Genomic DNA, 288,358 nt, shown 5'->3' with positions numbered 1-288,358 from the left:
TCCAGAATGAGATTTTCACTCTGCAGCGGAGTGTGCGCTGATATGAAACTTCCTGGCAGATTAAAACTGTGTGCCGCACCGAGACTGGAACTCGGGACCTTTGCCTTTCGCAGGCAAGTGCTCTACCAACTGAGCTACCCAGGCACCACTCACGCCCCTTCCTCACAGCTTCACTTCTGCCAGTACCTCGTCTCCTACCTTCCAAACTTTATACCGAGCGAGGTGGCGCAATGGTTAGCACGCTGGACTCGCATTCGGGAGGACGACGGTTCAATCCCGTCTCCGGCCATCCTGGTTTAGGTTTTCCGTGATTTCCCTAAATCGTTTCAAGCAAATGCCGGGATGGTTCCTTTGAAAGGGCACGGCCGATTTCCTTCCCAATCCTTCCCTAACCCGAGCTTGCGCTCCGTCTCTAATGACCTCGTTGTCGACGGGACGTTAAACACTAAACACCACCACCACCAAACTTTACAGAAGCTCTCCTGCGAACCTTGCAGATAAAGCACTCCTGAAAGAAAGGATAGAGCTTCTGTAAAGTTTGAAAGATAGGAAACGAGGTACTGGCAGAAGTGAAGCTGTGAGGACGGGCCGTGAGTTGTGCTTGGGTAGCTCAGTTGGTATAGCACTTGCCCATGAAAGGCAAAGGTCCCGAGTTCGAGTCTCGGCGCGGCATACAGTTTTAATCTGCCAGGAAGTTTCATATCAGCGCACACTCCGCTGCAGAGTGAAAATCTCATTCTGGAAACATCCCCCAGGCTGTGGCTAAGCCATGTCTCCGCAATATCCTTTCTTTCAGGAGTGCTAGTTCTGCAAGGTTCGCAGGAGAGCTTCTGTAAAGTTTGGAAGGTAGGAGACGAGGTACTGGCAGAAGTAAAGCTGTGAGGACGGGGCGTGAGTCGTGCTTGGGTAGCTCAGTTGGTAGAGCACTTGCCCGCAAAAGCCAAAGGTCCCGAGTTCGAGTCTCGGTCCGGCACACAGTTTTAATCTGCTAGAAAGTTTCAAATTAAGAGTAGTTGCAGTGGTAAAGTGGAGGAAGGAAACGAATATCACTACATGAACAGAATTGCTACTCTAAGAAACTGTACTGGTGATGCTGTGCCGAATTGGGAGATAAAGTTGCCAAATGTGGTCTGTCGGCATTCTCGGCGAACTTTCAACATGAGTTGCTTCCTTGGTACATAATGTGCAAAAGAAATCAGCTAAATTCTCATATGCGGGTATCTGGCGTGTTGATATCACAATGAAGGCCCTGATGATGAAGCCGTGATTTAGAAAGTTACATAGGCATAGTGAAGATGCTGTATAGACATAAGATGGAGTTTCCTATTAATTTTTCCATTTCTTTCACTGACTCAGTTTTGCCACGTATTGCCACTGTGGCTAGTATGAAAGTTCTCTGCTTGTACTATATACTGTACTGGAGTGCCTGTGTTTTTACGATGTACTCTGCAATGTCCTTCAGACATGCACTGTAGTATGGTTTATAACGCCAAGGCAAGGCCGCGACAATAATCGTTATTCTTGAAATATGCCCGTAGAAAAATTTATAGATGACTGTGCTGGAAAACCTCTACGTTACTTGATTTTCAAACAGCTCAGAAAAAACTGAACGTACTCAGACATTTCTCTCTTTACTTATTCTGATCAACACTAAACAGACACAGAATATTTTTTTTTTAGCGCAACGCAATCTGACTTTCAATGATCCCTACAAAAGAATGGCCCTGACTAACAATAACCTATACCTTCCATGATTGATTTACCTCACAAAAATCTTCGTTACTCGAACTACTGCAATACAGCGAGCGTCAACACTGCTAAATAATAAAAGATTCTAACTACTGAAGGCACTAACTACTGATAGGCATATAGTTAGCAAATGAAAGATTTTGATAGAGAACAAACAATGTATTTACCTTAATAGTGTACAAAAGTCATAATATATACATATCAGTTCATGACATCCAATCTTACAAATTTCCTTTTTCTGACGGACACACGTCCAGATCGTTCGCTCTCAAAACTCTGCCAACTCTCTCCCCACATCCACCACTGCTGGCGGCTCACTCTAACTGCACAACGCCACGCACTGTTCACATCCAACTGCCCAACACTACAATAGCGAATTTCTAATGCATATTAACCCTTCTGACGAAATATCAAATGCACACACTTATCGATACAATGTTGGTCAAAATCAAAAATTGTCCACCGTCCGTAAAAACAGTCCTGATCGTCACAGTAGTAATTACATTGCGCGAAATCCGATCAGTAAAAGAAAATGCACACGGAAGTAGTGGATTTCCATGCAGTCTTGAAGAAGTAGTGTTGTCCTTCCAACGGAAAGACAATGCTGACTCTTGAAATGCAGACAAGTAATGGACCATAACAGAGCAAACCCACAGCAGAGTCAGTCGAAGTTTTGAATAATATTGGCAGGTAGGTCGTCACAGAGCAGACCCACTGTGGTCCTGGTAGAGGTTACAGTATTGGTGGGCCACCAGAGGTGCAGACCCACTGCAGTCCTTGTAGAGATAATGGTATTGGTGGGCCATCAAAGGTGTCGACCGACTGTAGTTCTTGCAGAGATGGCTAGCAGCCATCCATTGCGACTGTGTGGGTGCACAATCACCATCGAAGAGTCTTGCGGATAATATAGTAAATCCATGAACCACCATTTGTGCACTCACAAAAACTTTTTTTTGGAATGTCCTTAGAACCAGCAGTGCTGTTAACCAGTCCCTTGCTGAATTATCAACACACCTGCGAGCACTAACAGTCCCTTTTTTTTTTCTTCTCACATTTTGTGCATATATTATGACGAACAGAAATGTGTGCAGTGAAATGAAAGCAAAGAGAGCTTCACTCCAAGTTTAAACGCAGCCAAAATCTCTCAGACAAACAGAAGCTAAACGATGTAAAAGTTAGCTTAAGGAGGGCTATGCGTGAGGCGTTCAGTGAATTCGAAAGGAAAATTCTATGTACCGACTTGACAGAAAATCCTTGGAAGTTCTGGTCTTACGTTAAATCAGTAAGTGGCTCGAAACAGCATATCCAGAAACTCCGGGATGATGATGGCATTGAAACAGAGGATGACACGTGTGAAGCTGAAATACTAAACACCTTTTTCCAAAGCTGTTTCACAGAGGAAGACCGCACTGCAGTTCCTTCTCTAAATCCTCGCACAAACGAAAAAGTGGCTGACATCGAAATAAGTGTCCAAGGAATAGAAAAGCAACTGAAATCACTCAACAGAGGAAAGTCCACTAGACCTGACGGGATACCAATTCGATTCTACACACAGTACACGAAAGAACTTACCCCCCTTCTAACAGCCGTGTACCGCAAGTCTCTGGAGGAACGTAAGGTTCCAAATGATTGGAAAAGAGCACAGGTAGTCCCAGTCTTCAAGAAGGATCGTCGAGCAGATGGCAAAACTATAGACCTATATCTCTGACGTCGATCCGTTGTAGAATATTAGAACATGTTTTTTGCTCGAGTATCATGTCGTTTTTGGAAACCCAGAATCTACTCTGTAGGAATCAGCACGGATTCCGGAAACAGCGATCGTGTGAGACCCAACTCGCTTTATTTGTTCATGAGACCCAGAAAATATTAGATACAGGCTCCCAGGTAGATGCTATTTTCCTTGACTTCCGGAAGGCGTTCGATACATTTCCGCACTGTCGCCTGATAAACAAAGTAAGAGCCTACGGAATATCAGACCAGCTGTGTGGCTGGATTGAAGAGTTTTTAGCAAACAGAACACAGCATGTTGTTATCAATGGAGAGACGTCTACAGACGTTAAAGTAACCTCTGGCGTGCCACAGGGGAGTGTTATGGGACCATTGCTTTTCACAATATATATAAATGACCTAGTAGATAGTGTCGGAAGTTCCATACGACTTTTCGCGGATGATGCTGTAGTATACAGAGAAGTTGCAGCATTAGAAAATTGTAGCGAAATGCAGGAAGATCTGCAGCGGATAGGCACTTGGTGCAGGGAGTGGCAACTGACCCTTAACATAGATAAACGGAATGTATTGCGAATACATAGAAAGATGGGTCCTTTATTGTATGATTATACGATAGCGGAACAAACACTGGTAGCAGTTACTTCTGTAAAATATCTGGGAGTATGCGTGCGGAACAATTTGAAGTGGAATGATCACATAAAATTAATTGTTGGTAAGGCGGGTACCAGGTTGAGATTCATTGGGAGAGTCCTTAGAAAATGTAGTCCATCAACAAAGGAGATGGCTTACAAAACACTCGTTCAACCTATACTTGAGTATTGCTCATCAGTGTGGGATCCGTACCAGACCGGGTTGACGGAGGAGATAGAGAAGATCCAAAGAAGAGCAGCGCGTTTCGTCACAGGGTTATTTGGTAACCGTGATAGCGTTACGGAGATGTTTAGCAAACTCAAGTGGCAGACTCTGCAAGAGAGGCGCTCTGCATCGTGGTGTAGCTTGCTCGCCAGGTTTCGAGATGGTGCGTTTCTGGATGAGGTATCGAATATATTGCTTCCCCCTACTTATACCTCCCGAGGAGATCGCGAATGTAAAATTAGAGAGATTAGAGCGCGCACGGAGGCTTTCAGACAGTCGTTCTTCCCGCGAACCATACGCGACTGGAACAGGAAACGGAGGTAATGACAGTGGCACGTAAAGTGCCCTCCGCCACACACCGTTGGGTGGCTTGCAGAGTATAAATGTAGATGTAGATGAAAATACTTCATTTGAAGAACTGGTGTCTATACAATTACAAATTTACGACATGAGAATACAATAACAAAGGTACAAAATACATCATTAAAGAACATAATAGTACACATAACATTTGTAGTAATACGGGCTTTACAAAAGAATAGATATAAACATCAGTGTTACAGGAATTATGACACAAATAAATAAATAAAATAATGAGAAGAGCTTTCGAAACATTAACTTCACACATGAGCATTAAAACAGAACAGACTAAATAATGTCTAAACATCTTTACAAAGTAAATAACATATTATTAATGCAAGTTATATTTGAGGATAACAGTATACCTCATCACAGTGAATGTAGCTTAGTATTAGAAAAATTCTATAACATAACTCTTATCAAATAAACAGGAAGAACACAAATACACAAGGGTATATAAACACATAACGGAATAATACAAAAGGAAAGGACGGGGTTTGTATTCAGTGTGACATTTGGTACTGCAGTATTTATCGTATTTGATTTGCAAACAAAACTGTCTTTACTTCTTGTAGATCGCCCTTAGTTCATCATTATTCCCAAAAAGTCCTATTTATACCTGTTGTCCCTAAACCCTACTGTTTTGTTCATATCCTGTTTCAAAATAATTATTCTTCATTCTACACTTTTTTTTGCCAAACTTTTTGCTTATAGCTTCTCAATGTATTTCTTCCAATTCATCACAACTCATTCTCTTCTATAGCCTAACCCCTTTTAACGTAATTTAATCTCTTGAGCTCAGATATATATACTAAGGGATGAGACAATACAGCAGCACAAAACAATTAACACAAACAACAACGACAAAAAATGAAAATTGGCAAAGCAAGCAGCAGTATATCTAAATTAGCAAAGCAAATGCAACATATCCTTTTGTAGGGATTATTGAAAGTCAGATTGCGTTGCGCTAAAAAAAAAATATTGTACGTCAGTTCAGTGTTGATCAGAATAAGTAAAGGGAGAAATGTCTGAGTACGTTCATTTTGCTCAGCTGTTTGAAAATCAAATAACGTATAGGTTTTCCGGCACTGTCGTCTATAAATTTTTCTAAGAGCATGTTCAGTCTCTCCCTGGGCGGGAATCACTGCAATTGTATGAGAGCAATACGTAGACGTACGGTGACAAACAGAAGTTTCGGTCGGTCCTGGAGGCGTACTAGGTGGCCCGGCGGTTAAGGCAACCGCTCTCGTAAGGCACGATATGCGGATTCGAGTCCCAGTCCAGCACAGATTTCCATTGTCACTAGCACTTTGTGCAGGTGGAGTCTGTTCATACTCCCGATTCCGAATACATTTCTTGTATTCCCTATTTGTCTTCGTCAGGCATCGAGTGCAGATTTTCTTGCATTTTACTAGGATTGCAGCCAAACTGAGCACAGCTAGGGCACTATAGTCTGCCGAATATGAGTGAACGTTTCTCGCGGTATCTTAACGAAACGTTCGCTGGCTGGCCACATAGGACGAGCATACTGCGTGAATTCTAACGACATCAGAACAACATTCGTCCAAGCATAAAAGTAGAACGAGGCGGATAGAACAAAACGGACAATTACCTATTCTCGTCGTGTTAGCAGATAGAAGAGCCGACTGATTCATTGGACACAGTGTCTACAAGGAGTACACTCAGAGATAACTAATACCAACGGAGAAGCAGCCAGAATCGTGTACTTTCCATGTGCTGGCGCCCGTTCAGAGAGGATCGGGATAACACTACGAAAATATAATTTCTAATGCATATTAACCCTTCTGACGAAACAGTAAGATCTACTAGTAGGTCTCCAAAAACTGAGTGTGTATCGCATACCATGCGGATGTCGCTTTTTGTGCGTTGGACAGTCTGTGTGTATCGTTGAACTAGTATCCAAAGAACGCAAGCGTTACATCCGATTAAAGCAGCCAACTAAATCAGCTGTCACCGAACACTGCCTCACGTGTGAGCGTGAAGTGGAATACCAACAAACGTGTGGCGCAGTGTATTGAGGGGGTATGTAATAGATTTAGGTAAAAAAAATAGATTTTTCAAAAATATTATTTTCTTGATCTACACATTTAAATCTATGTTGTGTTTATCGTGATAACAGCTTTAGAATTGTCTTTAAATTGTTAAACTGAGTAACTCAGCACTGGTGGCCACTCCCACCTTTTCCGATGTTTGGGAAACTGCTTACTTCAGCGGAATTTTTGTCAGTGTGAATGCTATTTTCTTTCTGTAGCTTTGGCTAGCATCCATATCTCTGGCTGACATCTATATCTTTGCCTGAAAACTTTCTTGCATGTGGTTTATTTACGTCTCGACAATACTAACACATAACCGAGCGAGGTGGTGCAGCGGTTAGCACACTGGGCTCCCATTCGGGAGGACGACGGTTCAATCCCGCGTCCGGCCATCCTGATTTAGGTTTTCCGTGATTTCCCTAATTCTCTCCAGGCAAATGCCGGGATGGTTCCTTTGAAAGGGCACGGCCGACCTCCTTCCCCGTCCTTCCCTAATCCGATGAGACCGATGACCTCGCTGTTTGGTCTCTTCCCCCAAACAACCATCCAACCAACACATATTAGCATGTGGAAGGTTGAATTCGCAAATCTTTACTTGGAAGTCATGCATATTTATGCATAATGGGTGGTGCAAAAACTGTGGTTAGGAAACGGAGGTTTAATGGAAATCGGCTTACCAACAAAACAGAGGAAGCAGCTCGAAATGAGGAACATAAGCTCTCAGCTTCAGCATCGAAACTTGGGACAGGAGAACTGTACTGGTGCCTGAATGATCTTGATATGGAATCCACTGGATTCAGACTTTCTGATTTAGAGCTTCTCTGCCAGGATATAAAGTTTTCATGTTCATGTGCTAGCAATGCACAATCTGTGTCCGAAAGACGATTGGTGTAAGTTCAGCAATAGAAATGAGACGTATTCACATAAACATTAATTACCGGAACCTACTATGAATGTAATTAAAACCACATTCAGGTTTCTTTAAAACCCTGATTTATTGATGAAGAGTTTTCACGGAAAGACACAAAATGCAAATGAAAGCCTCAATAATTTAATTTGGATTAGATGCTCAAAAAGGACATTCTGTGTACTTGACGTTCTCAAAACACGTGTCTATGATGCAGTTTTATGTTACAATAACGGAAATAATGGCAGAATTGAAGTGCTGAAGAGAGTTAGTATGGATCCTGGTGTGTTGACAACGAAAACCCCTTACACCATCGACGAGAGCAGGATCAAGAAAGATAACAGATCAGTGTCTTACCTGCAAATACAGGCCAGGCAGATTCGAAAACGAGAGAAGAGAAATCTTGAGGACGAGGAGTATCAGTATGGAGGATTTTAAAATTGAAGTACGTTTATTACATGCAGAAATATCACAAGAAAATCTTTTAACCTGATTTTCACTTTTTTACATTTTTTACTTTATTAGAAGCGTTTTCTCGAGAAGTATATGTGCTAATGCTATTAAATTTTCAGGAACTGTTTGCAACTTGTTGCTGTCTCCCTGGAACTAAAAAATACGATATCGTGCAATTACATTCTAATTTTTAAATGATTGTATACAGAAAAAACAGTTAACTTTGAAAGTGCAAAATTTAAAAATTTGTTAATGATACAATTTGTACCATAAATTAATAACTGCAGTTCAGTGGCCTTATAACCTTCTCAAGATACTACAATGAAATTTTCAGATAAATTACATGATTAGAATTCGAGCTATGGCTTATTATAAGAAAAGACAATAAAAAATTAAAAATTCAAGCTTCTGGCAAATTATTAATCCCTGCATATATTATTATATTTTTCCGTTAAAATACAACTCCTTTGCTTTGAACATACAAAATTTTAGATTTCTACATTAATAAATATGGCTGTAATAAGTTTTTAATTATATTTTTGCATTTTCTGTTACGTCCCCCTTTAAAGATGGCAGGCTAGAACAGAACAGTGGATTGCTCAGTCGACAGGGACAGAGGCTGTAGCTTAAACGAGGGGTCCAGCAATCGGTTTACTAAAAATACGTTACAAAATATCTCAATATTCCCTCTGCTCATAGAGATGGACCTATTAAGATTTTCTTTGGTTGATCATATTGTCCTGCCGCGTTCTCCATACTTGTGACCCTCTGTTATTTTTGAATGACTGTTGGCTGTTTCATTGTTTAATGGCTTTGGCAAGAGAATATTGGGGCGGGGTGGAGCGTGTTCCGCTCGCTGTCTGGTTGGACTCCAAACCACAAACAGCTAAATCTGCGCTGGACGGGTACGAAGATAATTAGGGAAGTTACCGAAACATCGTGGAAAAGGAAGAAACTGGTAAACCAGTGTTGCAAAATGCTTGCCGCAACAGGTAATGTATGTGTGAATGTGAGTCCTCGGATAGAGAAAAAAGAGACCACTCCTAATTACTGCTGGAATCTGGTAAATTCCAAGGGATTCAGTAACCCCAGATGTCAGAAGCTCTAGTGGACACCATGGCTAACTCCACCGTATGTGCAAGCAGCAATAGATTGCTCGAGAGGAAATTTGCGAGCGGAAGACAGTAGCCGAGGTTCATTATGACTCTCGGTTATCAATCAGGATGAAATTTTTGCTCTACTGATGTCTTGTAAGAAGGGACGGTCTTGTATTGGCATCGAAGAACAAGAGAAATACAGAGATGAAATGGATTCAAGGAAGATGACCAGTGAAGATCCGCCGCAGAGAAATTTTTAACAGCATTTTGTTTTCAATAACATGGCAGATCACAAATTCACAGGAGAAGTGTGGAATTTGTGTGAGAGACTTCTAGTAAATCAGCATGTCGGTGGACTCAATCACGCGCACACAGCCATGACAACTGAAGTACTGCACAATTCGTAAAACAGTGAATGGAAAGTGACGGCCGAGTTGGTACTCGTAGCAAATCACGTATCATCGGATGCTGGTATCACGTAAGCAGACAATATCGGAAAACCATGTAAGAAACATAACATAAATTCGGAAGCTAAAACCATTAATCCTTTCTGTTCTAATCATCTTTTTGATACTGATGCTCTTCTTTCTTTCCGTGCTTGCGGAGAAAAATTGGTGATATTTCCGTCTTATGCGAGACACCCTTTGTTGGTTTCACTTTGCTCCGATTAAAAAGGGCGTAAGACAGTATTCTTGCTACTGTTCACTGTATATATAGAAGAAACAACAACATAAATAAAATAAAAGCTCAAGAGTTATACAGATTGTTATAAAGATGTCACCTGAAGATGTGGCTTTAACACCACGAAACCGGCAGTGGTACAGCAACAAATGACCAAAATACAGTTGAAGCGGTTATTAATGTCAAGACGAATACTCATAGCTGTGGTTGCCCCACCTAAAAGGTTGTGTGCGGAAATTGCAAATATATGCCGGAAAGACAGAGAAAATGCGCCTGGCGACTCTTAGAAGAGACACCGGTATACAAACGTCATTGCGTCACTCTTATTTTCTCTGTCACTCCCACCACACACTCTCAGCAAAGTTCCTGAGTAACAATAATCTCTTTGAAATATGCATATTGCCCGTCAAATAAACGCGCAGTGAAACAAATAAACGGCAATAACACGTTAAATAACAACACAAAATTTTTATGTTGTGACAAAATGATTAATAATCCGTGAGAAACCGCCAGAATTTCCGTTATGCATAAATTAAATGCCTTAACACCTCGTAAATGACGGGAAAAAAGGATACAGAAGAACCAACAATCTTAAGTAACAAGATAAGTGACGCAGGTTTTGATGTGCGAGAGAAACAGAAAATAGGATCCGTTTGTTTTCTTTTTTAGATGACAGTCTGTAAGAAAACGTGTGGTAGTTATAAAACTACCAACATAAATGCAATTTATTAACATCACGTAATGTGCTATGTTGAAAGTAGAATTCCTAAAAAGTTATTCAGAAATCCATTACAAAGAAAGTTAAAAAAATGGCTCCAAGCACTATGAGACTTAATATCTGATTGTCATTAGTCCCCTATAGTTAGAACTACTTACACGTAACTAACCTAAGGAGATCACACACATCCATGCCCGAGGCAGGATTCGAACCTGCGACCGTAGCAGCAGCGCGGTTCCGGACTGAAGCGCCTAGAACCGCTCGATCGCAGCGGCCGGCAAAAAGCATGTGATTCATGGATAACAAAGGGTATTAAAATTTCATGTATGACGATGAGAGAAATTTATATAAAGGGCAGAATAAATCAAGATCTGAGACTACGTGCTTATTTCAAAAAACAGATTTTAAGGGAGGTCATTAAAATGTCATGTATTACTCAGGTCCTGACAGTATTAATAATGCAAGTACGAGTAATTAGATCAAAACTGTATGGGACATCGTCAAACCGAAGACACGACTGCCAGTTAGTGTACAATATACCATAACTAGATGGCAGTACTCTGACCATAGCCTCACAAGTTGTAGTACTTTTAACAATTGTTTTCTAATTTCACCAGCGAAAATAAGATTAAAAGGTTCAGTTGAAGGAGCAAGAGAACTATAGTGGTCCATTCCCATGTTCCTACAGTTGTCAGGAAAGAGCCGGGCAGAATACGATGGTCAGGTCCTAGTTACGCTCGAGAGCGCCGAAAAATATCTTTGTGAATAACATATTTATTAGGCAGAAACAAAGGATTCCAAACGCTCCGCGTCACAACAGGGAGGGCGGAATAATAGCAGAAGGCCGGCATGCGGTAGTCTTGCTGTATCCTAGGTGCAGCAAAGCATCGGGCTTGGGGCAGTCGATCCATGGCCTCCAGCTCTGTGCATCATCTCCAAAGTGCACTCGTTGAAGTCGAAGATTCCCACTCAGGAGTTAAGTCCCAGATCCAACTTAAGTACTCGCTGGCACACAGGGGTCGGCTGTCAGCCCCGTTCACGAAATGAATGCCGGACATCTGCCACACCGGACATTTGCCACGCCGGGCATTTGCCACACTTGCCCCTTCGCCAGGTAGTGATCCCTCAGGTAAGGGACACCCCTCCTCGTACTACTTCTGTCCGCTTTCAAACCACCGTCTCCACATCTTACTCGATACAACCAGTACGTAAGGGACCTTCTTCTTCGACATCTTGGCGAAATACAGAGCTTCTTTTCCGAAATCGAAATATTTATAACCTGTGGGAAACGAAAGCAATACCGACGATTATGTCAGTATAAATATAGATTCCTCAGTCTGTACGGCAGCTTCCTTTCACGCTTACTGATTGCGATAGAAACAGTCCATCACCATGGGAGCAACAAGAAAGGAATGATGTAAAGAGAATGCGAAAGTACGCTAATCATTTCTTTTTGATTACTGCATTTGTGCCTACTTTAATTACTACAACTGCATGCCCAAAACACAACAAGTAAATCCGCGCGGGATTAGCCGAGCGGTCAGAGGCGCTGCAGTCATGGACTGTGCGGCTGGTCCCGGCAGAGGTCCTCAGGCATGGGTGTGTGTGTTTGTCCTTAGGATAATTTAGGTTAAGTAGTGTGTATGCTTAGGGACTGATGACCTTAGCAGTTAAGTCCCATAAGATTTCACACACACACAACAAGGAAAGAAGAAATTTGTATGTGAATGTTTGAAAAGAAGAACGACATTATTAATTTACCCTCTAAAATGCGATATCCCTTGTGGTGAAACATTAGTTAATAAAGTATAGCGGGACAATGTTCAAAACATGACTGAAAATACTCGTACGTTCACTGAATAGAAATAAGAACATCTAAGATTGACATGTCATCTAAAGTCGACGTGCAATTTTAAAAGTAAGAAATAAGCAAATGAAGTAATACAGAGTGCTATGTTTGTAACGTACGGTGTTGTTCTACATTGTTTAGCTCTGGTATTTACAGGATCACAGAGAAAGCATCCTAGGGTTTGGAGCGAAAAGCCGTAATTGTAATGATCTGCACTACAACAGAAACAAGAAGCACAGCTTAAGGAAAAATAATGTAATGTGTATTCCAGCTCACAAGCGACATTGAAGCAGATAGTTCCTGTGACTTAGTACGGGCAGAGGTTACATTCGACAACCGGAATAAATTAATAACTTGCTCCCTTTACTGACCCCCCAGTCTCAGATGAAACAGTTGCTGAACAGATCAAAGAAAACTTGAGTCTCATCACAAATAGGAACCCTATTCTACAATTATAGTTGGCAGTGACTTCAATCTACCTTCTGTATGTTGACAAAATACATTATCAGACCCTATTGTAGATAGAAAACAACTTCTGTAATTGTTCTAAATACTTTTTTTTAAATTGAACAATTAGTTCACGAGGCCATTCAAATTGTAAATGGTTACGAAACACACTTGACCTCTTAGCCACAAATAATCCTGAGCATCACGGCGGATACAGGGAATAGTGAACACAGTCGTAACGAGGCTCAACTCCGTACAAAGAAATTCACCAAAACTAAACGCGAATTACACCTATTTATAAAAGCAGCTAAAAATTCGGTTGACTTCTTTCTAAGAGACAGTCTCCAATCCTTCCAAACTATGTAAGTGAAGACCATATGTGGCTTAAGTTCAAAGAAATAGTATCAACAGCGCTCGAGAGATTCATACCGAATAAATTAATAAGAGACGGAACTGATCCCCCATGGTACACAAAACACGACAGAAAGCTGCTGCAGGAGCAACGAAAAAGGCACGTATAATTTAGACGAACGCAAAATCTCCAATATTGGCGAAGTTTTACCGAGGCTCTAAATTTGGTGGGCATTTCAATGCGAGATGCATTTAATAGTTTCCACAACGAAAGTCTCTCTAGAAATGCGGCGGAAAATCCAAAGAGATTCTGGTCCTATGTTAAGTAAACCAGCGGAAAGGCTCAGTAAGTACCTTTACTGCGCGACGGTAATGTTACTGATGAAGTGGAGTTGCTAAATGCACTTTTCCGAAATTCCTTCACCGAAGAAGACGAAGTAAATATTCCAGAATTCGAAATGAGAACAGCTGCAAACATAATATAGAAGTAGATATGCCTGGTGTTGCGAAGCAAATCAAATTACACTATCAAATAACTGATTTGCAGAGGTGCCCGAACTGTCAGTGACAGAGGAAATCATCAAATATCTTTTCAAAAAGTCCCTAATGTGTACGAAAAGTAGGTCTAATACGTTTCTGATGTTCTTCAATAACAATTAATTTTCCGTAGTAGCTTCTTGCCTAGTTTCAGTTGCTTTTACTGGCCTGTTTAAAGATAATCAACAATTTAGTAAGGAATTTTAATTTTTAAAGGACTATATCTAAATGTACTTAAATAGTTTTACATCTACTATAAATGTTTGCAGCTAAACTTAAATAAAAAAATATTTGATATGCCAAAATAGTCAACCTTAGGATCAGATCAGTTTTGGGATGTCAATTTTAGGTTCAATTCAAAGGTTCAGTTCCCATTTTCTTTTACAAACCTTATACTATCAGTTTAACGAAGCCTGATATTTTAGGTGATAGTTGCGACTCTGAAACTTAAGAAAATAATTTTAGAACTCACAATTATTTAATAGTATGCCCATAATATCAGAAGGTAGAAAAAAGTTATCTTAACGTGACAACAATAGTAGCTCTTACTTAAAAAGGAAATCGCTATTGAAAAAAATTAGATGTAACTGTAAATTCTGGTTACAGGAGGATCATTTGAGTGATGTTCAATGTTGGCTTCGTTAATTCACTGCTTCTTCATTACGCGCTAGTAAACCTAGCTGGGACCAGCTAGTTACATTGTTAAGCTATTTAGGGATACTTTTGTGAGGCTTGAAACACTTTTTAATTTTTACAATAAAGGCTGATTCCCATTTAACTTTGCACAGGCTTTGGACTGTCAAAGTGATAAATGAACATTTACCATTTTGGCGTGTTTAAAATCTGCCTAAACAGGCTGAACTAATGTACACTCTATTTACAATTACAACTTAATATTAGCGCCGATAATGTTGCTTCAATGTTTTAGTAATTTTACCTCAGTAATCTGCGAGGTCTCAGTGGTATTCATAGTTTTAATGCATTATTTTTAATGTATTTTAGTCCAGTTTCTGAATATGGGCAATGGCCTTCAAGCAAGGCCTAATGTTGCCAGTCTCTTCATAATTCTTTACGATTCTCTCTATCCTGTCGTCCAGCTTCAAGTACTTCTTCTTCCTCTTCTTACCTTCAAGATTCATTTCCAACTTCATGTACATGCAGTTTGTGAGCTCTGCTTCCTTTTTCAAGCATTCCACCAAATAGGTGATTCTAGGGTGAGGGTTTCCAATAACACAATTTATTTTGTTTTGCCACCCTTCAACAGCATTCGTCGTTCAGTGCCTTTTTCCATAGCAGTTCCACATTTCTATTGGGATATCTTCATTGTCTAGCCAGTTGTCCACAAAGTAGGCAAAAAATTGAGCATTCCGTTATCAGCAGCTTCTGCATGAATCTCAATCCATCCATTGCTTACGTCCTCCGGTTTTACAAATGCCAGCGCTGCACACATACTAACGTGAAGTCTTAAATCCTCGTTCTGGCGGTACTCCTCAGTTAGACCGAGAACTTGAATTGTCCTCCATAAACTCTTCTACATGTGGAAATAGCATCCATTTATTTCAATTGTGGGAAAAACTTGACGAATGGCTGACATCGCAGCTGCCTCAAAATCGACATTCACTTCTTAAGAAAAACAATCAGGGATTGCCTGTTTTATCAGACGAAACAGACGAACGTATGTGTCTTTCTTCTTATTTGGGAGCAGTGCAAATACAATAGGAGGAATGTTTGTTTCTTTAATCGGGCCTCCTAAGTCTACATGTATGGTGTAGACTTGTGCGAACTGCTTGCTGCAGCTCTTAAATGTTCCAAAAAAAAAAAATGGGAACATGTTTTTAAACTTTCTTTTCCCTTGCTTTCACTAAAAATCATTATTCTCTCCTCTAATCTATCGTCTTCTAGAAGAAAACCAGTGCCATCTCCCATTTTAAATAGATCTTCATGAAGATCAGTTTCATAAGAGTTCATAGGCTCTTGTTGGTTCCCCCGCGCTTGACTCCGTCGACGACGCATGGTTCTCTTCATAGATTCTGAATTCGGCATCACTGTAACAAAGTCATAACCTTTATTATGAAGATTTCCCATTTCATCCGCGTAAATCTCTGATAACTGTGTAGTTTGTTCTGGAGACCTTCTCTTCGCCCTTTCCACTTGCTTTCTCATTTACAGAGCCACTTCGTCATGTGGTCCACAGAGATGTTCTGATACGTTCAATACTTCTCCGTTCTTCGAAAGCAGCTTTCCCTTGCAACGATCCGCTTTTCGGCGTAAGCACCTTCTTTAGATTCCCTCTGTTTAAGATACGTGTAACCATTGTAATGAGCAGAGGGCGTGCCCTTGTTCGTTGTAATAACTTCCATATGAAGGTCACGTTTGGAGCTTCGAAAGAAAACTGAGTGTAAGGACTTTTGTTGCGACCAGTGTGCGGGTTCGACCCTTCGGCGCAGGTAAAATCGTGACAAATGTTCGGCGTGGCAAATGTCCGGTGTGGCAAATGTCCGGACACCCACGAAACAGGAGCCAGCAGCCACAGGAAAGGGATGAGCAGCAGGGTCGCCCACTCACTGCAAGGTGGATGATAGACAGCGTCGAGGTCAAGCCTCCAGCAGACGTGCAGGGTGATGGCGGTCTCCGAACGCCACCACTGTGGCCTCTGAAGCGGGTGAATGATTCGATACTGTTGTAAGGCTAGTATGTTTTAATGACTGGTAAGAAATCACAAAGGAAGTCCACAGGGTTCGATTTTGAATCCATTTCTATTTATTACATAAGTGAATCACTTTCCACGAAACATCCAAAAAGAAGAATTTTTAATTTTTGCGGACGATACTAGCATTACAGTAATAGGGAGAAAGGTATGGAAAAGATTGTTAACGATTTTATTCAAAGAATTATTAAGTGCTTCTCTGAAAATGGACTTCCACTAAATGTTGAGAACACATGCTACATTCTGCTCTTTGCAACAAATGAAGTCATACCTAGCATGATGTACCATATGAACAGGAGTCAGTAAATAGGACAGAATGTCTCAAATTTCTGGACGAACACACTGATGGAAACTTGAGCTTCTGAGACAATTACGTTCAGCTCCTTTTGCTCGTCGTATAATTGTTAGTAACTGAAACAACTGATCAGTCTCCTTACATATTTAGCATTTTTCCACTCAGTAACGCCTGATAGAATAATTTTCTGGGCTAATTCATCAGTTAGAAAGTACTGATGGTACAAAAGTGAGAACGAGGAATAATAGTTGGTGTTCACCCCTGGCTGTAATTTACATATGTCGTCAAAGAGTTAGGTATTTCAAATGTACCATCACAAATTCGTCATGAATAATCGATCACAACTTGATAAGAATAGTGATGTCCATACCTATATCGCTAGAAGAAAATGTGGCATTAATATCCGTTATTATGGCTGTCAGTGGCTCAGAAAGGAAGTCAATACGCACAATAAAATCATTTGCCCTTTAACATAAAAGGCTGGCAGTTTCAAATCTAAACTAAAATCATTTCTTTAATAAGACTTGTATTTAAGTGTAGTAGCATGAGTAGGACTAAAAATTGTACGTGCAGTGATGTCAACACTAATCACATTTACACATCTTGTAAACAGTCTTGTTACATGTATTTTCGTTCAGATGATGTATGGAATAAGTAACAAAATAACTTCCTTATAAACACAGTGAATATTCTGTCAGCCTTGTAATGGCATTGCACAGCATTTCTTCAGAGACTGTCCTTTGTTTTCAACCAACCCGGGTGTCAACCATCCCGAGCTGTGTTTCATCAGTCTAGCAGGTCCTCAGTGAGCCGTGCGGGCTCGGCCATCTATCGATTCGTCCCTCGTTGACGATCTTTTGTCTGGGTAATACTGGAGGTACGCCGGTGGCGCCATTGGCGGGGACAAAGGACGCGAAGCCGGAAGGTTTTAGAGTGAGTGTATGGTATGTCGGCCAGGGACGCAAGGGGTTTGGAGCTCTCGATGGTACACGAGAATGAATCAGTTCCTGTGTAGGTGCAGAGCCTGGTTTTGAAGGCGGTCCAGTCTCTTGCAGGCTTGAGGAATGGAAGAACAGGGTCCATCCTGACCAAATTAAATAACTATTGTTTAGTGCTTACCTCTCCTTTTTTCCCTTCTCCTCCCCCCCCCCCCCCCCCCCCCCCCCTGTGGAGTTTTTGCAACCACTCATGATTAATAGCAGTTTCTTGAAAGTTATTTCATTAAAAACTCATCAGTGAATTCTGGCTAGCTATAGCTGCCTATTCAGTGACTTAATTGTTTTGCAAATTCTGTATTTTGCTGTATACTGAATGACAGTGGGTTCATAATTAATAGCAGATGCTTAAAGGTCGTTTAGTTAAAATCTTATCAGTGAATTTTGGCTAACTGTAGCTGCTTATTCAATGACTGTTATTTTTTTTTTAAATTCGGTACTTTGTTGTCATTTGTTTAAAATATGATCAGGGTATTTCGGTTAAGTGTAGGTAACTATTCAATGACTGTTAATTGTTTTAAAAATTCTGTGCATTCGCTGTCTCCTGAGTGACAGTAGGTTCATAATTAATGGCAGCTGTTGAAAGGTCATTTGGTTAAAAAAATTGTTCAATGAATTGGCTAACTGTAATTAATTGTTTTTAAAATTGTGTACTTTTGGTCTACAGTTAATGGCTGGTGGCTCGTAAGTAATGTCAGTTGTTAAAAACTTATTTTCCTAAAGTCTGCTCAGTCGGTTTCAGTGTTCGTTGTTGTTATAACTCGTTTATCTAATAAAGGCAAGTTATGTATGAAGTACAATGAACGCCGAAGCTGTTAGTGGGGACCCCAGTCCTTCCATTAGGGTGACCTGATTCTAAATCATACCCGAATACCTAGTTAGCAACTGGTAACCCAGAGTATGGTTATTTGGTGAATTACGTGCTGTTGTCCAGGTAGAAGTCGTCAGCATGGGAAACAGACCGTGCCAGAGATAGGCTATCTGAAGAAAGACCCCCTTTTGTACGAGTTACGAATTAGGCAGCAATCGGACGAGGGCGTATTGCCTGAATTGGCTGCTCGTTTGCGCCGCACCGTGGTAAAAGCCTTGGACCTCAGCCGAGGCTCCACTGATGAGGGAGGTGCTGTGCTCTGTGGTGGCTCGTCGGCATTGGCAGGACGGCGGAAAGATGTCAACGTCTTAGGGGACAGACAGTTTATCTGCAAACAAGTGTATAGGATACAAGGGCAGGCAACAAACAGGGTGAATCGTCTTCGCGATTTAAAGCAGACATCCCTCAAGCCCGATGAAAGTTCTGCCGTTGATAAGTCAGTTTAGGGAGCTACAGACAGATTTGAGTGTTCTCGAATTAGATGGCTTAACTAGTGTAAGGGAGAGGGGCAGCGTAGGTGATAATGCGCTGCATCAGGAGAGTGGGCAGGAAACTTAAGGGAACAGTAAATGTGATCTCCTCTAGTACTTTTGCTAGGTTGATAAACCCCATTTTGCATCTACTACTATGGAGTAGAGTGAACAAACGGAATTTGTGTTGTTGTTAATGGTTCAGTTTGAATATCACGCTGATGCATAGTGCATTTCACATACCATTGTTCCTCAGCTTTTTATCCATTAACTCGCAGGGTTTTAAGCATGATTTCCTCTGAAATTATGCAGAGTTAAGGATTCCTTTATGATTTGAGACACCACAATATTTATTTGAAGCTATCTCCATAGATCAGGCATGAGCTGGAGTGCAAGCATTTTTGACATGTGCAATACCAGTACGAGATTTTGCGTAAATACACCGAAGAGATCCTCACTGCTTTGTTAGTTCTCGGGTTGTAAATAGTTGAAGGTGATGTCATTAAGACCATATTAGAAGGCTTGAAGCCTGACGACCTGCTAGATATGGCTTTTTCGAGGAAACCTACCACCTTCGTGGAATGAGATACCTTGGTTAACTGGATGGAACGGGAGCCTATCAGCCGTGTAGTTAGTCCATTTGAGGGAAACCAACAAGAAGCTGCGGGCTTTGCAATCTGTGAGGTTAAACCTACGGTCTGTTTCAGGTATGGTAATAGTAGACATTTTGTGCAGTCATGTCAGTCAGGGCCTGCATCCGAGCAAATGGCGACATATGACCCATCTTCCTGTTATGAATCGCTCCTATGTTAGAGCAATGCAAAATCTCGTGCTTCCGTATGTGTGTGCCCAACTGAATAATGAGCCTGTATGTCCCAGAAGGGAGTTCTGTTTCATTACTTCATTATAATTAGTACCTCAAGTTTGGGAATTTATGTGGAACGCCTCCTCCATGTCCTTATCTCAGAGATGTTGTCTGGTTAATGCACAAGAGTTACTTCTGGTAGATGAGTTTCGGGGCAAGATACAGGATTTTACGTGGCCTGCCAACTTTATCGTTGATAATAATTAACCAGTTAACTCGATACTGGGCCGTGATTTCATTGAGCACACTGGTCTGTTTGATTATCAGGCTCGCACCTTTTATTTCAAATTTTGCCCCAATGAAAGGACAGCACTGTGTTCGCGTTGACGCTTTCAACCGATTAGTAATGTGGAGCTATGGTCGTCTGAGTTTTCCACTGATCATTTCGAACCTGGTGTGGCTAGGCGACTGCTGAGCGTATTATACCCATTTCGCAATGTCCTCACTAATAAATTAGGCGCCACTAATAAGATCTGATACAAAATTCGCTTGGTTGACATAATTCCGGTTCGTCACGCGCATTATAGATTATCGCCACCCAAGATGAAGATTTTGTGTGGGTTAATTAATACCATGCGCTGGGATGGTCCCATCAGACCGTCGACTTCTCCCTATGCTGCGCCCATTTTTCTGGTTCCTAAAGGACAGAGTGGCGATGATCGGCCAGTCGTCGGTTATAGGGCATCCAGCCAGGAGGTCGTCTTGGAATCAGTCCCGTTGCCTGACCTTCACAACTACTTCACCTGGTTGGTGGATTTTCGTTGGTTCTCTGTATTGGACCTCAATCAAGACTACTGTCAGATACCCTTGACCGAAGGTATCAAACCAGTAACTGCCTTTTCTACAGACTGAGAGCGTTATGAGTTTAATCAGATTCCTTTCAGACTGTCTGTAGGCGCTGCCATGCTGTCTCATCTTTTGGACCATGTTTTGGGAAATTTTAATTTCAAATCTGCTTATAACTATCTTGATGATGTGATAGTTTACAGTGCCACGTTCACGGACATTTGTACCACCTTGGAAAAGTTTTGTTACGTCTTAGGGAGGCTGGGCTTACTACCAAGCTGCCTAAAATTACCTTGGCTCATCACTGTATATACTTTTTGGGTCGGCACTGATCAACAGCTGACACGTCTCTTGTGCGACTCCCCCACTGCCCCTCCCCCCTACCTCCAAGAGCAAGAACAAAAGGTAGTGGCCAGATTTATTGAAATGGTGAATTTATTTCGGAAGTTTGTTCCTAATTTCGCTCAATTTGTGGCGCCCTTGAATAACTTCCTCAAGAAAGGCGAACGCTTCCTTTGGAGGGAGATTCATCAAGCTTCCTTTGGGGCAATAAAGCCGCCCTTAGAAACCCTCCTGTGTTAGTTATCCTGGATTTCGGCAAGCCTTTTATTGTCCACATCGAAGCATGCAATTATGGAGTAGCGGCAGGGCCTCTCCCAGAGCATCAGGAGCAGCGGTGTCCCATCGTTTAAGCATCGCACTGTTTGTCTCCCGCTGAATTCAAATATTCAGTGTATGAGTGGGAAGCTTTAGCAGTTCTCTTCGCCTTGGAACAGTTTAAATTCTATCTGGAGCATAGGGAATTTATGCTCAAGACTGAAAGTCAGACGTTGAATTGGGTATTCGCCCACCCCTGAAAAACTGGTAGGATTGCTCGTAGCGCAGTCCGCATCTCCTCATTTCGTTTTAACGTTAATCATATCAGGGGTCTTGACAATAGCGTGACCGCCTCAGTCACGCTGAAACTTGCAACTACCCGCAGTATGCGGAGGATAGTGACCAACTTGCCTTGGGCGGTGCTGTGTTGACTGAAGTTCTAGAACTCAGGGGAGACAGAAGGAAGATTCTCATATTTTGCAAATAAAGATGGCTTTTGAATGGCGAGAACATAGACGAGTATGTTCTTAATAAAGGTACTGCGCGCCAAAAGGGGAAGGGTGACTGCAGATTCAAAATTTGTTTGCTTGGCCAAAGTTAGACGACATGTGGTTTAAGGATATAGGTACATTAGTGGGAGTATCTGTTATGCAGATAAGGGAAAACTCATTCTAACTCATGTTAGGGTGTTTCGAGTCTACCCATGAGAACAGATCCATGGACCATCGCTTTGTGGACTTCGTAGAACCCCTTTCAAATGCCCGTGGGGAGGTGGGACATGATATTTTGGTGATGGTGGTGGATGAGTTTTCCTGTTTTAGCTGGTTAATTCCCACCCGTGGGGTGACTAGTGGAAAATCTGTGCAGCATCTTATTAAAATCTTTGCCGTCTTTGGACCACCGAGCAGCCTACTACGTGATAATGCTCCGGCATTTAAAGATAGAGAATCCTGTAGATTTTGTGTCGATCATGCTGTTAGGCATGTTGCCACTACTATTCACTACCCAATGTATGCATGTCCAAAGGAACTTTGCATCGTAATTCAGAACAACACAGGCACTACAATATCGTATTTATCTACCGACACCAGGCAAGCGACTATCAAGTGCCGGCCGGAGTGGCCGAGCGGTTCTAGGCGCTACAGTCTGGAACCGCGCGACCGCTACGGTCGCAGGTTCGAATCCTGCCTCGGGCATGTGATGTGTGTGAAGTCCTTAGGATAGTTAGGTTTAAGTAGTTCTAAGTTGTAGGGGACTGATGACCTCAGGAGTTAAGTGCCACAGTGCTCAGAGGCATTGTAACCATTCGACTATCAAGTAAACTGTCCGACTTTAATGGATGTACGAGTACAGGTTGCAGATGTATTGTTTATACATGTGGAAGTTGGGGACTAGCGTGAGTGGTGCACGGATAGACAACTGGTAAGGCGACTGCTCGTGATAAGGGGGAAATCCAGGTTCGAGTCCCAGTCTGACATAAAATTTCATTGTCATCATTCCATTCTACAGCTGATCGTTATACAAATCCGCAATTGCGAATATATTTAATGTCTTCTTTCTGTAGCTCATACTAACTTGCGTTGTCAGAATCTGAATTTTCTTTCATATTAATTGTGTGGATGTAAGCTAGGCTGGTGCTGCCCGCCATAGAAGGAAACCAAAATCTCGGTGACAGCCACTTTGTGGAGAGACACAAGCAGTTCGTGTAGTGCCGAGTCGGTGAGGAGCTGGACACTACCTTGAGATCTGAAATGCATTGTTCGAGTCTGCTGTGTGCTGCGCTGGTTAGGTGACTTCGTGGCATCAGGCTGCAGTGATGCAACATGGAAGCTTTTAGGAAGTTGAGCATCTATACTCGCTGAGAAAGAGGAGCCTGGAGGTGACAGCAAACGGATGTGTAGCCTTGGGCCCAGTACATTGATCTCAAGACCTGGATGAGAGGCTGAAATATTAGACGAAAGCAAAGCAGTCATTGGCATCAAGCTTATGACCGTAATGTCTTCAGCAAGTGCAGCCTTTGTTGATAGTAGGAGTCGATATTATGGCGTGATTGGATTTAGCAACAGACAACCACTTCTTGGTGTCAAGTTGTGTCAGAGGTGGCGCTGAAAAATCTAAAAGAGGTAAGAAGACAGAGATTTTCAGGACAGTAGTAATCAAGGAGTCAGTGTACAGAGAAGCAGTTGTCAAGTCTGCATGTGGTGGAGATGCAGTTGTGACTACTGGAGGTGATGCGTTTGAGACAAATGGTTCCACACTGTGCTCGAGGTCACGTATGTCTTTAGAGGTCGATTACTGTTCTTTTGTTTCTGGTGGTTTATTCCTGTGGGAACACTTACAACAGAACGTCACCTTGAACCTGAATAGTAATAATCGATACAGTAAACAATTTTGAAGTAACCGATACTCCAATGTCTGATTTGAAGACTGTCAGATGCCACATATTTATCTTTGTATACTTTAACCCTGCTTACATGACAATGGTGTCTACAACTTATGACTATTGAGTTGCATATAATAGTTCCCAAACCACATTGAATATACCATTTTGTGTAACCTTGAAGCAAGCAGAAAACATTAGCTAGCTTCTCTGTGCATTCCTCTGTATTTAAACTACTGGCCCGAATCAAATTGGTAATTGTGAGAACGTAAAATTATCTATTTCTGTAATTTCTTTACATGTAATATTTTGTGCAAATATTGTCTTTGGCTTCGAGTTTAACAACTCGAAGAGATTGTCGTCTTTGATCATGCAGGGAGGGGATGGATCTTTGGGACACGAGGTTTGGGGTCTTTAATCTCTAGTGTCGGTTGGGGAGGTTGTGATAAAAATGTGGTGGAAGACGCTTGAGTGTAAATCTGGTGAAAGATAATGTTTCATTTTATATTGGTGTAGACGTGTTTAATGTGAGAATATTTATGAAACAGTGATGTGCATAAACTAAAATAACTCTCTTTCTCTACAAAACAAAATACCACGTTGCCATACAAACCAGTTAGTCTCATCCTAACATAAAGTAAACCGCGAGAACCACTCAGTGGAATCACCCTTACACTTAAGGAAGCCAAGATATACTATGAAGACAATAGCGAAGCCATCCTCGTAAAAGCTAAGTACCAATACTGTTCGTACTTGTTAACGGCCTCTAACTATAAATTAGAACCTCCTGTAGATCCTAAAGTCACCATGTGGACAAAGGAGTAGGACAACTTATAGACTGTGGACAGTGACACACCTCATTGATAATTTGTTAATGTGGGAAGTTCCCACACGCTAACGAGGAGGTGACGCATTTCAGGTCTTGCTGAGAATGTGTATCTTCGATCTAATTTATTTGGGCACTGATCCAAATGAACCTGCCTCCATGGCCGAGGATCAGTCTGGCTTTAGAAGCCAAGCAGTCAGACACATGCCAAGTTTCTGTGTGTGATGCGCACAGCCTGCCTTCTTTACTTTGCGGACTTAGACTCTGCTTGCCTGTGAGCAGTAACATGACCAGTAGCTTCAGGAATGAAGCACTTCGATTCTCCTTTAACAGTGAATATACACACTTCCTCCGTGATGAGGCAAAGATACCACCATCGGACATACAGCTCTCCATTCCTTGTAGTGTCGTATATGTCAAGCTTGTCGACAATGCAGCGTGTGACAGGATCTTGAAATCTTCTCAACTTGGCCACGGAGGTGCATGTACGTTTGAGCATTCATACTATATGCCTATTTGAGCTGCTTTTGCAGCGGAAAATGAAAGAAATCATAGTGGTCCTCTTCCCCTGTCGCATGGTTCAGGGTCACACCACAGAACGCTGGATGCAGTTCGATATGTGTCCTGTTTTAAACAGGGTACGTCAGATCATGATTCATCTTTGTTGTCATGTGCCGTCGTATTTAATCGTTGGTGCACACAGTCATTATACAGGGTGATTCAAAAAGAACACCACAACTTTAGGAATTTAAAACTCTGCAACGACAAAAGGCAGAGCTAAGCACTATCTGTCGGCGAATTAAGGGAGCTATAAAGTTTCATTTAGTTGTACATTTGTTCGCTTGAGGCGCTGTTGACTAGGCGTCAGCGTCAGTTGATGCTAAGATGGCGACCGCTCAACAGAAAGCTTTTTGTGTTATTGAGTACGGCAGAAGTGAATCGACGACAGTTGTTCAGCGTGCATTTCGAACGAAGTATGGTGTTAAACCTCCTGATATGTGGTGTATTAAACGTTGGTATAAACAGTTTACAGAGAATGGGTGTTTGTGCAAAGGGAAAAGTTCTGGACGGGCGAGAACGAGTGATGAAAATGTAGCACGCATCCAGCAAGCATTTGTTCGCAGCCCAGGAAAATCGACTCGCAGAGCTAGCAGAGAGCTGCAAATTCCACAATCAACTGTATGGAGAGTCCTACGAAAAAGGTTAGTTATGAAACCTGAACGTCAACTACCCGAGGCGATGGATCGGCCGCCAGGCAGCCCGTGACAGAGCACTTCATCACTGGCCTCCAAGAAGCCCTGATCTTAACCCCTGCGATTTTTTCTTATGGGGGTATGTTAAGGATATGGTGTTTCAGCCACCTCTCCCAGCCACAATTGATGATTTGAAACGAGAAATAACAGCAGCTATCCAAACTGTTACGCCTGATATGCTACAGAGAGTGTGGAACGAGTTGGAGTATCGGGTTGATATTGCTCGTGTGTCTGGAGGGGGCCATATTGAACATCTCTGAACTTGTTTTTGAGTGAAAAAAACCTTTTTAAATACTCTTTGTAATGATGTATAACAGAAGGTTATATTATGTTTCTTTCATTAAATACACATTTTTAAAGTTGTGGTATTCTTTTTGAATCACCCTGTATATGACGGTCAACCCAAGACCTGCTCTGTATGTGGCATGAAGGGTCATCTTCATTGAAAACGCCTGCAATGGTGCATCATTCAACTGTAGCCCACTGAGACGCCAAGAGAGACTCCACCAACGGCATTGCCTGTCACCTACGTGGCGGCCCTCACCTCATCGCCCACCAGTCGGCTACCAACAGAGCCACAGTCGAAGTGATAGGTCCATCTGTGGAGTCCGAGAGAACAGATGCGCCTGTGTCCCTCCTTTCTCCTACCACAAAGACGCCTGCCAACGTCATGCCAGATGCTTCAGTGGAACTTCCGATACTCATTGTTCCCGAGAAGTCTTTTGTGCTCGAACGTCGAGAATCCCTCCCATCTTCCGATACTGAAGGTCAGGTGTGCAAGCAACAGTGACCAAAGAAGATAAGCGACGACGCTGCACGACCTCTGACCCACATGCCTCAACTTTTATCCATGATTCAGAGCGCAATCGCCCTGGTGACACCTCAATGATTTCTCAGGATAAAGAGGACCCTATTGTTACTTTGTCAGATGGACCAGTCTGTTTGCGATACATGGTATAGACACATCTCAGGCGCCGACGACATTACCATGGAGCGACAACGTCAAGGACGCATTGGACACTGCACAGATCCCAACGGCTCTCGCAATGGAACAATAAACACGTGGCAGCAGTTGTGGATTCCAAGGACGCCCAGCAAATGGTGCTGCCGGCTGCCCAGTTTTGTTGCCTACAAGTGGCATGCCACAGCTCCAGACCTACCGAGTGGCTACAATTAACGTCAACAACGTTAGTACTTGGGTGAAACTCCAGCTTCTGCCGGAAATTATTTGGGCTTCCGATATTGACGTCACACTGCTTCAGGAGGTGCATGTAGCTGCTCTGCCAGTTACGCCTCTTACATCTCACCTGGTGATGACCTTCGACGTGGAGTAGCTGCGTATGTTCGTGAGGACATTTCTGTTAAAGACACGATGTATGTGACATCCACGATGAGTACAGCACCTACCTTAATGGGCACCCGCATTGTAAATGTGTATGTCCCATCTGGTTATGGCCATAGAAGGGACAGAGCTCGATTCTACACAGAGGAGGTGTGCTCCCTGCCGTCGTTGGATAAGCAGCTGCAGCAGCAAGTCGTATACTCCTAGCTCACTCATTTTTTACATAGTTTAATTCTTAATTTCTTTGCGTGTTTTTGGTACTTGCATTGTTTAATTCATAAATTTCGGGCGTATTATAGTATTTGAGAGTTGTAGCATCGCGTTTTAGTACCTGAATAGTGTAAAATCGCGTAGTCTCCTTCCGCCGCCGAGCAATGTCAGCAGTGCGCAAGTAGCAGCATTACTGCATTTACTAGGCAATCTTGTATTTTAATAACCGTTTAAATTTTGTGTCGATTTGTTTGCGCTCTCTGTAGATTAGTTCAGACGTTCTTTGCACAACAGTTTTTAGCATGGATAGGGACTGCAACTGCTGTGTTCGGATGCAGGCTGAGTTGGTATCCCTCAGCTTCAGGCAGTGTTGGCTTCGGTCACACAGCTTGAGGCTATTGCCAATGGGCATCACTGTGGGGGTCCGGATGGGGGTTTGTCGGGGACGGCCAGCTCGTCCCACGCATCTCCCAATCGGACTACGACTGTGGTTGCCCAGGATACTGCCCACATTGAGGCTGATCCCTCACCTGTGGTAGAGTGGGAGGTCGTCTTGAGGTGTGGCAGGGGGCAAAAGACATTCCGGAGGGCTGAATGAAAGGCCTCTCCAGTTTGTCTGACGAACTGGTTTCAGGCTCTGTCTCAGGCTGATACTGATCTTCGGCCTGACATAGCTGCTTGTCCTGTTCCAGAGGTTGCCCCTCAGTCTGCAAGAACTGGGCAGTCGCAGAGGGTGGGCTTACTGGTAGTTGGGAGCTCCAACGTCAGGCGCATAATGGAGCCCCTTAGGGATATGGCAGCAAGAGAGGGGAGGAAAACCAATGTGCACTCCGTGTGCATACCGGGGGGAGTCATTCCAGATGTGGAAAGGGTCCCTCCAGATGCCATGAAGGGTACAGGGTGCACCCATCTGCCGGTGGTCTCTCATGTCGGCACCAATGATGTGTGTCGCTATGGATCCGAGGAAATCCTTTCTGGCTTCCGGCGGCTATCTGATTTGGTGAAGACTGCCAGTCTCGTCAGCGGGATGAAAGCAGAGCTCACCATCTGCAGCATCGTCGACAGGACTGACTGCGGACCTTTGGTACAGAGCCGAGTGGAGGGTCTGAATCAGAGGCTGAGACGGTTCTGCGACCGTGTGGGCTGCAGATTCCTCGACTTGCGCCATAGGCTGGTGGGGTTTCGGGTTCCGCTGGATAGGTCAGGAGTCCACTACACGCAACAAGCGGCTACACGGGTAGCAGGGGTTGTGTGGCGTGGGCTGGGCGGTTTCTTATGTTAGATGGTCTTGGGCAAGTACAGAAAGGGCAACAGCCTCAACGGATGCAGGGCAAAGTCAGGACATGCGAGGACCAAGCAGCAATCGGTACTGTAATTGTAAACTGTCGAAGCTGCGTTGGTAAAGTACCGGAACTTCAAGCGCTGATAGAAAGCACCGAAGCCGAAATCGTTATAAGTACAGAAAGCTGGTTGAAGCCAGAGATAAATTCTTCCGAAATTTTTACAAAGGTACAGACGGTGTTTAGAAAAGATAGATTGCATGCAACCGGTGGTGGAGTGTTCGTCGCTGTTAGTTGTAGTTTATCCTGTAGTGAAATAGAAGTGGATAGTTCCTGTGAATTTTAATGGGTGGAGGTTACACTCAACAACCGCGCTAGGTTAATAATAGGCTCCTTTTACCGACCTCCCGACTCAGCAGCATTAGTGGCAGAACAACTGAGAGAAAATTTGGAATACATTTCACATAAATTTTCTCAGCATGTTATAGTCTTAGGTGGAGATTTCAATTTACCAGATATAGACTGGGACACTCAGATGTTTAGGACAGGTGGTAGGGACAGAGCATCAAGTGACATTATACTGAGTGCACTATCCGAAAATTACCTCGAGCAATTAAACAGAGAACCGACTCGTGGAGAGAACATCTTGGACCTACTGATAACAAACAGACCCGAACTTTTCGACTCTGTATGTACAGAACAGGGAATCAGTGATCATAAGGCCGTTGCAGCATCCCTGAATATGGAAGTTAGCAGGAATACAAAAAAAGTGAGAAAGGTTTATCTGTTTAGCAAGAGTAATAGAAGGCAGATTTCAGACTACCTAACAGATCAAAACGAAAATTTCTGTTCCGACACTGACAATGTTGAGTGTTTATGGAAAAAGTTCAAAGCAATCGTAAAATGCGTTTTAGACAGGTACGTGCCGAGTAAAACTGTGATGGACGGGAAAAACCCACCGTGGAACAACATCAAAGTTAGGAAACTACTGCGAAAGCAAAGAGAGCTTCACTCTAAGTTTAAACGCAGCCAAAACCTCTCAGACAAACAGAAGCTAAACGATGTCAAAGTTAGCGTAAGGAGGGCTATGCGTGAAGCGTTCATTGAATTCGAAAGTAAAATTCTATGTACCGACTTGACAGAAAATCCTAGGAAGTTATGATCTTACGTTAAATCAGTAGGTGGCTCGAAACAGCATATCCAGACACTCCGGGATGATGATGGCATTGAAACAGAGGATGACACGCGTATAGCTGAAATACTAAACACGTTTTTCCAAAGCTGTCTCACAGAGGAAGACCACACTGCAGTTCCTTCTCTAAATCCTCGCACAAACGAAAAAATGGCTGACATCGAAATAAGTGTCCAAGGAATAGAAAAGCAACTGGAATCACTGAACAGAGGAAAGTCCACTGGACCTGACGAGATACCAATTCGATTCTACACAGAGTACGCGAAAGAACTTGCTCCCCTTCTAACAGCCGTGTACCGCAAGTCTCTAGAGGAACGGAAGGTTCCAAATGATTGGGAAAGAGCACAGGTAGTCCCAGCCTTCAAGAAGGGTCGTCGAGCAGATGCGCAAAACTATAGACCTATATCTCTGACGTCGATATGTTGTAGAATTTTAGAACATGTTTTCTGCTCGAGTATCATGTCGTTTTTGGAAACCCAGAATCTACTATGTAGGAATCAACATGGATTCCGGAAACAGCGATCGTGTGAGACCCAACTCGCTTTATTTGTTCATGAGACCCAGAAAATATTAGATACAGGCTCCCAGGTAGATGCTATTTTTCTTGACTTCCGGAAGGCGTTCGATACAGTTCCGCACTGTCTCCTGATAAACAAAGTAAGAGCCTTTGGAATATCAGACCAGCTGTGCGGCTGGATTGAAGAGTTTTTAGCAAACAGAACACAGCATGTTGTTATCAATGGAGAGACGTCTACAGACGTTAAAGTAACCTCTGGCGTGCCACAGGGGAGTGTTATGGGACCATTGCTTTTCACAATATATATAAATGACCTAGTAGATAGTGTCGGAAGTTCCATGCGGCTTTTCGCGGATGATGCTGTAGTATACAGAGAAGTTGCAGCATTAGATAATTGTAGCGAAATGCAGGAAGATCTGCAGCGGATAGGCACTTGGTGCAGGGAGTGGCAACTGACCCTTAACATAGACAAATGTAATGTATTGCGAATACATAGAAAGAAGGATCCTTTATTGTATGATTATATGATAGCGGAACAAACACTGGTAGCAGTTACTTCTGTAAAATATCTGGGAGTATGCGTGCGGAAGGATTTGAAGTGGAATGAACATATAAAATTAATTGTTGGTAAGGCGGGTGCCAGGTTGAGATTCATTGGGAGAGTCCTTAGAAAATGTAGTCCATCAACAAAGGAGGTGGCTTACAAAACACTCGTTCGACCTATACTTGAGTATTGCTCATCAGTGTGGGATCCGTACCAGATCGGGTTGACGGAGGAGATAGAGAAGATCCAAAGAAGAGCGGCGCGTTTCGTCACAGGGTTATTTGGTAACCGTGATAGCGTCACGGAGATGTTTAACAAACTCAAGTGGCAGACTCTGCAAGAGAGGCGCTCTGCATCGCAGTGTAGCTTACTCGCCAGATTTCGAGAGGGTGCGTTTCTGGACGAGGTATCGAATATATTGCTTCACCCTACTTATACCTCCCGAGGTGATCACGAATGTAAAATTAGAGAGATTATAGCGCTCACGGAGGCTTTCAGACAGTCGTTCTTCCCGCGAACCATACGCGACTGGAACAGGAAAGGGAGGTAATGACAGTGGCACGTAAAGTGCCCTCCGCCACACACCGTTGGGTGGTTTGCGGAGTATAAATGTAGATGTAGATGTAGATGTAGGAGGTCACTCCCCTCTTTCTTGGCCGCTGCGAACATTGTCTACTTGTAGGAGATTTCAATTGTGTTTTACATCAGAAGGACCAGCAACCACGATTCTGAACTTCTGCGACGGACTGTGCTTTGTAGTTTGCAACCTTCTCCATCTGTGACAAATGGGAGATTCAACATGACTATGCACAAGGCTGTACATGCGAGACAGGCCAGTCTGCGAGTCGCCTGGATAGGATTTATGTCTCCAAAGGGGCTCATCAGTGTTGTCCAAGATTTGGAACATTGGCCTTTGGCATTCTCTGACCACTGCGCATATGTCAGCACCATCCTCCTCCCATTGTAGACAGTGTGGTGCAGTGGTGTGCCATTGTCACGCCTTACCAATCCTGTCGGCAATGTGTAGCAGAGGTTTGGGCTGCATGCGAGCACTACCATCTGGCACAAGCAACAATGATAGCCTAGTGGATGGAGGGCACCATACCATTGAAACTGCGAGTCTTGATGCTGTTTGGCAGGGAAGTGTCTGAAGCCACCGTACAACAGACTTCTACTTTGCTGGGCTTTGTGACCTCCAGCCATTCGTAGGGACTGCAATAGGCTCAAGGCTCACACAGTTATGCTGACCTGTCATTGATTCCAGGGAGTGGTTGTGAGGACTCGCCATCAAGGTATGGCATGGCAGAAAGAGCCCTCAGATCGCCACATCGCGATTGATAGGAAGCACTAATGACAACATTTCGTCTTGGAGCTCAATGGTTGTGGAGGGCATCAGGCCATCAACTGTACATATATTATGGCTGGATTTGTGGAACACTTTTGCCACTTCTACCAATATGAGCAACAGGAAGTTAATGATGTGGAGCTTGTTTCGTCCCATGTTACTTTCACCATCTTGGGCATCAAAATGGAAATCCTGAAAGAAGACATCACCTCAGATGAAATCAAGGATGTGATAGTGATGGGTGCTCCAAACAGGTCGCCTGGCGTGGATGGTTTCCCTGTGGAACTTTACCAAACTTCTCAGGATTTAGATTTTTGATGATCGCCTCATGTGTGTCTACTTCATATCTGTGTCTTTTGGGAATTTATGTAACAGAAGCATTTCTCTTTGCCTGCATCAGAGTTATTCACTCAAATGTAGTGACAAGCTGGATAAGCTTGGCTTTGGCTTGATGACGTTCTGCTGATCGAAACTGTTAGAACTGAGCATGAAAGTAAACGGATGATGGGCATCTACAGTAAAGTTTCACAATTTCCAATGTTTGGTGATGCCAAGACTGACTGCAATGTTCCATGAATTGTTGACGACAGCAGCCACAGTTCTGCTGAAGGCACTATCATCCCAATTTACAAGCCATCGCAGGGGAATACACTTAACCACAACTACCCCCTAATTTTACTCAATGTTGACTACAAGATATTGGTATGTATGTTGGCGACACGATGCTCTCGGATCCTTCCGAGTATAATATCCACAGAACAAATGATGCCAGGTGGACCTGTCAGCGCCCAGATGGCCACTGGTGAATTTCGAGATGTGACTGCTCTAGCAACTACGTGCAATCTCCATGCAGCATTGATGGCCATCGATTTTGCCAGTGCTTTTACCTCTTTGCTGTTATGGATTAGGTGGTCTTTCCAGTTCCCTTCACTGATACACTACAATGTCTGTATGCCAGCGTCCACTCCTTTCTCAATGCTAAAGATCGTACCACTGGACCAATACCGATCTGCCATTCCTTACACAAGGGTTCCCCGCTGTTGATGCTCCTCTGCACTCTCACCCTGAAGCCACTTACTGAGAACCTTACGACGCACTTGTCAGGCGATACAAGTTCTGCTCTTGTGCCTATACAGACAACCTGTTGCTGCTGGTATGCTCACGGGAAGAGACCGCACACATACTGGATATGATCGCCATGTATGGAGGTGTGGCAGGCAATTCTTTGAGTGTTGTCAAATATACGGTGATTCCAACAGGTGGCAGATTCACACGAGAAGGATTAGCGCATCTACCTTGCGTCCAGATCTTTCAATACCTTGGCATCATCTTTACGTCCACCACCCATTGCATCCCAGTGATCAACTTCCGGCGCAAGCCCCAAGTCACGTGCACGACCATTCGGCAACATGGCGTCCATTGCATTGATGCTTTGCAACGTATGGAATAACTTAACGTGCATGTAGTTTCCAAAATACAAATAACAGGTCCTTCTGATGTGACAGGCGACTGATTGCAGCCTACATACCGCGTTGGGCTACTTTCTGATGGCTGGTAACATTTCTAAGATCCAATACCATACACTCATATTACCCTGGAAAGCCAGGGGGCTTGAACTCACCAACATCCGGTGTCGTGCATGAGCCTTACATCTGAACACCAGGAACAAGCAGTTGCTGGGAACAGAACGCGACAACTCATGGACATTTACACACCAGCCTCCATCTCTCCACTGGCGTTGGTAGGACATGTTGCGCCTCTATTTGCACATGTGTCTCTTTTTTGTGGACTTTAACTGTTTATAGACTGGCCTTTCATGTATGCCTCCACCGTGTCCAAAGGATTTGTACATTCCATTACTGCATGGTTGTCCTTGCCAAAACGTTGAAATCAAGTGTCCATTGACGAGATGAGCGTCAGTGTGGCGCAACCTTCATCAGCCATACCTCCCGACATCAGTCTGAGCGACATGTATTATGTAGCCTGTGGGAAATTCGCCACTAACTAGCGTTTACATTCGATTGGTTTAATGGGCACTCCTTTATGGTTCATTTGTCACTCGGTGTACGATGACGCCCATCAGTTCACTTGCGCTATTGTTCGTGAAGTCTGTACGCTGGAGCAGCAAATGGTAACCTGGTTTCTCTACACCCATCCATCTGTGGTCAAACCATACACTTTCATTCGCCTGAGGGACGAGTGTTGTCCTGCACCCAAGACTCATGCAACAGTCTGGGTCAAAGGATGGACTGTCGCCAACCCTTTGGAGATGGAGACAAAAAAAAAATGGTTCAAATAGGTCTGAGCACTTTGGGACTTAACTTCTGAGGTCATCAGTCCCCTAGAGCTTAGAACTACTTAAACCTAACTAACCTAAGGACATCACACACATCCATGCCTGAGGCAGGATTCGAACCTGCGACCGTAGCGGAAATGGAAGAGGATGTAGATGAAGATGAAATGGGAGATACGATACTGCGTGAAAAGTTTGACTGAGCACTGCAAGACCTGAGTCGAAACAAGACCACGGGAGTAGAGAACATTCCATTAGAACTACTGACGGCCATGGGAGAGCCAGTCCTCACAAAACTCTGCCATCTGGTGAGCAAGATGTATGAGACAGGCGAAATATCCTCAGACTTCAAGAAGAAAATAATAATTCCAATCCCAAAGAAAGCAGGTGTTTCCAGACGTGTAAATTACCGAACTATCAGTTTAATAAGTCACGGATGCAAATTACTAACGCGAATTCTTTACAGACGAATGGAAAAACTGGTAGATGCCGACATCGGGGAAGATCAGTTTGGATTCCGTAGAAATGTTGGACCACATGAGGCAATACTGACCCTACAGCTTATCTTAGAAGCTAGATTAAGAAAAGACAAACCTACGTTTATAGCATTTGTAGACTTAGAGAAAGCTTTTGAATATGTTGACTGGAATACTCTCTTTCAAATTCTGAAGGCGGCAGGGGTAAAACACAGGGAGCGAAAGGCTATTAACAATTTGTACAGAAACTAGACGGCAGTTATAAGAGTCGAGGGACATGAAAGGGAAGCAGTGGTTGCGAAGGGAGTGAGACAGGGTTGTAGCCTCTCCCCGATGTTATTCAATCTGTATATTGAGCAAGCAGTAAAGGGAACAAAAAAAAATTCGGAGTAGGTATTAAAGTCCATGGAGAAGAAATAAAAACTTTGAGGTTCGCCGATGACACTGCAATTCTGTCAGAGACTGCAAAGGACTTGGTAGAGCAGTTGAACATAATGGACAGTGTCTTGAAAGGAGGATATGAGATGAACATCAACAACAGCAAAACGAGGATAATGGAATGTAGTCGAATTAAGTCGGGTGATGCTGAGGGAATTAGATTAGAAAATGAGACACTTAAAGCAGTAAAGACGTTTTGCTATTTGGGGAGCAAAATAACTGATGATGGTCGAAGTAGAGAGGATATAAAATGTAGACTGGCAATGGCATGGAAAGCGTTTCTGAAGAAGAGAAATTTGTTAACATCGGGTGTAGATTTAAGTATCAGGTAGTCGTTTCTGAAAGTATTTGTATGGAGTGTAGCCATGGATTTGAAACATGGACGATATATAGTTTGTACAAGAAGAGAATAGAAGCTTTAGAAATGTTGTGCTACAGAATAATGCTGAAGATTAGATGGGTAGATCACGTAACTAATGAGGAGGTATTGAACAGAATTGGGGAGAAGAGGAGTTTGTGGCACAATTTGACAAGAAGAAGGAACCGGTTGGTAGGACATGTTCTGAGGCATCAAGGGATCACAAATTTAGCATTGGAGGGCTGCGTGGAGGGTAAAAGTCGTAGAGGGAGACCAAGAGATGAATACACTAAGCAGATTCAGAAGGATGTAGGTTGCAGTAAGTACTGGGAGATGAAGAAGCTTGCACAGGATAGAGTAGCATGGAGAGCTGCATCAAACCAGTCTCAGGACTGAAGACCACAACAACAACAACAACAACAACAACAACAACAACGAGATGATCCAGGGAATGGCCTCTGACCGCACCCTTCCCACGACTGTAGCAGGATATTTGCTTTAAGACGTTTCAGGCCGTACACGCCAACGGTCATCTTTCCGATGGAGAATAAAACGATATTCGTCCGAAAATGCCACCTGTCGCGATTAAGTGGAAGTCCAGTTGCGATTGGCGTGCAAATTCCAGCCTTCCATGGGTGTATGAACCAAACGCCTGCTGCGGAGGAACATACGCAGCAGTGTTCGAACAGTTACACGTGTATTCTCCCCTACAAATATCCGCAGCTATCGTTTACTCGTTCATTTGTGGCCTGTGGAGCACCGCATTTGACACGGCGCCGGTTTTGGATAGCGCCATTTTGCAACGCACGATGGGTACTGTAACCACAGTGACACACGAACTGTATACAAACTTAATCGTTTCGGAAATATTCCCACCCTTGGCCCAAAAGCCAATGGTCAACCTTTTGGAAGTCAGATAAAACGTTCCGTTTCCGCATTACGAGAACAACTGGGTGTTATCCGCGTCCTCCAGACACGCTTTATATACACTCCTAGTGCTGCGACGTGCCGTCTGTAAGACCTTATGTCACGTTGAAGAAAAATGGTTCAAATGGCTCTGAGCACTATGGGACTTAACTTCTAAGGTCATCAGTCCCCTAGAACTTAGAACTACTTAAACCTAACTAACCTAAGGACATCACACACATCCATGCCCGAGGCAGGATTCGAACCTGCGAGCGTTGCGGTCGCGCGGTTCCAGACTGAAGCGCCTAGAACCGCTCGGCCACTCCGGCCGGCACGTCACGTTGACGTCAAACACAGGCGGTGGTTATATTAACGTCACTAGACTTTGTCAACGTATACATAAGACAGTTTCTCATATCCTCGGTGAGATATGCGAAACACTTCAAGAATTTTATTAAAGTAGGTGAACGAAAGATAATATCAATGAAATATGGCTAATGAAATGTGAAATAAACATACATGTCACATAGGCTGCTAGATAAAAGCTACTAATAGTTTCTTAGAGGGCATATAGCGTGATCCTCGGTGAACAGTGTTTTTGATCATCAAAAATCTCTAACATAACAGCGGTACGTCAGCCATGTAATTATAGATACTATACGCGTAAGCACTGAGAATAATCAACTCCATATATTTTTAATTTCAATCTGCGTAATAGGTACACATTCGTATTTGTTTACCTGCAGGGAAATTTTTTGAGCTTTTCCTTTTAAATAAGAAGAATCACAAAACTCATGCTTATTCATTCTGTTCACGAAGCAAGCATCTAATGTATTTCTCGTCTTTCTCACGACCCCATTAGGACCTCTGATTCTTCGGCAGTTTTCTACCACTTACATTTCTTTTCCTTTTGACTTTGTGCTGCGGATCTCTTGGATCACAAAGCCTTGTTTGATATACCTATGCTTCTATCAGCAGCATTACCTTCCCTTCGGGCCAGTCCATCGCAACTCACGTGAACGTCAACAAAAGTAGACAAGACAGCAAACGAATGACTCCTGTATTGCTGGAACCGAAGCGGAGATGACGCGATTGTACTCCATAAACGGAAAACCAGCTCAAAACGAACGAGCACAAGCGAATGCGAACCGAACACGACAGAATGCCGTTTGCGTACGCTCTTCCAGCGCTTAAACCAGAGAGGAGGAGGAGGAGGAGATTTAGTGTATAACGTCCCTTCGACAACGAGGTCATTAGAGACGGAGCGCAAGCTCGGGTTAGGGAAGGATGGGGAAGGAAATTGGCCGTGCCCTTTCAAAGGAACCATCCCGGCATTTGCCTGAAGCGATTTAGGGAAATCACGGAAAACCTAAATCAGGATGGCCGGAGACGGGATTGAACCGTCGTCCTCCCGAATGCGAGTCCAGTGTGCTAACCACTGCGCCACCTCGCTCGTAAACCAGAGAGATTTCGGTTACTGTTGCACATTGTGTTCGCTCCAGTGTAAGGCGGGCTCAGCATAAAGCTCGCAGCTAGTCGCTCAAGCGCGATTACGTACTATTCATGAACTAATGAAACGGAGTTTTTCCTGCTTTCATAGCGTTTTCTGTAATTACGGAGCAACTGTTCCTGATACGCGGTCCTGAATGCAACGTAAGGCTATCTGCCATCTATCACCGAGTGCCTTGCCATTGGCGATAAATATAGCGTCGGAAATGTTCCTACTGGTGCCGTGGTTAGACGCACACCATTCTTCATGATGAAATGTGAGCGTACTTTAGCACTTCGTATGTAAACGCATTGGCTGCGGAAGGTAATCAGCTCACATTTGACAAATTACGGGTTAATGTATGGCGCATCCTCTCCTCGCTTAAGAGGCTTACTCTGCTCCCAAGGAAGTGGCGAGAGGTTGGGGTATGGGGAGGAGGGAATATTTATAGCCGCGCATTGATCACTCGATGATCAACGCGTCCCTTTCATCAATCACGCGTTGCTTTAGGATTCCAAACACGCTTTGATAGCTTGTCGAGGTGTGCTCCTTTGGAAATAGGCATAGCAAAGCACGAATACTAAACACGTTAATAGCCGTGCATAGCATCACGACGCCTCGAGCGTGAACATCCGTGCGAGCAACGCTAACGAAATGAAATGTCTCTAAAACGAAAGGAACGTACAGTACGTGAGAAAAGTACTTTGGGCCGAATCATCCGAGAAATCTTAGAGAAACCATAAACATCACCGTCCAACGCAATTTTTTTCTCGATTGTCTGCATTTAAAATGCACTGATGCCTTCTTGCGGCGCAAAAATATTCATATTTAAAGAACAAATTCCACGTAATTTATCATATAGCACAAATTACAATGCAGAGGTATGCTTATACTTAAATTAGATAGCTCATATACAACAGCTACTGTCTTGCCCAAAACTATCCGAACGGCCTGAATTGAGTTAAGCCTGATATGCATGCAGCGCACGTAATGGAACTGTCTTGCAAGTTCTCTAATCAGTTTTTGGTACAGTCGTTTGACTATGCAAAATGGTTACCACAATTGAACTCCAGAGAACACTGCTCTGTATGACAATAAATCCAGATGTAAATTAATGCTGCGAGACTGCAAATATCAGGGAACACTTTATTAGAGATGAGACACTCTTTAACGCTTGTACACTAAAATTTATTACGATAAGTGACATAATGTTACCACTCTCATTATTGTCTGAGACAACTAACACCCGTAACTCAACCAAATAAATAATGGCGTAATCCTTTCTCAAAATATTTTTTTTTCTTTTTTTGCGAACAAGATATTTGTCAGGAGTATCTGAACTTCCAATGTTCGACCATAACTCGAAGTATCGTTACTCTCGAAAATGTTTTCCATCCTCCTATCAAATGTTGTTACCATAAGCTAGTTAATGAACTAACCAGTTAGAAAACCGCGATTTACAGTGTCCAGTGCTCTATAGAAACCTCACCATCAACGACATACCACTAGTAATTTCACTGTATTCGTGATGGCACCTGGCTCAATGTGCAACTCGAAAGTCACTTGTCGCCCTTCTTACTTAACACAATGTGATATTAAAAATTATGTGTCGCTAGTTATGCACATTTTTGACCCTTAAAACACATGGCCAACTGTGTCGTTCTGGATATGGATTCAAAGCCAGTTTCTATACTCATAGTAAATGAAGCATAGCTTCGTGTCTGAGCGTCACTCGAGCACAGGACTGATCTTCACAGCTGGCAAAGCATAAATCGGCGTGATATACATCACTCTTAACTAGTATCAGTTAGTAAATTTAGACCAGAAATTATATGAGGACACTCTTGTAAGGATCGTGACTCCCATGCAGCAACTATTGTCCCTGTTAACTAATCATGAAACACATTAAATATGGTTTCCCTCAGAAGTAAGAACCTTGAAATGCCATGATACGAACTTCTGTAGTGGACGGGGATCGAACCCAACACACGATCGGTTTGTTAACTAAACACAGTCGAATGTCAGGTATACTATTTGTTCGGCAGTAGAGATATGCTGAAAAGCAAATGACGAGATGACTGAATAATTGTAGCCTTCCCAGGATCCGAACGCGACACCTATCGCCGTTGTTTTGGAGCGAAAGCGGACGTTCAATAAAAGTATCTCCACCAGTAGCAAGATGTGCACATGTCTGAACTTGAAATAATGCGACTAAGAGCGCGCTGCTGAATGGGACTTAAACTACGCATACAGCAGTTGACTATATACGAAAACACGTTAACTATCGAACTCTTTTCCACTAACAATCAGGAGTGGCATCTATGAACTTGAAATGATAAGATGAAAAATTCTGTACCTTACAGGGAGTCGTAACCATCCCATATTGCTATTGTTGATAACGAATGAAGATACGTTTAAATTCACAATTATTTTCCATCAGCAGTTAGATGCACTCATGCTCGAGCCTGAAGAGAAATGACAAAAATTTTTGAGCTGGACGAGTATTCAAACTCAGATACGCTCCTTACGTGAAAATACACTCCTGGAAACGGAAAACAGAACACATTGACACCGGTGTGTCAGACCCACCATACTTGCTCCGGACACTGCGAGAGGGCTGTACAAGCAATGATCACAAGCACGGCACGGCGGACACACCAGGAACCGCGGTGTTGGCCGTCGAATGGCGCTAGCTGCGCAGCATTTGTGCACCGCCTCCGTCAGTGTCAGCCAGTTTGCCGTGGCATACGGAGCTCCATCGCCGTCTTTAACACTGGTAGCATGCCGCGACAGCGTGGACGTGAACCGTATGTGCAGTTGACGGACTTTGAGCGAGGGCGTATAGTGGGCATGCGGGAGGCCGGGTGGACGTACCGCCGAATTGCTCAACACGTGGGGCGTGAGGTCTCCACAGTACATCGATGTTGTCGCCAGTGGTCGGCGGAAGGTGCACGTGCCCGTCGACCTGGGACCGGACCGCAGCGACGCACGGATGCACGCCAAGACCGTAGGATCCTACGCAGTGCCGTAGGGGACCGCACCGCCACTTCCCAGCAAATTAGGGACACTGTTGCTCCTGGGGTATCGGCGAGGACCATTCGCAACCGTCTCCATGAAGCTGGGCTACGGTCCCGCACACCGTTAGGCCGTCTTCCGCTCACGCCCCAACATCGTGCAGCCCGCCTCCAGTGGTGTCGCGACAGGCGTGAATGGAGGGACGAATGGAGACGTGTCGTCTTCAGCGATGAGAGTATAACTTGTTTTAGTTAATGAACCAAACACTATGTAATATTACAAGTCACTTACTCCAGCTTTTATGTTAAGAAGGAAGGAAGAAAGATTGGGTTTAGCGTCCCGTCGACATCGAAGCCATCACAGACAGAGATGAAGCAGATGCTCTGATTTTGTCAAGAATGAGGGAGGAAATCGATCGTGCCCTTTCGAGGGAACCATCCCGGCATTTTCCTGCCCGGACGCGGGTTTGAACCATCTACCGCGCGAATGCGAGTCCAATGTGCTAAACATTGTCTTTTGTTGAGCTTGTGATGGATCTATTGGTTTTGGCCGGGATTCGGATTTGGATCTTCCCTTCTGTACGATTTGTTCCCTTCGTGTCGATACAGTTCAATAAAATCGTCGTTTTATTTATTTACACGTCAAGTTCAGTAGGACCAAATTGAGGAGCAAATCTCCAAGATTCTGGAACGTGTCAGCTCACGATTACAAATTTCTAAATACACTCCTGGAAATTGAAATAAGAACACCGTGAATTCATTGTCCCAGGAAGGAGAAACTTTATTGACACATTCCTGGGGTCAGATACATCACATGATCACACTGACAGAACTACAGGCACATAGACACAGGCAACAGAGCATGCACAATGTCGGCACTAGTACAGTGTATATCCACCTTTCGCAGCAATGCAGGCTGCTATTCTCCCATGGAGACGATCGTAGAGATGCTGGATGTAGTCCTGTGGAACGGCTTGCCATGCCATTTCCACCTGGCGCCTCAGTTGGACCAGCGTTCGTGCTGGACGTGCAGACCGCGTGAGACGACGCTTCATCCAGTCCCAAACATGCTCAATGGGGGACAGATCCGGAGATCTTGCTGGCCAGGGTAGTTGACTTACACCTTCTAGAGCACGTTGGGTGGCACGGGATACACGCGGACGTGCATTGTCCTGTTGGAACAGCAAGTTCCCTTGCCGGTCTAGGAATGGTAGAACGATGGGTTCGATGACGGTTTGGATGTACCGTGCACTATTCAGTGTCCCCTCGACGATCACCAGTGGTGTACGGCCAGTGTAGGAGATCGCTCCCCACACCATGATGCCGGGTGTTGGCCCTGTGTGCCTCGGTCGTATGCAGTCCTGATTGTGGCGATCACCTGCACGGCGCCAAACACGCATACGACCATCATTGGCACCAAGGCAGAAGCGACTCTCATCGCTGAAGACGACACGTCTCCATTCGTCCCTCCATTCACGCCTGTCGCGACACCACTGGAGGCGGGCTGCACGATGTTGGGGCGTGAGCGGAAGACGGCCTAACGGTGTGCGGGACCGTAGCCCAGCTTCATGGAGACGGTTGCGAATGGTCCTCGCCGATACCCCAGGAGCAACAGTGTCCCTAATTTGCTGGGAAGTGGCGGTGCGGTCCCCTACGGCACTGCGTAGGATCCTACGGTCTTGGCGTGCATCCGTGCGTCGCTGCGGTCCGGTCCCAGGTTGACGGGCACGTGCACCTTCCGCCGACCACTGGCGACAACATCGATGTACTGTGGAGACCTCACGCCCCACGTGTTGAGCAATTCGGCGGTACGTCCACCCGGCCTCCCGCATGCCCACTATACGCCCTCGCTCAAAGTCCGTCAACTGCACATACGGTTCACGTCCACGCTGTCGCGGCATGCTACCAGTGTTAAAGACTGCGATGGAGCTCCGTATGCCACGGCAAACTGGCTGACACTGACGGCGGCGGTGCACAAATGCTGCGCAGCTAGCGCCATTCGACGGCCAACACCGCGGTTCCTGGTGTGTCCGCTGTGCCGTGCGTGTGATCATTGCTTGTACAGCCCTCTCGCAGTGTCCGGAGCAAGTATGGTGGGTCTGACACACCGGTGTCAATGTGTTCTTTTTTCCATTTCGAGGAGTGTAGCAGTTAGGCAGAGAGAATAACAGATTGCTCACAATCTGAAAGACGAGAGAAGTTATTATAATTTATGAGTAAAATAATCTTCTCCCAGCCGAAAAAATAAATTTCCTCATTGTCACTTATTACTTAACAATTGTTTGGAATATTTCATCAAAATTATAAAAATACGTCCAGTATGTTTTGGAAGAATAATTCGGCTGCAGTTCCGAAAGTAAGTCGACGATGACAAATTTTTCGGAGTCTCGGGTTTTCCAACACAAGGAAAATATTTTTGTGCGGCTCTCAAAATCTCACTCTATATCTGGATCAGAATAACAAAGTGATTGTCAGTTAAGCGTGGAAGGGTGAAATGTCAGTTCATCGTTCCGCACGTGGGCAATATGGCTTCGGTAACATCAGCCGTGAGGTTGCATACTGATTATGTTCATACGTATGCGCAGCATTGAGTTCGGTTTGCAGAATAATAAGTTTTATCAGTTTCCTATGTAATTTCATAACAGTCTTCCCACATTCTGAAAAAGAAACAAATCTCACAGGCAAATGAAGCATGTAATAACAAGTCACAACAATAAAGACGGCGACTGTCGTCTGCAGCTGACTGCTAACCGCCAGCTGAGGTAGCAGAGCGACATGACAGCTGTGAAGAGGTTAGAAGGCGGCAGAAAACTCGCGCAGCTCTCCTGTAAACAACCAGGTGCTAGTCACTCTGTTATACTGATCCAAGAATAGTGCTGCTAGCAAATCCTGCTCGACCTGTGGGCTACGGAACATGGCTTCATTCAAAGCGTTGAATCCTGCCTGCATCTACATCTACATGATTACTCTGCAATTCACATTTAAGTGCTTGGCAGAGGATTCATCGAACCTCAATCATACTATCTCTCTACCAGTCCACTCCCGAACAGCGCGCGGGAAAAACGAACAAAATGGTTCAAATGGCTCTGAGCACTATGGGACTCAACTTCTGAGGTCATTAGTCCCCTAGAACTTAGAACTAGTTAAACCTAACTAACCTAAGGACGTCACACACATCCATGCCCGAGGCAGGATTCGGACCTGCGACCGTAGCGGTCTCGCGGTTCCAGACTGCAGCGCCAGAACCGCACGGCCACTTCGGCCGGCAAAAACGAACACCTAAACCTTTCTGTTCGAGCTCTGATTTCTCTTATTTTACTTTGATGATCATTCCCACCTATGCAGGTTGGGCTCAACAAAATATTTTCGCATTCGGAAGAGAAAGTCGGTGACTGAAATTTCGTAAATAGATCTCGCCGCGACGAAATACGTCTTTGCTTTTATGACTTCTATCCCAACTCGCGTATCGTATCTGCCACACTCTCTCCCCTATTACGTGATAATACAAAACGAGCTGCCCTTTTTTGCACCCTTTCGATGTCCTCCGTCAGTCCCACCTGGTAAGGATCCCACACCGCGCAGCAATATTCTAACAGAGGACGAACGAGTGTAGTGTAAGCTGTCTCTTTAGTGGACTTGTTGCATCTTCTAAGTGTCCTGCCAATGAAAGGCAACCTTTGGCTCGCCTTCCCCACAATACTATCTATGTCGTCTTTCCAACTGAAGTTGCTCGTAATTTTAACACCCAGGTACTTAGTTGAATTGACAGCCTTGAGAATTGTACTATTTATCGAGTAATCGAATTCCAACGGATTTCTTTTGGAACTCATGTGGATCACCTCACACTTTTCGTTATTTAGCGTCAACTGCCACCTGCCACACCATACAGCAATCTTTTCTAAATCGCTTTGCAACTGATACTGGTCTTCGGTTGACCTTACTAGACGATAAATGACAGCATCATCTGCGAACAACCTAAGAGAACTGCTCAGATTGTCACCCAGGTCACTTATATAGATCAGGAACAGCAAAGGTCCCAGGACGCTTCCCTGGGGAACACCTGACATACTTCAGTTTTACTCGGTGGTTTGCCGTCTATTACTACGAACTGCGACCTTCCTGACAGGAAATCACGAATCCAGTCGCACAACTGAGACGATACCCCATAGGCCCGCAGCTTGATTAGAAGTCGCTTGTGAGGAACGGTGTCAAAAGCTTTCCGGAAATCTAGAAATACGGAATCAACTTGAGATCCCCTGTCGATAGCGGCCATTACTTCGTGCGATTAAAGAGCTAGCTGCTTTGCCTTTCCGTCAGATATGTGGGGTCTAGGAAGCCTGTCTTCTCGGATCGCTAGACAACATTAAAAGAAATCGTATTAATGATTTTTGTTACCGAATGAACAATGACAATACTTAACTTTGACAGGCCGCTGCCGTCACGTTGTCGTCCTGGAGATGCGTCGGTCAGCTGTAATTGGCTGACGTCATCTTCACAGCCCTCTCTGCTCTCTCATTTCCGATTGGTGTGCACGCCTTTGACATTACGCCGTAACACAAACACCCTACAGAATACATCACTGAGTTTTATTTCATTTGTTGCTGGTAACTGTAATTATCTGAATATCTATGTTACCATAGAAAGATGAAACCTTCGCCAGGGACTTAATGGTGAATTACAGAGTAATCATGAAGACGTAAATGTAGGTGTAGATGCAACTCTATGTAAAATATCCTGTGATTTATGTAATTGCGCCACTATATGTTTATATGCGTTATTTTGTAATGAAGGTATAACTGCGTCATGATAACTGTCAATTGTCTTACGTGCAATTTTTAGAATGAGCCATTCCTATTCTAAACATCGTACACACCAGCTGTGTTTCTAGGACTGCAAAACAAAATGGCTATGAGCACTATGCGACTTAACTTATAAGGTCATCCGTCGCCTAGAACTTACAACTAATTAAACCTAACTAACCTAAGGACATCACACACATACATGCCCGAGGCAGGATTCGAACCTACGACCGGTGCGGTCGCTCGGCTCCTGACTGTAGCGCCTAGAACCGCACGGCCACTCCGGCCGGCACTGAAAAACATCGGTGGCGATTAGAGTCTCAGCTTTTGGCAGCTTTTTGAGAAGAAACGCTTAGTGTCAGATAGAGCGAATACTTCGCAAGTGTACCGCAGACAGAAAGGACTCTGAAAAATTGTATTATACCATTTTAAAAGTTCACAGAGTATGAGCTAAAAAAGCAAACACCAACGTGTCAGTTGCCGCAGACACGATGGTACTCAAGAATTGTCCGCTGCCGTCTTACTACGGGAAATGAAAGTTCCTCAATTCAGCAAAAGCGGACTGAATTGCAGTCTGTCAAATGGCACGGTTATTTTGCTTTGTGGGACAATACAATCATCATGTGCAAGATACCTCATTTTAGAAAAGACTTAAAACTGAAATTCACCAAGTGGCTCAATATATTTGCCCTTTCAGACAACATAACTGATATGCAAACATCAGTTTTGACATCTATGTAATAGGACCTTGACGTCATCTTATCGTCAATCATTGTTTTTTTACAACTCTACTCCATGTAAAAATGAACACGCATCAAAGTGCAATGCCTATTCATTCAAATAGCCGGCCAGAGTGGCCGAGCGGTTCTAGGCGATACAGTCGCAGGTTCGAACCATGCCTCGGGCATGGATGTGTGTGATGTCCTTAGGTTAGTTACGTTTAAGTACTTCTAAGTTCTAGGGGACTGATAGTCCCATAGTGCTCAGAGCCATTTGAACCATTCAAATAACTGCTGGTCAGTAAAATTCAGAACTGTGAATGCATTAACGCTATCAACTGACAATTCATCCAAGCAATTACTGACCAGCAAAATTCATTACAGTGAAAGAAATATTGCACTGAACCGCCTATTTATTCAAATAACCAACGGTCAGCTGAAATTCACAACACAGGAATGAACTGATAATTAAACTAATAAGTAATACATTGAACCTGAATACTAACTCTTATTTCAGTTGTTAGCAGAGGATACGATTTGGTTTTGAAATATTTATAGATTTACTGGAACAATGAATTCTATTGTCATTTCAATGGAATGTACAGCTCAACAATGGAGATTTGCATTCATTATGTCAGATTAATCTGAGTGTTGCTAACTTCAGGAGACGTTGTTTGAAATTCATCTTCTGTGGTATTTTACAAATAGCGGTAAAAGAATTAACTCCAGCGTGACCAGTATTTAATTGCGTCATTCATTACGGAAAACTATTACTTATGACATAAAGTGTGTAAATAAATCATTATTTACATGAAGAACCATGCTTGTGAGGCAAGGGTTGCCTCTGTTCAGTGTTGTAGAGTATTGTATAATTTACAGTAATTACTTATTTCCATCGTCATGCATCACTTTTAAGAAATTATGGAAGTTAGGCAACTATAACAGAGAGCATCTGGATAGCATCCACCCCCTGTAGAGTATTGTATAATTTATAGTAATTACTTATTTCCGTCGTCATGCATCACTTTTAAGAAATTATGGAAGTTAGGCAACTATAACAACCCACTGCAGCAGAGGGACCACATACGCGCCAGGACTTTATCGACGAAAGCATCCACAATCTGAAGCTTCCAAAAAAAAGAAGAGGCTATGAGGACACTACCATATTTATCGTTATGATTTTGTACTTTTTGTGACCCCATTTACGTCAGATTAAAAAGAGCAAGTAACTGTGGTCAAGAACTATCTTGAAGGCGTTATTAAGCCTTTACAATAGTTTTCAGACTTATTTATGTATTTTGCACACGTCGAACATACCATGGATTGATATCGAGAAATTTTGTTTATCTTTGGGTAGTAAGCTTTCCCTATAACATCTCTTCACCAAAACTAAAATGGGAAAATATATTCATATAGCAGAACATCAATTTGCATTCAGGATCACAATTTGCGAGCAGTCCATCGTGGGATAGGTATGGAGATACGAGGATTGATTTAAGTGCATAGTAATGCGATAAACTTTTACTTTTGTTTATCACCTACACAACAAGACTACAGTCAGCTGTGGAACATATTAAATCGTCTACAGAGAACTGTAAGCTTACGGCACGTTCATGTGTTTCAGTTGGGACATAAAGTCGAGCAAGTACCCTGCGACTTTTATGTCTATACTAAGCACGAGGTTTCTCACTGCTTCACTTGGTTACAAACAACGAAAGTCCATTAGTTCTCAAAAAATTAGTTCTTTACGTGTCTTGGGCATAGCTTATTACCAGAACATCATATAAAAGGACTTCATTCATATTAACATGTCACATGATTTCAGTATTAACACTGGTGCAAAACTAAAATTGAAATCACACGACACAGCATCATGTTTTGCGAATAAAGTCGTCTAGATCACTGAATGTATTTCTTTCCATTTTTCACTTTGCTTTGGCTACTGCCATTATCAGATCAAAAGCTGTGTACGTTATGACGATGGGCTATGGCAAAAAGACATGAACAAACAAATTTTTTACAATAAGTAGACTGTTATTAGTAGTTACCGAAAAAAAGTGACAAGAAACTTCTCAGTATTAACCCTTCGGTGGGCGTGCCTTTCATTCTTCCATGAGTGGGCGCGTTGAGGCTTTTGCACCACAATTTACTTTTTTAACCTAAGGAAAAATAATCATTCCATCAGTAATAAATAGGTAAAATGCATCAATTTCCTTTTCCGTAATTTCAGCACTTGCTTGTGGACCTGGCAAAACTTTTAGGATGTTTTTGGCCCTGGTTTTAGGAGAAGAAGGAAGCAGTTCACTTCTCCAAATAGTTTCTTTATCTATTCCTACGTAAAATCGGTAATCCTCTGTTTGTTGTCTCCCCTCTTCAACCAGGTGGTCATTGGTTTCCTCTGTTGACTGTTCGGAGTCACTGCTGTGGTTTTCTTCTTCAGTAACGTCCTCTTCCGACTCAGATTCACATGAATCTGACAAATCTTGTCATTCTTCAAAAATGGCTCTGAGCACTATGGGACTTAACTTCTGAGGTCATCATTCCCCTAGAACTTAGAACTACTTAAACCTATCTAACCTAAGGACGTCACACACATCCACGCCCGAGGCAGGATTCGAACCTGCGACAGGAGGGGTCGCGCGGTTCCAGACTGTAGCGCCTAGAACCGCTCGGTCACTTCAGTCGGCTGTAAATCTTCTTCTGACAATTCTTGCAGTACTTTCTCATAGTCTTCAGGACGTACAGTTAGACGTGCCTGTCAAATGGCTTCTTTCTCTCCGTTTCCACGCTTTTATGAGACCTAATGAAACACATGCTTTTGTAAAAGTAATATATTGTAGTAAATCAATATCAAGGACTGTAAAAAGTAGTGAAAATTTCTTATGCGAACTTTGATTCGATTCGAATATTCATTATATACTAATATAAAAGAAAGATTGCCTTGAGGCGAAAGGAAAACACAAGTATAGAAAATACTTTCATCACAAGGAGCGTAGCGGCAATCACACCGCAAACGCAACACTCACGTTTCAAACAACAATAGCGACCAAACTGCTGAAAGCATCAATAGCGCAAATGTAGTAAGTGGTGACAACCGTTGAGAACAACAAATACGTGTCTGGACGTGGACGCATCTGTAACGCTATCTGTGATACTAACAGAAAACTAAATCTTGCGGCTATCTGCCGCAGGCTCGCCCACCGAAGGGTTAACTAACGTAAGATGGATTGTGTTTTGTGTGGCGCTGTTCAGCCGCTGTTGAACAAGTTTCAGATATAATCTGTCATACGATGTCTGTTAATGAATCTTGATAGTCTGACTTAATGAATGACAACCTCTGTACAGTCTCCAGACGCATCCTCCCATCGATACCTACGTATTCATATGACCAGATGATGTTGCGGGTCGATGCGTGTGAACACCACTCCTGACTAGTTTTTTAAATTGCTTTTTATTTAACGACTTCCCGTCATTGAGCACTTCAGTTTAGTCGTTAGTCATTTCCTTATTTATTCTTAACATAGCAATCTATTTTAACAATTATTACTCGATAATATTCTCATGTAAATATTCTGATAACCTAGAGTCGAAAACAAAAGTAAAATAATGGTAGCTACGACAAGGAAGGCCATCAAATTAATTTTTCCTGTTCTTACTTTTTGTTAGCTTGGTTGGTTTAAGAAATTTGCTTACACCTCTTGTATTTCAGGTATCGGCTAGTTTGGTGGCTCTTTCTGCTGTGCTTTGAAGTGGACTCTTGACTCCTGGATTTCTAGACCACTCAAAAACACATCAGCTGTGAAAAAGTATTCCTTCATGCGCTGAGGATGGTTGTGATTTTGCAACATTGTACACTATGTGTGGCAAATCTGTGATAGTCGAGTTACTCCCTGGATTGACAAAGAATTATCCTGCTGCATTAATTTGGTATTTTCTTTGTATTACAATTAAATGTTGTGAAAGAATTACAACAATGGTTTGTCAACTAAAGATCAAATGTATGTTTCTCCACACATAAACTACAACAAAGTTCTTCTTTTTAGTTGCGAATTTTGTGTCTTAGCCATCAATAGGGTACTGTAGGAGCACGGAATCCCGCAAATGGTTGGTATGTCTTCGGAAATGTAGTCGCACTGTAAAGCAAAGGCATCCTTCACTCCAGGTTCAAGTCTCGCCGGACAACAGCATGTTATCTCTTTAGTGACAGAGTTGCAGCGGTTTGGCGTCCTGAATGTGGCGAGTAATTCATGTCAAAAGGATCCTACACGACGCAAGAAAACTGTTTTCTGACGTAATTTGTGTTTTGTTCGATACCACTCACCCCCTATAAGGTACATGGACTCTCAGATAAATAGGACGCACCACGAACGAATTATACTAATGAGACGGAAATCGGTAGATAGGATGTATAAACAAACAAATGATGATAATTTCAGAAAAACTGAATGATTTATTCAAGAGAAATAGCTTCACAAAAAAAGCAAGTCCACATCTAGCCTTTATTCAAGCAGTTCTTCAGCTTGGCATTGATTGATAGAGCTGTTGAATGTCCTTCTGAAGGGTATATACAGTGCCTAACCCCGGCTAACTGGCACGTTAGGTCGTCAAAATCCCCACCTCGTTGGAGAGCCCTGCCCACAGTGTTCCAAACTTCCTTAATCTGAATGGAGCGTTGCGTTACGTCTACATCTACATCTATATCCATATTCCGCAAGCCACCTGACCGTGTGTGGCGGAGGGTACTTTGAGTACTGCATGGGGGCTTAATTAAATATAATGCAAATATTTTTAGTAACTGTATGTCCGATTACGCTGTTTCGTAAACGGTTGGCCCTGACTAGTATTATTACGCAATCTGACTGCATAGAACAACAACAAAGAATAAAATGAAAATTTCCTGTTAACACAATTAATTAATTAAGTCCCCAGCAATTATAAAGCCTACGAAACCAAAGCACAAGTGTAATTGTTCTGTGTGTGGGAGTGTGACTCAACGTACACATCTGGCACGGTTCTTCTTCAACAAGACAAGAAATTTTAAATATCATTTATACTGAAGTAATTAAAAAATAGAAATACTATAATTGCGTAAGAAAACCAGAATTACACTCTAATACAAGAACACACGCCAGACGCTTTGTTGACTGAAACTGTAATGACGCATTATTCAGGACACTGAAATAATGAGAGAGAAAAGAAAATCTTTTTCTTTTTTACCTTCGTTTATATTGATGAAAAGCACTCTAAACATTACAATCTCTCCACACCGACTCGTTACTATCACATCTCAACAAGAACTTTTCAGTATCACATCTCAGCAAGCACTGACTCCCACGAGTTCTCCCCAAGCACTGACTACTACGAGTTCTGCCCAAGCACTCATTACTACGAGACCTCGACGGCACTGCCAGTGGAGGCGGCTGAGTAATACTCTTCGGCGCTGTGGCTCAGTGTAGCCACCTTTCATATGCCCCTCCTCCACGGGCCAGAATTTGATCGTATTTTTGCCAGCATTGGTGGTGAAAATACCACCAAATTCGTCCACAAAAATACAAACAAAAATAAAAGATAATATTAATACCTAAATATCACATAATTAGATAAAATTTTTGCTTTGCACTGACCTTTCAATAATCTAATATATGAAATACAGTAAGCAATACAACTTCTTTCATACATGTGACTGTACATAATAGTTTACACAATACACAAAAAATCAGTTTATACAAATGTTCACATAAAATGCTTTCAATGATAAAAAAAAAAAACAAACAAGTAGTTGATAGTTCCAGCAGTAGCACCCAGCGATGGTCAACAGGTGCAAACACCCGCAAGTGACATCATTATAGTAGAAGCAGTCCATCAGTGGCACCCAGCAATGTTGAAGAGGTACACACAGCAACAAGTCAAATTTCTCAGCAGAAGCGGTTCCATTAGTGACATCCAGCATTGTTGAACAGGTGCAGACACCAACAAGCGACATTATTTCAGTAGAAGCAGTTCATCAGTGGCACCCAGTAATGTTGAAAAGGTACACACAGTAACAAGTGACATCATTTCAGTACAAGCAGTCCACCAGTGGCACCCAGTAATGTTGAGCAGGTGCAGACACCAACAAGTGACATTATCTCAGTAGAAGCAGTTCCATTAGTGGCACCCAGCAATGTTGAACAGGTGCAGACAGCAACAAGTGACATCATTTCAGTACAAGCAGTCCACCAGTGGCACCCAGCAATGTTGAGCAGGTGCAGACACCAACAAGTGACATCATTTCAGTAGAAGCAGTCCATCAGTGGCACCCAGTAATGTTGAGCAGGTGCAGACACCAACAAGTGACATTATTTCAGTAGAAGCAGTTCATCAGTGGCACCCAGTAATGTTGAACAGGTGCACACAGCAACAGGTCACATTATTTCAGTAAAAACAGTCCATCAGTGGCACCCAGCAATGTTGAGCAGGTGCAGACACCAACAAGTGACATCATTTCAGTAGAAGCAGTTCCATCAGTGGCACACAGCAATGTTGAACAGGTGCAGACAGCAACAAGTGACATTATTTCAGTAGAAGCAGTTCATCAGTGGCACCTAGTAATGTTGAACAGGTGCACACAGCAACAGGTCACATTATTTCAGTAAAAACAGTCCATCAGTCGCACCCAGCAATGTTGAGTGGGTGCAGACACCAACGAGTGACATTATTTCAGTAGAAGCAGTTCCATCTTTGGCACCCAACAAAGTTGAGTAGGTCCAGAGAGCAGTCCATAATATTCACTATCACTGATCACACTGTTCATCATAGTTTATAAGCAGAAATTAAACATGTCCTAGTGGCACCAATCATGTAGAAAATGTACAAGTAACAGTCCATAATATTCACTATCACTGATCACACAGATCATCAGCAGAAATCAATCATTCCTAAGTGGCACCCACCACTAATCAGACAGTTCAGGCATGAACAATAGTTTGAATGTACATACAAATGCTTTTACAATGCTCTTACACTAAACATACAAATTCCAATAAACACACAAATGATATCAGATAATTGTCACATTAACTATTACAAATACTCAAATATCAGTAAACCTATAATATTTATGGGTGTCAGTGCAAGCCACTACAAACAAATAAAATAATATTTAGGAGATAGGTGGGTAGGATTAGGAAAGGAAAACACACAAAACACACTCACTCATCTTTCATCCACATTAAGTACTACTGTGTAATTGAATAGTGTTAACTGTGTAAATGAAATTCTGTCAAAATTTGATGTTCATCATGTGTATCAAGTGGTAGTGGCAGCAATGTATAAAGTCAATAATAGTTAAGTCAACGTCATAGTCATCATGTCAAGACCAATTTTTGACAAGCCAGATCAAAATGTACGGTTGCTGAACAACTGTCAGTGAGCCAAGATATGCAATTACTTCCTCTCTCAAAAAAAAAAAAAAAAAAAAAAAAAAAAAAATATACTGCTTAGTGATTTAACAAAGTGTGTGTGTAGACTATCTTCCTTCTACTTTAGTGTTCTAGTCTGCTATCTTCATCCTCCTTGTTCCATATAGATCAACAAAAAATATATGCACCTCACTTACTTTACCTCTTATCCACCAAAACTCCAATAATCATCAGCATCACATAATCTCAATACTTCAATAATACCTCTTACGTCGATACATATAAATCTTATCATCAATATCATTTACCTTCCTGTTGTCCACCAAAACTCCAGTAATCATCAACTTCACATAATCTCAATACCTCAATAATACCTGTTCAATACGTCGACACATATAAACCTTATCGCCAATATCATTTCACTTCCATAACAACTCTTTCTTCTAGTCAGTCTCCTCGAACAAGTACAGATAAAATCCTAATGCAAACCTCATCATTCCATACAATCCGAAGACACATTGTCAACACATAACCTCTGTGTAATCCATCTGACCCAAATCTTCTATTCATTATGAATTATAAACAAAAGAAATGCATACATGACCTCTAACAGACTTAGTTCGAATAACTCTCAGTAATTAAGTACGATTACGGAGTGTGAATGATGATAATATTTCACAGTGTGTACACCACTTCAAGAATTATGGCAAACAGAAGCAAACATGTGGAGTATTTTTTGTGTCAAGTGCCACTTACTATTTCAATTGCTCACGAAGAATGCAGTGTAATAACTGTCAATGGTCTAAACCTAGTGTTGGTATGTCATGTCGTTAGCTTCCTTCCTATTAGCATACAGCTTTCATAAAACCTCCAGCTCATGTGACTTCTATGAAGTTTCTTGTACTAATGTCATTTATGTCGAATTATAGCAGTTCATTTTCCTATCTTAAAAATATAAGGCACTGAGCGTAAGCAAAACATGCAATAGCGAGTAAATATACCAGTAGAGAACAGAATGTCAACAAGTGGATGCAGCACAATTCTTACAACGAGGCTCTGCCAAGCGAACAATCTATAATTAATACAATAATGTGACCTAAACTCTAGGTTCGTACACAGTATATCAGCATTTCTATATACCAAATTAAAGAGTAGTTATGACGACAAACAGAAATGTATAAATATGCAATCCATACGCATAGCAGTAAACACATATCTTACGTAATAAACAGGTCATTAGCATCATATCAGCATAAGCAAATAAATGTTCATATGTCATCTTAATAAGTAAACATGAAGGCGCAAGCAGATAAATCACAAAGTATAACTTACATACATAATCACAGTCAGCACAATTAATCAGGTTACAATTATAATTTAAATAAATAAGCACAGCAGGCACATAATAGAAAAATATGACATCAGTGAAAAAGCAGTGCAGCCAAGCGATGCATAATATACACAAGTTACAACCCAGTTCATTAATAATCATTGTCAAAAACAGTTAACGTACGCAAGCACGTCGCTTCACAAGTAAATTCATAGAACATGAAATTAGCACAAAGTATGAATCACGTAATCGCGAGCAGCAAATTACGTCTAAAGTACGTACCTAAGTGGAAATATGTTACCTGAAAAATGAACTCAATTAATAGTTACCTTTTTTTAGTTTATTAGTTTCTTCTTCGAAATTACATTCTTCCTGAAAATTTCTCGATAGCAAGTCGTCTTAACGTCGGAGACACACAGAATTTACCTGAAGTTCTTAAATATTTTATACAACCGTATCCTGAAAAATACTGAACGTTAATAACATAATTCATCAAGTCACTATAGCTTTATACTGAATTTAATCGGAGAAATTAAACTGTGTATTTGTTTACGGCTGTCAGTGCATTCGCACTGAGCGCTCGATCAGCTGTAGGCCCCTGACGTAGGAAGCAATTGTTTGCGGTCAACGACTGCCTTGTGCGGCGCGGAGACTTGACTGTTGCTTTGAGTATATGCCGCCGCCAAAACACAGGGCGGTATCCTTGTACTCTCTGCTTGTTTACATGTAGCTGTTAGTTTCTCACAAGTATGTCATTCCACAAAAATTTTTTAAAAGTACATCATTCCACAAAAATTTTAACGTTAGATATATGATGTATTCCCTTAGAGCGTCGTGATTTAAGAGTTTCTACTTCGACAGTGTTATCATGAATAATTTTGCAAATTCTATATGGACCGTTATAAAGCAGAAAAAATTTGCGACACAAGCCTTTTCCTTTGTGAGACAAACGATGAGACTTAATTAATACCTTTTGGCCAACCGACAAAGTTTTTAAACGACCAGGACGTTTTGCTGATTTCTCTCTTCAAGCAGCCTCAGATGCAATATTTTGCAGAGCCACGTTCACAACTTCAGAATGCCGCAGTTTCCGTGAAGGCGGAAAAGGAACGATTTCAGATATGCGATTTGTCAGTGCTTTGTTTTTTAACATCAGTATAGGCGGTAAAGAAGTTGAATCATTAGGAAGTTCATTCAGAATGTTTTGAAATATATGAAGATACTGATCCCACGTTCTGTGATTCTGATGACAATAAAGACGACACAATTTATTGATTTCCTTCATCCATCTCTCTGAAGCGTTAGATTGGGGGTGAAAAAGTGAAATGAAAATTGGTTTAATTTTACGACGCCGTAGAGTACGAAGCCAAATTTTAGAACGAAACTGTGATCCATTATCTGATATAACCTTATCAACATGACCCACTTCTTTAAGAAAATGTTTGATGAAAGCGTTAGATACTGAACGAGCTGTTGCTTTGCGTAAAGGTGTAAAACACACATATTTTGATGTCAACTCCACTGCTACGAAAATGTACGCAAAACCATTAGCAGATCGAACCACTGGACCGAACAAATCGACTGCAGCCATCTCCTTTAATTTCGCTGGAATGATAGGAAACAACGGTGCTCTGTGAGAAATAGTTGGCGGCTTAGCCTTTTGACATAATTTGCATTTGGCCAGAACAGATCGAATACGTTTTTCCATATTACTGAAGTAGCAGTTTTCTCGTAATTTATGAAAGCATTTTCTGGGACCAAAGTGTGCATAACTGAAATGCGTGTACCAAATTAGTTTATTAACCCACTCATCAGGAATACAAACTAACCAAACAGAGTTGTCGACCGATTTTCGTTTAAAAAGAATGTCATTGCGAACTAAATAATGCTGTCTAATCGCTACGCTTTCCTTTCTCCTCCACTTCTCCTTAATGTCCTTCCAGATTGGATCCTTATTTTGCTCCTTAGCGATGTCCTGGAGCGAAGACGAAATAAAGTTCTCAAACGCAACACCTTGAATATACATCAAACAATAATTGTTTTCTATGCAGTCCTCTTCAGCACTTTGTTTCAAACCCGTAGGTGCACGTGATAAAGCATCAGCAACAATATTTGAAGAACCGTGTATGTAAACAATACTAAAATCAAATTCCTGTAGGTACAACACCCATCGTGACAATCTGCCATGAGTTAATTTTGTTGACATAAGAAATTCCAGAGCTCGATGATCGGTGTAAACCTTAGTGTGTCTGCCAAACAAAAATGTGCGAAATTTTGTGAAAGCCCAAACAACCGCCAAAGCTTCAAGTTCCGTTATCGAATAATTCTTTTCCGATTTAGAGAGAACACGACTTCCAAATGCAATAGATTTCTGTATTACAACGCCGTTCTCTTCTATCTCTTGAAATAAGTGTGCACCTAGGCCTTTGTATGATGAGTCCGACGCCAAACAAAAATCTTTAGATAAATCCGGATGTGAAAGAAGTGGAGCAGCAACTAAAGCATCACGAAGTTGTTCAAATTCTGACTGAGCTTCCTCGTCCCAACACCAATTAGAATTCTTTCCGGATAGTTCACATAAACGAGGTGTGGCCAAATCGTCCAATTTAAGAAAGCGTCTAAGAAAATTACAGACACCAAGGAAACTACGAACATCACGTTTTGTGGTAGGAACAGTATAATTACGAATAGCGTCTAATTTTTCTGGATCAGGAAGAATACCTTCTGTAGAAATAATGTGACCGAGAAATTTCACCTGTGAACGTCCAAATTCAGATTTTTCCAAGTTCACTGTAATGCCAACTCTTGCAAAAATACATAATAATGAATCCAAAATTTTGTTGTGCTCACTCCAAGAATGTTTAGCAATAAGAATATCGTCAACCTATGAAGTAATGTTGTCACGAAGATAAACAGGTAAAATTTCGTTTAAACTAGGAATGAATGCTGCTGAAGATACAGTAAGTCCAAACGGTAATTTCCGAAGTCACTTTTGGGTAAATTAGTCATATCCGGTTATTGTTTACTTACTCTCTAGATAGATTGATAGTCGAAGAGTTGGTTTGACAGATGCAAAGAATAGTAAAAGAGTAGGCAGCGGTACAGAAAACTAAAAGAGAAATAGCACCACTACAGCTCGGGGCCCTATGCTCGCTACGGCACATATTCACTTAGAGTAGTGAATCCCCTGAGGACATTAATAGCCGCACATAATTTCCAGTTTGTGTCTTAATGGCCAATTTAGTGGAAGTGCGTACATAAATTGATCTAACCATGCACATGGATGTATGTCATTCTTAGAGTTGCGGAAGATCTTAAATTTCCGAACAGTCAAAAAGTGTTTATAGTCAAAGTTTTCGCCTCGTGGCGACAAAGACCAACCGCGTCTGTCCCAGTCCGAATGTCTATTATTGTCAAGTTCACGCGCCTGGCGCTCTCTTGTTGCTTCTCGTAAATGAAATAAATTATTTTCTTCAAAGCCCTATGCTATCTGTGATTCTAAATTTCTTCTACTGTCTTTTCCTACAATTTCGCCTTCGATTTGTTTGACTTGCTTTCGTAATGCCTCAACTTCCCTTTTAACGCGTTCATTAAATTTTCCCTGATTTTCAACATGTCTATTTATGTTCTGGTACTCTTCGGTTTCTGCAAATGGTGATGGAGCTGTATCATCCGAACCTCTGTCCCCATTTAAACTAAGACTTGTCAATTTATCTGAAATCTCCTCAACTCTTTCCGCTAAGTCACCTATTTTTTCTTTCTGTTTATTTATGTCTTCCGTAAGTGTCACGACTCGGGTTTCAGTATTTACACCTTTGGTAGTTGACTGTTCATATTGTTGTGCTAGGTTATTTAATCTGTCATTTGGTACGGATTCCTCGATTCTCTCAAATATTTCTTCCTTATCTTTTGCACGTTGCAAATTTAACTCTGAAAATTTTTGTACTATCACGCGATCTCTTTCTTCCTGTTCTCTATCCTGTTCCTTTTGTCTAATCTCTACTGCAATTAATCTATTATTGTGAGCATTCAAAATTGGTTGTACTTCTTCTCTGATTTCTTTCTTTAATTCATCTTTCATATTTTTGAAACATGTCCCTATTCGTGAGTCTAACCGTGTTTCCATTGTTTCCATCTCTGTTTCTAAACGTGTTGCCACTGTTTTTAATTCAGATCCTAACCGTGTTTCAAGTGAGTCTAACCGTGTTTCTATTTGTGAGTCTAACCGAGATCCCAAATTTAATATTGCACTCATCAACTGCTCTATATTAAATGGTTCAAAATTCTTTTCGCCCCTAACATTTCCCGCAAAACTAACTTCCTTCTGCATAGCCATAAAGCTATCCGTGTTCGATACTATTCCAGAATCTTCTATCGTTAATCTCGTATTCTGTGAATTTTCTGATTGAGAAAAATTTTGAAATGGTTCCGGACTATTTTCCCGACTTATTACATTGCTTTCCACTTCATTATTCATCACACTGTTCTCCTGTGTTGGCGAGTTCGCCATGTCAACAATTTCGTCATTCTGACTATCCATCATTTTTGCCTTTTTCATCGATCGCGTAATCATTTACAAAGCATACAAAACTCGTCACTGTACGAAAATTACACACAATGACTCTTTATCTCCAACAATACCATTCACAAGAAATGTTTCCCTCAAACACGATTAACGAACAATTGAAATAATTGCACTAAATTGTCAAACGCGTATACAAGACAACAAAATTAAATTCTGAAAGAAAAAAAAATACCATTAGAAGAATGACAATTACCAAATCTACACATGCAAAACAGACTACAATTACTAAACTACAAATTACTACAACAATACTACTGTCTACTATTTTTACAATCAGAAGAATTCCAAGGGACGATCCGAAGCAGCGGTCGCCACGTGCATGGGGGCTTAATTAAATATAATGCAAATATTTTTAGTAGCTGTATGTCCGATTACGCTGTTTCGTAAACGGTTGGCCCTGACTAGTATTATTACGCAATCTGACTGCATACAACAACAACAAAGAATAAAATGAAAATTTCCTGTTAACACAATTAATTAATTAAGTCCCCAGCAACTATAAAACCTACGAAACCAAAGCACAAGTGTAATTGTTCTGTGTGTGGGAGTGTGACTCAACGTACACATCTGGCACGGTTCTTCTTCAACAAGACAAGAAATTTTAAATATCATTTATACTGAAGTAATTAAAAAATAGAAATACTATAATTGCGTAAGAAAACCAGAATTACACTCTAATACAAGAACACACGCCAGACGCTTTGTTGACTGAACCTGCAATGACGCATTATTCAGGACACTGAAATAACGAGAGAGAAAAGAAATTTTTTTTTTTTTTACCTTCGTTTATATTGACGAAAATCACTCTAAACATTACAATCTCTCCACACCGACTCGTTACTATCACATCTCAACAAGAACTTTTCAGTATCACATCTCAGCAAGCACTGACTCCCACGAGTTCTCCCCAAGCACTGACTACTAGGAGTTCTGCCCAAGCACTCACTACTACGAGACCTCGACAGGCACTGCCAGTGGAGGCGGCTGAATAATACTCTTTGGCGCAATCTCTGGCGCTGTGGCTCAGTGTAGCCACCTTTCAGTACCTCTATCGGTTCTCCCTTCTATTCCAGTCTCGTATTGTTCGTGGAAAGAAAGATCGTCGGTATGCCTCTGTGTGGGCTCTAATCTCTCTGATTTTATCCTCATGGTCTCGTCGCGAGATATATGTAGGAGGGAGCAATATACTGCTTGACTCCTCGGTGAATGTATGTTCTCGAAACTTCAACAAAAGCCCGTACCGAGCTACTGAGCGTCTCTCTTGCAGAGTGTTCCACTGGAGTCTATCTGTCATCTCGGTAACGCTTTCGCGATTACTAAATGATCCTGTAACGAAGCGCGCTGTTCTCCGTTGGATCTTCTCTATCTCTTCTATCAACCCTATCTAGAACGGATCCCACACTGGTGAGCAATATTCAAGGAGTGGGCGAACAAGTGTACTGTAACCTACTTCCTTTGTTTTCGGATTGCATTTCCTTAGGATCCTTCCAATGAATCTCAGTCTGCCATCTGCTTTACCGACGATTAATTTTATATGGTCATTCCACTTTAAATCACTCCCAGATAATTTATGGAATTAACTGCTTGCAGTTGCTGACCTGCTATATTGTAGCTATGTGGTAAAGGATCTTTCTTTCTATATATTCGCAGCACATTACACTTGTCTACATTGAGATTCAATTGCCATTCCCTGCACCATGCGTCAATTCGTTGCAGATCCTCCTGCATTTCAGTACAATTTTCCATTGTTACAACCTCTTGATATACCACAGCATCATCCGCAAAAAGCCTCAGTGAACTTCCGATGTCATCCACAAGATCATTTATGTGTATTGTGGATAGCAATGGTCCTATGACACTCCTCTGTGGCACACCTGAAATTACTCTTACTTCGGAAGACTTCTCTCCATTCTTCTTACCGGGATTGTTTAGTTGTTGCTCAACAGATTCCACATGCAAACGCTACATAAGAGGCGTCCCGTGTCGCTGACAGGTTCTTGTTGTTGTTGTGGTCTTTAGTCCTGAGACTGGTTTGATGGAGCTCTCCATGCTACTCTATCCTGTGCAAGCCTCTTCATCTCCCAGTACTTACTGCAGCCTACATCCTTCTGAATCTGCTTAGTGTATTCATCTCTTGGTCTCCCTCTACGATTTTTACCCTCCATGCTGCCCTCGAGTACTATATTGGTGATCCCTTGATGCCTCAGAACATGTCCCACCAACCGATCCCTTCTTCTAGTCAAGTTGTGCCACAAACTCCTCTTCTCCCCAATTCTATTCAGTACCTCCTCATTAGTTATGTGATCTACCCATCTAATCTTCAGCATTCTTCTGTAGCACCACATTTCGAAAGCTTCTATTGTCTTCTTGTCTAAACTATTTATCGTCCGTGTTTCACTTCCATACATGGCTACACCCCATACAAATACTTTCAGAAACGACTTCCTGACACTTAAATCAATACTCGATGTTAACAAATTTCTCTTCTTTAACTGGTGAAATTCCAAGACCATATGTTCGAAGACGAGCCGGCCAGCATATTACTTTCTGCAAGGTAGATCTCGCGAAATGACCACGACGACAAGTTCAGATAAATTAGAGCCGTTGCTAGTGTTTACTTACAGTCGTTCTTCTCATGAGCTGTTGGTGAATGGAAGAGGGAAGAGGAGAAAGTGATAAATGATACCAGAAGTACCAGACGGTATACTCCGGAGCGTGGTTTGCGGAATACAGATGGATGCATGTACGAAAGTAACTGTGCTGTCTGCATGCTACTGAATCAGCTGATGGGAGACAAAAGAGGAGTGTGAACCACCGGCGTCTCTTCTCGGGCGTCAGAGGATGACTCATGCGGGGCGCTGCCTCCTAATTGGTTTACACTGACATTTTAGCGCCGGCACAAGGCGCGCTAGTTGATATTTACAAGTTTTGATTTTCTCCCTTTTGTGAGCGGGTGTTTTATCGCGCACAGGTGCGAGCAGCCTTGTTCCGCGGTGGAAGGGAAGGGGCTCGCTGGCTGGTGGAAATGGGAAGGAGAAAAGGGCCGGGGGCGGGGGAGGGGGGGATGGTAAGGGGGGGGGGGGGGCGGTGGCTCGCCCGCGGAGAAATATTTAGGCACTTCCTGCGCGGCCGCGACCCGCCGCTCCTACCTAAATCTCTGTCATCGCCAACACCACGACGGCCGCCAGCCGCACGCCTCATCTGCAATTCAAAACAAATAACTCTGGGCCCCTTAAAGATGAGCTTTACGAGTTATAACGATGGAGTTTCGAGAGGCGCGTACAGTCGCGCCCGCGCGCAGTGGGCAGTCCGTCCCCCTGCCCCCCGCTGGGCCAACCGCGCGTGGGATTCGGACCCGCGGGCGCCCGGTTCGGTCTCCCGGCGAGTCTTCTCACGTTAGTCTCTCCCTGTTTACTAATTCAGGGGAGGCGAATGACCGGACAGGCCGACAGACTTTGCTAATGCAAAGTAGTGCGGGAGTACTCCAATAGAAATGAACAAAGTAGGAGCATATGGACTATCAGACCAATTGTGTGATTGGATTGAAGACTTCCCAGATAGCAGCAGCATGTCATTCTCAATGGAGAGAAGTCTTCCGAAGTAAGAGCGATTTCAGGTGTGCCACAGAGGAGTGTCGTAGGACCGTTGCTATTGACAATATACATAAATGACTTTGTGGATGACATCGAAAGTTCTGTAGTGTCGCGGAATAGCAAAGAGTTGAAAACGTGGAATATTGTCTAAGTTTCGTTGCCTATGCCGAGAGCCAGAGGCAGTAGGTTAGCCAAGAGGTAAGAGCACGTGTATGGAATGTGTCGTCACGCAGGGGCAATGGCCTGGTTACACACAACAGGCGAGAGAGAATTGCTTCCACGCGGGTTTGTGTTAGATGGAGACTTTCGTAGAGTGCAAGACAGAGGTAGAGTGTCAGCTGTACTGCATTTCACAACTTCGCGTAAGTCTGCCGTAACAACAAGTAACTCTGTTGCAAGAACACCTAAGGGGCGAGTACGACAGACGAATCAGCAGTATAAGTGGAATGAATGCGTTCATTACAAACGAGCATGACGTCAGGACGTCGCTCGTGCTTCCTTTAAATACGCCAGCTTCGATAGCAACAAGGCACTCGCAGTTAGACTTGCAGTTAGATTTGTACTGGGTCGCAGCGTAGCGCTCAGCTCGGTGATCGACGTGTTAATCTTTATTAAGGAGATGTTGCAGTAAGGGCGGCCCATCCGTCAGCAGACGTGAGGGGACAGTACCAGCTCTGGTCCTCTCTGCTGCCGCTGTCAATCATCAACCCAGGATTAACAGACATCACTCCGCACCACGAGAACGCCTCTCGTGCCGACAGCGGCGGGACTCCAACCCGGAGCCTCCTACGCACAGCGGCCTGCTGTCCGCAGCCGAGCCAGCCGGCCAGCAGGGCACCACCAGCCACGCATGGCCGAAGTACGAAGTAAGGACATTCCTTTGCTACGTCACAGCACGCAACACTGTGCTAGCAAGACTGTGCGGCCCGGAGCTGGTGTCATCGCCACGAGTCAGCGAGGACTCGGGGGAAGTCGTTGATATCACCAAGCTCAGCCAGCCTGTGTTACGTAAGCCCCATTGTACTCGGCAGGAATAAATGTGTTACGAATTAATGATGTTTCTTCGGCGTTTCTGACGCGTCCACAGTCATTTCCTAGCATCCTGACAACTGGAGAGGTCACCGCTCCCCCTCCAGTCCACCATAGGCGACCAGGACCACCGGGGCGCCTACAGTTCACTGAGGCTCTTTGCGGATGATGCTGTGGTACATCAAGAGGTTGTAACAATGGAAAATTGTACTGAAATGCAGGAGGATCTGCAACGAATTGACGCATGGTTCAGGGAATGGCAACTGAATCTCAATGTAGACATGTGTAATGTTCTGCGAATACATAGAAACAAAGATCTTTTATCATTTAGCTACAATATAGCAGGTCAGCAACTGGAAGCAGTTAATTCCATAAATTATCTGGAAGTAGGCATTAGGAGTGATTTTTAATGGAATGATCGTACAAAGTTGATCGTCGGTAAAGCAGATGGCAGACTGAGATTCATTGGAAGAATCCTAAGGAAATGCAATCCGAAAACAAAGGAAGGAGGTTACAGTACACTTGTTCGCCCACTGCTTGAATATTGCTCACCAGTGTGGGATCTGTACCAGATGGGGTTGATAGAAGAGATAGAGAAGATCCAACGGAGAGCAGCGCGCTTCGTTACAGGATCATTTAGTAATCGCGAAAGCGTTACGGAGATGATAGATAAACTCCAGTGGAAGACTTTGCAGGAGAGACGCTCAGTAGCTGGGTACGGGCTTTTGTTGAAGTTTCGAGAACATACATTCACCGAGGAGTCAAGCAGTATATTGCTCCCTCCTACGTATATCTCGCGAAGAGACCATGAGGATAAAATCAGAGAGATTAGAGCCCACACAGAGGCATACCGACAATCTTTCTTTCCACCAACAATACGCGACTGGAATAGAAGGGAGAACCGATATAGGTACTCAAAGTACCCTCCACCACACACCGTCAGGTGGCTTGCGGAGTATGGATGTAGATGTAGATAGAAGAGTGCGGTTTGGAGCCCGGGTGGTGGGACAGATGTTTGCAACAAATACAGGTTTCGATAAGCGGGTCAACAGGGGCACTTTCTTCCCGCTCACCTTTGAAGTTGTTGCTGTTGTGATCATTAATCTGAAAACTAGTATCATGCAGCTCCTCATGATAGTCTACCTAGTGCAAGCGTCTTCATCTCTGGATAACTACTGTAACCTTGATGCACTGTCCGCCCCCGGTAGCTGAGTGGTCAGCGCGACAGAATGTGAATCCTAAGGGCGCGGGTTCGATTCCCAACCGGGTCGGAGATTTTCTCCGCTCAGGGACTGGGTGTTGTGTTCTCCTCATCATCATCATTTCATCCCCATCGACGCTTAAGTCGCCGAAGTGGCGTCTAATCGAAAGACTTGCACCCGGCGAACGGTCTACCTGACGGGAGGCCCTAGTCACACGACATTTGCATTTACCTACATACACTATGTTATCAGAAGTATCCAAACACCCACAAAAACGTACGTATTTCATATTAGGTGCATTGCGCTGCTACCTACTGCAGGTGCTCCATATCAGCGACCTCAGAAGGCATTAGGTATCGTGAGAGAGCAGAATGGCCGGCCGAAGTGGCCGCGCGGTTCTGACGCTGCAGTCTGGAACCGCGAGACCGCTACGGTTGCAGGTTCGAATCCTGCCTCGGGCATGGATGCGTGTGATGTCCTTAGGTTAGTTAGGTTTAAGTAGTTCTAAGTTCCAGGGGACTGATGACCTCAGATGTTAAGTCCCATAGTGCTTAGAGCCACTTGAACCATTTTTAGTGGTTAGAGGCATTTGAACCTTTTTTTTTCTGTTCGTCTACACCACATCCGTTCGCTGACGTTCTACATAAGTTAGCAGAACGCGACAAAGAACGCGATCGATTGCGAGCAGTACGCGAGGGAGAACGTGATAAGGTTTTGTGGAAAAAATGAGCCGAATGTGAGAAAGAGCGCAATCGCTTACAATTAGAACGTGAGATAGAGCCCGATAGAAAATCAGTCCCTGAAATGAAGGAAATGAAGGATGGATTTAGAGAAATAAAAGGGGGTGCATATGTTTACCACAATTGGTACAGTTCCTGTCAACGCAACTATTAGAAACTTTACAAGCCGGACGCTCAGCAGTAGAGGAAGAAGTAGAGTCACTAATAGAGCGGGTTGATAACCTTGCGGTAGATACAAATAAAAATGTCGCACAAAAGTTTGCTGAAGAAGCAAAGAACAGAGAATCTGAATTCGATAAATGGTTAGATATCACACATAACGAGATTACCGATCGAGTGGAAACTCCGGTAAAGTTTGGGATGCAGCACCTAAGCAACGAAATCCAAAGCAACAACAACATGAGCTCCGCTACAGCTGAGTCAGACGACACAACTCAGAAAAACAAACATAGCAAGACGCTCTGGCAGCGAGGCGCTACACATCGTTTTGACACAAATCGCAGTGCAGTAAACAGTAATAGGCATACTGTAAACTGTGGTGTGACCTGTGAAAATATGGATGATAATGAACGCAACTTCCCGTGCTCATTCGAGCAGAAATACCCATGCACATCGAGCAGTCACAGTCCAGTCAATAGCCAACATTCATCACTTGCAGGGGCAGCGAGTCAGGGGTTCTGACTCATTGTCTTAAGAAAGTTTGCTTAAACATAGTCAGTTTCTGCCTCATACTGATGAAAATACATCTATTAACCCGGTTATGTTCATTCGAGGATTTAAAAGCGTATAACCAAGTGTCGGAGTGAGAAACAGAAAGGCCTCACATTGAAGGTGAACCAACACTATGGGCCACACAGGTGGCAGAGATTTGTGATGTGCAGAAGAACAATTCGCAAAAGCATTTCTAGCGAAATTCTGTTCAACCCGTATTCAAGAGCGTTTACGTAAACAAATCTACAGTCCAGAATTATGTAACTCAAAGCAGGATTTATTGGGGAAGCATTTCGAAAGATACATAAATAATACGCGTTACTGGGATGAACCGATCTCTAATATCGAGACGTCATTTACTTACTGAATGCTACTTACCTCGCAATATCAAAGAAAAGTTGACCAGTGTATCCGAAAATGATCTTTAGCACTTTATGTCCGTGTTTGACTCTATTGACCATACACAGGAATACATGAGGCACAGCAGTGAGCACGGAAACGGTAATGCATCTCCATCTAAGCAAGATGAACGCCACATAGCAATGGCAGTGGAGGTGGTACGAAGAGTTTTCACAATCACAACAACAATAGACAACAAAACGGTCGTGGAAATCAGTCATTTAGCCGAAAAAGGGACCAAGAGAAGAAGACCCACTCACGCCCTAATAATAATGCGAAATGGAGAAATACTAGGCAAGGAGGATATTCAGGGACAACCGCCTAGTAATTCGAACATGGAAACTAATAATGGCCAACCAATTGGGTAAGGGCTAAACCCACATGCCCAAAAATGGCGTAATGCTAATCAAAACGTTTGTGGAGGTAGCGGACGGAAACCTGTCCGGTCCGTCTGATTCGGCCGCAGTACGCTCTCCATTGTCGGAGGTGCGGCAGAGTGAGAGCAACATGATTCAAATGGTTCAAATGGCTCTGAGCACTATGGGACTCAACTGCTGAGGTCATTAGTCCCCTAGAACTTAGAACTAGTTAAACCTAACTAACCTAAGGACATCACAAACATCCATGCCCGAGGCAGGATTCGAACCTGCGACCGTAGCGGTCTTGCGGTTCCAGACTGCAGCGTCTTTAACCGCACGGCCACTTCGGCCGGCCAACATGATTCACACTAATGGCAGTGACATATCAGTGTTGAGGTACAACAGTGGCCTCGACATACAGCAAGATTTACTGAATGAAAAGCGTCCTCGTCTGAAGACGGATAGAGAACTAGGTGCCTCTGCGAACGTACTTGAGTGTAGAAATCCTTAAAAAAGTTTCCCACATCCAAAAACTACCGACATTACCGGTCAAAAATTGTAGAGTGACAGGTGCTATTAGCGCCCAGTCGTAAATGACAAAAAGGATAGATATGCACCTTTCTAGTTGTCTGAGGACTCTCGGTCGCCTGTGACGTGAGTTACGAGTTTCTCACAGGGAGGAAATCAAATATTGACCTCTCCAATGATGTAATAAGCTTTATCATAGAGGGAAAGAGAGAATCTTTGGTAGTGTTGAGGACAAAGGAAATACATGGCAAATATTGCCAAAGTTTTCAAATTAGACATAGGGGGGTCACATGTCTTGCAAATCTGCAGTACGATGTATAGTGAGGGATTCTACTACTCAGACGCTGGCGAAGATGACTTACGTCAGTTGGGAAAGCTGATTATCTCGAAAACATGGTTGATCAGAGTACTTTATTAGCAGCCAGCAAGTTGTATCAGGTCAAATGGCTCTGAGTACTATGGGACTTAATATCTGAGGTCATCAGTCTCCTTGACCTTAGAACTACTGAAACCTGACTAACCTAAGGACATCACACACATCCGAATCTGAGACCGAAGAAGTCGCGCGATTCTGGACTGAAGCTCGTAGAACCGCTTGGCCACAGCGGCCGTCTTGTATCAGGTCAACTTCTAAGTGAATACATAGAGGTTTTTTCTGACAAACCAGGTATCATCAAGAGATACAAGTACAATATCGAGGTGATACCTCAAAACACAATTTGTCATGGCACTTACTCCATACCATGGGCCAAGATGGAATAAGTCATCAAGGAAATTAGAAATTTTGTTGAATTGGGAATAATAGAACCTTCCTTGTCAACATATAGTAGTCCTTTAGTTGCTGCAACTAAAGCCAGAGCGAAAATCCATCTGGTTTTAGACGCTAGAGAATATGGAAGAACAGATGCTAAAATTCTTTGGTGTTAGATATCTAACATAAATAGGTTTAAAATATTGTTACTGGCAGATTGCATTAAGTGAAGTTTCTAAAAAGTATACGGCACTAAAATTTTGTGGTAGAAGCTGCCAATTTATCCTGAACATTAGTGCAGGTGTATTTGTAACAGCACTTGATGCAGTTCTGGGCCCTGAACTCTCTGATAGAATTATGTTGGAAGTGGATGGCTTACTTATTACCACCCCAACATGGGAAGAGCATTTAGAGAAGAAGGGGCGACTGCAAACCCCAAGAAACTGAAGTTAGGTAGATACCAAATCAAATTTCTAGGACATATTACTTCGCCCTTAGGCATCGTTCCTGATCCTAAGGAAATTCAAGCGATTGAGGAATTTCTTCAACCAAGAATGCAGAAGCAATTAAAGGCTTTCATCAGTCTCGTGTCGTTTTTCCGACGTTTTCTGCCCAATCATATACACTCCTGGAAATTGAAATAAGAACACCGTGAATTCATTGTCCCAGGAAGGGGAAACTTTATTGACACATTCCTGGGGTCAGATACATCACATGATCACACTGACAGAACCACAGGCACATAGACACAGGCAACAGAGCATGCACAATGTCGGCACTAGTACAGTGTATATCCACCTTTCGCAGCAATGCAGGCTGCTATTCTCCCATGGAGACGATCGTAGAGATGCTGGATGTAGTCCTGTGGAACGGCTTGCCATGCCATTCCACCTGGCGCCTCAGTTGGACCAGCGTTCGTGCTGGACGTGCAGACCGCGTGAGACGACGCTTCATCCAGTCCCAAACATGCTCAATGGGGGACAGATCCGGAGATCTTGCTGGCCAGGGTAGTTGACTTACACCTTCTAGAGCACGTTGGGTGGCACGGGATACATGCGGACGTGCATTGTCCTGTTGGAACAGCAAGTTCCCTTGCCGGTCTAGGAATGGTAGAACGATGGGTTCGATGACGGTTTGGATGTACCGTGCACTATTCAGTGTCCCCTCGACGATCACCAGTGGTGTACGGCCAGTGTAGGAGATCGCTCACCACACCATGATGCCGGGTATTGGCCCTGTGTGCCTCGGTCGTATGCAGTCCTGATTGTGGCGCTCACCTGCACGGCGCCAAACACGCATACGACCATCATTGGCACCAAGGCAGAAGCGACTCTCATCGCTGAAGACGACACGTCTACATTCGTCCCTCCATTCACCCCTGTCGCGACACCACTGGAGGCGGGCTGCACGATGTTGGGGCGTGAGCGGAAGACGGCCTAACGGTGTGCGGGACCGTAGCCCAGCTTCATGGAGACGGTTGCGAATGGTCCTCGCCGATACCCTAGGAGCAACAGTGTCCCTAATTTGCTGGGAAGCGGCGGTGCAGTCCCCTACGGCACTGCGTAGGATCCTACGGTCTTGGCGTGCATCCGTGCGTCGCTGCGGTCCGGTCCCAGGTCGACGGGCACGTGCACCTTCCGCCGACCACTGGCGACAACATCGATGTACTGTGGAGACCTCACGCCCTACGTGTTGAGCAATTCGGCGGTACGTCCACCCGGCCTCCCGCATGCCCACTATACGCCCTCGCTCAAAGTCCGTCAACTGCACATACGGTTCACGTCCACGCTGTCGCGGCATGCTACCAGTGTTAAAGACTGCGATGGAGCTCCGTATGCCACGGCAAACTGGCTGACACTGACGGCGGCGGTGCACAAATGCTGCGCAGCTAGCGCCATTCGACGGCCAACACCGCGGTTCCTGGTGTGTCCGCTGTGCCGTGCGTGTGATCATTGCTTGTACAGCCCTCTCGCAGTGTCCGGAGCAAGTATGGTGGGTCTGACACACCGGTGTTAATGTGTTCTTTTTTCCATTTCCAGGAGTGTATTTAACTGTGAACCACTGTTGGGTGTACTACAGAAAAACTCACCGCGGTTGTGCTCCGCAGAATGCCAGAGAGCGTTTGTAACAATAAAATAAGCCTTGTTAGAAGCAAACTTGCTGTACCACCCGAATATGACGAATGAGTTCTGAATTGGAACAGACACTTCTTCGTATAGGCTGTTTCAAGTAGAAGAAGTGAATGTTTGCACAGATATACGAGTGATCGGTTTTGCAAGTCAAGTGCTCACAAGCGGTGAGCGATCCTATTCTGTAACAGATCTGGTAGCCTTGGCAGTCGTTTGGGCTACTAAAAAGTTCCATTTTTACATATACAGTAAGCTTTTGAAAGTATATTGTGATCATCAAGCCCTGAGCTTTTTGATTACGTGCAAACTTGTACGTGACAGGATGTCCTGCTGGACTCCAACCTTACAACAGTACCAGCTAAAAGTAATGTTTATCAAAGGATGTGACAACGCAGTAGAAAATGATTTATCGCGCTTACCATGTGTTATCTACCGAGCTGATTGAACAGGCTTCTGAGTATAAAGTGGTGCCAGTTAGGGAACATGCACACAGACAAAAGTTCTTGCAGATGTGCAAAGACATGGCCGAATTGCAAAACTCAGATCCGACTTCTAATGAGGTAATAACAGCCTTGTCCCAAGGTCCAACGTGTGCCGTAATCGAGTGATATAAAATAGAAAATTCAGTCCTATTCTATAGGAGGGATGAAAGCACAAATGTGAGAGGCGCATGTGTATACCACAGTCATGCATGAAAGATTTCATCTTGACTTGGGAACACGTAAGAATTATAAGCGTATGACAATCGTGAAAAAATGCTGTCATGCCAATAATCTCAAAAGACAAGTACATAGCTTAATTAGAACCTGTGAAATATGCCAGAAGATCAAACCCATGAACAGGTGAAGTAGGAACGTGTTACATATTGCATAACCAACTAGACATGTACAGTTATTGTCACTTGACGTTGCATAGTGTCTAACGATGCTATTTGTTTTACTGGTTTCAGATGGAAACAATTCCTACGGGAACAAGAAATTAAGCAGGTATTGATAGCATGCTTCTACCCAGAAGAAAATCTGGCGAAGAGAGTTTTTCATGAATTCATTAGTACCCAGTCAGCACACTAAGTGGGAAGAGTAAGTGTCAACCTTCGAGAACATTCATAATAACCTGCCGCGTGCCGCGAATGGGTACTCACCAGCCGAGGTGTTAATAGGTAAGGTGGAAAGAAACCAATGGATTGTTCCATTACATCACTTACCAAGGATAGAAAAGTCCAAAGAACGGAGGTACGCAGAAGTCCTGGCTAATTTCTAAGGTGTGCCCAAGGTACGAAATTAAAATATGATTGTAGTGTCACGAAAGCACTATCATTTGAAGTAGATGATTTATTATTGTTAAAGACTGACCTGAAGTCATATGTTATGCACAAAAAATACTAGAAATCGCAGTTGCTATATGCAGGGCCATGCAGCGTAATAACATTACCAAATAGATGTAGGTACCTGTTAGTTGACACGAAAACAATTAAAGCAAAGGGTTTGTACACCTACGAAGACTTAAAGAAATACATACAGTAGTTGTAAGGCGTAAATAGTAGGTGCAAGTTTAGTGTAATAAGTGTTTCATCAATAATTTTCATGTGTGATTTGTGTTTACTATGTAAGTGTGTGTTACTTGGCCGTCGGTCTGCACTGAACATTTGCAGTTAAAGGAAGAACTGCCTTCAACAGTATAATGTACAGTAATTTGCCAAAGTAAAATCTACCTGGTAGACAATATCTGCTACTGGTACAAGTAAATATTTAATTGAAAAGGAATGTAAAGTACCTTAAACATTTGAATTTTCATTTTGAAACTCATATGTAGCGATTTTGTATTGTAATATCTAGACATCTTATATGCATTGCACAAGAATAAAACCATATAGAAAAGATGTGTGCCTTTTCCACGCACAACTTCATATGGAAGTTTTATTTTATGGATGAATAGCTACCCTGATTCTTTAGTTTCAGGAAGTGCGTGTATTGTTGTAATAGGGAATATACACTGCCGACCTAACACCAATAATCTCCAAATGGGGTTTAATTACAATTAGGATTTGAGTATTCGGTAAAGATTATTTTAAAGTCAGGCAAGGGTTGGCATCCAGGACGCAGCACTCCAACGATTCGTTATTTGACATGGGAGAATAAAGAAATGAAGCATGTTTACCAAAGTCAAAATTACGACCTCTGTATACTATGTTTATAAAGAAAATTTTCTCGTCCATAAGACGAATAGAAGTAAGATAATGAAAGTAAAGGTTATCCGCCGTCTGGTTAATAAAAACAACTTTAAACCAAAAGCGTGTTAGTGACTTGAAACTGCGGCTGGTAATATGTATGTAACGAAGAATGAACGCTTCTTGGTGGAAGACAATGCCATATTGAACGTTATATGTATAAACCGCGACCATAGCAAAATGTCGATTGTCTCATAAAACCAAGCAGTGTAATAAAGACATGTGTGCAATACCTCTGTGAATGTGACAGTGATATCTGAATAAGCATTTGTTAGGCACGGGTAAGTTGAGGTCAATCTGTTTCGAGACTGCTGAGATTCAGTTGCAGACATTAATCCACATACCTCGCTGACCGTCGGCGACGAGAGGAACACAATGTAAGATTGCCGCACTGAATGTTTTCAGAACGCAGTGTACTCTCGAGTGTCCGCTCTCTGTTAATTTATAAACGATACAAGTCATGCGACAACGGTGCGTTTACGTATGTAAAATTCTGCGTAGCGCAAACCGACATATTCAGTAATGTGGAAGATTTGTGAGAATAAATTGCCAAGCCAAATAATTTTCAGAACTGGTCCTGAATAAACATAATCCTTATCTACATCTACGTTTATACTCCGCAAGCCACCCAACGGTGTGTGGCGGAGGGCACTTTACGTATTCATTCAAAAGCATGCAACGTCTCAGTTAGTGTGTAAGGGTTGTACTTTAAACATTTTCATTGCGCTGCACGGCGGAGTTGCCCAGTCGAAAACCGTAGAAGTTCGCGGGAACGAGGCAGCTGCAAGTTGAGAGCAGCAACCAAGCAGTTGTCACCTGGGGGTCCGGTTTTCGACCCAGTGTTCCTGCCGGGCGTTTCGCAACATCTACACCGAAACTCCGAAACTACTACGACGCAGCTGCATAATGTCGCCTACGTCGTCGGAGACTTCATACGACGCACAAAATCTCCGAAAAATTTAAAATATCTGCGTTGTATGATTAGGAAGAAAAACTATTCGGAGAAATTCCGCAAAACTTCATCCTTATAGCAAAACCAATTACGCATTCATGATATATATATATATATATATATATATATATATATATACAGGGCTATTACAAATGATTGAAGCGATTTCATAAATTCACTGTAGCTCTATTCATTGACATATGGTCACGACACACTACAGATACGTAGAAAAACTCGATAAAGTTTTGTTTGAAGCCGCACTTCAGGTTTCTGCCGCCAGAGCGCTCGAGAGCGCAGTGAGACAAAATGGCGACAGGAGCCGAGAAAGCGTATGTCGTGCTTGAAATGCACTCACATCAGTCAGTCATAACAGTGCAACGACACTTCAGGACGAAGTTCAACAAAGATCCACCAACTGCGAACTCCATTCGGCGATGGTATGCACAGTTTAAAGCTTCTGGATGCCTCTGTAAGGGGAAATCAACGGGTCGGCCTGCAGTGAGCGAAGAAACGGATGAACGCGTGCGGGCAAGTTTCACGCGTAGCCCGCGGAAGTCGACGAATAAAACAAGCAGGGAGCTAAACGTACCACAGCCGACGGTTTGGAAAATCTTACGGAAAAGGCTAAAGCAGAAGCCTTACCGTTTACAATTGCTACAAGCCTTGACACCCGATGACAAAGTCAAACGCTTTGAAGTTTCGGCGCGGTTGCAACAGCTCATGGAAGAGGATGCGTTCAGTGCGAATCTTGTTTTCAGTGATGAAGCAACATTTTTTCTTAATGGTGAAGTGAACAGACACAATGTGCGAATCTGGGAGGTAGAGAATCCTCACGCATTCGTGCAGCAAATTCGCAATTCACCAAAAATTAACGTGTTTTGTGCAATCTCACGGTTTAAAGTTTACGGCCCCTTTTTCTTCTGCAAAAAAAACGTTACAGGACACGTGTATCTGGACATGCTGGAAAATTGGCTCATGCCACAACTGGAGACCGACAGCGCCGACTTCATCTTTCAACAGGATGGTGCTCCACCGCACTTCCATCATGATGTTCGGCATTTCTTAAACAGGAGATTGGAAAACTGATGGATCGGTCGTGGTGGAGATCATAATCAGCAATTCATGTCATGGCCTCCACGCTCTCCCGACTTAACCCCATGCGATTTCTCTCTGTGGGGTTATGTGAAAGATTCAGTGTTTAAACCTCCTCTACCAAGAAACGTGCCAGAACTGCGAGCTCCCATCAACAATGCTTTCGAACTCATTGATGGGGACATGCTGCGCCGAGTGTGGGACAAACTTGATTATCGGATTGATGTCTGCTGAATCACTAAAGGGGCACATATCGAACATTTGTGAATGCCTAAAAAAAACTTTTTGAGTTTTTGTATGTGTGTGCAAAGCATTGTGAAAATATCTCAAATAATAAAGTTATTGTAGAGCTGTGAAATCGCTTCAATCATTTGTAATAACCCTGTATATATATATATATATATATATATATATATATATATATATATATATATATATATATATATATATTTACGCATAGCTCTAAAATATTAGCATAACAGGTCTCACTGAACCAAATGTTTTACAAATTCTAGACAAAAGTAATAGCTGAGCAAGTTGGGAGTGGAGATAGGTCCTTTCCTGGTTTTTCGATCCGTTTTCCCAGTGAACCGCACCCTAATGGAAGGCCCACTAACTTTCTAACAGCTGAAGTTAATAAATGTCCACTTTTCACAAAAGTAGTTTATAAGAATAGCTGCAAAACTGTATACTTCCAAGCAACCTTATGAAGTAGAAGCAAATTAAGCTCCAATTGTATACCTAATAATAAGCAGCAACAAATACTAGTTTATAAGTTTCAAAAACTTTAACTGCAATCTGTAAGAAGATAGATATGATGAAATGTCATGCAAATTATCGTAAACAGAACATTAACTAACAAACTAGATAAAGTGTGACAGTTATTGAATTATGTGAAACAAAACGAAAATTAGTTACAAACTACGGCGTGCACACACTTTACTCACCATGTAAACTTCACTGCAGATATTCGCATTTAGGTTATGACATGATCGATATGCCTGCCATCTTTGGTGATGATGTGGCGCAGACTAATAGCGAGATTATGCATGACCCGCTGATGTATCAGCACGTCGGTGCTGCCGATGACCTTCTGAATGGCTGTTTTCAGCTCAGCAATGGTTTTGGGCTTATTACTGCACACGTTGTCTTTAGTACAGCCTCACAAAAAGCAGTCGCATGTGTGCAGACCCGGATAATTTGGCGGCCAATCAAGACCTATGCCGGTGGCCCTGGGTACACCAGAGCTAGAATACCGTCCCCGAAGTGCTCCTCCAGGACATCAAACACTCTCCTGCTTCGATGGGGTGGAGTTCCGTCTTGCATGAACCACATCTGGTCGAAATCATGGTCACTTCGGATAATGTGGATGAAATCATCTTCCAGGCCTTCACGTACAGTTGGTTAGTCTCCGTGGCATCAAAGAATATCACATCGATTATTCCGTGAATGGACATTGCTCACAACACAGTCAGCTGTTGAGGATGAAGAGACTTGTCGATCGCGAAACGCTGATTCTCAGTCCCCAAATGCGCCAATTTTGCTTATTGGTGAACCCATCCAGATGAAAGTGGGCTTCGTCGCTAAACCATGTTATGCATGTGAATACTAATTCCCATCATGCCCAGCGGCCAACAGTGCAGTTTGAACGTCGTAACGCAAACCGTTCAGAAGTTATAACGATTTTATATCATGTAGTTCAATAATTGTCACCCTGTAGATGTTATGTGTATAAGTCTGTGAACAATGTTTGTACCATGAACTGTTAGTGAATGTGACGGTGAGATACTATTTATGTGATACGTGTGTTATAAAAAACAGGAACACTCTTGAATGCCTATTACAGACAATATTCAAATGTATGCATAGCCATTCCAAGAGCCATATAGCGTCCCCATGTGTATTTGTCACTAACATATGCGTATTTGTTACAAGTTAATGAACTGAGTGACTTAAATAAAAGAAACTCTGTATAATGTAATAACTAGTGAAAAGGAAAGTCAATGGACATCGAATATAAATTGTTAATTCTACGTAATGTTCCTTTGGAGAAAACCAGTGACAAGAGAAACTTTATATAATGTCCTACGAAATAGTATATATAAAGGGTGTTCAAAAAGTCTCTCCGCAGTGCGGTATGATTGTTAGTCCCCCGTGCCGTATGATTGTTCGCCTGACTGGGTTACTTCCCTTCGAGTGGACTCTCCCAACATTCCACTGTTTTGTTTATCTCAGCCGGCGTCCGTAGTATCGTTGCTGTGTGTCGTTACGTGTTGACCTGAACGTTTCAGTTTAGTTCCTTTGTCTCGTTTTTGTGAGTGTTAAGATGCTAACCATTGAAGAACGTGTGTTTTTAGTCGAACAAGTGTTCAAAGCTGGCGGTAAATATACAGTTTCAGTTCGTCAAACATTTAATTCAGTTTTCCCGGAGGCAACACTCCCACATCGCAATACTGTGCGAGATTTGACCAACAAATTTCGAAGTACGGGTTCAGTGACAGATGCACCGAGAAGTGGTCGTCCTAGCGTTTTGTCTGAGGATAAACTACTCGACATTTCCGATAAAATGGCCATGAGTCCGAACAAGTCAGTAAGAAAACTCGGCCGGCCGCGGTGGCCGTGCGGTTCTGGCGCTGCAGTCCGGAACCGCGGGACTGCTACGGTCGCAGGTTCGAATCCTGCCTCGGGCATGGGTGTGTGTGATGTCCTTAGGTTAGTTAGGTTTAAGTAGTTCTAAGTTCTAGGGGACTTATGACCTAAGATGTTGAGTCCCATAGTGCTCAGAGCCATTTGAACCAAGAAAACTCGCCCAGGAAATCGATGTTAGTGTCGGAACGGCCCACACAGCTGAAAGGAAAAAATTAGAAGTTTTCCCATAGGAAGTGACACTCTGAAAAAAACTGATCACGGCTAGAGACTGCCTTATTGTCAATGGCTCAAAAATTTCGTTCAACAAAATGGAAGGGATATTCTTAACGAAACGTTTTTCACTGACGAGGCGTGGTTTCATTTATCCGGGTACATGAACTCGCAAAGTTCTCGTATATAGAGTACTGGAAATCCACTGTGTATTCATGAGGAACCACTTCATTCTGTGAAAATAGGAGTTTGGATTGCAATTTCTAGCCGTCGGATAGTGGGTCCCATATTTTCCAACGAAACAATAAATGCACAACGACACTGCAGTGAGTTTCATTTCGGTATATTCACTGCGGCATACAGCAAGCGCGGCTAACAATCACACGGCACTGCGGAGATACTTTATTAACACATCGTATATCTGTGACTCTTAAAATTTAGCATATATATAGAAGCGCCATTCTGGCAGAATCTTTCTCCTCGAAATTCTTTCTCTGGCCCTCTCTCTCTGACTCTCTCGTTGTTATAAAATCGCTCTGCATTTTCCAGGCCTGAACGATGTATAATATGTTATTAACTGTGAAACAGATTTTTAACTTAAACTCTTATTTAATGCATTCATTTCGTGGTTGTAATCACCCTGCGTCAAATAATGAAGCATTTACAGCAATTCTACAACGCCGAGCAGTTGACACAATTAGCAGCGCGGGCTATCTTGTACCAGAGGTACAAGATAGCCACCATTACACGGCAGATATGAATTTTAACACTTTCATTACAGTTGCTCAACTGCGCAGCTAGTATAACATTTATATTTCATAAGGACATTCACACCCGGAGGACGCTTATAATCACTAGGTTGTTTTTTTCTTGGTCATTGCTTTTAACTGCATTCACGCCACGCAATGACAATAATTAGATGCAAGGCTGAATTCATGATTAATAAAGTAAATGTGGCTAAGAACAGTCCTGTAATTTACGTCGTAACCGAAAGTGCTAGGCCCAGAACCCTTGCAATATTTTACGAGCTAATTTCCAAAAAATACTTGGATTTATTCAGTCAAAACCATAAAAGGATTTAATTAAGAAAAGCAAACCTAATTCTCAAAATCGAGAAACCACTCTCGGATCAGTAGAACGCCAGTTTTATGTCTCCTGATGACGACATCCTCTGGAGTAGTCCCCACATGAGACCCGAATGAGAGAGTATTTTAGTTCCAAAATATCTTACCCAATAGGCTGCCATCATCACTTGACCACACAGTAGACATACATATCCTCAAAAATTACGGCCGTAATTTCCCGTTGCTTTCGGCTGTTCTCACTACCATCACAGTCAGGCCATTTTGGTTGATGTTACAAGGAAGAGCAGTCCATCACCCAGAATGTTGCACCAGCAACTACTGAAAAGGCTGCTGTCCCTCGTCAGGGACCACACGTTTGTCTGGCCTCCAAACAGATACCCCTTCATTGTGGTTGTATCTGTGGTATGGCCATCTGAATCGCTCGGGCACAACAACAAGGTCCATGGATAATGGAGTGTGGTACATATTCAGCAACATCGAGGATAGTACACAATTCTGTCCCTGTCGCTTCTGAGCTACTTCTTAACTGTCACGTCCTTCGACCCTTATACCCGCAGCCTGAGTCCTTACAATTTCAAGATAACCTTTCGCTCCCTGTATTTTATCCCTACCACCTTCAGGATTTGAGTGTTTTAATGCCAACATTGTCAAAAACTTTGAAATATTGAAACTCACTAATTTCGGTAACGAACTTGTAGTTTTGTTACAGAGTTCGTTGCACGAGAATTAAGCACAGAAAACTACACGTTAATTTCAAACATCAGTGTCACTACAAGGAAAGGGGAATATTCGAAATTGAGCCTACAGGAGTCCATGTTATCCCACCTGGGGGTATTGATGATCTGAAGTAAATACACTACTGGCCATTAAAATTCCTACTCCACGAAGATGACGTGCTACAGACGCGAAATTTTACCGACAGGAAAAAGACGCTGTGATATGCAAATGATTAGCTTTTCAGAGCATTCACACAAGGTTGGCGCCGGTGGTGACACCTACAACGTGCTGACTTGAGGAAAGTTTCCAATCGATTTTTCATACACAAACAGCAGCTGACCGGCGTTGCCTGGTGAAACATTGTTGTGATGCCTCGTGTAAGGAGGAGAAATGCGTACCATCACGTTTCCGACTTTGTTAAAGGTCGGATTGTAGCCTATCGCGATTGCGGTTTATCGTATCCCGACACTGCTGCTCGCGTTGGTCGAAATTCAATGACTGTTAGCAGAATATGGAATCGGTGGGTTGAGGAGGGTAATACGGAACGTCGTGCTGGATCCCAAAGGCCTTGTATCACTAGCAGTCGAGATGACAGGCATCTTATCCGCATGGCTGTAACGGATCGTGCAGCCACGTCTCGATCCATGAGTCTACAGATGTTTCAAAGACAACAATCATCTGCACGAACAGTTCGACGAGGTTTGCAACAGCATGGACTACCAGCTCGGAGACCATGTCTGCGGTTACCCTTGATGCTGCATCACAGACAGGAGCGCCTGCAATGGTGTACTCAACGACGAACGTGGGTGCACGAATGGCAAAACGTCATTTTTTCGGATGATCCATGTTCTGTTTACAGCATCATGATGGTCGCATCCGTGTTTGGCGACATCGCGGTGAACGCACATTGGAAGCGTGTATTCGTCATCGCCGTACTGGCGTATCACCCGGCGTGATGGTATGGGGTTCCATTGGTTACAAGTCTCGTTCGCCTCTTGTTCACATTGACGGCACTTTGAACAGTGGACGTTACATTTCAGATGTGTTACGACCCGTGGCTCTACCCTTCATTCGATTCTTGCGAAACCCTACATTTCAGCAGGATAATGCACAACCGCATGTTGCAGGTCCTGTACGGGCCTTTCTGGACACAGAAAATGGTCGACTGCTGCCCTGGCCAGCACATTCTCCAGATCTCTCACCAATTGAAAGCGTCTGGTCAATGGTGGCCGAGCAATTGGCTCGTCACAGTACGCCAGTTACTACTCTTGATGAACTGTGGTATCGTGTTGAAGCTGCATGGGCAGCTATACCTGTACACGCCATCCAAGCTCTGTTTGACTCAATGCCCAGGCGTATCAAAGCCGCTATTACGGCCAGAGGTAGTTGTTCTGGGTACTGATTTCTCAGGATCTATGCACCCAAACTGCGTGAAAATGTAATCACATGTCAGCTCTAGTATAATATATTTGTCCAATGAATACCCAATGATCATCTGCATTTATTCTTGGTGTAGCAATTTTAATGACCAGTAGTGTATGAAATCCCAATATGCTCGGAACGTATGAAATGTTCCTATATGACTCTTCGTCGGTGGTTCATGAACGATTCAGCGAACGACTACTGGGGGCGACTACGAAGGCAGGCACTGCTCGGCGCTGGCAATCCACAACCCACTGTCAACGAGGAAAGACGATCAGGTGTTGTTTATGAACTGTCGCACTTTTTGAAACTGACGGCAACAGCTGCCAGATGAATATAAAAAAAAACAAAGACCAAAATTTGAACCAAATACGTCGTGTAAGGATACAGACTTCTCAAAACAGAACGTAGTAAGATATCAGGGAATACGAGCGTACATTCCATAGTACAAGAGGACGCCGCAAACGGCAAAAATTGTAGTGGTAGTCAGACACTTTATGTTATGCAACGAAGTATTGCGTGTAGTGGTTACTCTGACACTACCAGATTAGCCAAAAAGTAATCAAGTTTTAGTGGCAGAACACGAGATTTGAAACTATCTGATGGAATGCATCTACCAGCGTGTCGGACCTTTAGTGAAATTTCCAGTTGAAGATGTTCCAGTGTGGTCCTGTTCTTGTGACGTCGGTTCTGGAAAAGTATGAGAAAGTCATTAGAGATGGAGCCGTAGCTCAAATTGGGAAGGAAACAGTATATCTTCTTTTCAATTAAACCACCCCTGCATTTGCCTTAAATGATTTACGAAAACGACGGAAAACCTAAATGATATGGAACAAGTCACTTTACTGACTGTTACCTTAATTGTTATTTAAATATTGCTGACAGTTGACAATTTACAGATAAATTCACATAACACAAAACAAAATTTTGTATATTACAACCAGTAATACACATCACACTTCTCCTATATAAGCTACAAGTTTCTACATAATAGTTCGTTTGTTTAGTGAAAGGAGTTCCACTATCTGTCAGGCATTTAACATCATAGGATAAATGATAAAAAATTTCAACAGCAGCATTGCTGCAGGGGTGTAGCGCTGTCAATTCCTCCAAATGTTCTCTTCATCGGATCAAATGAACCTCAAAACAGGTTTCTTTCCCTTCATTCATTTTCTGACTGGTTTGATGCCCCCATCTACGATCTCCTTTCATGTACTTTTTCACAACACCTCGCATCTCATCTCATACCAGCACTTCTGTCTAAAGTGCTATATTTGTTGTTGTACATATTCGAATCTATGTCGTTGTGTACTGTTTGTGATCAACGGCTGCCACCGGTATCGTGGTTGTTATTCTCCTGTGTCTTAACTCTATCCTATAATCCTCTCCCTTCTTTTATTCAATATTTCCCACATGTTTCTTCCCTCGCTGATTCTGCCAAGGAATTCCTCACTTCTTTTATATAATTTCACTTAATTTTCAGTATCTTCCTGTAACACCAAATGTCAAACTCATAGTTTCTCTTCTTTTCTGGTTGTGCCATAGTCCATTATTTGTTGTCGTTGTGGTCTTCAGTCCAGCGACTGGTTTGATGCAGCTCTCCAAGCTACTCTATCCTGTGCAAGCTGCTTCATCTCCCAGCATTTACTGCAACCTACATCCTTCTGAATCTGCTTAGTGTATTCATCTCTTGGTCTCCCTCTACGATTTTTACCCTCCACGCTTCCCTCCAATACTAAATTGGCGATCCCTTGATGCCTCAGAACATGTTCTACCAACCGATCCCTTCTTCTAGACAAGTTGTGCCGAAAATTTCTCTTCTCCCCAATTCTCTTCAGTACCTCCTCATTAGTTATGTGATCTACCCATCGAATCTTCAGCATTCTTCTGTAGCACCACATTTCGAAAGCTTCTATTCTCTTCTTGTCGAAACTATTTGACGCCCATGTTTCACTTCCTACACTCCATACAAATACTTTCAGAACTACTTCCTGACACTTAAATCTATACTCGATGTTATCCAATTTCTTTTCTTCAGAAACGCTTTCCTTGCCATAGCCAGTCTACAGTTTAAATCCTCTCTACATCGACCAACATCGGTTATTTTGCTCTCCAAATAGCAAATCTCATCTACTACTTTCAGTGTCTCATTTCCTAATCTAATTCCCTCAGCATCACACGATTTAATGCGACTACATACCGTTATCCTCGTCTTGCTTTTTTTGATGTTTAATCTTACATCCTACTTTCAATACACTATCTATTCTGTTCAACAACTCTTCCAGGTCCTTTGCTGTCTCTGACAGAATTACAATGTCACGGGCAAACCTCGAAGTTTTTATTCCTTCTCCATGTGTTTTAATTTCTACTCCGAATTTCTCTTTTGTTTCCTTTACTGCTTGCCCAATATACAGATTGAATAACATCGGCGATAGGCTACAACCCTGTCTCACTCCCTTCCCAACCACTGCTTCCCTTTCATGCCCCTCGACTCTTATAACTGCCATCTGGTTTCTGTACAAGTTGTGAATAGCCTTTCACTCCCTGTATTTGACCACAGCCACCTTCAGAATCCGACAGAGAGTATTCCAGTCAACATTGTCAAAAGCTTTTTCTAAGTCTACAAGTGATGGAAACGTTGGTTTGCCTTTCCTTAATCTATTTTCTAAGATACGTCGTAGGATCAGTATTTCCTTATGTGTTCCAACATTTCTGCGGAATCCAAACTGATCTTCCCCGAGGTCGGGTTCTACCAGCTTTTCCATTCATCTGTAAGAAATTCATCGTAGTATTTTGCACACGTAACTTACTAAACTAATAGTTCGGTAATTTTCACATCTGTCAACACCTGCTTTCTTTGGGATTGGAATTATTATATTCTTCTTGAAGTCTGAGTGTATTCAGCCTGTCTCATACATCTTACTCAACAGAATGTAGAGTTTTGTCAGTACTGGCTCTCCCAAGGCTGTCAGTATTTCTAATGGAATGTTGTCTACTCCCGGGGCTTTGTTTCGACTTAGGTTTTCCAGTTCTCTGTTAAATTCTCCACGCAACATCATATCTCCCATTTCATCTCCATCTACGTCCTCTTACATTTCCACAATATTGTCCTCAAGTACATCGCCCTTGTATAGACCCTATATATACCTCTTCCACCTCTCTGCTTTCCCTTCTTTGCTTAGAACTGGGTTTCCATCCGAGCTCTTGATATTCATTCAAGTGGTTCTCTTTTGTCCAAAGTCTGTTTAATTTTTCTGTAGGCAGTATCTATCTTACCCCTAGTGAGACATGGCTCTACATCCATACACTTGTCTTCTACCAACCGTCCTTAGCCAGTTTGCACTTGCTATCTCATTTTTGAGACGTCTGTATTCCTTTTCGCCTGCTTCATTTACTTCGTTTTTGTATTTTCTCCTTTCACCAATTAAATACAATATATCTTCTGTTACCCAAGGATTTCTAGTAGCCCTCGTCTTTTTATCTACTTGATGCTTTGCTGCCTTCACTATTTTATATCTCAAACCTACCCATTCTCCTTCTACTGTATTTCTTTTCCCCGTTCTTGTCAATTGTTCCCTAATGCTCTCTCTGAAAGTCTCTACAACCTCTGGTTCTTTCAGTTTATCCAGGTCCCATTTCCTTAAATTCCTACCTTTTTGCAGTTTCTTCAGTTTTAATCTACAGTTCGTAACCAACAGATTGTGCTCAGAGTCCACATCTGCCCCTGGAAATGTCTTACAATGTAAAACCTGGTTCCTAAATCTCTGTCTTACCAGAAGAGAATAGAAGCTTTCGAAATGTGGTGCTACAGAAGAATGCTGAAGATTAGATGGGTAGATCACATAACTAATGAGGAGGTATTGAATAGAATTGGGGAGAAGAGGAGTTTGTGGCACAACTTGACTAGAAGAAGGGATCGGTTGGTAGGACACGTTCTGAGGCATCAACGGATCACCAATTCAGTACTGGAGGGCAGCGTGGAGGGTAAAAATCGGAGAGGGAAACCAAGAGGTGAACACACTAAGCAGATACAGAAGGATGTAGGTTGCAGTAGGTACTGGGAGATGAAGAAGCTTGCACGGGATTGAGTAACATGGAGAGCTGCATCAAACCAGTCTCAGGACTGAAGACCACAACAGCAACAACCATTATATAATCTACTATATAGTATCTACCTATATAGTATATTGAATTCAATATTCCGAGTTGCACAGTGTCAAGAGTGTGCCGAGAATATCAAATGTCAGGCATTATCTCTCACAACGACGACGTACAACGCAGTGGGCGACGGCCTTCACTTAACGACCGAGAACAGTGGTGTTTGCGTAGAGTTGTCAGTGCTAACGGAACAGCAAGGCTGCGTGGAGTAACTGTAGAAATCAATGTGGGACGTACGATGAACGTATAAATTAGGAATGTGTGGCGACGTTTGGCGTTAATAGACTATGGGAGCAGACGACAGACGCGAGTGCCTATACTAACAGCACGACATCGCCTGGGGCGCCTCTCCTGGACATAGAATGACAACAAGGCAGTCTGCTAGCTGCTGCTAGCTGCATAATAGCGTGCGCCGTGTTTACATGGAATGGAATGAATCTTCTGGTCGAACTGAACCGATCATTGACTCTAAATGGTTATGTTCAGCTTGTTGGAGAACATTTGCAGCCAAATTTTAGGCATTATCTCTCACAACGACGACGTAGAACGCAGTGGGCGACGGCCTTCACTTAACGACCGTTCTTTAACAACAACGAAATAATGTAGGCGCCCTGGTGGTCCCTGTCGCCTACGATGGACTGGATGGCCGAGCGGTGACCTCTCCAGTTGTCAGGATGCTAGGAAATAACTGTAGAAGCGTGAGAAACGCCAAAGAAACATTATTAACTCATAACATCTTTATTCCTGCCGAGTACAATGTGGCTTGGCGATATCAACGACCTTCCCCGAGTCCTCACTGACTCGTAGCGATGACACCAGATCCAGGCTGCGCAGTCTTGCTAGCGCAGCGCCGCTTGCTGTGACGTAGTGGAGGAATGCCCTTACTTCGGACGCGCGTGGATGGCGGCGTCCGGCTGAGCGGCCGGCTCGGCTGCGGACAGCAGGTGGCTGCGGGTTGGAGTCCCGGCGCTGTCTGCGCGAGAGGCGTTTTCGTAGTGCGGAGTGTACTCTATACCACCCCGTCTTCTTCCCTGCTCCTCCTGGTGGCTCGTCCGCGGTGGACGGGCGGAACGGGCTGCAGTTCCCCAGCATCGTCGGCTCACCCGATTGTGACGGCGGATTCACAGGGCCTAGGCCCTGCACGAGATCGACGACAGCTCATTGATGTGGTCAGCATTGGCGGCGAGCGAGTCTGCCGCGATGTCTGCTAATACTGGGTTGATGATTGACAGCGGCAGCAGAGAGGACCAGAGCTGGTACCGTCCCCTCACGTCTGCTGCTGGATGGACTGCCCTTACTGCAACATCTCCTTAATAAAGATTAACATGTCGATCACCGAGCTGAGCGCTACGCAGCGACCCAGTACACATCTAACTGCAAGTCTAACTGCGAGTGCCTTGTTGCTATCAAAGCTGGCGTATTTAAAGGAAGCACGAGCGACGTCCTGACGTCATGCTCGTTTGTAATATACTCCACTTATACTGCCGATTCATCTGTCGTACTCCCCCTTAGTTGTTCTAGCAACAGAGTTACGTGTGGTTACGGCAGACTTTCGCGAAGTTGTGAAATGCAGTAAAGCTGACGCTATACCTCTGTCTTACACTCTACGAAAGTCTCCGTCTAACACAAATCCGCGTACTAAGCAATTCTCTCTCGCCTGTTGTGTGTAACCTGGCCATTGCCCTTGCGTGACGACACATTCCATACATGTGCAATCCTCTTACCTCTTGGCCAAGCTACTGCCTCTGGCTCTCAGCACAGGCAACGAAACTTTGACAATATTCCATGTTTCCAACTCTTTACTATTCCGCGACACTACAATATGTATGGATGACAATGCGCCATGTCACCGAGCCACAGTTATTCACGACTGGTTTGAAGAACATTTTGGACAGTTAGAGCTCCCGACACGAATCCCATCGAACATTTATGGACGTAATCGAGAGGTCTGTTCGTGCACATTTTCTGCACTGGCAGCACTTTTTGCAATTATGGACGGCTGTAGAGGCAGCATGGGTCATTATTTCTGTACGGGACTTCCAACGACTTGTGGAGTCCATGCCACGTTGAGTGGTAGCACTATACCGACCAAAAGGATGTCCAACACGATACTGGGAGATATTTCACCACCTTCGTCACCCTAGTGTATATAGACAATGATATAAATTAGAGAAACACTTTCACCCTTGCCACAAGTGAATCCATGCAAATCATTATGACTTGGCGAAGATTTGAGCTCTGCTACGTCACAATATGCTTCCCGTGTCTCTACCGTTGCACGGCCTCATTTGAGCCGTGAACAGCGAGGTCGGTTGAGAAGAAGCAGAAATTCATACCGGAAAAAAAGCGCATTGATGGATTCTGCCGGAGGTATGTTGGTTTAAAAGTAGAGCGATTGCGTATTCTGTTTACATTAATTCGTAAAACTGAGGGTGTAATGTAGTAAGGAAGAAAAGATTTCGATTTAACACCCTGTCGTCGTGCATTAAGCAAGCATGATTTTGAGAAGCAGATTGTGACCAAACAAAAACAGTACCGAAAATTTCTCAGAAAATCGTATGTATTTCGTTAACGTGAAATAAATTCAGTCGATTTTTCTCGTTTTCCTTTTATGTTCAGGGGGCCACATGTTATGTTTTCGATTTGGCCACCTCTGTTTCAACAGAGATCAAGCAAGATAACAAAACAAACAGTTGTTTATCGTATTCATAACTATATTAAAGGTGTAACTCTTCAGGCTTTCCCGGCGAGATCTTGACATGTGGATTAATCGGGTCTACTGCCGGATGTTTGTGTCGCCCTGGCACAATATTTCGGCCACGTAACTCGTTGCCTTCTTCAGGTGCTACCTGAGACTGAGAGTCTCAGGTAGCACCTGAAGAAGGCAACGAGTTACGTGGCCGAAATATTGTGCCAGAGCGACACAAGCATCCGGCAGTAGACCCAATTACTCCACATGTATATTAAAGGTCTTCCCACATTATAGAAAAACTTAGTTTAACTGTTTAAAACATTTGAAAGTTTCTTCATAAATCCTTTGTGAAATCGTGACAATCAGAAACATTGCTTTTGCTAAAGAATTCAGTAAACTGTTACTGTAATTAGTGACTCTAGTATTTTATTTTTAACTACAGATGCACTGTAGGCAACGGCCTTGCCGCAGTGGATCACCGGTTACCGTGAGATCACCGAAGTTAAGCGCTCTTGGGCGTGGCCGGCGCTTGGATGGGTGACCATCCAATCGCCATGCGCTGTTGCCATGTTTTCGGGGTGCACTCAGCCTCGTGATGCCAATTGAGGAGCTACTCGACCGAATAGTAGCGGCTTCGGTCAAGAATACCATCATAACGACCGGGAGAGCAGTGTGTTGACCCCACGCCCCTCCAATCCGTATCCTCCTCTGAGGATGACACGGCGGTCGGATAGTCCCGGTAGGCCGCTCGTGGCCTGAAGACGGAGTGTACACATGAACTATATGAAAATAATCTTTACTAGCGTTGCCACATTGAAATTTAGTTTAAAGCAGTACAGTGACATAAAAAAATGTGAGTATATTTCAAATGACTGCCTCAAAAAAAGTTTTTCTTAAGTAGACAATCGGAAACACTAAAGTTGATGGTCGGCCTTTGGGACCGAGCGGTTCTAGGCACTTCAGTGTGGAACCGCGCGACCACTACGGTCGCAGGCTCGAATCCTGCGTCGGGCATGGACGTCTGTGATGTCGTTACGTTAGTTAGGTTAAAATAGTTCTAAGGTCTAGGGGACTGATCACCTCATATGTTAAGTCCCGTAGTACTCAGAGCCATTTGAACGATTTTAAAGTTGATGAAAAGGGAAGGCTTATACAGGGCTATTACAAATGATTGAAGCGATTTCATAAATTGACTGTAGCTCCATTCATTGACATATGGTCACGACACACTACAGATACGTAGAAAAACTCATAAAGTTTTGTTCGGCTGAAGCCGCACTTCAGGTTTCTGCCGCCAGAGCGCTCGAGAGCGCAGTGAGACAAAATGGCGACAGGAGCCGAGAAAGCGTATGTCGTGCTTGAAATGCACTCACATGAGTCAGTCATAACAGTGCAACGACACTTCAGGACGAAGTTCATCAAAGATCCACCAACTGATAACTCCATTCGGCGATGGATGCCTCTGTAAGGGGAAATCAACGGGTCGGCCTGCAGTGAGCGAAGAAACGGTTGAACGCGTGCGGGCAAGTTTCACGCATAGTGATGTGAAAGATTCAGTGTTCAAACCTCCTCTACCAAGAAACGTGCCAGAACTGCGAGCTCGCATCAACAATGCTTTCGAACTCATTGATGGGGACATGCTGCGCCGAGTGTGGGAGGAACTTGATGTCTGCCCAATCACTAAAGGGGCATATATCGAACATTTGTGAATGCCTAAAGAGCTTTTTGAGTTTTTGTATGTGTGTGCAAAGCATTGTGAAAATATCTCAAATAATAAAGTTATTGTAGAGCTGTGAAATCGCTTCAATCATTTGTAATAACCCTGTATAGACATACATTCTAAATGATGACTTGTAAGATTGTAGCCAGCTCATGGATTGTCTTCTTCAAACACAGTAACACAAAAGAAAGAAGGCTGATCTAGTTTTACAAAAACAAAAGGAACAATTAATAAATGGTTCAAATGGCTCTGAGCACTATGGGACTTAACTGCTAAGGTCATCAGTCCCATAGGACTTAGAACTACTTAAACCTAACTAACCTAAGGACATCACACACATCCATGCCCGAGACAGGTTTCGAACCTGCGACCGTAGCGGTCGCGCGGTTCCAGACTGTAGCGCCTAGAACCGCTCGGCTACTCCGGCCGGCGAACAATTAACAGACTAATAATTTTTTCATAATGTGGAGCCACACTCATAATATATTTCTTTAAAGTCAGTACCGCCATTAGACTGTTGTTTATTTGCAGTGTTACATTTACACTTATACAATCATGATTTCGGCTTCAAAGTGCCATTATCAAGTGTTTTAAGTGTTATACAGTGCCTACGATGCCGTACTGTCGCATTTAAAATACTGTATAATACTTAAAACACTTGATAGTGGCACTTTGAAGCCAAAATCATGATTGTGTAAGTGTAAATGTAACACTGGAAATAAACAACAGTCTAATGGCGGTACTGACTTCAAAGAAATTAACGATCTTGCCCTGTAACAGACGAAAAGTACTCTGCTGCTTCCAGTCGCAAGATTGCAGCACTTTTGGATAGTCCAAAATAATGCCACAGCTCAACACAGAGATAAGTTGTTTCTAAATCATAGCATTCTCACCGTATCAGATTTGGCCGTTCGTCATCAGATCGTGGAGAGAACTTCAATATGGTCAGCTCGCCTCCATCGTGTCCCATCCGAGGCAACTGAACAAACATAACTTCAGATTCACTCATTTTACCACTGCAGCTACTTACAGCTAACTGACTTCGGCGGAGCCTAAGCGGAAGCCAACCGCTATCCCCCACGCGTGCAGCCTCGACTCGGCAAGAGCGTCGATATATCCATATATTGCAGCAGAATACTGCGTTCGAAATGTAATGCGTTTTTCCCTCAGCGAAAGACAACTTGTTCAGAATAGCACTAAATACATATTTCATACAAAAACTATTAACAATATTCACAGTATCCTGTTTTACAGTATAAAAACAATTAAAATAAAATCAATTTGTACAATCAATAATACATATAATGTTAAATATACCATCATATAATTAAGAAAATGACATAGAGCATATTTATCAGGATATATGGTTCAAATGGATCTAAGCACTATGGGACTTAACACCTGAGGTGATCAGTCCCCTAAACTTAGAACTAATTAAATCTAACCTACGGATATCACACGCATCCATGCCCGAGGCAGGATTCGAACCTGCGACCGTTGCTGCAGCGCGATTCCGGACTGAAGCGCGTAGAACAGCTCGGTCACAGCGGCCGGCCAGGATATATGTATACAATGTCAACTATACATGGTGTAACAAAAATGTGCAGGACAAGTTCCTCACACGTAGACGAGGAAATTATGTTAAATGACCATTGGTCTGCAAGTGTTTTGTTTCCATATTACAACTCATTTCCTTTGTAAGTAGGCTGTTTAGGTTTTTATGTTGGTAACGCCACGTAGCGCTCTATATGAAAATCACTGACTGTGCTGTGTGAAGGCTGTGGTTGGTTTGCATTGTTGGAGTATATGCTATTGTAGTGTTGGGCAGTTGGCTGTTAACAGAGCGTAGCGTTGCGCAGTTGGAGGAGAGCCGCCAGCAGTGGTGGATGTGGGGAAAGAAATGGCGGAGTTTTGAGAGCGGATGATCTGGACGTGTGTCCATTAGAGACAGTGAATTTGTAAGACTGGATGCCATGAACTGTTATATATATTATGAGTTTTGAACACTATTAAGGTAAATTCATTGTTTGTTCTCCATCAAAATCTTTCATTTGCTAACTATGCCTGTCAGTAGTTAGTGCCTTCAGTAGTTTGATTCTTTTATTTAGCTGGCAGTAGTGGCGCTTGCTGTATTGCAGTAGTTCGAGTAACGAAGATTTTTGTGAGGTAAGTGATTTGTGAAAGGTATAGGTTAATGTTAGTCAGGGCCATTCTTTTGTAGGGATTATTGAAAGTCAGATTGCGTTGCGCTAAAACTATTGTGTGTCAGTTTAGTGTTGATCGGAATAGGTAAAGAGCGAAATGTCTGAGTACGTCCAGTTCTGCTCAGCTGTTTGAAAATCAACTAATGTAAGAGGTTTATCATCACAGTAATTCATTAATTTTTCTAAGGGGACGTTTCACCTTTTCTCTTACTCATTAATCATGGGAAACACACAAGAACAGAACGTTAGAATCACGTGGAACATGGATCTTTGGCGACGTCTGGTTACGTTGTGAACTGCCAGTGTTCTGTTTTCACTGTTCCTGTTGCCATGCGACGTACGTCATTGCTTGTTTACGGGTAACATACACTGTTCCAGCTGTCAGCACGACCGTTGCAGCCAGGCAGTAGAGTTAAAAATCAAATACTTGGCTCTTGCAATGGCAGTGTACACAAATGCAGAGATGTCAAATGCGGTGGATTAGCTGACGGCGATGGCGCACGCGCTCAACTTTTGTACGAGGAGAGGTTTCCAGGACGAAGGTGCTTCAACAGGAAAAGGTTTTAAGCCATTGATCTTCGACTTGGGGAACGTAGGCATTTAACCTTGATACTCGCACTCTTGAAGCACACTCAGTTAAAATCATTTCCACAGGGCATCGAATTCCACACACGAGTAGCTCATGGTAAAGAATATGCGTATGTGTGTGTGTGTGTGTGTGTGTGTGTGTGTGTGTGTGTGTTAGAAACAACTTAGAACACTAGAACACTGTCATAGGTAATGAAAGGCAAGCCTCGAAATGTTAGTAATATGCATATTGAAATGTGTAATATCTGAAGTAAAAGTTTCTAACGCAATCTGACTCGAAAACTGTCTATAATCAAACGGCACACACTTTCATAAAACCTGTGCAAGGGAAACATTAAATTGCATAGCCTATAACAGTACAAAAGGCAAGAACGGAATTTTTTTGAAAGCAGTGGGGTGCCTGAATCCCAACAGCCTATCCAGGGTCGCCTATCGTCTGAGAATGACACGGCGGTCGGTCGGTACCGTTGGACCTTCCGAGGCCTGTTCGGACGGAGTTAGTTAGGTTGTATGACAATGTGTTATCCTTTAACATTTCTCCTGACTGTGTACATTTAGATTCAGATTGCAGGAAATAATTAACTAGCTGAATGATCATTTTACAGAAATCTGAAATTCGATCGGTCACATCATGGTAGAATTCTAGTGACGGATTGCTACCACAGGATTCATATCAGTGTCCAGCAACAGAGGATCACAATGAACCTTTTCGTACACAGTTCCTGTAAACTGACTATCAAGCAGACCGATGTTACTTAATAATAACAATCAGTGCTCACCCCGCATTTGGATATTTATCGTTCAAATTGATTAAGAATGGTACACTTGAATACCATCGCAACATAAAATGGCAGCTAGATGCTGTGGCATAATGTGTGTATACAGTAAATATTTTTCTTGCATATAAATTCGCAATCTTGTATTCAGTATTAAGTGAATTATCCATTATCCATTAACAATAAATCACACAATTTACAACGTCATCAGGATAGTCAAACTGATACTTTCTGTTACACAATCAAAATGCTATTATAACAAACAATCCGGAGACATCCAAATGGGATAAACTTTGTGCTTCATGAACAGTTAACATGAGTGAATTTAAGATTGTGTGGAATGAACCTGCCTCCAAGCGCTTAATAATTCGTAACATTTTTATACCCATTCCACGTTGTGTAAACACGTGGAAGGATAAGAATGCATGCAGCTATACTAATTAACAAACCCAGATGACAACACATGGTAAATTACACTTCACCACACAATATGAATTTGAATGATCTTATCGAGCATCTTCCGCATATTAGAACCGTCGGGGGGAGCCCTAGAAGGACGAGGACACCACAACGGGAAGCGGCAAATCTTCATGCAGTTGACGACGATCCTGATGAAGCACCAAATAAATTGGCATTAGCATGCGTATTCAAACACAGATATATGTAAACAACCAGAATACGGCGCTGCGGTCAGCAATGCCTATATGAGACAACAAGCGTGTGGCGCAGTTGTTAGATCGGTTACTGCTGCGGCAAGGGCAGGTTATCAAGATATACGTGAGTTTGAATGTGGAGCTACAGTCGTCGCACGAGCGATAGGACACAACATCTCCAAAGTAGCGATGAAGTAGGGATTCTCCCGTACGACCATTTCAAGAGTGTACCGTGAGTATCAGGAATTCGGTACAATATCAGATATCCGACATCGCTGCGGCCGGAAAAGGATCCTTCAAGAACAGGGCCAACGACGACTGAAGAGAATCGTTCAGCCTGATAGAAGTGCAACCCTTCTGCAAATTGCTGCAAACTTCAATGCTGAGCCATCAACAAGTGTCAGCGTACGACCCATTCGACAAAACATCATCGATATGGGCTTTCGGAGCCGAAGGCCCACTGGTGTGCCCTTGATGACTGCTCGAAAGAAACGTTTTCGCCTCTCCTGGGCCCGTCAGCATCGACGTTGGACTGTTGACGACTGGAAACATGTTCCCTGGTCGGACGAGTCTCGTTTCAAATTGTATCGCGCGTATGGATGTGTACAGGTATGAAGACAACCTCATGAATCCATGGATCCTGCATGCCAGCGTGGGACTGTTCAAGCTGGTAGAGGCTTTGTAATAGTGTGGGACGAGTGCAGCTGGAGTCATACGTAACCCCTGATACGTCTAGATACGGCTCTGATAGGTGACACATACGTAAGTATTCTGCCTGATCACCTGCATCCATTGCCGGCCGGTGTGGCCGTGCGGTTCTAGTCGCTTCAGTCTGGAACCGCGTGACCGCTACAGTCGCAGGTTCGAATCCTCCCTCGGGCATGGATGTGTGTGATGTCCTTAGGTTAGTTAGTTTTAAGTAGTTCTAAGTTCTAGGGGACTGATGACCACAGATGTTAAGTCCCATAGTGCTCAGTGCCATTTGAACCTGCATCCATTCATGCCCATTGTGCATTCCGACTGACTTTGGCAATTCCAGCAGGACAATGCGACACCCCACAGGTCCACAATAGCTACATAGTGGCTCCAGGAACACTCCTCTGAGTTTAAACACTTCCCCTGACCACCAAAGTCCGCAGACGTAAACATTATTGAGCATATCTGGGATGCCCTGCAACGTGCTGTTCAGAAGAGATCTCCACCCCCTCGTACTCTTACGGATTTATGGACAGCCCTGCAGGATTGATGGTGTCAGTTCTCTCCGGCACTACTTCAGATATTAGTGAAGTCCATGCCACGTCGTGTTGCGGCACTTCTGCACGCTCGCAGGGGCCCTGCACAACATTAAGGAGATGTACCAGCTTTTTTGGCTCTTTAGTGTAGCTGAAACACTGATTGCTGACCACATGAGTGTCTGGCGGGTTGATGTATCAATGCTCATAGAGGGCGTATTGAACATCTCTTGTGGGAAAGAGTTGCATGTGGTATGCTGGTGCTTTCTATTCGTGTATGTTTTCCATGATCAATGAGTTGGAAAAAATGAGTCGTAACACGGGAACAAAGTCTTCCAGATCCATGTTCATATAACATAATTTCTTCATCTGCGTGTAAGGAATGTATCCTGCAGTTTGTGCCGTGCATTTTTGCTATACCCTATAATCTAACTGATACTACCTCCATCTGTATACATGCATATTGCTAGACCACAACTTTTTTCACCTCAATATAGTTCCCATTTCTTGCCTAAATCTAGTCTGACCTGGTGTCTGCATCGACAGATGTTGGGCTCCTACGTTGCCTTGTCCTTTCCCTTGTTTTCAGACAAATGAAAAGATATACTTACATCTCGATACGTGTGCTCACACGACTAAACATGACAAATCGTTCGTGAAGGCTGATGATTAAAACTAGTCATTACACTAACTTTTTTCCAAAGAACTGCAATTGCAATTCGGAATACTGATGATGCGTTTCACTGTATGCTTTCCCTCGAGATTTTTCGGATCCTGTTGAAACTTACCGTTATGAAACGAATTTCCGAAACTTACGACTCAGTAGCTCATAATCTCTGCTACAACTAACATATACAGCCTTTCGTCTCCTATAAAACACTGAAAAGGTTACACCTAGTTATAGGTCTGCCAAAACGGACGCTTCCTACTCGCGTCAATGAAGACTACAACTGCGTCGAAATAATAGAGTAGACAATAGCTCTGCTATCGGTAAGGTGATAAATGAAGCTTTACTTAAAGAACGAGGTAGCAACTGTTAATTCCGCTGTGGTCACAATTTACGATTGCTGTAGGTGGACGTTTTGTAAACATCGTCCCATTCCACTAGGGAGAAGGGTGACTGTATTCGTTAAATGAATGTGCTGTCAGATTATTTCGTTTACGAACCAGTCGACAGGCCCGTATGCAGATGAGGAAGGTGTCATTAATCAGTATCATTGTACCAAAGGTTCGTGATAGGAATGTGTTTCCGATGAATAATGCATGAGCCCAGGTTGTTATTAGGCCACCATACAGACAGTCCGTTTTCGCCTTTGCTGATCCCCGTGGCGAAGTTATGAAGCTGTTAGTGAGGCACGGCGTACATCACGAAGCGTCAATAAATTTTCTAACTCATTCTGCTGCTTCCACTTGGAATATTATTATGCTATAATGGGATGCTATAGACTGTGCGTTTCCACGACGGAATAGAAATTAAATATTCCACATTCATTCAAACTTTATTTTACGATAAAGTAACAGAATTTGCTTCGGATTAAGCAGCCTCGTTGCAAAATATTTATAACGAATTTCAGATAAAAAACTATTTTATTTATTTTCGCAACGTTTTGTTTAAATACGGTACTCATAATCATCCGTGGTGCGCGGATGTTGTTGATTGAGAGTTAATTCCGAGAGTAAATTTGCTTTATATCTTAAGCATGCCTAAAGAAATCACCGATTTTCCATTTGAAGCAGAGGCTGAAAGCTGTCAATAAAGATTCAACAACCGTGGTCTGCACATTTATGAGGTTATATAGTTTTGAAGACCTGTAACCTGAACCGTATTACTGCGAAATCGTTGTGCTGAAATGACATGTCCTTAATTGGTATTTAGTTAACGCCAAGCAATCCAGTCTTCTTCAGGTGAATAAGAGGATTAAGCAGCTGTTTTATATCGACGACAGTCCGGAATGCACTCATCAAAAGCCGGCCGGAGTGGCCGAGCGGTTCTAGGTGCTACAGTCTGGAACCGCGCGGCCGCTACGATCGCAGTTTCAAATCCTGCCTCGGGCATGGATGTGTGTGATGTCCTTAGGTTAGTTAGGTTTAAGTAGTTCTACGTTCTAGGGGACTGATGACCTCAGAAGTTGAGTCTCATAGTCCTCAGAGCCATTTGAAGCAGCTCATCTAAACTTCGACCGAACATCTGCAGTACTCGCACAGTTGCCCTCAAAATGCTTTTAAATACTACGCTGTGCCATTCTAAGTGTTTAGGTTACGCAGTCACCACCTACTTACACATTTACCTTATAGTACTGCGTGTCACATCGGAATAGCATAGTATCTTTCAAAACGCCATAAGTACCTTGCGTTACAAAATTTGCAGTGAGAATCATGGTTGCCACATCACACCAATTGCTTTCTGAAGTGTGTGACGGACGAAGCAGACATTTCTACTTTCATCTTTCTGGGATAGAGTTGAGAAAATATGACATACTTAGGTTAAGCTCTACCGTTTATTGGATTAGATTAAATTAAATTAGATTAATACTAGTTCCATGGATCATGAATACGATATTTCGTAATGATGTGGAACGAGTCAAATTTTCCAATACATGACATAATTAGGTTAATTTAACAACATACTTAAGTTAATATAACAACTTTATTTTTTTTAATTTTTTTAAATATTTTTTTCTTTTTTTCCTTAATTTATATCTAAAAATTCCTCTATGGAGTAGAAGGAGTTGTCATTCAGAAATTCTTTTAATTTCTTCTTAAATACTTGTTGGTTATCTGTCAGACTTTTGATGCTATTTGGTAAGTGACCAAAGACTTTAGTGCCAGTATAATTCACCCCTTTCTGTGCCAAAGTTAGATTTAATCTTGAATAGTGAAGATCATCCTTTTTCCTAGTATTGTAGTTATGCACACTGCTATTACTTTTGAATTGGGTTTGGTTGTTAATAACAAATTTCATAAGAGAATATATATACTGAGAAGCTAATGTGAATATCCCTAGATCCTTAAATAAATGTCTGCAGGATGATCTTGGGTGGACTCCAGCTATTATTCTGATTACACGCTTTTGTGCAATAAATACTTTATTCCTCAGTGATGAATTACCCCAAAATATGATGCCATATGAAAGCAATGAGTGAAAATAGGCGTAGTAAGCTAATTTACTAAGATGTTTATCACCAAAATTTGCAATGACCCTTATTGCATAAGTAGCTGAACTCAAACGTTTCAGCAGATCATCAATGTGTTTCTTCCAATTTAATCTCTCATCAATGGACACACCTAAAAATTTGGAATATTCTACCTTAGCTATATGCTTCTGATTAAGGTCTATATTTATTAATGGCGTCATACCATTCAGTGTACGGAACTGTATGTACTGTGTCTTATCAAAATTCAGTGAGAGTCCGTTTACAAGGAACCACTTAGTAATTTTCTGAAAGACAGTATTGACAATTTCATCAGTTAATTCTTGTTTGTCAGGCGTGATTACTATACTTGTATCATCAGCAAAGAGAACTAACTTTGCCTCTTCATGAATATAGAATGGCAAGTCATTAATATATAATAAGAACAACAAAGGACCCAAGACTGACCCTTGTGGAACCCCATTCTTGATAGTTCCCCAGTTTGAGGAATGTGCTGATCTTTGCATGTTACGAGAACTACTTATTTCAACTTTCTGCACTCTTCCAGTTAGTTACGAATTAAACCATTTGTGCACTGTCCCACTCATGCCACAATACTTGAGCTTGCCTAGCAGAATTTCATGATTTACACAATCAAAAGCCTTTGAGAGATCACAAAAAATCCCAATGGGTGGTGTTCGGTTATTCAGATCATTCAAAATTTGACTGGTGAAAGCATATATGGCATTTTCTGTTGAAAAACCTTTCTGGAAACCAAACTGACATTTTGTTAGTACTTCATTTTTACAGATATGTGAAGCTACTCTTGAATACATTACTTTCTCAAAAGGGTGCTTCTTAGCCTACAGCCTACAGCCTACAGCCAAAGTTTGAAGGACTGTAGGTCTCACAATAACAGACAGTGGTATTTTGTAAAGGAACTTATAAAATGTTACCCGTGGTTTGCGAGCTACAATGACGCACGTTGCTCGTGGTACTTAATGCACGATAACCAATTCTTGAATAGTAAATATTCCAATTCTAAGCCTTCATTGTGGAGTTCTAATTTACTTGTTACGTTCAGATAAAGAACTGATTACGAGTTGTTTAAGCAAGTCGCATCTAGAAGCAGGAGATATTGGTGTGTCGCCCCCCTCCAGAAAAAAGAAGTATTGGCCCAGAGCGCTTTGGCGGCAGTTGGCATAACGTGGAAGCACAGGATTTTGACGGTACATCTCCAACCTGTAGAGATGCTGTAGCAAATGCTTTGAATTCAGCTCCACTCGTAGAGAAGGAAGTGCGAGCAGTTCAGCAGCAGTTCAAAGTTTGTACTCAGACACAATAACTCGTTTAGTTTAGTAGTGTTCTAACGTGCTGGAGAGAAAAAGTGAATAGTAACTACTTATTTATCAAGTTTTAATAGCGATATTTATTTTATTCAGAATGAAATTTTCACTCTGTAGCGGAGTGTGCGCTGATAAGAAACTTCCTGCAGATTAAAACTGTGTGCCGGACCGAGACGCGAACTCGGGACCATTGCCTTACGCGGGAAAGTGCTCTACCATCTTTTTCTTGCGTTTTGTTCGGTATTGTTCGCTGCGTTTTGGTCTGGGCGGACGTCACAGGACATCCGTTTAAGTTGATCGTTGATTGCTTTACTCAGTTTGTTTTTATTACAGAGGGCGAGCAGCCTTCTGACCGAACACGCTGAGCTAGCGTGCCGGCAGTCCATCTGAGCTACCCAAGCCCCGCCACGAAGTTTCATATCAGTGCACACTCTGTTGCAGAGTGAAAATTTCGCTCTGGAAACGTCCCCCAGGCTGTGGCAGAGCCATGTCTCCGCAAGATCCTTTGTTCCAGGAATGCTAGTTCTGCAAGGTTCGCAGGAGAGCTTCTGTGAAGTTTGGAAGGTAGGAGACTGATGAAGTTGAAGCTGTGAGGACGACGCGTGATCTTGCTTGGGTAGCTCAGATGGTAGAGCATTCGCCAGTGAAATGCAAAGGTGCCAAGTTAGAGTCTCGGTCCGGCACACAGATTAAATCTGCCTGGAAGTTTCATTTATTTTATTATCAGATTTTCCTTATTTTTCGATCGCTTGTGTAGAGCGAGTAAACTTCTGTAGCGTAGTTTTCTGGCACTGTAAGGACTAATTTTGCACCGTGTAGCCGAAGTCTGCCATCGGTGTGCTTGATCCCGACTGATTGGCCAATAAACTATTTCGTGAGGCTATATAGTTGACGCATAGTAGTAAGTGGATGGGAAACGTGACTGTGGTGCGCCGACAAAAGATGATTCGGTCGCTGTCCGACATAGATAGAAGCTGCGCGGTAACAGTCGACAAGTCCATGTCTCAACTGACTGTTCGACGCAAGTGGGTCTACTGCAGCACACCTGGTGTTTTATTTCTGTACTGAGTCACGTCTGTCTCGAGTTGTCATTTTCACTTACACGTCAGCGCCAAAACTACGTGTGTTATGAGAGCTGTCTTGTGTGCTGTTTGTCGCCTGAACTGTGAAAGTGGGGTTATGAAGGACTATCCTCTTTACGAAAGTATCGAAATATAGTAATAAACTGTAGGAACAAACAGTGGTAATAGAGTTTACTAATAGCCAAAGCACTTTGTAGTGGGAATTCTTGTCAGATGCCGCGTGGTAATTTCTCTAGACTCCCGAGAAGTGGAAATGTATCACGAAAACATTTCAAAACATACACGTTTGTTTGCTGCAGAAAGTATATATTTACAAACACATCACACAATATCTTGAACACAATAAGGAGCGACTTTTTACTTTAAGGTTTGTATCTTGTTTTCTCGTCAAATAATTCTGACCTTGACACTGCTGAAATATTTATGTGCTGTGTAGTCTTCTTCTCCGTAAAACGCAAATGCCTTTTTGCTTTCAGATATTTCGTCCCTCTTGTGGGAGAGCTCTGGTAGAGGAGGAGGAAGACGAGATTAATGTTTAACATCCCGTCGACAACGAGGTCATTAGAGAAGGAGAACAAGATTGGATTCGGGAAGGAATGGGAAGGAAGTCGGCCGTGTCCTTTATAGGAACTATCCTAGCATTTACCTAAAGCGATTCAGGTAAGTCATGGAAAACCTAAATCAGGATGGCCGGACGTGGATTTGAACTGTCGTTCTCCCGAATGCGAGTCCAGTGTGCTAACCACTGCGCCACCTCGCCCTGTGAAAGTGCTAGTAATAAAAGTGTCAAGACCTTATGCAATCTTCTCAGTGTGTCACGAAAACAAAACAAACACCACAATAAAGATTAAGAAGACACGAAAGAACGAATTCATTTCTCTAATAGAGTGAGCTCGGCCACAATAGGCTAACTTCCAATGTTACCAGACGCCGCTACAGTTCCCAGTTCCCGCGCATGGAGAGCCTTCAGAATATTCGGAAACTTAGAAGTCTAAGACACACTCGTGACATGGTGGGCTGCTGATTTACACAACGCAGGCAAGGAAGATGCACGCACTTTTAATACTAGATTTTGACCAGAAAGTATCTCTTGTAAAACGGACTTAAGTTGCGGCGATATGTGGGTGCCAGTGGCGAAAGCTGCAACATCTCTGCTGTCGCTGGAGTCCTCTGGCAACCCCGATGCACTGCATCTTCGGCTGCGCATGATATGAACAGATTGTCCTCAGTCCAGGGTGACTGGCGAACATCTGTCGGTCCACTTATCTCTGGGCGGAGAGCGAAAGATCGAATTACCAGTGCCGCTACACCTTGCACCTTACCAATAGTTATGAATCACTGCTCACTGTGAATGACGCATCTAAATCAGCGCGGGGTGCTTCGTTTGTTGGGCCAGGGACGGATTTTCTTGCCAATTCCTGAGTAACACATAGGGTGGATTTGTTGAGCATTTGAAGCTCCAACGTTAGGGAATGTACTCCCTGAGGATAACAGCAGGCGTTTCATGTAAGACTGCCAATGAGCACTCTACGTGGTTGTCGGGAGGTATCATTTGAGACGCAGAGGAGGCTCTGCCGGTTGCTGTTGAAAACAGTGAGTGCAACCCGCTGCAAATAGCGCATGTCGGCACGGATGTCACTTGCCACCCGGGATCTGGGACCACCCTCGGTTCCTTTAGATGACTGGCTGAACTGATGATGACAGATGGCCTCGTACCTATAAGGTGTCATACATACAAAGGGTCGCGGTCTTTTGGTTTGAAGCTGGTGGGAAGGGATAAATCAGAGGCTCATACGATTCTGAGTCGACACCCCATGTGAATTTGTCGACCACTGATATTGGGTGAAGAGGTGCAGAGCCCTGTGATTAGGCCAGATGTGCATTACAGAAAGGAAGCGGCTGCTCTAGGAGCAGAGTACGTGTGATGTGCACATCCTTAACAGAGATCCTTTGTAATTCTAATAAGTGTCTCCAATCTCTTCCTTCAACGTTCTTAAGTTTTATATTTAGTGAGCATTTGGTAACGATGGTTTTGTCATATAATATTGCTTTTAACACTTTTGTCGGGCCGGCCGCGGTAGTCGAGCGGTTCTAGGTGCTTTAGTCCTTAACCAAGCGGCTGCTACGGTAGCAGGTTCTAATCCTGCCTCAGGCATCGATGTGTGTAATGTCCTTAGTTTAGTTAGGTTTACGTAGTTCTAAGTCTAGGGGACTGATGACCTCAGATGTTAAGTCCCATAGAGCTTAGAGCCATCTGAACCATTTTGGTCGAATTTATGTATTGAGATATTTCGATCTGTCACGTGCTATGTTAAAAACCTAGCAGCTTTGGAATGTAGCAGCAATGGAAATGTGACTACTTTATTAATATTTTTATGCGACGGGAATTAAAAAAATAAAGGGACTTTTGAGAAAATGAATATTTATTTTAATGACAGAAAAATGAAACAAACATTATTTTTTACATAACCTGCCTGCGCTTCAACGCACTTTGTCCAACGCTTCACAAGTTTTTTTCATTCCGCCATAAAAAAGTTTTTCTTGCACCTGTAACCAATTTGGCATCACATCAATGACTTCTGCATTGGTTGCAAGTATCGAAATCGCTTGAAGCTAGTTCTGGATTCTATGGCGAACGTTCCCAATCCTAATTCCTTTATTGTTTCGACCGTCCGTCTTGCTGAAAGTGTCAGAACGTTACCTTGTGCAGGATGACACCTTTTCGCAGTTATCCATGACGTTTCGATCTGACTGCAAGTTTCAGTTTAGCTTGTAACACATCACAATAGTTTGAGAGGTGGCATGAGCCCCCTTTCATATTTCTATCTTACGAGTTTCCTCTCTAATTGCATGCAGTGAAAAGTCGCTATTCCTTCACACGCGGACTTCCCACGCAGCGTCTCTCGTCACCCGGGTGGTCCGGTGACAGGCGGGCTCTGCTGATCTGGAAAGGGTTAAGCCGACGGGTGTGAGGAAGTCGAGTGAATGCTTTGCAGACACCGACATTGTCAAAAGACACGCCCGGAGGGGTCTGAAGTAGCGGCTGGGCTGGAGGTTCCATTACTTCGCAGAAACTTAGCGAAAACACTTTCTGGTGGGCTACCAGCGAGGCGTGGGAATGACTTGTGTACCCAGGCAGTTGTGGCGGGAAAATTCCCGCGCTTTCTGCAAAATAGTAACTGTGATTGGCTTGCTCAGGGCATAGCTCCGTGACGTAGCAAAATCAGTGCACAAATTGGCGCCAAGAATCTCCATAGGTGGAATGGTAGTGCTCCAGCAATAGAGTGGAATTTTTCCGCCGGTTTTCGAGTTGCTGATTGGAACGTTTAACCAAGGCCACTGTCGTGGGGGCGGGAATGTTGTGTGTTCGGCCTGTATGGGTGCTCTAGGTAGTCGGCTCTCGCGTTTCGGTCGAGGACGTTGAAGCAACCAGCCATCGCCTCCGGTACGCCAAATCGTGTTCTTGCAGTTAAGAAGACAGATTGGTAAGGTATGTCTGCAGCACCGGAAGACAGGGATTTTCCTAGGTGATAATCAGAGCTCAGCAGAGTGCGCCTGTTCGTCTTTTTCTAACTTTGTTCTGTCTTGGGTAGCAGCAATTAATGTTGGGTTGGCTATGTGTTTTCTCTTAAGATTTGAGTTGCAAGGAATTGGCTCCACATACCACTTCGTCATAATCCTCACAATCTAGTTTAGGGACAACTTCACATTCACAGCGTTTGTTTGAGTATCCAATTTGAGCCAATTTGATGTATTGTAAATGTTTCATGTGTTTTTGTTTATTATTTTGTGTTTAGTCTTAATAAATCATATTGTTATTTTGGACAGAACTTTCATTCTGTTAATCGGTAGAGCAACCCTATCATTCCTCACTATGTTAATGAAACCTTCGTTTATTTAACTTATTTATCAAATTAAATTATTGCAGGTGCCAAACTCTCTTCTACTCCACTGGCAGGGTTGATTAGAGTCAATTCGCGTATTTTTTTTAATCCTTGTGCAACAGCAAGAGTCGGAGTTAGAATAGGGGGGAGCTTAGAGCATCATTTACATACGTAGATTCTAGAAGAATTTAGTGTTAAATACACTGCTAGCCCCGGCACCTCACATAAAATGGCGACCCTTAGCCTCGGATCTCTCCTCTGAATCACTGATAAGCTAACAGTGTTCTTAGTAGGAACATTCAAAATTTTTTCTCTACTTTTTTTTAAAGATTAGTACCCAAGTTCTTTTTCTTGTAATTCCGAGAGTAGTTTTTATTAGCGGCGCATGATTTCAGTTTTTGTTTTAAGTATATATTTTTGTTTGTTCATTGTTTTTTTGTGTTTTTTTAATGTGGTGTCCTACCACATCACACTTTGTCGGGTTTGTGTGCGGTTTCTGTACCACAACAAATCGTGCATGTAATTATAGCGTTGGAACGACGTTGTTGAAATTTTATGTTTATGTGTAAAAAATATTGGGAGTAGATTATTTTTATTGTGCATTTTTAGATAAATTTGTTTTTCATGAATGATCACGAGAAGTAAGGCACGACTATTATCGAGCGAAGCTAAAACGAAAGAGGATAGCATAATGGATAAGGGGCAGTTTACTGACGGGGATAGGTTCGGAGATGAGATGCGCACATTTTTAGCAGGACAGGACGCCAGGGTCATTGATGAGGAAGGTGATTTGGACGCCATCTAGGAGCAGCGTCGCGGCCGTGATTATGATAGTGAGGTAGAGGATGAAACAGAGACAGGCACACAGGTCGAGACGGTAGCAGAAGTTTATAATCAAACGAACGAGAGCAGACAGGAGCTAGCTCGGCCATGTCAGAGCTCTAGCGCCCAGGTGTCCAGAGTTACATCTCTCACGTTTGAAGAGGATCAAAAAGATGACGTAAACCCAATACTGAGCTTCCTACGATCAATGAAAGAAGAAGCTGACGAACAACGTAAGAAGGAGAAGGAAGAAGATGAGAAACAACGTAAGAGGGAGAAGGAAGAAGAGGAGAAACAACATAAGAAGGAGAAAGAAGAAGCTGACGAACAGCGCAAGAAGGACACTCAAGCAATAATTTCGCATATAGGGGAAATTCGTGGGGAATTACTAACAATAAAGAAAGAATGTGGAGAAGCAAAACAAATATCAATAGTAGCACAAAAAGTAGCAGGCCTAGCCAAAACGGCAGCAACAGGAGCAATGAAAATCGCAAAAGCAACTTCTCAACTCGCAGGGCGCTTGCGACGTGCGACACAAACCCACTCAAAATCCCTAGCAGTCTTAAAAACTCAAGGTAAAATTGCGGTTATGAACATCACGAAACGAATGAAAGAAGTAGAGTGTCGGATAGCAAAACTAGAGCGAAACGGGCACACGAGCACCACGCGTTCGGATACCTATGATGGAGTACACAGAATTGCTTCTCCGAGGAAAAGCCCGCCGTGCTCTAGCCCAGTGACAGAGTGCGGAACTAACAATGCACACGCAGAAAGAGCGAGTAATAGCTCCAATAATTGCAACCCACTTAGAAGAGTGAATGCTGAATGCCACTTCCACTGTGATACAGACGTAGCACATCACAGTTATCAGCAAGATAGATCAGGACACTCAGCAGACGTGCAAGTATCGGAAACGAGTGACAACACCAGTGCGAGGAATCGGACAGAATTTTGATCACAATCACTTCCTGTCGATATTAAAACTCCAGAAATTCAAAGATAATGGAGAGTCGATGCATCCGAAGAGCTGAGTGATGCAGTTTACAAATTCATTACCGTCGTCATGACCAACCCAGGCCAAATTAGAATTCATGTGTGGGCACATCGAAGGCCAAGCCGCGGAAAAGTTGCGGGGCGTGGCAGCGACGTGTCGGACTTATCAGGAATTTGTTGGTGCATTCCTGCGGACCTACTGGTCAAAGGAAACGCAAGACAGGATTAAAGAGGAAATAATATTTTGTCCTGAACTGGAAGTGTCCGGGCATAGGAGCGCAACCAAATTTTTTGATGATTTACTCAAGAAGAATCAGTTTTTAGATAGTCCACATAGCAATGGAGAAATCATTAGATTTTGCTTTTCCAAATTGCCAGTTAGGTATCAACAGACACTTGTCGGGAAGTGTGGATCTGACATAGATGCATTTAAGAGTCTACTGCGCGAACTCGAAGTAGTCTTCGATAAACAAGACGCAAAGGACAGGAAGAAGGCGCAAAATAACAAATACCACAGGCCAGCAAGGGAAGGCGACAACAGATCGCATAATCGCACTGGTCAGTTAGGTAACCAGGGTTACGGAAATCAAGTTTACGCTATTCAAGGTTATGGAAACCAGAGACACGGAAACCAGAACGTCAGGGAATAGGGTCAATCTAGACAAGCAATCTGGGACAGGAGGAATGACGAACGGCAAAGCGACCGTAATTGGAGAGAGCGAAATCAAGGACAACAGAGAACCAGGAGATTGAAATTAGACCTCCAAATCCTAATGCACGTCAGAGGAGGGGGAGTCTAAGAAGGGATTGACGCTAGTCCATAGGACTCCACCACTTCTCTCACACAAAGAAGTTCGTGGAATAATAGTAGTTTAAGTGGTGTACATAGTAGAATAGGCAAATATATGAACCTTTCTTCGGGGAACAATAATCGTTGCATTAATAGATTAAGATTGTTAAAGTATTAACACGCTGCGTTTTCTCGCATAAGAATTTACTGCTGTTAACTATTTTTTGTCTATGTTCGCGATCTCCTCTGTCGTTGCGATAAGAGGCACTACCTTTCCATGAGCAATGTTTTTGTCCTTTCCTATCTGGTGTCCATGTTAAGGGATAAAGATGAGTGACGAGATGTCGCACAAACCGGCGCATACAAGAACGTGCTCTTAGAAGCGTTCTGAGAAGTCGTGATACGCTCCATAGCGGCCACAAGCAGTTCGTGAGACGTTCATACCAATGCGTGCAGGTGCGTGTCAGTGCACTGCAAGATTGTGGTATATTGCGTGATTTCGAGGATGAATATGGGCAGTATAGTTTTTGCAGAGCTGCGCCAGCATCGTTGTGTTGCAAGTCGGGGTGAACCTGTGAGCGTTTGACTCCAATGGTGCCCTAGACGATAGAAATGCGGGCATAAAGCCTACCATGCCAATGTGCTGGTTGGGGATTTAGCGTGCTGCTCGTGACTGTCACAGATGAATAACCAAGGAATTATACTTGGAGATTCGTGACATACTCTGTAGCTGGCGTGTGTTGGGCGACTGAATCCGCAACAGGAACCAGTCCTGGCTTGGTCATATTACATTGCCTCTGGAGAGGTGTGCCCTGATCGCGAAAACCGCATCACATAGAGAAGGAAGTTGCAACTATAAATTTATTGTCGCGTACAGCCATGGCTAACCCAGTCTCTGGAGTTTCAGTGAGGCGTAATGAAAACTCGGAGGTCATGTACAGCGCGCACATCACTGTCGTCAATAGCGGCGAGCAGCGAGACATCTCAACGTAACAGGAATTATGTAAGAGTATTGTAGAAGGTAAACAAAAAAATAAATAAATAAATAATAAAAAAAGGGTACGATATACTAGGATAAGTTAAACTGTAGAATTTAACAATAACTAGATTAATATTGTGGGGGTTTTCTACCACAAGTGTTTGGCGCGCGCCTGTTGGGATGTTATTTTTCAGGTCATCAAATCACAGACCCAAGATGGACGGACGACCGGCGAGCGAACGTAGAATAGTTGCTTGTTCTTTACAAGCTCAGTAAAACTTCGACCTGTATAATAACATAATTTATTCAAAATACATAGAATGTAGATCGTTGGAAAATGGTAGTTAATTCTTGAGCATGTCTACTGTCGATCTATATAATTAATAGTAATATTAGTGCGGGCCCGCACATTTAATTGTTCATCCAGTATAGCGTCATACACCATGTACAGTAGTGAGATCGGTCTCTACACAAATATCAAGATAGATTATTTCCATGTCTAGCTTAGATACACCAAGATTTGGTTATAGTGATAGCCGTAGATTGATAACTATAAAATTAAAATAAGAGTGTCTGAAATGACAGACCATCAATGTATCGTTATGTAATTTTATTATAACATAGAAGGCCATGGGGAAAAGTTAGGCATAAGATTTTTGTAAGAATTGTGCACATGACGGGGATCGTGGCAATGCAGAGGCCAGCCGGAGCAAAAACAAGAGGTCATCGGCTACCTGCAAGAAGAGAGCGCCAGCGTGCCACCTGACGTGAAGGGCGCGAGAGCATCCAGTCCTACAAGCTGACAGTCACCGGGCCGTAGACCTGAGGGATTAGGCGGCAGACAGCCCTCGCCAGGCCACAAGTGAAAGTGAGGCTGGCCGTTGACACTGACACGCGACCCACACGCGACAGCCTGCTAGCTCTCTGGACGCGGCAGCCATTTGGAGGGATTCCCTGCGGCAGACCACGTTGTCGTGAGTACACGAAGAAGATCACATATCGTGTCAGAACCTGCGCCTCATGTGCCTCAGGACAGAAAGGGACGCTATATACTCACCTGTTTGGGTTTTTACAACTCACTAGCATTGACCGATCTGCATACACAAAGCAGTATCGGGCCACACTAATAAATGTATGGTCTCATTTCTAACTTCTCCTCTCTATTAGAGAGCAGTTTTAGCAATCGTCGCTCCTAGTTTGATCCTGTATGGATGACCTCACACACTTGTGGAGTCACTCCACGTGCCATCAACCCTCGTCGAGCTGCAATATTGGGAAATGTAAAGTACTGTCCAGCGAGAGAAGAGACCTAGACTAGTGATGTATCCCAACAAGTAGACCTCAGAGACAATTAATCGACGTGAGGAGAGCTTATCACTGTGTCTTCCTACCGTACTGCCATGATCATATGCGTGGGTCTTGGAGCAATCTCAACAGAGGACTGCAGATGCTCCAGCACACCCTATTCCCGTTGCAACAACGTAGCAACAACACCCGACATTTAGCCCTATGTGATGTCAGTACTGTCGAATTTGTGAAGTGCTTCGAATATTTCTAACAATGTGATTTAGTGCCTCATTCTCAGCACAGTCGTGAACTTTGTGCAATGTGCACGCACAACTTGATGCCCCATGAACCTTGTTTTTTTTCTTAAATTTCTTTCTCTAGTGTTGTTTTTGTAATGTACGTTATACCTTGTATGTGTTTGTGTTTTGCACTGTAATTATTATTACAAATTACTGTATTGTTCTCCACACCATGTTCTTTTGTATTTTGTATTTATTGTTGTGTGTATGCAAACAGTGTGCCTTAAGTCCCCATAAACTGAAGCAGATACCACCAGTGTGAATGGACCATCAGTTCAGGGAACATTTTGTAAAGGTTATTCTTGGTGCAGGGAGACAGAATGAATCGGACGTTGTAATTAGATTCTGAAAGCTCACAAAGAGATTGTTAACTTAAATAGTATCATGTGTGAGTGAGTTCAGGCTAGTTTCAGGATTCAAATTGTTGTAAAATCTTGGGCATTTAATTGCGGAGCACTCCAACTCTGATTGTAAAGAATAAATTGCTCCATATTTGGCTCACATGCCCGGGCCATATTTAGAGAGTGAATATCTGTGTGAATCGGTGTTTTGAAGGGGCTCCCTGGGTATGGATGTGTGATGTGAGTGTTAGTGTTCCATATTAAGAAGGTGAAGTTGGCTACATCATAAATAGTCCTCCCTCTATGAGCTGCATTTTTCAGTTGCAGTGATTTTCTTTATAGAGTGCGGCATGTGCAGCCAGTTTGCGAGATTGTTCTTGGGCGATTGACTCACTACCTTGCTCCTAAGTGAGCCAACCGTTCACCAATTACAATCTAAAATGGCGTGGGGGCTATGAGAGGTGGCATGAGCCCCCTCTCAAATTTCTATCTTACGATTTTCCTCTCTAATTGCATGCAGTGAAAAGTCGCTATCCCTTCACACGCGGACTTCCCACGCAGCGTCTCTCGTCACCCGGGTGGTCCGGTGACAGGCGGGCTCTGCTGATCTGGAAGGGGTTAAGCCGACGGGTGTGAGGAAGTCGAGTGAATGCTTTGTAGACGCCGACATTGTCAAAAGACACACCCGGAGAGGTCTGAAGTAGCGGCTGGGCTAGAGGTTCCGTTACTTCGCAGAAACTTAGCGAAAACACTTTCTGGTGGGCTACCAGCGAGGCGTGGGAATGACTTGTGTACACAGGCAGTTGTGGCGGGAAAATTCCCGCGCTTTCTGCAAAATAGTAACTGTGATTGGCTTGCTCAGGGCATAGCTCCGTGACGTAGCAAAATCAGCGCAGAAATTGGCGCCAAGAATCTCCATTGGTGGAATGGTAGTGCTCTGGCAATAGAGTGGAATTTTCCGCCGGTTTTCGAGTTGCTGATGGAACGTTTAACCACGGCCACTGTCGTGGGGGCGGGAATGTTGTGTGTTCGGCCTGTATGGGTGCTCTAGGTAGTCGGCTCTCGCCTTTCGGTCGAGGACGTCGAAGCAACCAGCCATCGCCTCCGGTACGCCAAATCGTGTTCTTGCAGTTAAGAAGACAGATTGGTAAAGTATGTCCGCAGCACCGGCAGACAGGGATTTTCCTAGGTGATAATCAGAGCTCAGCAGAGCGCGCCTGTTCGTCTTTTTCTAACTTTGTTCTGTCTTGGGTAGCAGCAATTAATGTTGGGTTGGCTATGTGTTTTCTCTTAAGATTTGAGTTGCAAGGAATTAGCTCCACATACCACTTCGTCATAATCCTCACACTCTAGTTTAGGGACAACTTCACATTCACAGCATTTGTTTGAGTATCCAATTTGAGCCAATTTGATGTATTGTAAATGTTTCATGTGTTTTTGTTTATTATTTTGTGTTTAGTCTTAATAAATCATATTGTTATTTTGGACAGAACTTTCATTCTGTTAATCGGTAGAGCAACCCTATCATTCCTCTCTATTTTAATGAAACCTTCGTTTATTTAACTTATTTATCAAATTAAATTGTTGCAGGTGCCAAACTCTCTTGTATTCCACTGGCAGGGTTGATTAGAGTCAGTTCGCGTTTTTTTTTTTTAATCCTTGTGCAACAGCAAAAGTCGGAGTTAGAATAGGGGGGGCTTAGAGCATCATTTACATATGTAGATTCTAGTAGAATTTAAATACACTGCTAGCCCCGGCACCTCGCAAGTTGTCACTGTTCAGTTTCACCTATTGGGATGAAATGAACTGCTATCACACCTTACCTTCCATTTCCCAGAATAGTGTTAGCAAAATCTTACCAGCTGTGGTTGACGATTAAATTTCTGAACTCTTGGTGATGATGGGTGTTTCCAAACCATGCCCGCAGCCTTACGTCCCGGTTCCCTAATGACGTACTCACGTTTCGTCTACAGTAACGATTTTGCTGTAAAAATCCCATCTCCTTCGCGATGGTAACGGGCCAAATGTTTACGAGAGATGTCCATCGTTTGCGCCTTATGCCGCGCTGACAATTGTTTCGGTACCCACCTTGCACACAGTTTCCGAAAATTTAGCCTGTGGTGTAAGATGGAATACGCTGAACCGTGACTAATATGTAAAGTATTGGCGATTTAGTCCATGCGATAAGTCTGTTTTCCACCACTATACTCTCAACGACTTCCAAATTGTCCTCAGTTGACGACGTTTACTCGTCACATAGAGAAGTTCTTCCCTGTTTGAAGCGCTCTATCTATTCACAGATTTTGCTTCGCGATAAACTGCTGCCACCATACTGCTCTTGCATTCGACGAATAGTTTCTGCAGGTTTAACACCTTCTCCAAACAAAAGGCGATCACTGCCCTCATTTCCTCCTTGGTGCAGATACACAATGGAGCGCTCATGTTCCACGGTCCCCTACAATACAGCGACTAACGCTGACGTAAGAGTGACACGTTGTATAGAATTGTTGCAGACGACGTTTCCTCAGTCCTGTATATGAACAGTGCTACCATGAGAGAAACTGCAAAAGCCTCTTTACTTTTTCATTTCTCCTCGAATGTATGCAAGTCATATGTTCTGACACTCGTGAATGTATAAACTGGGTATTTGCTTGCCCCCAAAGGAATTTTAATTTGTATTAATCGAATCAGTGAAATAATTATCAATGTTTTAGTACTTAACCACTGGCTCTCACTTTAGAATTGTGTGTTTCTACATAAAGAACATATCAGCTTATTACAATTCGAGCACACAATTTCAGTTTTTCTGTCCTTTAATCTTGGACACTGGTAAAACCTAGAACACTTATTACTCTTTCTAGGTACTCTGCTTGCTTACTGTCCCTTTCCACATTTAGCATATCTTGAATGTATGAGCGAAGTGGGCTCTTCAGTCGAGTTTTTGGTCAGCCTTCTCCATATGTGTTCCTGCACAATCTGAACCTCAGGTTCATAAAGAAACGCTCTTCTTGTAATTTTTTCTGACGATTTGCGTCTTCCCATTAATAATAGGATTGAATTTATTCCGTCTTGAACCAATATCCCGAAAAAAAGATTTTAAAAAAATGAAAGAACCTCAAAGGCCCCCTCCTAGTTTTACGAGCCACTGCATAACAATGCACCACTTTTGTGTTCTCCTCCTTCGCTGATGTTATGACACTCAGTTATTTGTTGTTTCTTGGTATTTTGATTTCCTGAATTGTCTGACTGGATGGGTTTGACTTTTTTTACCTTGCTTCTATCTGGCAAGAAAGGAAGAGGTATTTCTTTCTCACTGTGTCTGAGTGTTCCCACAACGGTAAGCTTATGATCTGGTAACATATCAATAGCTAACTGAGTAGATGTGAACAAATTATCCATCGTCATATTAGGTGAATTGAACTAGTCATGACTAGTGAAACGCTAGAGGGTCTTGAGTTCTTCTTGCTTCTTTCTCAATACAGGGAATTGCATTGATAATATAAAGCTTCGTACTGCTCCTCGGGGTTACTGTTTCATATCATACCTATCTGGTTTAGAAGCTGACTGATGGGAAAACACCGAAAAATAATTAACGTAGAGTAATGAATTTTTGGGGATACATCTGTCTAGGTAACATACAGGGTGGGGCAAATAAGGGTAGCCCAGACGAATGGGTAGGACTGGACGTGAGTTAATGCATAAACCACCACCCGTGACGTTCGCATCACGTGTACGCCCGCCGCGTGATCCACACCGGTTCCATGGAGCACATTTACAGTCTTCACGCCTGGCAGAGTCGTTAGCAGAGGTCAGGCTGGTCGCGGCCCTAGCTGGGCCACCCAGGTCGCCTGAACTGCCAGTGTGCGATTACTTTGTGTGAGGAGCCCTTAAGTCTACGGTGTACAGCAATAACCCTCACAGTCTGCCGGCCGGGGTGGCCGAGCGGTTCTAGCCACTACAGTGTTCGATGGGATACCCTAGATCATCCTCCGTACCGCCCCGATTTTGCGCGCAGTGACTACCATCTGTTCCTGAACTTGTAGAAACACCGGAGCGGTCAGCGTCTTCAAGACGATGACGAAGTCAAAACAGTGGGGTTGCAGTGGTTAACAAGTAAGGCGGCAGACCTCTATGAGGTGGGTATTCAAAAACTGGTACAACGTTATGACAAGTGCCTCAATATTGACGAAAATTATGTAGAAAAGTAGATTAAGGTACAGGCTTTCATGTAAAAATAAAATTATTAAGATATCTTAGCACGTCTTTTTTTAATTTCAAAACGGTACTTACTTAAAAAACATGCCTCGTATATCATCTCACGATGTATTTTGGGAGAACTCCACCATAAGATCTGTAGTATCAAACATACAATATAAGGCAAGAAACGGCCGGTGTGGCCGAGCGGTTCTAGGCGCTTCAGTGTGGAACCGCGCGACCGCTACGGTCGCAGGTTCGAATCCTGCCTCGGGCATGGATGTGTGTGATGTCCTTAGGTTAGTCAGGTTTAAGTAGTTCTAAGTTCTAGGGGACTGATGACCTCAGTAGTTAAGTCCCATAGGCGATAGTGCTCAGAGCCATTTGAACCAATTTTTTGCTAAACACAGTCATCAACAATTGTACCTCGGGCATAACTAATAATACACTAAGCGTCGTGTCTTTATAAAAGAAATATAAATATGCCAAAACATAATCACATGGGGTAACGAGTTAATCTGTATCCTTTCTAGGATTAATGGGGTTTGCCTGTATCCCGCAGGGCGTGCGTTTAACGGGACTGGTGGCATTTCTGTGCAGAGGCCAGCATCTCACCTTTATAGGTTCACCGAACGAGGTGGCGCAGTGGTTAGCACACTGGACTCACATTCGGAAGGACGACGGTTCAATCCCGCGTCCGGCCATCTTGATTTAGGTTTTCCGTGACTTCCCTAAATCGCTCCAGGAAAATGCCGAGATGGTTCCTTTGAAAGGGCACTGACGACTTCCTTCCTTGATCCGACGAGACCAATGACCTCGCAGTTTGATCTCTTCTCACAAACAACCCAACCCAACCTTTCATAGTATCTTTTCAGATCACCATGAATAGCACGCTAGTAACGAATCCCTGCAGGGGAGAGAGCATGCCTCGGCTTACACAGGTAGCCCCGACGTTTTTCGATGGCCTTGCTGACTACAACGTATCGGCCTATGAAAGAAAACATTCCGCGTTGGTCGCCGTAATGGATTAGTCCACGGCTGAGGCATTCCAAGAACTGCTGTAATTTTTGAGAGACACAAAGGCTTCCAGGCCAGCGTTCCCATATGAATGGTTAATCTGTGTCTTGATTCCCAAGCTGATTGTCGTGTTGAGGTGCATATCAGAGTTCGCCTGTTCAGTGCTGCAATAGAGAGAGGATCAGTGGAAAAGGATCTATCCATCTGTTGAAGAGAGGCAGTACTGGGTATTAAAAAATAATATGCTGTTGGCGAAAAACAACACTCACGCTCCGCCATCGGTGGATTGTCCTTTTTGAAGGAACTTCACGGTGGAGTTTTTGTTTTCTGTAGAATACTAAGGAGAAGAGAGAGCACAGAGAGAAAGAGAGAGTAGGCGGAAGGCGGAGAGAGTGGACAATCGTGATCAGACTGTCGGAGCGGGATTTGTAATCAGATGGAACTGTAAATGTTGTGTGGTAGCTGCAAGGCCCACCATACATTCGATGTTAGATGTAGGGCACTATGGTCGATTACAGGGTTGTTGCTGTGAGACAAATCTTGGTGAATTTTCTGACGGAGAGCCTTTGTTCGTATGGTATCGCAATTTTGAGTCTGATTTGGACATGCTGTTCCAGGTCCTGGATTGAGCTACGGAGGCTGTGGTACTGTGGTCGAATCACCGCCGTAATGCGCAATTAATCGCATTGCAGAGTCCTCATGGTGCATGGTAATCATTGTTCTGCCCCGACTTGATTTAAATACCGGAGGTGAACTGCTCACAGCATACGGTGTTTGTCTGCGCAAACAGCAGCAGTCACAGCTCCACATTCGTGCAGCAACTGGCTCGTAGTTTCTCATTCACATTTTCTGTCAATCTAGTGATATTTATAGTCAGGCAGGCTCATCCACATTCTGAGTCGGAACCATTGGTGTAGGGATCCTCCCATTCTCGATTTTGTCGACTGCACGGCAGTACATTTTGCACTTACTCTGTTAAGAGTTGTTTATGTTTGCTCATCGAATTTCACCCAGTGTAATCACAGTGGAAATCTATCATTTCAGCAGAGATCAGTCCTCATAGCCCTTTTTATATTAATTTATGTGGGAGATACTTAAAGCAGTTGAAAATCTGTTACATTATATCCACTTCACTTTCGTCTTCAGGGGCAAAATATTATAGGATCGGATCCCCTGCGAGTAATTTTACAGGGGTGTAAGCGAAGGATGCTTCTGTCACGCAGAGCATAACCTGACAGAGAGAAGAAAATACGGTCATACCATGGACTTTTTATAACATCACTGTCACGTATGGCACCTACTGGCAAAGTTCTTTACTTTGCACCAAGTCGAACTGTTTATGACAGTTTGGGCAATGGTGATGTTACAGAATGGGGTGGAGGCAACAAGATGCTCTGTATTGATTTTAAGAAGTGCTTAGCTCAGCTTCACTGCGTTGTTGGAGCATATACCTTTCAATATCTTGTCTTATGGTTCAAATGACTCTGAGCACTATGGTACTTAACATCTGAGGTCATCAGTCCCATAGAACTTAGAACTACTTAAACCTATCTAACCCAAGGACATCACACACATCCATGCCCGAGGCAGGATTCGAACCTGCGACCGTAGCGGTCGCGCGGTTCCAGACTGAAGCGCCTAGAACCGCTCGGCCACACCTGCCGTTTCTTGTCTTATAATGTATGTTTGATACTACAGATCTTATGGTGGAGTTCTCCCAAAATACATCGTGAGATGATATACGAGGCATGTTTTTTAAGTAAGTACCGTTTTGAAATTAAAAAAAGACGTGCTAAGATATCTCAATAATTTTATTTTTACATGAAAGCCTGTACCTTAATCTACTTTTCTACATAATTTTCGTCAATATTGAGGCACTTGTCATAACGTTGTACCAGTTTTTGAATACCCACCTCATAGAGGTCTGCCGCCTTACTTGTTAACCACTGCATCCCCACTGTTTTGACTTCGTCATTGTCTTGAAGACGCTGACCGCTCCGGTGTTTCTACAAGTGCAGGAACAGATGGTAGTCACTGGGCGCAAAATCGGAGCGGTACGGAGGATGATCAAGGGTTTCCCATCAAAGAGATGTGATAAGATGTTTGGTCTGATTCGCCACATGCGGACGGGCATTGTCTTGCAGCAAAACGATGCCCTTGCTGAACTTCCATGGACTGTTACTTTGATTCTGGTGTGCCGTAGGCCACCCATGTTTCATCGCCCATAACAATTTGGCTTAAGAAATCATCACCGTCGTTGAGGTAGCGCTCAAGGAAAGTCAATGCACTGTCTAAAAGTTTGGTTTTGTGCACATCCATTAACATTTTCGGTACCCAATTTGCGCACAATTTTCGGTAATTCAAGTGCTCGGTCACAATGCCATACAAAACACTACGAGAAACATTGGGAAAGTCATCCCGCAAGGAGGAAATCGTAAAGCGTCTGTTTTCTCTCACCTTATTGTCCTCTTCCTGCACCAAACTTTCATTAACGACCGAAGGACGCCAACACCGTTGTTCATCATGCACATTTGTGCGGCTATCTTTAAATGCTCTCACCCACTTTCTTACAATTCCATCACTCATAATGTTTTCTCTGTAAACTGCACAGATCTCACGATGAATATCGATCGCTTTTAGGCCTTTAGCACTAAGAAATGTTATAACAGCCCGTACTCCACAGTCGACGGGACTCACGATTATCGGAGGCATCTTAAACACTCTCAAGGGAACCTCCCCATCGCACCCCCCTCAGATTTAGTTATAAGTTGGCACAGTGGATAGGCCTTGAAAAACTGAACACAGATCAATCGAGGAAACAGGAAGAAGTGCGGAACTATGAAAAAAATAAGCGAAATATACAAACTGAGTAGTCCATGCGCAAGATATGCAACATTAAGGAGAGTGGGAGCTCAGGAGCGCCGTGGTCCCGTTGTTAGCGTGAGCAGCTGCGGCACAAGAGGTCCTTTGTTCAAGTCTTCCGTCAAGAGAAAAGTTTAATTTTTTATTTTCGCAAAGTTATGATCTGTCCGTTCGTTCATTAACGTCTCTGTTCACTGTAATAAGTTTAGTGTCTGTGTTTTGCGACCGCACCGCAAAACCGTGCGATTAGTAGACGAAAGGACGTGCCTCTCCAATGGGAACCGAAAACATTTGATCGCAAGGTCATAGGTCAACCGATTCCTCCACAGGAAAACACGTCTGATATATTCTATACGACACTGGTGATGGCATGTGCGTCATATGACAGGAATATGTTGTAAACCCATCTAACTTTTACACTTGGCGAATGGGTAAAAAGATTCTTCTACCTTGCCCGATTTAGGTTTTCTTATGAATGTGGTAATCACTCCCAAAAAAGTGATAAACACATAGGAGTTTGTCACATAAACTGCAACAAATGAATGCAACAGTTTCACAGTCGCACAGTTTTCCTGTGCTCTGTCAAAACATGTGTTTTTAACGTTTTCAAATTTTTCCGTGTGTAGACCGTCAAATCCTGCATATGTCCAAGCAAATCTGAACATGTCCTGGTTGATTATGTGTGAGTGCCTGAACTTTGATAATTGTCTGAAAATAAAAAATGGAACTTTTCACTCGAGGGAAGACTTGAACCAAGGACCTTTCGTTCCGCAGCTGCTCACGGTAACAACGGGACCACGGCGCTCCTGAGCTCCCACTATCCTTGATGTTGCCTATCTTGCGCATGGCCTACTCAGTTTGTATATTTTGCTTATTTTTTTCTTAGTTCCACACAACTTCTTCCTTTTTTTCTCGATTAATCTGTGTTCAGTTTTTCAAGGCATATCCACTGTGCCAACTTATAACTAAATCTGAGGGGGGTGCGATGGGGAGGTTCCCTTGTCAGTACACAACGTAATCAAGGAAGAATGAGAATGTAATGGCGTTAGTGCGTAGATTAAGGTACAGGCTTCATGTAAAAATAAAATTATTGAGATATCTTAGCACGTCTTTTTTTAATTTCGTAACGGTACTTACTTAAAAAACACGCCTCGTACAAAAATTATTTTGACGACGAAAACAAGTGTATTGACATTTAGGACGAGTAGAATTGTTGCACAGTGTTTCAGTTCTAACGGCCAGCGGTGTACTTGCACCTGTCTCACACGACTTTCCTGGCTCGTTTGTGTAGCACTCCGTCAAAGAAGAACAGAGCACAGTTTTTTTTGAGCCTTTTGAACCAGCCATCACTACATCAAGAGGGAAGATATCATGTACATCCAAAAACAAGGAAAAATATTACCTTACGTACGCACCTTAACTTGCCTGAATAATGTTATAATTAAGTACAATGTTTTTGTGATGAAGGTCAGTGTGTTCATTAACAATTAAGAGGATGTGAGTGGAGACTTTCTTCCACGACGTCGAGTATTCGATTTTTCTCTGCATTGTGTAAGACAGTTAAGTTATCGCTAAGTTGCTGTAGCCGATGTTGGTTGTCAATCAAATGTGTTGTCAAGGCTGATCTGGAACTGGCAAGGTCTTCGGCCTTTTTAAATCTCGTATGAAAAATCCTACCTATCTGCCCAATGTATCTGCTCTTACACTTCCGGCTTGTGTCACAGTACAAGTCTTTGTTTCAATGTACAAATGAGCAGGATTCAAAAAGATTTCTTATTTGAATTCATTAGCTGTTCAAGTGTTTGAATGAGTCTTTAGTTTCCAATTCTTTTATCTAATTGTTTTTTCCGTTTCTGTGGCGCTGATAGTTTTCCACTTACACGTACGGCATTAACCTGCTTTAACCGAAGCATTGGTAATTTCAAATTCTTCTTGCTCATTACATTTGTGTCGCCATGGCGGTGGCTGCATTATCACTGAAACAAAACTAGCTGCAGCTAGTCCAGGTGCGCTCGTGTAGTTCGCTATTTTTTTTTTTTTGACGATTACCACTTTCTTCTGATGGTTTTTATTAATTAAACAGCATTTTCCACAGAACTTTTGTTTTCCTTCCAGTAAACACAAATTAGTCTCCTTCGTCTTGATGGCGAAAAAGCAATCTTTTGCAAAAAAAAAAAAAAAACCGCGTCTCAAAGCCAAAGTCAAATTTTATTTTCCTTTAAGAAGAAATTATGAAGAATAAATAAGGAAAATTTTCTTTTTTATTTTATTCTATATATATATATATATATATATATATATATATATATATATATATATATATATATATACAGGGTGTTACAAAAAAGTACGGCCAAACTTTCAGGAAACATTCCTCACACACAAATAAAGAAAATATGTTATGTGGATATGTGTCCGGAAACGGTTAATTTCCATGTTAGAGCTCATTTTAGTTTCACTCCAACGTGATCAAATTGTAAATTTTCACAATCAACATGTGTTGGCTGACGAGAATCCGCACGCAATTGTGCAATCACGTCGTCAACACAGATTTTCTGTGAACGTTTGGGCAGGCATTGTTGGTGATGTCTTGACTGGGCCCCGTGTTCTTCCACCTACGCTCAATGGAGCACGTTATTACGATTTCATACGGGATACTCTACCTGTGCTGTTAGAACATGTGCCTTTACAAGTACGAGACAACATGTGGTTCATGCACGATGGAGCTCCTGCACATTTCAGTCGAAGTGTTCGTACGCTTCTCAACAACAGATTCGGTGACCGATGGATTGGCCGGCCGAAGTGGCCGTGCGGTTAAAGGCGCTGCAGTCTGGAACCGCAAGACCGCTACGGTCGCAGGTTCGAATCCTGCCTCGGGCATGGATGTTTGTGATGTCCTTAGGTTAGTTAGGTTTAACTAGTTCTAAGTTCTAGGGGACTAATGACCTCAGCAGTTGAGTCCCATAGTGCTCAGAGCCATTTGAACCATTTGAACCGATGGATTGGTAGAGGCGGACCAATTCCGTGGCCTCCACGCTCTCCTGACCTCAACCCTCTTGACTGTCATTTATGGGGGCATTTGAAAGCTCTTGTCTACGCAACCCCGGTAGCAAATGTAGAAACTCTTCGTGCTCGTATTGTGGACGGCTGTGATACAATACGCCATTCTCCACGGCTGCATCAGCGCATCAGGGATTCAATGGGACGTAGGGTGGATGCATGTATCCTCGCTAACGGAGGACATTTTGAACATTTCCTGTAACAAAGTGTGCTAAGTCACGCTGGTACGTTCTGTTGCCGTGTGTTTCCATTCGATGATTAATGTGATTTGAAGAGAAGTAATAAAATGAGCTCTAACATGGAAAGTAAGCGTTTCCGGACACATGTCCATATAACATATTTTCTTTCTTTGTGTGTATATATATATATATATATATATATATATATATAAGTCGTCGTGGGACTTGTAGTTAAAGACCAGTTCTTACAGGAGCGCCTGAAGTGTCTCCGCCTACAGCAGGCAATTAAAGCTGGCAGCTGCGCCATGCAAGACGAGAACAGGGGCAGTGTGCTGAACGCGGAGCAGTCGGGCTGGACGGCTGGCTGGAGGTAAATCACCGGCGGCAGTAACTCTCCGGAGAGCGGGAGGCGTCGTGGCCGAGGCTGAGCGCGTGGGAACGCCACTGGGCGCTGTCACCGCGCGCCAGCCACACACGCTGCTTGGTATTCGCCGGCCGTCCGTCACTCAATAAACGACAATCATAAGGGGTGCATGCGGGCGGCGCGGCCGGCGCGCATACGAAGCCGCGGCCCACACCTGCCTTTGTCCGGCGCGCGGACACGTGGCTGCCGCCTTTCGTGGCACTGTGTGTGGAACTCCCGTGTCCGACTTTACTGCTCGCACCAGCTCCCCCCTGTCGGCCATTAAAAGGCTCCGGGCTTTTGTGTCCCCGCGGGCAGTGTTTATTTAGCTTCGAGAGAGGCGCGAGCGCACACACACACTGCTCATCTCGCGTAGCGGCAGAAATTGCGTTTAACAAGGCGCTTATTAAACAATGGCTCGTACAGTATTCTCATTTGCATTGAACTTCTGTGGTAAATTTGATTTATGGGAGACATCGTAAAGATAAGCTGCAGCTACCCTGCGAAAGGAATTTCCGACCAGTCGTAAGTACCTCTTTCGTCGCCCAAGTGTTGGACGCGTTTAGCGATGACACAAGCTGCACGTAACTTTACACGGTACCTCGATTCGAATCTGTGACTAACGGGCAGCAAAACACTTAGGCTCCAGTTATTGCTGACATGTAACACCTCAGTAAACACAATAAACCGAATCACTATGACCTATTTAGCATTTAATTACGTCTCGTACTTTCAAAATATGGGAAACCTCGCCTTATGAACCATGGACCTTGCCGCTGATGGAAAGGCTTGTGTGCCTCAGCGATACAGATAGCCGTACCGTAGGTGCAACCACAACGGAGGCGTATCTGTTGAGAGGCCAGACAAACGTGTGGTTCCTGAATAGGGGCAGCAGCCTTTTCAGTAGTTGCAGGGGCAACAGTCTGGATGACTGACTGATCTGGCCATGTAACACTAACCAAAACGGCCTTGCTGTGCTGGTACTGCGACCGGCTGAGAGCAAGGGGAAACTACAGCCGTACATTTTCCCGAGGGCATGCAGTTTTGCTATATGGATAAATGATGATGGCGTCCTCTTGGGTAAAATATTCCGGAGGTAAAATAGTCCCCCAATCGGATCTCCGGGCGGGGAGTATTTAGGAGGACGTCGTTATCAGGAGAAGGGAAACTGGCGTTCTACGAATCGAAGAGCGGAATGTCAGATCGGCAGGTAGGTTAGAAAATTTAAAAAGGGAAATGGACAGGTTAAAGTTAGACATAGTGCGAATTAGTGAAGTTTGGTCGCACGAGGAACAAGACCTCTGGTCAGGTGAGTATAGGTTTATAAATACAAAGTTAAATAGGGGTAATGCAGGAGTAGGTTTAATATCGAATAAAAAGAATAGGAGCTCAGATAAGCTGCTACGAGCAGCAAAGTGAACGCATTATTGTAGCCAAGATAGACACGAAGCCCACACTTATCACAGTAGTACAAGTTTATATGCCAACTAGTTCCGCAGATGACGAAGAGATTGAACAAAGGTATGATGCAATAAAAGAAATTATTCGGATAGTTAATGGAGATGAAAATGGGTGAGTGGAATTCGATAATAGGGAAAGGAAGACATGGAAAAGTGGTAGGTGAATATGGATTGGGGGAAACGGATGACAGAGCAAGCCGCCTGGTAGAATTTTGCGCAGAGCATAATTAAATCATGGCTAACACTAGCTTAAGAAGCATGAATGAAAGTTGTATACGTGGAAGAGGCCTGGAGACACTGGAGGCTTTCATGTAGATTATGTAATGGTAAAGCAGAGATTTAGGAATGAGGTTTTAAATTGTAAGACATTTCCAGGCGCAGGTGTGGACTCTGACCACAATTTAGTGGTTATGAACTGTAGATTAAAACTGACAAAACTACAAAAATGTAGGAATTTCAGGTGATGGGACTGGATAAACTGAAAGAACCATAGGTTGTTGAGAGTTTCAAGGAGAGCATAAGGGAACAATTGACAGGAATGGGGGAAAGAAATACGGTAGAAGAAGAATTGGTAGCTCTGAGGGATGAAATAGTGAAGGCAGAAGAGGATCAAGTATGTAAATAGACAAGAGCTAGCAGAAATCCTTGGGTAACAGAAGAGATATTGAATTTAATTGATGAAAGGAAAAAATATAAAAATGCTGTAAATGAAGTAGACGGAAAGGAATACAAACGTCTCAAAAATGAGATCGACAGGAAGTGCAAAATGGCAATGCAAGGATGGCTAGAGGATAAATGTAAGGTTGTAGAAGCATATATCAGTAGAGTAAGACAGATGCTGCCTACAGGAAAATTAAAGAGACCTTTGGAGAAAAGAGAACCACCTGTATGAATATCAAAAGCTGAGATGGAAAACCAGTCCTAAGCAAAGACGGGAAAGCAGAAAGGTGGAAGGAGTATATAGATGGTCCATACAAGGGCGATGTATTTAGGGAAATATTACGGAAATGGAAGAGGATGTAAATGAAGATGAAACGGGAGATACGATACTACGTGAAGACTTTGACAGAGCACTGAAAGACTCTAGTAAAAAAAAAAAAAAGAAAAAAACGGGAGTAGACAACATTCCATTAGAACTACTCAAAGCCTTGGGAGTGCCGGCCATAACAAAACTCTACCATTTAGTGAGCAAGATGTATGAGTCAGGCAAAATATTCTCAGACGTCAAGAAGAATATAATTATTCCAATCACAAAGAAATCAGGTGTTGGCAGGTGTGAAAATTACCGTACTATCAATTTAATAAGTCCTGGTTGCAAAATGCTGACACGAATTCTTTACAGACGAATGGAAAAACTGGTAGAAGCCGACCTCGGGGAGGGTCAGTTTGGATTGCGTAGAAATGTTGGAACACGTGAGGCAATACTGACCCTACGACTTATCTTAGAAGATAGATTTATGAAAGACAAACCTACGTTTCTAGCATTTCTGGACTTGGAGAAAGCTTTTCATACTGTTGGCAAGAATACTCTCTTTCAAATTCTGAAGGTGGCAAGAGTTGAATACAGGAATAAAAAGGCTATTTACAAATTGCACAGAAACCAGATGCCAGTTGTAACAGTCGAGGAGCATGAAAAGGAAGCAGCGGTTGAGAAGGGAGTAAAACAGGGTTGTAGCCTATTCCCGATGTAGTAAAGCAGTAAAGGAACCAAAAGAAAAATTTGGAGTAGGAATTAGAATCCATGGAGAAGACGTAAAAACTTTGAGGTTTGCCGAAGACATTGTAATTATGTCAGAGACAGCAAAGGACATGGAAGAGCAATTGAACGGAATGGACAGTGTCTTGAAAGGAGGATATAAGACGAACATCAACAAAAGCAAAACGAGGGTAATGGAATGTAGTGGAATTAAATCAGGTGATGCTGAGGGAATTAGATTAGGAAATGAGACCCTTAGAGTAGTAGATGAGTTTTGCTATTTGGAGAGAAAAATAACTGATAATGGTCGAAGTAGAGAGGATACAAAATTTAGACTGGCAATGGCAAGGAAAGCGTTTCTGGAGGAGAGAAATTTGTTAACATCGAGTATAGATTTAAGTGTCAGTAAGTCTTTTCTGAAAGTATTTGTATGGAGTGAAGCCCTGTATGGAATTGAAACATGGACGATAAATAGTTTGGACAAGAAGAGAATAGAAGCTTTCGAAATGCGGTGCTATAGAAGAATGCTGAAGATTAGATGAGTAGATCTCATAACTAATGAGGAGGTATCGAATAGAATTGGGGAGGATTCCGTGGAACAACCTGACTAAAAGAAGGGGGTAGTTGGTAGGACACATTCTGAGGCGTCAAGGGATCACCAATTTAGTACTGGAGGGCAGCGTGGACGGTAAATATCATAGAAGGAGACCAAGAGATGAATACACTAAGCAGATTCAGACGGATGTAGGCTGCAGTAGGTACTGGGAGATGAAGCAGCTCGCGCAGGATAGAGTAGCAAGGAGAGCTGCATCAAACCAGTCTCACGACTGAAGACCACAACAACAACAACAACAACTACAATAACAACTTTAAAATCCCAGGAGAGTAAAGGGTGTGTATCCTAATACTTCCTTTTTTTGTTTTCTTTTTGTAGCTAATTTACGGATGTTTTATTGATGCTCACTGAAACACCTTGGCAGTGCACTCAGCAATTACCATACGGAGTGAGGCAGCTAAGACAAGCCGTTTCAACATATCGACAATGAATAAATATATTGGGATGTGGTTTCGGCTAATTTATAGCGGACAATATGGTCAGTAATTTTTTTCGTTTATAGTAGCTGTATTACCACACCGACGTCGTTTTTTGGAAGAAGCTTCTAAAATAACCACGAACACATAATACGTATGGAACAGAATCAAACAGTAACAAGGTAACATCGAACAGTATCAACAGCGCCCCAAACCTTTGCCCGCCGTCAGGAGAATTGTAACACGTGTAGACAAGCATGTAACTCAGGTGTGGCTGCTGTGTTCATCTGTGCGCTTAAAATCCATCAGTCTGTGCTCTGCTTTTGTAGAAATCATATAACTTGCACGAAAACTATTGAGACCTGCACAATATATACGACAGTCGAAAAAGTGAATATTGTTCATGGTGTACGTTGACGAAATATTAGAGCAGCGTTGCGGTTGTATGTTGCAGAGTATCCGAATCGTGCTGCGCACTCGCAATCTGTCTTTCTGAACATAACGCCGAAAAAGAAATTTAGTAACTCGAAGTGCGGAGAATAATACGCGGCAATAAAAAAGAAGAGAAACTGATTAAAGAAAAGGATCTAACATTTAAACAGCAGTAATACACAGTGCTAAAGAAAATGTCACTAACGGACATCTTGTAAGTACGAGAGCAGTCAACCAAACCAGTGTTCTGTGAATACTTAATTCCATCGCATTTTATCCTCTTCACATTTCGATTCACTACAGTAGCTTGGTGATTAATTCTCCGTATGTTATCTACGAAAAGTGGAAAGTGACACGGCATATATGTACAAAATTTGTGTGAGGAAGGAGCGTCGTTTACAAGTCGTGCACAAGTCAATTGTCGCAATAAGCACAAATCATCAGTTGCAAATCCATGCTGGCTCAACGAAGTGGATAAAAACAACGTTTGGTTCACGCTTTTCAAGATCCGTATCAATGGTCCTGTTTTGTTGACAGGACTCTAAATACATACAAGTATCTCGAGTTGGTAAGTCATGCCGCTGCCGCAATTGGTGGAAGACATTCCACTGGACACAGTGTGGTACCAACATGACAAATGTCCATACCATTCTGTACCTGAAATTACAGGCCCTCTTAAGAATTGTAACACCCCACCCATAACTTATCTGGTTTTGGCGTGTGTTCACCCCAGGTAATTGACTAACAGGTCAACAGAGAGTGCAAAACTGCCGCAATGTCGGATAACGCAAAGAAAGTAATAAGGCCCTGTGACTCCTGATTGAACTGCGGTGGCAGTGTTGACATTAATTGATTCAGAATTGATCCCTTTTAATTAAAAAGGGGTGCACATTGATGTTACATTCAGCTATTGAATACCAGATGCAAATGTTGAACATAAAATTAATTAACAAAGTGACTTGGGATTTCAACTACTTGATTGAAAACAGATGCACTCGATTAGCACAAATTTATTTTAACTCACGACCTTCAATCATCACATTACATGACTCTCCTAACAGGCAGTGATAATAAATTACGTTTGCGTGGAGTAAAGCGCGATAACTCAAAAGTAATTCCTATCGGCTGACCCAGGCGTAATGTGAAGTGCGAGAAGAATTCTACAATACACGGCCCATGAAACCCTTGTGGAAACTTTCCCGATGTGATCCAACAAATTAATCAGTGGCCTAACTGAAGCCGGAGCGGGCGCAATATCACCGAATTCAGCATGGCGGGGCGTCGTCGTTGTCAGGACGTCGGCAGACCTCGTGGTGCTGCAAGGCTGTGCTCGTCTATTCACTCCTAGCTATCTTACTCAGTACATAGTTGAACGAAAATATTCTATCTCCAAACTCAATCATCCCGTTTGCTAAGTCCTAAACGCAGAGATGCTCACTCTCTCTCAGGCAAGCTGAGTAAAGAACACCAAGTCCACGCTCTAGGCAAGCTGGGAACGGAAGACCTCTACTGAGACTTCTGCCAGTCCGCTCTTCACCTCAGTTTCCCCTCCAGCTATATCACTTATGCCAATTGCAGTGCAAGTCGCATTAATTATGCGTCGCTTCCCAGTGCCGACCAATGCCTGCTCTGGGAAGTGAACAAATTCCCACAAAATTTCCCTTCCTGTCAACTTCTGCTATTTAGCTCCTCCCAGGTCATCCATCAAGGTTAGCGTCTGCACAAAACACCAATTTTTCCGGAATTCTGAATCCCAGGAGAGTACTTCAAATTCCTTGGTCCTATGTTCCCATCGGAGGCCGGCGTATATCATTCTGTCGCTCTACATCTGATTTACTTCAGACTCTGCGGACCGTGAATTCAGCGTGAAGTTGCTATAGTCACGAACACACATATTTTGGCCTCTGTTGACCGCTCTACTGTAGCTTTGTCCAGCTTTCTTGCATGTTTCAATGAAAACGGAACAACGGACATTTATCAACAGGCGTACAAGTTCTCCGTCTGCTTCCCGGTACACCAGCATGGGGTCAACCACCCTCCCCCCTCACTGTCGCTCATCTTAAGGCAGCTGGAGGCCACGCCCCGTTACCACTTTCTCAGAGTTTGAGCTGTCCTAAGCTGCCTACTGTCGCTTCCCTTCGCCACTCCCCAGCCTGGCCGTGGTCAACTGTGAATACTTCCTTCGGATAAACTAGCCTCCAGTAAATCGACGTGTTTCCACAAAGTTTCATGTCGTGTGAATTACTTAAAAACCATCAGCCAACATTAATTATTCCAATACGTCCATACTATACCCTCTACTAGATGCATTGTGCCTTGTCAGTCATTTTTGTTCAGCCCTACTGTTCGCTCAATGTGAGTTCGTTGATCTTTAATGACTTCATGTAAGGGGCATAGTTCTGGCCATCTTACAGAATATACTTGGAGAACATTTGAAAGGTCGTTCAGGAAACGCTCAATGGCGTGCACACTCAACAAACTTAACATTTCTATACTTTTGTCCATAGCAAAATTTAAAACAAGTGGTCTATTAAGAAACACTGATGACTCCCTTAAGTATGAAATGCATTAGAACATAGAGCTATTTTACTTTAACTTCAGACAAAATCCAAAGTGCATTATTGTTTCTCCAAAACAATTTTGTAGCGGGAAGCTCAAGATCTAAATTTTAAACATTGGCAGAGGTTGAAAATACCGCTTCAGTTGCAAATTTCTTTATTTTCACACGACCGGTTTCGGACTGTTGTAAGCCCATCCTCAGGTGTCGTAGCTGTGCTGTGGTCCCCGAGCGCTGCATGTACCAGGTGCGGTGTGCTGACTCGCTAGTCTGCTCTCACAGGCCTCCTCTTTGGAAAGTAGGTTGGCCATCGGGCAGTTGGATTCGATGACGGCTTGTAAGCCAGGTGGGCTCCTTGTTCGAAGAAAATCAGCCATTATTCTGCTTGCTTAGTTACGCTGTTGTACAGTACTTTGGAATGTTAAGATATATCTGCTTTGTCAGCTGCATTTCAGGAAGCATAGTGTTCTGAAGAAGTTACATTTGTTTGATGGGAAGCCATGTTATTGAATAGCTTCTAATATGCGGAAGATACTCGATAAGATCATTGAAATTCATATTGTGTGGTGAAGTGTAATTTACCATGTGTTGTCATCTGGGTATGTTAATTAGTATAGCTGCATGCATTCTTATCCTTCCACGTGTTTACACAACGTGGAATGGGTATGAAAATGTTACGAATTATTAAGCCCTTGGAGGCAGGTTCATTCCACACAATCTTAAATTCACTCATGTTAACTGTTCATGAAGCATAAAGTTTATCCCATTTGGATGTCTCCGGATTGTTTGTTATAATAGCATTTTGATTGTGTAACAGAAAGTATGTGTTTGACTATCCTGATGAAGTTGTAAATTGTGTGATTTATTGTTAATGGATAATGGATAATTCACTTAATACTGAATACAAGATTGCGAATTTATATGCAAGAAAAATATTTACTGTATACACACATTATGCCACAGCATCTAGCTGCCATTTTATGTTGCGATGGTATTCAAGTGTACCATTCTTAATCAATTTGAACGATAAATATCCAAATGCGGGGTGGGCACTGGTTGTTATTATTAAGTAAAATCGGTCTGCTTGATAGTCAGTTTACAGGAACTGTGTACGAAAAGGTTCATTGTGATCCTCTGTTGCTGGACGCTGATATGAATCCTGTGGTAGCAATCCGTCACTAGAATTCTGCCATGATATGACCGATCGAATTTCAGATTTCTGTAAAATGATCATTCAGCTAGTTAATTATTTCCTGCAATCTGAATCTAAATGAACACAGTCAGGAGAAATGTTAAAGGGTAACACATTGTCATACAACCTAACTAACTCCGTCCGCACAGGCCTCGGAAGGTCCAACGGTACCGACCGACCGCCATGTCATTCTCAGACGATAGGCGACACTGGATACAGATATGGAAGGGCACTTGGTCAACAAACCGCTCTCCTTACCGTTGTCAGCTGTCGCGACCACAGCAGCTACTACTCAGTCAAGTAGCTCCTTAACTGGCCTCACAACAGTTGAGTACAGCGTGCTTGCCAAAAGCGCTCAGCAGACTTGGATGGTCACCCATTCAGGTGCTAGCCAAGACCGACGGTGCTTAACTTCGGTGATGTAACGGGAACCAGTGTTACCACTACGGCAAGGCTGTTGGGATTCAGGCAACCCACTGCTTTCAAAAAAATTCCATTCTTGCCTTTTGTACTGTTATAGGCTATGCAATTTTGTGTTTCCGTTGCACAGGTTTTATGAAAGTGTGTGCTGTTTGATTATAGACAGTTTTCGAGTCAGATTGCGTTAGAAAGTTTTACTTCAGATATTACACATTTCAATATGCATATTACTAATATTTCGAGGCTTGTCTTTCATTACCTATGACAGTGTTCTAGTGTTCTAAGTTGTTTCTAAAACACACACACACACACACACACACACACACACACACACACATACACATACACACATATTCTTTACCATGAGCTACTCATGTGTGGAATTCCATGCCCTGTGGAAATGATTTTAATTGAGTGTGCTTCAGGTGTCGATTGATTCATGCTTTAGGCTAAAATTTCGACAGGCATGAGCAGACCCTCTTTCCCTCAGGAACATCAACTGAACAGCGCAGGATAGCACCGTGTTTAGGATGTCCCGATGTTGCAGATTGGAGGAGACTCGGTCTATGTTGAACATTCGACAGAGGCAGACATCACAGCAAGCGGAAACACTGTTACCAGTAAGCTCTCTTTCACCAGAAATTTAATTGTTTACTGAACCAGCCATCGTATAAAGGTCAATGGGCACTTAAAAATATTGACATTTGACGGTCGTCGGTTGATGAACGAAGGAATAGTGTCTCATAAAGTAGCGATCTATGGACGTCAGTTTACAGTATTGGCTCCTGCACACGAGATTGAATTGTTCCCAATTTACGTTAGTCAAGGGGCTCGGAGATGCTATAATGGGACACCAGAACGCAAATGCAAAAGTGACAGCTGCAGGTGTTTTAGTTTTCATTTCACATTAAGCAGCCGAAGTCCTGGTAACCATCCATTAAAAGGATGGCCATGCCAAGATTTAAACTCACCCCTGTTATTAACCAGTAGGGAGTAAATACATTGGGATTTGAGATTCAGTATCCCTAGGTACCTGAAGGAGCGTACGCAAGATGTTTGGTTATAAACTTTACTGCTCGCTTCCGTAGAGCTTGATCTTGTCCACATTACCCCAGTAAACTGAGATATGGGACAGTACTGTGTGAAAGTATGTAAAGTTTGCTGGCCATCCCATCTGCAGATCAATACAGCGGGAGAGATTTTTAAGTTGAGAGCAAAAAGAACTTAACATTTTTGTCAACTTCTCCGTGTTCAGATGCCACCTCAATCTGTTATCCAACTCAAAGCCTAGAACTTCATCTGAGAAAGCTATCCAATAAGTGTCCATTGATCTCTACGTACGGAACCTGCAAGTTATTTCTAATGGCATAACGTGGGTCCGAGTAAGATTAAGAGTTAATCTCTTTGCTATGAACCAGTTATGGACGTCTTCGAGTATCTTCCCGCCATTGTCTGGTATTGTACAGGCTTCTGCAGACGTTACAGCTTTTCAAGAGTCTTTCAATGTTCGGGCAAACTGTTTAATACTCAGACGAAAAAATATCGCAACACCAAGAAGTAATTATGCGACCCAAACTGAAGTTGGTAGGCGTGTTTCTACATCTGAAAAATGATGTGTATTGAGATTTTGCTCCAGTCACGTGAGAGTGGCTGTAGTAGCCCCACTACGACGAAGCAGATCAGATTTGCTTTAGATACAGTGTAACGGCCGTGAGCATTTTTTGCCTTTGAGATTTGACGTGGTGAGTTGATGTTAGTAAAGGATGCCTCTAAGACGACACAGTAGCCATTATCATCAACACCTCACTGAGTTTCAAGGAGGTCATGTAATAGAGCTACGAGAAGCTGGCTGTTCCTTCCTCGATATTGCAGATATACTTGTCAGAAATGTAGTGACTCTACAGGATTGCTGGCAGCGGTGGCTACGTGAATGTACGGTTGCAAGAAGCCCGAACTCCGAACGGCCACGTGGCACTACCGTGAGGGAAGACGGTCGTGTTCGGTGTATGACTCTGGTGCAAAGCACTGCATTTGCAGCAGCAATTTGAGCAGCATTTGGCGCCATAGTGACACAACGACCAGTTACAAATAGGTTACATCAATGACTTTCCCAGCAGCGTTACTCATGGTGAAAAAATCCTCTTCGCTGATGAGAGCAATATTATAATCACTGAGAAAACAAGAGAACTCCTTGCTGAGAAAGCAAATGAAACTCTCGAGGAAGTTTATGTTTGGTCAATAAGCAATAAAGTTACATTGACCATAAAGAAAACTAATGCCACGAATTTCAGTTCGAAGAGGAAAAATGACAATGTTGAACTAAATGTAGGTAGCACCTCTATAGACTGTGTAACAAATGCAAAATTTCTAGAAATGAATATTGATTTTCAGTTGAAGTGGTGTGAACAGACAAAGGTACTTGCAAACAGAATGTCATCAGCATGTTATGCCCATAGAATCCTATCATCTGTGTGTAACATGCAGTGTCTTTTAATTACATATAATTCATATATACACTCAATTCTTAGCTATGGCATTCTTTTTTGCGGAACAAATGTACAAAATATGAACACAATTTTCAAACTCCAGAAAAGAGCCATAAGAATATTAACCAAAAATACTAATCGAGCTCATTGTAAAGATTTACTCAGAAAACTGGGGGGTTTTAACTGCTCCATGTGACTACATTTACCAGTCTGTTGTACACATCAAAAATAACATTGGTAATTACTGCACAAACAGCTCTATTCATGACCATGCAACAACAGATAGACTCAACTTACATTTACCAAGAAAAAATAAACATAAAACTCAAAACAGCATTTTCTACCAAGGAATAAAAACTGTACAATAAATTACCAAAAGAGATTAAAAAATGTAAAAATACACTTATTTAAAAAGGCAGCTAAAAAGTACCTGCTATGCAGTACAATTTATATATTGAGGGATTACTTAGCTAAAACAGAGCAGGGGTTTGATAAAAAATGTTATGCAAATAAATAATAGTAATAATGATTATAAAATACCCAACATTCCACATAACACCTTCATTTTACGTTTTTCACATCTCACTCATTATGGAGGGATGCTGATTCAGTTTCCTTGCCATTACCAGTCTACATTTTATATCCTCCCTATTGCGACCATTATCAGTTACTTGGCTCCCCAAATAGCAAAATTACTTTACTACTTTAAGTGTCTCATTTCCTAATCTAATTCCCTCAGCATCATCTGACTTAATTCGACTACATTCCATTATCCTCGTTCTGCTTTTATGGATGTTCATCTTCTATCCTCCTTTCAAGACACTGTCCATTCCGTTCAAATGCTTTTCCAAGTCCTTTGCTGTCTCTGACAGAATTACAATGTCATTGGCGAACCTCAGAGTTCTTAATTCTTCTGCGTGGATTTTAATACCTACTCCGTATTTTTCTTTTGTTTCCTTCACTGTTTGCTCAATATACAGATTGAATAACATCGGGGAGAGGCTACAGCCCTGTCTCACTCCCTTCCCAACCACTGCTTCCCTTTCATGCCCCTCGACTCTTATAACTGCCATCTAGTTTCTGTACAAATTGTAAATAGCCTTTCGCTCTCTGTATTTTACCCCTGCCACCTTTAGAATTCGAAAGAGAGTATTTCAGTCAATATTGGCAAAAGCTTTCTCTAAGTCTACAAACGCTAGGAACGTATGTTTGCCTTTACTTAATTTATTTTCTAAGATAAGTCGTAGAGTCAGTATTGCCTCATGTGTTCCAATATTTCTGCGGAATCCAAACTGATCTTCCCCGAGGTCGGCTTCTACCAGTTTTTCTATTCGTCTGTAAAGAATGCGCGTTAGTATTTTGCAGCTGTGACTTATTAAACTGATAGTTTGATAATTTTCACATCTGTCAACACTTGCTTTCTTTGGGATTGGAATTATTATGTTCTTCTTGAAGTCTGACGGTATTTCGCCGGTCTTATACATCGTGCTGACCAGAATGTAGAGTTTTGTCAGGACTGGCTCTCCCTAGGCTGTCAGTAGTTCTAATGGAATGTTGTCTACTCCCGGGGCCTTGTTTCGACTCAGGTCTTTCAGTGCTCTGTCAAACTCTTCACAAAATTACATTGGTCTACATTAATTAATTAAAATTTCATTACTCTAGTTAATTATTTTTTGGTGTACCGACATTTTTTCCGTCAGTGTACGTAGGTCAAGAACAGATCCAGACCAAACACTAAACCCAGTTTTAAACTTTTTCCGCTCCGTATCCCGTCTCATTTCTGCGGTAACATTTGTTGTTGTCATCTTTTGTTTTCTATAGTGAAGTTAGCACTATCACTGTGTACCGCTGCCGTTAGTGCTGTTTCATTTAAGTGACATTAGCTTTCGTTTTACACCTTGCAGTGCGAATAACTCTGTATTTTTATACGATCGATGGCGACATCACCAGAGTCACGCTATCGCTAACTCAGACGTCCGCTTTTCGTGTACACCAGGATGACATCCTGGACAAAGGCCGCCAGTGTGTCACGACACTCCTTGCCGCGTCCAGCCATCACTAAATCTCCGGCGGGCCTCTCTGAATTACTGTGAAATTAGCCGCGCAGTAAATCTGTGGCGTGTCGCAGGGCGCGTGAACAGGTCGACCCTACTGGGGTCACAGACGGTGTGGATAGGGGAGAAGGGGGTGAGGGTGGGGATAGGAGGGGGGGGGGGGGGAAGCGACGCGACCGCCACCTTGTGGGTTTTTTACCCGATTTATGGATCGCGCCACGGCTCCTTCTTTATGTGCCGGTGTTTTCGTCGGCGGGACAAATCTACAGAGAATAAAATTTCTCCCCGCCAGGCTTAAAAGAGACGTCTCTCCTTTCTTCCCCTGCTCCCCTCGCTATCTGCCTCTCTCCTTCCGTGCGGCACCGGCACTAAATCACGTGCGAGGCCAGATAAAGCACTGGAAACCTGCCTCCGAAAATCGCGAGAACGCCGCACGGATCTCTCTCCCGCCTCCGCCGCGCTGGGGAGTGTCTGGTTTCAGGAATGGATATACAGCGCGGCTCGCTTTTAAGAGCGGCAGTAATACTATAGTCTTCTTCCAGCAAGTCACAGAAAGTTTTCAAGTTATTTTGTAGCTGACGCGAAGCAAGCTGTGTAGCAGTTGGACAGCTCTTTACATTTCACAGCCATACTACCAGACTGGACAGAAGTTTTATCGCCCCAAGACGACATGACTCTAATATCGGTTAACTCTGCCTCTGACTTTGATAATGGCCTCAATTCGACGAAACAGAGACTCCACAAGTAGAGCTGTAAAACTACCGTCGGTTTCTGTAGACTATCCTGAGTAAGCATAGATTAATGTTGTTTTCCTAGTAGCTTTTGTCAGTTAAGATCGTACCCGCGTCATGTGTACATCGGGTGTGTTGCATAAATATCGGAATGTCTTTGCGTATGTTAATTTTCGTTCGATACGTATAAAACGAAACAATATTAAAAACGAGATGCTATATTTTACACAGCTAACGACTACTTCAAAAGCGATTCATGTTTTTGTTTTTTGTTTTTTTTTTTGTTTTTTTGTTTTTTTTTTGAGGTGTGTGTGGGTGTATCCAATTTGCTTTTACTTAAATTGCAGTTAGCTCAAGACGGATAACAATAGTAACAAATTTCAACAGTTTCTGCGGAAGACGGCCACGCAGACAAACGTATTATGGACGCCTTGTCAGGCATTTCCAAGTGGCTTCTACATGACGTTTAGAAGGATACATCTTTTCCTGCATAAAACTGTCCAGCGTATAAAGTTTACCAACATTTGCAGATCAACTAATATTATACCTAAATACAATAATACAGGTTAAGAACAGTTCAGCTAGTGCACGGGAAACGAAACAAATCGCTCAAAAAATTTGGCTAAACAACGAAATCAAATACGCCAAAAAGCAAACCCTAAATTGGGAACTATATAAAACACATCTCAACCTTGCGAGAGTTCTGAATAATAGCGCTGTTCTCTCCCATCTTGTTAGCAAGGTTGAAAATCGTACATATGCGGTGAGAGAAAGTGAGAAACTCACAAAAGAAAGATACAAAATTTAAAAGCAAAATAAACAGCCAAATCAGCCACAAATTACACCCAGTCTAACGAGAAACATCACTTCTATCGAAGACTGGTCAACATCAGTTGTAATGTTTTCCATACAGAAGAAGTAAAACTGCTCGAAAAAGGTGTGAAACACAATGTCAGCACACAAACAGAAGAAAAATATATAGAAGACCTCGTAGTTGACTCAGAAAGGATTCTCTCACAGTGAAACAGAAACGAAACACGAGAGGTAAACATTGATGTGACAAGCGAGCTAGTCAGTAATAAAATCAAAAACATTTGAGGGAAAACAGAGGAAGCCAAAACAATACAGATTCCATAACAATGACGAAACTGCAGGAACGCAACATCATCATCACAAGGGCAGATAAAGGAAACACAGTGGTTCTCATGAATGAAGAGTAATACATTAGTCAGACACAACACGTCATCACAAAAAATAAAATTATGAAACGAAAATTAGATCCATCTAACAGATTCCAAACAAAGTTGAGAAACTCTCTGAAAGACATTGAACATTCAATAGGAAACAATGAAAAAAGAAAACTACTATCAAAAAAATCCCAGTGCACTTGTCCTCTGATGCCAACCAAAGCTGCACAAGAAAGATCTCCCCATCAGAGCTATTGTGAATTACAGAAACGCTCCCACTTACCCACTTGCAAGATACATGTTGAAAATCTAATCAGGAAACTACAGATTACGAGAAGACAGAACTATAAGCAGCACCACACAATTGGTTCAGGACATAAAAGAGATACAGGTTCCAGAAGCAGCTCCGTTCTGGTTACTGATGACCCTGTAGTTAGGCCCCTTTACACCCCAAACCAACCAACCACCCTCTTGTCTTTTGATGTAGACAATAAGTATTCCTATGTACCAATAACTGAAACAATAAACACTGTAGAACAAAACGTTAAGACACAGTACACTTCCACATGAATACGTGAAAGAAACAGTCTGGCCTCTAGAGCTAATAACAGAAGAGAGCTATTTTCAGTTCAATAACGAATTCTATTTACAAAGTGAAGGGTTACCAGTGGGATCCCCAGTGTCTGGAACCACAGCCAAATAGGTACAACATCTTATACTGGATTAGGTATTTGGATGGCATCTAGCGGCTGATAGATGAACCGAACAATAAAATTGACCAGTTACACACAGACAAAAAAATGGTTCAAACGGCTCTGAGCACTATGGGACTTAACAGCGGTGGTCATCAGTCCCCTAGAACTTAGAACTACTTAAACCTAACTAACCTAAGGACATCACACACATCCATGCCCGAGGCAGGATTCGAACCTGCGACCGTAGCAGTCGCGCGGTTCCGGACTGCGCGCCTAGAACCGTGAGACCACCGCGGCCGGCACACACAGACATAAAATCTGTTCATGAAAAGATACATTTTACAATAGAGCAAAACAGACAGTTTTATTTCTTGGACGTCACGATAAAGATTCAAAACAACCAACACACATTTGACATATACCGAATACCGACAACAAGAGACACATTTATACATGAGACATAACAATACCCCAGTTCAGATAAGCAGGCAACACTTAGGCAACACAGTACGATTAGGTACAAACAAAGAGATAGAAATAATTACAAAAACGAAATGAGTACCATAATACAAATAACCACAAGCAACGAATACGAAGTAAACTTAGTAACAAAGCTAAAAAAGAATACCAAGAAACAGAAAAGAACAAACATCCAGCTGTCATCAACACGAGGACAAAATCACACACAAACAAATACACAGAATACGAGAATACGAACATCACAAAGTGTGAAAGAACCAGAAGGTAAACAATGGTACACAATGACATACAACCACAAATGCACATAGAGAATATCGAATATTTTCAAAAAACAAGGCATAAAAGTAGCGCACAAAACCAACAACTCCATTCAGAAATAATTCGCCAAAACAAAAAGGAAAATCTGATCTACATCAGAAATCAGGAATATACCAACTGAAATGCAATACATGTGATGGAAGATACGTAGCTCAAATCACGAGGACATTTGACACCAGAGACAGAGAACATGCAAGAGCATGGAAGTATAGGACAAATCATCCAACTTTTGTTGAACACTTACACCAACACAAAATTACAGCTAAAGAGACAGACATGGAAATCATAAGGATAAACGACAACATAAAACACCTCCACACCTTACAAGAAAACTTATCCAAAACACCATAACAGTAAAAAGCAACTCATAAATGATCAGACTAACTTCGCAAACCACACACTCTTCCAATTGCTTGCCCACTTAGTATAAAATTAAATATACACATGTAACCACATGCCCCATTTACCACCACCATCTCCTCCCACATTCCGTCCCATAACCACCGTCCAGGGCCATGCCCGCTCCCAGCCCCCCACCCCCCCCCCCCCAAAAAAGATTGTCAACCCATCCCCCTTCACCTCACTTCTCTACCTAACATACAAGACAATTTCACAAATTTTCCCTAACTCACACACACACATACACACACGCACTCACACACACACAAAAAGTAGTTTTACAGGTTTGCAATACTCACAACGTGAACAGAAACAAACGAACAGACGGAAACTCTGTAACTGTGCGGAATGAGAATCAGTTTACAAAAGTGAAGTGTAAATAATGCAGAGCAAGAAACACTACAGAATGGCAAAAACTGCCAAGCGCAAATGTGAATGAAGTCTTTCGACGTCAGTCGCTGGTAGCAAGAAGGGAATAGGCAGAACATGTGAAGAAACACCGCAAGTAACTTGCACACCAGCTTCTTAAACAAAACGCTATTTTTAACCTAAAACAACCAAAAATGTGCAAACGTATGAATCCAATTTCCAGAATAACACGGAAGATGCTATACGAATAAAAGCGAAACGCGTCTGATGCAATTCTTTTTAATTAAATTGTAATCAGCTCAAGACGGATAACCAATAGTAACAGATTTTAACAGATGCTGCGAAAGATGGCCACGCAAAAAAACGGATTGCTATTTTACACGGAAGTACGCTGGCTTTCAAATGGAAATATGTTAGCTAGATTATTTGAACTTAGTAATGAAGCGATTCAGTTCTTGGAAATTCAGAGCCAAACTGAGTTGTGCATGGAACTCCGAAAGCCATACGTTCAAATTTAAAATTGCAAGGTGGAGAGTCGAACATAGTTTATCATCGGGATGCCATCATAGCGTATACAGGTAAGTTGCAGTTATTCATGTTTTCCCAAATTATTGGAAATCCTGGAAGAAGCATTCTTTATGGAGGTCTTTAAGCAAACTGATCCACGAATAAAGTATGAAATCATTTGCAGCATCTCATTGAACACTTCCCTATCTCGTGTGACAGTAACATTTACAGATTAGCAACAGAATCTTTTCACACTGGCATACATGCCCTGTCGGAAACACGGCAAGAACAAACTTCGGAAATTAAAAACGATTCTGCAGCCAAATATGACTTTGAGGAGATTGATAAGTCATTATTTTCCATAATATATCTGGAAGCTTATCACAGCACAGCAAAGCAAACACAGCAATTCCACTTACCATTTTCAAGCACTTATTTGTGCGAAAGAGCGTTTTCAGCAGTTCTACTGATGACAACGAAATACAGAAGCCAGCTCAATATTGCTAGTGATTCACGTTGTGCAGTTTCTTCTATTAAACTAGGAATTTAAAGTCTTTGCGAAAATATTCAACGTCCCCCATTGCATTGATTTATTTGTTTTCTAAGATTTTAAACATGGCGACTTTTCAGCAGCTGTGCATGCAAAAGCATCAGTGTCTTGGAAATAGGAGCCAACCAGTAGCAAAATACAGGCTTGTTAACCCTTGACCCTGGATTCGACGGTTTTAGAAGTTCTTTGTGGGGAGAGGGGTTCGTGAAAGGGGAAATGTGTACGTATTAATTTCTCTCTCGGTACTGTCAACGTAAAGCTGGTGCCTTTTACCAGTCAACCACTACGGTGTAAATATCCCACGGAAGTGCTTCAATGCATTAGAAATAAGAGTCAACCAGTTGCAAAATACAGGTTTATTAAACCCTGACTGTGGTTTCGACAGCTTTAAAACCAGCTTCTTCAGAAAATTAAGACCTCTGAACAAGATTACGACATTGTGTGTGGAACGATAGGTCCTGCATCTTCTGAAGAAGACGATTTTAAATTTGTCGAAACCATATTCAAGAATTAATGAACCTATATTTTGCAACTGGTTGGCTGTTATCTTTAATGCATTTACGCTGTTTATTTTTTTATTACCGAATGTGTGTACAAACAGTATATGTCAACAATAAAATATTTATATTTTAAAATTTATGACTTTTTTCTCTTAGAACCCATAGCCGCGCGAAAAGTTGCGACAGGTTGTTCGGTCGTCCAGTATCGCCCCCACTCGAAACACTGTGTGTGAATTGCCTTCTATTTCAGACTGCTCGTAGCTTCACCGATCTACCAGCAGTAGCCATTTTTTTCTGTTCATTGCGAAGTATTTCAACAGACGTAATTACGAGGGCTTTTCTGGAAGTAAGGAACGAAAGGTAGCGAAATGCTAACCACAGTGAAAATCAAAACTGTTTTATTTGCAACGGTTAGCTACACCTTCCAGCTACTTCTCTACACAGTCCCCGCTCAGACTTAGACATCTGTCGTAGCGTTGCACCAACTTTTCAATTCCCTCGTTATAGAAGACAGGCACCAGTGCTTTTCGACAATTTTCTTCTCTGGACTGAAGCTCGTTGTCTGTGTCAAAATATTGTCTCCACAGCCAGCGGTTCATTTGAGCAGAGATGAACCTCAGGGGTAGCCAATTAAAGGCTGTATTGCGGGTTATCAAACACTTCCCATCGAAAACGCTGCAGGAGCATCTTCATTGCCCCTGCGGCCGAGAACTGTCGTGTAGAACGAACCACATAACAGTTATGTTATGTGGATTGCATAGCTTCAGGCAAAATCTTTCGCCTGGCCCTCATACTTGGCGGGAGACGCTAATTTCTAGCCTCTTTACGTTCTCACTGTGAGCTCAGAACTGAAAAGAGCGACATGATGTGATCGACGGGCGTACCAAACACAGTGCCTAACGCACCTGTACGAAGTTTCATCAGATTTTCACTGTATTTCCCACTTCGCGACAAATCGTTCCTTACTTTCCCAATAACCCTCATATTTTCATCATATTTGCTACACACAAGAGCCGCATTTGAAACTGGCTATCTCTGTAATGAGCAGAGTCTGATTTTCCATGCAAATGTGTGTATTTACCATTTTAGGAAATTAATGCGTATGTGGAAGAATTCTTTATTTAGTACTTAGAAATTAACAGGCGATACAGATTTCAGTACAAGAATCACACAGCGAACCCGCTGTCTTTGTGATTTAAAAAAAAAAGTTTCAAATGGCACTGAGCACCATGGGACTTAACTTCTAAGGTCATCAGTCCCCTAGAACTTAGAACTACTTAAACCTAACTAACCTAAGGAGATCACACACATCCATGCCCGAGGCAGGATTCGAACCTGCGACCGTAGCGGTCACGCGGTTCCCGACTGTAGTGCCTAGAACCGCTCAGCCACCTCGGCTGGTTTTGTGATTCCTATGCTGAAACGTATATACAGTTGCTGAGAGACACCCATGTTTAAGACTGCGAGGGATACAAATAATTTTCCTGGCTTCAATGGAGAAGTTGCAATAACTTGCATAGACTTAATAGGTACGCCCTTTTTTATGTGAATTATGACTAAATTGAAGACTATGTAAAATTTACGTTAATTTGGTTGAACTGATTATCATTCTACAACTGAAAAATTTTGGCAATTTTTGGAGGGCATTTTGTGTGTAAAATAAAAAGCATTAGGCCTAAACCATTTTTTTCACATGTCTATGTTAAGGCGTTAGTCGACAAAGCATAAGTGTTTCCTTGGCACCAACAAAGGAAAGTGACCGAGGAAAGTACAGTATGCATATTTCCGGTTGTTCTTCCTGCGGCATATCAGAACAAATTGGAACATTTCGTATCAATATACCTCTTTTTGCCACTGGCGCCATCGTCAAAATTTTACTGTTGTGGCACTAAGGATGCGAGGGAAGTAGTGTTGTGGTGTATAGTCTGGCGCTGATAAATTAAATAATAACGAAATTAGCGATTAATTGTAGTGGTATTAATTCTAGTTGTATAAAATTATTTGTCACGAACTAAAATTCTCAATACGTTTATGGAATGTCGTTTTTCTCTAATTGCTTTGTGCTACAACCTCTTTAAACCAGTTTCATTTTCCTTGACACATGAGAACAACGCATATGAAGAGGAGCGCCTGTCTCTATACTGTGCAATCTCGAGTCTATGTTTCTTCTGTGTCAGATTTATTTTTGCAACTTTTTGGTAGGATGCTCGCGAACTCGTAGGTTGTCAGCTACGAATCGGAGACATATAAAGACTCCCACTCTCTGCCGCTACCTACAATGGTACTCTCTCGTTCTCCTCCACTCGCACGTTCTTGAGAGAAAACAGTAACTTCAGCTGTTCGTACTGTAACAAATACTCTATCGCTCATAATCCACTGAATGCGTGAAAGCAGTATAAATTTGTTTAGAACTGTGAAGTATACTTATCGCACATACCAATATTGCAGTATGAGACCTCTTCAAAAAATGAACTAAAGAAATAGTTTTTACGAACGGACATTGTAGTTGTAGTTGTACAATGCTGCCAGCACACAGGGGTGTGCACTTTCTACGGAAAGGAACTGGTGCCTGTCGACCAACGTTTTGGATATAAGATTGTGTCAAGCTGAAGTAAATACTAATATAGAACTGAAATTGAATTTTGATGCTACGTAATTTTATTTGTTTTTTTTCTGCATTGTGTAATTTTGGTCCTGTGGTAGTTCATGAATGCACACATGATTAAGATATGGTTGTTGTTGTTGTGGTCTTCAGTCCTGAGTCTGGTTTGATGCAGCTCTCCATGCTACTCTATCAAGTGCAAGCTTCTTCATCTCCCAGTACCTACTGCAACCTACATCCTTCTGAATCTGCTTAATGTATTCATCTCTTGGTCTCCCCTACGATTTTTACCCTCCACGCTGCCCTCCAATGCTAAATTTGTGATCCCTTGATGCCTCAAAACATGTCCTACCAACCGATCCCTTCTTCTAATCAAGTTGTGCCACAAACTTCTCTTCTCCCCAATCCTATTCAGTACCTCCTCATTAGTTACGTGATCTACCCACCTTATCTTCAGCATTCTTCTGTAGAACCACATTTCGAAAGCTTCTATTCTCTTCTTGTCCAAACTAGTTATCGTCCATGTTTCACTTCCATACATGGCTACACTCCATACAAATACTTTCAGAAACGACTTCCTGACACTTAAATCTATACTCGATGTTAACAAATTTCTCTTCTTCAGAAACGATTTCCTTGCCATTGCCAGTCTACTTTTTATATCCTCTCTACTTCGCCCATCATCAGTTATTTTACTCCCTAAATAGGAAAACTCCTTTACTACTTCAAGTGTCTCATTTCCTAATCTAATGCCCTCAGCATCACCAGATTTAATTTGATTACATTCCATTATCCTCGTTTTGCTTTTGTTGATGTTGATCTTATATCCTCCTTTCAAGACACTGTCCATTCCGTTCAACTGCTCTTCCAAGTCCTTTGCTGTCTCTGATAGAATTACAATGTCATCGGCAAACCTCAAAGTTTTTACTTCTTCTCCATGAATTTTAATACCTACTTCGAATTTTTCTTTTGTTTCCTTTACTGCTTGCTCAATATACAGATTGAATAACATTGGAGAGAGGCTACAACCCTGTCTCACTCCTTTGCCAACCACTGCTTCCCTTTCATGCCCCTCCACTCTTATAACTGCCATCTGGTTTCTGTACAAATTGTAAATAGCCTTCCGCTCCCTTTATTTTACCCCTGCCACCTTCAGAATTTGAAAGAGAGTATTCCAGTTAACATTGTCAAAAGCTTTCTCTAAGTCTACAAATGCTAGAAACGTAGGTTTGCCTTTTCTTAATCTTTCTTCTAAGATAAGTCGTAAGGTTAGTATTGCCTCACGTGTTCCAACATTTCTACGGAATCCAAACTGATCTTCCCCGAGGTCCGCTTCTACCAGTTTTTCCATTCGTCTGTAAAGAATTCGCGTTAGTATTTTGCAACTGTGACTTATTAAACTGATAGTTCGGTAATTTTCACATCTGTCAACACCTGCTTTCTTTGGGATTGGAATTATTATATTCTTCTTGAAGTCTGAGGGTAGTTCGCCTGTTTCATACATCTTGCTCACCAGATGGTAGAGTTTTGTCATGACTGGCTCTCCCAAGGTCATCAGTAGTTCTAATGGAATGTTGTCTACTCCCGGGGCCTTGTTCCGACTCAGGTCTTTCAGTGCTCTGTCAAACTCTTCACGCAGTATCTTATCTCCCATTTCGTCTTCATCTACATCCTCTTCCAATTCCATAATATTGTCCTCAAGTACATCGCCCTTGTATAAACCCTCTATATACTCCTTCCACCTTTCTGCCTTTCCTTCTTTGCTTAGAACTGGGTTGCCATCTGAGCTCTTGATATTCATACAAGTGGTTCTCTTCTCTCCAAAGGTCTCTTTAATTTTCCTGTAGGCAGTATCTATCTTACCCCTAGTGAGACAGGCCTCTACATCCTTACATTTGTCCTCTAGGCATCCCTGCTTAGCCATTTTGCACTTCCTGTCGATCTCATTTTTGAGACGTTTGTATTCCTTTTTGCCTGCTTCATTTACTGCATTTTTATATTTTCTCCTTTCATCAATTAAATTCAATATTTCTTCTGTTACCCAAGGATTTCTATTAGCCCTCGTCTTTTTACCTACTTGATCGTCTGCTGCCTTCACTACTTCATCCCTCAGAGCTACCCATTCTTCTTCTACTGTATTTCTTTCCCCCATTTCTGTCAATTTTTCCCTTATGCTCTCCCTGAAACTCTACAACTTCTGGTTCTTTCAGTTTAGCCAGGTCCCATCTCCTTAAATTCTCACCTTTTTGCAGTTTATTCAGTTTCAATCTGCAGTTCATAACCAATAGATTGTGGTCAGAATCCACATCTGCCCCTGGAAATGTCTTACAATTTAAAACCTGGTTCCTAAATCTCTGTCTTACCATTATATAATCTATCTGATACCTTTTAGTATCTCCAGGATTCTTGCAGGTATACAACCTTCTTTTATGATTCTTGAACCAAGTGTTAGCTATGATTAAGTTATGCTCTGTGCAAAATTCTACAAGACGGCTTCCTCTTTCATTTCTTCCCCCCAATCCATATTCACCTACTATGTTTCCTTCTCTCCCTTATCCTACTGACGAATTCCAGTCACCCATGACTATTAATTTTTCGTCTCCCTTCACTACGTGAATAATTTCTTTTATCTCGTCATACATTTCATCAATTTCTTCATCATCTGCAGAGCTAGTTGGCATATAAACTTGTACTACTGTAGTAGGCATGGGCTTTGTGTGTTTCTTGGCCACAATAATGCGTTCACTATGCTGTTTGTAGTAGCTAACCCGTACTCCTATTTTTTTATTCATTATTAAACCTACTCCTGCATTACCCCTATTTGATTTTGTATTTATAACCCTGTAATCAGCTGACCAAAAGTCTTGTTCCTCCTGCCACCGAACTTCACTAATTCCCACTATATCTAACTTTAACCTATCCATTTCCCTTTTTAGATTTTCTAATCTACCTGCCCGATTAAGGGATCTGACATTCCACGCTCCGATCCGTAGAACGCCAGTTTTCTTTCTCCTGATACCGACGTCCTCTTGAGTAGTCCCCGCCCGGAGATCCGAATGGGGGACTATTTTACCTCCGGAATATTTTACCCAAGAGGACGCCATCATCATTTAATCATACAGTAAAGCTGCATGTCCTCGGGAAAAATTACGGCTGTAGTTTCCCCTTGCTTTCAGCCGTTCGCAGTACCAGCACAGCAAGGCCGTTTTGGTTAATGTTACAAGGCCAGATCAGTCAATCATCCAGACTGTTGCCCCTGCAACTACTGAAAAGGCTGCTGCCCCTCTTCAGGAACCACATGTTTGTCTGGCCTCTCAACAGATACCCCTCCGTTGTGGTTGCACCTACGGTACGGTACGGTATGGCCATCTGTATCGCTGAGGCACGCAAGCCTCCCACGAACGGCAAGGTCCATGGTTCATGGGGGGGTAAGATATGGTAGTACATGGAAATTGGAGCACTAATAATGAGTCTTCACGAATCCATGTTACTTCCATGCGGTATTTACGCCGTAGTGGCTGATCAGTACAAGGCGCACGCACCACCTTTATGTTGGCAGTACCGAAAGAAAAATTAATTCATACGGATATCGCCTTTCACCAGCCCCTCTCCTCACCAGGTCCTCACAACTTTCCCTTTTAACCCTCCCCGCCCAAGACAGTGAGCATTTCCAGGTGCTTACTGTAGGTAATACAGTATAATTACTGTGAAGGTGATCACTTTTGGCAGTAGAGGGGCACGACGAACAAAACTTTTGGAAGCAATGCTTTAAATAAAACTATGTTCTCTTGAATCAAAGTTTATTATGTTTATTCGCAATCCCTTCTCACTCTTAAAATTTTTTACATAAGATTGTAGTTTCCATTGAGCTTTCTCACACAATGATATAGATTTTCTGCCTTCAACAGGGATACTAGACTTCTTGAGCCACTGTCACAAACAGTATATACTCCTATGTTTCACAAAATTGCAATCGATAGTACACTTCGGCTATTCCTCTCTTATACTTTTCAGGAGAGCAGGTAAGTGATCAGCTGAGGACGCAGAAAGCTGCAGTACATCGCTTCATGCGTGACACGTTTGCTGCATGTCGTTACTTATTTAGATTCCTAACTGGAAGTTGGATTCACTCATTGACCCAAGCCTGCTCACTGCAAGTAACGTGGCTACAACGTGCGTTATTTTAAGTTGCTGAAAAAAGACTACGAGTTTATCACAAGTTGTTACGAGTACTGAATCCACTCAAGTGTTCCTTTACGTCCACTGTTATTTCGCTCCGCAAATTAAGCATAGTTTCAATATATTCCATACCTTTCGAAGATAATGGGTCTAAATTTTATGTAGAAGAGGGAATTTTATTCATGGCATTTTTCAGGATACATACTTACATGTAAAACTTCCTGGCAGATTAAAACTGTGTGTCGCACCGAGACTCGAACTCGGGAGCTTTGCCTTTCGCGGGCAAGTGCTCTACCAACTGAGCTACCCAAGCACGACTCATGACCCGTCCTCACAGCTTCAATTTTTATTTTTATTTATTTGCGTGTCAAGTTCCGTAGGACCAAATTGAGAAGCAAATCTCCAAGGTCATGGAACGTGTCAGTACATGAAATTACAACATAAAAGTAATAACAGACAAAAATAAATATTTATGAACCCGAAAAAAGTCAATCCATAAGTTTAAGTAAAAGCAATCAACAATACAACAAGAATCAGCTTAATTTTTCAAGGAACTCCGTGACGGAATAGAAGTGACCCATGAGGAAACTCTTCAGTTTTGATTTGAAAGCGCGTGGATTACTGCTAAGATTTTTGAATTCTAATGGTAGCTTATTGAAAATGGATGCAGCAGTATACCGTACACCATTTTGCACAAGAGTTAAGGAAGTCCGATCCAAATACAGGTTTGAGTATTAACCGAGTAGAAGCTGCTTATTCTTGGGAATAAGCTAATATTGTAAACAAGAAATGACAGTAAGGAATATATATACTGAGAGGCCAATGTCAAAATACAGACTCGTGAGCAGTTGTCGATAAGAGGTTCGTGAACTTTACACCACTTATTGCCCGAACCGCCAGTTTCTGAGCCAAAAATGTCCTTTTAGTATGGGAAGAGTTACTGCAAAATATAATACCATACGACATAAGCGAATGAAAATAAGCAAAGTAGACTAATTTTCATGTCGAACGATAACTCACTTCTGACACCGTTCGAATAGTGAAAATGGCAGTATTAAGTCTTTGAACAAGATCCTGAACGTGGGCTTTCCACGACAGCTTACTATCTATCTGAACACCTAAAAATGTGAACTATTCAGTTGCACTAATCATATGCCCGTTCTGTGAAATTAAAACTTCTGGCTTTGTTGAATTGTGTATTAGAAACCGTAAAAACTGAGTGTTACTGTGATTTAGCGTTAGTTTATTTTCTACAAGCCATGAACTTAGGTCATGTACTGCACTATTTGAAACCGAGCCAATGTATCACACAACATCCTTTACTACCAAGCTAGTGTCATCAGAAAACAGAAATATTTTAGAGTTGCCCGTAATAGTAGAGGGCATATCATTTACGTAATTCCGCCAGTACCTCGTCTCCTACTGTCCAAACTTCACAGAAGCTCTTCTGCGAACCATACACAACTAGCACTCCCGGAAGAAAGGATATTGCGGAGACATGGCTTAGGCACAGCCTGTGGGATGTTTCTAGAATGAGATTTTCACTCTGCAGCGGAGGGTGCGCTGATATGAAAAATCCATGCAGATAAAAACTGCGTATCGGGTCGAGACTCGAACTCGGGACCTTTGCCTTTCGCGGCCAGGTGCTCTACCAACTGCGCTACCCAAGCACGACTCTTGACCTGTCCTCACAGCTTCAGTTCTGCAAGTACCTCGTCTCCTACTTTCCGAACTTCACAGAACCTCTTCTGCGAACATAACTAATTAATTTATGATGGGATGCTTTTCACATTTAGCTTCGGTTCCAGGTTTTTCAACCATGTGAACATTGAAGACAGATCGTCAAACGTTTGTGTGATGGAAATATCGGCATCTTCAGATATGGTACTTACATAAAGCCAGAGGTCACCGGCTTCGAAATGACATTTACAGGACAGAAGTGACGACATATTGACATAGAAAGAGAACAATAGCGTGCCATGACTAGCCTCTGTGGCACTTCTGACCAAACATCCTTCCAGAACGACTTCGGATTCCTACACAGAGCCCGTTGCTACCTGTTTTTAAGTAGGTCCCAGACCACTTCAGCGTACTAGATGAAAATTTTAGCTATTGCCTTATTCTGGGCAATATATCCAGATTGTCTGTCTGACTTACACTGATGTTGCTTCCAACGTAAGGCCGATCTGATTCCTGTTGTTTTCCCACTATCCTCTTTTGAGTGTAACTGCTGCATCCTACATCAACGATCTGCCTTGCATACTCTAACCTAGTTTTTCCTCCACCAGGCCTTCAACTGTATTTTTCAGAGGCCACTTTTCAGTAGTCAAAATGATACGCCACGGAGATTCCGATTATCAGCAATGTAATCTTTGGTAGCCACTAGCGCTGTCGTTTTCAATGGCTTTCTGTGAGAAGCAAGTGAGTGAGTTGTGTGGTGGTCAAGTTACTTAGCGGTCCGAAAATTGTTAGCAGAGCACAGAGATAAATATGCAGAGGATGTTGACTTCTGACAACGTGATTTTGTAAAGATTAATGTGAGAAGACTGAAGTTCTTCAGATAATGTTGCCGCTGCATTGGCTGCTTAGACGTAATTTATGATGAGTTAACAAAAGACAATTTTCTCTTCATTGGTTTGGGTTAGTTAGTTTGATTGTCGAGACGAGATCAAGAAAAAGTGTGTTGACGTAGCTTGCAGTCCTTTACCATTTACCACCTAGTTACATGATATAGTACTATATTTTTGTATAAGTGATTTTTGTGAAGTTGGTGAAAATCACAGTACCAAATTTCAACGTAGTTTTTGAATGCTAGTCTCTTCTACATCATTCAATAAGTCGAATTTCCACCACCAACTCCTCATGCAAATCTGGTTTTCTTATAGTGTGTCGCTACATTGCACTGAGCGGAATACAGTTCCACAAAAGTAAAAGTAATGCTTAATGTGCTTGGCATAGCTGCATGTCCTCGCATTGCACTGCGAAGACTTTCCTTTCCTTTAGCTGATTTGTTGATGCGCTGTATTGTTATGTTCATCACTCTCTATCAGTAGCAAGTTTACGTTGCCACATGTGAGCTACGAAAATTTGTTAGGATCAAGTTCACACTGCAGACAGGACACCAAAATCGTTCACTTAAGCCTTCCATTTTAAAATCTGTATTATCCACAGTTTAGGGGAGATCAATTCAGATTTCGTTTCTTATGTAGGCAAACATATTTTTACAGTGCAGTGTTAGATTTGCGTGTGTTACAATATTTGAAGTTTTATTTTGTCAGTATGAGTAGATATATTCGTAGAGCTTTTTTTAGGAAAACATTTCGGTTATTTCAGACTTTATGTACAGTTTTTATCCTGTTAGTTTTGAGTGTTGGAATTGCAAATTTCGTAATGTGACGTCCGCGCATCATACCATTGTTCACTGGATTGTGAAGAAAAGAATTTCAGAGGAAAGCTTCTTTAGTATTCAGTTTTACGTTTTCTAATTATTCCGGGTAAAAATTAATTACAATATAATTACACAGTTTCAGTCGGATTTGCCGAAACTTTTTATCAGGTAACGATTATGTAAATGCACCACTTGAATTGTTCAGGATCCCAACATAAACATACGATAGTAAAGAATAAGATACCAGTTCAGTTCGGGCTAGTCACTTAACAGGTACAAACCCAACACGTTAAAACATTTGTAAGTCATTGCGATGCCAAACTGCAGATATCGTGATGTGAAACGGCCACAAGGTCGCTGATGATGTAACACATATCTGTGCCCACAGGTACAGTGAACTACATGAGGACTCGTATACTCCCATTTCTGAAACCTGAAGTGTGAATTCCCCAAGGGACAAAAAGAGGGGGGATTTAGTTTAACTGCTAATTGAGTGTCATTTTATAGCCGTAGCTCCACAACGATTGGCATTTGGGAGGACGACGGTTCAATTTCCCGTCCGGCCACCTTAATTTAGCCTTTGAGTGATTTCCCTAAATCGCTTAAGGCAAATGCCGAGATGGTTCTTTCGAAACAACATGGCCGATCTCCTTCCCTGTCCTTTCTTAATCCAAGTTTGTGCTCCGTCTCTAATGACCTCCTTCGTCCCACAACGGTACACTTCTGGTCTACGGTTGTTAGGAAAATTCTGCGCAGTCCGATGTTCCCTACGTTTCTCTGCCATTAGTATTTTCGTCACCATGTTCAGTAATAGCTGATCGACGGCTGAACCGTTCAAAGTCGAGTGTACTGTGATTTAGCGTAGGATTCCGAAGACTCAGTACATAAAGGTTATTAAGCGAGTGAAAAGATAGCAGGTTCTTGTTTCTGCCAGCTGCACCTTGCTTGCTCTGCGCTTATAATCAAAAAATGATTCAAATGACTCTGAGCACTATAGGACTTAACTTCCAAGGTCATCAGTCCACTAGAACGTAGGACTACTTAAACCTAACTAACCTAAGGACATCACACACATCTATGCCCGAGGCAGGATTCGAACCTGAGACCGTAGAGGTCGCGCTGTTCCAGACTGTAGCGCCTAGAACCGCTCGGCCACCCCGGCCGGCCGCATATAATCATTATAACGGTATGTCTGCTGCAGGTTGTGTGCTGTTAATGCATCAACAAACTGCTGCTTGTTATTAGAATAAATTTTGTCGGAGAACGGGATGTTCACCGCTTGCAGTATGTGTAGTGCTTTGGTTTCATATCGTCCCGTAAGTGTCTTCGCCAGTGGACCAGGTAACAAACGTCGCTACTGCGGCAAGCTGTTCATTTAAATCCGGAAGCTATTACGAGGGCGGGGAAGCTGCTAGCCTCTCTCCGTGTAACTGACTACCAGGTTCATTGATGACGACAGCACCACACGTGACAAACGACTCATGATTACCGAACGTTAAAGTCTTGTTACGGAGAGCGATCTAGATAAAGCCGAAGAGAGATGTAAATAAGACGCACTGCTCCACAAAGCCTCGCGAGGAAGGAGGAAATGACGAAGCATCACGTCAAAAACAAAGAATGACACTGAAACGTGAAAGAAGCCGAAACATGGAAACGTCGCTATTATAGATTGGCTGTAGATCAATACAGCACGGACTTGACGATCTCAGATCTTCACCATTCAAATGAGAGTTACTTTTCGACCGAGCGGCTGATACACTTTGGAAGATACGATCACTATTGGCGGGAGCCATAACTAGAGGAAATAACCGAAGAAACATCCTTACACCGAGAAAACGGCTTCTCTGTCAATGTACACCTGAATAATTTCTCGATAAGGAACAATTTTAACGAGTGCCGATGCTATAAGAACGATAAATGTTTCGTAGTGGATATGTCGCGTCTCACTGCGATTGTCGTGATATGTACACAGCTCCTTTGAATTCTATCTTACTCTTTGTCGCCGTGAACTAGTGCTGGATATCGCAGTGAACAATTACGGCGGCTAGTGAATAAATGAATGTGACTTTCTTGTGGAAAATTTCTCCAGTGAGTTATCACCTGAAAACAAGATTCAACGATCACTTCTACATTATGGTGAAGACTGTACGATACGACGAAATAATGAAACAACTGTAGAAAATCATTTCTTTAGCAATGGCTGGAAATGCTTATTTGCTAAAAATTATATGCAGAAAACTTCGCTAAGCCAGTGGACGATTTGGAGAATCACCAAGGAGCAAAATAATTACTTTGTTCTTCGCCCAAGCATGCATAAGTAAATGGTCCAATTGGTCAACTTCGTAAAAAGAATACAGTTAAATGTTCATCTCATACCAGATGTGTTTCACCATAGTTATGGCGTCAGGTAACGCAGTATTTCTTTGTTTTGCACCTTCAAGAAGGTTATGAAGCCGATCACTAATTCTGAAATACGAGCAGATCAAGGTATGAACAATGAGTAAATACAACATGAGATTATGTTGGCCGCAGGTCATAATAATAACTCATACGTGGATTCCATTGTTTTGGCCCCGTCTATCCGATGACGAAGACAATGTACAAACATAAGTTCTACAGTACCTTTTAATAATTAAATTTTTCCCTGAGACATTTGAGTCTCATCTTTATCTACGATAATGATGGAAGCAGAAAAAATGAGTTACAATTTGTACTACAGCCGGGTTCCAGTCCCACCCGTCGCACAAATTTTAATTCATTTCTTCTGTTTCCATCAGTCTATAGTGCCATTCAGACCGATGAGATACATACACAAGTTCTACAGTGCCATTGAAAACAGGTATGCTGATACAATATCCCCATATTTAGCAGTTACATACAACCGCTCGCTCACAGAATGATCCGCACCTAAAGACTGAAAATTTGCTCAAGTCACCCCAGTACCCAAAAAGGGAAATAGAAGTAGTCCACTGAGTTACAGGCCCCTATCAATAACGCCGATTTCCAGTAGGGTTTTGGAACATATACTGTGTTCGAACGTTATGAAGTACCTCAATGAAAAAGATTTGTTGACACATACTCAGCACGGATTCAGAAAATATCGTTCATGTGAAACCCAACTAGCTCTTTATACTCATGAAGTAATGAGTGCTATCGGCAAGGGATGTCAAATTGATTCCAAATTTTTAGATTTCTAGAAGGCTTTCAACTCCGTTCCTCACAAGCGTCTTCCAGCCAAACTTCGTGCCTATGGAATATCGCTTCAGTTGTGCGACTGGATTCGTGATTTCCTGTCAGAATGGTCACAGTTCGTAGCAATAGACGGAAAGTCATCGAGTAAAACAGAGGTAATATTCGGCGTTCCCCAAGCAAGTGTTATAGGCCTTCTATTGTTCCTGATCTATATTAACGACCTAGTAGACAATCTGAGTAGCCCTCTGAAACGTCCCCTTAGAAAAATTAATGAATTACTGTTCTGATAAATCTCTTACGTTATTTGATTTTCAAACAGCTGAGCAGAACTGAACGTACTCAGACATTTCTCTCTTTACTTATTCTGATCAACACTAAACTGACACACAATATTTTTAGCGCAACACAATCTGACTTTCAATGATCCCTGCAAAAGAATGGCCCTGACTGACAATAACCTATACCTTTCATGAATCACTTACCTCACAAAAATCTTCGTTACTTGAACTACTGCAATACAGCGAGCGCCAATACTGCCAGCTAAATAAAAGAGCCGTGCGGTTCTAGGCGCTCCAGTCCGGAGCCGCGCTGCTGCTACGGTCGCAGGTTCGAATCCTGCCTCGGGCATGGGTGTGTGTGATGTCCTTAGGTTAGTTAGGTTTAAGTAGTTCTAAGTTCTAGGGGACTGATGACCACAGCAGTTGAGTCCCATAGTGCTCAGAGCCATTTGAACCATTTTAAATAAAAGATTCTAACTACTGAAGGCACTAACTACTGACAGGCACAGTTAGCAAATGAAAGATTTTGATAAAGAACAAACAATGTATTTACCTTAATAGCGTTCAAAAGTCATAATATATATATATATCAGTTCATGACATCCAGTCTTACAAATTTACTGTCTCTGATGGACACACGTCCAGATCATCTGCTCTCAAAACTCCGCCATCTCTTTCCCCACATCCACCACTGCTGGCGGCTCACCTCCAACTGCGCAACACTACAATAGCGACTATTCCAACAACGCCAACCAGCCACAGACTTCACACAGCACAGTAGTGATTTTCATATAGAGAGCTACATGGCGTTACCAACATAAAAACCTAAACAGCCTACTTACACCTCTTACATTGTTTGTAGACGATGCTGTCATTTACCGTCTTGTCAAGTCATCAGATGACCAAAACGAATTGCAAAATGATTTAGATATGATATCTGTATGGTGCGAAAACTGGCAAATTACCCTGGGTAAAGGAAAGTGTTGAGTTATTCACATGGGTACGAAAAGAAGTCAGCTAAATTTCGAATACGTGATGAGTCACACAAACCAGAAGGCTTTAAATTCAACTAATATTTAGGGATTACAATTAAAAATAACCTAAATTGGAACGATCACATACGAGTAGATAATATTGTGTGTATAGCAAACCAAAGACTACGATTCATTGGCAGAACACTTAGAAGTTGCAACAGGTCTACTAAAGAGACTGCTTACACCGCGCTTGTCCGCCCTATTCTCGAGTATTGCTGTACGGTGTGGGATCCGCATCTGGTGGGACTGACGGATGACATCGAAAAAGTACAAAGAATGGCAGCTCGTTTTGTATTATCGCGAAATAAGGGACATAGTGTCACAGATATGATACGTGAATTGGAGTGGCAGTCGCTAAAACAAAGGCGTATTTCGTTGCGACGGGATCTTCTTATGAAATTTCAATCACCAGTTCTCTCCTCCGATTGTGAAAAGATTCCGTTGGCACCGACCTACACAGGGGGAAATGATCATTGCGATAAAATAAGAAAAATCAGGGCTCGCACAGAAAAATTTAAGTACTCGTTTTCCCCGCGCGTCCTTCGAGAGTGGAACGGCAAAGAGACAGCTTGTAGGTGGTTGATAGAACCCTTTGCCAGGCACTTTAGTGTGAATAGCGGAGTAATCATGTAGATGTAAATGTAGATGAGATGCATTCGCCTAGCCATCCAACATTAGCAGTAATTTAATGAATGGAGAAAACATGCGATTACATGCAAACTAATGAAGTCGCATCATATGTAGTATTAACATGTAGACAAAACTATTAACATCCAGTTGCATACTTTCTGCGAAAAATGTGTGCTAGACCAATTCATTAAAACACGGTGGTAACAGGTACAAGCACAGATATTTTCATTTGTAGTACCTTAATATGACCATATATCATTGTTTTGCTTGTTTTCTCCCTGCGTCCAACAGTTCTTCCCACAAACACGTCACAAACTTTACGACCTGATGTTTTCGGCACTGTTGTAGCTGCACTGCTAAGTGGTCTACGCGTGTCACTTCCGATTAACCATTTTGCGACGACGTGTTCACAGTGCAACACCTAACCTACTGGTAAGGGAAAATAAGTATTAATGGCTTGTTCTTTCTTATCATTTGTACTTGGAGCTACCACACAAGCAAAAAATATATCACTTGTAATGGTTATAATTATTAGTCTGCAGATGACGTAAATATTCATGTAACGTTGTTCAGTATACTGTCCTCAGTCACTAATAGGAGTAGCTACACTTATACCCATTACAGCCTGTATGTTAAGTGGGTTCTGTACATTATTAATTCATACAGAGATTTTTGTTTCCAGAGTCTCGTCCTCATGGATGTAAACGTGAACCAGAGAAAGAAATGTTAGTGTTCATAAAAGAACAAAAGTGTTTTAAGAGACCGAATAAAATACTCATGTTGCAAGAATACGAAAAGATAGATGGAAAATTGTATCCATCAGTAGACTTCTGTTTACACTGCTGTTCATTAATTGAAAAAAAAAAAACAGGATAGACAGCTAATAACGAAATATTTCTCTTTGTGGGTACGCAGTATAATAGGAAGAATAGAAGATTAAATTTGGAGATGATTTGAGAGTATACCAGATACGAAATTTTCTACAGTGAGCTGCCACCTCTGGCAACAACAATAGTTCTAACACGTGTGAACAATTAGCCAAACTGAACATGGTGACAGATGTGGATGCCCTGTTCCCTGCTGCTTCAGATCTTTGGGAGAGTTCGTCAATTTTTGTGTCAAGGCAACCCATAACCAGACGTTTCTAATGGACAAGAGATCTGCGGAAATTAATGGCCAGGGAAGCAGTCCAACATCCTCTGTATCGAGGTAGGTCAGGATAGCATGGGCAACATGCAGTGTTGGAAGTGGAAGTTAACGTCATGCAGACTGCAATGGTAGGACACAGCCACTGGCCTTCCAGGTCAGAAAGATAGCGGCCGCTGTCGAAATTACAGGCCATGGGGCCCAGAGGTGATGGTGGTGTGAAACCAGTGGCACATTATGCTACCAAGCAAGGTTCAAATGGTTCAAATGTCTCTGAGCACTTATGCCTCCGAATCTTTTATGTGAACACTCTTAAACATGTTAAAGTAAGGCAAGAGTTACTAACATTCTACATCTTTATTCTTCATGTCTACGTATTTCTTACTCAGCATAGTCATCCTGGCGACGAACACATTTTTCGAAACAAGAGGCCAGTGTAGAATGTTTGACTTTGTTGACGGAGCCACAACCTTACCTGTGCCTGCACTGCTCGATATCGAAACGAAGTCCTCGAAAAAAATGGCTCTGAGCACTATGGGACTTTACAGCTGAGGTCATCAGTCCCCTGGAACTTAGAATTACTTAAACCTAAGTAACTTTAAGGACGGGAAGAAGCATATTACTGAGCTTCTCAAACAATTAAGATCAGCTTCTTTCGCTCTTCGTATAATCGCTAGTCTTGGTAATAAACAGATCAGCCTCCTAACGTATTTTGCATATTTCCACTCAATAATATCTTACGGAATAGTTTTCTGGGATAAATCACCGCTTAGACATAAAGAATTGTTTGTACAAAAGAGAGCAATCAGAATAATTAGTGGTGTTCACCCAAGGACGTCATGTAGGCACCTTTTCAAGGAGTTAGGTATTTTAACTGCACCATCAGAGTACATATATTCGCTAATGAAATTCGTTACAAATAATCCATCTTAATTCGCGAAGAACAGTGATGTTCATACGTGCTTAAACTCATTTCTTTTCGACGACTCCTTCAGCTCCATGGACGAGTTTCTGTTTCAGAAATGGTAAAATAAAAAAGAGGTACCTCTAAATGTAGTTACATGTGTAGAACTAAAAATTTTACTAATATTAATATTACCACTATTCATGTGTGTATATATATCTTTTAATCTAACTTGTTTCACATCACATCGATAAAATAATCGGGAAAATGACCTACGGAACATGACATAACTAAAACTAGACTAAACTAAAACTATAACACACATCCCTTCCCGAGGCAGAATTCGAACCTGCGACCGTAGCGGTCGCGCGGTTGCAGACTGAAGCGCCTAGAACCGCTCGGCCACAACGGCCGGCCTACCAAGGCAAGGGTTGTCCCCATAAAAAGATGATGTCTGTCAACGTTCTTTCTCCACAGAGCCTCCATGCACGGATACGTCCATTCATGCCGTATGCATAATGGGGATCCATCGCAAAAGAAGACACGTCTTCAACCCTATTCCCATTTTTCCGTTGGGCGCAACTCTGTCGGCGCACAACTCTCTCTGCTGCCACGCCAAGGGAAGCCGCAACAATGTTTACCATACTGATAGCTCCTGGGGCTTCAGACGTCGTCACACTGTCAGTGGGGATACTTGTTACGCTGCGAAGATGCTCCTTTCCTGACTCTACGTACGTGACATGGGTGTACGATCCTGCACGGCCCAGGGAACAATACAGTTTGTAACAGATATAAATGCAATTATTTTTATACATCATACCTTAACATATACACATATCAGTGTGTTGCCTGTTTCTTCTCTGCCTCGAACAGTCTTCCCACAAACACGACACAAACTTTATGACCTGATGTTCTCTGCAAGGCTGTAAATACATCTCCAAGAGGACTAAAGCTGTCATTATAGATTGACTGTTTTTCATCCACGTGTCCAGACCTTAACTCGTGATGTGCTGCCCAGGGCCGGCCGTTGTGGGAGAGCGGTTCCAGGCGCTTAAGTCTGGAACCGCGCGACCACTACGGTCGCAGGTTCGAATCCTGTCTCGGGTATGGATGAGTGATGTCCTTACGTCAATTAGGTTTAAGTAGTTCTAAATATAGTAGATGAGTGGGTAGCTCTGAGGGATGAAGTAGTGAAGGCAGCGGGGGATCAAGTAGGTAAAAAAACGAGGGCTAGTAGAAATCCTTGGGTAACAGAAGAAATATTGAATTTAATTGATGAAAGGAGAAAATATAAAAATGCAGTAAATGAAGGCAAAAAGGAATAGAAACGTCTCAAAAATGAGATCGACAGGAAGTGCAACATGGCTAAGCAGGGATGGCTAGAGGACAAATGTACGGATGTAGAGGCTTATCTCAATAGGGGCAAGATAGATACTGCCTACAGGAAAACCGACCTCGCACAAGATCAGTTTGTATTCCGTAGAAATGTTGGAACACGTGAGGCAATACTGACCTTACGACTTACCTTAGAAGAAAGATTAAGGAAAGGCAAACCTACGTTTCTAACATTTCTAGACTTAGAGAAAGCTTTTGACAATGTTGACTGGAATACTCTCTTTCAAATTCTGAAGGTGGCAGGAGTAAAATACAGGGAGGAAAGGCTATTTACAATTTGTACAGAAACCAGATGGCAGTTATAAGAGTCGAGGGACACAAAAGGGAAGCTGTGGTTGGGAAGGGTGTGAGACAGGGTTGTAGTCTCTCCCCGATGTTACTCAGTCTGTATATTGAGCAAGCTATAAAGGAAAGAAAAGATAAATGCACAGTAGGTATTAAAATCCATGGAGAAGAAATAAAAACTTTGAGGTTCGCCGATGACGTTGTAGAACTGTCAGAGACAGCAAAGGACTGGGAGGAGCAGCTGAACGGAATGGACAGTGTCTTGAAAGGAGGATATAAGATTAACATCAACAAAAGCAAAACGAGGATAATGGAATGTAGTCGAATTAAGTCGGGTGATGCTGAGGGAATTATATTAGGAAATGAGACACCTAAAGTAGTAAACGAGTTTTGCTATTTGGGGAGCAAAATAACTGATGATGGTAGAAGTAGAGAAAATATAAAATGTAACTCGGCAATGGCAAGGAAAGCGTTTCTGAAGAAGAGAAATTTGTTAACATCGAGTATTGATTTAAGTGTCAGTAAGTCGTTTCTGAAAGTATTTGTATGGAGTGTAGCCATGTATGGAAGTGAAACATGGACGATAAATAGTTTGGACAAGGAGAGAATAGAAGCTTTCGAAATGTGGTGCTACAGAAGAATGCTGAAGATTAGATGGGTAGATCACATAACTAATGAGCAGGTATTGAATAGAATAGGGGATAAGAGGAGTTTGTGGCACTACTTGACAAGAAGGAGAGACTGGTTGGTAGGACATGTTTTGAGGCATCAGGGGATCACAAATTTAGCATTGGAGGGCAGCGTGGAGGGTAAAAATCGTAGAGGGAGACCAAGAGATGAATACACAAAGCAGATTCAGAAGGATGTAGGTTGCAGTAGGTACTGGGAGATGAAGAAGCTTGCACAGGATAGAGTAGCATGGAGAGCTGCATCAAACCAATCTCAGGACTGAAGACCACAACAACAACAACAAGTTCTAGGGGTCTGATGACCTTAGATGTTAAGTGTTATAGTGCTCAGAGCCATTTGAACCATTTTTGCTGCCCAGAGGAAAACAAGCTTTAATGGCTTGCTTGGGGTATGCACACATGGAGGAACTACCCAATCTAAAAAAATACAACTTGTAAAAACTGTAACTATTTGTCTCCAAATGAAGTAAATACTGATGTAATGTTGTTCAGTACACTACGCTCAGTCACCAGTAGAAACATTTGCACTTATACCCGTCACACCCCGTATATGTGTTACTCAGGTTCTAGTAACTCGGGGCAACTGAGATCCAACACGCCTTTGAGTACGGCCCTACTGAGCCTATCGATCCCATATTCGCATGAGAGACATGGGATGGAGATCAGTTTGAAGAGCAGTATTGGGGAACGACGAACAACGGTCTTTCTGAGCCACGTCCTATATTTACTAAATTCGGACACTTGCTAGTAGACGCTTACTCCTCCTTATTCGATGCAGAACACCATCTACTCAGTTAGTTAGTTAGCTGGTTGCATGTTCCATTGATCAATCGCACAGTACGGTTGCCGTTATGATGTGGAACGTGTCAAGTGCACAAGAAATGCACATATGAAACAAGATTTTTTAATGTATATATATATTACAATACAGAGTTAAAGATTAATAGTTCTATTATTTACCCCATTCCCTTAAATGGCACAAAATGCACATAATATTTTTGTGGCGGCGTTCGTAGCGACAAACAATTCGCTGTAGAAACAGCTTACGAAGTCACCGCCACACTTTTAATAGCGGGCCGACCGGTCCGCTGGAACAGTGAACAGAAAGATGAAAACCCAAACACTCTGATTAAATAAAAGTCGGTACTTATCTTTATTAACGAAGATACAGAAACACAGTAGTGAACTCCGGGTCTACAGAGATCTGTCTAGTTCGAGTCGGAGCGGCTAGGTCAGCGTCGGCTGACGAAAAACAACAACTCTGCTGCGATGAACACACAACTGACTAGCAAGTACACAATTCGGTGGCGAGTATACAACTGAGCGGCGAATACAGAACTGTCCTAGCGCTCGCGACTCCAGCGCTTAAGAAACCAGAAGCCAGCGGTGGCGCGCGCAGACTTGCGGCGATTTCCTGTCTCGCTGGCGCTGCTTATGCGGACGGCGTCCGGACTTTGATGCTGCCAACCTTTTGGCAGCGGGCTCGGGTGGCATTACTGGCTAGGATATAACAATTATATTTATAGATTTATTTATTCCTATTCAAGAATTAATCTGTGGTATAGAAGGAGTAGTCAAGGAGATATGATTTCAATTTATTTTTGGAGCTATTACTGCTGTCTGTCAGACTTATTTCATCTGGTAAATTGTCGAAAATTTTTATAACAACATATTTTACCCCTTTCTGTTCCAAAGATAGGTAGAGTACAGAAAAGATAGTGTAAGTCTTTCTTTTTTCTGGTATTATAATCATGAATGTCACTGTTGTTTTTAAACTGGTCCATGATGTTGAAAACAATTTTCACTAGTGAGTAAACGTACTGTGAGGCTGTTGAAAGAATTCCCAATCTTTTAAAAAGTTGCCTACAAGATGTATGACTATGAACCCCACGCATTATTCTAAACACTTTCTTCTGAGCAGTGAATACTTTTTGTCTAAATGTTGAGTTACCCAAAAACATTATTCCGTATGACATCAGAGAGTGAAGGTATGCAAACTATGTTAGCTTACTAATTTCTATATCCTCAAAATTGGCAATTATTCTGTTTGCAAAAGTTGCTGAACCTAGTCGCTACAGAAGATCCAAAATATGAATTTTCCAATCAATATTCTCATTTATGTGTACACCCAAAAACTTATTATACTCTACCCTCTCTATTGACTTCTGTTGATGTGTTACATTTATTGAAGGAAATGTACTTTTTGCAGCAGAAAATTGGATGTACGTCAGTGTGTTTTTCGAAGTTTAGAGTAAGCTCATTTGCAGAAAACCAATTAATGACTTTTCCAAAGACCTTATTTGTATCATTTTTAATTAGAGTTTCTTTTAATGGATTAATAATGATGCTCGTATCTTCAGCAAGCAGTGTCAGTTCAGCTTCCTGTTTCAGATAGGAAACACAGGCAACTAACAGCTAACGAGGATTTCTGCCTATACATCTACAGAACGTAGACGGCGTTAATTCTAACTACCTTGTTCGGTTACCCAGAAATGCTAATCATCTGCGAATCCAGGAATGTAGTACACTTCATTCTATAACGGGCGATGAAAAAGTTTTCGTTCGAAGGCCGTGAGGTCCACAATCGGTATGCCAATCGAGTAAAATTGCCTTGAATATTGAGTATAGCACCAGTTTCAAGATACCCTTTCGGAAAAACACCGTGTCCTGCAATGTGAAGAAGTCCCGAAATGCCTGCTGCACATCCTCATACGAAAGGAACCGTCAATCTTTCAAGGTCATTCTTAAGGGACCGAAGGCGTATTAATCTCATGGGCAGAGATCAGGACTATAGGGCGGGTGCTCTAGAATCTGCCATTTGAGTATGCGGGAATTTGTGCGTTACAACATCTGCGTCTTATGCCGAAGCACGACCACCAAGGACCTTAACGCAGAATTTCACATCGGTGGTTTTCCACAGATATTCTGCCTCATGCACATTTTCCGTTCTTCAGTAGATGTCTTACCCGTGTTTGTCTTTCGATAGCCAAGAAAAGAACAACAGGACGTTGCTCCTGTTCGGGCCCACTTGGTAACACTAGTAGAAAGACACAAATGGCGTATTAATCGGTTACCTACATGTCTGTGCTTATGGGCCGGCATCGGAGTTGCGCTACACTGCACAAACGATGCAGCAACTCTCGCGAACTGAAACTCTGCTGTAGGCTCTTATAATTTCAGATCTGTTGTTTGCCACCTTCATAGTCTTGGAATTTCAGCGGTTAGCAGTATATTTCTTCTGAAAATACACGAGGCTTCAAAGAAACTGGTATAGGCGTGGTACTCAAATGCAGAGGTATGTAAACAGGCAGAATACGGCGCTGTGCCTGTATAAGACAAGAAGTGTCTGGTGCAGTTGTTAGATTGGTTACTGCTGCTACAAGGCAGATAATCAAGATCTAAGTGAGTTTGAACGTGGTGTTACAGTCAGCGCAAGAGCGATGGGACACGGCCTCTCTGAGGTAGCGATGAAATGGAGATTTTCCCTTATGACCATTTCACAAGTGTACCGTGAATATCAGGAATCCGGTAAAACATCAAATCTCCGACATCACCGGAAAAAGATCTTTCAAGAACGGGACCAACAATGACTGAAGAGAATCCTTCGACGTGACAGAAGTACAACCCTTCCGCAGATTGTTGCAGATTTCAGTGCTGGACCATCAACAACTGTCAACGTGCGAACCACTCAACTAACCATAACCGATATGGGCTTTCGGAGCCGAAGACCCACTCGTGTACCCTTGATGACTGCATGACACAAAGCTTTATGCCTCGCCTGGGTCCGTCAACACCGACATTTGATTGTTGATGACTGGAAACATGCTGCCTGGTCGGACGAGTCTCGTTTCAAATCGTTTCGAGCAGATGGACGTGTACGTGTATGGAGACAACCTCATGAATCCATGGATCCTGAATGTCAGCAGGGGACTGTTTAAGCTGCTGGAGGCTCTGTAATGGTGTGGGGCGTGTGCAGTTGGAATGATATGGCACCCCTGATACGTCTTAATACTACTCTGACAGGTGACACGTACGTAAGCATCCTGTCTGATCACCTGCATCCATTCATATGCATTGTACATTCCGAACTACTTGGGAAACTCCAGCAGGACAATGCGACACCACTCACGTTCCTAATTGCTACAGAATGGCTCCAGGAACACTCTCCTGAGTTCAAACACTTCTGCTGGCCACCAAACTCCCCAGACATGAACATTATAGAGCGTATCTGGGATGCTTTGCATCGTGCTGTTCAGAAGAGATCTCCACCCCGTCGTACTCTTACAGATTTATGGACAGCTCTGTCAATCCGCTCCAGCACTACTTCAGACATTAGTAGAGTCCATGCCACGTCGTGTTGGGGCCCTAACGATATTAAGCAGGTGTACTAGTTTCTTTTGCTCTTCAGTGTATAATGATGGAAGTTCATTGGTGTGCACACTAAAACAAGCTTTTCTCTACTGGTTATATTATGTTATTACCTAATGCATGTTGCCTTAGATTTCATTTAGAGTTTATATCTACTGCCTATCAGACAGAGATTTATATTGAAGGTAGTCTGCCATCTAGTACAGAGGGATGCTCAGACGTTATCTCGATTTGAAATTAGAGCTAGATCCTAATGTCGAAAAAAAAAAAAAAAAAAACAGAAATGCAGCAAGAAACGTTGGTGTAGCACAAATTTGATGCTTGCTGTTGGACGGGCCATTGATTGATCCTTTATCGACTTTTATACTTCAGCATTTTTTTTCTGTTTGTGAATTTTAGCAAAATACATATACCTAAGACAAAAAAAGACGAAACACGAAGAAATTAGTCCTATGAGACGGGAATCGGTAGATGTGATGTATAAGTACAGACAAACAAATGATTTCTATTTCACAAAACAACTGATGACATATTCACGTGAAAGAACTTCAGAAATTGAACAAGTCAATAACGCATTGATCTACCTCTGGTCCTTATCCATGTAGTTATTCGGCATGGCAGTAATTGACGGAGTTGTTGGCTGTCGTTCTGGGGGACATCGCGCCAAATTCTGCCCTCGATATATTTTTTCAGTTCATGCATTCATTACAGTGTTGGAAGCTATTACTGCCTTGTTTTTCTTTGAAAGAGTCAACCTGAGATCTTCATACTCGTTACTTACTTATGTATTCCGGAACGTGACATTACGTTCTCTCGATGGTGGTGTTATATTAACGCAGTGTACTTCGTAGCTGCGCTGTGGCGCATTCGTTTACGTGCCACTACTGGGAACGTACAGCCTGTATTCATCCCTCAATGACACTTCAATTCCTTTGTATTGTTGTGAAAAATGTCAAGCTGCAGTGTGAATCACGTTAAACTTGATACATAAGGACGAAGATCGGAAGAAGAAGGCAAGTTACTGTAATCATTCAAGTGGTAATATTCAAGAGTGCATTTCTTAGGCAAGTGTGAGAAATGTTGAAAGATTACTGCAACTTTTCAAGTACGTGCACATTGAAGCATCATATTGGGCCTATAATTAGAAGGTCAACGCCTGTGAGCAAATAAAATTGCGCCCACTATGCAAATAAAAATTCGATAACGAAAGCACTCCGGAACACTCCCAGAACACTACCAGAACGCTTCATTATTGTTGAAAAGGTATTTTGGTTTAGACAGAACAATCTTGGAGAAATAGAACACTTAAATCTAAAAGCAAACTAATTCCACATTTGTAAAGTAGTATGTTAAAACACTAATAAAGACTTGAAAGGTGTCTGTTGATTCAGCCATCCTTCATTTCGATTGCTTATTTTTGCACATCGATTACGGAAGAGTTCTTTGGTATGTTTTCCGACGGCTGTCTGGTCGATTTCGATATCCCTCTGCTACATGGGAAGTGGGACGGCTTGCATCTAGTAGCAATGTGACTGGTTACATTTTCTGATGAGCCAATTAGCAGACTCACGATTAGGCTGAGCTCAATATTCAGTATTGGTTACGTTCGCAATCAATATTTAACTCCCGACCGTGAGTTAGTAAATCACTCTTTTCGTTCACCCAAACAGGTGGCAAATATTCCTGTATTTTCTTAATACTGCCGGTTCAGCAATCAAACCAAATGTAATTGTATTAAGTGTAGCAGATGCTACGTGTTCTATTGATTTGTGCGAGAGTTTGTTGTAAGAATTATTCTAATAAACCAGAAGTTGATTTGAATTTTCCAGACTAATGCGCCAATCTTGCAATGAAGTAATAACCGTCAAATACATTGTGAGCAATGTTAGTGTGGAATGGTAACTTTTACTGCCTTAGTATGGTGTATGTCAGGAGTCGCAGTTGTATGATAGGGCCAGTTTTATAATTGTAAGGTAAGTCACGACATCAAACGACGAAGCTGCGCCTGCCGAGATCTCATCGTATTCTTTACACGAGGTGTGGCGTTGTCAGTCCATGAATGAGTAATTGTAGCAGCTTAATTTTTAATTCTCCTACCTAAGGACGGGAAGTGACCGTTAATAACCTAGAGAGGTTGCTTATTGGTTGAGCGATACTAGAACGTTTCTATAATACTGTTAGACTGTACCATTCCGCAATTCATGTATTGGTGTCTGTCAAACCGAGCTCGCATCTAGTCAAATGCTCATCATCGGTATGTATGTATCTCCTTTCGACAAACTTCATACAGACAGAGTCTCAAAGAGTGACTGCTTACGAAATACTCGTGCGTCCATTTCAGAAAGAAAGTTAAAAGTGTCCGACCCATACCAAACATTACCAATGGAGGCTATTCAACGCACAAAAGAAGAGCAGCACGAATTGTCACAGATTAGTTTGACCTGTGAAAGAGTGTCATCAAAACGCTGGAAAACGTGAACTGACACACTCTCGAAGCGAGATGCCGGTTATCCAGCGAAAGCCTACTTATAAAGTTTCAAGAAACAACATCACTCCCGCGGAGACCACGAAGAGATTAGGCTAATTACTGCACCCACAAGGGCATTTAACGATGACGTGCTGAAAACCCGTGAAAAATTGAAGTAAAATTTCCAAAAAACCTACAGACGTTCTGTGAGGGCAGAATTACACACCTGCTGAAGTCCATGTAACACGAGACCGGTCTGGCCCAAATGGAGTTAAAGTAGCTGCCTTGTCCAAATACACATAAATAATGTAATTGATCAATCAGTGCGTGGTACAACAGGAAAATTCCCTCTGCTACGCATTTCCCAGTGGTTTGCAGAGTAAGGATGTACGTAAAGAGAGCATCGTAATAAGTGAATGCTGCTGTCCCTGGAATGGTCTTGATACCTATGGTATATCGATGCCCTCCTCTTCCTACCTTAGAAGTCTCTTATCCTCTTTATGGTGCACCACGGTGCAGCTTGGTATTTTTCACATAAAGAAGAAACAAAAAATTCAAGTAGCGTAGTGGGTTTGAAGACGAAATCTATTATTTAGAAAAGTAACACTTAACCGGCAAACGGCCGGTGCAATCCGTTAATATAATAATATCACAGGAAGAGCTCGAGTTAAACTTTCGTAATCGGACTGTGGTTCGGTCTATGTCCTCTTCCTGAACATATTTTACCATGCGATTTTGTCATATGATGACATGGTTGGAGACTGTGGCTGTTATTTGAAGACAAATGTTGATGGTGTTGGCACAGCAACCAGCCACAATCGTTACCGGTTTCGAATCGTTATGATTCATCTTTAGACGGTTTACACGCTTTCCTTACAACATGTGGTGCGTTTTTTACACATTGTCGTGAAATGTCGGTTTGGAGTGTTTGTTTTCATAACATTCGTGCAACAGATGTGGATACATTCCCACTGCATTCTTATTGTTGCACTCGTAAATTTTTCTCAATGAACACCTTAGATTTGCCACTGACAAGATTTCGACTGCGCACCACATGTTTTGATACATACGTATGTACACATACTAAAAAGATACATACATCAAAACATGTGGTGTGTAGTAGAAATCTTTTCAGTATGTATACATACGTATATATCATAACATGTGGTGTGTAGTAGAAATCTTTTCAGCATGTATACATACATATGTATCAAAACATGTTGTGCGTGGTAGAAAAATGGTTCAAATAGCTCTGAGCACTATGCGACTTAACTTCTGATGACATCAGTCGCCTAGAACTTAGAACTAATTAAACCTAACTAACCTAAGGACATCACATACATCCATGCCCGAGGCAGGATTCGAACCTGCGACCGTAGCGGTGGCGCGGTTCCAGACTGTAGCGCCTAGAAGCGCTCGGCCACTCCGGCCGGCGTGCGTAGTAGAAATCTTTTCAGTATGTGTACATACGTATGTATCAAAACATGTGGTGCGTAGTAGAAATCTTTTCAGTGACAAATCTAAAGTGTTCAGTGAGACAAATTTACGTGTCCTACAATGAGAATGCAGTGGGAATGTATCAACATCTGTTGGACGAATGTTATTAAAACAACACTCCAAACCGACATTTTACGACAATTAATGTGTAAAAAACGCACCACATGTTGTAAGGAAAGCGTGTAAACCGTCTGAAGATGAATCATAACGATTCGAAACCGGTAACGGTACCCCTTGTTAAAGGAACTGAAAGTAAATTTGTGGCTAGTTGCTGTCCCAACACCATCAATATTTTACCACGTTCGGTCGGTTTCCAGTATTTCCTTCTCACAGTGTTCACCCAGAGAGCTTCTCTAGTTGGACTGCTAGGTAGTTAACGTCATATGAAGAAATAAAACCATCACACTAAAAATAAACAGCGCATCAAAATTAGTGTTCTTACACTGGGTAGCCAAAAGGCGTGGGACGCCTGCCAATATCAGTCGGACCTCATTTGGCCTCGGCATAGTGCAGCAGCGCGGTATGGCACGGACTCAACAAGCCGTTGGAAGTCTCCTGCAGAAATATTGAGCCTCCATAGCCTTCTGCAATTGCGAATGTATTGCCGCTGCAGGATTTTTTGAGCGAACGGACTTCTGGATTATTCCCTGTAAATGTTCAATGTCATTTTTTCGGGTGATCTGCGTGGCCGTATCATTCACTCGAATTGTTCAGAATGTTCTTCAAACGAATCGCGAACAGTTGTGGCCTAGTGACATGGCGCACTGTCATCCATAAAAATCTCATCGTAGAATGGCTGCAGATAATGTCCAAGTAACCGAACGTAAACATTTCCTGTCAATGATCGGTTCAGGCGGACCAAAGGACCCAGTCCATTCCATGTGAACACGGCCCACACTGCTATGGAGCTACCTCCAGCTTGCACAGTGGCTTATTGACAATCTTGGCCCATGACTTAGATGTGTGTGAATTCCTAAGGGACCAAACTGCTAAGGTCATTGTTCCCTAGACTTATACACTACTTAAAATATCTTATGCTAAGAACAACACACACACGCACACACACACACACACACACACACACACACACATCCTCAATGGAGGACTACACACACACACACACACACACACATCCTCAATGGAGGACTCGAACCTCCGGCGGGGGGGCCACGTTATCAGTGACATGGGGCCTCTAGACGCGCGGTCAATCCTTGAATTCGTGGGGCCTACGCCACACTCGAACTCTACCATCAGGTCTTACCAACTGAAATTGGGACTCATCTGAGCATACCGTAGTAGAGTGCAGCGAATATGTTCATGAACCCAGGAGAGGTGCAGCAGGCGATGTCGAACTGCTGGCAGAGGCACCGACGTCGATCATCTGCTGCCATAGCCCATTAACGCCAGATTTTCGTCGTAATGTCCAAGCGGATACGTTCGTCGTACGTCCCACGTCGATTTCTGCGGTTACTTCACGCAGTGTTGTTCATCTGTTAGCACTGACAACTTTACGCAACACTGCTAGACGCTTCTCTCGGCCGTTAAGTGAACACCATTGGCCACTGTGTCCACCGTCGTGAGAGGTAAGGCCTAAAATTTTGCATTCTTGGCATATTCTTGACGCTTTGGATTTCGGAATATTTCCTAAGGATTTCTGAAACGGAATGTCCCATGCGTCATCTCTAACTACCATTTCGCCTTCAAAGTCTGTTAATCCCGTCATGGGGCTGCAACCATGTCGGAAACATTTCCCCTGAGTCTTCTGTTTAGAAATGAGCCTTTTGTAAATGCACTGCCCTTGTACATCTTTTGTACGCGATACTACCTCCATTGTATATGTGCATATCGCTACCCCACGACTTTTGCACCTCAGCGTAAAAGCAAATATCGCTTGAACGAGCCCATTTGCGCACGAAATGTGATTACAAATTTCGACCATAATCAGAGTGATTGGTACTTCCGTAAATGACGCAAGCTGGCATTTTTGATCAAAACACTTCCATCATATGCTAACCTTTGGGGCAACTAAGGACGTTGACTTAAAGCTTGTGATGTCATGACAACTCCTCTTATTATACTTCCATGGTGAATTGAATCTTTTCACACATTCTCTGACCAAGTTAACAAAGACACACGGGTTTGTTGTGCTGAAAGTGTTTCAACTCCAGGAATATTGGCACTGACGGGTCACCTTTGCAACAGCATGTATTTCGTCTGCTGAAGGTTGACGAAGTACTAGAAGCGTTACAAAAGTTATTGCCTTACTTATGGGTAACACAGGAAACTACCAGCGTAATGTAATTTCTGTCCTATTCGTGATGATACGTATCTCAGCTCGTATGCAACCTTAATTATACTATAATTAGTGTGCTCAAACAGCATAAAAGATAGTGTAGAATCCCCTATTGGTCTACAAAATCCTCTCACTGCACAAAATCTGTAAGTAACAGATGGTCAGAATATGTCGGGAATAATCACTGTCGTACAGTTCCCAACCCCGTATTCAGCTGCCTGGTATTTGTAGGTGGCTTATCGTGGAGTGACCAGATCATTTCACAGCCTTCCATAACACGTCGATTGATTTTCTGTTTTTGAATAAAGTGGAAGAATTACTTTGGAAAATATTGACTCAAGTTATATGTAACATCAGTTGTAATAAAAGCAGACATTTTACTTTGCTCCATTAAGTCTGTTTCATCTTTTCGACAGCATAAGAGTTGTAGGACGAGTGTCAATATTCCTAAGAAATACTTCATAGAAGCCACAAAGACGTTATGAATTGGAGGAGTGCAGGAAGATCATTGTCACAGTTCATATCACTAAAAGAAATCACAGACATATAAAGACACATCGAGACCAATATTGAATTGTTGGAAGCAGGATCTATAGCCCTACCTCCTGCGCCCAGCTTTTGCAAGGAAACGCCAAGAAAATCCCTGAACGATCATTGCCGTAAGACGTCTAGAAACATGACACTTGTTACTTTTTTGTTGAAATTCTCAGACAAAATCTGTGTGCACACGTTAAACAAAAGTGTAAGGGACAGTCAAATGAAAACGAAACAGATTGAAAAAAAAGTGAGTGAATTGTTTTTTATTTCAAAAGTAATCGCCATAACTGGTAATACAGTTATCACACTGCGAGATAAGACGGTCAATACCTTCACGGAAAAATGTTTCCGGTCGTCTACAGAACCATGCGTGCAAGTGTTCAGCAGTGTACTGGAGACAACTATGCCAACACGTAGGCCCGCCCTTACACATCCTCCATACAATCCCGATCACCCTCCATTCGGTTTCTATAATTCTGGAGCCCTGAAGATAGACATTCGCCATCATAGATTTTCTATGAAGGAAGAGCTATACACCTGAGTACAATCATGAGATAAATGCATTAACAATTATTGCGGTACATTCGAAATAATAAACAATTTGTTTACTTTTTCCATCTATCTCCCTTTATTTGACTGTTCTTTACAGTATTCTTCCCACTCTTCTTCTTCTTCTTCCTGAAACGTTTCTCCTGCGACGATCATAGAACCTCTTCCAAGCTTGTCTTGTCCCACAATCTATACAGCATCTCCTCCTCTTCGGTTAATATTATCCTTCACCTAGTCTCACCATCTCATTGGTGGTCTTTGAGTGTCTTTGTCCAGATTCCGTCCATTCTAGGGCTTTTCTCGGAAGTGTTTCTGGTCCCATTTCCTTTGTGCAACCAAACCGGTGAAGCCTATTACTCTCCATAGTTTCTTTGAGGGGCAGTGTTTATTTAAACAGTTTCCCGTGTGTTTCCCATTAGGTCCAGAGTCCACCTGACCTAGTACACAGTCCCAACATCAGAGGTCACTGTCGTCCCTTCCATGATGTGATTCAAGACGGTGGTCTGTGGGAAAAATGGCAGGAAAGGGACAGCCTGTTTTGGACTGCTGAAGAGAGGAAGGACAGGACTTTATTTATATTGGAAAAATTTATTTAGCTATGGATTCTACATAGTTCATTTATTACACTAATACAGAACACTCATCCCGGCGGGGTCAGGGATTTTCTCTGCCTCGTGATGACTGGGTGTTGTGTGCTGTCCTTAGGTTAGTTAGGTTTAAGTAGTTCTAAGTTCTAGGGGACTGATGACCTCAGATGTTAAGTCCCATAGTGCTCAGAGCCATTTGAACCATTTGAACAGAACACTCACCCTGGAGTGCTTGGGGACACAGTAAATAGTCTACAGACCTGCAAACTACTCGTAAATCATCGAATAATGCAGTACACTGATGTCAAGATAATGCATGTAAAAGGAGCTGCAAACATGCTTGCTAATCGTCAACTGTCGAAATTATGCGTCGCACAGCCTGCACAACTGTTCACAAAATAAAGCAGCAGACATGAAACCAACTCATAAATTGTAAAAAAATAATCCATGCCTAAAACTATGCAAACAGGCTCACAGTGCTTAAACAGCCGAAAATAATGCAGTGCACAAACACTCATTGCACGTAAAAAATGGTTTCGAACCATCGTCAACCATGGCTTATCAGGGGCTCTAACACAACCACACGCCGACGCCGCCGATCCTGCCCATGCGCTTTGCAAGGCCAGCTGGATGCAAGACAGCACCAGAGAGATGAACGCGGGGGCATAACTCTCACGCCGGTGCCAATTACAGCCAGCAGGTGAAAGTAGTTTCGGGTATACAGTTAGGATTCTTGAAGTGTTATACTGATGTCACATGTGTATGTAAATAAGAGCCAAGTCTCCCCCTGGATGCACACATGTTTTCTGTTGCTTTCACGATGCCTTTCTACCTGTAGTTCAGTGCTGAGAGAGGTGTTTGCATAGGGGCTCACCCACGCAGACACAGCATGTCTATGTGAATAACAGCCAAGTCTCTCTCTCTGAATCCTCTATAGACATCTGTTGAATTGCTGCCCAGAATAGCACAGGGTGCATTGTTCCTAGCTATCCTAAAGGAACATGGGAGATGCATCTAGCACGTGTTTACCCAGCCACCACACACACCTGCCAGTCCAGTGTCAAGCGAGAGATGTTTGCGTAGCGACCCACCCGCGCAGGTGGAGCTAAAACTTTCTCAGTGTTATACTGAAATCGCATAGCTATGTAAATAAGAGCCAAGCCTACCTTTCAGAAATCGTACAGTGCTGTAGAAATAGTTAACTGTCGCTATTGTAGGAGCTTTCGTGATGTCTCAGCTTGTCTGAATGGACATTCTTGTTCTTACAGAACATGTTTACGAAAATAGCACAGAATAACACTAAACGCATTCCTCTGGATTGTCCTAACATGGCACCCTGTCCATCAGGTGTTACCCTTATTGGAAATCGTTAAGTCCTGCTTTCAGCAAACACATCTGAAACGCAAATGTTCTCACCGCTATGTAGAGGTTTCTAAGTTCAGCGCAAACGGTGTTTTTGCAAATGAATGGAGCATTCTGATCGGCTCTTACTGAATTTGCCCGCAAAATTACTGATGCTGCTGGTGTGGGAGCACTGTCTGTTTTTTTACTTGCTGCAGGCGAGACTTTCAGTAGCAAAACTGTTTTGTTCAGATAGCCATATTTTACTGACAGTTAAACACTGCAATAGTGTCCTACAGATCGTCAAATACTGAAATACTCTTGTTCTTTTACACTGCTCTGCCACTGGGTAGCTGGCCGGAGTGGCCGTGCGGTTCTGGGCGCTACAGTCTGGAACCGAGTGACCGCTACGGTCGCAGGTTCGAATCCTGCCTCGAGCATGGCTGTGTGTGATGTCCTTGTGTTAGTTAGGTTTAATCAGTTCTAAGTTCTAGGCGACTGATGGCCTCAGAAGTTAAGTCGCATAGTGCTCAGAGCCGTTTGAACCATTTTTTTGCCACTGGGTATGGAAGATTGGATATTTCAGCGTGAAACCGATCTCCACGTACCATATCAATGTAGTAAGCACACAATTCGTAACCTGCACCATACAAACTCGCCCCTTTTGCATCATGCATATAGCTATCGACCGCCAGACACTCGTACATATACTGCAAAGACAGACAGCATAAGCACATGCACCGTATACACTCCTAGCAGCAGTAGATATTTCCTGAGAGGTCATCCACCACAGCCAACGGTCAGTTAGTCATCTGCTCCCAACACGTGACCAAATCTCCCTCAGTGGACCAACGTCAGTCTCCGGACTATTGTACAAAGTCAGGCTCATTTTCCCTCGGCACAAAGGCGTAACTGTTTCTGGCCCTGGCCTGCTTGTTTGCTTGCTTTCTACACCCATCACCAGACTCTGGGATTACAAGAACATATGTGAATTCACATGGTTGCCAGAATATCATACCATTTTCGCGATACTTCTCGATATCAAGTACATAGCAATATCACTTGCACAGTATAATTTCGAAGATATAAACCAGAAATTAATTCTCTAGAAACTCGAAACTCTAGTGACTTGGAGCTTGCTGTAAACCACTGAGTAACTAGAAACTGTTCTCGTCTGAGTAGACCTTTACCTTAAACCTCGAAAAAATAGAGGAAACTGATATTTCGACTCACGAATACCAATGTCGGTGATGTAACAGATCCCAAATCATCATTGTAATTTACAAAGTAACGAAGGTGTTCCTCATGTCTAGAGAACCATAAGCTCGTCTTCCACCCGTATTTCACCTGCTAGAAGCACACAACACAATCGATGTTCTCTCAACCAAACAAAGATGGGAAATGTGCAGAAGCAGTTAACTGAACAATTTACATAGGAGGTAATAATGGTTCAGCACAATCGCACGTCCATATTGAATCTTCTCAAATTTCCACGTCATCATGAAGACTGTCCAACAAATACTAAGTATCAGTTCGCTATTCGACCGTTTAGAGGACGGCACAGTCAAGTCAACTACAGTCCTGCATCCCATCAGGTCTCTCCATTTGGACAGCGCCTACCGTTAGCCGGAAACGTGAATCGTTTCCGCTACACGTCATCAACACTGCGCGCCACGCCCTCCCAGACGGAATCATCCTAGAAAACCGGCAACATATATATTTTTACATTGTGCTTACAATAAAATATTACGGTTGCGGTCACAATTGGGCGACATTCGAAAATGAGTGAAGTATGTGAAATACACCCCTTTGACGACTGTGGCACTGGAAGTAGAAATATCTGTACCATTCTTATGACCTAACATATTTTTCCCTTTACTATCACAGTATTCCTCGGCAAATCCATACATACCTTATAACTGGACATAGTCATTTCCTTTGCACATGTCGGAACACACACACATACTTTTTAAGCCTGAAGCACAAGGCGACCATACCTCACATCCCCTACTACTAAGTATAATATTCCGCCAATAACTGATTGCTGCCGATACGAAATAATACTGATGGATGGACGAGTCTCATAATTTTTCTTGCGTGTGGTATCACTGTCTTAGAAATAGAGGTGTAATCGCCTTACAAACCGCCAGATGTTAAAAAACAAGATCGCAACAACTACTGTATGTTACTGTCACAAGCGGTCTTGGTTCTACAGATGCACACAAGTATCCATTTAAAGGTATACCAGCTGTATAAATCAAGGTTTGGCATTACCTCCGAATGAAGTGGTTTTTCCAGACAAATACTGCGACTATGAATATAGACAGTGATCGCTGGAGTGTATGTTATCAGACCAACAGTGCGGTTACACGTCGCCGATGATGCAACCTCATGATAAAATCACCGAATTTAGAAAGTGATTCGGCCAAGAAACATGGTATGAAACCGATATTTGCAACTGCCTCATGTCATCACTACATGTTTCTCCAGTATATCTTACGCATTCTGTCTCAATGCATGTCAGAGGTTCTGCAGTTTATCCGCTAGGTCATAAGCGAAGGCTGACTGAGAAGGTTCACAAACAGTAGATGGTGTGCTGAATGAGGTCGTAATAAATGTACACATGCTCTTCAGACGTCCAGTGTTACGCTGTACAGTAGAAATGCTGTCTGGGATTTGGAATCAAGTCTTTCCATTCAACCACATACCTGTATTGGATGCTATGGAGAAGTCCTTTAATGATTTTGGCCATCATATTTCTGGCACTCTCATATCTCGAAACGAGTCACCTTTCTCGAAACTATCTGCTACAGTAAAATTCCAACGTGGTTTCAGGTAATCCCTACGCATCTTGTAACTGCCCCGTTGACTATGTGCTACCATCCATGCAGCTTTGTGCATGTGATCGTTGCAATTTAAGTTGGAACTGAGTAGAAGTCGGAGAAAGCTCTATCTACCACCTTCTGCAACACCTTTGTAAAACGGCTAAGCACAGTTAGTGCAACACAGTTGTGTTTTGACCATTCGATGGAAACAGGAACATTCCAAAGAGAGGCAGACAAAAACTGCTGTGCCACTAATGCTAACTGCCCTCTTCTAGTGATCTTATAGAGTACCTCTTGTAGACTTTCGAGATGCAAATGAACTGTAGGGATCAGGGTGACAACTACTCAACAGAATATCAACCTTTTTCATGTCGAGGGTAAGAGTCCATCTGAGCTATCACTGGGTGTTAACCACAGAAAGCACTTTGCGCACTGCAGCCAGATGCCGAGAAACTATCAAGGGTCCCACAGTCCATACAATTACAAGCCCCAGTTGTTGTTCACAGTTCTCGGCAGGAATCTTACTCTGTTCCATGTTGCATCAATCAGCCCCAGGGCAGGCTATGACCACTGAACATACGCAGGCAGTAATTTTCCAGTGTTACATCAGCCAGATGTGACGCCGTCGTTTCTCCGGATCTATCAGTGCCAACAACACGGCTGACTTCACCTCCAGTTCCGCAACCAGAATTCAGCCAAGCCTCGCCAATACCAGGGGTAGGCGTATTTGGTTCGACGGTGGAGGGGGAACACCCCACCCCAACCCGCACCACCAAGGAGGATGACCCAATGCCAACAACGTTAGAGGCTGAGATCAACTCCCAGTTATCGCCAGGAGTTCTACCACTGGCAACTCCTCATCTATGTTCAAGTTGGAGGGAGCTGTTCCAGCCGTTTCCGACTTTTGCGGAGAGGAGAGCTTTATATCTCTCGCAGCTATGGATATCGATGCCAGTAGTTTCGCGGCTTAGCTACAGGCGGCGGCACTTACGTATCATTACCGCCAGCTGCGCTAGCCAGCCGCTAGGCGAACTACTATAGGACAATATAATTAGCCACAGAGCATCGCTAAGGCAATGGGCAACGAGTAGCTAACCATTACAGACCGTCCACCTGCTGCTGGAATCCGGGTTCGCTATCACAGATCATTTCCCAAACTTCAGAGCGGCCATCTCACGCAGATTTCCTCCACAGACTTTGACTCTGCCACAGTATTCGCCGACAATTGACTGGGATCCACCTATTTCTGCACAGGCAAAAAATCTCTCCTCAGTTTTCATGTTCATACAGCACTTGTGGGTCCTTATCTTGTTGTGTATCTGAGAACAAAGCGTAGAAACAAATATGTTTTACTACAACAACTGCGAGTGAAATAATATGTCTAAATGATTTGTTGCGTATTTTCTGATGTTTTATTTTCTTAGTCAATAGGCAGTTTTATGGAATCTTAATTAAATTTTTTTAAAGTAGGGTAGTGGGAAAAATAGGATTCACTACCATTGTAACTTGTAGCGTGAAAATATTTCGAGAGTACTGTCAACCTTTTTAGCTCTTTCTGGCCCTATGTAAACGTTATCTCTTAAAGACGGAACCCAAGCTTATTCTGGTTCTGCACTTTTAGCCACAACTGATAACCGGTAGCTTGTTTTTTCTCTTGTCTGGTGGGTGTTTTGAATCCACCTCGATCCCTCCCTTCAGCCTCCCGCTCCCCCCCCCCCCCTCCTCCGGCTCCCTCCCCCCATCTCTCTCTCTGTGTCCATCATTATTCCTTTTAATACTTCTGTATTGCTTCTCTTGTGTACTTCTTGCAATGTGTTGAATAGAGTGCCGTTACCTCGCACTGGGCGTTCACATAATATGTGTTTTCCTTCTGCTCGTTCTCTCTGCATGTAGAAAATTTCTTCACTGTTAAGCTTTTGGCATTGGCTGTGACTAAATATAAGTGTGCTAAAGTCTGCTTTTAATGCAGTTTGGTACTGATTATGAAAAAATAAGTGGTGAGCAACAGTGGAATGCGTTGTTTTTACGATTCTCAAGCATTTCGAGTAGCTATTTTTAAAGACTGCGCCTGTATTATCTATACTGACATGAGTGAAATGTTATTTGATAAATGCCTGATTTATTGAATTTGTCTGAGGGTTTATCGCGTGTTGTTGTGGTCTTCAGTCCGAGGACTGGTTTAATGCAGCTCTCCACGCTACTCCACCGTGTGCAAGCTTCTTCATTTATTCATCTCTTTTCACACCTCTACAATTTTACCCCACCCCCCTCGCCCCCACCCTCTCCCCCCATAACTTCCCTCCAATAATATATTGGTGATTCCTTAATGTCTCAGAATGTATCCTATCAACCAATCCCTTCTCCTAATCAGGTTGAGTCACAAGTTTATTTTTTCTCCAATTCTATTCACTACCTCCTTATTAATTTCATGATCTACCCACCCAATCTTCAGCATTCTTCTATAACACCACATTTTATCCTTTTCTTGTTTGATCTCTTTATCGTCCATGTTTCACTTCCTTACATGTCTACACTTTGTACAAAGACTTTGAGAAAAGACTTCCTAACATTTAAATATATATTCAATGTTAACAAATCTCACTTCTTCAGTAGCGCTTTTCTTGCCATTGCCAGTCTACATTTTATATCCTCTCTACTTCGGTCATCATCACTTATTTTGCTCCCTAAATAATAAAAGTCGTCTACTACTTTACGTGTCTCGTTTCATAACCTAATTCGCTCTACATTATATGACTTAGTTCGACTACATTCCACTACCCTTGTTTGGCTTTTGTTAATGTTCACCTCAAATCCTCCTTTAAAGACTCTCTACATTCATTCAACTGATTTTCCAAGTCCTCTGCTGTCTCTGAGAAAATTAAAACGTCATAGCAAACTTAACAGTTTTTATTTATTCTTTCTGACCTTCAGTTCCCTCTCCAAATTTCTCCGTGCTTAATTTTGCTGTATACTGTGTACAGACTGAACAACATTGGGGACTGGCTACAGCCCTGTCTCTTGCTTCTCAATCACTGCTTTCATTTCATGCCTCTCGACACTTACAACTGCCGTCTTGTTTCTACAGAAGTTGGTCGTGCGGTAGCGTTCTCGCTTCCCACGCCCGGGTTCCCGGGTTCGATTCCCGGCGGGGTCAGGGATTTTCTCTGCCTCGTGATGGCTGGGTGTTGTGTGCTGTCCTTAGGTTAGTTAGGTTTAAGTAGTTCTAAGTTCTAGGGGACTTATGACCACAGCAGTTGAGTCCCATAGTGCTCAGAGCCATTTTTTTTCTACAGAAGTTGTTAATAGCCCTGCGCTCCATGTGTCTTACCCCTGCTACCTTCAGAATTTCATAGAGAGCACTCCAGTCAACATTTTCAAAAGCTTTCTCTAAATTTAAAAATTCTATAAACGTAGATTTGCCTTTCCTTAACCTATCATCTAAGATTTGTCCTAGAACCAGTATTGTCTCGCGTGTTCCTACATTTCTCTGCAATCCAAACTGATCTTCCCTGGGTCAGTTTCAATATTTTGCAACAATCACTTATTAAACTTACAGTTCTATATATTCATACCAGTCAGCACCTGGTTTGTAATTGGAATTATTATATTCTTCTTGATTTCTGAGGGTATTTCACATGTGTCATATTTCTTACACATCAGAATGCAAGTGTTTTGTCATGGCTGGCTGGTCCAAGGCTATCACTCGTTCAGACGATGTGTACTTTTGGGGCTTTATTTCCAACTAGGTTTTTCAGTGACTGGTCAATTTCTTCTCGCAGTGTAGTATCTCCCATATCATGTGAATTTACGCCCTCTTCCACTTCTATAATATTACCTTCAAGTTCATTCCCCTTGTATGGATCCTTTATACACACCTTTCATCTTTCAGCTTTCCCTTTTTCGCTTAGGGCTGGTTTTCCATCTGAGGATTTGATATTTATACAGGACTTTCTCTTTTCTCCAAAGGCCTCTTTAACTTTCCTGTGGGCGGTATCTATCCCTTACCTAGTGAAATATGCTTCCTAACCCTTACATTTGTCCTCTATCGATTCCTGCTCAGCCATTTTTAGATGTTTGTATTTCCTTTCGCCCGATTCATTTGCTGAATTTTTATACTTTCTCCTTTCAGCAGTTAAGTTCAATATCTTCTGCGTTATCCAAGGATTTCTTTTAGCCTTTGTGATTTTGCCATTTTATCCTCTGCTGCCCTCAGTATTTCATCTCTCAAAACTACCCATTCTACTGTATTCTTTTGCTCTGTTCTAGTCAATCGTTGCCTAATCCTGCCTCTGAAACTCTAAATAGCCTCTCGTTCTGTGAGCCTGTGAACGTCCCATCTCCTTCATTTTTTCCATTTTTGCAGTGAAAATCCACGATCAATGGGGCGGCTTGCATGCCTGTGTGATAAAGATAGCCTTGCCGCATGTGCAGCCAAAGGAGGGGTATCTGTTGAGAGGCCAGACAAACGTGTGGTTCCTGAAGAAGAGCAGCAGCCTTTTCAGTAGATGCAGGCACAACTGTCTGGATGATTGACTGATCTGGCCTTGTAACACTAACCAAAACGGTCTTGCTGTGCTGGTACTGCGAACAGCTGAAAGAAAGGAAAGCTATAGCCTCAACTCTTCCGAAGGGCAAACTGCCCTGCTATATGGTTAAATGACGACAGCATTCACTTGACTAAAATATTCCGGAGGTAAAGCAGTCCCCCCTTCGGATCTCTAGGCGGGGACTATTCAGGAGGATGACGTCATCAGGAGACACAGAACTGCATTTTGTGGAATGTTAGATCTCTTAATCGCTTAGGTAGGTTAGAAAATTTATAAAAGGGAAATGGGTAGGTTGAAGGTAGATATAGTAGGAATTAGCAATGTTCGGAGGCTTGAGGAGCAGATCTTGTGGTCAACTGAATACAGGGTAATAAATACAGAATCAAATAGAGGTAATGCAGGAGTAGGTTTAACAATGAATACGAAAATAGGAATGTGGCTAAGCTACTAAGAATAGCGTTGTGAACCCATTATCGTGGCTAAGAAAGACACAAAGCCAACACGCACCGCCCTAGAACAAGTTCGTATGGCAACTACCTTGTAGATGATGAATAATAGAAGAAATTCATGATTAAATAAAAGAAATTCTCAAAGAGTTAAAAGATTTAATTGCGACGATAGTACCAAAAGAACGAGAAGGAAAAATTTTAGGAGAATATCGACTGTAGGAAAGGAATGAATGAGGAAGGCATCTGGTAGAATTTTACACAGAGCATAATTTAATCGTAGCTAACACTTGGTTTAAGAATCGTGAAAGAAGGTTGTGTACGTGGAAGAGACCTGGAGACACTGGAAGTTTCCAGACTGATTATACGTTGGCGGGAAAAAGTCGCAGTACCAAGAAAGAGTTGTGCGACATAAATGAAAGTTGGTCTGCGTGTTTCTACATCTGAAATATGGTATCTATTGAAATTTCGCACCAGCCGCAAAAAAGTGGCGCTAATAGCGTCACTATTAGCATGCAAATCAAATTAGCTCTAAATAAACTCTCTAACGGTCATGAGCGTTAGTTATCTTTGAGATTGGACGTGGTAAGTTGCTGTTGGTTAACAATGTCTTTAAGGCGACAACTCACTGAGTTTGAACGAAGTCGTGTAACAGGGCTACGAGAAGCTGGATGTTCCTTATGCGATATTAGAGGAGGACTTGGCAGAAATGTAGCGACTGCATCTGATTGCTGGCCGCGCTGATACGAGAATATATGGTCACAAGAAGCCCGGGCTCCGGACGGGCATGTGACACTACCTAGAGGGAAGATCATCGTGTTCGGCATATGGGTCTGGCGCTTTGTGCTGCATCTACAGCAGCAACTTGAGCAGCAATTGGCACCACAGTGACACAACGAACTGTTACAAAGCGGTTACCAACCGGTCTTCATTCTCTACACACTCGACCTACACCTACACCTTCGTATGACAGATGGAATACTCTTGTTGTTATCCCACGCACCCAAACTGCAAAATTGTAGATGCGGATCTTACAATGGCTGAGTGCGAAGTGAACCTTCCAACTGCCTCTCGGGCGGTATTTATATACAGGGTGAAAAGTATTTAAACCGACAAACTCTGGGGTGTTGTAGGGGACATCAAAACAAATATTTTTCCCTAATGTCATTGTTCCCTATGAGGAAGATTTCTCTGGCGGCAAATTAATTAAACCAAGAAACACTTTTCCATTTTTTTTTTTTTTACCAAGAGACAACACATTAACACAACCCAATTTCAATTACAGCAGATTTTCAAAAATACCTCCACTGACACGTAAACAAAAGTTACACCGTCGAATCATGTTCTGTCTGACACGGGAAAAAACCCCGGGAGTATCCTGAATTGTTCCTGCTGCTGCTACTATTGTGGCAACCAGATCCTCTTCTGATGCAACAGGAGTTGCGTAAACAATGTTGCGCATCTCTCCCCACACAAAAAAGTCCATAGGGGACATATCTGGGGATCGAGAAGGCCATGGTACAGGACCACCTCTGCCAATCCACGTTTTTGGGAACCGTTGGTCCAGGAATCGACGCACACGACGACTGAGATGTGCCGGCGCCCCATCATGTTGGAACCACTTGCGTTGTCTTGTAGGGAGTGTGACGTCTTCCAGCAATTCTGTCAACGCTCTGGCGAGAAAATTGTAATAGTGCCTGCCATTTAATGGCCTAGGTAGCAGATACGGCCCAATTAAATAGTCCCCAACAACACCGACCCACACATTAACGAAGAACCGCACTTGATGAGCGCTAGTAACTGTGGCATGTGGGTTATCCTCACTCCAAACATGCGAATTGTGCATGTTGAAGACTCCAGTACGCCCGAACGTTGCTTCATCGGTAAACAACACATTGGATGGAAATGCAGGATGCATTTCACACTGTTCCAGGTACTACTGAGAAAACTGTACTCTGGGTAGATAATCAACTGGTTCCAGGTTGTGGACACGCTGTAAGTGAAGTGGACGTAACAACTGCTCCAGAAGGACTACTCTTACATTCATCTGTTACGAGCAATTGCACAAATGCTGATTGAAGGATCCCGCTCCACTTGCTGCAAGACAGCTTCCTCAAATTGCAACATTCTTACTGTGCAACGGCGTCCCTGTCCAGGTAATCTGCTAAATGACCCGGTCTCACGCAGACGTTGGCACACAGCGGCAAAGGTCGTATGATGCGGGATACGGCAATTAGGATATTGTTCTTGATAAACCCGCTGTGCAGCTCGTCTGTTGTGGTGCGCTGCGTAGTACGCACCAACCATATCAGTGTACTCACTCCAGGTGTATCGCTCCATTAGTAAACAGAGACAATGGACTACTACACTGGTGGACAGCAATTGCCTTCAACTGAAGAGCGTAATACGCCCTCTAACAACTGAAGATCGTAATACGAACTCTAACAATTGAAGAGCGTAATACGGCGTACACCGGTTTAAATAATCCTCATAGGAAAAAAATGACATTTGGGGAAAATATGTTTTGATGTCCCCTACAACCTCCCAGAGTTTGTCGGTTTAAATACTTTTCACCCTGTATATGTTGCACCGGACGGCCAAGGGAACATCTGCTGTCATCTGCCTTTTGCTCACTGCAGCAGTCCCTACACGACCGCTTTCTCTGACACATAATCTTTAATAATAAAATTATGAATTAATTTAGATTCTTCTTAATATGTACCTGATTGTGGAAAGATGTTTGAAATCACAGAAAAAGTTTGAGCTCACTTGAACAAAAACTTTGCCTTCTAGAATTTTTATGTTGGAACTAACGATACATCGTTACCTCTGAACTATAACTATAATAGAACTTGTATTGGCTGTTACTAATACTACAGCTCTGAAGTTTGGTATAGCTCTATTATTTAGTAGGTTTTATCATTCGGTAACCAAAATTTTCTACTATTAAAATTACAGGTAGTTAATCTACTACAAATATGTATATTTTAGTTGCCGGCCGGTGTGGCCGTGCGGTTCTAAGCGCGTCAGTTTGGAACGGCGTGACCTCTACGGTCGCAGGTTCGAATCCTGCCTCAGGCATGGATGTGTGTGATGTCCTTAGGTTAGTTAGGTTTAAGTAGTTCTAAGTTCTAGGGGACTGATGTGTGGTGTCACCGCCAGACACCACACTTGCTAGGTGGTAGCTTTAAATCGGCCGCGGTCCATTTAGTACATGTCGGACCCGCGTGTCGCCACTGTGTGATCGCAGACCGAGCGCCACCACAAGGCAGGTCTCGAGATACGGACTAGCAAACGCCCCAGTTGTACGACGACTTTGCTAGCGACTACACTGACGAAGCCTTTCTCTCATTTTCCGAGAGACAGTTAGAATAGCCTTCAGCTAAGTCAATGCCTACGACCTAGCAAGGCGCCATTAACCATTTTAAGATAGAGTCTCACTTGTATCATCAAGGAATGCTGTATTCAAATGAAGGATTAAAAGTTAAGTATTATAGCAGCTACGTACCTTTCTTGCTACCATTCATTACGTATCCTGTTTCAGACCTCTATCTAGCCTACGTGATAGTAATGCGTGCCTTTTGGCTACTTCAGTGTGGCGTAGCTGTCTTGTTACACCACAACAGTTGGCGACGAGTCAACGGAAAGGGTCTTGTTCTTACTAATTGCTTACATTTACTTGTGTCATGGCTTCGCCAGATGTACTGTCCGAGTTTTATCGCTTGCAGAATCAGCAGACGCAGGCGTTATTGGATACCCTTGGACAGCTCGTCCAGGGTCAGCGTGCACTGCACACCGATGCGACAGCCGCCGCTTCACTGCTACCGCAGCCACAACATGCAGTTGCACCGCCGTTTTGCAGTTTTGACGCGGCGCAAGAGACATGGTCTGAGTGGTCACGCCAGTTTGGATTTCATCTCGCCGCCTACAGAATTCAAGGTAACAAGCGGCAGCCTCACTTATTGTCTTGTGTCGGCGTGCAAACGTACCGTGTGATAGTGAAATTATTTCCCCGACGCGACGTAGCAACTCTGTCCTACGAAGAAATTTTGTTGGCATTGGACGCCTATTTCAAAGAAACAGTCAATGTCGTTGCAAAAAGGTACACGTTCTTTCGTACAAAACGTACGGCCGGTCAGACTAATAGGGAGTGGGTTGCAACATTGCAAGGCCTTACAAGGGATTGTGCTTTTGAGTGTGAATGTGGACTCCCCTATTCAGATACAATGGTACGTGATGCAATTGCACAGAACGTTTCTGATGTTCGTATACCGGAGCAAATTTTGAAACTAGTTAATCCCTCCCTTCAGCAAGTGATAGACATATTGGATAGACAAGACACGCTTGATTTTGCACAGGACTCATTTGCAACTTCGCCAGCCGTGTGTAACATTAACCGGCCCGCCGGGCGCCCTGCGCGGCCCGGTAAACTGCCCTCGCTCACGTCCACGCAGCTGCCGCCCCGCTCTAACCCAGGTGTGCCGCGCCAGCATACAAATGCAGTGAAATCATGCCCGTGGTGTGCTACTCGACATTCGCATGCAAATTGCCCGTCACGCCAAGCTAGTTGCTTTTTCTGTAATAAGAAAGGACATGTTCAAAGTGTTTGCCAGAAAAAGCTCAGATCAGAAAATCACAATCATTCCAGGCCCTTTGCTTCGCGCCGGAATCGAACCAAGGACACTCAGGCTCATGGACCTTCGCCCATGGACATTCATGTAGTTAATTCCACTTCGTGCAGTGCCACTGTCTCTAACAGTGACTGTGTTCGTCCCACGAATAGTGTGCGTCGACGTCGCCGGAAATCACGTCAATTAGCAAGTGATGCTGTATCTGCATCAGTTCAAATTGCACGAGACAGTCGCTCTTGTCGCCAGCAGGACAATAAACTTTTTGTAGATTTGGACTTTAATGGCACGGTCATACCATTCCAGCTCGATACCGGAGCTGCAGTTTCATTGCTCAATCACGACACGTACAAACAACTGGGCAAACCTCCGTTGCGTGCCGCACCTGTTAAGCTCACTACATATTCAGGACAGCAGATATCTGTGTTAGGACAGTGCACTCTTCTTGCAACATACAAGGGACAGCCAAAACTTGTGTCGTTTTACATTCTTCGCTCTTCTACTGCAGTGAACTTGTTTGGTTTAGATTTATTTCAATTGTTTAACATGTCTATAGTAAATCAGGTCCTATCAGTGAATCAGACTGTGCCTTCAGACAGTGTTTCTCGTCTGTGTGAAGAATTTGCAGACATTTTTGCACCGGGCTTAGGTTGCGCTAAAAACTATGAAGCACATTTGGAACTGAAAGTCAACGCGCAACCGAAATTTTTCAGAGCGCGCAATGTTCCCCACGCATTGCGTGATGAGGTCGCAAGAACATTACACGATTTAGAATCACAAGGTGTGAGTGAATGTGCGCACTGCCTCTTCCATTTCAGCTCCACTTCATCGCTTACGCCGTACAGGTGTTCCGTTTCTCTGGACGACGGAATGCCAACGCGCCTTTCGCCAGTTGAAATCGGCGTTGCTTTCTAATACTTGCCTTACGCCATTCGATCCCCAGAAACCCCTTTTGTTGATGGTAGATGCATCGGATTTCGGGATCGGTGCTGTGCTTGCACACAAAGTTGGCTCGCATGATCGCCCTATTGCCTTTGCGTCAAAATTGCTCTCGTCTGCGCAAAGAAATTACTCGCAGATAGAGAAAGAAGCTTTGGCTCTCGTGTTTGGTGTTACTAAGTTCCATGATTTCTTGTATGGTCGTCACTTTACCATCATCACAGACCATAAACCTTTGACGTCGCTTTTTCATCCGAACATGCCTGTACCTCCACGTACAGCGCAGAAATTCATTCGCTGGTTTATTTTCCTCTCGCCGTACCGCTGCGATATCTTGTATCGGTCCACTGCTAAGCACGGAAACGCCGATGCGTTGTCCCGTTTGCCTGTTGCTGAGGATAGAGCATTCGATTCTTCCGAACTTGCTCGCATGTTCATTGATTCGGAAACCGATGAAGTGGTCGAATCGTTTCCGATTGATTTTCGTCGTGTAGCTACAGCCACAGCTGCTGACCCTGTCCGTGCTACCGTTTTGCGTTTTGTTGCTACGCAATGGCCTTTGTCAAAGTCTCGGATCGAGGATCCGTTGGTTCACCGATTTTTTGCTCACAAGGAGAGACTTTTTGTTCGACGTGGTGTTTTGTTGTTGCGTTCTGATAATGATCAGTCCAGAGTCGTGGTCCCACGGTCGTTACAGTCCTCTGTTTTACGGCTTCTTCACCAAGGACATTGGGGTATCGTGCGAACGAAACAACTTGCTCGTCAGCACTGTACTTGGTTCGGAATCGATGCTGCGATTACGACTATGTGTTCTTCTTGCATGGCGTGTGCCGAACAACACTCCGCGCCGCCGCGGAAAGTCTTTGCATGGCCTACAGCCACTTCCCCTTGGCAACGCTTGCACATCGATTTTGCTGGTCCATTCTGGAATGCTCGATGGTTGGTTCTGGTAGACGCCTTCAGTAATTTTCCTTTTGTTGTCCGAATGTCTTCCACGACGTCCTCTGCCACCATACAAGCGTTGTTTGCTATCTTTTGCATTGAAGGTCTTCCGCAGACTATTGTTTCCGACAATGGCCCACAATTCCTGTCCGCAGAATTTCAGTCATTCTGCCAGGCCAATGGTATTCAACATCTGACATCCGCGCCGTTTTCGCCTCAGTCAAGCGGTGCCACTGAACGATTGGTCCGGACTTTCAAGTCACAGATGTTGAAGTTGAAAGAGTCGCATTCTCGGGAGGACGCGTTGTTGCTCTTTTTGTCATCGTATCGCTCTCAGCCCCGAGATAGTCGCTTGCCGGCTGAGTTGCTCCACGGTCGTACTCATCGAACCTTTGCTGCATCCGCCGCATCGGGTTCCTGTGCAGCGGCAGACTCCTGTTTTTGCTCCAGGCGACGTTGTATTCTATCGCAACTATCGAGGTTCACGGCGTTGGCTCGCAGGGCGCATTCTTCGCTGCCTCGGCCGCGCGATGTATTTGGTTTTGGGGGCCTCTGGTGAGGTGCGTCGGCATCTCAATCAGCTGCGCCTCTGTCGTCGCACGGGTTCTGCCGCTCCCCGTCTGCTTTCAGCGACGGTGCCGTCCGGTCAGCGCCCTGGGGACGCATCTACTGGCTCGCCTCATCCCTAGGTGTTACCGACGATGCCTTCTATTTTGCCACATGGCGACGCGCCGCCGCCGCCTCCGCCGCCGCCGCCTGTCCTCCAGTCGGCGCCGCCCGCAGTGGACGCTTCACTGCAGCCGCCAAGCGCCTCCCTGGGTCACGCGCCGCCGATCGCTTCCCGTGACCAGCTGTCCTCCGCCATGGCACTCTTGCCCGCTCCGGACCACATGGCGTCTTCGCGCGTCGGATACCCCGACGCAATGGAGGTCGACCCTTCGGCTCCTCCTGTCTCTTTACGGGCGCATACACCGCATGTTGACGTGCACCCTGGACTAGGTTTTCAGGCGTTTCCTAGCTCCCCTCGGACCGAATGGCCGGGTGCGGGTGGCACAGCCTCGCCTGTTGTTAGGCTCCCCACCTCATCGCATACGTCAACATGGGGTCCTCCCCACGGCGGGCGGAAGCCTTATAACACGACCGTTCGCCGATTTGCGGGGGAGGAATGTGGTGTCACCGCCAGACACCACACTTGCTAGGTGGTAGCTTTAAATCGGCCGCGGTCCATTTAGTACATGTCGGACCCGCGTGTCGCCACTGTGTGATCGCAGACCGAGCGCCACCACAAGGCAGGTCTCGAGATACGGACTAGCACTCGCCCCAGTTGTATGACGACTTTGCTAGCGACTACACTGACGAAGCCTTTCTCTCATTTTCCGAGAGACAGTTAGAATAGCCTTCACCTAAGTCAATGCCTACGACCTAGCAAGGCGCCATTAACCATTTTAAGATAGAGTCTCACTTGTATCATCAAGGAATGCTGTATTCAAATGAAGGATTAAAAGTTAAGTATTATAGCAGCTACTTACCTTTCTTGCTACCATTCATTACGTACCCTGTTTCAGACCTCTATATAGCCTATGTGATAGTAACGCGTGTCTTTCGGCTACTTCAGTGTGGCGTAGCTGTCTTGTTAGGCCTCAACATGATGACCTCAGTAGTTAAGTCCCATAGTGCTCAGAGCCATTTGAACCATATTTTAGTTACAAATTTGGTTTTCATTAAATTACTCAAAAACTGTAAGAGGTAACTTAATGCAGTCTCTTAGTTATTATATTTAGGTTGGCCTGAAGCATCATAGAAATCTTTACGTTTCTAAGTTTAATATTTAGCGAATTCAATTTTTCATAAAAACGTGGATTCTGAGTCTAATTTTCATTCTATTATTTTGAAACCTGCGCCACTAATTAATGACCTCAACAGGCACATTCTGACCAAACTGCGGCTTTCTAGCTTTATTATTTAGCGTCACTTTTTTTTCTTAGAACGATGTTTTTACGAAAACTATTGATTTGGGAGTTGAAAGATGTGAAAATTACCTAACTATCAGTTTAATAAACAAGAAATACTAACACGAATTCTTTACAGACGAATGAGAAAACTGGTAGAAGCCGACCTCGGGGAAGATCAGTTTGGATTCCGTAGAAATGTTGGAACACGTGAGGCAATACTGACCCTACGACGTATCTTAGAAAATAGATTAAGGATGTGCAAACCTACGTTGCTAGCATTTGTAGACCCAGAGAAAGCTTTTGACAATGTTGACTGGAATACTCTTTCAAATTCTGAAGGTGGCAGGAGTAAAATACAGGGAGCGAAAGGCTATTTACAATTTGTACAGAAACCAGATGGCAGTTATAAGAGTCGAGGGGCATGAGAGGGAAGCAGTGGTTGGGAAAGGATTGAGACAGGGCTGTAGCCTGGCTCTGATGTTATTCAATCTGCATATTGTTCACGCAGTGAAGGAAACAAAAGAAAAGTTCGGAGTAACAACTAAAATCCATGGAGAAGAAATAAAAACTTTGAGGTTTGCCAATGACATTGTAATTCTGTCAGAGACAGCAAAGGACCAGGAAGAGCAGTTGAACGGAATGGACAGTGTCTTGAGAGGAGGATATAAGATGAACATCAACAAAAGCAAAACGAGGATAATGGAATGTAGTCGAATTAAATCTAGTGATACTCAGGGTATTAGATTAGGAAATGAGACGCTGAAAGTAGAAAATGAGTTTTGCTATTTGGGGGGAAAATAACTGACTATGGTCGAAGTAGAGAGGATACAAAATGTGGACTGGCCATGGCAAGGAAAGCGTTTCAGAGGAAGAGAAATTAGTTAACATCGATTATAGATATAAGTGTCAGGAAGTCATTTCTGAGAGTATATGTATGGAGTGTAGCCACGTATGGAGTGTAGCCACGCAAAGACGATAAATAGTTTAGACAAGAAGGGAATAGAAGCTTTCGAAATGTAGTGCTACAGAAGAATGCTGAAGATTAGATGAATAGATCACATAACTAATGAGGAGGTATTGAATAGAATTGGGAAGAAGAGGAGTTTGTGGCACAACTTCACTAGAAGAAGGGATCGGTCGGGAGGACATATTCTGAGGCATCAAGAGATCACCAATTTAGTATTGGAGGGCAGCGCGGAGGGTAAAAATCGTAGAGGGAGACCAAGAGATGAATTCATTTAAATGGTTCCGAAGGATGTAGGTTGCAGTAGGTACTGGAAGGTGAAGAAGCTTGCACAGGATAAAGTAGCATGGAGAGCTGCATCAAACCAGTTTGTGGACTGAAGACCACAACAACAACAACAACAACAACGATTTAATTTCTTTAAGACCTGACTTTTAAAACGTTATTACATTAAAGTATATGTAAACAAAGTTTGAATATAAAATTATGACTTTTAATTTTGTACTTAATTGTGGTGCAATACTTGTGCCCTACCCGCAGACAGGTTGACGTTACGTGGCGCTATTAGGAGTGATCTGGGGTGAGTCCCGGCGCACTCGTTCGCCTCTGTATCTCACACATGATACAGCGCTTGTTTTGCTTCATGGCCTCTCGATCCATAAATGTTCAATGTGATTCGTGTGGGGCGTTCTCGGTGACGAAATTATTGGGTGGTTAAATTATTCGCTGGAATTATTCAGTATGTTCTACACACCAGTCGCAAATAATTGTGTCCCAGTCAAATGGCGCATTGTCATCCACAAAAATCCGAACGTTCTTTGGGAAGATGAAGTCCGTGAATGGCTGCAGCTAGTCTACAAGTAGCCGAATATACACATTTCGAGTCAATGATAAGTTCAGTTGGACAAGAGGACCCAGTCCATTTCATGTAAACACAATCCACGCCGTTATGGAGGCACCATCAACTTGCACAGTGAGTTGTTAATAACCCTTCGTCGCACTGTCCTAACGGATACCTTCGTCGTACGTCCCACATTGACTCCTACGATTATTTTACACACTCTGTTAGCGCTGACAGCTCCAGGCAAACGCTGCTGCTCTCGGTCGTTTGGAGAAAGCCATCGGCCACGGCGTTGTCTGTGGTGAGATTTTAATCTCTAAACTATGGTATTCTGGGGCCACTCATGTCAGTGTTGACATCTAAATATTGTATCCCATCTCAATTTCGGAAATGGAATATCCCATACGCCTAGCTCAAACAACCATTTCACGTTCGAAGTCTGTTAATTCCCGTCCCGTTGAAAGATGCCAGGTCATGGACACTTACACGTTAGGTTACCAACATTAGTATTAATAATAAAGGGATTGGCAAGGGCATCAGATCATTACTCTATTGCATTATAATAAACATGAGGCACTCTCAAAAAAAAAAAAAGTTCAAATATGTGTGAAACCTTACGGGACTTAACTGCTAGGGTCGTCAGCCCCTAAGCTTACGCACTACTTAACCTAAATTATCCTAAGGACAAACACACATACACCAATGCCCGAGGGAGGACTCGAACCTCCGCCGGGACCAGCCGCACAGTCCATGACTGCAGCGCCTGAGACCTCTCGGCTAACCCCCCGGCGAGGCACTCTCGAGCAGTGTTCTCTGCATGTCTGCATGATTAAGTCACTAACTTAAAGCGTTGGTGAAAAGAGTCGGAAGTTGAGAATTGTGGAATATAAAGTTTGTAGCTGGCCGTAGCTCGCCGGGCCGCCGTGGGCGGCAGGTAGCGGTCGCCGGAAACGCGGTACAATACGGAGCTTTTGGGGGTAGCCAGGATCCGGAGCCACCTGTGCTGGGCAACACGTGGCGAAGACGGGAATTTCGTTTGCCTATGGGGGTTATGACCTACTCGATCATTGCCTAGATCTCAGAAATTCCGTTGGAGGGGTTTCGGCGATGATAGAGCGTTCGACATTGGCCGAAACGGGGTATTCTTATGCCGAGTTTACGTACGCGTGTGAGACGGGAGAATTGCGGAGAGAGAGGACTTCGCCTTCAGCCATCGAGCGGAACGGACGTGGAGACGGCGTCTTGGCCATCGTCTTCGGGGGAGATATACGGTCTGTATCGGAGCACTGCAACAACGCGTGTTCCGTGCAGAGCTCTGCGTTTAGAGCTCTTTGTGTGCTCAGAAGCGAGATGTTCACCAACGCTTAACCACCTCCAACAACTTACCTAATATTCTTGATCTGGTATAGTTATCCTTGCGAGGTGCCGAGTATTTATCGACGTAGCTGCTGGTAATAGGGGCGCGTAATGGCGAATTGTTGATGTGCCATTCTCAGGAGTGTGTGGGTGGACAAAGAAATTCACTTTTTTTTTTTGTAAATTTTGTCAGTTGTGGGGAGTATCATTAAAATGCCAGTATTACAATCGAACTATCGACTTCATTGTAGCTAGCATTTACCCTATCCCAGTAAGCATTACATGTACTCTGGTCACTGGACTGCTTGCCCAGACGGGAAGGAAAGAAGGTTTGGGGTCTTCAATGTCAGCGACGGACAAATAAGCTTACAACGTGGCCATAATCACTACAAAATATTGTCACAAGACTCATCTGAGTACAAATGACAGATCCGCCAATGCACTGCCGTTTCATACCTTGCGTACACGATACTACCGCCATCTGTATACATCCCATGACTTTTGTCACCATCAACTTTTCTTGAATTAGGGAAACCACAAATAGCTGGAAGAGGGTAAGATAGGACGGGCTAGAATAGATACACCTGCGTCACTTCACTCTGTGATGAAGAAAGAGTCGCTGCTGAATGTACAGTGATACACGTTTACCTGAAGATTATTTTATGTGTGTTCACAAGAACCATAGATAATACTCGAAACTCTAAACACATTTTGCTTCCTAAAGTAACTAATGAGAAAGCAAGAAATAAGTAATAAGTAAGCCAAAGAATGCGTTTCATTGGCAGGACACTTAGAAGATGCAACAAGTCCACTAAAGAGACAGCTTACACTACACTCGTTCGTCCTCTGTTAGAGGACGAACGAGAATATTGCTGCGCGATGTGGGATCCTTACCAGGTGGGATTGACGGAGGACATCGAAAGGGTGCAAAAAAGGCAGCTCGTTTTGTATTATCACGTAATAGGGGAGAGAGTGTGGCAGATATGATACGCGAGTAGGGATGGAAGTCATTAAAGCAAAGACGTTTTTCGTCGCGGCGTGATCTATTTACGAAATTTCAGTCACCAACTTTCTCTTCCGATTGCGAAAATATTTTGTTGAGCCCAACCTACATAGGTAGGAATGATCATCAAAATAAAATAAGAGAAATCAGAGGTCGAACAGAAAGGTCTAGGTGTTCGTTTTTCCCGCGCTCTGTTCGGGAGTGGAATGGTAAGGAGATAGTATGATTGTGGTTCGATGAACCCTCTGCCAAGCACTTAAATGTGAATTGCAGAGTAATCATGTAGATGTAGATGTAGATAATTGTGTTAAAAAGTATGAAGTAATGCAGAGTTTCTCCTGTCGAGAAGCTACCTAGACAGTACACAGGTGTAATAATTTTTTTCTCCCTTCCGACTGTGGATTTTAAAACGAAACAAGTCCTGCCCACAGCGGAGTGCCAGGTGGGCTACACAGTCCTCTCGCACCGACGTGCACTGCATACCGCGGGCTGGCCGGCCGCTGGCAGCTTGATGGGATGGGGTAGTGGAGGGGGGGGGGGGGAGGGGGGCGGGAAGAGAGAGGGAGAGCTCCATAAATAATGGGCGAGGTGTTCGTCCGGCCCATAAAGCCAACACGGCCCCCGCGCCGTAAATCCACGCTCTTATTATTGATATCCTTCTTAAAACAGCGTTAAACCTTTTTATATACGTGCATAACACGCTGACCGGTTTTTACAGGTCTTTTATTTAACTGGTGTCAATAAAAGTTTCTCCACATATTACTTTCTTATGATGTTTGAACCGTGCTGCGCTGGAATGCTGCCGCTTTTCTCACGATATTAGCACCTGAAGAGGCTTATTCGTGGGTGGGTCGCTCGGAGAGTGAATGTAGAACGAGGCGAGGGGGAGGGGAGCTGTCTGATTTAGTGGCACGATCTGGCGTCCGTTCGGACACAGGGTGTTGGCTCGCAGTTGAGCCCCTTCTGGAGGCCTTGCAGCTCCCACGGTTCCCAAATGTTCCACACTTCTCTGCCAGAATCCACACCCTTTAAGTTACGGTGTCCCGTATAAAGCGGACGCCTCAAAACCGCAGACTATAAGCAACAGATCTCGAAAGAAGGCTTTCAGCAAGTCAGATTGGGACCAATACTTTTGTGTGTGATAAACATCTGTCGAGTCACAGAACCAATTCCCTTTTTCTTTATTTTCTTTCCGTGAGCTTCGTTGGTTTTTAACACCATCTGAATGCATTTGAAAGCATGCAAACGGTGTTGGCTTGCGAGTATGGTAATTTTCTAAGACACAGCTGGAAATACATTAAGTCGCACGATTATTGGTGTCCATGATAGCTCTAATGTTAATTTTAAACCGCTCGAACTGCTGAAAAGTACATTGTTATTGTTGGCAGTTCTGTTAAGTGGTCGGTGTCACGCGTTGTGAAGAAGTGGATGAAAAAGTGTGTCGTGCTACTGTGAAGTCGTCGGCAACTGCGGTAAAAACTGAGTTGACCTGCGACCGTAGCGGTAGGTTTCTTTCCCCTCATTCATTTTCTGATTGTTTTGATGCCTTCTGAATCTGCTTAGTGTATTCATCTCTTGGTCTCCCTGTGGTGTCACCGCCAGACACCACACTTGCTAGGTGGTAGCTTAAATCGGCCGCGGTCCATTTAGTACATGTCGGACCCGCGTGTCGCCACTGTGTAATCGCAGACCTAGCGCCACCACCAAGGCAGGTCTCGTGATACGAGAGAGCACTCGCCCCAGTTGTACGAGAACCTAGCTACCGACCAGATGTACGAAGCCTTTCTCTCTCATTAGCCGAGAGACAGAATAGCCATCAGCTAAGTTAATGGCTACGAACTAGCAAGGCGCCATTTGTATCAGTGCCTATAGCTTACGAGTATTCAAGAGAGATGTATTCCAAGGACTAATAAAAAGATAAGTAATAAGCATCTACATACTTTCCTTCTTATTCATTTATAAGTTCTCATGTTCCAGACTTCACGCCCGTCTGCTTTAGTCTTGCGTGCATTTTCAGCCATCTCAACTTCACGGTGTCGGCCCAGCTACCGACACAACACTCCCTCTACGATTTTTACCCTGCACGCTGCCTTCGAATACTAAATTGGTGATCCCTTGATGCCTCAGAACATGTCCTACCAACCGATACCTTCTTCTAGTCAAGTTGTGCCACAAATTTCTCTTCTCCAAAATTCTCTTCAGTACCTCCTCATTAGTTATGTGATCTACCCACCTAATCTTCAGCATTCTTCTGTAGCACCACATTTCGAAAGCTTCTATTCTCTTCTTGTGAAAACTATTTTCGTCCAAGTTCCACTTCCATACATGGCTACACTCCATACAAATACTTTCAGAAACAACTTCCTGACACTTACATCTATACTCAATGTTAACAAATTTCTCTTCTTCAGAAACGCTTTCCTTGCCATTGCCAGCCTCTCTAATTCGACCATCATCAGTTATTTTGCTCCCTAAATATCAAAACTCATTTATTACTTTAAGTGCCTCATTTCCTAATCTAATTCCCTCAGCATCACCCGATTTAATTCGACTACAGTCAATTATCCTCGTTTTGCTTTTGTTGATGTTCATCTTATATCTTCCTTTCAAGACACTGTCCATTCCGTTCAATTGCTCTTCGAGGTCCTTTGCTGCCTCTGGCAGAATTGCTGCGCGGGATTAGCCCAGCGGTCTGGGCGCTGCAGTCATGGACTGTGCGGCTAGTCCCGGCGGAGGTTCGAGTCCTCCCTCGGGCATGGGGTGTGTGTTTTTGTCCTTAGGATAATTTAGATTAAGGGATTGGAATTATTGCATTCTTCTTGAAGCCTGAGGGCATTTCGCCAGTCTCATACATTTTGCTCATCAGACCGTAGAGTTTTGTCAGGGCTGGCTCTTCAAAGACTATCAGTATTACTAATGGAATTTTGTCTGCACCCGGAGCCTTGTTTTGACTCAGGTCTTTCAGTGCTCTGTCAAACTCTTCATGCAGTATCATGTCTCCCATTTCATCTTCGTCACGTCCTCTTCCATTTCCATAATATTGTCCTCAAGTACATAACCCCTTGTATAAACCCTCTATATACTCCTTCCACCTTTCTGCTTTCCCTTCTTTGCTTAGAACTGGGTTTCCATCTGAGCTCTTGATATTCATACAAGTGGTTCTCTGTTCTCCAAAGGTCTCTTTAATTTTCCTGTAGGCAGTATCTATCTTACCCCTAGTGACATACGCCTCTACATCCTTACATTTGTCCTCTAGCCATCCCTGCTTAGCCATTTCGCACTGCCTGTCGATCTCATTTTTGAGACGTTTGTTTTCTCTTTTTGCCTGCTTAATTTGCTGCTTTTTTATAGTTTCTCCTTTCATCAATTAAATTCAGTATAGCTTCTGTTACCCAAGAATTTCTGCCAGCCCTCGTCTTTTTATTTGCTTGAGGCTCTTCTGTCTTCACTATTTCATCCCTCAAAGCTATCCATTCTTTTTCTACTATATTTCTTTCCCACATTGCTGTCAATCGTTCCCTAATGCTCTCTCTGAAACTCTCTACAACCTCTGGTTCTTTCAGTTTATCTCCATCTCGTGAGAGCTGGTAAAAATGCATATGTTACGAGCTATGAGCACTTCTGTTCACTACCATGAAATACAACGATGGAAAAAATTTGCGTTACCAGGAAGGTAAAATTGAATAAACGAAGTTTGATAGGCGTGTTTCTATATCTGAAAGGCAATGTCTACCAAAACTTCCTGCCAGTCGCAGAAGAGTAGCGCCAGGAGCACGACAATGAGGATGCGAATCAGGTTTGCTTTAAATACACGCTGTGACGGTTGTGCGCTCTAGTCACCTTTGAAAGTGGACTTGGTGAGCTGAACTTAGGCAAGAATGTCTTTAAGGCTACAAAGACGCCATTATTAATACCTCACTGAGCTTGAATGATGTCGTGTAATAGGGCTACGAGAACCTTAATGTTCCTATACGATATTGCAGAAAGACTTGGCAAGAATTAAGCCACTGTACATGAACGCTGGCAGCGGAGGTCACGAGAGTGTACGGTCTCAAGAAGACTGGGGTCCGGATGGCAAAGTGGCGCTACTGAGAGCGAAACTATCGTGTGCGGCATACTAATCTGGCGCATCATACTACATCTGCAGCAGGCAATTCGAGCAGCAGTTGGCAGCACAGTGAGACAACGAATTGTTACAAATCGGCTGCTTCAAGGACAGCTTCGAGTCAGACGCCCTGTAGCGTGCACTCCACTGACCCAAACCACCACCTTTTGCCACATCATTGGTGTCAAGCGAGAGCTCACTGGAGGACAGGGTGGATGTCTGCTATGTTTTCGGACGATAACTGGTTCCGCCCTGGTGTAAGTGATGGTCTTATGTTGGTAAGAAGGAGGCTAGTTGAGACCTGCAAGTAATCTGTCTGCGTGTTAGACACGTCGGACCTACACCTGTAGCTTCTGTCTAGGGTGCGACAGCTGGAGCGCTCTTGTGGCTATACCACTCACCCTGGGTGCTAAACTGTTCGTTAGTCTGGCGATTCGACTCGTTGTGCTGCCCATTCATGAACAGCATTCCAGGGAGTGTTTTCCAACCTAATAACGCTCGCACACGTACCACACTCTGGCGCCACATATCACTAAACTGTCTTATATTCGGAGCAGAGCGGCCGCAGATTCGCCGGCAGATCAGGCCTCTATTTTAAGTGACGTTCAAACGTATGTGGTGCGACTTTCAAGGTTTTGTGATGTGTCCAACTTGTTTCCGAAACTTTTAGGGACATATTTTTAATGTGTCGCTGGCCGGTGTGGCCGTGGGGCTCTAGGCGCTTCAGTCTGGAACCGCGTGACCGCTACGGTCGCAGGTTCGAATCCTGCCTCGGGCATGGATGTGTGCGATGTCCTTAGGTTAGTTAGGTTTAAGTAATTCTAAGTTCTAGGAGACTGATGACCGCAGATGTTAAGTCCCATAGTGCTCAGAGCCATTTGAACCATTTTAATGTGTCAACAGGCTGTCTGGTTCACCCTTGTTTTTTGTAAGTGGCCAGTCAGATAAATTTCTCTGTGTCTTTCTTTTAGCTCTTCTGTGGTTTTATGTCTGAAATCAGGATGGAAAGCTCTGAGACATTTAGAGAGTCATGGGACGTATATCGCAAAGACAAATTAGAGGTCATAAGAGGGGGAGTAGTCTATGAGGTTGACAAAAATATTGTCTCTATTGGGGTCGAAGTTGAGTGCGACACTGAAGTTACCTGGTCGTCTATAACAGGTGCGGTGGAAATCAAGATAATTGTTGGGTATTTTTACGGCCCACCCGACTTTGTTATGAAAGTTCTAGGGTGACTCAAATAAAGTCTGCGGTCAGTAGGGCGTAAATACCCAGATCATCCAATACTAGTTGGAGGCGACTTTAACATACCGAGTCTAGACTGGGATGTCTATGTATTCGTTTCTGTGGGTACCGACAGATACTCATACGAAATACTTTCTAACACGTTTTCTGAAAACTGTTTTGAGCAGCTAGCTCGTAAGCCCACACGCAATGGAAATATCTCAGTCCTTGTAACTATAAATAGGCCGGATTTTATCACCATTGTAAGTATAGAAACGGGGGTTAGCGATAATGATGTCGTTATAGCAACTACGATTACGAAAGTTAATAAATCAGTCATGAAGGTTTGGATAGTATTTCTGCACTTAGTCATTAAACTGGCATCACTTAGTTCCAGAAAGATGGATGAGGAGGAATTATGGGTAAAGCTTAAGCAGATTGTAAATCGTGGTCTGGAGAGTGCCTAGTAAGTGGACAAAGAATGGAAAAGATCCATCACTGTTTAATAACGAAATTCGGAAGATGCTGAGATGCGCTTCAAAAGAGAACGCCCAAATGACGAAAAGCGAAGGTTAGTAGAGATTCGTGCGTCTGTGAAAAGACCTACGCGAGAAGCATACAACAACTACCACCGTCACAACTTAGCAAAAGATGTGGCAGAGTGTCCGAGAAAATTCTGGTCCTATGCAGAATTGCTCAGCAGGTTTAAGGCTTCCATTCAGTTCCTTGTTGACCAGTCTGATGTTTCAGTTGAAGATAGCAAAACGAAAGCCGAAGTTTTAAATTTCACGTTTAAGAAATTGTTTACACAGGAGAATCGTACAAACATACCGTCATTTGATCATCGTACAAACTCCCTTATGGACGAGATAGTAATAAGCATACCTGGCGTAGAGAAAACTCTACGGCATTCGGATAGCTGAGTGGTGCCGGCACGGTAGCTCAGCGTGTTCGGTCAGAGAGCAGCTTGGCCTCTGTAATAAAAAAACTGAGTGGACGGATCAACAAACGAATTTGGCCGGATGTCATGTGACGTCCGCAACGACCAAACATAACGGTCAACAACGAACAAAATGAAAAAAAAGAAAGAAAAAAAGAAAAAAAAGTGGTCAGTACGGCGGTCTGTCACGCCAAGGGGCCCGGGTTCGATTCCCGGCTCGGTCAGAGATTTTCACCGCTCAGGGACTGGGTGTTGTGTTGTCATCATTATCATTTCATCATCATCAGTAGAAAGCAATGGGAAACCACCAATGGAATCACTTCCCTAGACGCTCATGCTGTGGACCTCTCTGACAAGGCTTCCTTCATGACCAGACCTGCCATTAGGCAGAACACAAAGTTTTTTTTTACGGCATTCGTACCTTTCCTAGCCTGCATTTACCGTGAATCTCTCGTCCGGCACAATGTGTCAAGTGACTGAGAAAATGCACAGGTGACTCCAGTATATAAGAAGGGTAATAGAACGGACCCGCAAAATTGCAGGCCAACATCCCTAACTTCGATTTGCTGCAGAATCCTTGAACTGTTCTCAGTGAGAATACAATAAACTTTCGAGATACGGAGAAGCTTATATCCACGACTCAGGGTGGTTGTAGAAAGCATCCCCCGTGCGGAAGTCAGCTTCCTCTTTTGTAACATGGTATACTGAGAACTATGGATGAAGGGCAACACGGAGATTCCATATTCCTAGATCTCCAGAAAGCACTTGGCTCGGTGCCGAACTGCAGGCTGATCACGAAGGTACGGTCATATGGAATAAACTCACAGATGTGTGAGTGGCTCGAAGACTTCTTAAGTAACAGATCCTAGTACGTTGTCCTCAACGTCCATAGCTCAGCAGAGACAAGAGTATCGTCAGGTGGGGAAGTGTGATAGGACTCCTGTTGTTCTCCATATACATAAATGATTTGTTGGGCAAGGTAGGGAGCGGTCTACGATTGTTTGGTGACGAAGCTGTGGTGTACGATAAGGTGTCGAAGTTGAGTGACTGTAGGAAGATACGAGTTAGACAAAATATGTAGTTGATGTGATGAATGGCAGCTAGCTGTAAATGTGGAAAAATGTACGTTAATGCGGATGAGTAGGAAGAACAAGCCTGTAATGTTCAGATACAGTCTTACTAGTGTCCTGCTTGACACAGTCGTTTGAATATCTGGGCGCAACGTTCCAAAGCGATATGAAATGGAAATGAGAATTGTGGTAGGAAAGGCGAATGGTCGACTACGGTTTATTGGAAGAATTTTAGGAAAGAGTGGTTCACCTGTAAAGAAGAATGCATAAGGGGCGCTGGTAAGACCTCCAGAGGCAGGCTGTTGGAGATTCTCCGGTAACTCAAATGAGAAAACCTGGAGGGAAGACGACGTTCTTTTCGAGAAACACTATTGTAGCGGCACCACCGTTTATGATAGGGAAAGTTAGTTTTGTGCGACATTCGGAGCATAAGTTACAGCCAGGTGTGGGCCGGTCTGCAGTAAGTTACACATACCAGCAGTTGTGAAGGCAAATAGAAGCCACAGGGGCGTAGAACTGCCAGAGAGGGCGTACATAGCAGTTTCCATGGCGCAAGTCACAGGCAGAAGAGGGTCACTGGCCAATCTAAGTGTTATGAATACGTTACGTGAAGCGACGTGCCTGGCACAACAGAGGCGCACAGCTGAGAATAAATAGGTGCTGTTTTCTAACGAGCTTCATTCGAGAGTGGCAACTCTCCTGGACGGCGAGGCGTGTCACACGGCCGGGCTACACGCAGCAACAGATGGGGCGCGAGCCTCCCAGTCCACGGCGGGTCGTTGGTTCGACCCTCTGAGGCCGACGCGGGATCCGCAGCCAGCCAGGGCGGGCCACTCGTCGGCTCGCTACTGCAGCCAGTCGTCTCGGCTCCCGACACAGACCAGAGACTTCCGAGGCGAGGGCCGCAGATTCGGACGCCGGATCATGGGCAGCGTTGCCGCCGCGTTCTCAGCTACGTCAGCGAGGAAGAAGCAGCAGCGGGGCCAGCCTACAGCTCCCAGCGGTGCGGAGTGGAACAGATCGAGGTGAACGGAACACTTTAGTGGAAGCAAATAAATCGTCTGGAAAGTTCTCGCCGAGTTTTATTACGGCACCTCCGGGCACCCACCCACAACACTATTGAGAAAATTTACAGAACCAGCATTTGAAGCTTACTGCCACACGATTCTATTGCTGCCACCATACGTTGTGCATAAGTACCATGAAGATAAAATACGAAAAACTAGGGCTCATATGGAGTCATATAGACAGTTGTTTTTCCCTCGTGCTGTTTGCGAGTGGAACAGGAAAGAAAATGACTAGTAGTGGAACAGAGTAACCTCCACCACACGGCTTACGGTGGCTTGCGGAGTATCTATGTAGATGTAGATGTAGATGTCGATGTCGATGCAATCCCATGTGTAGTACCCTCTCAGTTACCAGCAAGGGTGTGAGACAGAGTGACCATGTGACACAACACGAGTATGATGGGATGGAGTGAATGAGTGTCATTTTGTAGATTTACTGCTCACTGTGTGCAACACTTTTAGAGATTATATCCAAATTCGTCTGTTTTAACGAGTATAAGAGCACTGATAACCTAGCCGTTGAGCGCCCATCTTTTAATGTTCTGCCAATAACACACCGTCTATGGTTTACCTTCTCCACAACATCTTCAATGTATTGGACCAATTTCAAGTTGTTATTAGTTTTTGGTTATTATTTTATAGTTTATTTAGATACTTAATTGACTCAATAACCCTTAACTTGTGTTATTTATCGTCATATTGCAATGTAAAGGATTTGTTTTAGTACTCATGTGGAGGACTTCAGATTTCTTATGTTTAGTGTCAATTGCTCCTTACAGATTGAATGTCAGTCACTACTTTATGCTCTAATCTGTAAGTTCAAAAGAGACTGTGACCCTAGTTTTCAGTACCCTGAAACACCTCCCCTTTGCATGACATCTTCCCCGTAAGTGAAAAATGCACTCTGATTTCATTTGTTTTAAATTTCGTAGTGACAAGGAACTCTGTAATAGCGCAATAGAATAATTAAAGGGGGTTTAACAATAATAAATAGAAGGGAGAACCGATAGAGGTACTCAAGTACCCAACGCCACACACCGTCAGGTGACTTGCGCAGTATGCACACGTGTTGGACTTACATGCTACAACACTTATTAAACGAAAAAATTTGAGCTAATTTGACAGCAAAATGTCGATGTCTCCGTCGTTGGAGCCACATGACCTGAAAGTCCACTCCGTCTTGCTGAAAACTGTATCGGAACGACAAAGCTTCGCTACAATAAGCAGATTCAGATTGATGCAGTCTTCAGTAACAACACAGACTAAAAGCAAAAGCCTTGTAAGACATAAACCAGCTTGGATAGTTGCATGAATCCATTCTTCATACCGAATCTACAACAGCCTCCAAACGGTTAGACTCACTACTAAAGCCTCTGCGAGCCAACAGCAAGTGGGCAAGTGGGGTGGGGGTGGGGCGGCGGGGGGGGGGGGGACATCCCTAATTTTCCCTTCATGACTTTTAGTGGTGATAACTTTGGAGGGAGCAGACTATCGGTTGATTCTTGCAGGAAGATACGCTCACGGAAATTCAACAGTATGTCAGCCCGTGATGCATGTCGTTTGTGTACTACCTTCTGCCACTGCAGTTGAGTGAGAATCGCAGTTCCAGGATGCTACCCCAGGCGGGTGTAAAAATGAATGTGCGCAACAGAAAATACTAAACGCGAAAATGAAGGTTTGGCCCAGTCTGACTACCCTCTGAAGCAGATCTTAGGATTTCTTAATGGGGATATCCTTTCCTTCTTGGTCTTTAACATATAAATTTCAACATCAACATAAATCAATAATTAAGGGAACTAGTAACTACAAATGATAAATGCTGTTTCTGCTTATACATTTATCGTGGATTAAAACCCCCTAAATATATTCCAAATGTTTATATGTCAATGTCGACATAAAGAGTGAGAGGCACCCACATGCCTTGCTCATACTGTGGCATCAAGTAGTTAGGCCTGCAAAATGAGTGGTCTGCCAAGCGAATGGATTTATCCTTATTTCTCAATGACTGATTATGAGCCCCAGTACCCACAATTAAGCTACAAATTATTCTCCTGTTTGAATGTTACGCAACGGAAACGGATAACGCACTTCTGACTATTAGTAATTTACACACGCTCTGGCAATACCACATTTTCTTTCTTACCTCAACGGCTTTGATCAATACGTGGCCATCGCACTGAATATTAATGGCGCACACATTATAAATTCTGGATATCATGACTACACACTATTCGAAAAACAAGGCCATCAATCTTTTTCTTTTCACTATCCTTTTTATTCAGGGAGCGAAAAGCTATTTACAATTTGCACAGAATCCAGATGGCAGTTATACGAGTCGAGGGACATGAAAGGGAACCAGTAGTTGGGAAGGGAGTGAGGCCGGGTTGTAGCCTATCCCCGATGTTATTCAATCTCTATATTGAGCAAGCAGTAAAGGAAACAAAACAAAAATTCGGAGTAGGTATTAAAATCCATGGAGAAGAAATAAAAACTTTGAGGTTCGCCGATGACATTGTAATTCTGTCAGAGACAGCAAAGGACTTGGAAGAGCAGTTGAACGGAATGGACAGTGTCTTCAAAGGAGGATATAAGATGAACATCAACAAAAGCAAAACGAGGATAATGGAATGCAGTCGAATTAAGTCGGGTGATGCTGAGGGAATTACATTAGGAAATGAGACACTTAAAGTAGTAAAAGAGTTTTGGTATTTCGGGGAGCAAAATAAGTGATGATGGTCGAAGTAGAGAAGATATAAAATGTAGACTGGCAATGGCAAGGAAAGCGTTTCTGAAGAAGAGAAATTTGTTAACATCGAGTATAGATTTAAGTGTCAGGAAGTCGTTTCTGAAAGTATTTGTGTGGAGTGTAGCCATATATGAAAGTGAAACAAGGACGATAAATAGTTTGGACAAGAAGATAATAGAATCTTTCGAAATGTGGTGCTACAGAAGCATGCTGAAGATTAGATGGATAGACCACATAACTAATCAGGAGGAATTGAATAGAATTGGGGAGAAGAGGAGTTTGTGGCACAACTTGACTAGAAGAAGGGCTCGGTTGGTAGGACATGGTCTGAGACATCAAGGGATCACCAATTTACTATTGGAGGGCAGCGTGGAGGGTAAAAATTGTAGAGGGTGACCAAGAGATGAATACATCAAGCAGATTCAGAAGGATGTAGGTTGCAGTAGGTACTGGGAGATGAAGAAGGACAGGACAGAGTAGCACGGAGAGCTGCATCAAACTAGTCTCAGGACTTAAGCCCACAACAACAACAACAACTTCTACTATGATTCCCCCGCATCTCGTGGTCGTGCGGTAGCGTTCTCGCTTCCCACACCCGGGTTCCCGGGTTCGATTCCCGGCGGGGTCAGGGATTTTCTCTGCCTCGTGATGGCTGGGTGTTGTGTGCTGTCCTTAGGTTAGTTAGGTTTAAGTAGTTCTAAGTTCTAGGGGACTGATGACCGTAGATGTTAAGTCCCATAGTGCTCAGAGCCATTTTTACTATGATTCAAAGATAAACTAAACACACCATTACATTTTATACAACAGTTGCACATGAGAAACTCCGCCCAGTACGCATTGCTTTACGTTGGTGATTCTCTATCTTATGATCTTGTAATTATCTAACGCTACAGTGCAATTTCTGGATAGGATGGTGGATCTTTTGCTATATTTCACACTTCGACTCTTACACCCATTATCACGAAAATTTACTCCAGACCGAGCGGTACAAAAAGGAACATGCATAACCCACTGCCTCTGAACCTATTTTGCTACTCTCTCATGCAAACCACACATACTCAAATTACATGAAATACATCACACTGGCAACATACAATACATCACAAAGAATAGTCACAACGTTAGAATCACTTCACTTTCAGCTTTCCCACTTCAATTAGTTTTCATCCCAGTTTCACACGACACTGCCCCAATTCGTAACTTTTCTTTCCTACTACGAACTCTGGAGGATATATGCACGTCTTCCTGTGCAATGCAATCCAAGTGACGTTGGTGGATAGACGGCTGACTCACCTTGCTTCTCTCTCCGAGTATTAGAGTTTGAATCAAGCGTCACACGGAAACATAACACGCAAAGTAAAATTAAGATCATATTCGTCACACACGCGAGTCCTCAACTGATACCTTGGACGAGTACTTCTCTTTATCCTTTGTCTCATACACAGATTGAGACTCACACAGTACTCACCACACGGAAGTGCTCGTGTCTAATGTCAAGTCCTGCACACGCCATTTCTTAAATATTTCCAACTTGTAGTACACACGCCAGTAATTCAGCTTAACTTATGCACTCGGAAGTGTTTCAACTTATTGCTACACGTGGTTTCATTGTGACCGTTGGTCACTTCCGAAGATTACTACGATCCCCTTAATATTACCTGCCTGACATTTAATTCTCCCCCAAAAGTTCCTGAAATAGAGAAAGTATTATTCCAAGCTACTCTTAAGTATTTCACATCCATACCATTCTCTCCACTCTTTTGTCTTTACGGAACACACCTAAGACAGGTCTTACCAACACAAAATCCAGCGCCAAAGTGCTGAAACATGGCCGTTCTTCAGGTCATCTCGCACCTCCGCCGAGGTGGGGGAGCACCTTGCTATCGTATTGGTCAGCCACATTTTAGGCGCTCAAAGCTCAGGTAAATTTCATCTCTTTTGTTCCACCAAAGGTGACCAAAGGACCGTCTCAAAGATGATCATATATTGCACATTCACTATCTTTGGTTAGCAGACGACCATACATTCATTCATTTTGCAGATATCACCAAATTGGATATAGGTATTTATTTTGTGGGTGTGCACATGTGATCAATTAAATAAATAAATTGTCCTTCTTTCCTAAACTGGTATCTGGCTTTGGTGTATTAAGTGAAATTGAGTTATTAATACAAAAAACACGTTGTTCTGACAAGAATAACGAAGAATGTTGTACCTTTTTTCAATGGCAGGCGGTACTGTAACCTTTCAAGAGATACAAATGGATTTCCTAACTAATATGATTCTACATCTACATCTACATGTTTACTTAGCAATTCACACTTAAGTGCCTGGCAGAGGGTTCATCTAACCATTTTCACACTACTTCTCTACCATTCGACTCTCAAATGGCGCGTGGGAAAAGGAAAGACCTACATTTTCCGTTCGAGCTCTGGTTTCTCTTATTTTATTATGATGATCATTTCTCCCCACGTAGGTGGGTGTCAACAAATATTTTCCCATTTGGAAGAGAAAGTTGATGATTGAAATTTCGTAAATATATCTCGCCGTAAAGAAAACCGCCTTTGTTTCAGTGACTGCCACCCCAACGCGTGTATCATATCAGTGACACTCTCACCCCTGTTGCGCGATAACACGAAACGAGCTGCCCTTCTTTGCACTTTTTCGACGTCCTTCGTCAATCCTACCTGGTAAGGATCCCACACCGCACAGCAATATTCCAGCAGAGGACGAACAATTGTAATGTAAGCTGTCACTTTAGTTTGTTTGTCGCATTTTCTAAGTGTTCTGCCAACAAAGCGCAGTCTTTGTTTCTCCTTGCCCACAATACTATCTATGTGGTCTTTCCAATCTTAGATCAAATGCCCAAATCTGCCCCTTTTTATGGCTATGCGATCTAATATAAATAACGCGAGATGACTGTCATCCCCTACGTACCAAACATTAGAAGACACTACTTTCAAAGATGTTCTACAGTGGTGTGCAACCTCAGTGGAAATAAAATGTACATGATCACAGCTGTTAAGCCTTATAGCCCTAATAAGCCGAAGCAATTAGCAATATCACCATATGTACTGCGTCCGGTGCGTCGGAGTGATGGTTCTTGTACATGTCTGCGACGACGGGAGAACTCCAGCCACAAAATATAGAAAGACAACTCATTCAAACACTGAGACGGCAGAAGACGGTTCTCTGGCTAGTATAATCTAATACTGTCTTCTCCTCTCTGTGTTCTACAGACGAGAAACGCGAACTCCCAGCCACAAGGACCAAGTTCAGATAACGTCTCAACGTGAGTATAGACAGAGGAAGTGCTCTCAATCACTGAACACTGCGTACTCAACGATGACTCGCTACCCAGAGGCAAAGTCCAGAAACATATAAGTTTGCAACAGTTCACGGCCTAACCGTCCTAACTACAAAATCTCCTAAGGGCAAAAACAGCAAGTGTGTCTGTACCAACAAAGCTGATGCTGAGCGACCGTCAGACAAGGGCGCTCAAAACGGGAGAACTTCTATCCATCGCTGGCTTCCCAGCAATGCTTGGATCCCCTCCCTTGTAGCAGCAGAAGGTGAATCACGTTCTCGAAACCACAGAATATTCTCCCTCTCTAAAGATTCTTCCGAACGCCGACCAACCATACTTCAGTTTCTTTTTTTTTTCGTCCAGCGGGGAAACTTTGCGAGGAAATACCTATTCTCGTTAATTAGGAATTCATTCAGAGGTACGCTTCTCAGAATAAAAATCCTCGGAAATAACCCAGGATGCGTGATTTCCGAGGTAACGCTTCCTCGTTCCTCTCTGCTGCGTCCAAGATTTTCAGAGTTTCCGAAGCATTATCCGCCTATCCTTCCGGTCTAGCTACAACACCGGCCAGCCGCCACTCTATTGTGCTTCAGCGCTCAGGTGCCCCGACTATTCGGCTAGGGCTGCTTCCTCTGTTAAGCAGGACCAATTCACCTGTGCGGGCTTTTTCGCTCAGGGCTTGAGTTACGCCTGCCGTTTCATTTCCACTGGCGTTCCAACCTCTACTAGTATAGGCAATCATTCACTACGCCATTTTGATAATAAAGACAGTCTATCACCTTTCATGCAATAAGCGTTAACAACAGTTAACAAGGTGTATGTGACAATGTCTGTCTTCTTTAAATACTCATATATCCGATGTACAACCTACCCTAATTACGGTTGTAAATCACGGCAAAGTATGTAGATGAGTGGTTGTAAGTTGCGAAATTACAGTCACCTTACACAGTGACATTTTCGCGCCTGGTGAACGACCATGTGACTAAACGAGTCGATTTTTTTTTTGGTTTTTGCCTACGCTATTTCATTTATCAATCATCTGGCAGCGACCCCCCACTAACGAACAATAATAAGTAGCAGAGGAACATAGGATTGGTAAGCCGTGTCCTTTGTTGGTGGATTATACTACCTGAGGATTCTTCCAAGCCGCACGCTGTGACCAAGCGGTTCTAGGCGCGTCAGTCCGGAACCGCACTGCTGCTATGGTCGCAGGTTCGAATCCCGCCTCGGGCATGGATGTGTGTGATGTCCTTAGGTTAGTTAGGTTTAAGTAGTTTTAAGTCTAGGGGACTGATGACCTCAGATGTTAAGTTCCATAATGCTTAGAGCCATTTGAACCATTTTTGATTCTTCCAATGAGTCCCAGTCTGGCAGCTGCCTGTCTTATGACTGTGGGAGATGCTTGTTTGGCAATCGTGTAACGCTACAATAGCAGGACTTTCCACTTGTATAACGTTAGCAACTGTCAGAAATGTCCCTATTAGTGAAGAACACAGCGCGCGTTACCAGCAAATGAGTTCGGTTGGTCGGGCTATGGCCGAATATACAGTATATATTTTCTAGTAATATTGGGTTTCTTCATTATCGTGAACACGGTCAAAATGATTATTGTTCCCAGCGTACTGCAGTAGTATAGCGCAAATCAAGACGAACAATTTTGTTCGGAACACTTGTGACCTACCAAGTCGGGAAAGTACCTCACATTGGCCAACAAAAACCACCTAAGCAACAGTGCTTGCACGCCGCGTGAGATTTTCATTTTCACTCTCTCTAGCCGTCCCAGGTATACACTACTAACCATTAAAGTTGCTACACCAAGAAGAAATGCAGATGATAAACGGGTATTCATTGGACAAATATATTATACTAGAACTGGCATGTGATTACATTTTCACGCAATTTGGGTGCATAGATCCTGAGAAATCAGTACCCAGAACAACCACCTCTGGCCGAAATAACGCACTTGATACGCCTGGGCATTGAGTCAAACAGAGCTTGGATGGCGTGTACAGATACTGCTGCCCATGCAGCGTCAACACGATACCACAGCTCATCAAGAGTAGTGACTGGCGTATTGTGACGAGCCAGTTGCTCGGCCATCATTGACCAAATGTTTTCGGTTGGTGAGAGATCTGGAGAATGTGCTAGCCAGGGCAGCAGTCGAACATTTTCTGTATCGAGAAAGGCCTTACAGGACCTGCAACATGCGGTCGTGCATTCTGTTGCTGAAACGTAGGGTTTCGCAGGGATCGAATGAAGGGTAGAGCTACGGCTCGTAACACATCTGAAATGCAACGTCCACTGTTCAAAGTGCCGTCAATGTGACAGAGGTGACCGAGACGTGTAACCAATGGCACCCCCATACCATCACGCCGGCTGATACGCCAGTATGGCGATGACAAATACGCGCTTCCAATGTGCGTTACCACGATGTCGCCAAACACGGATGCGACCATCATGATGTTGTAAACAGAACCTGGATTCATCCCAAAAAATGACGTTTTGCCATTCGTGCACCCAGGTTCGTCGTTGAGTACACCATCGCAGGCGCCCCCGTCTGTGATGCAGCGTCAAGAGTATCCGCCGTCATGGTCTCCGAACTGATTGTCCATGCTGCTGCAAACGTCGTCGAACTGTTCGTGCCGATGGTTGTTGTCTTGCAAACATCCCCATCTGTTGACTCAGGGATCGAGACGTGGCTGCATGGTCTGCTACAGCCATGCGGATGAGATGCCTGTCATCTCGACTGCTAATGATACAAGGCCGTTGGGATCCAGCGCGGCTTTCCGGATTACCCTCCTGAACCCACCGATTCCGTATTCTGCTAACAGTCATTGGATCTCGACCAACGCGAGCAGCAATGTCGCGATACTATAAACCGCAATTGCGATAGGCTACAATCCGACCTTTATCAAAGTCGGAAACGTGATGGTACTCATTTCTCCTCCTTGCACGAGGCATGACAACAACGTTTCACGAGGCAACGCAGGTAAACTGCTACTTGTGTATGAGAAATCAGTTGGAAACTTTCCTCATGTCAGGACGTCGTAGGTGTCGGCACCATCGAAAACCTTGTGTAAATGCTCTGAAAACCTAATCATTTGCATATCACAGCATCTTCTTCCTGTCGGTTAAATTTCGCCTCTGTAGCACGTCATCTTCATGGTGTAGCAATTTTAATGGCCAGTAGTGTAAAATAGGGAGGACCTTGTTTGTAGGACATTTAATGGAATTTGATTTTGTGCCGTTATGCTTATTCGCTGGAGGGCGCGCTTTTCGAGTTATTCAAGGAAAACTTGTCGCTATAACTTTAGTATAATTTTGTTGTCTGTTTGTCCGACTGTTACGATCCTTTTTTCTCCTACATGGGTTGAGGTATCATGTTGATATTGACTCCAAGTAGTAAGGTCTATGGCCGCTTGGCGGTATGAGATATTTACGATTCTAGATCAAAAAATGAGAAATATCCTTCGTGTGACTTGCGTTTACTGACGGGAATAGAGAAATTGTTGACTGCTTAGTGAGAGAAAAATAATTTAGTAATTTTGAAAATCAGGTAGGTCCGCAATTTGAGGATGATTCTCGATGGAATCGTTGGTTGCAGCACAGAAAAGAATTAGCTAGAGAGCTACGAACTGGTTACTCCATGATTATGATTAATATTAAGATATAGGAAAAAAATACCTGATCCATTTTAATTCGGTATGTAGGAAGCAGAAGGTTCTCTGATGATCTGTCCTTTACTGTAACGTTCTACAAACCTCTAGGACATGTAGAGGAGAGTGAGTATATAATATTCTGAATAGCAACCCATGTCCGGAAACGTACCATTACAGTGCTGCAGCCATTTGAAAACGTGTGTTGTTGGTAGGTATGCAGCAGGGCAGTCATGGTAGGGGGTCGTTACGTCGGATCGATTGATGTCAGCTGACGTCTAACCTATCTCACTGACCGGGTTCGAGTGTCATTCACGTGTCTGTGAGTGTTATAGCAACACGGTTGAACGTACGTTTGCAGAATACACAGACATGATCCTTCTGAATGGCGAAGATCACGATAATGGGTGAGCTGCCTCCCGTATTTATTAAGACCGCTATCCACAACATCTGATTCTATTAGATACTCTTTTCGCCACAATACGCAACGGCTTCTAGAAAGGGTACTTTCACCATCAGCAGGCGTGACTGTAGCGCTCCAAGGGGACGCCGCACACTCGAACTGGAAGAGGCCGTACTACATCGCGTTGAAGAGAACCCGTCAACGAATACACGAGGAATTTATTTGGTTGTTAATGAGCGGAATTGCAAAACAAGTGGTGTACTGGATGACACCTAATCAATTACTCGTAAAAGTGGACGCGATGCCGATATGTTTTCAAATGGCTGTAGCATGGAAGTGGTACGTTTCCTGACATGCATTCCTATTCAAAATACTGTCTACTCACTCCCCTCTTCAAGTCCTAGAAGTATGTAACGGGAATTTCCGAGCACCCTGTCTACACGTCAGGCCTCGTGGTCTAGCAGGAAATCGAGAGGTCTAAACTAAGCTCCGCCCGAACAGGCCCAGAAGGCCCAGCGGGATAAAATATCGTTATGACTATAGATATTTCTGTCTTCTTTTTAACCTAGCCTTCACCTCCCAACGATGTGAGGAGTCGCCAGAAACAACACGCGGTTCAGGTTTCACATTAGACTGTAAGAGATCCCCTTTGCGCAATTCGATAACTGGGGCGGGGGCGCAAGTCACTTAAGTAGCGGCCAATAGACGGACATGCACCAGGCCATTGATGATGATGATGATGATGATGATGATGATGATGTTTGGCTTGTGGGGCGATCAACTGTGCGGTCATCAGCGGCCGTACAAGTTGCCAATCTGTACACGGTCCAAGGTAGCCACTTTCAGGAATGATGATGAAATGAGGAGGACAATACAGATACCCGGTCCCCGGGCAGAGAAAATCCCCAACCGAGCCGGGAGTCGAACCCAGGACCCCGTGATCCAGACCACGAGCTGCGGACCCCAGGCCATTGAGCCACGTGAAATTATTATTAACTATATACGTAATTAAGTTTGTACGGAAACCCCAGAGCGCAACCTCTAATCGCATTGATTTCGGCTACATCGATTGGGTTATTACGCCACTGGCTTAGTCCGTTACTTTCTTAACGTTATTAATTTAAATGTGCTCGAGAGGGTAATAAGCGAAGAACGACTTTTGTACGTGTTACGCAAAAATTAATTACGTTGTCTATTCGATCAAAATCTAACACTTATAAGCACGTTAGTCTCGTAGTCAGAAGGCCAGAGAAGCAACACGATTTAATTGTTAATTTCACGCTGTGAAAATTCACAAAATTGTTAGAAAAAATTTAGACAAATCGCAGTTTTACAATTTGTAAGAGCAGGATTTAGCCGGTCGTGTGATAAAGCTCAGTCGATGAAGAGCAGAAAAGGATGAATATGGGAAATAACTCGTGAAGCCCGCAGATATTTATACAGCAATAAGTGAAAGTGCTATGAACAACATAAAAAAATTCTTGATCATTAGGGATGAATGTGAGTGTGGGGGTGCATTTGAAGGTCACTGTCGTAAGTTTTTCTTGAATAATGCGAAGTTCCTAGCCTCTAGCGAAAACGTATCTCAATACAGAATTAAACTACCACACAGTTCCTCATTTTTTGGCTAAGACTAATAGTTTGCTAGTAGAGAGCGAGAGAATGTGAAAATCTTGCGCGACGCGCATGCGCTTTGGTTTAGGTTCTTTTGTCGGCCAGAGTGAGGCACTTATCCGACTTGATGGGCCCGTAAGTGTGAAACGTCCCCTTTGAACAATTATACATGACTGTGCTTAAACTGACACACAATATTTTGTTAGCGCAACGCAATCTGACTTTCAAAATTCCCTACAAAAGAATGGCCCTGACTAACATTAAACTATACCTTTCACAAATCACTTACCTCACAAAAATCTTCGCTGCTCAAGCTACTGCAATACAGCGAGCGCCACTACTGCCAGCTAAATAAAAGATTCAAACTATGGAAGGCACTAACTACTGATAGGGATAGTTAGCAAATGAAAGATATTAATAGAGAACAAACAATGTATTTACCTTGATATCATCATATATAAATATAGCAGTTCATGACAAATTTCAAAACTCCGCCCTCTCTCTCCCCACATCCACCACTGCTGGCGGCTCACCTCCAACTGCGCAACGCTACGCGCTGTTCACATCCAGCTGCCTAACACTACAATGGCGAGTATTACAACAATGCAAAGCAGCCACAGACTGCACACAGCACAGCCAGTGATTTTCATACAGAGGTGGCGTTACCAATAAAAAAACCTAAACAGCCTAACAGCCTACTTACAAGATTCCAGGTTCGTATCCTGGCAGGGTCGCCATATGAAACCTCCCCTTTGAACAATTATACACGACTGTGCTTAAACTGACACGCAATCTGACTTTCAAAATTCCCTACAAAAGAATGGCCCTGACTAACATTAAACTATACCTTTCACAAATCACTTACCTCACAAAAATCTTCACTGCTCAAGCTACTGCAATACAGCGAGCGCCACTACTGCCAGCTAAATAAAAGATTCAAACTATGGAAGGCACTAACTACTGATAGGGATAGTTAGCAAATGAAAGATATTAATAGAGAACAAACAATGTATTTACCTTGATATCATCATATATAAATATAGCAGTTCATGACAAATTTCAAAACTCCGCCCTCTCTCTCCCCACATCCACCACTGCTGGCGGCTCACCTCCAACTGCGCAACGCTACGCGCTGTTCACATCCAGCTGCCTAACACTACAATGGCGAGTATTACAACAATGCAAAGCAGCCACAGACTGCACACAGCACAGCCAGTGATTTTCATACAGAGGTGGCGTTACCAATAAAAAAACCTAAACAGCCTAACAGCCTACTTACAAGATTCCAGGTTCGTATCCTGGCAGGGTCGCCATATGAAACCTCCCCTTTGAACAATTATACACGACTGTGCTTAAACTGACACGCAATCTGACTTTCAAAATTCCCTACAAAAGAATGGCCCTGACTAACATTAAACTATACCTTTCACAAATCACTTACCTCACAAAAATCTTCGCTGCTCAAGCTACTGCAATACAGCGAGCGCCACTACTGCCACCTAAATAAAAGATTCAAACTATGGAAGGCACTAACTACTGATAGGGATAGTTAGCAAATTAAAGATATTAATAGAGAACAAACAATGTATTTACCTTGATATCATCATATATAAATATAGCAGTTCATGACAAATTTCAAAACTCCGCCCTCTCTCTCCCCACATCCACCACTGCTGGCGGCTCACCTCCAACTGCGCAACGCTACGCGCTGTTCACATCCAGCTGCCTAACACTACAATGGCGAGTATTACAACAATGCAAAGCAGCCACAGACTGCACACAGCACAGCCAGTGATTTTCATACAGAGGTGGCGTTACCAATAAAAAAACCTAAACAGCCTAACAGCCTACTTACAAGTGTGGTGTACAAAATTGTTCGTCTCGTATTCCTCTGCGCCACTGTGGTTCGTTGTTTATACCCTGTAGAATCGGTATGCTTTATTATCGGTATTTGTAATATAAAAACCTTACATCCATTGTTGGGGAATGAATGTAGGTCCACTGCATTATTCCCTGCTCGTCTTGTAGGTGAGAAACGATGTCACTACCGCATTAACGGCGGTGTGAAGATTTTCGCAGACTGAAATCATAGCATTGTTATAAGGGGTTCTTACCACTTTTGCAAACGTCAGAAAAAGGTATATGTTTTAAAGATGCTGAGGTGGGAAGCAACAGGTTCTTTCATTATAAGTCAATATGTTCTAAGATTGTATTTTAATCAGTGCTACACAGATTCTGTAGTGACGAAGAAAATATCTATACTTATTAAGTCGACGTGGAACGGAAATCGCGAATATTTGTCGGCTTTAATGACGTCGAAGTAAATCGCAATTAGATTTGAAATGCTGCACATGGGCATTGTGAACATTCCTCGTCAGAAGCTGTGAGCTGTAACTTCGTCTTGTCTCTCAGGCTGCCACGAAATAATCTATTAAAGACGAGTTGTTAGATACTTAACAGCACGAATAAATTAAAGAAAGTAAAATCGATACTTTTCGCACTTTACCTGCTACCACCTTAGTAAAAGAGGCGGTTACCATAAATCGCCTCTTCTCACGATAAAAGACTTCCGTTAAGGCAGGTTTGATGAAAAGGCGGAGAACCACTTACGACTGTAGCGAACGAAATCATGATTCATCCGAGCAGTAGTCCTTTTTATATTAGTCCCGAGTGTGGCCAGGCTGCAATCTCTTAAACATGACGTAATAAAAAGTTTTGATTTACGTCGAGTACTTTAGCTCTGGCGTCAAGTTTTACGAGTCATAAATAACTCTAAAACCCCACTCGTGCAATAATTTTAAAAGCATAACAACAGCTACTCCAAATAAATTCTTTCAAGTCTAATTTTTAGTGCCACGTTTTATGTATCTGCCATAATTTCAGAGGAATTCAAGGACGGGGACGTTTTATTGCTCGCAGATAGACCCCGCACCCACCGTTACGCCGTGTACTGCTTGACGCACGATCTCCCGTTGTTTCGACAAATATTTTCTGTTACCTGTTGATTGCTAGGCAACGTATAGGAGTGTGTGCCTTTTGGTGAGTTTGTGACTGTCGCCTGGAGAGGAATTGCCAGGAGCTGTTGACAATGACACACAGATAGCTGATCCTATTCCTATTATCATTTGGAGGTGTGGAATAGATTCTTTTGATATGTGGTACTAATTTGAGTGATAATGCGTTCATCCTGGCATCGGTGACGTCATACTTCCCATCCCTTGTGAAATATGCTGTAGAGTTACATGGAACATCAAGAAAAGAAACACTAGAATTTCTGTTAGAAGAAGGAAAAATTATACTTCAATTAGATGTAGATGGTACCCTTATAGAGTGTGTAACAAACAACAAAATGTATACGAATAAATATCGATTGTCAAGAAATATCGATTGTCGTTTGAAATGGTGTGAACACACGAAGATACTTTCAAACTCCGTTGAAGTTGTGTGAACATACGAAGATATTTCCAAACACAATCATCAGCGTGTTATGCCCGTATAGGCGTTTCATCGCTGCGTAACGACGTGTGATTTCCTTACTTAGAGGAGAAGACTCAAATATAGGCTAGCTAAGATTTTTACACAGTAACATTTTTCTGTTAATGATTAAATTATTGAAGAAACCCTGTGATGATACAATAACACGTGCCCTTCAGAGTTAAAGCGGAATAACAATTAAAAAACATTCTTATTTCAAATATGAGGGTCGCTCCAAAAGAAATGCACACTACTTTTGTAAAAATACAGTTTTCATTCTGCATTTGTGAAAGTTTTACAGTGTGTAGTTACATCCTTCCCGCTTGTTTTCAAACTTAGTTCAACCTGTTCCCGTGAGTGGCGTCGTCACATCATGTCTTCAAGATGGCTGCTACATTTGACGTTCGCCAGAAGCAACGTGCTGTCATAGAATTCCTGTGCTGTGAAAACGAGACAGTGGGAAACATCCACAAGAGGTTGAAAAAGGTGTATGGAGATGCTGCTGCCGATCGCAGTACAGTTAGTCTGTGGGCAAGCACGTTACACGATGAAAGTGGACACGGCAATATTGCGGATTGTCCTCGCAGCGGCAGGCCTCGTACTGCACACACTCCAGGCAATGTGCAGAGAGTTAACGGATTGGTGGCCGCTGACTGACGCATCACAGTGAACGAACTGGCACGCTACGTTGGGATATGGAAAGGAAGTGTTTGCAGAATGCTGAAAATGTTGGCGTTAAAAAAGGTTTGTGCCAGGTGGGTTCCCAGGATGTTGACAGTGCTCACAAAGAAACAAGAGAAACGGTATGCAGCGAATTTTTGGAACAGTACGAGAATGGTGGAGATGAATTTCTTGGAAGAATTGTGACAGGTGATGAAACATGGCTCCATCATTTTTCACCAGAGACGAAGGGGCAATCAATGGAGTGGCATCATGCAAATTGACCCAAGGAAAAGAAATTCAAAACCACACCTTCTGCTGGAAAAGTTATGGCTAAGGTGTTTTTCGATTCCGAAAAACTCTTGCTTGTGGACATCATGCCAAGTGGAACCACCATAAATTCTGATGCATATGTGGCGACACTGAAGAAACTTCAAGCTCGACTGAGTCGTGTTCGACCACATCGGCAAAAGCAGGATGTTTTGCTGTTGCACGACAATGCATGGCCTCATGTCAGTCAAAAAACCATGGAAGCGATCACAACACTCAGATGGACAACACTGAAACACTCGCCCTACAGTCCTGACCTGGCTCCATGTGACTATCATCTCTTTGGGAAACTTAAAGACTCTCTTCGTGGAACAAGGCTTGAAGATGATTACTCCCTTGTGCACGCTGCCAAACAGTGGCTCCAACAGGTTAGCCCAGAATTTTACGGTGTGGGTCTACAGGTGCTGGTTCCAAGATGGCGTAAGGCAGTTGAGAGGGATGGAAATTATGTAAAGAAATGAAAATATTGTTCCTAATGGATGTATCTACACACTGTAAGACTTCAAAACATGTAGAATAAAAGATGGATTTTTTAAAAAAAGTCTGCATTTCTTTTGAAGTGACCCTTGTAATTTGTTTAAAAAACCAATATAAAAACGCCGATTTTTTTTCTTGGGTCCCACTATGGGCTAACTTTAACAAGAAGGGAAAATATTTAAAAACAAGTGTGAAGTGTAAGTTTGTTTGCAATAATCACGAACATAAACTCGATTGTCCATCTCTGCACAGTCAGAATGCGTCCACATACGGCACTGGATACACTGAATCCATATTTCTCCGTTGATGTCCGCTGAAAATGGGCTATCGCAGTATATGCACGCATGCTCGACACTTGTGTTCCAGGAGGCGTGCGGTCTTCAGAAAGCTCGAAATCACTTTCCTCGTCGTCTAGGGTAGGCTCATCCTTATTATTTAATTTGTCAGACGAGGATAGGTCTACTTGCTTTTTCTCCCATACATTTTTTGTTTTGTTTTTCTTGACTTCTTTATTTGATTTTTGAATATGTTTCAATTTTTTATCAGGCAGCTGTCTCTTCCTCTTCAGTGACCTGTTCAGGGAACTTGTGAATTCTCTCTTGCACGGTGGTTCTGTAACCAAGCAGGGTTTTGGAGAATTCCGACCTCTATTTTGTTCAAATGGTTCAAATGGCTCTGAGCACTATGGGACTTAACATCTATGGTCATCAGTCCCCTAGAACTTAGAACTACTTAAACCTAACTAACCTAAAGACAGCACACAACGCCCAGTCATCACGAGGCAGAGAAAATCCCTGACCCCGCCGGGAATCGAACCCGGGAACCCGGGCGTGGGAAGCGAGAACGCTACCGCACGACCACGGGATGCGGACCTCTATTTTGTTTCCTTCGCAATTGTCGGTGGTGGGGAAAAATCAGAAGGGCTAATAGGAGTCGAAGTTTCTGGCTGTACATGTGATAAGGAAGAAATGAGCAGAGGAAGTTCAGGAAACGTCCCTGCTAAGGAGAGGATGACCTTAATTTGGTGGTACGTTTACCATAGGAGGTTCTGTGCTATCCTTTCGCGACGATCCTGGCTGAGGGTCGATCGAGAGGCGAGATGAATGGGAATTCAGAAAAAGATCTCTTCAACTCCTACCAGCTGCGTTAATCGTGAAAGGTGCGTTAATGCCACTCCTATCCACTAAAACAAACGCCTTTCGTTTCATATAGGATAAAGTATAACCAAAGCCTTTGCTCCACAGTCAACAAGTAAGAAACCAGCTCTTCTTCCAGACGTGGTTCTAAAGCAGGCAGCCTACCTAGCTTGGAACTGCCAGCAGCTGTTAAAGTAAGATCTGTTTTCTTACTTCAACGGTAGAGCGAGGGACATCATATTATACATTTGCAGCCTTTAGAGTTCCCACTTTCTCCGCCCTAACAGATGGCTTCACTCATTTTAAAGGACCCCATGTCTTCCTTTAGCCCTTGGCTTGGTATTTGGCTTGTTACGCGGCATCCTGAAAACAAAAATCTTGAGTAGATTTCAACTAAAATTATAGGAATATAAATTGGTCCTAATATGGGCTAGCCAATAATTAGACCCTTCATGGTAGCCCATATATGGACCACACAGTGGTTCCCGCAAAATGGCCCTAACAGTCATTACGAAATACGGATAGAACGATGAAAACTGGGAAACAGCTCAGTAATAGAGTTCTTCGAACGAACTGCTTGCAAGGCTAAGATTATGAAGAAAGTGGTTAAGCACATACCCGTCGATAGAGCGCAGTCCACGGAGTCGAGCTTTTCACGCCCACAGTCTAACTGTATCCAAACAGTATGTGTTCGCACAACCAATTGTTTACAGTCGTCCTTGGAGGTGGTGGGGGACGGACTTAACAGACGCCAAAGTCAAGTGGCAGCACTTTCTGCGCCCCCAAATCCCATATTTAGAGCACCGCTCATATTTGTTCCAAAGTTCTCCCAGCAGTCCAGCTAGCATAGTGACTGTGCGTAGGGGGTTAAAGAAATGAAGTAAAGTGGTCGAGCAGCTCCTTGTAAGCCACGCAGTGCTGCAGTCGAAGCTAACTGACTTTTGAGGTGGTGAAAACAATGACACCACAGGGTAGTGGATGTTTAAAAATGTCTGATTTTGAGTGATGTATCCCGCTATATCCCGTGCCAATCTTATGGAAGGGTTTGGTTTAGGTGAATGCCTGGCAATTTTTATCTGCCATCGTGTGTTGTGTCAACAGTGAAGTACAGAGGACGTGATGCTACGATATGTGGGTGTTTTTCGTAGGTAGGGTGTAGTCTCTGGCAGCGCTTAGGAAAACGTTATAAGCAGAAGGATATAAACACGGTTCACAGCGCTGTGTACTGCTTACAGTGTAGGAAAATATCTGAGATGATGATCGCTAGTATCAGCATGACGATAGATCCTGCCACAAAACAGCATTTGTGAGGTAATGGTTAGTGCACAATAACGCTCCTCAAATGCCCTGAGTCACAACCTGGACCCATTTTTGGAACACGTCTGGTATGAGTCATAACATCGACTTCACTTCAAACCCGGGCACCCATCATCGTTACCTTCTCTATTTTCGGCTCCTGAGGCTGCTTTTCCTCGACAGACATTCAGACACATCACTGAAAGTGTCCCCAATACAGTTCAAGCTATCATAAAGGCGAAGGGTGGATATACTCCATATTACTGTCCAGTAATACATGCCTGGACAGTACTGATCACTGTATGCAAGGTTTGCCCTCTATTGACACAGAAAATCATGCCAACTACTGGAGAAAGACTGGTATACAATAATGCCAGAACATGTCTCCGTTGTTATTATTTTGATGCATGATACAGGTATGTCGTTGAGCTAATTAATGATATTCATTATAAATCGTTTGTATAAATTAAATTGCAACGTCTAATTTGTATTTATTTATTACACTTCCTCTTTCCCATGTGCACACTCATGTGCATACATATAGGGGAATCTTAGATAAACTGCTGCATGTAACAGAATCGTGTGTCGCTTGTGAGGTAACGGGCGAGTTGTGACGGCCTGAAATTATTCTAAGTTCGGAGCTGGCGTGGTGCCGAACGTTAGCCGGAGCAAGAGGGGTAGCCCCGTGCGTGGTCCAGGCCGACCGCCTGGCTGGGAATTCCATTTGCCGCTGTGTCGCGGAATGGGCTCTCTGTCGATGAAGGAGATTTGTATGGTGGGAGAGCCAAAGATGGCGGACTTTGTGAAACCATAATGGCAGACATTTTACAGTTCATGTTGAAATTAATAATAGCCAGAGGAATCATGATACCTTAAAAAGAAACATGTACATTACCATTATTTGCACGACGATTCTGGTGCTGTAATCAGATTTTCAATAGCTTTGTTAGTTTAATATTTAGTATCTGACTGTAAATTATACGAGTAACACCCAGCAACGAATTTTCAAAATCTAAACTGTTCATCCGATTTTGATGATCGGCGTGTCTTTAGAAAGCTATTAGTGTGAAGCTAAACTGGTATGAACTACAGGCATGTAACTTGAATAGTAGATGAGTTGTTGGAGGTCAAAGTGGCCGATTACCACTGATCGCGTCAGGCCATAAGCACTCCACAGTTCCAAGAAAAAACGGTAGCAGCATGCTTATAAATATATTTATTCGTCTATGTCTTTGTTTATATCCCATATATACTAGTCATGAAGAAATTGGTTAAATATTTACTGTGTTCTAGAAAGCACAGAGACATTAGGCTACTGGCCAACTTCTGTTTCCATTCCTTTGCTATAGGTTTACTTGATTTGCTTATGTATTTAAAAATGTATGTTAGAGCGTGTTTATGGTCCAGCCGTAGGAATATTTATTTAATTTCAAGTTATTTAAATGTAAATCCGGTACTTCATATGTGTTTCAATGTGTTTGTGAGTGTGCGTTGGCTTGGAGACATGGCGGGAGTGCTCTAGCCAATCACAGCGCTCGTTACTACATTAGGCGACTACCGAAGTCAGTGGAGAGACTGTATGGAAGTGGGGGAGGAGCATCAGGTCGCATAGGACACGGGGGAGAGCTGAACAGGAAGGTGTGATAGACGGTCGCAGGAAATACTTGGAGAGTGTTGAGCAGTTTGAGTGTGGTCGCGGGAGTGCCGACTTGTGCACCTGTGAGATTTCCGTGGCGTCTGCAGTGAAGACGTAGTATGCGTTTAGAAGTGAATATCTCGTGAGCTATGTTGTTGCCACGTGAAATAGAAATCTATTGTTTCCCTATTATACAACTTATATTTTATTTAATTGCTGGACCATCGACACCAATAACTGTTTTGCAGTAACAAATCTTAAAGGTACTTCTGCTATAGTACTCATCATTTAAAGTCGTTAAATATAGTACCTGTAGATTTTATTTAATTGCAATCTTTCATTTATAAATTTCGATGTGACATTCAAAATTCGCAGTTGCCGAGTGTTGGGAACCTTCGACCATTCGATTCATGTGTATATTCATATTCTGTACTGTAGACCAGCATTATTTCGCTTGTAATGCGGCAACTACGTATCCCAGCCCATAGGCAACGAAACAAACCGAAACTTTTAATATTTCAACGCTGAGCCTGAGGGTATGTAGCTGGGGGCCATCATTAATTTTTTTGAAAGCCCGCACACTCGATCACTGAAATGCAGATATTCTTAGCCTAGCTACATTACGAAATAATCTAATGATATCGAATATAAGGGGCGATCAAAAACTTCCAGTTCTACAGCTGTACAGTCCAAAACCGGTATGCCAATTCGACAAAATCGCCATGAGCATCTAGGCAATCATCCTACAGGCCCACCAGGCTGAAGATACCCGTTTGGTGAAATACTGAGTTCTGTTGCATGAATAAGTATGTAATTGCCTGCTGCACATCATTGCCCGTCAACCCTTCAGGGCATTTTTAAGGCAACGAAGGTTTGATAATCACATGGGGAGAGATCACGACTAAAGGGCGGTTTCCCGAATGTCTACCTTTTGAGTTGGCGTAAAGGACGAAGCTGGCCACCTAGATCGACCGGCGTCTTGTGTCGAATCCGAACCAGCACGGAACTTGGCGCACTATTCCACAATGGTGGTTTTCGACTGACTTGCTACCACACAAACGTTTTCATTCTCTGATGGATGTCTACCGGTGTTTGACCTCTGGTAGCCAAGAAAAGAATGACAACATATTGGTCTTGTGTTGATGCAGTAGCCGCATGGTCTTAGGCGTCTGGTCACGGTCCGCAGGGCTCCCCCCGTCGGAGGTTCGCGCCAACTCTCTGGCATGGGTGCGTGTGTTGTCCTTAGCGTACGTTAGTTTAAGTAGTGTGTAAACTTAGTGACCGATGACCTCAGCAATTAGGTCCCATAAGACCTTACAACAAATTTCCAAATTTGTTGATGCAGTAGGTATTAATGTAATAGTTTACGTTTCTGCATTCGCCACACGCGTTTCGGAAGGACACGAATGCCACACTGATGCCTATCCTAGATGTCGGTGCTTATATACGCGCATCGGGGTCGTGCTATGTTGCATGTAAGCTGCGACAACGCCCTCAAACGAAGTCTTTTCGTGGCCCCTTATATCTAATAATCGTATTAAATCTGTGTCGTACCTAAGTACCTTCTATCTTATGTCAAAACAAACTTATCGACATATATAAGCACTACGTCATGGCATCATCGCAAAAAACATGTAAAGCTTTAGAAACCCTGCAGGAAGGGAACTTTGTACTCTACGTTAACTACTGGCTGCTTCCTGGTCACCATACTACCCAAAATTAGCTGATAATTGTGTCACTTAGTTTCTTGGGACGTACGCCAGGACAACACTCTTAGTTTACCCACATCGCTCTCATGTCTCAATAGGTTTCTGTTAGGCATGAGAATTGTTTTAGTATTGTACTTTTGGTCGAGTTCTTTCTCGCTTTCTCTCTCTTTTGGTGTTATTTGGTGAACTTTTACAGGACATCATTATAGACTTTCAGCTATTCTTCTGCCTCACGTTTTTGGATTCTGTCTCCTTTCCTCTCACTTCCTCCAACATCCTCTGGGTAGCGGTGTAAAAGTTTCCATCTCTGTTTGATACATACAAGTGTAACACGTATGATGACACTTTCTGACTTACTGTGTTCAGCACGTTAGATTCTGTCCCTAACTGTCCCATGTATGGTTTTGTCCCTCAGTATGCACGTTTCTTCCTCTATCAGATATCTGTGTATCACACAGTCAGTGGTGTTACAAGCCAATCTGTCGACAGTCACATACTTCATTGTTTCGATTGTTAATCCTTTTCAAGAACATTTAGTATGACATGTGGCCAGATATAAAGTGGACCAACTCCATACAAAGATAGACATTCCCCATCAGTAGTACACACCCTTTTTTTAAACTTCAGAACTAGAATTGCAGCCAGTAGTAGAGGATCACTGGTAGTTCTGAATCAAAGATCACTGAAGTCAGTGTAAGCATTCCTAGAACTGATGACATTAGCATAAGGTTTTCCAGAATTGCTGACACCAGCATCCAGCACTCGTGCAATGACATCATCCATCTCCCTCTTGCCCTTTGGCCATTGGCGTAACGACAAAGGACCATCCCACCCTTCAAGCAATTTTAATTTTTATCATTTGACTGCATGCATGATGTCATTTTACTGTATGATTGTCCATCCATTATGCAGCAGCACAGCAACTGTAATTATCTAGGAGGGAGAAGAGTATCGGTAACTATTCATTTATTCCTATTATTATTACTATTACTATTATGTGCAAGTGTTTCACTATATGTGTGGGTTTGTTATTATTACTGTAACAGCCAAGGACACTCAGGTGTTCCAGCCTCACGTGCAGCAGCAGCAGCAACAGGAGTCCTTTTCAACTGGATATCTTCCCGACATTTCGGCCATAGTGTCATTCGACTATGTCATACCACAGCCATCGCCTCATTCACTGACCACAGTGTGTCTTCCTGACCTTTAAAACCCAATGTCATTGGACTAAGTCACAGAACTAGCGCAGCTGAGACTTGAGTCTCAGCTAAAGGCTAGCAGCATGCTGCTATTTACCAATATGTACAATTTTGACTTCAAGTGCATCTAAGTGTGTGGATGTAGGCCTAGCACACCACAGTGACTAAGACAGAGAACATTCAATGTCTTGCCACTAGACTGCAATATTCGTGTTGTAAATAGGACTACCTGTACAGAATGACAGAATTCATAGAGAGAAAGATGAGAACTGAATACAACACATCGCATATGCGTATTATTAGCAAGTTAAAATGTGAGGCATCAATTTGCGATACCTATGGAGAGGCAGTGTTTGAATTAAAATATGAAGGTGCAATAATATTCAATCCACATCCAAGTCTGCTGAATTTAAAGAACCTACGCAGTGATTTTCTGCTTTTGGTGGACTGACTGAGCCACTTCTGTTCTTATGTTATAAGCATATATTTTGACTTTATTGACTACTTTTATGTGTACTGTGTAAATATAAATCACCTAGAAAAGTATGTAAATGACTATGTTCATCTAACACGAACGTACGCATCTGAAAACCTTAAATGCATAAAATCTGTGGAGTTAGAATTTACTGAAGGAATGCCTGTGTATTTCATTGCACTTATATATACTATGCAGTCATTCCTCTCCACACACACAAACACAACTATGACAAAATCCATCTACCTATTCCACATAAACCCACATAAACACGCTCACATACACACAGACACACAATCATACTCGGCCCAATAATGTGAGAATAGGAGAGTCCCAATCTCATCCACACAAATGAAGCGTTTGTGGCATGACAGAGTGACTTGGAGTGCAGTATATACCTCAGGGATTTGCAACTGAAATACTATCTCTTGGTGCACAATATATGGAGATGCATCATTGCTTCTATTGCAAGAGCCTGCAATGTTGCGTAAAGCACACCCCTGGTCCATCTTTGGGTGGCACCAGCAACTATATGGTACGCATAAATCTTTGATTTGAACCCTACAAACTCCCAGTTCTGTGAGCCATTTGCCTTGTCTCTCATTAGGCCAACCTTGTTCTGAGATGATATGCCATAAGGATTGTAGGCTGCATATCCATATGTGTCGAATTACTTAGGATTGTATATAATTACATCATATGAATCACAGCCTTTCATCCAGTAGATGCAACTGTCTGTATCCATATGAAGTAACTTGACATGAGCGAAGTTTGGTTTTGCAAACTTGTAGTGCAGTTGATACATATGGAGTTTGGAGAAGTTCAGAATACACATTCCAGTACAGATAGGTCTCATGAAAACCACTGAAACCTTGACCATCTCCCCAGTGACTACTCCTTCATCGAGGATTGTGGCCCGCATAAGATATCGGCTGGCAATGTAATGTGTGGTGCTACAACACCCCCCACAAAGGAAAATTAAATGAATTTTGTGATAGTTTCTACCATTCTCTATGGTTTTGCCGAAAACTGAATTATTCACATAAGTACGAAATGAGGGCTACCTGGTTTTGACTACTTTTCAAGGTCACCCAACTACCCACTTCTCCCATCTGAAATACATGCATGTATAACAAAGTAAATAGGAAAGTTTCCAGGCTTTTTAGTGCTGTAGGGTGTCTACCAGTTTACCCAATGATAGAATCTTATTACTGGGAACAGAATGGATCATGTGTTTCACCCTATGCAAGACTGCTTAAGTCTGTTCGACACCAAAAAGCAGTATTTACAGTGTATCCCACTTTACTCTGTGCCAATGACTTCTGTGTAGTATAAGTTGACAAATAACTTACACAACAGCTACTGTGCAGTGTTAACTCGTTAGTGTGCTCCCATATTGGTTCTTTAGAATACAAAAGAATGCTTGGAGCATAGAAGGGGCCTTGACAGCTGAAGCTGATCAGTCTCTGTGGTAGCAGGAAGTGCAATATGGGTACCTCCAAAATGCTAAACATCCCTCAGCTATTAGGGAGGAAGATGAGACCACTGACGAACGCTCTGGCTTCTGGTTATTGCTGGAGAACCTGGACAATCTAGTTGCTGAAACTGGCAACATGAATTACCTCAAAAGTGGCGTGCTCCTTGTGCTTACACCGATTACAGAATGGTTTTGCGTTAACATTGTGCTAATTAAAATCTGTGATCAAATAGACTATCAGAAGTGATTAGGAAAGCGATTAAATAGGAGATGTATGGCTCATTTAACTATTATCTACATAGTAAATTCTTCAAGTTCACCGCTGCAAGACACAGTCCCAAGGCGAAGCTACTGTTTCCCTTACATGGGAATGGCAATGTGACAGCAAGAGGAATATTGGATAAACTCACAATAAATGACTGGAAATCATTTCAAACTATATAGAAATCTTGTGGCTATACTGTATGAAACGGATTAGCCAATATTACAGTCGATGTTCTAGTAGAAGAGCTGCCTGGAATATTGGAACAGATTTATGTAGTTGTGTGGACGACTATTACCTTTTAGATTTGGACATAATACATTACTTTGGCGGAATTTTTAATAAAATGGAAATGTGTGACTACCTAATATTAAACCACAGCTATTGCATGGAAGGAGACCATCAGGGAAACAGTAATTTGATTGTGAAAGACTGTTGGGACTGACTGTTTATGTGGTTGAGTTCCAGCTGTTTTGGTAAGATGTGTAACAATTTTATATGTCAAATTACAAGCCTGGGAGTGAAAAGCCCCATCTTCTAGATTTTCTAAGGTTTCCAGACATGTGACTATGAGAGACTTTTATGTCTTGCATTGTTAAAGAACATGTAATTACCAGGCTGGACACTGCATATCAGATACAGAGTGGATCATGTATTTGACCTCGTGTGAGAGGACTTAAGTGTGTTAAAACTCCAAGAAGTAGGATTCACATTTTGCTCCACCCTATTCTGTGCTATTTGATTCCATGTGGCGTCAGTTATAAATAACAGAATAGTTGCTGTGGTGGTGTGTAACAACATTCTGCAGATTCTCTATGGGGCTAATAGGAATACAAGAAAATTGACTGGTGTACAAGTAAGCCTTTCAGGCACTCAAAATCTGGAGAAACTTATAAACTATGTACTGTCTGCATACAGTTTTGATGATCTATCGTAAACTACTGGTAAATTCTTAACAATGATGCAAACAAAGATGATATAAGGTTTATACAGAAGTGCTATATTAAAGCAGGAGAAATGCATTTCTCTCAATCTGCGACACTTTTCTCCACAATGCCATCAAGTATATATATTGACAAATTAGGTCTCGTTGTTATCAACAAAATTATTTCACAAACCGCAAGTGAAGGAGTAAATGTACCACATGGACTTCAACCACACCTCATTAAAATAATTACACCTTTAGGTGCAGGTTAATGTGTTATGCAAACCAAACAGAAAACTGCAAATAGGAGACATTGAAGTCCAAAAACAGAAACTGGAGGGTATGGCTAAAACAACTGCCATAGAGGAAGAATATAAACTGGAACTGAAAAAAGATGTTTTTTCAGATGTGCAAGCAAGGTACACATATGGCTTTAAACACAGTGTGTGGGGAAATCTAGCGATGGCTGGGAAATACAAGAAACTAGCATTTACTGTGAACAGCTATGGTAAATTGCCATATGTTGAAGTCCTAGTCAAAACTGATGGTCTGGGACACGAATCCTACATTAAAGGACACACAAAAATCTGTTTGTAAAGCACAATTCAAACCTGGATCTGTTTAAAATGGGTGGTCACATTAGACCTAAATGGAGAGAACTGAATATTGTGCACATAACAACAGAACAACTGTTTTTAGAGCTTAAAACCAACGGAATAACAAAATTTAATTAGCATTCGTTTTCAAAAGTTGTAAACTTTCAACTTCTACGTGGAAATTACATACGAATGTGCAACAGAAGAGCTTATAGCATACACCGAGACAGCTGTAGAATTTTATACGAGTACAATAATGCTGCACTGGAAATAAAATGTCAAATTAAACTCCTCGAATCGTCTCAGCTTGAAGATTTACAGGAAGTAACAGAATTCATTGTTAAACTCATAAAAGAGATAATTTACATAAAAAAATTAAAAGTACTGGAATTCGATAACACTCCTTCCTTTTTTATACATTTAAACTTGCTCTTCTATGGATTTAACAGTTGTTTCGTTTCTACCTGTAAATCTTCTAGCGTAGAATATTTGGAGAGTTTAATTTTACCTCTTATTTTGTTACAACAGTCCACATACATCTGGGCGAACGCTATCAGCTCTTCTGCTGCAATTTCTTGTGGAATTTCTGCGCAGAACTCAAAGTTTCCAACTTTTGCAAACAAGTTGTCGTTAAATGTTGGTATTCCGTTGGTTTTAATGTCTGCAACTGGTTGTTCTATTCCTAGGTGCACTACATCCAGTAAATACAGTTTAGAAATAATGTAACCGTCCTTTTTAAGCAGATCCAGGTGGAAATGGAGTTTTATAAACATACTTTTCGTATGTACTCTAATGTAGTGTACATGCTCCAATCCATCAGTTTTGGCCAGTGCTGTGCTCAGTAAATGGTAACCAGGGGACCTGTGCAAAACTTTTGCAGATTTATGGTTTTAAATAATGACAGTATTGGGAATACGTGTAGTCGCTGGAACAAAGGTACTTATGGGAATGAAGAGAAAACACCTCTAAAACTGAATTGAATAACGTGAAATAATAATCATGACTTTATTATACATCCTTGTATATACATTAACATGCACACAGTTTTGAACAAAATTATTTACAGAGTGTCACAATACTTCGGCGTAGACGATATTTGATGTATGAATGTAATATTGACATTTTCTTTTTTTCTTTTCTTTAAGGGGTACAAAAACTTTAGTTAATTTAGTTATACCTAAAACGCTATGTACAGTCTGTGAGCAGAGATGAAATATGGTAAATACAACCCTGCACTTTGAAGTGTTCACACTGTGACCTGTGTACACTAATAAATGCAATTTTAATACGTAACTATCTTCTTGTCAACTGAGAAGGCATGCTTGGATCAGATCATGTTACGCTTATCTGTGGCATTACGACAGTTTTCTCGGTGTCAATCAGCTGTGCGTTAATTATCAATTCATAGAGTTGTGTCACAACAACGCATGCTCCATCGACTAATACCTGTTTAGCGCTTAGGTAACTTAATTAACATTTCTACAGGATACAACTGGTTGTCAGTCCCCCCGTCAGACTGTACAGAGTCACAACTACAATAAATCTTGATTTCTCTCCGCAATGCTTCTCAAATTTCCTTCATTTATTGTACTGCAGTATTCACTCTTTGGACGCAATATTGATGAGCTAATAAGTTCGTTTACATTTTCAGCATTAATGGCGTTGATTGGAAATTCTTTCTATATTATTTCGTCTTGGCAAAACAAAAAAAAAAAAAAAAAAAGGCTCTGAGCACTATAGGACTTAACATCTTAGGTCATCAGTCCCCTAGAACTTAGAACTGCTTAAACCTAACTATCCTAAGGACATCACACACATCCATGCCCAAGGCAGTATTCGAACCTGCGACCGTAGCGGTCACGCGGTTCCAAACTGAAGCGCCTGGAACCGCTCAGCCACACCGGCCAGCTATTTCGTCTTCTTCACACTAAAATTTCTGTGGAATCTTGACAGTGTATGGTGAAACTTCTTGTTGGATATCAAGAAGTCCACTACCTAGTTACAGGAGCCACGTACTGTATTCTTGATCATCTGTGCGAATATTTCTTGTAAGCTCTCGTTTTTCAACAGTCGATCATAATGGTGATCGTTGTAATTTCTCTTCAAGAACGATAGTTTTATGTCCGTGCCTGACAATGCTCAAAATTTGCCTGAAGCCCTCACCAAAAATCATAATTTTCCCTCCAAATTATCAATGACACTGTTCGTAGTAATTCAGCTTATTTTGAATTAGGTCTCATAAATGACACTGTGGTTTCGAGAACAGGTACAGGTCACTCAAAGAGGAAGTGTGTAATGCTACAGTGGGCAATAGGTTCAGTGTAATTCTTGTCCAAGCCACTGATAAGTCAACCATATTTTCACGACGTATGCTAGGGGTCAAAGTTAGGTAAATAAACGTTTTTCCAGTCCCACATGGTCCATCAATGAACATTATTATCTGTGTATGGCCTCTGACTGCTTGTAAAATATACTCTACAAATGTTCGTTCTTCGGCTTTGAGGCTGCTGTAAGCTTCTATTCCATTTTGCCGTTCCTCAGTGATGTTGTAAGTATATCTGTCACTGTGAATATTGCAGGTGGTACGTTAGGATAATCTAAAGTCTTCGGAGTTCTGGCAATGGCAAATACGTTTGCCGTTTCGGAAAGTATATTTGTTTAGAAAAGTCAGCTTAGACGATTTTATGAGAAATTGGACGACTGTAGTGGTCACTGTGTAATACGTCGTGGTCTCCTGACATTCATTGCTTACATATCCGTCCTCACAATCATATTCCACACATCAAGACCCTTCATTCGAACCCAAACTCGATAAGATAAAGTCAATGTTGTATGAATTTATGTAAACAATATGCAAATAACAAGTAAATCGCAAATGCGCTCTGAGATTGAAATATTCGAGGCTGGAGTACACGCACACATTCCAGACACGAAGGTCGCAGGGGCTTTTCGTTTGGGAGACGCAAACCGCACGCCGGGGCGCCAGTCCCTTCAGAGGATGAGTCAACGCCAAACGTTGAGGTGACCGCCCATGGAGCGGACAGCGTTTGCCCGAGTGAAAGGAAGAATGACCCCGTGTTCGGGTTAAAAGCAAATTCCGCTACATTGTGTGGGAGCACCCAGCCTACGCATTCTTTACAAATATAGCACGCAGTTTCAGAGATTTTCACAGGGAGACAGCAAACGCCAAACGCCGGTGCTACAGATTTCCGGATTGGCCGCCTTAAACGAAACGTCATTCTACCGTTTTAGAAGAGCAATGCTGATTGGCAGACGATATTCCTGACGAATTGAGCTGAAGGAGTAATGGAAGAGACCGAAAGATATACCCTTTCACGTCTGGCGTGGAGAGGGGCCGTTCCATTGTCACTCCTGGAGCGAGAACACGTAATGAGAGCGTGCGCGCTCGTACATGTACTCAATGAGCGAGGAACAAGTCTCTCCTCAGTACTTCACTGGGAGAGCACCTCTGTCGAAGTGGAGTGCGACTCTATATTGAGTCCTTGCGATTAAGCGTTGTTCACTGTGTTGGCCACCACACTTATTGTGCGGTGTGAACGGACAGAGTTACAGTTAAACGACTGTGAGTGAATTTTTGAGTGGCACCGCGGTGGACTGGTTATCTGACTGGTGTACCACGCCAATAGTTAGACTAGGGGCGAATAGGAGTCCTTGACTTCATCAAGGCATAGGGAGAGTTTGATTGGCGAAGGTCAATCCAATTAGAACGAGATTTATCTTATTTGTCAGCAGCGAGCGGCGCAGACAGCAGTCATCACAGCTTACGGTATTGTGTGCTACAGCTATTGCGAGCCCCATATTTCCTCCACAACAGTACACTTCACTGCATTTCACATGCGATAGCCTCGACCGTACCTAACAACATTCTAACGGATAATTATTAAAGTTGAGTAAGTGCAGCTCTCAGCCATTCTGCCAAGTCAATAACAATCTTAAACTTTGTATAGAAATTTCATTAGCGAATCCTATCCTTGAGAGGTAACATCACATTCCGAAAAGGACCCGGAAATAAATTGTTCAGTTCATAACTAAAAGTGTCGTTGTGATTTCTCAGAATTTTTGCAAAATAAAATAAAAATTTTCGTTAGATTCATGTTTTTCTTACACTTACTTGCACTACTCCAGTACCCAAGTACTCCCCCCCCCCCCCCCAAGTAACGTAAGAAATTTTGTGAATTTTTTTGTCATTTCCTTACAGCGGACGACTCCAGAAGATATTTATTGCTGAAAGTGTTTCAGGCATTTCTCTTTAGAACATTAGGAGCGTCTGTCTGACTTCTGTAGTACTGTGGGGGTGGAAATTGCATCTTTCAGGAGCCACAGGGTACAGGGTACATCTCAGATTAATGCGTTGCACAGAATGACAGAATAGCACCCACACGCTCACAACTGTTATTATCTGTGACAATGCTGTATCCAAATTATCCAGTTAATAACTAATTTGAAACAAACATTTATTTCTATTTAATGAAAAATCTAGGAAAAATCTTGTCTTATGTCCAGAGCCAAACGGCAATAGTCGTCTGATCTTCCCTTAGAACGTCCATTTTAACTTCAGATAATTCCTCTTTATATGGTATGCAACAGGATTTGTGTATTTCTTCGAAGTGATTCTCACTGCTTCCTTTCTGATTTTTCCATTATCCTTTTTGTTCTCACTTTGTCATTCCCATGTAGGAGAAACGGTAGCTTTGCCTTGACACTGTCTTGCGGTGAGGAATATGAAGAATCTACTATGTAAGTAATAGTTATATGACCCACACATCACCTTCTTTAATATTACTGATCATCCATTTTCTAATCACTCCTGACAGTCTACTTGATCACAGATTTTAATTAGCGTAACGTTGTCGCAGAACCATTCTGTAAGGGGTGTAAGAACATTTAAATACTTCTTGCTAAGAAACACACCACTTTTGGTGTAATTTATGTTACCAGTGTAAGTAACAACATCGTCCAGGTACTCAGTGCCCACCAGAAACCAAACAGATAGTCGGTTGGTCTCGTCTTCCTCCCTAAAAGCTTGGTGATATTTAGCACTTTGGAAGAATCCATGTTGAAACTGCCCGCTACCACATAAGACCGATCAGTTTCTGCTGTCAAGCCTCCTTTTATATTCTTAAGAACCAAGATGGTGCAATCTGATGAGTTATTGTATCAACGGCCACTAGTTGTTCCATAAGATATTTGTTGTTATATACTACATAAAAGTGGTTGGCACAGAGTGCAGTGGAGCACATTATAAATACTGTTAGTTGGCGTGTAGTACACTTAAACACTCTTGCACAGGGTCAAACACCCAATCCTCTCACTTCCCAGTTACAAGACTATTGTGGGGTAAACTGGTAGACATTCTAACCCACCAAAAGTACTAGGTAGTTGGCTGTTTACAACGTTCTATGTGCATTTATTTCGAATGGGAGGATTGGATAATTGAGTTATCTCAAAAAGTAGCCGAAAATTGGTAGCTCAAGACGAGGCAACCCTCGCTTTGTACCTAATATGAACACACGATGTCTTTACATACATACAGACAGTGAAGAAGACGGCGAGCATGGAATCAAACTACACAAATTAAAATTGCTCAAAGGGTGGGGACCGAGCTAGCACAGCATTGGTGTTCCTCAACCTCTCGTTGTAATGCAATTGGCCAGTTGGGAGAAGGGGCGGGGGGGGGGGGGGGGGATATCTCATTGCACAAGCGCTGGATGTTGATGTCTACTGTTCAGGGAAAGCTGATGCTTGTGTCATCAGTTCCTGGAGTGCTGGTGCTGATGTCACCCAGCCGGCAGGTGTGGCCGAGCGGTTCTAGGCACTTCAGTCTGGAACCGCGCGACCGCTACGGTCGCAGATTCGAATCCTGCCTCGGGCATGGATGTGTGTGATGTCCTTAGGTTAGTTAGGTTTAAGTAGTTCTAAGTTTTAGAGGACTGATGGCCTCAGATGTTAAGTTCCATAGTGCTCAGAGCCTGATGTCACCAAAGTTCCTGCCAGAACCGGAAGTTAACTTTTTCATTAGTTTATCCAGAGTGTTGCATTGACTGAAACTGCCTTATAATTGTTTGGAACAAAGTACAACAGTGTAATATCGTTACTAAAGCCATAAATGCTGGAGCCCGCGACTTTATTTTGGTTGGTAAGAAACTCTTTTGGAACTTCTCTCTCGTTGGATTTCAGTTCTAACGTATGTGTACGTGTTTTTCATCAACTGCTTACACAGTTCAATGAAGGGAAACCAAATGTCTACTGTGACATTCCTGTTTGTTCTACACATACATTTGGAAAGACAAATCACAAATTGAGTTAGATTTTAGAACAATCACCCTTGTCATTTTTCTTATATATATATATATATATAAGCTATATGGGAGCCACTTGAATTTTATCCCATATTTTACATGTTTCTTGGGCAAAAATATTTTGATTAATATTTTACATGTTTCTTGGGCAAAAATATTTTGATTAGACATCTGCCTCTAAATGGGTTTAGGCTCTCATCACACATGCATGAGCCCTAATGGAGTATGACTTCTGATAGATATAAAAATGTTGAAAATGTTGGACACAACTGCTCCAAGATCATCTTTGTTCCTTTCTTCACGAGAAGATGCGTCATCGAATCTGAGATACCAGTAAAGTTTCACCCCGTTCCAGAGACATGGCTACGAAAAATGGAACATCTGGTAAAGTCATTTGGAAAAGATCGTGCTAAGTCTTCACGTCCAGATTTGAAAATGGAACATAGGATCATCAAACGAATCAATGCCTCAGTTTCAGTTTTGTCTGTATCTTTGTAATTGGAGGAAGAAGGATTCTCAAATTATCCCTTATGACTTGCAGTGTTTCACTCAACGGGGAAGTTGTAAATAAGTCACTTACTCTTGCCTGGCTGTACAGGTGGTCATTTTCAAGGGATCAATTAAAACTGCAATTTTTTGCAAGGATAACACTCTTTGTTTATTGGCTGCCAACGTGGAATAATTTTTCGTTTTGTCTTTTGGTTCATCAGTCTTTTGACTGGTTTGATGCGGCCCACCAAGAATTCCTCTGCTGTGCCAACCTCTTCATCTCAGAGTAGCACTTGCAACTTACTTCCTCAATTATTTGCTGGATGTATTCCAATCTCTGTCTTCCTCTACAGCTTTTGCCCTCTACAGCTCCCTCTAGTACCATGGAAGTCATTCCCTCATGTCTTAACAGATGTCCTATCATCCTGTCCCTTCTCCTTATCAGTGTTTTCCACATGTTCCTTCCCTCTACGACTCTGCGCAGAACCTCCTCATTCCATACCTTATCAGTCCAACTAATTTTCAACATTTATCTGTAGCACCACATCTCAAATGCTTCAATTCTCTTCTGTTCTGCTTTTCCCACAGTCCACCTTTCACTACCATACAATGCTGTACTCCACACGTACATTCTCAGAAATTTCTTCCTCAAATTAAGGGCGATATTTAATATTAGTAGACTTCTCTTGGCTAGGAATGCCCTTTTTCCCCTAGTTAATCTGCTTTTTATGTCCTCCTTGCTCCGTCCGTCATCGATTATTTTACTGCCTAGGTAGTAGAATGATAACATTTCCCGCAGCTAGGACTGTTGGGAAGCTTTCTTGGTAAATCATTTTTTTATGGAGTCGTGTAATAAACATATAGTTTTTTTGCTGAATTTCCTCTCTACGACTTATCATTCTTGTCACCTAATTCACGTAACTTAATTCCCAGATATTTCCTTCAGTAATGAAGTTTCCTTCCTAAAATTCAAATTAATTTATTTTATTAAATGCGTTTTCGTCGGAAAATAATATCTTCTTGAGAGCCCTTTGTCTTTTGAAATCGCTTCTATTCTTACAGCATTTTCGTGTACTATATATTCATCTGCCTTGATAAAAAAAATTTCCATTTTCTCTTGTTTTCACATGTTACTTCATGTAAACATGTATCTGTAGTGTTTGTGAGCGTTACTCCTTTCCTTCCGTGTTTACCCAAATTGCGTGTTTAATTATCTGTTGTTTTGTGCAGTGTCCTAATAAAATACGCACGTCGTGTAGTACGTTCAGTTAAGAGAACTTGCTACGACTAGTAACAGAAGAATTGCTGGATTTTCATTGCTGAGGCATTTATACCGAATATAAAATTTAAACCTGACAGATGCATATTGATTCGAATTTGTTTACATCCCAGAACTCGTCATGTTTTAGTATTCCAGAGGCATGGAGGAAAATTGCTTACTTGTTTAGGCGAATACCACTAACTGTGCCAGCCGCTGTGGCCGAGCGTTTCAGTCTGGAACCGTGCGACCGCTCCGGTTGCAGGTTCGAATCCTGCCTCGGGCATGGATGTGTGTGATGATCTTAGGTTACTTAGGTTTAAGTGGTTCTAAGTTCTAGGGGACTGATGATCTCAGAATTTAAGTCCCATAGTGCTCAGAGCCATTTGAACCAGTAACTGTTTGAGTCCGAGCGAGTGTAAAGTTCAGTGAATTGAATAATTTATGTTTTTAGTTACTCCAAGATTACATGCTAGCTTTCTTATGCTCATTCCATTAGAAATGTTTCATATTTGCTCGAGGCTTAATGTTACTGGTGTAATTCTTCTTCTATTCGAAAGACCAGATATTTTTATTACTAAATTTTTTCTACGAACACATTCGTTTCTAGCAGAAGTGTCGTAGTAAGGACGCTCCTATTTTGGTACAGTTAGGAAAAACTTCATAAACATGTCTTCCATTGTCGCTGCTGTCGCACACTTCCTGCTACTCTCTCATTGCCTTGTTTCATATTTCTAGCCAGGTGTCAGCCTAATCGCCCAAACACCAGAGATCGTCTCCCTGTGAAATGAGAGTACGCAGGAGAATCCGTCCGCTGCTCGCGATTTGCGAACGGCGCGTCACGGTGTGTCCGCGGACACCCCTGCGCGCACAGGAATCCCAGAGCCATCGGAGCGGCATTCCATCCCAGGAATGTTCGAGCCGGTGATATAATTGAAAATAACAGTATCGTTAGCCTTCGTACACAAGCAATTTAGCGCGCCCGTCCGACTCCTAATTCTCACGGCGAATATTCTCTAACGTTCCTTGTCATTCCCATCCAGTTTGGGCACGTATTACAGAATTTAGCGAGATTTATCTTGCAGCTTCCAGCCCGTGTTTGCTTTGAATATTCAACGTTCACGCCGGCGAAGGGGCTATATTTTATACGTATAATGAGCGCATATAAATTTCCCCTTAAGTGTTGTCAGCAGCTCCCCTGAGATATACGTTAGAAATGCTGATGATCGGTTTAATGAATTAGTCGACTGCCTTTATTAGAGTGGAGATTGTGGCGTTTATTGCGCAGTGCCACGTGAAACTAAACGCTACTTCTCCACATCGCGTATCTGCCGTGCATAATGAGTAAGAGGACCAGTCGAAGTCGCAATGACAGCCGCAAATGCTTCGACGGTAAATTATTGCCACGGCTCGGGTTTATCGGTGGTATCGACTACGCGCGTGAAACTTATGTGACGCTCCAAGGCACTTTTTTTAAGCAGCGAAATGTAATTAGTGTCAAACACAGAGCGCAGTTACAGATCGATCATAGGCTGAGACCTGTAATGAAGTAATCGGGCGCCATTATTGGCATTGCGTAAATGCAATTGAACGGAATTTTCCGATTGGTAAAGAGCCGAGTGAGAGTTTGTTAACAACAACTAAATTTAAAAGTGCCTTTTTGGTCAGCTGTTCTTCTATGATTTTGATCCAGCTGTGAATAAGTATACACACGAATACAATTAAATAATGTTGCTTTCGTATAGAGTTTGTACAAAGATGATGATCTCTTGACTGCTGTATTTCTTGCTTAGTTCCCTACGACTTCTTCCAAATTTCACTTATCTTAATCACTTGAAAAGTCATCTTTTTTGTCGTACAGCCCCAAATTACATTTGGAAATAGTCTGTCTTTTACTATATGCCACTGCACTCTATACTACACAGTGTGGGTGTATATAACACTGCAACTGGATTTACGTAGCTTATACAATCAAATACCAAGTTTGGCTTATTACGTACTGTGCCCCTACAGAACAAATCAGTTCTGTCATGAAAAAGCCACGTATAACACAACCGTCCGCTACTACTATACCATAACCTCAAAGCTGAAGGCAGTTCGTAAAATGAAATTATTCTTATTCAAGTAATTATGGTATGAAGAAGCAGAGCAGTGTTACGCTCTGAGAGGAATTTTGTTATATTGACCGTGTTATACCTAGCGGAGGTAGCTTATTAGAAGTGAAAGTCAGAATTACGTAACTATTCAAACAGCAACAAATAATATTTTACCTAGCTACACGGTTTAAAGAATAAAGAAAACGGTCGCCTGCCCAATTAGGCAAGAGAATGATTAACATTCTTGTTTAAGAAATTAGGTATGAGTAACTTTAACGGACAAACACAACCTATACTTTGCCACACGCGAGTGCAATGAACTCTGGCACCTGAATACAGTGTGTTCAGGTTAAGGTTGGAGTCAAAAGATCAGAACAAACTACTGGCATAAATATAACAGATAACAAAATGGCTCTGAGCACTATGGGACTTAACATCTTAGGTCATCAGTCCCCTAGAACTTAGAACTACTTAAACCTAACTAACCTAAGGACATCACACACATCCATGCGCGCGGCAGGATTCGAACCTACGACCGTAGCAGTTCCGCGGTTCCGGACTGTAGCGCCTAGAACCGCAAGACCACCGCTGACGGCCTATAACAGATAACAATACACACTATTACTTTCATGGATTATTCAAACTGAATGGTCTTTATAACATTACTATTAATATTCACTGTAGAATCATAAATTGGACATAGGTTCAGTATTAATTTCCAAACATTTTCCTAGCTGATATAAAATTGTAAATGTAGTTCATTGCAAAATTATGAACTGGCCACAGGTTAAGCCGCTCTCAGAACCAGCACAATATACAACTTTTACATGGGCAGTTCACCGTTTGGTGGTTCGTCCCCGACTGACTCTCAATTCCACCTTTTCTACCTATGCCAACCACAATTTGCGCGCGCTACTCATTTCCGTTCGCGAGGGGAACCACAACACCTTTTACATATGACATAATAAAGAACCCTAAGTGAAGGTCAGCAGTTTACATAACAACAAACAAACATTTTAAATAAAACAGAACCTTTGCACATATTAACATTTCTATGAAAATTATTTAAACAAAATTAGTAAGTTTTGTCTCCCTCCAAATGAGACAAAGAATTTAAATGATAGATACTCTACATTGCATAGAATCAAACCATGATATCAAAGTTTTTGACACAGAAAAGAATAAACACTCTCATGATATTGATTCAACCCTACAATCTTTACAGATACTCTATGTTATAACATTAAAGCAAAACAAAAGGCAAAATAAATCCATACAGCATTAGAGCTTTGGTGTTACACAAAGTGAAGACGACATCCAGCAAGTGATACACCAACTAAACCAAATATTTACAACACATAATTTTAAAATCTCAGTACCTAAGGCAAAACCTATGGTCTTTTCAAGATAAATACCCATTAAAACCGAAGATAGCAGTTAATAGCAAAATAATTGAAAAGGTGGCTCTTATAGTTATCTAGGAATCGACACGTATTACGATTATGGCAGGGATATAGACTTCTGTAGATGAAAAGCTGAGAAAATTCCTGCCTACACACGGAACAGTGAACAGAACACTTAACTACAGAACCAGATGAGATAAAACACTATACATTATAAAACAACGAGGTTGGAGCCTGTTTTCTTTCAAAGTGATGGAAAAAAGAAAAAAAGTTTCGTTACTAGTTGATACGAGGAACAAATCGTTGGTAATATTTCTGGATATCCTCCATATTATACTTCTGTATAGTACCATTCTCAACAGTAGCCACCGAGCGAGTTGGCGCAGCGGCTAGCACACTGGAGTCGCATTCGGGAGGACGACGGTTCAATCCCGCGTCCAGCCATCCTGGTTTAGGTTTTCCGTGATTTCCCTAAATCGCTCCACGAAAATGCCAGGATTGTTCCTTTGAAAGGGCACGGCCGATTTCCCTCCGTGTCCTTCCCTACTCCGATGAGACCGATGACCTCGCCGTCTGGTCTCCTCCCCCGAACAACCCAACCCAATCTACTCAACAGTAGCTAAAATTACTGCCTCCTCCCAGCTTTGGGGAACAAACACCCTGAAAGGGTCTCCCAGTACAGTTATCGCTATTTGATATACATTTTCCGGCCGGCTGCTGCGGCCGAACGGTTCTAGGCGCTACAGTTTGGAACCGCGCGACCGCTACGGTTGCAGGTTCGAATCCTGCTTCGGGCATGGATGTGTGTGATCTCGTTAGGTTAGTTAGGTTTAAGTAGTTCTAATTTCTAGGAGACTGATGGCCTCAAATGTCAAGTCCTATAGTGCTCAGAGACATTTGAACCATTTTTTTAAAATATATTTTCTCCTAATTCTTCTAGCTGCTCCAAGCAGTCTATGAAAGTCTGCACGACACTGAGGTGTCTGCAAATGATCTTCTTTGTCTTAGTGCTAACAAAGAACGGTCATTGACGAGGGCCGTTCAATAAGTAATGCAACACATTTTTAATGAAATCAGATGGCTTTTATTCAGAATTCCAATAGACCATGTTATCCCCCATCCCTTTGTGTTCAAAACTCTGTTTTTGAATATAATTGCTGTTCAATACGACGGCCTCACCCCGCCTTACTGGGAGGACCTATATGCCAACGCGGTGCCACTCTACAGGCCGACGCCGTGGCCAACGTTTTACTGCATCAATAACCTCCCCATCATCCAGGTACTGCTTCTCATGGTGTGCATCCCTCACTGTGCCAAACGGATAGTCCTTCGTTGCTCGTTATGGTCTTCTTTTAGGTGGCGAGGAACCCAGCGGGCACAAACCTCTGTGTACCCCAACTGGTGGACGAGTGTGCCAGCACTATCAACGGAGAGTCCAATTGAGGAGCGAGGTATTTGATTGTAGTCCGTCGACCATCTCGAATGAGAGTGTCCACACGTTCCAACAATGCAGCAGTCACAGCTGTGTGTTATCGGCCTGCACGCGTAACATAGGATAGGTTTACGCGACCGTGTTGCGGTAATAACAGACTCCTCACCCAACCACTCACCGCGCTTTTGTTTACTGCCAGGTCTCCGCAGACGTTCTGCAAGCACCTGTGAATACGATGCTCTGGTTTTCCGTCAATGACAGATCTCTGCCTGGAACGTAACCCCTTTACACGCGCCATTTTGAAGGGTATCTATAGCGCCATCACCTGTCAGAAATTCAGGAAACTATTGGGGCTGAAGCAGGAACATTGCACGATGCCCCACAACAAATTCCGAATTCTGCAACCGAAAGTGTCCAAGGAAAATATTTTGCATTACTTACTGAACGCCCTTCGAACTTACTAAATTAGGTGCAGGGTGTTCAGAAGGTGTGTATGTGTATGGAAGAGAGAGAGAAAGAGAGAGAGAGAGAGAGATTGAACACAGTTAAATATATATCAAAGTATGTAGAATAAAAATATGGTATAAACCTAAAGATAGTCACCATGTTGCCATAATTTTCACTGAGAACGTGTGCGAGTGAAATTGTGAACTATAGCAAATAACTAAACTAAACTGAAAGTACCGTGCTTATAATTTAGACTCTAAGTCTTTGGGACACCTTATGCCACATAAACTATCCCGGAAAAAGCTCACTTAGAAAGTTTCAAGAACCATCTTCAAATAATGACTATAGGAATATACTACAACCCCATAAGTATCGCTCACGTAGGCTCGTGAAAACAAAATTGGATTAATTACAGCGCGCATAGAGGCATGTACCCTTTCAGATTTGAATTTTTTCTGAAGGAATGATGTTTTTTTTTGCTAATGTAAAGCTGTCAGTTGTTTTTTTTAATAGTTCTACGAGAAAGAACTATACAAATTGAAGCGCCCGTTTCAAAATATACTTTGTACATGATTATATAAATTGGATCTCAATCAGTACTGAAATAATTGTAGAACAAAAAATTTTATTTACATCGTGCAGCTCACTTCAGTTAATATATAAACTTCACTTTCATTTACGTAATCTTGAAACGTTGTTTTACACAACAAGCAGCCTTCTGCAATACAAGTGTTCACATTCCAGGCTGGAATATAGGCTTGTGAAGGACGTGCAGGAAGTGCTGATATCCAGTGTAGGAAGCACAAACTGTATGAAATATAACCTTCCTGCCTTACAGGTCTAACAGGCTGTTGAGTTACACAATTCCACACAGAATCCATCGGGACTCTGTAAGTCCTGCCAGTAAATAAAGGGTTGAACACTCGTTCATCTCGCGCTTCACACGTGAATGGAACGGTAAGGATATCTTGTAACTAGTACAATGTAAAGTACCCCTTCCATGCACTTCAGTCTGGTTTGCAGAGTATGGGTGTAATGAATGCACACTGTGATAAACCTTTTGCATTTCTTTTATGTTTTCGTCTTCTTTAAAAGGCAAAGAGAAAAGATGAAGCGGTAGCCCATCATATAACCTATGCCTACCGTCAGATATTTTTGATTTTCAGTTGTTAAAAAAGAGAGGAGTTTTTCTTGTACCAGTAGGAGGAAGGAAGGATTCGCGCTCGGCTAATGAACGAGTGAGAAGCACTCCATTTTAAGCGAGTAATTGTAGACCGCCATTTTGGGGTCGCTATAAATAAGTGAGGAGTATGTATTTCATATGCGCACCGTTTAGAAAAATACAGTATTGTTTTACTAACAGAAAGGTCGTGTGAGTTGTTATTTCAAATAGTACGATAATGACAAGAACTGAAGCCCACCTGTGTACTTTGGAAAATTACGAAGCTCCGATAAACTTAATGGGAACACGGTCAACACTTCGAAGGTGAACACGGCGACCAAGCTTAGCATTATAAAGAATGGTAAGCACAAATGTACAGCGGAGAAAGAAACTACTTCGCCCTGCAAAATAATATGAACTAATACGAACTTATTTCCAGGCATAGCTCAACTTATTGTGCTCGTCATTCATGCCGAAAAATTAATCTCATCAATTCAATACATTTTAAAAAGTCACACATTTCAACATTTTATTATCATCTATTCCATTATTTTATTGTAACACTGACGGGGAACAGAATACATTTGTCTAGGTAACTCACTGTGTTTAAGTGATTAACATTGGAGGATCGCAGCAGTAATAGTTTCAAAAATAAATTGAAATCATATCTCCTTGACAACTCCTTCTATAGCATAGATGAAGTCTTGAATAGGAATAAATAAATGTATAGGTATAATATACGGATTTTGTGCCATTTAAAGGAATGGGGTAGGTAGTAAAATTTGAAGCTTAAAAAAAACTTTATTCATGTTTGCATTTGTTAAGCACTTGACACGTTCCAAATCATTACGGGTACCGTGAAATTGATCAGTGGAACACGCAACTAACTAACTGACTAACGTAAGGACGAGATAATGTATTGAAGATGTGAAATGCTACTGCATTAATAACTGGTGTACCCACCAGAATGTTGAATGCAAGCGTTCAGATGGTTCAAATGGCTCTGAGCACTGTGGGACTTAACGTCTGAGGTCATCGCTCTCATAGAACTTAGAACTACTTAAACCGAACTAAACTAAGGACGTCACACACATCCATGCCCGAGGCAGGATTCGAACCTGCGACCGTTGCGGTCGCGCGGTACCAGACTGAAGCGCCTAGAACCGCTCGGCCACAGTGGCCGGCAATGCAAGCGTGCTGACGTCCGTGCATTGTGTTGTACAGGTACGGGACGGTTTATGCTGGTTGTGCATGACGACGTCGATGTTGATGTCGATGGGAGACAGATTTGGTGATCGTGCAGGCAAAGGCAAATGTCAACATTCTGTAGAGCATGCTGGGTAACAACAGCATTATGTGAGCGAGTTTTATCCTGTTGGGAAAACGCCCCCTCGAATGCTGTTCATGAATGGCAGCACAACAAGTCGTATGGCCCGATTGACGTATAAATTTGCAGTCGTTGTAGTCGGGATAACAACGAGAGTGCTCCTGCGATAATACGACATCAGACCCAGGTCCAGTGTGTCTAACATGCAGGCAGTTGGCTGCAGGCTCCCAACTGGCGCCATTCTAACCAACACACGGCCATCACTGGCAGCGAGGCAGAACAAGCTTTCATCAGAAAACACAACAGATATCCACCATGCTCTCCAGTGAGCTCTCGCTTGACACCAGTAAAATCGAAAATGGTGGAAGTTTTGGGTCAGTGAAATGCACGCTACAAGGCGACTGACTCGCAGCTTTTCTGGAAATAACCGATTTGCAACAGTTCGTTGTGTCACTGTGGGGCGACCGCTGTTCAGATTGCTGCTGCAAATGCAGTACGATGCGCCAGAGCCATACACCGAACACTATGGTCTTCCATCTCGGTAGTGCCACGTGTCCGTCCGGAACCTGGTCTCTTTGCGATCGTACCTTGCGAGGTGCCCGGGCTAGCAGTGTATTTAACACTAAATTCTTCTAGAATCTACATATGTAAATGATTCTCTAAGCCCCCCCCCCCCTATTCTAACTCCGACTTTTGCTGTTGCACAAGGATTAAAAAAATACGCGAACTGACTCTAATCAACCCTGCCAGTGGAGTAGAAGGGAGTTTGGCACCTGCAATAATTTAATTTGATAAATAAGTTAAATAAACGAAGGTTTCATTAACATAGTGAGAAATGATAGGGTTGCTCTACCGATTAACAGAATGAAAGTTCTGTCCAAAATAACAATAGGATTTATTAAGACTAAACACAAAATAATAAACAAAAACACATGAAACATTTACAATACATCAAATTGGCTCAAATTGGATACTCAAACAAACGCTGTGAATGTGAAGTTGTCCCTAAACTAGATTGTGAGGATTATGACGAAGTGGTATGTGGAGCCAATTCCTTGCAACTCAAATATTAAGAGAAAACACACAGCTAACCCAACATTAATTGCTGCTACTCAAGACAGAACAAAGTTAGAAAAAGACGAACAGGCGCGCTCTGCTGAGCTCTGATTATCACCTAGGAAAATCCCTATCTGCCGGTACTGCGGACATACATTACCAAACTGTCTTCTTAACTGCCAGAACACGATCTGGCGTACTGGAGGCGGTGGCTGGTTGCTTCGACGTCCTCAACCGAAATGCGAGAGCCGACTACCTTAGAGCACCCGTACATGCCGAACACCGAACATTTCCGCCCCCACGACAGTGGCCGTGGTTAAACGTTCCAATCAGCAACTCGAAAACCGGCGGAAAATTCCACTCCATTGCCGGAGCACTACCATTCCACCAATGGAGATTCTTGGCGCCAATTTCTGCGCTGATTTTGCTACGTCACAGAGCTATGCCCTGAGCAAGCCAATCACAGTTACTATTTTGCGGAAAGCGCGGGAATTTTCCAGCCACAACTGCCTGGGTACACAAGTCATTCCCACGCCTCGCTGTTAGCCCGCCAGAAAGTGTTTTCGCTAAGTTTCTGTGAAGTAACGGAAATCTATCCCAGCCGCTACTTCAGGCCCCTCCGGGCGTGTCTTTTGACAATGTTGGCGTCTGCAAAGCATTCACTCGACTCCCTCACACCCTTTCAAAATCAGCAGAGCCCGCCTGTCACCCGACCACCCGGGTGACGAGAGACGGTGCGTGGGAAGTCCGCGTGTGAAGGAATAGCAACTTTCCACCGCATGCAATTAGAGAGGAGAATGGTAAGTTAGAAATATGAGAGGGGGCTCATGCCACCTCTCAACCTTCTCGTCACCACCGCTGCCAGCAGTCATGCACAGTGGCTACAGCTCTGCCAAGCGTTTCTGCAATATAGCAGAAGCAACATCCAGCAGTTCAGGCTCGGTGAGGTGCTGATGATGGCGCCTATGCAGCCTTAAAGGCATTTTTTACTAACATACACCCTCGACGTCCAATCTCAAAGGTAACTAGCGCTCACGACTGCTACAGCATGGAATTAAGTAAAACCTAATTTGTATCCCCATAGTCAAACTACTAGCTGTATTAATTGAACCAGTGCAGTAATTTATTTGTCCGCCTGCGTAGCTGAGTCGTTTAAGTGCTAGCCTGCCATGATGCGGGCCCTGCTGCGTTGGAGATTTCTCCGCCCGTGGACTGGGTGTTGTGTTGTCCTCATCATTCTTTCAGCACCGACGCGCAGGTCGCCCAACGTGGCGTTGCCTGAAATAAAACTTGCAACCCGGCGGCCGAGCTTCCCCGGATGCGGCCTCCCGGCCAACAATGCCAGGTGATCATTTCATTTCATTTCACTGCGGTGCTACCAGCACCACTCTCATGCGACTGATGCGAAACCTGAACAGACGTCGTCTTTCAGGTGTAGAAACACCGCTCACAACTTTCGTTAATCTCGCACAACATAAGTGTATGTAGTAGTCTGCTATCAACTCTCTTTTTAGGCTACACTCTTGCCATTTGGGAATTGTGTAGCGACTTGTTCCAAGACAAGTAACGTTGGTGACCCGTGCGTGGCTCGTGTTCCCGCCATCATGTATTTTACACCCTGTTTTTAACGTACTTCCACCTCACTACGTTAATTTAAATTACTACTGTCAGTGAGTTGCTGCTTTGCCAGACTGTGAGCGGCGTTAGCAGCGCGTATCGATATATCCCCTCTCGTAGTATCTTTGCTCGACTGCTATTACTTCCCGGTCGTTGTCTGGCGCAAGCCATGTCGGGTTGCGAGTTCGGGTATGCCAGTCAGTTGGAACGCGTCTGGAGCGCAGTACGGACCTGCCAGTCTGGGAGTTGCAATGCGGCACTAGTGCAGTTGGGTTCGAGCACCAGTGAGGTCGCCATGGCTCGCCCTACCATAGCCGCCACGCATCACTTGAGCTGGGCCACGGTCTTGGTGGATCGTCGGTCGGTGGTCCTACCGGACGACGCGTTTTGGCTCGCCGATCGTTCATGAGTCGGCTGTGCGTGCGTGTGCGTGTGTGTGTGTGTGTGTGTGTGTGTGTGTACATCAACACCCGATTTGTCTTCGTGCATGCTTAGTTACTGTTGGGAATCGTTCAGGTCTCCCTGCAAGTGTTTGTCAGGTTGTGTGTGTAGTCAGCGTTATTTCCACTGACGACTATTTTAGATGTTGTGTGCATACTGAGACGATTCGGTCGGTTGATGCGAACCAGGGAGAATATCTCCGTGCGGTGCAGTTGGCTGGGTCCGCTGGCGGTCCCTGCACAGAGTCGAAGCGTGTGTGGAGCTGTCTGATCGGTACGAGCTCCATGGTTCACCGACCCAGGACGTCAAAGTTGAGTGATGTTTTAAGTACCCAAGCCACGTCCATTCATGTTGTGTGGATCGTTTCGGTGGTTCGCTGTTGGGGAGGTTTTCCTGTGAGTAACACTGAGTGTTTGTGTTGCTGAAATTTACCCACCATGCGGTGCAATTAACTCTATTAAAGGCACTCCGTCTTCAGGCCACAAGTGGCCCATCGGGACCATCCGACCGCCGTGTCATCCTCAGTTGAGGATACGGATAGGAGGGGCTTGTGGTCAGCACACCGCTCTCCCGGTCGTTATATTGGTTTTCTTTGACCGGAGCCGCTACTATTCGGTCGAGTAGCTCCTCAATTGGCATCACGAGGCTGAGTGCACCCCGAAAAATGGCAACAGCGCATGGCGGCTGGATGGTCACCCATCCAAGTGCCGGCTACGCCCGACAGCGCTTAACTTCGGTGATCTCACGGGAAGCGGTGTATCCACTGCGGCAAGGCCGTTGCCTAATTAACTATATTGGTTGACTACAATTCGAGTCCACCAGCGGAAGTTTCTGCCTTGTGGCCATTAGTGTTCCGGTTACCTGCCCTGGCCACTAAGGTAATTTCAGGCAGTGTCCTTTCCTCACCTGTTGTCGCTGTCCAACACGATGTGTAGTTTTGACAGCTTAATACATATACATATTTGAGTGTGGATAATAACGTCCGTAACATTTTGTGTTTGAGTTCTCATGTACCTATTGGTGGCAAGCAAGTCGTTTTGTCGGTCGGTGCGTGGCTGTCCCTTGGTTGGGTCTCCGACGGATCAAGTGTAGTTGGGCTCAACACCTGTCTCACCTAAGTGAACGAGGGCAGACCGATCCCCTGGAGGCTTCTGAGTGCCGTTGTCTTTTTTGCCTTCTCACCGGTGTTTAATTGTCTCTTTATAACCTATCATAGCCAATGATTTAAAAAATTCTTGGTTTTACTGTATTTTATGTAAATTAAAGGCCTTCAGCTGCGTATAACTAAGTTTGAATTCCGCAAGTGGATATTTGCTGAAAGGTTATTGTCGTTGTGTCGTCTTTCCTTTTAGTGCGTTTCAGCCACCTAAAACATAAGACTTATGGTCAAAGTGTTTTCAAAATTTTGAAAAATTAATGGTGGACCTCCAGCTGCTTGGAGCCATATTCTTAAAATTACCTTTCAAGCTTAAACATTGGGCCATCTGCCCTTAAAGATTTAAGGTATTTTTGAATTTTGGAAAATCGGTTGTGGATCTTCAGCCACTTAAAACCTTATTCTTAAGGTTACCCTTCAAGCAAATACATTGCGGGCTTCTGCCTTTGAAGATTACGGTAATTTATTTTAAAATCTTGAAAATTTTATTGTGGGCCTTCAGCCTTTTGTATTGCATCTTTATTTTATCTGTAATTGTAACTGCTTGTCTTTAGTCATCTAAAATTAAGTGGTTGATTTTTTACGATTTCTTGTTTGCAGGCCTTCAGCCGTGAAAGATTTGGAGTTTGATATGTTATTAAATTACAATAATTTACTATTAGAAACAGTCTTGATCACGATTTATTTATCAAGGTGACCGGTTTCAATCACTACTGTGGTCATCTTCAGACCTACAAGTTGTATACAAAGCTTTAATTAGAGGGCTACATACATTAAAGAAAATACATAAAGTTATAAAGCTATAAAACGATGAATTACCATTGAGCAGGAACCTTTTTCTGTTGGAGAATCACTACTGGAGAAACCAGTGCACGTCTTACTATACATAATGGAGGCTCCGCCCACTTCTGATGGCATGATTTCATTACTAATCAGTCAGTTATAAGCCGAATTACAATTTAAAATTTCTTAGTTAAAAGAACATTGTCAAGAATTAAAAATAAATACACACTAAACTTAGCTTATTGAACAGCTATTGCCAATTAAGAAGCGTTAAAAATATTTAAATATGTAGGATAAATGAACTTCAGTTTGGCAGTACATGCGTTATCCTCACAAGGCCTGTTAGTGAACCATTTGGAACCACTGGTTGCCATGGTAAAATTGGACGCCGTTCCAAAGATGAGGCAGCAGGCTTCTTTCCACTGAAGTTTTTATATAGTCGATAGGCGAACTAGTGGTTGCCATGGCGAGGACAAACGCCAGTGCAAAGATGTGGCAGCAGGCTTCTTTCTAACGAAGTTGTTGCGAAAGTGGAATGGTGAAGACTGTCACGTCAGACGATCAGACGATGTATTATTGAGCAGCAACATGTCTTATTGAAATGATTTTCAATGAGTAGGCTGCAATAATCTGTAAGTGACATGTATACTACATGCTGCACAAATACGATATGAAGTAGTTGTCCATATACACTCCTGGAAATTGAAATAAGAACACCGTGAATTCATTGTCCCAGGAAGGGGAAACTTTATTGACACATTCCTGGGGTCAGATACATCACATGATCACACTGACAGAACCACAGGCACATAGACACAGGCAACAGAGCATGCACAATGTCGGCACTAGTACAGTGTATATCCACCTTTCGCAGCAATGCAGGCTGCTATTCTCCCATGGAGACGATCGTAGAGATGCTGGATGTAGTCCTGTGGAACGGCTTGCCATGCCATTTCCACCTGGCGCCTCAGTTGGACCAGCGTTCGTGCTGGACGTGCAGATCGCGTGAGACGACGCTTCATCCAGTCCCAAACATGCTCAATGGGGGACAGATCCGGAGATCTTGCTGGCCAGGGTAGTTGACGTACACCTTCTAGAGCACGTTGGGTGGCACGGGATGCATGCGGACGTGCATTGTCCTGTTGGAACAGCAAGTTCCCTTGCCGGTCTAGGAATGGTAGAACGATGGGTTCAATGACGGTTTGGATGTACCGTGCACTATTCAGTGTCCCCTCGACGATCACCAGTGGTGTACGGCCAGTGTAGGAGATCGCTCCCCACACCATGATGCCGGGTGTTGGCCCTGTGTGCCTCGGTCGTATGCAGTCCTGATTGTGGCGCTCACCTGCACGGCGCCAAACACGCATACGACCATCATTGGCACCAAGGCAGAAGCGACTCTCATCGCTGAAGACGACACGTCTCCATTCGTCCCTCCATTCACGCCTGTCGCGACACCACTGGAGGCGGGCTGCACGATGTTGGGGCGTGAGCGGAAGACGGCATAACGGTGTGCGGGACCGTAGCCCAGCTTCATGGAGACGGTTGCGAATGGTCCTCGCCGATACCCCAGGAGCAACAGTGTCCCTAATTTGCTGGGAAGTGACGGTGCGGTCCCCTACGGCACTGCGTAGGATCCTACGGTCTTGGCGTGCATCCGTGCGTCGCTGCGGTCCGGTATCAGGTCGACGGGCACGTGCACCTTCCGCCGACCACTGGCGACAACATCGATGTACTGTGGAGACCTCACGCCCCACGTGTTGAGCAATTCGGCGGTACGTCCACCCGGCCTCCCGCATGCCCACTATACGCCCTCGCTCAAAGTCCGTCAACTGCACATACGGTTCACGTCCACGCTGTCGCGGCATGCTACCAGTGTTAAAGACTGCAATGGAGCTCCGTATGCCACGGCAAACTGGCTGACACTGACGGCGGTGGTGCACAAATGCTGCGCAGCTAGCGCCATTCGACGGCCAACACCGCGGTTCCTGGTGTGTCCGCTGTGCCGTGCGTGTGATCATTGCTTGTACAGACCTCTCGCAGTGTCCGGAGCAAGTATGGTGGGTCTGACACACCGGTGTCAATGTGTTCTTTTTTCCATTTCCAGGAGTGTATATGAAATATTGTCTATGAAGTTGGTATGTAAATTACATGTGACTATTTTTAAAGGACATTGCTATTCTTTAAGTTATATGCCAGTCTTATAAACAAATAAAAATAATGAAAACGGAAGGAATTTAAAATTTTAATATTATGAGCGATAGTGTCAAAAATAAAAGGACGTGAATTAGTAATATGTATACAACTTGTAGGTCTGAAGATGACCACAGTAGTGGTTGAAACCGGTCACCTTGATAAATAAATCGTGATCAAGACTGTTTTGAATAGTAAATATTTGTAAGACATTGATCACTGCCTTTGCCATAATGTATTCAAAAGTAATTAAATTACAATAAATTACAATTTTGAGGTGAAACTGAACCCAACCTTATTTGGCCCTTTCCACAGTCCTAATCACCTGTTCTGCCCAGCGGGTTTAGCAGGCGTTTCAGTTGGTACTCTTCATCTCTAGTTATCTGAATGGGAACGATAAGACCTCCCCACTTTGATCATCGCGTAAAGTCCGCTACGGCTGAAATGGCAAAATAAGTCAACAGTAATTTCGTGTTGGGGGTCCACAGTCTGCCACTTCTCTCCGAGTGCCTGCCCTGGGTTCGCGTCACAGAACGATCCAACAGCGGGAGAACCGCAGCTCGCGGTAGCGAGCGGTCATCCACGCGCGGCGCGCACACACGTGGTCGCTGTGGACTTGTGGACTCTGGGCAGGGCCGTGTGTGCTGGCCCGCCGCCAGACGGCCGTCCACATAACTCACGGCGCAAGCAAATGTTTCTCCAACGCCGACGGCTTATTAATAAATGATAATTTAGCTCTGCCGCTACAGGCAGCCGGCGCGTTCGGCAGTACGCCTCGTCACGTGAGAACAGGTACTGGTCTCTGCAGGACTCCGTTGCAGACATTTCGACAGTTCTTAGAACTCTTTAAAGATCAGCAGCAAAATAACCAAGGAAAACATACGAGAAAACATGTTCGACATTTATTACTTACGCTTTGACCACTCCTGCCAACTGTTTGAGAAACCTTATTTTAGTGATCACGTGAAATGTTAATAATACTCCAAGTATCATAAATTACGTACATACATCAGCAAAAGTTTTGCATCACTCCGATATGTCATGCCTGGATGTTGCTATTGAAACTGTTTCTGTGCGTAGCGGAAGGTCACACCTGATGTTATTTCTAAACATACAAAGGATGACTAAAAATGCGACAGTTGAAAGTGGACATTCGATTCCTCATCACTGTTCAAGACAAAAGATCAGTTCTGGTGTATTTTGAAATACACTGTGTGATCAAAAGTATGCGGACACCTAGCTGAAACTGACTTACAAGTTCGTGGTGTGCTTCATCGGCAATGCTGGAATTCAATATGGTGTTGGCCCACCCTTAGCCTTGATGACAGCTTCCACTCTCTCAGGTATACGTTCAATCAGGTACTGGAAGGTTTCTTGGGGAATGGCAGCACATTCTTCACGGAGTGCTGCACTGAGGATAGTATCGATGTCGGTCAGTAAGGCCTGGCATGAAGTCGGCGTTCCAAAACATCTCGAATCTGTTTCAGGCAGGACTCTGTGAGGCCAGGCCATTACAGGGAAGTTATTGTCGTGTAGCCACCCCAACACAGACAGTGCATTATGAACAGGTGCTTGATCGTGTTGAAAGATGCAATCGCCATCCCCGAATTGCTCTTTAACAGTGGGAAGGAAGAAGGTGCTTAAAACATCAGTGTAGGCCCGTGCTATGATGGTTCAAATGGATCTGAGCACTATGGGACTTAACATCTGTGGTCATCAGTCCCCTAGAACTTAGAACTACTTAAACCTAACTAACCTAAGGACATCACACACATCCATGCCCGAGGCAGGATTCGAACCTGCGACCGTAGCAGTCGCGCGGTTCCGGACTGAGCGCCTAGAACCGCTAGACGACCAGGGCCGGCCCGTGCTGTGATAATGCCACGCAAAACAACAAGGGTTGCAAGGCCACTCCATGAATAACACGACCACAGCATAACACCACCTCCTCCGAATTTTACTGTTGGCACTACACACGCTGGCAGATGACGTTCACCGGGCATTCGCCATACACATACCCTCCCATCGGATCGCCGCATTGTGTACCGTGATTCCTGACTCCACACAACGTTTGTACACTGCTCAGACGTCCAGTGCTTACGCTCCTTATACCAAGCGAGGCGTCGTTTGGCATTTACTGGCGTGATGTGGGGCTTATGAGCAGCCGCTCGTCCATGAAATCTAAGTTTTCTCACCTCCCTCCTAACTGCCATAGTACTTGCAGTGGATCCTGACGCAGTTTGGAATTCCTGTGTGATGGTCTGGACATATGTCTGCCTATTACACATTACGATCCCCTGCAACTGTCGGCGGTCACAGACGAGTTTGGCATGTACGCATTTGTGCTGTGCGTGTTCCTTCACGTTTCCACTTCACTATGACATCGGAAATAGTGGACCTAGGGAAGTTTAGGAGTGTGAAAATCTCGCGTGCAGACGTATGAGACAAGTGACACCCAATCACGCGACCAAGTTCGAAGTCCGTGAGTTCCACGGAGCACCCCATTCTGCTCTCTCACGATTTCTAATGACTACTAGGGTCGCTGATATGGAGTACCTGGTAATAGGTGGCAGCATAATGCACCTAATACGAAAAACGTATGTTTTTAGGGGGTGTGCGGATACTTTTGAAAACATAGTGTATATGTGTGAAAACGAGGAGCTGGCAACACTGTCACATCGCGCAGCGCATGGAAATGTGTGGAGGAATGTTTACCATCCCGCAATGCTGTACCAGCCGTCTTAGTTCACTGAATAGCCTGCTGGCACATAAAGGTCACATCCACCAGGAGCTAAGGCTCCAATTCTCGTCTCATTCCTTTTCTTGTTCTTTAGACGTCCATTCTCGTCGTTGATAAGTAGTGCATCATTTTGTCTTATTACAGTAGCCCATCACATAGCAGTGGGATCCATTAAACCGTATGCATGTGTCTAGTAATAACGCATTATTACACACATAACGGATTCCGTCAGGTAGTGAGACTGCTCGCAACAACCCCGAGAGGTGCCCCGTGGTCCCATGTAATGCCGCCCCGGACCATCACTCTGCCGCCAACTTGTTGCACATGTGGGTCGTAGTGTTGGAGACGTTCGATGTTATCGTGTCGCCTCCAGACACGTTGTATGCATTTATCAGGGTACAAACAGATAAGAGTATCGTCCATAAACATCCGACGCCGATCCTGGGGCATACATTTTTCATTATTCTTGCCCTTATGCAACGGAGTCCATGTTGAGTACGTCGATATGCTTTTGGTGCAGGATGAATCTGATAATCGACCTGTTGCTGGTGCTGCTGCTCGTGCGCATGCTGTATGGTACCCTCAAAGGCCACATTCCGATAAGAGTGTTTTTCGTCGCCTGGAGCAATGCCTTCGGCAACCCGGTAATTTTCGTCCAAAAGTAATAGACAAAGGTCATCTGTGCTTTGAGCTTCTCCTGGGAGACCAGTATTAGATTCCGATGCACAACTGCAGGTTTTTTGTATCCCTTGGACCTTCACATTGACGATGAAACACAGAAATCGCATCGGGATTGAATACCAAAGGCACAATGCCGACTTAAATACAAGAGGTGTGACTCCTCTAATAGTCTGTGCTTTGAGCTCCTCCTGGGAGACCAGTATTAGATTCCGATGCACCACTGCAGATTTTCTGTATTCCTTGGACCTTCACATTCACGATGAAACACAGAAATTGCATCGGGATTGAATACCAGAGGCACAATGCCGACTTAAGTACAAGATCAGTGACTCTTCTAATAGTCTGTGCATTGAGATTCTCCTGGGAAACCAGTATTAGATTCCGATGCACCACTGCAGGTTCTCTGTATCCGCTAGACCTTCACATTGACGATGAGACACAGAAATTTCATCCGGATTGAATTCAAAAGACACAATACCGACTTAAGTACAAGAAGAGTGACTCTTCTAATTGTCTGTGATTTGAGCTTCTCCTGGGAGACCAGTATTAGATTCCGATGCACCACTGCAGGTTTTCTGTATCTGTTGGACCTTCTCATTGATGATGAAACACAGAAATTTCGTCGGGATTGAATAGAAAATGCAGAATGCCGACTTAAGTACAAGAAGAGTGACTCTTCTAATTGTCTGTAATTTGAGCGTTTCCTGGGAGACCAGTATTAGATTCCGATGCAACACTGCATGTTTTCTGTATCCGTTGGACTTTCACATTGACGATGAAACACAGAAATTGCATCGGGAGTGAATAGAAAAGGCAAAATGCCGACTTAAGTACAGGAAGAGTGACTCTTCTAATTGTCTGTGCTTTGAGCTTCTCCTAGGAGACCAGTATTTGATTCCGTGGAACCAATGCACTATTTCTGTGTACGTTGCACCTCCAAATTGACGATGAAACACAGAAATTGCATCGGTATTGAATAGAAAAGGCACAATGCCGACTTGATTTTATGAAGAGTGTTTCTTGAAACCGCTCATCAGTCACCTATGCAAAGTATCCGTGATACTGCAGAGGAGAGTTGCTGCTGCTTCAAACACTAACTGTTGAAGCATTGTATGATGAAGAACTGCATCCATATCGTAAAACATTAACTCAACACCAGCGGACAGCACATCTCATTCGACAGCAACGTTTTGTAAATGGATTTTGTATACCACCTCCTCTAGGACCTTGCCTGGTTAGCCGTGCAGGTCTCCCGCATCGTCCCCTATGCTCATCGGAGTATGGGACCTTATCATCGTCACCTATTGGAAGCTAATGAACATTTCATAAATAACGATATGTGAACTGACGAATGTCAAGTTTTTTCAACAGCCAAGGCATTCATTACTGGTCCGAAAACAACCCACATGAACCTGTCAATGTGGCTTTCAGGCAAGTTTTGGCATAAACCTGTATTCTGGAATCGTCATAGGAGTGCCTTTGGGCTCTTACCTATTGACGAGATAAGTTGAACGCTTCTCTATATCGTACGTTTCTTTGCAATACTTTTCCTGATGCATTAGAAAACATTCCGCTTGGTGTTCGGCGACGGCTATGGTTTCAGAATGATGGTGCACAGCCACACTTTGTGATGAATGTGCTAAACGATTTGGAGGAAGCGGTCCAGGGAAATGGATTGGTCGTGGATGTCCAACATTCTGGCTTTCAAGTCCCCCGGACCTTAATCTGCTAGATTCTTATTTGTGGGCACACTTAAACGAACAAGTTTATAGTGCTCCACCCGTGGATGCATACAACCTAATAGCACGCGCGCATGTCGCTTCGGCAGTCATGGATGCCGGTGTGTTTCACCGAGTCCAGCAAAGTATGATCCGCGTGTGCCGAAGTAGTTGCAAATGCAAGGCGGTCACTTTGCATATCGTTCCTAAAGCGAACGTTGCTCGTACGTGCACCTACTGGCTGTATAAAGATAAGCCTGGAGGCCAAACATGTTGAAAGGAATTATTGTGTGTAGCATAATCTGCAATCTAGTGTCACATACCTTTTGTGTTTTTTGTACCTCACAGGATACAGACGATGTTACTGTATCCAGTATCATTTACTATTTTCTTTATTTGTGTCACGGGTGAAAGAAAGTGGTCGTTTATGTCTATAAGAAGTTCATGTTGTGTCTTAATGTTTAACTAAATGTAACAGTCACAGAAAAAAATACACATGATACTTCATAGTTGAGGAGTAAATTGGATAGAGTCTGATGTTTTAACTGATTCGAACATCGGCGACTCTACATATCCCGTCCTCAAGGCATTGCCTCGCTCACTGATCTTGTAGGGGGCGTTATTTTACAACTTACAAACCGCGTTTACAACCAATACGACATAAGTAAGCCCCTTCAATGATAGAATAGACCGGTTTGCCCTCGTTCATTAAAAACATGTATGTGACTGACATCGTCTAGTACACTTAATTTATTGTATAACGTCTGCATGTTGGGTGACTGGGGACAAGCAGAGCTATGAAACTCGTGGTAGAACGGAAGGACACAGGAAGCTCACACATTCCTTCGGACAATAGGACGGCACAGCCGCTTCCGGCACTAATCCCGTGACCTGTCCGTGAGCTGGACCACCTGCAAAACGGGAACACGTGGCTGGCCTGCAGGAGTCAGAAAACGACCTGGTCAGCCAAAAACATATGGCAGCAGGTATTCGCGTACTTTCCTACGGACATAGAAAGTACTTGCAGAAACTTCGATCTGGATTCTAAACTGCGATTGGTCGGCGTTCAGGAACGAGCGCCTTCCGGAAAGATGATTTGTCACCCAAATTTAAGGGAGATAAAATACTTTGAACAGCGGAAAGAGGAGAGAAGTAAAAAAGGGAGTCGTTGTGGGGTCGTGGAGCAGGAGAGTCGTCTTGGAGGTCTACGGCAGTCGACGGACGTCTTCGGCTGTAATTTTGGTGAAGTACAATTTTGCTTTATCTCGCTGAGGCGAGAAGTTCTGCAGTTATAGCCTCTGATAATTACGGTGATCTTGCCTATGCACCGGCATGTAGAAAGGTGAATTTACATTGGCGATTCACGTCCTCCACTCCGTTCTGCACTGAGGTTTCACACTGCTCATGGAGATGGTAGTTCCTTCTTGCTATTTAGTACAACGGGGGACGTCAGTTACTCCGCTCCTAATCACAGATCGCGATTACATTATAGGTCAGAGCCAGTTAGTTAAAGGGCCAGTATTAATACAGGAAGAACCTGAGATTTGTAATCATTATTTAGTGTCTTTAAATTGTTTTATGATGAATAAATGTGTTAAAATCACGGCATTTATCCTTTAGTAGATAGTATTTTCCTGAACCAATTAATCTTGTCTCATGTCTACATTTTATAACTTATTCGTGAAAAGGGGGACTGGATTTTGTCGGCGTACCCTAACATTCTATCGTATCCACAGAATAAGATTAGGAAACGGGTAGGTTATCACATGACAATTTACAAAATTAATGAGAATAACGTACTCCTACTGGCGGACGTATAAGTGTCAGGGCGTCTTTAGTAGCGTTAAAATATCCATTGTTCAAATTATCACTTGTACGTACTCATGGCAAGTCTCCGTCATCAACAGCAAGTAGAAAAAGGAAAGGTACGTTAGAAACTAATAGCTCAGAGTTCATGGTACCAGTTCTTGGTCACGCTACATGCAATTACAACGTTGCCAGAGCCCCGTTCTTACATCGTATTTCTGTTAAACCTTTTGGACTATGTTTTGCTAAATACCCTTTTGTTTTGAACTGAGGTTAGAAATCGTGTGCCAATCTCCAATTGCGGCATTTTTTCTTCATCCTATATGCAGTTATTATCAGCGCTACCTACAGGTAGACCCGCACACTCAAATGGTTTGCAGCATTCAGTTTAAAGTAAATAAGCAGTAGGGACGCATTAGAAATGTCTAGAACAGTACAGTAAACTTCCATCATACCACGAGGGACAGTCTCGTCGAATGATCGGGTTCGCATCATCACATTACCCACCAAACCCACGTCAACCAGGGAAGTTACTCGAGTGTACATCTGACTCAAAGTGGTGTTGTGCGGACATGGAAGCGTTTCCTAATAACAGGTAGCCTTGAGGACTTACAGAGCACAGTCCATCCACGTTGGTCAGGTGCGCAGGATGATGAGTATCTACGAGTCAAAGAAAGCGTGGCGTGAGTGCTCCAGAAATGAATTTTACGTTAGAAAGCGGCTAAAGGACGACATGTACCGCATAAAATTTTTGAACAACATTACACGATTCGAATCACCATTACCGACGACCATACCGATCACCACATCTAACACCACAACCCCATGGACTCCATTACATAAGGGCAAGAATAATGTAAAATGTATGCCCCAGGATCTGCATCGGATGTTGTTTATGGACGATACTCTTATCTGTTTGTACCCTGATAATCGCAGACAACGGGTCTGGAGACGACACGATAACATCGAACGCTTCCAACGTATGTGCAACAGGGTGGCGGCAGAGTGATGGTCCGGGGCAGCATTACATGAGGCCATGATGCACCTCTTCGGGTTGTTGCGAGCAATCTCAATGCATTAGCGCTTCGGGACTTTATGTCCTGCCAATGGTAATTTTCCCTAGAACCAACATGTCCGAAGTTCTAATGAGAGGCTGCCCCCCTGGTGCAATCGATAGAGCCCGTCCTTCAGGAAGGGTTCAAAACAATTTGTTCACCGAATGGTTCGTTCACTTCATTGAGAAAGCATGTACGACTGAATAAAGGCCTGTTCTCCTCATCTTGGATGGTCATTATAGCCACGTTCGAAATCCAGATGTGACTGACTTGGTGAAAGAACACCACGTGACTGCTGTACCGTACAGGGTCGAGATTCTGTAACCAATAGTAGGAACCTACGGTCAATATTCTGGTAACAGTTTCGTCTTAATGGATAAGAATTCGCGTGTTTATCGTGCTGTTTACGCGAACACGGTCTTCAGCATGCTAGGAGCACCGGAATGGAGTGGGTTCTCAGACATGAAACCAACGGAACTTGTGTGGGATCGATTGAAATGAGCACGTACTCTACACGACTTACGCAGAGTCGCCAATGAAGAGTGCGGCAATGTGGACTAGCACTGGATTAGTGTCTCGTCGATGGTGTGCCACGACGGAGTCAAGCCTGCAACCGAGCAAGAAGACCTTCCATCGTGTATTGACTTTGATTAGGAATGCTGTTTTACACAAATTCCTTTTTTGTGATCTGGACACATTGCAAATGCTTTCTATGCAATGAATTTTGAAAAAAAGGGGTGATGATAAACCTTAATTGTCGAGTTTATAATAAGAAAACAGAGTAAAATTTGAAAGCTATCGTACAAGAACAACCTGGTGCAGTCCATAACATAAAAATATGTATGAGAATATATGCTTAAAGTTTATGGTGTTTACTGCTGGTGGTGAAGCTCCACATTGCATCAATAAACAGTCTGTTGCAGCACTGTTGATATCTACATCTGCATCACTACGCCGGAAGCCAGTGAAATGTATGGCAGCGGGAACGCTGCACATGGTACAGGAGAAGGTGTAGCATTGTTTCAAGCAGTGTAGTTACAGCGTCGGTTGTTATGTGAAATGGTGTTTGTTCAGGACTGCAAACGTTTGGCAGGTATGTGAAGTCGTTTACTTTTTATATCCTTCTGATTAGTTCAAAACAATTTCTCAGTGATATCCGGAATAACGGAATCCTAAGCTACTTTTAGAAGCACGTTTTATGTTGCACATTCTTTTAGATTAGACGTGATAGTGGCCATGTTGCTTAAGAATGGTTGGTGAAAACATAGGCCCATTGGGATGGTGTAATAATGGGCCCCTATTTAAGGAGGGCCCATAATTGCATCATCTCTTCTCTTAAACAATGTAAAACATCTAAATAATCTTATGGGGGTATGGTTAGTCGAACTTTTTTTAAAGTTCATATATACAACTCAACAGCAACAAGCAAACAAATAGGGTTTCAAATTGCGATACTAGACTCTGGTGCTTTTGTTCGTCCTTGCAGAATCACGAGAAAGAAGAAGCGCTATGAATGTAAGAACCAGAGGCATCAGTAGGATAAATCTCAGATGGTACGTGCCATAGAAGCTGTGAAAGCAAAGCAGGCTTCAGTGAAAGGTGCTGCAAGAACATTTGGAGAGATTTCTTAAACTTGATAAAATCCCTTAGCAAGTGGTTCAAGACACAATGCTTGGAAGAAAACCGATTTTAAATGCAGATCTCGAGAAACAGCTAGTTTCTTATCTCCTTGAAGTGGAGCAAAAGTTTTTTGGGTGCACTTTGGCAGATCTGAGAAGAACGGGCATTTTTAGTTACCCAGAGAAATAGTTTGACAACCCCTTTCAAAGAAGAAGAAGCAGGACGAACTTGGGCTGACTTTCTTCTTGAGAGACACAAGGATCAGCTGTCAATTCGCAAACCTTGTGGAACTTTATATGCCAGAGCCTTAGGCTTCGATAAAGAGAATGAGATGGTTTTCTTTTATTTATTGGTAGACGCTTTCAGCAAACACTCATATCCAGCAGACCGAGTGTATAACGTGGACGAGACAGACCTGTCCATTGTCCAAAGCAAAATTCCGAAAGTGATAGGGATGAAGGGGAAGAAACAAACTGCAGCTCTCATGTCTGCAGAAACAGGGGCTACAATCACCGTTACCGTATGCATGAGCGCTTCGTGACATGTCCCGCCAATGATAACTTTCGCTAGAACCAACATGTCCGAAGCTCTAATGAGAGGCTGTCCCCTGGTGCAGTTGGTAGAGCTCATCCTTCAGGTTGGGTTCAAAATAATTTGTTCACCGAATGATTCATTCACTTCATTGAGAAAACATGTCCGACTGAACAAAGGCCTGTTCTCCTCATCTTGGATGGTCATTATAGCCAAGTTCGAAATTCATATGTGACTGACTTGGCGGGAGAATACCACGTGACTATCACCTCACTTCCTCCACACTGCATCCACACACTACAGCCTGCAGATAAGACGTTCATGTGATCTCTGGAAACGTAATACAGCGACGCAGTGAGAGTATGGTTACACCACAATGGACGTCCTCTCACACCTTGTGGAGGTTTTTTGCCAAGACTACCTCTGGACCCAATCAGTTGAGATAGCAGTAAACGGATTCAAAGTAACTGGGTTATACCCTCTGAACCATTACATCTTCCCGACGCTGATATCATAGCTGCTGAGTTGGTGGCACGAAAAACTTGCTCCACAGTAGAACATAGACCTATTTCTGAATCGTATGCTCCTCTACTTGCTATCTCTGGACTAGCGACATCGTCTGCTTCTTCTTTGAGTTACTCTGCTGTACAGTCACATCAAGCTCTAGCTATGGCAGTTGATGAAGCCATTGAAACACGGGAAGTTCTCCAGCGACTTCAAAAAATGCAGTTTCACCATTCAACTTATCTCCAATCGCCAACATTAGGAAGAGAACCACAAAACGGGGAAAGCAGCAACCACCTGCTACATCACTGGATCGCCATTCAAAGATCAGTTGACAAAGTCGCTTGACAAAAGTGCTGTCAAAACGAGGTCGTTGAGTTACTCTGGGGCTAGAGGGTGTCCTGCAAACAGAGCTGCAAAATCCAAAGGTCTTAAAAAAAAAAATCTTCCACAAATCTATCTGATTCGTCATCGAACTCTTCAGGCTCCTGCAGCCCTGACCTTGTGGGCAGCGATAATGACCTTGATGTGAATGATGGGGATACACCAGACTCAAGCGATGCAAGTTGCATCTTCTGTGATGAAAAGTTCTCTCAAGATAGGAGAGAAGACGTGTGGATTGGGTTGGGTTGGGTTGTGTTGTTTGGGGGAAGAGACCAAACAGCGAAGTCATCGGTCTCATTGGTTTAGGGAAGGATGGGGAAGGAAGTCCGCCGTGCCCTTTCAAAGCAACCATCCCGGAATTTGCCTGGAGCAATTTAGGGAAATCAGGATGGCCGGAGGCGGGATTGAACCGTCGTCCTCCCGAATGAGAGTCAGTGTGCTAATCACTGCGCCACCTCGCTCGGTGAAGGTGTGGATTAAAAGTGTTATGTGCCAAATGTGGGCACACTTAGATTGTGCTGGCGCTGAAGGAGGTACTTTGTTTGCAATTACCGTAAATAATTACAAATTTAATGCATAAATGTACGAAAGTTGATTTTTGTAAACTAGTCTACCATTTTGTATTGTTTTAACCCATTTCAATGAAATATTTCAAAAGACTTCTTGTACCTTTTTGTAGATGCTCGTATTTGCACCCCCTTTTTTTAAGGTCCATCTTATAATCCTTTTGTAAATCTTTGTTTTCGAATAGAAATAATAGATACTAATCATTGTTTCGCCTCTCATCATTTCTTAAACTTGTTATAGTTGTTAATGAAGATATTAAATGTGGAAGTTTTGCAAAAGGAGGTACCTCTAAGTCGAAAACAAAAGAGAGTATCCATATTTACATCTTTCTACCAGTGTCATTTCTCCATGGCTGATAGCGCCCTCTCCTTTTCCTGCCCTTAATGTTACATCATTTGTTGATGGCGTGTGGTAAGCAAGACTGTTGGAAATAGCTCCTTGTAAGTACGAATATCTCTTGGAGAGTACATGTAGTTCTACGTGTAGGTACATGTTCCGCAAGCCATCATACGGCACATGCCAGAGGTACTTTGTACTGCTGTTAGTTATTCGCTTTCCTGTCCCATCCGCAAATGGACTGATGGAAGAAAGGCTGATTTCTCTTGTCTTGTCTTTTGCAGTCCTTACGCGGGCGATGTGCAGGTTGGGGGCAGTAGTATCATTCTGCAGTCTGTCGCCAACGCCAGATCTTTTACCTTTCTCGATAGTGTTTCGCGAAAAAAACGTCTTCTCTCCAGGATTCCCATTTGAGTTCAAAGACCTTCCCCATAACAATCGCCTATTGATTGAACTTACCGGAAACAAATCTAGCTCCACGTCTCTTCCTTGTAACCGACATGATGATATTCCCCAAGACTCAAGCATTACTCAAGCAGTGGTCGCACAAGCATTCTGCACTCGGTTCCTTTATAGACGAGCTACACGTTCCTATAGTTCTCCCAATAAACCTAAGTCGATCACTCCCATTCGCTGCTTCCGATCTTACATGCTCGTTCCATTTCACTACACTTTGCAACGTTGTGCCTAGATACTTAACCAACTCGGCTATGACAACCAGCTCACTACCAATACATTACACGGCTGCTTCTTCTACTCGTCTGCATTTATTTACATTGAAACGTCCCCTTAGAAAAATTGTACATGACTGTGCTTAAACTGACAGACAATAATTTTTAGTGCAATACAATCTGACTTTCAATAATCCCTACAAAAGAATGGCCCTGACTAACATTAACCTATACGTTTCACAAATCACTTACCTCACAAAAATCTTCGTTACTCGAACTACTGCAATACAGCGAGCGCCACTACTGCCAGCTAAATAAAAGATTCAAACTACTGAAGGCACTAACTACTGATAGGCATAGTTAACAAATGAAAGATTTTGATAGGGAACAAACAATGTATTTACCTTAATATTGTTCAAAAGTCATTATATATATATATATATATATATATATATATATATATATATATATATATATATATATATATATATATATATATATATCCATTCTTACAAATGTACTGTTTCTGATGGACACATGTCCAGATCATCTGCTCTCAAAAATCTGCCATCTCACCTCCCCACATCCACCACTGCTGGCGGCTCACCTCCAATTGCGCAACGCTATGCGCTGTTAACAGCCAACTACTCATTATTCCTTACCTTATTACCCATATACATATTTGCCAACACTTCTTCAATATTCCATCATAATAAATATGTAGCATAATCAAATTCCTCATATAGCATCAGCTTATTGATTATAAACATACCTCAACAGCATAATACACATTGTCATCATAATAATAACATCATAACATCTCAGTCAAATCTCAAAAACGTCGTAGCTTTCTGCAGTAATTTCAAAACCTAAAAAATTCTCTGCTCATTTCAATAGTGTCATCTACTTCAAACGTACTTTAAAAATCGTGATCCCATACCACATATCATTCAAAGCTCTCATGATATCACAATGGTTCTGAAAAAATGTGAACAGTTCACACAGTACAGATAAAATCCAATTTCATAAGTGTGAAGTTATCCAACTGTGTAATTGCGTAAACATGTGTCACTGAAGTAGTAAAAAAATTTCTGTTTCTCTATTAAATAATCAGATCGCTGTGTAATTCTGTGTTAGAGAAATATGGTACCGATGTGTAAAGTTGTGCAAGCAAATACCATATTAGCTAGGGCTCCTTGTGCTTGCCAAACACATGGTACACAAAGTAAGCATGTACCCCCCTGAGGATTAGTGTATTTATACCCTCAGATGTTACAGATTACAGCAATGGAATGAAATGTGTCACGGAAAACTTTCTTTGTATCATTCTAATTCAAAAATCTTTAAAAATAAATGTTTTAAGTACAAAATTAATCATTCAAATACGTGTACTGTAGCGCTAAACTGTGCGTGTTTTTGTAAAATAATCTCTGTCATTACTTAAGGGTAAAAATATGCCAAGTGTCGTAATTATCGTCGTACATAAGCAACGTTCTGTAGAAGTCAATGTACTTACCTCCTCATAAACAAAAGTGAAATGCTTTGCATATAGATATCTTAGTATTACGCTTATTGCCGTGATGAAGAAAGTACTGTGCTGTAACGTATTGTTGTGCTACGGAAAAGGCTGTCTCATTGTAGCTATACCACAAAAATTACTACTAAAACATGTTTTACTTTCCAGAAGAATTCAGAAAAACTGTGCAGATATAAAAAGGATACACCGCAAAAGCAGCAATGTAAATTGTGTCACACATTAGTAGCATCGTGATATAGTCGTGTAGCTGTCAAATAAACTAACCACTGTGTCGTCTGGTATCTCTCAGAAAGCACTTTAAATCAATAATGTATTTTCAAGTAAACCAAAATGTTGCATTAAAATCTCATTAGCAGTACCGGTATATGTTCTAAGTATGTGAGCCTTATAGTCGTTACGTAATTGTGCAACTAACAAGCTAGAATGTACACACACAATAACACTGTATCGTCTGTTCACTATAACAATGCACTCGTAAATACTATCTAAATATGTTCCCTAGGTTCTAGGCTGGATAGTTAACTTCAAACATTGTTGCATGTTAACAGATTCTAAATCTGACAAAGCATACTAGAAATGTAAAGTGAAAAGTTTTATGGCAAAGACAAAGTTAAAAGCAGATTATCTTTCAATAAACGGTTTTACATGTGAAATGTGGTGCAATCTTTTACCCTTTCTAGTACGCAGAGATTCATCTTCAAAGCAATTATCATGTTGTATATGTCGGTAAGGAATACTGAAATTTTTCACAAGGTTAACGACTACGTTATTTTTCGCTGAGCCAGGGGGCGCACGTGGTTGCCTGCGGTGCGAGTCATTGTCTGTCTCTTTGTTGGCGAGCGTCGTTATTTGGGATTAGGAGACCTAACTTCTACAAATTCACCTTGTCGAGAGGGCCCTGCCCTGTTTGAATCCCGCCAGTTCTGATGCAGTTCAGGTCTGTCGTTACGATTATATCGTCTTTCGTCATGTCGGTAGATTCCATAATTTCTTTCTTATCGGTCACGTGGTGGAGAATTTCTCCCTGAATCGTAACTGTGTGCTGAACAGTTGCGACTGAAGTTATTCTGTCTCCCTTGATAGTAATTGTTTTGGTTCCCATATTGTCTGTTTCCATGGTTATCTGTCATATACATTACAACGGAAGTGTGATGTTTCTCTGTAACTACACTCCTGGAAATGGAAAAAAGAACACATTGACACCGGTGTGTCAGACCCACCATACTTGCTCCGGACACTGCGAGAGGGCTGTACAAGCAATGATCACACGCACGGCACAGCGGACACACCAGGAACTGCGGTGTTGGCTGTCGAATGGCGCTAGCTGCGCAGCATTTGTGCACCGCCGCCGTCAGTGTCAGCCAGTTTGCAGTGGCATACGGAGCTCCATCGCAGTCTTTAACACTGGTAGCATGCCGCGACAGCGTGGACGTGAACCGTAAGTGCAGTTGACGGACTTTGAGCGAGGGCGTATAGTGGGCATGCGGGAGGCCGGGTGGAAATACCGCCGAATTGCTCAACACGTGGGGCGTGAGGTCTCCACAGTACATCGATGTTGTCGCCAGTGGTCGGCGGAAGGTGCACTTGCCCGTCGACCTGGGACCGGACCGCAGCGACGCACGGATGCACGCCAAGACCGTAGGATCCTACGCAGTGCCGTAGGGGACTGCATCGCCACTTCCTAGCAAATTAGGGACACTGTTGCTCCTGGGGTATCGGCGAGGACCATTCGCAACCGTCTCATGAAGCTGGGCTACGGTCCCGCACACCGTTAGGCCGTCTTCCGCTCACGCCCCAACATCGTGCAGCCCGCCTCCAGTGGTGTCGCGACAGGCGTGAATGGAGGGACGAATGGAGACGTGTCGTCTTCAGCGATGAGAGTCGCTTCTGCCTTGGTGCCAATTATGGCCGTATGCGTGTTTGGCGCCGTGCAGGTGAGCGCCACAATCAGGACTGCATACGACCGAGGCACACAGGGCCAACACCCGGCATCATGGTGTGGGGAGCGATCTCCTACACTGGCCGTACACCATTGGTGATCGTCGAGGGGACACTGAATAGTGCACGGTACATCGAAACCGTCATCGAACCCATCGTTCTACCATTCCTAGACCGGCAAGGGAACTTGCTGTTCCAACAGGACAATGCACGTCCGCATGTATCCCGTGCCACCCAACGTGCTCTAGAAGGTGTAAGTCAACTACCCTGGCCAGCAAGATCTCCGGATCTGTCCCCCATTGAGCATGTTTGGGACTGGATGAAGCGTCGTCTCACGCGGTCTGCACGTCCAGCACGAACGCTGGTCCAACTGAGGCGCCAGGTGGAAATGGCATGGCAAGCCGTTCCACAGGACTACATCCAGCATCTCTACGATCGTCTCCATGGGAGAATAGCAGCCTGCATTGCTGCGAAAGGTGGATATACACTGTACTAGTGCCGACATTGTGCATGCTCTGTTGCCTGTGTCTATGTGCCTGTGGTTCTGTCAGTGTGATTATGTGATGTATCTGACCCCAGGAATGTGTCAATAAAGTTTCCCCTTCCTGGGACAATGAATTCACGGTGTTCTTATTTCAATTTCCAGGAGTGTATTATTCTGCCAATGGTTGTCATACAGGTGATGTCTGTTTTGGTCACGATTTACGCTGTAAGAATAGCCTTGTCGTGTCCATTTATTATTTCTGTCATCGCGGATTTGTGACGGATGTGACCTGTAATTGTTGTGCTCCTATTTTCGCGTTCCGCAATTGTCAGTGTTAATTTCCAATTCTTGTAACAGTCCCCGTCTTTGCAACGTCCTGCCAAAATAATATGTCGTAAATGTTCAAGCAATTTGATTAAGCAAATGTGGATGAGTTCTGAGGGGCTGTAGGGGTTTGACAGGTACTAATTCCTGTGCAACATGTCTTCAAAATATTTTACAAGACTGGAAAATTCAGATTTTTCGAAATGTTTCATCATTATGATGCTATGTTTTACTCGGTCTTGTGTGGCTTGAGACCAATACGCTGAGACGAAGGCATGATACAATTCTCCTTCACTGTGACAATCGGGAATGACGAATCGCATTCTTACAGCTGGTTCAGTCTCTAAATAGCCACACATAAATTCTAATCTGTGCTCTAATGACCAGTTGGGAGGAAAACAATGAGGGAATTGATGAAGCCACACTTGTGGATGAATGTCGTTGCCGGAATTCTTAAATGTTTTGAATTTACGTGTAGTAATAAACAGCTTATAGTCAAAATCATCATGTCGGCGAGTCGCATATCGGTCATCGTCACTTCGTTTCGGAGGTTCCATCTCAAAATTCGGTATACCTTGCCAGTTTCTTTCATAATTTCCGAAGTACCCGTGTTATTATTTAGTAGGTGTTCCGTATTTATATGTCCCTCTTTCCGTATTGGAGCGCGAGTGTCCTCTGAAATACGTAATTCTTGTATTACTTGTGTCAGCTGATCTAGTACTTCCCGGATTTCTCTTTGGTGTTGCGTATTAATTTGATTCTGATTTTGTTTGAATTTCCTAATTTGTTCGCACTTTTCTGTGTCATTAAAGACTACCGGTTTTGTGTCATTCAGATTATCACTACCTTCGTAGATACATTATTTAGCTGATCCGAAAGTTCAGCTACTTTATCTGGTAATGAACTAATTTCCTCCATGTGTCTTTCTGAACCAATTTTCAGAGTATCTACTGTATCCTTTAAGTTTTCCTGAGTTTTTGCAAGTTGTGTAACTGAATCGGTAGATGCAACTGAGTCAATTTTAGCTTGTAAGGTCTCATGATTTTCATGAACAATAGTTTGCAGTTCTTTAATGGCTGCTTCGTGATTCTGTAATGCATTTTCAGGCCGCGAAAAAATAGGTTGAAAATGCTCACAAATTTGTGTTTTTACGTCATTACAGACTTTTTGACATTTCGTTTCAATATTATGTAACTCAGTAGTTAAATGTTCACGTATTTGCTCAAGCGTGGTGTCTAACTTCCGAAGATTTTGTTCCATTGTGTCTAACTTTTGGAGCTTTTGCCGTGTTTGTCTCTGATTTTGTTCCATTGTGTCTAACTTTTGAAGCTTTTGCTGTGTTTGTCTCTGATTTTGTTCCATTTGTTACATTAATTACAATAATAATGTATTAGTGTCTGGAATCTGTTTCTCTGTGCTTCTTGGCAGTGCATTTTCATCGGCAACATTCACATTTTTACAAGCAGAAAATGTGTCTTGACTCATTTGAGAAAACGGTGAGGACCCAAAACCTAAGTCTACAGTATTTGCAATATTGTGTTCTGACATTTCGGATTCCTGAGGCGAGCTGTTGCCGACCGATCGATCGATAATGCTTCCCTGTTCACTACTTGTTTCACTGTCTACACCATTATTTGCCATCCGCTCCATTTCCCTACCCACAATTACCAAATTACTACTTTGAATATCTGTTAATTCATTACACAATGGTGCTGATAAGCTACGCTCGTCGTCACTATTATTTCTCAGTTTACTTTGGAGCTTAGTGTTACGTTTTTCACACGCCATTATTGTCACAATATTTCACGCGATAACACAGAAAAGCACGATTTGAAGAGCAAAATAAAAAAAAGCTCATTAACATATCACTGAAAATAATATCTAGTTAATTGCAAGCGCAGCTGCGAAATACTTGGTGCAAATCTACATGCATGCCACAACTGTTTTACTGTACAACAATGAAAAACTACAACTACAAAGAAAATTCTCTCTATGATTACACGCTAGCAATAAACAATAGCTACACCAATTACACAAACTACAAGGAAAAAATCAAAAGATTCCAGTGAGGTATCCTCGGCTAAGGGTCGACATATGAAACGTCCCCTTAGAAAAATTAATGAATTACTATGCAGTTAAATCTCTTATATTATTTGATTTTCAAACAGCTGAGCAAAACTGAACGTACTCAGACACTACTCTCTTTACTAATTCTGATCAACACTTAACTGACACACAATATTTTTTAGCGCAACGCAATCTGACTTTCAATAATCCCTACAAAAGACTGGCCCTGACTAACATTAACATATACGTTTCACAGATCACTTACCTCACAAAAATCTTCGTTACTCGAACTACTGCAATACAGCGAGCGCCACTACTGCCAGCTAAATAAAAGATTCGAACTACTAAAGGCACTATTTACCTTAATAGTTTCAAATGCCGTAATATATATATACATATATCAGTCCATGAAATCCATTCTTACAAATGTACTGTTTCTGATGGACACACGTCCAGATCATCCGCTCTCAAAAATCCGCCATCTCACTTCCCCACATCCACCACTGCTGGCGGCTCACCTCCAACTGCGCAACGCTACGCGCTGTTAACAGCCAACTGCCCAACACTACAATAGCAAATTCCAACAATGCCACCCAGCCACAGACTGCACACAGCACAGCCAGTGATTTTCATACAGAGCGCTACGTGGCGGTGGCGTTACCAATATAGGAACCTAAACAGCCTACTTACAACATTTTACACCCTGTAGAGTATGTTGCCTCTAAATACTGGTGTGTGCCAGGTGGAGACTAGAAGCAAGAAGCTTTGCGTTTCGAGGTCAGGCTCTCTGCCGACTGAGCTATACAAACACGACTCAAGACCTGCCCTTACAGCGCTATGTACCTGCCTTCCAAACTTCACAGACGTTTTCCTTGAATATCTGGTGGCACTAACACTCATGGAAGAAATTATATTGTGGAGACATGTGAGCGCATATGGTCAACACTATTTGGATAGTTCAGTTTGTAGAGCTCTTTTCCGCTGAGGGCAAAGGGCCCATGTTTGAATCCCGATCTGGCACAAACTTCTGATCTGCCAGGATGTTTCATGCTAGCGTATACTCCACTGCAGAGTGAAAATTCATTATGTAATATGCCATCCATCAAACCAAATACACTACTGGCCATTAAAATTTCTACACCAAGAAGAAATGATGACGATAAACGGGTATTTATTGGACAAATATATTATACTAGAACTGACATGTGACTACATTTTCACGCAGTTTGGGTGCATAGATCCTGAGAAATCAGTACCCCGAACAACCACCTCTGGCCGTAATAACGGCCTTGATACGCCTGGGCATTGAGTCTGGCGTGTACAGGTACAGCTGCCCATGCAGCTTCAACACGTTACCACAGTTCATCAAGAGTAGTGACTGGCGTATTGTGACGAGCCAGTTGCTCGGCCACCATCGACCAGACGTTTTCAATTGGTGAGAGATCTGGAGACTGTGCTGGCCAGGGCAGCAGTCGAATATTTTCTGTGTCCAGAAAGGCCCGTACAGGACCTGCAACATGCGGTCGTGCATTATCCTGAAGAAATGTAGGGTTTCTACATCTACATCTACATCCATACTCCGCAAGTCACCTGACGGTGTGTGGCGGAGGGTACCTTGAGTACCTCTATCGGTTCTCCCTTCTATTCCAGACTCGTATTGTTCGTGGAAAGAAGGATTGTCGGTATGCCTCTGTGTGGGCTCTAATCTCTCTGATTTTATCCTCATGGTCTCTCCGCGGGATGTACATAGGAGTGAGCAGTATACTGCTTGACTCCTCGGTGAAGGTATGTTCTCGAAACTTCAACAAAAGCCCGTACCGGGCTACTGAGCGTCTCTCCTGCAGAGACTTCCACTGGAGTTTATCTATCATCTCCGCAACGCTTTCGCTATTACTAAATGATCCTGTAACGAAGCGCGCTGCTCTCCGTTGGATCTTCTCTATCTCTTCTATCAACCCTATCTGGTACGGATCCCACACTGCTGAGGAGTATTCAAGCAGTGGGCGAACAAGCGTACTGTAAGCTATTTCCTTTGTTCTCGGATTGCATTTCCTTAGGATTCTTCTCAGTCCGGCAACTGCTTTACCGACGATCAACTTTATATGATCATTCCGTTTTAAATCACTCCTTATGCGTACTCCCAGATAATTTATGGAATTAACTGCTTCCAGTTGCTGACCTACTATATTGTAGCTAAATGATAAGGGATCTTTCTTTCTACGTACTCGCAGCACATTACACCTGTCTACATTGAGATTCAATTGCCATTCCCTGCACCATGCGTCAATTTGCTGCAGAGCCTCCTGCATTTCAGTACAATTTTCCATTGTTGCCACCTCTCGATTTACCACAGCATCATCCGCAAAAAGCCTCAGTGAACTTCCGATGTCATCCATAAGGTCATTTATGTACATTGTGAATAGCAACGGTCCTACGACACTCCCCTGCGGCACATCTGAAATCGCTCTTACTTCGGAAGACTTCTCTCCATTTCGCAGGGATCGAATGAAGGGTAGAGCCACGAGTCGTAACACATCTGAAATGTAACGTCCACTGTCCAAAGTGTCGTCAATGCGAACAAAAGGTGACCCAGACGTGTAACAAATGGCAACCCATTCCTTCACGTCGGGTGATACGCCGGTATGGAGATGACAAATACACGCTTCCAATGTGCGGTCACCGCGATGTCGTCAAACAGGGATGCGACCATCATGATGCTGTAAACAGAACCTGGATTCATCCGAAAAGATGACGTTTTGCCATTCGTGCACCCAGATTCGTCGTTGAGTACAGCATCGCAGGCGCTCCTGGCTGTGATGCAGCGTCAAGGGTAACTGCAGCTATGGTCTCCGAGCTGATAGTCCATGCTGCTGCAAACGTCGTCGAACTGTTCGTGCAGATAGTTGTTGTGTTGCAAACGTCCCCATCTGTTGACTCAGGGATCGAGTCGTGGCTGCACGATCCGTTGCAGCCATTCGGATAAGATGCCTGTCATCTCCACTGCTAGTGATACGAGGCCGTTGGGATCTAGCACGGCGTTCCGTATTACCCTCCTGAACCCACCGATTCCATATTCTGCTAACACTCATTGGATCTCGACCACCGCGAGCAGCTATGTCGCGATACGATAAACCGCAAACGCGATGGGCTACTATCCGACCTTTATCAATGTCGGAAACGTGATGGTACGCATTTCTCCTCCTTACAAGAGGCATCACAAAAACGTTTCCTCAAGCAACGCCGGTCAACTGCTGTTTGTGTATGAGAAATCGATTGGAAACTTTCCCCATGTCAGCACGTTGTAGGCGACGCCACAGGAGCCAGCCTTGTGTGACTGCTCTGAAAAGCTAATAATTTGCATATCACAGCGTCTTCTTCTTACCGGTTAAATTTCGCGTCTGTAGCACGTCATCTTCGTGGTGTAGCAATTTTAATGGCCAGCAGTGTAATTACTCAAAGAAAGATTGGAGACACATTTGTAAGAATGAACGAAGTAAGGTGTGTCTTGGTCCAAAATATCATATTACTCATCGGTAACCCTCACTTGGTTTTTTTACAATATTCCGTTTGCTAACAGTCGCGCAAAACTCTGAAGGGAAGCTTATATCGGTTACATGGCTGTCGCCTTCAGACGTAGAGCAGGTTGCATAAAACGTGTCGGTAGGGGTTGCTGAATCACCGTGCATAACATCCGGCCGCAGGCTCAACTCCGGTCCGCCAACAGAAATGGCAGTCAGTCGTGCTAGCGAAATGTCAGAAAAACCGTTAAACGTCGTTTGACGAACCTGTGACAGAAGACAACAAGCAATGCGTCAAATAGGTGTTACATGTGTATTCCTGATTTTAACTGACGAAAAGATTTGCTGTCGATACTCTATTGTTTTGTTTCAGCACTGCATTGTTGTGAAACTATGACTGATGTGAGCGGTCACAGCTACAATATTGAGGAATAATTAGCGTCGTGTGTGAGGGTGCATGAATGTCAACAGACAGCTCGAACAATTACAGAGGTAACGACTCCGAGATCGATTTGGCAAGGTCTCCCCTTTACAGAAAGCCCGCCTTGTAGGCAGAAATGTGCCTTTTGTTCCAGGCTGTGGCAAAGCGAGGCCACATAGTGGATATTAGAAAAATCAAGAGGAAACATGCGCCACCGTTGCTCAGTCTATTGAGCAGTCTCGAACGACAGCCATTCGCCAACAATCAACTGAACTTCAAGTACCATCACCAACAATGTGTAACCACATCAAAGAAAATTGAAAATAAATGGATTTGGACTGGTCTTTGTGACAGTTTTCTGTGGAGTAGCAGCCTGCCATGCTTTGTTGGCAAAATTTCCAAATGCCATGTCTCACTGAAGATATTTTCTGTTGAACGTGAGATGTATCGCAGTTCACACAGGAGGAATGGATTTTCTGGTCTAAGAAAAATTCCCATGATTTGTGACAGTTGGAAGGAAACCCATTCATGTTATGATATGAGATGGAAAATCATCACAGTACCTAATCAGAACATTTTTTTATAGGCTATGGGAAGTTAAGTGACTACTTTGCTTGATGCAGATGTGGTTCATACCTCAGCACAGAAACAAGGGTATCGTGGATCATGTGTGGTTGTAGCGGTATGAAACTCAAGCACACTTTGCCATACTCGTGTATGAGCTTCTCGAAAATTTCGAGGATGATGGATCGAGAGTGGTTCATGAACGTCTCCAGTCCTATTGAAATGGCCACAATGAAGCCGTGACCTTATCACGGGCAACTAATCATTCGGAGTTATTAAGTGTCATGTGGATCAACGTCGCTACAAATCTAAGAATAATTATGCGAAAATTCCAAAACTAAAGTTCAGCTTTGCTCCAGAAGATGTCAAGGAGGACAAGGAAACACATAGTTCTCTGTGTAAATAACGATGATACACGTACAGATTCAGTGTATATATAGTTTTTACATCTAAGAACTCCAATTTAGAATACACTATTAGGCCTTCTCGGACACAGTGAACGGTGACTACTTCAGTACCTCTGCCGCCACAGTCCTGAGCAACAATTTGCTGATGACAGGGACCACTGTCGTATCATGTAGGGAATCACTCGCCAGTTCAGAGTAGCAGAACATAGCAGAACAACACTAGGTGAACAACCATGCCATTCAGAAGACATCGTCCCTCTGTGGTACAGAGGCTAACGCCCCACTTGCCTACCTTTTCTCACTGAAAACTGGATGACACAAGAGCATCGACATGTTCGAAGTATGGAAAAAGAGTGCCTCAGTTGATGAGTTATGGCACACGTTGGTACGCAGCAGTTCAAAATGGTTCAAATGGCTCTGAGCACTGTGGGACTTAACTTCTGAGGTCATCTGTCCCCTAGAACTTAGAACTACTTAAACCTAACTAACCTAAGGACATCACACACCTCCATGCCCGAGGCAGGATTCGAACCTGCGACCATAGCGGTAACGCGGCTCCAGACTAGCGCCTAGAACCGCACGGCCACTCCGGCCGGCTACACAACAGTGGCAGACAGATTAAAGCACGGACGACAGGAGGACATGTATTTCACTTGCCGAGAAAACATCGTCCAACAGGGTGATGGACGTATTTTCGTGTGATGGATATTTAATGAAGATGAAATGGACTCTCTGAAACGTCTGACATGATCTCTCAGCTGCGGACACTATAGGAAATAACTGTCCAGTGGTGAAGTTCCAGATAATTCTCCTACAGCATTCAACAGATTTCCAGTAAGACAATGAATGCATGACTATTAGACGAAGCGTGCATACATGACAAACAGTACTTTGGGGAAAGTCGATTTTTGTTTCGTATTAAAAGGAAAAAAGTATATGAAATTACATTGTATTTTGTCGAGTGGCAGTATTATTCTGTGTTGAGTGATTTTTCGTGTCAAGTGTTTCCGTATTGATCGTTTTTCACTGTAGTTATTTTGCAAAGTAGTCTTTCGATTTGCGGCAGCGCCATTTGGAAAAATGAGTTGCATCTTTCACCGGGCCAGCCAAACACGGCGTAACGCTATTCTGCCCTCCCGATGTATCCATCAGAGGACGTGTTAACGCGGAGGTGGGGTGAGTAAAGTCTCGGGTGTACCTCGGAGGATGAACTGCCGAGAAAAATAGGGGAGGCGGCAGCAGTTGCGGCGAGGTGCAGGAGGGCCGGCAGAGACGGATGAAGAGGCGAGCATTAGGGGGGAGGGGATCGCCTGCACAGAATAGCGACGATGAAGTCGTGGCTAGTGACATTTCCCCTGGGAGCCGGCTGTTATTGTAGCCGCCACAATGGTAAACGCCCGGCTAACAGCGCGACGCCGCCCCGCCGAGCGGCGTACAGTCGCTGCCGCGATGGGAAGACCGCTGTGGCCGAAGTCCGAGGACGCTCGGTAGTCAGCTGCTGCCCAAGAGTGCCGTGGCGACGCAGCAGCTGGCTCACTGGAACCGTGGAAACAGCAGGGGGCTGTTGTAATTACACTGGCCGAAACTAGGCTCACCAGATTTCAGAGAGAGGGAAACCGGGACACTCGTGTTTATACCTAATTGATTACTACACTTACTACATTACAACGCTTACCTTTCTCGTCAGTTATCGTATTATTTTGAAATTGATAATATGCCTATGATGATGCAGTAGCTGAAAAACCCACACCAAGAATGTATTTTCATTTCGTGCCCGGAAAAAGAAAATGAAAGTACAGTACACACAAATTAAATTCTTCCAGAATGAGATTTTCACTCTGCAGCGGAGTGTGCGCTGATATGAAACTTCCTGGCAGATTAAAACTGCAAGGTTCGCAGGAGAGCTTCTGTGAAGTTTGGAAGGTAGGAGACGAGATACTGCCAGAAGTGAAGCTGTGGATACCGGCCGTGAGTCGTGCTTCGGTGGCTCAGATGGTAGATCACTTGCCCGCGAAAGGCAAAGGTCCCGAGTTCGAGACTCGGTCGGGCACACAGTTTTAATCTGCCAGGAAGTTTCAAATTAAATTCTGTTTTTCAGAAATAAAAAACACTGATGTTTACTTTTTTATCTTAATATCCTCGATATATTTTCTGGAGTGTTAAGTCACTAGGTACTTCGTTACAATTTTGGTTAATCCTAAAAACTATGTAATATTAGTAAGTAATCAGATAGAAATCATACGTTTCAGATTGGAAATGGAAATGAAGTCCCATACTCCTTAAACTCTACTATCTGGTGAGCAAGACGTATGAAACAGGCGAAATACCCTCAGACTTCAAAAATAATATAATAATTGCAATCCCAAAGCAAGCAGGTGTTGAAAGATGTGAAAATTACCGAACTATCAGTTTAATAAGTCACAGCTGCAAAATACTAACACGAATTCTTTACAGACGAATGGAAAAACTAGTAGAAGCCAACCTCGGGGAAGATCAGTTTGGATTCCGTAGAAACACTGGAACACGTGAGGCAATACTGACCTTACGATTTATCTTAGAAGAAAGATTAAGGATACGCAAACCTACGTTTCTAGCATTTGTAGACTTAGAGAAAGCTTTCGACAATGTTGACTGGAATACTGTCTTTCAAATTCTAAAGGTTGTTGTTGTTGTTGTTGTGGTCTTCAGTCCTGAGACTGGTTTGATGCAGCTCTCCATGCTACTCTATCCTGTGCAAGCTTCTTCATCTCCCAGTACTTACTGCAACCTACATCCTTCTGAATCTGCTTAGTGTATTGATCTCTTGGTCTCCCTCTACGATTTTTACCCTCCACGCTGCCCTCCAATGCTAAATTTGTGATCCCTTGATGCCTCAAAACATGTCCTACCAACCGATCCCTTCTTCTAGTCAAGTTGTGCCACAAACGTCTCTTCTCCCCAATCCTATTCAATACCTCCTCATTAATTACGTGATCTACCCACCTTATCTTCAACATTCTTCTGTAGCACCACATTTCGAAAGCTTCTACTCTCTTCTTGTCCAAACTATTTATCGTCCATGTTTCACTTCCATACATGGCTACACTCCACACAAATACTTTCAGAAACGACTTCCTGACACTTAAATCTATACTCGATGTTAGCAAATTTCTCTTCTTCAGAAACGATTTCCTTTCCATTGCCAGTCTACATTTTATATCCTCTCTACTTCGACCATCATCAGTTATTTTACTCCGTAAATAGAAAAACTCCTGTACGACTTTAAGTGTCTCATTTCCTAATCTAATCCCCTCAGCATCACCCGATTTAATTTGACTACATTCCATCATCCTCGTTTTGTTTTGTTGATGTTCATCTTATATCCTCCTTTCAAGACACTGTCCATTCCGTTTAACTGCTCTTCCAAGTCCTTTGCTGTCTCTGACAGAATTACAATGTCATCGGCGAACCTCAAAGTTTTAATTTCTTCTCCATGGATTTTAATACCTACTCCGATTTTTTCTTTTGTTTCCTTTACTGCTTGCTCAATATACATAATGAATAACATCGGGGAGAGGCTACAACCCTATCTCACTCCTTTCCCAACCACTGCTTCCCTTTCATGCCCCTCGACTCTTATAACTGCCATCTGGTTTCTGTACAAATTGTAAATATCCTTTCGCTTCCTGTATTTTACCCCTGCCACCTTCAGAATTTGAAAGAGAGTATTCCAGTTAACTTTGTCAAAAGCTTTATCTAAGTCTACAAATGCTAGAAACGTAGGGTTGCCTTTCCTTAATCTTTCTTCTAAGATAAGTCGTAAGGTTAGTATTGCCTCACGTGTTCCAACATTTCTACGGAATCCAAACTGATCTTCCCCGAGGTCCGCTTCTACCAGTTTTTCCATTCGTCTGTAAAGAATTCGCGTTAGTATTTTGCAGCCGTGACTTATTAAACTGACAATTCGGTAATTTTCACATCTGTCAACACCTGCTTTCTTTGGGATTGGAATTATTATATTCTTCTTGAAGTCTGTGGGTATTTCGCCTGTCTCATACATCTTGCTCACCAGATGGTAGAGTTTTGTCATGACTGGCTCTCCCAAGGCCATCAGTAGTTCTAATGGAATGTTGTCTACTCCCGGAGCCTTGTTTCGACTCAGGTCTTTCAGTGCTCTGTCAAACTCTTCACACAGTATCTTATCTCCCATTTCATCTTCGTCTACATCCTCTTCCATTTCCATAATATTGTCCTCAAGTACATCGCCCTTGTATAAACCCTCTATATACTCCTTCCACCCTTCTGCCTTCCCTTCTTTGCTTAGAACTGGGTTGCCATCTGAGCTCTTGATATTCATACAAGTGGTTCTCTTCTCTCCAAAGGTCCCTGTAATTTTCCTGTAGGCAGTATCTATCTTACCCCTAGTGAGACAAGCCTCTACATCCTTACATTTGTCCTCTAGCCATCCCTGCTTAGCCATTTTGCACTTCCTGTCGATATCATTTTTGAGACGTTTGTATTCCATTTTGCCTGCTTCATTTACTGCATTTTTATATTTTCTCCTTTCATCAATTAAATTCAATATTTCTTCTGTTACCCAAGGATTTCTATTAGCCCTCGTCTTTTTACCTACTTGATCCTCTGCTGCCTTCACTACTTCATCCCTCAGAGCTACCCATTCTTCTTCTACTGTATTTCTTTCCCCCATTCCTGTCAATTGTTCCCTTATGCTCTCCCTGAAACTCTGTACAACCCCTGGTTCTTTCAGTTTATCCAGGTCCCATCTCCTTAAATTCCCACCTTTTTGCAGTTTCTTCAGTTTCAATCTGCAGTTCATAACCAATAGATTGTGGTCAGAATCCACATCTGCCCCTGGATATGTCTTACAATGTAAAACCTGGTTCCTAAATCTCTGTCTTACCATTATATAATCTATCTGATACCTTTTAGTATCTCCAGGATTCTTCCAGGTATACAACCTTCTTTCATGATTCTTGAACCAAGTGTTAATTCCAAAGGTGGCAGCGGTAAAATACAGGGAGCGAAAGGCTATTTACAATTCGCACAGAAACCAGATGGAAGTTATAAGAGTCGAGGGACATGAAAGGGAGGCAGTGGTTGGGAAGGGAGTGAGACAGGTTTGTAGCTTCTCTCCGATGTTATTGAATCTGTGTATTGAGCAAGCAGTGTAGGAAACAAAAGAAAAATTCGGAATAGGGATCAAAATCCATGGAGAAGAAATAAAAACTTTGAGGTTCGCCGATGACATTGTAATTCTGTCAGAGACAGCAAAGGACTTGGAAGAGCAGCTGAACGGAATGGATGGTGTCTTGAAAGGAGGATATAAGATGAACATCAACAAAAGCAAAACGAGGATAATGGAATGTAGTCGAATTAAATCGGCTGATGCTGAGGGAATTAGATTAGGAAATGAGACACTTAAAGTAGTAAATGAGTTTTGCTATTTGGGGAGCAAAATAACTGATGATGGTCGAAGTAGAGAGGGTATAAAATGTAGACTGGCAATGGCAAGGAAAGCGTTTCTGAAGAAGAGAAATTTGTTAATATCGAGTATAGATTTAAGTGTCAGAAAGTCGTTTCTGAAAGTATTTGTATGGAGTGTAGCCACGTATGGAAGTGAAACATCGACGATACATAGTTTGGACAAGAAGAGATTAGAAGCTTTCGAAATGTGGTGCTACAGAAGAATGCTGAAGATTAGATGGGTAGATCACATAACTAATGAGGAGGTATTGAATAGGATTGGGGAGAAGAGAAGTTTGTGGCACAACTTGTCTAGAAGAAGGGATCGGTTGGTAGAACATGTTATGAGGCATCAAGGGATCACCAATTTAGTACTGGAGGGCAGCGTGGAGGGTAAAAATCGTAGAGGGAGACCAAGAGATGAATACACCAAGCAGATTCAGAAGGATGTAGGTTGCAGTAAGTACTGGGAGATGAAGAAGCTTGCACAGGATAGAGTAGCATGGAGAGCTGCAGCAAACCAGTCTCAGGACTGAAGACCACAACAACAACAACTCCTTTACAGAGCGTAGGGGAATGATGCGGGAGACCCGCAGCACCGTACTAGGCAAGGTCCTAGTGGAGGTGGTTGCTGTTGCCTCCGACCGTAACGGGGATGAATGATGATGAAGACGACACAACAACACCCAGTCGTCTCGGGGCAGGTGAGAATCCCTGACCCCGCCGGTTTCGAACGCGGGACCCCGTGCTAAGGAAGCGAGAACGCTACCGCGAGACAACGAGCGGCGGACACATTTCATACTAACAATAAAAGTTTCACACTGTTAGAGGAAGCGTGCATACATGACAAACAATATTCAATCATAACTGTTAACACACGCCGCATCGCGCACTTTTCTGTATATCTGCAGTCCCGTTAGGAGAAATGGTTTAAGTTAAATGATGCTCCTTTTTACGTCCTTGAATTTTGTTTTTACTTGTCTCGATTTCCATAAAGTGGAAGGTTGGCAACTAAAGATATATCTCTTACTCATTTTTTAGGCGTAAGACGGATTAGCGCAAATGCGGTACGCCTATGTTTTGCGAGAAGGTATATTTCTATGACGTTTCACTCTTAGGAAACTTGTTTTTCACAATTATTTAATTAAATGAAAAATATTATTGCACGCATTTTGTTTCCCGATTAAAAACGGGAACAGTTATGATTCCCTATTTCTCTGGATCTACGCACCCAAGTTGCGTGAAAATGTAATCACATGTCAGTTCTAGTATAATATATTTGTCCAATGAATACCCGTTTAACATCTGCATTTATTCTTTGCGTAGCAATTTTAATGGCCACTAGTGTAGTAATGTAGTCATACAGGTTTTACATGTCTCTGTCAGCTTATTCTACTTACAGTACTTACTCTTTCGTAAATGGTTCAGACTGTATGTATGGGAAATTATTATTTCAATCCTTCTCGTTCTGGTATCTCCTGTTAAATTCGTTGTTTCCAATGGTGAAACACATTCTATAAGACAATGTTTGTGAACCGTTTACAAAAGATTAAGTACTGTGCACAGAATGAAATTACGGATACATCCAAAACCTGTATGGCTTCTACACTAGCTACACAAAGAAAGATTGGAGACACTTGTATAACTATGGCAGGAGTAAGGTACATCTTGATCCAAAAATACCGTGTAAATCAAGGCCAATTTTTTACATTATGATTCCACTTGCTAACAGCTGCCCAGAGCACTGAAAGCGAACTTATTGGCTGTCGCCTATCTGGACATCATTCCTGATACAGAAGTAGTGCGTGTTGCATAAAACGAATCGGTAGGGGTGAAAGAAGATTATTGTTAATGAAGTAAAAGATCCACGCAGTGGACACCAAGTGAAAAAGCTACTCCTTGTGTTTCAAATCTAGACTGTCATAAAAATGCAAAGGAACTGTTAATCACCACTCAGGGAGAAGTTGTAGTCTAATTCACAAGCGATATATTGATCTTAAACATGACAAGACAACAAAATTATTAAAGAAACAACACACAAAAAAATTTTTTTTGACAAATGCCTTACTAACATTGGATCTAAGGTGGACAAAGTGATCTGCTGGGGACCGACACACGACATTAACCAGAGCACTACTCGCTCTGTCTGACTTCATACACGTGAATCCAGGTTATGCCATCAAAGTACACCACCACCAAGCATCTACGCTGCTGGCCATTAAAATTGCTACACCACGATGATGACCTGCCACAGACGCGACATTTAACCGACAGGAAGAAGATGCTGTGATATGCAAATGATTAGCTTTTCAGAGTATTCACACAAGGTTGGCGCCGGTGCGACACCTTCAACGTGCTGACATCAGGAAAGTTTCCAACCGATTTCTCATACACAAACAGCAGTTGACTGGCGTTGTCTGGTAAAACGTTGTTGTGATGCCTCGTGTAAGGAGGAGAAATGCGTACCATCACGTTTCCGACTTTGATAAAGGTCAGATTGTAGCCTATCGCGATTGCGGTTTGTCGTATGCGACATTGTTGCTCGCGTTGGTCGAGATCCAATGACTGTTAGCACAATATGGAATCGGTGGGCTCAACAGGGTAATACGGAACGCCGTGCTGGATCCCAACGGCCTCGTATCACTAGCAGTCGAGATGACAGGCATCTTATCCGAATGGCTGCAACGGATCGTGCAGCCACGTCTCGATCCCTGAGTCAACAGATGGGGACGTCTTCAAGACAACAACCATCTGCACGAACAGTTCGAAAACGTTTGCAGCAGCATGGACTATCAGCTCGGAGACCATGGCTGCGGTTACACATGACGCTGCATCACAGACAGGAGGTTCAGTGACACTGTTTGCTCTCCACAGCTATGTGAAAACGATTTGATACAAAAAATGCACTCTGGGTGCACGAATGGCAAAACGTCACTTTTTGGGATGAATCCAGGTTCTGTTTACAGCATCATGATGGTCGCATCCGTGTTTGGTATCATCGCGGTGAACGCACATTGCAAGCGTGTATTCATCATCGCCATACTGGCGTATCACCTGGCGTGATGGTATGGGATGCCATTGGTTACACGTCTCGGTCACCTCTTGTTCGCATTGACGGCACTTTGAACAGTAGACATTATATTTCAGATGTGTTACGACCCGTGGCTCTACCCTTCATTCGATCCCTGCGAAACCCTACATTTCAGCAGGATAATGCACGACTGCATGTTGCAGGTCCTGTACGGGCCTTTCTGGATACAGAAAATGTTCGACTGCTGCCCTGGCCAGCACATTCTCCAGATCTCTTACCAGTTGAAAACGTTTGGTCAATGGTGGCCGAGCAACTGACTTGTCACAATACGCCAGGCACTACTCTTGATGAACTGTGGTATCGTGTTGAAGCTGCATGGGCAGCTGTACCTGCACGCGCCATCCAAGCTCTGTTTGACTCAATTCCCAGGCGCACCAAGGCCGTTATTACGGCCAGGGGTGGTTGTTCTGGGTACTGATTTCTCAGGATCTATGCACTCAAATTGCGTGAAAATGTAATCACATGTTAGTTCTAGTATAATATATTTGTCCAATGAATACCCGTTTATCATCTGCGTTTCTTCTTGGTGTGGCAATTTTAATGGCCAGTTGTGGATATTCTATCATAAAAAAAAAAAAAAAAAAAAAAAAAGAAAATTTGGTTCGAAATAACAGGGTGCTGAGAAATATGTATTATAGCCCTACGTCTCAGCAGCGGATACTTTACCATCCTGCTGGTCAAGGCGGCGCATCACGATGCGTTCGGCGACTGAAGTCATGGACGGCGGCAATCTGCTATTAAATGCGCGTTCCCGAAAAATGCAAGTACTCGGTCTCGCGTTCGGTTAATTCAGAAAGCAAGTACTTTCCTATGAGCCTCTGAAACCCAGATGGATCCCAGTGTGCAGGTGGACCCGCTTGCTGGTCTGCCAAACCAATTTGACTCCGTGCCACGACTGTGCGTGTCGGAATACGTCGAATGTTTAGACGGCCGACTCAAGACAAATAAGTACACGTACGCGTCACTCGTTGTGACCGTGATGATATAAGCAGTACCTCTGACAGTTCAGAAGGTGACTGGCACAGGCTCTAAGCTGCACACTAGGAATGGATAGAAGTATCACCGTTTAGGTAGAGACCTGCAGTTCTTTGCTAGCGAAGCGCCAGTACAAGAGACTTGTACTAGAGTGCCCTGTAATCTCTCACAGGGGCGGCTGAATTACCTTGTAGCTATGCAACTGATGGAGTACTACTTGCTCCTAAGAATGCATTCTGGGTTGCAAACCTCCCACACTACAGACTGTCATATAGTTGTGCTGATTAGTTGCTACTATTTGGCACCACACTGGAATTTTAAGTGTAGCATTGGTGGTCAGAGTTACGCACAAGGTACACACACCATACTAGTAAGGTCTCAACACTGCTTCTGCTGACATGTGCCCTAACGAAAACACCTATTGTTCTTGAATCTCACTCCCTACCAAAAATAACAAAATATCGGAAAGGTATCTTGAAAGCTGTTTAAATGAACACTGAATTCATTGTTCTTCAAACGCATGAAAAATGGCCCTACTTTGCCTATTCACTGTACACAGCACAGTTCC

The sequence above is a fragment of the Schistocerca serialis genome, chromosome 4 (assembly GCF_023864345.2).
Source record: "Schistocerca serialis cubense isolate TAMUIC-IGC-003099 chromosome 4, iqSchSeri2.2, whole genome shotgun sequence".
NCBI classification, from domain to species: Eukaryota; Metazoa; Arthropoda; class Insecta; order Orthoptera; family Acrididae; genus Schistocerca; species Schistocerca serialis.
The sequence above is the reverse complement of the archived record's forward strand: the minus strand, read 5'-3'. Positions refer to the sequence as shown.